Source organism: Dreissena polymorpha, chromosome 5, assembly GCF_020536995.1.
Source record: "Dreissena polymorpha isolate Duluth1 chromosome 5, UMN_Dpol_1.0, whole genome shotgun sequence".
In the NCBI taxonomy this organism is placed as follows: Eukaryota; Metazoa; Mollusca; class Bivalvia; order Myida; family Dreissenidae; genus Dreissena; species Dreissena polymorpha.
This window is the reverse complement of record NC_068359.1, coordinates 69752110-69974609: the sequence shown is the minus strand read 5'-3', so window position 1 is coordinate 69974609 and position 222500 is coordinate 69752110. Positions and strand designations below refer to the sequence as shown.

Sequence of the window (222500 nt, the reverse complement as noted above, 5' to 3'; positions counted from 1 at the left end):
AAATAAGCGTATATATATCTAGTATTTTCTATACGCATGATATCATAAGCAATCGGTAGTGAATTAAAATGCTCATTAAATTACAATGAATTTTTGTTAAGTTACTGTATCTTCATACTCGTAAACTGCGTTAAGATAATAACATGACAATAATTATAATTAAATCCAAGTAAAATCACAAATAAGCACAAAACACCGATTTATAAAAAAAGAAATTAACTTAAAACTTACCCAAATCTTATATTACATTCTTAAATGCAATTTATTTTGTATTATATTTATAGATGAATAATGCCGAATCTGGCACTTCGTTCACCACATTAAACATATTGTTGTTCAATTCATTTTATCATAGTTACTTGGAAATTTTTGTTCTGATATTTTTCAATATTATGCGAAAGTCATTATCCAGACACGTTTTCTATAAGTGGTGTCTGATATACATTGTATTCCATGTGATCAGGGCATTGGAAAATACGTCTCCGTTAGGGATACTGTGTGTCTAATTGGTCTTTTAACTTTAACATTTATCATGACCTATAACCTAGAACGAAGTATCTGGTCAAGCGCAAGACTTATCTGGTCTCGTCATAGTTTTCATTTCTGCAAGGAAACTATAACTTATTTTAAAAGAAATCCACAGACCACCATGGTAATATGTACGCCCTCCAGCGAGGAACTCTATTTACAAAATTAATTACACTTTTACGGACAGTAGTATACCTCTGAAAATAAAACTTCCTTTGAATTATGTCAGAACAAAAATGGAAGATGTTAAATATAATAATTATATGTTGTAGTTTTTTTACGGAAGGGAATAAAAACATTAACAAATTCCGCCTTCAATACCTTAAAAATGGCATACCATACAAATGTTCTAGTATTTATTTTTTTTATATCAAAGAAAATCCATTTTAAAGTTAGGCAAAATATTTATAGTAAAAAATGTTAACATGTAATATAAATGTCATCACAAATAATATGATTATGGAGTTCCGTAGTTTTGAATTTACTCTAATGACTATATTAATAGTAGTAGTAGTAATAATAATAATAATAATAATAATAATAATAATTATTATTATTATTATTATTATTATTATTATAATTATTATTATTATAAAAAAAATATAATGATAATAATATTTATTATAATTATAATAATACTAATAATAATAATTATTATTATTATTTTATTATAATTATTATTATTATAATTATTAAAAAAAGAAAATAATTATAGGATTTAGGGTAAATTCAAAATTACGGAACTCCATAATAATAATAATAATAATATTATTATTATTATTATTATTATTATTTTTATCATAATCATCATCAGTATCACAAGTTTGATTATTTAATTTAACTTTTCGATGATAATTTAACATTTTAACAGTGTGAGATAATTTAATTTTATTATATTATTATATTCCAGCAACCAGAAAGTATTTAATATTGTAGCAATATTACTTATTTAATTAAATCAAAAATATCGTACGGAACTTAAATGTAGCAAAAGTAATTTGTTCAGAAATATAATAATTATTTGAATTTAGTCCTGAAGTTGTTGGTCTTTATATAGCATATATACAAACACCCTGCAACGAGGTTTTATATCGTCGCCACATAAATAGGTCTTGTATCGACACCCCGCTATACAGGGAATGTCAGTATATATATATATATATATATATATATATATATATATATATATATATATATATATATATATATATATATATATATATATATATATATATATATATATATATATATATATATATATATATATATATATATACGTGTGGTAGGTATGCTTTCCTCCTTTTGCACATGGAAATGAGAAACGCGATATTATTCTATATTTATTTAATTTAATTTTTTATGGTGGGTTTGGAAACCAGGAAAACATAAACTTAATTACAAAATGTATTATGTTCGTATGAATATTTAGGATGGTAACGGCTAATTTTTGCAAGTTGCTGGCTAACTGACCCACGTGCTTAAGCGGCCGATCGTCATGGGTGTATGATTATATCTTGAGCATGCACAGATTGTAGTCAAATGATAACATGTATAGTTTTAAATCAAAATCTTTACGCATAAGTGAGATATTAAAGTTGTAGTGTGAAAAGTCTCTAAGTGTATGTATTCTTTATTTCGATCACGGGACCATTCCGTTAATTGATAGCGATGGCAAAACGTTATTCACACCGTAAGACCGTTGTTGATTGAATAAAAACATTTCTTTGTGTGACTGTCTCTTTCTTCGTACTTTCTACATTTTTGCTTACACTCGAAAAACAAACGATATGAAAGAGCGAAACCACGATGCGATAGTACTAAATAAATATCGCAATCTCCAACTTTAGTCCGCACATTATATCTATTTTCGCTTCTCAACGTTTTAAGTCTCAATGGACGAAAATGCAGTAACAAAAAACTCCAACCGAGCAAACATATTTATTAACTGGTCCCCAGTTGAATATAACCGTTGACTCTGTTGGTTATAATAGATAGATTGGTTACCTCCCCTTATCTATCGCATACTCTCTATATAGGTCACAATATACTAAAAGATTGCATTTACAAATTCAATGTAAAAGCAATATTTTTAACGAAAACTTAAGTCAAATTTTTTCGCATAGAGACCCTCATAACCATACATTTTCTCGAAGAGCATAACAAGCTGAATTGATTTTAGCGATAAAAAAGATCGGTAACGCGAAATGTAAGAAAGAACTCGACACGAATCAATAGTCACTGTTTTTCGGCCATCTATTAACCGGGTTCTCTTCATTTGATTAGGGTTTCCTGCCATCTGTCAAAGTCTTATTTAGTCTGCAACCTTCAAGTAAAAGAGTGAATTTCTACTTAACAACAATGTTTCCCTACCACACGCACACAGAAATATTCTAAAATAAAGTCATGGCAAGTGACCATACAGAAAACCCTGTCATCAAATAAATGATGTTCATGTTTTTAGAGGGTAAAGCATTGCAAACCAAACGTATTAAGTATACTGTAACATATAGGGATCGGTACAAAATTGGGCCGGTTATTTTGAGAGGTTACGTTTGCGCAAATAGTTTCCGCCTTTGTTATATATAGAATTCGCAATCTTTGATCTCAAATTTCACCATGACCGAGCGTATAGCCAATATATCATTATACATGACTGGAAAGGTGGTTTCATAAGCTTGCAAAAAATGCATTAGAAAAAAATATATGTATTGTAACTCAAAATAATTACCTTAGAACATATGCACCGGTTTTGACAGACACCGACACGGCCATCTTGTATGCAAACACCTTGCCCTACTATTGAGGCTTGCAACCACCAACGTACAACGAAGTGCGCAAATCAGGCCTCTTGCCCTGTGACTTACACATGTACCTTTAAAATGATACCAAAACTTATAATTTGAAATGCATTTTAAAATCGTATGCACCAGGACCTGCATCATATGTGCTTAGTAGCAAACTGACTGCATGTTATCCTCCACATTCCACTTCCTTTAAGGGGTTTGTTACCTAGAATCATATCGCGAGATTATTCGAGGTTCAGGGGAAGTAATCCATGTACCATTTCCGGTTTAGTACAGTATACTAAATAACCGTTTCATGAAGGGCTGTACTCTCTAAAAATAATAGCATAGTTGAATCGAAGGCATGTTTTACACTTTAAACTATTGTTAGGGTTTTATCTCTTGGAGATAGTGGTAGTGCATGAATAGGTGTTCACTTCTGAATGCCTGAACTATGATAAACTTCGAGACTAAAGTAAAGCATTACACTGATAAAAGGTTACATTTCACTAACAAACGACCGGAAAAAATTGCAAAAACAGTCAATTTTGATTCGTGTCAGGTTCTTCCTTGGTTTGAACATGACATATCTTGTTTATTGTATAAATCGATTTCGCTTAAAACTGATTTTATGAAAAGGTATGGTTTGTGGGTCTCTATTTGCAAAAGTTGCATTTATTTTCGCTCAAAGTTGTCGCTTTCACATTGCATTATATAGGGAAACTATTTAGTATATTATGACCTAATTGACAGTTGACAGGTTAGATTAAAAGCTAGTTCTTGTCAAATACGATTCATAATACATATGCAACTTGAATACTACATGATTAATAATACCCTCGCGTTACTTAAAAGTCGATATTCTTAATTTGTGAGCATGTGAATCTTTGTATTTGATCTAGTTATCAACGGAATGATAGAGAGATTAAAACAACATTATCTGGGAAACGCCGCGCTCGAACCATATCATTGTTACATGAACGTCACGTCACGAACAGCGTAACCATACGTTCAGACATTTTTTTAATTATTACGAGCATATTTTGATCATGATGCTTCATAGAGTCATAGTATTTAACAAAGCAAAAAAATACCGAAGTACGTCTAATGAAACAAAACGTAAATATAGATTTAATAAATTCAGAACACTTATGTAATACATTTATTCTTGATTTGTTAACAAACACGTACTTTGGTGGGAAAAACAACGAATGGTTAATGTTAATATTCAAATCATGTTGCAACAATATTAGCGGTTATGTGGTAATTTCCTTCTAATACCACATTCGTTGATGTTATGTAATTTTTCTATTTCACGGTTTTCTACAAAAGAAATGGACACGTGTTAAATAAAGCGTTTAACATTTTCTTAAGGACTGAGTGAATGTGTCAGAAACATTTAAGCCTCGTTCCGGGAAAACTGGGCTTAATGCAAGTGCGTGAAGTGTCGTCAGTTAAGCTTGTCCATTCGGCACAGGCTAATCAAAGGCGACACTTTCCGTGTTTATGGTATTTTTTCCGAAATTCTCAAATGAAGGACGACTTGGAGGTGGTGTGGGGAATCGAACCCATGACTCATGGATTGTGAAGTCTGAGCGTTACAATTAGAGCCACGTTCTTGGAAAACTAGGCTAAAAAAGCCTGTTCAGTGAGAATTTTACCATGTTTTTGAAAGTATGGCTGATTTTAAATCTGCAGGTTTTAATGAATCGGACCGACAATCGCAACGAAACTATTTAGAAAATGAAAAATATAAAAATATTTATAATTAAAAATAGGAAAAGAAATCACTTAAAACACGTTCATATAATGGCCATTCGAACAGAATAAATACATTGCACTACTCATATAGTGAACGTTTGAACTTGTATGAATACTTTCACATAAATAAACTAACATATCAGTGGCAAACGTTGTTCAATATATTGAAAACAAAGCCCACCTACATTTGTCCCTATTTCATACAATCAATAGGACTGGCGTGATTGTGTTTGTCATGACGATAAAATTCTTCATTTTTTTCACAAAAAACAACAACAAAATCAGATACAACATAAAAACCAAGCCGGTGATAAATGGGTCTTTGCAACTCGTGAAAATCTATGTTTCCATGCACATTTGAAAAATATAGTATTACAAAAGAAATCAAAACACCTCCGCAATCAACAAATGAGCAGCGGCATGCTAATATGGGTCTTATGACATACGAGGTCAGCGGCGCTCAAGGCGGGCCTGCACCATTGCTAGTCTTGTCAGGAGATATGCTGTTCTCTAGAAAGTTACGCAATGTTTCGAAGTCTCATTAGTGGACAGGGTCTTTTTTCTAAACAGACCGCGCGATTGCGCAGGCTTGTCTCGGGCTACACTTGCGAATATGTTTATTATAACATTTTCCGCTCGACAATATCAATGACAGCTTTATTGCTCTCTTTTGGTGAAAACATTGACTTCACACTTTGTTGCAACGATGACAATATTTTTACAAACTAGACTTAATAAAACGGAGGTCATACAAACGTTTGCAAATGCGTTTATTGCCTGTCTAATATCAGAATGGTAGATACAAAAATAAAGATTGAGCATCGTTGTCCAGAATCATGCGGGTCGATACCGGAGAGATCCACGTGGCATAGACCTAGAAAGCAGGACATGAATATAAAAAATAATTCACAGTTTAAGTTGAAAATTATATTTCTACCTTGATAAAATACTTATCAAACTTAATATATAACCCATTTAAGCCTAGCGTCTAGAAAAAAAGGCATTGGCAACCGCGTAGTCCCAGATTAGACGCCGCATGTTGCGGCATCTCACAAGGGTCTGCGCTGTCTGCTTACAGGGATTGCTGTAAGAAATATTCTAAATATAGAAATAAATAAACTAGACATCCATAATTGTGGAAATAAATTTACCCAATTTAGAAGAAAGGGAGAGTCCACTAGTCATAAATTGGTTAAATTGAAACAAGTTAGTCAAAATGTTGTCATTGATAAAGCTCATAACTACTGTAGGATGTTATTATCAAACACTCAATACCATATTCATTCTACTCCTACGCTTATGCGATGAAATATATATAGTAACCATCATAGGTTTTGTGCACAAGCTCTATCTGCAATAATTAATTTTTAATGAAATAAGATGTGACGTTTTTTTTACAATGCATATAACTGATTCGACTCATAGAACATTTTTTTTTATTTATTTATCATTTGAGCGCATACAATATTTATTGTAAAATATAACAAAAACTTGTTGCAAGTACCTTGAAAATGTTACCATTTCTTGCCCTGCCTGTATTTGCCAGCCTTACCAGCTCCGTAACCTCCTCAGGGCCAACCGCCGACTTTCTTGCCTCCCCAACCCCATTTTTGTCCTCCATCTGAACCCCATCCGCCGCCTACACCTCCATAGCTATAGAAATCAACGTAATCGTCATCGTCGTAGCGTCCGTATACTCCTCCATATCCGCCTCCGACACCACCATTGTTCCATTTGCCTCCGTAAGCACCTACACCTCCGTAGCCCCATGAACCGCCTTTCTTGCCGTCCCAACCTCCTCCAAAACCTCCCAAGCCACCATAACCATATCCGGCGCCTCCGAATCCGCTTCCGTATCATGAACCGCCGCTATAAACACCTAAACCACCGAATTTCTTGCCTCCCCAACCGCCTCCAAAACCGCCACCGTATCCCCAGCACCCGCCGACTCTCCAGCCGCCGCCATATCCGCCCCAGCGCGGTCTACAGCACACACCACCATACTTGCCGCAACGTCCGGCAGGGTACTCGTATTTCTTGTTGCACCACTTTTTACAGTTGCAACCACCAAACGCTGCAAGAAATAAGGAAATTAATAATAGCTCTTTTTATAATTATATAGCATTCATTAACAATCATGCATTGCAATTTGTATTGTTACTTTAAATGTTCATTTTTAGTTTTACATTTCGTGTTGCACTACATTTTACAGTTGCAACCACCGAACGTTGCAAGAAAAAAAAGCAAATTGATAGTAGTTAGTTTTTAGTGTAGCTTGTATTTGCATCCATACATTACAATTGGTATTGTTAGTTAACATTCTGATTTGTTAGCTTATTTTATAGTTGTTCTTAATGTAAACATTGATGGTATTTATTCACAGATTTTCGTACTTTTTGAAATAGTAATCAATATGATTTACAAACAAAAGTTAAACATTAAAAAGAGTTATAATTACTTATAATAACAAGGAAAATTATTATTATAAACACAATTTCTGGGTCTCTTACACGGGAACCCTAGATGCCAAAGTTTACGCTCTAACTGTTGACTGTGGAGCGAATGGCAAAGTCAGCGCTATCTCGGTAATAGTTTTTGCTAAATTATCGATGAAAAGCATTACAGACGCTTTTTTATTGTTTGGATTGCGATTGTTGACTTAAAATAAACGAACATATATTTGTACTTTTTTCAAAGTCTTGCTTTTTGGAACGTAATTATTACTTTTCTTTGAATCTGTGTACATTTTTTCTGCAAGTTGTCATTTGTCCAAACAAAGAACCTTTTAGCATATAGAAACAAATACACTGTTACATAATATCATAGTTTTATTGCTCGAAATTACATACATAGCATAACATATGCAGTTGAATTACTACTTTATACTTTAGAAAAAATTAATTTAAAAAATTACGAAAATCTGTTTACAAGTCCTTTTAATAGGTATACCGACTTGTTAGCTTCATGCTAGGAGTATGCCAGGATTATACCGCACCTTTCATAAAGACATGACAATACAAGGAAATATATGACAATACGACCATAATACGACACCATGATCAAAGCTCGCTGACTTACCATCAGCGGCGGAGAGTAGAGCCGCTACCAAGCAGAGAGCTATGAGAAGGTTCTTCATGGTTGGGACGTGGTCCGAAGCCAGATGACGACTCAGTGTTAACACCATCGGGTATTTATAGAGACCGCGTCAACCAATATGCGGAAAGAGCGGAAAGCGGAAAAAAAAGTTGTGCGATTGACTATGTATACTTTATTATCTAAGATTTATTATGTGAGATGAAATTTTATTATACTTATCAACATAGTTATGTATTCGTTGCCATTTCTCAATTATCGGCGTTTGATAGAAGTGTCATAAAGGTGCATTTTCACAGATTTTGGCAGGTACTGATGTTGGTAATTTTGTTTTATTGATAAATTTAAAAATTGGATTTAAAAAGTTCCAATTAAAAAAAAACAAGAATACAATTAAAGAAAGAGAAAATGATGTGACCCTTACTTGGCTCGAACCATCGACCCCTGGAGTAAAAGTCTAACACAAAGACCACTCGGTAATTCGTGCTCGTACAATTGATTATGTATTTATACTTTACATACAATTTCCTTGTAGTGTAACACAATATAACGACAACAGAACTCTCCAAAGTATTCAATCGTTTTGCGTACCAACGTTTTATAATGTTCAGGTTTTTAGATCATCAAATGATGCATATAAATGATATTTTAGAGCATGGTAATTGTTCAGTATTACTGTTTTCTTACAAACATCATAACTAAAACGAAAATTTGCGAATCTGAAACAATATTTTATAATTTTATCAATTTATCAAAACGTGAAAAGGCCTCTTTAAACTTCCCAGGTGACCATAAATACTTTATAGTCCATTTGGATTTAATTGCGCTTACTATTACACGACTAATTGTTTCATAATTAAACATTAATGTGTCAATTAATCAAATACAACGTTAAAATCTCTTTTGAAAGATTCAGTCTTTAAAATATATCATGTGACAATTGGGAAACATTTAGTCATAGTGTGAAATAAATTAAGATGCATATGATTTTACTTTGGCATATATAAATGACAATAGCTGTCAGAAGACAGCGCGCTCGACTTTTCGAGTGCTTGACAGTATAATGGGGAAATTGTTGATATTCAATAAGATCAAGGTAACATAGTCATATTCTAACTTGAAGAGAACCATACTTGAAACATATTGATCGCTAATGTTTAAAAGAAGTGGTTCATTATAGACGATTCTGAGTTCAGTCATATTTTCCACAATATATTGAACATTTGTAAAGACATAAAACCAACTAATAAGATTATATTTCAAGTTTGATAGCAATAGCTTGGGTGTGATGGTTGGTCGGTATTTCAAAAATAAAATAATAAAAATAAATATTTGTGTTTTTTTTTACCATGTTCCAAAAATATTTTTTTGAGTGGGGGAGTGGAGAGGGGGAATAATGTAGGTGTGTGGTCATTAATGCACTATTGTAATATTGTAATATTTATATATTCTAAATAGTTTTCTCGTTATACCCAAACGCGATTTCGGTATATTATGTTTATGTTAACAAAAAAATATTCAATGACCATCAAGCACTAACATTACATTCACGATCTTTGACCTGTACTACTAATATCTTTCTTCCTCTGTAGTCAACTAACAATCACAGCAATCTTTACCTGAAGAATAACCATTTGCTTTATCTAATTGTAGGCTAGTAGCTTATTTGTAGCTTAATTGCCGAAATAAATGTTGTTGTTGTTTGTTGTTGTTGTATTAGATTATATTTCAAAAATAAGAAGACAAAAAAAGAAACAAAAAACATTTTTTTCGGCGGGGGGGGGGGGGGTTCTGGAGTGGGGCCTGGGCAATGGTTTGGGTGGAGTCCATTGTGGTATGTCAGGTAGGTGTTGTAAGCGTTGTAAGAGATGTGTTCGTGAAACACAATGCCCTACTGCGCCGCTTTGAAGCCATATATTTGACTTCTGACCTTGAAGTATGACCTTGACCTTTCATAACTCAAAATGTGCAGCTCCATGAGATACGCATGCATACCAAATGTCGCGTTGTTATCTTCAATATTGCAAAATTTGACCTTTGACCTTGACCTTTGACCTTCAAGGATGACCTTAACCTTGACCTTTCGTCACTCAATGTGCAGCTACATGAGATACATATGCATGTCAAATATCGAGTTTCTATCATTAAATATTGCAAAATTTGACCTTTGACCTTGAAGGATGACCTTGACCTTTCACCACTCAAAATGTGCAGCTCCATGATACGCATGCATGACAAATATCGAGTTGCTATCTTCAACATTGAAAATTTTTATCTTTGACCTTGAAGGATGACCTTGACCTTTCACCACTCAAAATGTGCAGCTCCATGAGATACGGATGCATGCCAAATATCGAGTTGCTATCTTTAATATCGCACAATTTTACCTTTGACCTTGACCTTTGACCTTAACCTTTCACCACTCAACATGTGCAGCCACATGAGATACGCATGCATGCCAAATATAAACGTATATTTTCACTATTATTGCATTAACAAATCACACATACCAAAATAAATTAAAATAACATTGTAAACAATATATCTTGTTTATTCGACATCGACAAAATAATTCGATTATTTCATATGAAGTCATACGGTTCAAGGTTGTGTTTTACATATGCCTCACTCGGTCGTCATCAAAATTGACGAGGCTTCGGATAGGCAGTTTTGGATTTAAAATGTGTTTGAACAGTGGATTAATTCAAATTTGAAATGCAGCCGCGCAAAGTAGGAAATGAGGTCAGGAATTAGTTTGGACTTTACTGGTCGTGACTGATAAATATATCGTCAGAATAAGTCATTGTTTTCATCTATGTTTCTTTCGAACAGGTCAATCTTATTTCGTTCCAACTAAATTTTCTAAAAATTAATACTGCCAACATATTGTCACTGATGTATATTAAGCATACAGCAGGAACGTTGAAGGTACATAAACGGGAGGCGGAAAACTACAACGGGCGAGGCATGGTAAGGGGGGGGGTAAGAGGGTTAGGGTTAGGGTTTGGGTTAGTGTTAGGGGTCGGATTAGGGTTTGGGTTAGGCTAAACCCAACCCTAACCCAAACCCGACCCCTAATCCTAACCCTTACTCTAACCCTTTTTTGGGGTTATCACCCCTGAACATGCCTCGCCCGTTGAAGTTTTCCGCCTCCCTACATAAACACTTACATTTACAACATAGTCTTTTGAAAGTATTTAGTAAATAACCTTATCTTCATTGACGTTTCCAATAAAATAAAACTGTTGTCAAGAGAGTGCAGATGGTGTAATTTGAAAAGTGGATCGAAATATTGATTGCCTATCTGGATTCTCTGCGCATGCGTGAAGATGGCGGCCAGGAATTCAGGGAATTCTTTGTGTAGCAAAAAATACAGGGATATTTTACATTTTCAAAAGCTCAAACGTGCATAGAAAAGGATTTTTTTATCTTTATTTTGATTTTGTGATCATATCGCTGGATGACTAGAAAACGTAAACCGTCAAAAACAATCGCCGGGATAACGGTCAGACAACAACAAACAGTAACGCCAAGAAGGCAAACAAAGAAACCAAAGAAAACAAAATGGCGCAAAATGTTTCGTGTGTACACCAGGATACGGTCAAGTGGTCAAAATGGACAGTTACAAGCACAGGCAAGTCAATCGTTTCAATTATTCGCAAATGCCAAATGCGCCCATGGGGCAATTTATAATGAGCACACCGGCATATCAAGGACAGAGTTTTATGTCGCAATTAGCTAGTCCAATTTCTCCTAACCACGACATTTTAGCGACAATACTGGACCGTTTAATTCCTATGGACAATAAATTGTCACAACTCAAGAAAATTGAATCAAGTGTCTCGACCATGAACATACGAATAGATAAGTTGACAAGCGGATTAGTGACATAGAAAGCAGAATCACTGAAGTAGAAAAAATCGTGTGAATTTAGTGGTAGTGCCGCGGAGGATATATCAAATAAACAAAAGCAGTTGGACACTCTGCTGAAAAATATGAAAACACCTGACAACAACAGAAGATGCACATGTCGCCAAGGAATCGAAAACTTCAGGCGGAGTTAACTGATCTGAAATGCCGAAGTATGCGGGACAACCTTCTGTTTTTTAGAATCCCGGAAGAACAAAATGAAATCTGCGAGAACACTATTTTGGACTTTATTGTCACCAAACTACATATTCAAAATGCAAAAGATGAAATAAAGATTCACAGGGCACACAGAGTGGGAGCTTTCAGACAAGACAAGGTGAGACCAATTGTGGCCAAATTTGCGTTTTTCCCAGATAAGGAAAAGGTGCGGAAAGCAGCCAATCAGTTAAAAGGAACCCCATTTGGCATCGCTGAACAGTATCCCCCGGAAGTAATGGAGAAAAGAAGAAAGCTGGTGCCAATTATGAAGGCGGCACGCGCAGAGGGCAAGCTGGCATATATTACGGTGGACAGGTTGTTCATTAACAAACGGCTGTACGTCGAATAGGAAAACAGTGAGAGTACCATAAAAGTTGTCTCTTGGAATATTGAAGGGCTATCTTCTACAAAGCGTGGTGACAGCAAACTTTTGTCATTTTTGGTCGAACATGACATTATCTGTTTAATCGAGACCTGGACTAACAAGAATTCTACAATTGATTTTAAAGGTTACAGCAATCCCATACACTCGTATAGACGCTTCCAAACACCGTAAAGCAAGACGTTCGAGCGGCGGTATCATTGTATATATTAGAGACAGTATACGCAAAGGAGTTTCTCTAGTAAGAAATAACATAGACTGTCTACTATGGCTTAAAATTGATAAAACACATTTCAATATTAAAGATGATATTTATTTAGCTGTTATATATATTCCACCTGAAAATTCACCAATGCATGATATGTATGACGTAAACATTTTTGAACTGGTTAGAATCTGATATTAACTTTTTTGATAATAAAGGAAAAGTATTTATCCACGGGGACACAAATGCAAGAACCGGCCATAAAGCTGATTTTATTGATAATGATAGAAGCTTAGGTGATTTGATTTATTTGAAATAGATAGTCCACTTCAGAGGGCAGCCCGTGACTCTGGTACAAATAGGTTTGGGGATTATTTGTTAGACGTATGTAAATCTACTAATATAAGAATTGTAAACGGTAGGCTATTTTCGCGATAAAGAAGTTGGCAAATTAACTTGTTTTACCCATAATGGGGAAAGTACAGTAGATTATTTGTTAACATCAGTCAAAAACTTCCACGATTTGACCGATTTTAATGTGCACGATTTCACGGAATTCTCAAATCATGCCCCAGTGACATTTGCTCTAAGCACGAACAACCCGATTATTACTAACGGTAAAAATAATCAGCGCGTATACGTTAAATGGAAACCAGAGTACAGGGATAATTTCGTGCACGACATATTAAACGGTGCTCAAGAACTAGAACACAATTTACAATCAGGTGTGCACTCGCGATGCGATCCGGATTTATTAGTCTCGGAGTTTACTGATTTTCTAAATAAACGAGGGGAAAAATATTTTAAACATGTAGTAAGCAATTATGGTATTAACGATCATAATAGATTCGCCTCTGCTGACACAAATAAACAACGCTGGTTTAACGAAGAATGCAAAGCAAAACGGACTGAATATATTCAAACAGTTTACCAGTATAATTTAATTAAGAATATACATACACGAACAACAATGCTAGCAGCAAGAAAAGAATATAAATATTTATGTCGGAAAATGAAATCTAAGTTTAAACAGAGAACAGGGTATGAAATTAAATAATATGAGTCGCAAAAAGCCTCGAGAATTCTGGAAACTATTTTAAACAAAAAACGGTATCACCGAAAGCAGATAATATATCGCTGCAAGAATTTTACGAATATTTCAATACTCTAGCTGCTGAGGCTGACGTCAATGCAAACAACGACGAAAGTGACAGTTATTTACGGCAGTTGATAACATAGAAAATCCAGTCAGCTCCTACCCGGATCTAGACAAACCCATTTTCCGCAGAAGAAATAATAAAAGCTACAAGGCGTTTAAATAATAATAAGACAGGCTCAAACGATAATATAATTTATGAATACTTTAAAGAAACAGTGCAAATTATAGTCAAACCATTAGAAATACTTTTTAACTATATCTTAGATACGAAAACAATTTCCAAAGAGCTGGTCAACGGGAGTTATTATTCCAGTATATAAACGGGACGATAGTTCCGATCCAAACAATTTTAGAGGCATCACGTTGATAAGCTGTTTTGCGAAACTGTTTACAGGTGTGATAAACGAACGCTTAAATCGTGGGCAGAAACATATGACATTCTTACAGATGCTCAGTTCGGGTTCAAACCCAACTGCAGTACTGCTGATGCGATTTTCATTCTTAATCATTTAATAGAAAAGCAACTGCATAGTAAAAAAGAAACTTTTCTGCTGTTACGTCGATTACCGGAAGGCATATGACCTTATAAATCGCGGACAGCTATGGCATAAAATGATTTTATCGGGAATCGACGGCAAGCTTATATCACTAATCCGCTCTATGTATAGCGAGGTCAAACTTCAAGTTAAACACATGGGCTCACTTTCGGACCCTTTTCAGTAGCAAAGTCGGCTTATTACAAGGAGAAATAACATCGCCGATCATGTTTTCATTATTTATTAATGATATAGAATTTAATTTACAAAACGGACTAAACGCCGGCATAACGTTAGATCAATTGTCTATTTACCCTCCTTCTATTTGCGGATGACGCTGTCATTTTTTTCAGAAACTATAGAAGGACTCCAGGAATCATTGAATAATTTAGAATCATATTGCGATAAATGGAATCTTACTGTTAATATTGACAAAACAAAAATAATGGTTTTCCGAAAAGGGGGCGCGCTTAGCAAAAAATGCAAATGGACCTACAAAGAAAAGGAAATTGAAATAGTTAGCAATTTTAACTACCTTGGTATCGTTATGTCAAGTGGGGGCTCATTTATACCTGCCACGAATACAATATATGGCAAAGCTACAAGGGCGATGAATTCCCTGTTTTGCATTACAAAAGATATGGACGTGCCAATTAATGTTATGTTCAAGTTGTTTGATGCATATGTCTTGTCAATCCTTAATTATAATTGCGAAGTATGGGGATTTAGTACGGCAACTAATATTGAACGTATTCACAGAAAGTTCTGTAAAAGACTGTTAAATGTAAAACTGTCAACCAATTCGATGTCACTGTATGCTGAAGTTGGCCGATTCCCTTTATACATTGGTAGATACCTAAGAATTATAAAATATTTTTTAAAACTGCATCAAAAGAAACAAGGAAATAGTATTCTTACTACTGTCATCAATATGCAAAGATTAGAAATTGAAACACAAAATAACACCTGTTAATTGGTCCTCCAAAGTTCGCAAGATATTGAACCAAACAGGATTTACAGATGTATGGTGTTTCCTGGGTCAGTTATTATTGAAAGCTTTATTCCTTTGTTAAAGACTAGACTCAGAGACCAGTATGTATCTGAGTGGAGAGTTAATGTTGATTCATCAACTTCATTAATACTGTATAAAGAACTTAAACCTGTATTTGAAAGGTCTTTGTATTTAGATGTGATTGACAATAAAAAACATAGAAATATCATTGCTAAAATACGCCTATCATCGCATAATTTATTAATTGAAACAGGAAGACATTATAGCATTAGCAGAAACGAGAGAAAGTGCGCTTTATGCAATCTAAAACGATTTAGAAGATAAATTATCACTTTATACTTAAATGTCCGTTTTATTTAGAGGAAAGAACCAAATATATAGAGGATATTTGTTGGATTCGATGGAATATCGATTTTATTTCACGAGTTGATCATATACAAGAATATTTTCACGAGTGGCGCAGCCACGAGTGAAAATATGTATTGTTTATGATCACGAGCGAATAAATCGATATTCCATCGATTCCAACAAATTTTCTTTTTATTTTATGCTTTTTTCACCGTTTATTTACATTGTAAAAGATGTTTAACTGGATAATGTCGCATGATTTATGACGTCATTTCGTCGAAAAAATGACGTCATTTCACTGTAAACAGTGAAAAATATCGTTATTTTTCACTGTATTTTTTCACTGTTTCAAACAGTGAAATACCAGTTTATTTCACTGATATTTCTCTATAAACCACCGGAAAGCATAAAATAAATATCATCATACTTCTCAGTTAGACCAAGTATGCACACATTTTTGACACTTCTGAATAGTATAATAAAGGACCGCTTAGGAAGTTAGCTATTTACTGTTTAATATGCTTTAAAAAAAAGAGATAATTTTATTTTTACCTGACTCAACGTCTATTTTCTCATTTGAGTATATTTTATAATGAACTGAATGCATATATTGTGTTGCCTGTACCACTGTTTTCGGTACACATGTTGTTTATATGTCAAAATAAGAGCAGTGTTTATATTAACACAAAACACTCTCACACATACTTGTTTTCACCTATCGGATAATTAGTTAACATTTTGGTAAACTTGTATTGTATAATACAATCTGTTATTAGTTATTTGTGCTTTGATTAGTTATATATTGATTTCGAACAATTTTCCACGCATGCATGTATTATTCTGAATCATCACGATGAGCTGTTATATGCTTAAGTGAAATAAAATATTTGTTCTGTTCTGTTCTGTTTATTCCTGCATGCATGAGGAAACTGGTACTTATTCAGTTGCCCATTTATGCTTGGAAAGTCGTCGAAGGCTGGAGTTATTAACGAAGTTTATAATGACTTCATTGAATCCACTAAGGGAAGTAACTGCGCGTGGACCAGTTAAGGATATGAAAAACACATAACAGGGCTTGAACGGCACGTGAATCGCCTTGTGTATACACGATTTCTCCCATTCAAGCCCTCCTTTGGCCAAATTTCTGCTACCCGCAAGAGGAAATTATAGAAAGAGTTTATGCAATAATAATGATTTTAACCATCTTTTTGCGCAAACGTAAATCAACTGTATTTTAAAGCTGATCCATCAAATCGTGCTGTAAATAAAATGAGGCATGTGTCAACAATTTCAGTTGCAAAATAATAGATTAAACAGGGTACATGTTTGTTTTTTAATGTATAAATACAGTTAAAGCCATGACTGGTATTTTAAAAATCCTTTCCAAAAACATTAAAAAAACAAAAATGCGTTTTCAGAACTCAATACTTGAAAATTAGGACAGTTATTACGAGAAGCGCTTAATTGATGGAAAGCTTTGGCCATTAAAGTATTACAATAAATGTATATTAAAATAAATTTATATAAGAATTAATATATATTACAAGTAAATTATATTACAACTGAATTACGCACTTTTCTTAAAAATATCACACGCATGCATTTTGTGATCACATCTATGAAAGTCATTTTCGTAAATCCCAAACATTTATTATATAATAATTATATTCTTCATGTATTACCTTTTTGAAAAAAAAAGATGTCAATCGGGTATTTTGTTGTTAAAGTTTCATATCAAACAATCAATGTTAAGGCATCTGTTCTTTTACATGACCAAGCTACATAATGAAAATAAAAACAACAATCTAACACGTCCATATTACACAACACCACAAGACAAACGCTGTATGAATTAATCAGTCATGCGTCTTGGATTACCGTTTTGCAAAATTGGTGCTAAATTTGAGTGGTTGTGAACTGTGATCAGCGCAACAATACATCTCCGTTCGAAACTAATTCATCTCTAGATGTCTGAATAGTAAATGTTGTCTTCAGTCAATCGTTCCATTAAGTTACAAAGAAACAACAACATGGAAATAAACTAAAATATATGAACATGTTGTTTGCAAAAAATCACAATAGTAACATTTAAACTAAATGTATCAAACAACAGTCAACTGTTGAAAATGATTCTTCATGGAAAAAACTCCATATTTTAGGTCAAATTGATGTATCAAAAGCAAACATCCGATTGTAATGGTTGGTGTTTTTACAGACGCTCAGAAATACTTACTATAATGGTGAACTATAGAATCAGAATCCTATAACGTCGATATGGAATGCATGATTTTCTAGGATGATCACGTGGCTGTTACGATAGCTAATGTTTTCGTAGTGTTACACAAAGATAATACAAACCAAAAAGTGAGGAATGGCAGATTGTAGAAATATATCCTAGTCGAAATTTCAGATTATTCCGTGACAATAAGGTTGAACTCAGTGGTAGTGTCTTTATTGCAATATTTAATCATTCCCAATTGTTTACTGTACGCAATCGACGCGTTAGTTCCAATATACGTGCACATAAGGATGCATTTAACAGTAATGTGTTTGCAACTTTATATTGATGTCAGTGGTTTAGGGAAAGTATAAGTAGCAACCATTGTATAAAGCGGTGAGAGAATGAACTGTTACAAATAGTAGACTTAGCCACACAAGTACAGTTACTGAAAAATTATTATAAAAAAATGTAAATAATAAAATTCAGCTTCGTGCTAGTATAAATTAACATATACATGTCGATCGAATCCGGGAAATAAACATGTCAATAAAATTATGTCAAATTGATGTATCAATGAATTAATGAAATTGATACCTGCCTTTCCTTACAATCCATTGGTCCCGTCTTCGATCATTTACTAAAACGTTTAAAACTAATAAAAGAACGTGATATACACGATCAAGAAATACCGGTTATCAACAAACGTAAATAATAAATCATTTTGATAATGTTACATCGTTAAGGGACAATAATTGTTCATGTTGTTGTATTATTACCCCTTATGTTTTAATTGCCTTACATGTATTGTGTATGTGTTTCCGTGTCTGGGAACAAATGAAAAAATACCGTGTCGAGGTTTTCACGACAGTTGGTAACTGAGACATGCAAGATTCGATTAACTAAAGAGCAGTTGTCAACAGACTGCTCTATTTTCGTTCTTCTATTGACCTGTCGTATGCGTGTTAAGTAACTCACTGTTTTTTTGCAATACTGTAAATTATTGTGTCGTTTCTACGTTTGTACCCAATGTTTTTCAAACATATGTAGTGCAAAGGCGGATGTACGTTCATTAAAATTTTACATTGACTATCAACTATGTACTTTCTATCATCAAATTTTTAATCGTGCATTGATTTAAGATCAGTATATTTCTTTGCGTACGCAGTTCACATCGGTCATTGTCATTTTTTTAATATATTAGATTAATGATTCAAATAACTGCAAGTAAGCAAATAACCTGCATAGCATCACAGTGAAACGGCCCTTGCATATCTGATAATTTACGTCTTACATTTATCGCGTCCAGTTTTTTTCAGCAATGTTCTACAGTATATCATAAATCTTAAAGGAAACGACCTTTTAGCGCTTAAAGGAACAATAAATAAATATTAATGCTTATTACATGGTAGGTGTCTCCATTAAAACATTACAATCACAATTAAATCCGTCAAGTTTATTTCATTATGTATATATTATAAGCAATTTTTGTCAAAATACTTCTGGCGTATTAACTATTTTGTTTAAGATTTGCGGTCGTTTTGTTTTGAAAAGTTGTAAAGGGCACGTCCCACTCATATTGTGGTTTATGTCCCGCTTTAGTTTATTGTAATTTGTCGTTTTAAAACTAATTGTATATAACGTCTCGTAACCATTGACATCTATCTATATTTAATGCTTACACAAAAATGTATCGGTTAATTAAGTGCATTTAATATAATTTATTGTTGCTTATCCATCAAACGTTGTCATGAAACAAAAGCTATTTCAAAATTTGTCCAGCGATCACTGAGGTGCATTTTAGTCACAGCCATTGAGTTATAAAATTATACAGTTTCATACAGATATTTATTAATTTCAATAATTACATTCATTGCATGTTTAATAGATTTAAGAATATTAGTGTTTTCCTAATAATTATAAAAAATATTGTTATGAAAAAGACATGATCATCAGCTTCGTCATCATCAACAAACTCATCGCCACCTGCATTATTCTCCTTTCCCCCATTTCCTTCAAACACATTGAAAGTAACAAGCATACATATTATACAACAATTATTGATTTTCATCTTGTAAAAAACACAAGTACTTTAGGAACCAATACAAAAACAAATGTATTAGCGAGCTTTCAAAGGTTATATTTAATCAAATTGTTTCAATATTCTTCAAAGCAAATACAAGAAATCGTGTCATTACAATGCAATTATATGATTGTATAATGTTACAGATACAATATTTTGATGAAGGGAGGAAAACGATGTTAAACGTTTATTTAATTTGTGTTTGCATGGATCTCCGCTTAACTGTAAGCCCAAATCAAAGCTCCCATTCTTTGCCATAATATTTTAGCTATTTCTTAAAACTGAAATCTTATTAAGAGTATCATATTCAAAATCTAATGTATTAGGATAGCACCACGTATGTTTGTGTAACGTATGTTCTTTTTTACTGTTTAAGATGTACATCTTCGTAATTAAAATGACAGTGTCACTGCTCTCGGCGAATGTTTATAATACATGTATAACACGTAGGAACATTGTGTTCCGTATACAAAAAATGTGATTATTACTATTTCCTTGGATTTGTGATACCCGCCCCCCCCCCCGAAAAAAAAAAGTTATTTCGTTTGCTTTTTTTGTCGGCATTGAAGATCAATACGGGACTGTTCTGACATCAACCAATGTTATGTTCCTCGATTATTTGTATGATTGTGTTAACTTTAATACCAATATTTCTTTAAAACTTTACATCTCTGACACCAAAAGTCCAATAGATGTAATATATTTTTGGGGTCACATGGAATATATATACTTTTTATGGGGTATTTACTATCACAGTCTGATCGTCTACAGAGTTTAATCATATTATGTCTAGTTTGATAATATGAATAATATGACTTGGATTAACAATTATGTTATTTTTCATAACGAAACAAACTTCAAAATTGTAATTATAACAGGTTACTGGCAGGAAATGGACATTATATTATCAAAGCAGACTAGTCTAGCGCGTTTTTCAGACGGATCTTATTATTGTCCTTATATATGTGTAAATGTTTCAAACATGCACATTTGTTATCTAGAATCTCGTTTAGATTTTCACTAAACTAAATTTTACGTTGGAAATTCCGTTGCAATCGATGGAGATCAACAACACACACATAAACCGTTTTAACACTTTATACTAAGTTATATTATACGAGCATGTGGCGTAAATGTAGTGGCAATCATTTATAAAAAAAAAAACGTGACAAAACACAAGATTGATATACGTAAACAAGTGCGGTATAAGAAGGAAGTGCACGTCTAGCTTAAACATAATTATTCATTGATTTTAGTAGCCTATTGGAAAGAGTGATTCAAATAAATTAAATTAAAGTAAGTATACGTTCATTTTCCCGCAACCACTTGTTTGTTTTATTTAACCACAACTATATCGTGCACCTAAAACATTGTAAACATCTGAATTAAGGCTTTGGCCATATGTCAAAGAGCAATTTAGATTTTTATATATTACGAATGTTCGGTATTTAATGATATGCATCAGTGGATATTCCGGAAGAAGTGTTTCATCAGGCTGTGTGTGTTCTCTTGCATTTAGTTCACTCATATGTTCACTTATTTCGAGATATTTTTAATATTGAAAAATCCTATATTTGGTAACAGGTATACTATATTGTGTAGATTTCTCGTTTGTAAATTCAAAATAATTGAGTCTTTCTTAAAATATTTATGTTAAAACACAAATATATGTTTGGTATAGATACGCTATATACACGATTATATTTGTATTATATGTTTCACCATGCTAGAAATGGCATATATACATGGGTACTTTTCTAACGCAATACGTTGTTTTTTTCTATCACGTGACCTTTCGATTAATTAATTGCAATGTCAAAACGTTCTTTAGTAAGTATAAGGCTGTTGTTGATTGTGTAGAAGGATTCCGTTGGATGGCTGAAAAACACGATACGAAAGAGCGAATCCACGAATCTCCAACTTTAGTCCATATTCGATATTTCCATCGTTTTGAGTTTCAAGGGTCATAAATCCGATAAGACATGGCGACACATGCAGCAACAAAGAACTCCAACGGAGCAAACATGTTTGTTACAACAATCTAACGTATTTTTTAAAAAGAAAATATAATTTTCTTTTATAGGCAATGTTATAATTATACAAAACTATATGGCTATTGTGTTAAGTTATTGTTTTTTATAAAACTCATGCAATAATGCAATATTCAAGTAAAATGATGTTTTAAAGTTAAAATATCAATAAAATATATGACATGCAATTCTACATCTTGAGGCACTATCATAAAGTGAAATTGAACCATACGTTATCTCCGTATGTCTTTATATTACTACATGGAAACAAACAGAAATTAAAATTCACTAACGAATTAATTTGCGAACAGCAAATAAATTTTTTAATTGTGTAACACGCATGCTTACAACAATAAGTGTTTGCTTGTGATATTTAGCGACATATTTTAACAAAGTTTACATCGGAGTAGACAAAGTACATTATAATAGCTGATTTCACAATACCGGCGCATTGTTTTGTATTTCTCTATTATAGTTGTGTTATTGATAGTCCAACTGTTGCAATATCAGTGGAGATGTCATTGCTTCGCGATTTCGATATTCCTGTTTACATGGAATATACGTTGAAAAACGTTGACATATTTTTTTATTATAACGGGCTTATAAGGACAACTTTATGAGTCATATATACCCATAGTATTTAACAAAGCATTAACATACGTAGAACATTAAAATTACCTTTATATAGATTTAATTTATGCAGATGTAAACACTTATTTAATAAAATAAAGCGTGTTTTGTTGATTATCACGAACTGTGGGGGGGGGGGGGGAAACAACGTAAGGTTTATTGAATATTCAAATCATGTTGCAAACAAATTAGCAGTTACGTGTGCTCATCCTTCTCATACGATATAAATTGAAGTGATGTACAGTGTCTTGTTCATGTTTTTCTACAAACGAAATAGACACTATTAAGCGTTTAACGTGTCCTAAAGGGCTGTGTGAACATTAGAACATCGAGGAACATTAGACCCTCGAGCTGGGATATCTGGGCTTAACGCATGTGCGTGGAGTGTCGTCCCAGTTTAGCTTGTGCAGTCAGCAAAGACAAATCAGGGACGACACTTTCCGCTTTTATGTACCTTTTGTTTGAAGGAAGTCAATTATTAGCAAACACAAAAAATACAATTAATGCGAAATTGACCACCCAAATTAGCCAGTGCGGCCTGCACAGGCTAATCTGGAACGAAATTTTACGCATATTCTTTAAGACCAGTTTTCCAAGAACAAGACTCGTTTTTATTCGAGAGCAACGGTCGCCGCCGGAAGTCATATTACTTGGCTTAATAGTAAATAATATTTATTCGCTTAAGAATAAACTTATTCAACGCAAAGGATTTTCATTAGAGAAATCCGAAACTCAAAACCCCTATGGCATAATCCATTCTATTCAGTCTACGGTAACACTTAGACTCGTCCACTACATTGTATTTAAATCAATTGCCCTCGTGCATAATCGATCTTTCTTGAGATTGTCGCATATCCGAGTAAGTCGTAGTTTTACACAATTCTACATTTTCTACCATCCTTTCCGCTTATTTACTTATTGTAACGCGATGCTTGCCAGATTTTTGTTATATTCCAGTGTTGTCGAGTTCGGCAACCTTCCTTTCAAACCTATATCGTCATGGCTGGGACTTTGTAGCGTGCGGAACACCGTCAGTCTGTCAAGCGCTCTACATAGTTCGGCACGGACGACAGGATCCTGCGTAATTGACTGTACCAGTGTGGATAACAAATCATTATGTTTATTGGCAAAGTTTCGATGAACACACTGCCCATATGTCAGTGAAAAAAGACATAATGTACTAATGTACGCCGTTCTCGGGGGAATCTGTGTAATACAAATGATCCCAGTCTTGACATTAAAATGCCAAACCTTTAAAAAATATAATTATGTATTTAAACTTTTGTGTCGTTTGTCGTTGAATAACTGAGGAAATTGTATAATACAAGAGAAGCCCTGGCAGATGGCATTGGCGATTCCATGAATTTCTCATATAAAAGACGACAAGTATGTGGTGTGGGGAATCGAACCATGACCCATGGATAATGAAGTCAGAGCATAACCATTAAGGCCTCGATCTGGGCTAAGTGCATGTGCGTTAAGTGTGGTGCCAGATAAGCCTTACACAGGTTAATTAGGGACGACACTTTCCGCTTATATGAATTGTTACTTTTAAAGGAGGTTTTTTAACTGGAAATCCAGTTTATACGGAAAGTATTGTCCCTGATCTGTGACAAAAATGTGCATACATTAAGCCGAGGTGTTTCCAGAATGTGGCTCATTAACCACGTTTCAGCTACAATAATGACGTATCGTGGTATATGGCGAATTAATTGTGCGTGACACATTTTAACAAATTCATGAAACAAACTCGTTTGTTCAGAGCGAGAGCAGAGGTAAATTTTACAATATTTTTGAAAGTATGGCTGGTTTTTAATCTGCAGGTGTAAAAAAGAATTAATCGGACCGACAACCGCAACGAAACTATTTAGAAAATGAAAAATATAAAAATACATATGTACATAAAATCAAAAATAGGAACAAATTCATAAAAAAAAACGTTGACATTATTGCGATTTGAACAACATACACTCATTGCTCCAGTCAGACAGTGAACGTTTGAACATGTATTCAACAGCCTCAAAAGTACATATCAGTGCAACAAGTTGCCTATATCATGAAAACAAAACCCACTAATATTTGTCCGGATTTGATACGGTTCCTAGGACTGGTGTGATTACGGTATTTATCCTGTCACATGCCTTTAAATCAGCCCGATAACCAGGTACCTAATATCCCAAAAGATATTAGGCTAGATGACCACGTGACCTCGAATATCCGTCAGTTGCTGTCCGCGCATGCGCACTCTTGTACTATTTTCTATGTATAAAATATACTTGTTTTCAATTAAACAAATTACAACATACATGTAAAGTACTGTTTGTTTCAAAAATATTATTTTAACAGCATAATTTCGTCTTTGTGTATTGAATTAATAACGATTGACTCGATTTCTGTGTTGTTTAACAAGACGTAAGCTAGCCTAAGCGTTTTGCATGACGTGACGTCACAATGTTTTTGCTGCGGCGTGTTTTTTCCCATATTAAATATTTAAACACAAAATACTGGAAAACTACATATTTTAGAAACATTTCAACGAATGTTGTAAATGTGACGGGATAAATAGAATAATAGGTTGGTGACGTGGATGGAGAATGGTTATCTGGCTCATCGGGGGATCTTATCGGGTGAGCCGAACTTCCTCCGTCTTGCCAGATAACCATTCTCCATCCACGTCACCAACCTATTATTCTCTGTATACGTCATGACGTTAAAATCCTGCGATTTTTTCCCCAAACAGCAACAACAACAGATACATTATAAAAACCAAGCCTGTGATAAATTGGTCTGTGCCACTCGTGAAAATCTATGTTTCTATTCACATTCGGAAAATATTACTTTGCATGAGACATCAACACAATTCCGCAATCAACGACTGAGCAGAGTCGTGCTAATATGGGTCTTATGACATATGCTGTAAGCGGCGCTCCAGACAAGCCTGCACCATTGACCAGTGTCCACAGGAGCTATGCTGTACGCTTAAAGGTAACGCTATGTTTCGAGGTCTCATTAGCGGACAGGGTATCTCCGAAACATACCATGCGATCGCACAGGCTTGTCTGGGGCTACGCTTGCCGTATATATACTACTCAAAATTTGCCAAGGATAACTTTTTATAGTATGTGTAATTTGAAGTTCACCCCTAGCTAGATTCAGCCAGCGTCACGCATAAATGAAAAATCAAAACATTAAAATAAAATCAAAAACACATATTCTAATATCAAAACCTGCAAAATGACAATTTAAATTAGATTAAATTGAAGATAATGTGAAAATAAAAAGTGATCCTTAGCAAATTTTGAGTAGTATATATATTATACCCATATCCGCTCATATCAATATTGCATTCTGATGCAAACAATCTTGCAACGTAGACTTTATTTTACAAACTAGAATTAATATAGAGGACGACATAAAAACGTTTGCGAATGCGTTTATTACCGGTTAAATACCAGAATTGAAGATACAAAAATAAAGATTGAGCGTCGTTGTCCAGAATCATGCGGGTCGATACCGGAGAGATCCACGTGGCATAGACCTAGAAAGCAGGAATATGGAAAAGAATGCACAGCTTTAGTGGATATTTATATTTCTACCTGGAATAAAATGCACACCAATATTATAATTAATATTAAATGGTTCATTAAACAAGTTTGTCAAAATGTTCTCGTTTACAATGCTCATCGATAAGGTAAGAGGTTAAGTTGAAACACTCAATACCATGTTCATTGTACCCATATGCATATGATGAAGATATATATATATGATCGCCATCATAGGTTTTGTGCACAAGCACTATCTGCAATAATTTATATAATGTTATAAGGTGCTAAAAACGGTTAAAACGTGATGTTTTTTACAACAAAGAATAGAACTAATTCGACTAATAGAACCAAATATATTTTGAAATATTTATAATTGGAGCGCATAAAATATTTATTGTAAAATATTACAAAAAGTTTGTTGTAAGTACCTTGAAACTGTTCACCATTTCTTGCTGGGTCAGTATTTCTTGCCGCCCCAACCACCTCCGTAACCACCTCCGTAACCACCTCCGTAACCACCTCCGTAACCACCTCCGTAACCACCTCCGTAACCACCACCGTAACCACCTCCGAAACCACCTTTCTTGCCTCCCCAACCCCATCCGCCGCCTACTCCGTAACCACCTCCGTAACCACCTCCGTAACCACCTCCGTAACCACCTCCGTAACCACCTCCGTAACCACCTCCGTAACCACCTTTCTTGCCTCCCCAACCCCATCCGCCGCCTACACCTCCACCATAACCGTATGCGCCGCCTCCGAAGCCCCATGAACCGCCTTTCTTGCCGCCCCCACCTCCTCCAAAACCTCCCAAGCCACCATCACCATATCCGCCGCCATAACCCCCTAAACCGCCATAACCCCCTTTCTTGCCTCCCCAACCGCCTCCGAAACCGCCACCGTATCCCCAGCCGCCGCCGACTCCCCAGCCGCCGCCATATCCGCCCCAGCGCGGTCTACAGCACACACCTCCATACTTGCAACGTCCGGCAGGGTACTCGTATTTCTTGTTGCACCACTTTTTACAGTTGCAACCACCAAACGCTGCAAGATATAAGAAAATAAATAGTAGCAACCACCGAACGTTGCAAGAAAAAAAAACAAATCGATAGTAGTTCGTTTTTCTTGTAGCTTTTACTTATATCCATACATTAACATTTGCATTGTTAGTTTACATTCTAATTTGTTAGCATATAATTAATAGTTGTCCTTAATGTAAACATTGTTGGTATTTATTCACAGATTTTCGTACTTTTTGAAATAGTAATCAAATTGATCTATAAACAAAAGAATAACATTTTAAAGAGTTTTAATTACTTTTAATAACAATGAACACTCTATAAAGTCCTTGGTTTCTTACTCGGGAACCCTAGATGCAAAAGCTAACGCTCTACCAATTGACCGTTGAGCGAATAGCAATGTAAACGTTTTTGCTATATTATTGATGAAAAGCATTACAGACGCTTTTTTATTGTTCGGATTGCGATTGTTGACTTTAAATAAACGAACAGCTATTTGTACTATTTTTAAAAGTCTGGCTTTTTGAAACGTTATTAATTACTTTTCTTTGAACCTGTGTACATTTTCCTGCCATTTGTCATTTGTCAAAACAAAGAGCCTTTTAACATATTGAAACCAATACACTATTACGTAATATCATAGTTGTATAGCTCGAAATTACATACATAGCATAAAATACTCAGTTGAATTGCCACTTAAAAAATAATTTTCAAAATTACGAAAATCAGTTTACAAGTCCTGTTAACAGGTCTACCGACTTGTTAGCTTCATACAAGGAGTATACCGCACCTTTCATAAAGACATGCCAATACAAGGCAATACATGACAATACGACCATAATATGACAACATGATCAAAGCATGCTGACCTACCATCAGCGGCGGAGAGTAGGGCCGCTACCAAGCAAAGCGCTATGAGAAGGTTCTTCATGGTTGGGACAACAGTAGACGTGGTCCGAAGCCAGATGACGACTCGATTTAACACCATCAGGTATTTATAGAGACCGCGTCAACCAATACGCGGAAAGAGCGGAAAGCGGAAAAAAGTTGTGCGATTTACTATGTAAGATTTATTATTTAAGATTTATTTTGTGAGAGGAATTTATATTATACTTATCAACTTAGTTATGTATTGGTTGCCATTTGTCAATTATCGGTGTTTGATAGAAATGTCTTAAAGGTGCATTTTCACAGATTTTGGCAGGTATTGAAGTTGGTCATTAAATTGTTTACATTGATAAATGTAAACATTGGATCGAAAAAGTTCCAATAAAAAAACGAGAATAAAATTACAGAAAGAAAAAATGTGACCTTAACTGGGCTCGAACCATTAACCCCGAACGACCTTTTAGCGCTTAAAGGAACACTATATAAATATTAATGCTTATTACATGGTAAGTGTCTTCAATAAAATATTACAATCACAATTAAATCCGTCAAGTTTATTTCATTATGTATATATTATAAGCAATTTTTGTCAATATACTTCTGGCGTATTAACTATTTTGTTTAAGATTTGCGGTCGTTTTGTTTTGAAAAGTTGTAAAGGGCACGTCCCACTCATATTGTGGTTTATGTCCCGCTTTAGTTTATTGTAATTTGTCATTTTAAAACTAATTGTATATAACGTCTCGTAACCATTGACATCTATCTATATTTAATGCTTACACAAAAATGTATCGGTTAATTAAGTGCATTTAATATAATTTATTGTTGCTTATCCATCAAACGTTGTCATGAAACAAAAGCTATTTCAAAATTTGTCCAGCGATCACTGAGGTGCATTTTAGTCACAGCCATTGAGTTATAAAATTATACAGTTTCAAACAGATATTTATTAATTTCAATAATTACATTCATTGCATGTTTAATAGATTTAAGAATATTAGTGTTTTCCTAATAATTATAAAAATATTGTTATGAAAAAGACATGATCATCAGCTTCGTCATCATCAACAAACTCATCGCCACCTGCATTATTCTCCTTTCCCCCATTTCCTTCAAACACATTGAATGTAACAAGCATACATATTATACAACAATTATTGATTTTCATCTTGTAAAAAACACAAGTACTTTAGAACACAATACAAAAACAAATGTATTAGCGAGCTTTCAAAGGTTATATTTAATCAAATTGTTTCAATATTCTTCAAAGCAAATACAAGAAATCGTGTCATTACAATGCAATTATATGATTGTATAATGTTACAGATACAATATTTTGATGAAGGGAGGAAAACGATGTTAAACGTTTATTTAATTTGTGTTTGCATGGATCTCCGCTTAACTGTAAGCCCAAATCAAAGCTCCCATTCTTTGCCATAATATTTTAGCTATTTCTTAAAACTGAAATCTTATTAAGAGTATCATATTCAAAATCTAATGTATTGGATAGCACCACGTATGTTTGTGTAACGTATGTTCTTTTTTACTGTTTAAGCTGTACATCTTCGTAATTAAAATGACAGTGTCACTGCTCTCGGCGAATGTTTATAATACATGTATAACACGTAGGAACATTGTGTTCCGTATACAAAAAATGTGATTATTACTATTTCCTTGGATTTGTGATACCCGCCCCCCCCCCCCGAAAAAAAAAAGTTATTTCGTTTGCTTTTTTTGTCGGCATTGAAGATCAATACAGGACTGTTTTGACATCAACCAATGTTATGTTCCTCGATTATTTGTATGATTGTGTTAACTTTAATACCAATATTTCTTTAAAACTTTACATGTCTGACACCAAAAGTCCCAAAGATGTAATATATTTTTGGGGTCACATGGAATATATATACTTTTTATGGGGTATTTACTATCACAGTCTGATCGTCTACAGAGTTTAATCATATTATGTCTAGTTTGATAATATGAATAATTTGACTTGGATTAACAATTATGTTATTTTTCATAACGAAACAAACTTCAAAATTGTAATTATAACAGGTTACTGGCAGGAAATGGACATTATATTATCAAAGCAGACTAGTCTAGCGCGTTTTTTCAGACGGATCTTATTATTGTCCTTATATATGTGTAAAGTTTCAAACATGCACATTTGTTATCTAGAATCTCGTTTAGATTTTCACTAAACTAAATTTTACGTTGGAAATTCCGTTGCAATCGATGGAGATCAACAACACACACATAAACCGTTTTAACACTTTATACTAAGTTATATTATACGAGCATGTGGCGTAAATGTAGTGGCAATCATTTATTAAAAAAAACGTGACAAAACACAAGATTGATATACGTAAACAAGTGCGGTATAAGAAGGAAGTGCACGTCTAGCTTAAACATAATTATTCATTGATTTTAGTAGCCTATTGGAAAGAGTGATTCAAATAAATTAAATTAAAGTAAGTATACGTTCATTTTCCCGCAACCACTTGTTTGTTTTATTTAACCACAACTATATCGTGCACCTAAAACATTGTAAACATCTGAATTAAGGCTTTGGCCATATGTCAAAGAGCAATTTAGATTTTTATATATTACGAATGTTCGGTATTTAATGATATGCATCAGTGGATATTCCGGAAGAAGTGTTTCATCAGGCTGTGTGTGTTCTCTTGCATTTAGTTCACTCATATGTTCACTTATTTCGAGATATTTTTAATATTGAAAAATCCTATGTTTGGTAACAGGTATACTATATTGTGTAGATTTCTCGTTTGTAAATTCAAATAATTGAGTCTTTCTTAAAATATTTATGTTAAAACACAAATATATGTTTGGTATAGATACGCTATATACACGATTATATTTGTATTATATGTTTCACCATGCTAGAAATGGCATATATACATGGGTACTTTTCTAACGCAATACGTTTTTTTTTCTATCACGTGACCTTTCGATTAATTAATTGCAATGTCAAAACGTTCTTTAGTAAGTATAAGGCTGTTGTTGATTGTGTAGAAGGATTCCGTTGGATGGCTGAAAAACACGATACGAAAGAGCGAATCCACGAATCTCCAACTTTAGTCCATATTCGATATTTCCATCGTTTTGAGTTTCAAGGGTCATAAATCCGATAAGACATGGCGACACATGCAGCAACAAAGAACTCCAACGGAGCAAACATGTTTGTTACAACAATCTAACGTATTTTTTAAAAAGAAAATATAATTTTCTTTTATAGGCAATGTTATAATTATACAAAACTATATGGCTATTGTGTTAAGTTATTGTTTTTTATAAAACTCATGCAATAATGCAATATTCAAGTAAAATGATGTTTTAAAGTTAAAATATCAATAAAATATATGACATGCAATTCTACATCTTGAGGCACTATCATAAAGTGAAATTGAACCATACGTTATCTCCGTATGTCTTTATATTACTACATGGAAACAAACAGAAATTAAAATTCACTAACGAATTAATTTGCGAACAGCAAATAAATTTTTTAATTGTGTAACACGCATGCTTACAACAATAAGTGTTTGCTTGTGATATTTAGCGACATATTTTAACAAAGTTTACATCGGAGTAGACAAAGTACATTATAATAGCTGATTTCACAATACCGGCGCATTGTTTTGTATTTCTCTATTATAGTTGTGTTATTGATAGTCCAACTGTTGCAATATCAGTGGAGATGCCATTGCTTCGCGATTTCGATATTCCTGTTTACATGGAATATACGTTGAAAAACGTTGACATATTTTTTTATTATAACGGGCTTATAAGGACAACTTTATGAGTCATATATACCCATAGTATTTAACAAAGCATTAACATACGTAGAACATTAAAATTACCTTTATATAGATTTAATTTATGCAGATGTAAACACTTATTTAATAAAATAAAGCGTGTTTTGTTGATTATCACGAACTGTGGGGGGGGGGGGGGGGGAAACAACGTAAGGTTTATTGAATATTCAAATCATGTTGCAAACAAATTAGCAGTTACGTGTGCTCATCCTTCTCATACGATATAAATTGAAGTGATGTACAGTGTCTTGTTCATGTTTTTCTACAAACGAAATAGACACTATTAAGCGTTTAACGTGTCCTAAAGGGCTGTGTGAACATGTAGAAAACATTAGACCCTCGAGCTGGGATATCTGGGCTTAACGCATGTGCGTGGAGTGTCGTCCCAGTTTAGCTTGTGCAGTCAGCAAAGACAAATCAGGGACGACACTTTCCGCTTTTATGTACCTTTTGTTTGAAGGAAGTCAATTATTAGCAAACACAAAAAATACAATTAATGCGAAATTGACCACCCAAATTAGCCAGTGCGGCCTGCACAGGCTAATCTGGAACGAAATTTTACGCATATTCTTTAAGACCAGTTTTCCAAGAACAAGACTCGTTTTTATTCGAGAGCAACGGTCGCCGCCGGAAGTCATATTACTTGGCTTAATAGTAAATAATATTTATTCGCTTAAGAATAAACTTATTCAACGCAAAGGATTTTCATTAGAGAAATCCGAAACTCAAAACCCCTATGGCATAATCCATTCTATTCAGTCTACGGTAACACTTAGACTCGTCCACTACATTGTATTTAAATCAATTGCCCTCGTGCATAATCGATCTTTCTTGAGATTGTCGCATATCCGAGTAAGTCGTAGTTTTACACAATTCTACATTTTCTACCATCCTTCCCGCTTATTTACTTATTGTAACGCGATGCTTGCCAGATTTTTGTTATATTCCAGTGTTGTCGAGTTCGGCAACCTTCCTTTCAAACCTATATCGTCATGGCTGGGACTTTGCAGCGTGCGGAACACCGTCAGTCTGTCAAGCGCTCTACATAGTTCGGCACGGACGACAGGATCCTGCGTAATTGACTGTACCAGTGTGGATAACAAATCATTATGTTTATTGGCAAAGTTTCGATGAACACACTGCCCATATGTCAGTGAAAAAAGACATAATGTACTAATGTACGCCGTTCTCGGGGGAATCTGTGTAATACAAATGATCCCAGTCTTGACATTAAAATGCCAAACCTTTAAAAAATATAATTATGTATTTAAACTTTTGTGTCGTTTGTCGTTGAATAACTGAGGAAATTGTATAATACAAGAGAAGCCCTGGCAGATGGCATTGGCGATTCCATGAATTTCTCATATAAAAGACGACAAGTATGTGGTGTGGGGAATCGAACCATGACCCATGGATAATGAAGTCAGAGCATAACCATTAAGGCCTCGATCTGGGCTAAGTGCATGTGCGTTAAGTGTGGTGCCAGATAAGCCTTACACAGGTTAATTAGGGACGACACTTTCCGCTTATATGAATTGTTACTTTTAAAGGAGGTTTTTTAACTGGAAATCCAGTTTATACGGAAAGTATTGTCCCTGATCTGTGACAAAAATGTGCATACATTAAGCCGAGGTGTTTCCAGAATGTGGCTCATTAACCACGTTTCAGCTACAATAATGACGTATCGTGGTATATGGCGAATTAATTGTGCGTGACACATTTTAACAAATTCATGAAACAAACTCGTTTGTTCAGAGCGAGAGCAGAGGTAAATTTTACAATATTTTTGAAAGTATGGCTGGTTTTTAATCTGCAGGTGTAAAAAAGAATTAATCGGACCGACAACCGCAACGAAACTATTTAGAAAATGAAAAATATAAAAATACATATGTACATAAAATCAAAAATAGGAACAAATTCATTAAAAAAAAAACGTTGACATTATTGCGATTTGAACAACATACACTCATTGCTCCAGTCAGACAGTGAACGTTTGAACATGTATTCAACAGCCTCAAAAGTACATATCAGTGCAACAAGTTGCCTATATCATGAAAACAAAACCCACTAATATTTGTCCGGATTTGATACGGTTCCTAGGACTGGTGTGATTACGGTATTTATCCTGTCACATGCCTTTAAATCAGCCCGATAACCAGGTAACCTAATATCCCAAAAGATATTAGGCTAGATGACCACGTGACCTCGAATATCCGTCAGTTGCTGTCCGCGCATGCGCACTCTTGTACTATTTTCTATGTATAAAATATACTTGTTTTCAATTAAACAAATTACAACATACATGTAAAGTACTGTTTGTTTCAAAAATATTATTTTAACAGCATAATTTCGTCTTTGTGTATTGAATTAATAACGATTGACTCGATTTCTGTGTTGTTTAACAAGACGTAAGCTAGCCTAAGCGTTTTGCATGACGTGACGTCACAATGTTTTTGCTGCGGCGTGTTTTTTCCCATATTAAATATTTAAACACAAAATACTGGAAAACTACATATTTTAGAAACATTTCAACGAATGTTGTAAATGTGACAGGATAAATAGAATAATAGGTTGGTGACGTGGATGGAGAATGGTTATCTGGCTCATCGGGGGATCTTATCGGGTGAGCCGAACTTCCTCCGTCTTGCCAGATAACCATTCTCCATCCACGTCACCAACCTATTATTCTCTGTATACGTCATGACGTTAAAATCCTGCGATTTTTTCCCCAAACAGCAACAACAACAGATACATTATAAAAACCAAGCCTGTGATAAATTGGTCTGTGCCACTCGTGAAAATCTATGTTTCTATTCACATTCGGAAAATATTACTTTGCATGAGACATCAACACAATTCCGCAATCAACGACTGAGCAGAGTCGTGCTAATATGGGTCTTATGACATATGCTGTAAGCGGCGCTCCAGACAAGCCTGCACCATTGACCAGTGTCCACAGGAGCTATGCTGTACGCTTAAAGGTAACGCTATGTTTCGAGGTCTCATTAGCGGACAGGGTATCTCCGAAACATACCATGCGATCGCACAGGCTTGTCTGGGGCTACGCTTGCCGTATATATACTACTCAAAATTTGCCAAGGATAACTTTTTATAGTATGTGTAATTTGAAGTTCACCCCTAGCTAGATTCAGCCAGCGTCACGCATAAATGAAAAATCAAAACATTAAAATAAAATCAAAAACACATATTCTAATATCAAAACCTGCAAAATGACAATTTAAATTAGATTAAATTGAAGATAATGTGAAAATAAAAAGTGATCCTTAGCAAATTTTGAGTAGTATATATATTATACCCATATCCGCTCATATCAATATTGCATTCTGATGCAAACAATCTTGCAACGTAGACTTTATTTTACAAACTAGAATTAATATAGAGGACGACATAAAAACGTTTGCGAATGCGTTTATTACCGGTTAAATACCAGAATTGAAGATACAAAAATAAAGATTGAGCGTCGTTGTCCAGAATCATGCGGGTCGATACCGGAGAGATCCACGTTGCATAGACCTAGAAAGCAGGAATATGGAAAAGAATGCACAGCTTTAGTGGATATTTATATTTCTACCTGGAATAAAATGCACACCAATATTATAATTAATATTAAATGGTTCATTAAACAAGTTTGTCAAAATGTTCTCGTTTACAATGCTCATCGATAAGGTAAGAGGTTAAGTTGAAACACTCAATACCATGTTCATTGTACCCATATGCATATGATGAAGATATATATATATGATCGCCATCATAGGTTTTGTGCACAAGCACTATCTGCAATAATTTATATAATGTTATAAGGTGCTAAAAACGGTTAAAACGTGATGTTTTTTACAACAAAGAATAGAACTAATTCGACTAATAGAACCAAATATATTTTGAAATATTTATAATTGGAGCGCATAAAATATTTATTGTAAAATATTACAAAAAGTTTGTTGTAAGTACCTTGAAACTGTTCACCATTTCTTGCTGGGTCAGTATTTCTTGCCGCCCCAACCACCTCCGTAACCACCTCCGTAACCACCTCCGTAACCACCTCCGTAACCACCTCCGTAACCACCTCCGTAACCACCTCCGTAACCACCACCGTAACCACCTCCGAAACCACCTTTCTTGCCTCCCCAACCCCATCCGCCGCCTACTCCGTAACCACCTCCGTAACCACCTCCGTAACCACCTCCGTAACCACCTCCGTAACCACCTCCGTAACCACCTCCGTAACCACCTCCGTAACCACCTTTCTTGCCTCCCCAACCCCATCCGCCGCCTACACCTCCACCATTACCGTATGCGCCGCCTCCGAAGCCCCATGAACCGCCTTTCTTGCCGCCCCCACCTCCTCCAAAACCTCCCAAGCCACCATCACCATATCCGCCGCCATAACCCCCTAAACCGCCATAACCCCCTTTCTTGCCTCCCCAACCGCCTCCGAAACCGCCACCGTATCCCCAGCCGCCGCCGACTCCCCAGCCGCCGCCATATCCGCCCCAGCGCGGTCTACAGCACACACCTCCATACTTGCAACGTCCGGCAGGGTACTCGTATTTCTTGTTGCACCACTTTTTACAGTTGCAACCACCAAACGCTGCAAGATATAAGAAAATAAATAGTAGCAACCACCGAACGTTGCAAGAAAAAAACAAATCGATAGTAGTTCGTTTTTCTTGTAGCTTTTACTTATATCCATACATTAACATTTGCATTGTTAGTTTACATTCTAATTTGTTAGCATATAATTAATAGTTGTCCTTAATGTAAACATTGTTGGTATTTATTCACAGATTTTCGTACTTTTTGAAATAGTAATCAAATTGATCTATAAACAAAAGAATAACATTTTAAAGAGTTTTAATTACTTTTAATAACAATGAACACTCTATAAAGTCCTTGGTTTCTTACTCGGGAACCCTAGATGCAAAAGCTAACGCTCTACCAATTGACCGTTGAGCGAATAGCAATGTAAACGTTTTTGCTATATTATTGATGAAAAGCATTACAGACGCTTTTTTATTGTTCGGATTGCGATTGTTGACTTTAAATAAACGAACAGCTATTTGTACTATTTTTAAAAGTCTGGCTTTTTGAAACGTTATTAATTACTTTTCTTTGAACCTGTGTACATTTTCCTGCCATTTGTCATTTGTCAAAACAAAGAGCCTTTTAACATATTGAAACCAATACACTATTACGTAATATCATAGTTGTATAGCTCGAAATTACATACATAGCATAAAATACTCAGTTGAATTGCCACTTAAAAAATAATTTTCAAAATTACGAAAATCAGTTTACAAGTCCTGTTAACAGGTCTACCGACTTGTTAGCTTCATACAAGGAGTATACCGCACCTTTCATAAAGACATGCCAATACAAGGCAATACATGACAATACGACCATAATATGACAACATGATCAAAGCATGCTGACCTACCATCAGCGGCGGAGAGTAGGGCCGCTACCAAGCAAAGCGCTATGAGAAGGTTCTTCATGGTTGGGACAACAGTAGACGTGGTCCGAAGCCAGATGACGACTCGATTTAACACCATCAGGTATTTATAGAGACCGCGTCAACCAATACGCGGAAAGAGCGGAAAGCGGAAAAAAGTTGTGCGATTTACTATGTAAGATTTATTATTTAAGATTTATTTTGTGAGAGGAATTTATATTATACTTATCAACTTAGTTATGTATTGGTTGCCATTTGTCAATTATCGGTGTTTGATAGAAATGTCTTAAAGGTGCATTTTCACAGATTTTGGCAGGTATTGAAGTTGGTCATTAAATTGTTTACATTGATAAATGTAAACATTGGATCGAAAAAGTTCCAATAAAAAAACGAGAATAAAATTACAGAAAGAAAAAATGTGACCTTAACTGGGCTCGAACCATTAACCCCGAGAGTAAAAGTCGAAAAATTAGACCACTCGGCAATCCGTACTCATACAATTAATTATGTAATTATACTTAATATAAGCTTTCCTCGTAGTGTAACATAATATAACGACAACAACAGAACTCTCCAAATTATTCAATCGTTTCGCGTTGCAACGCTTTATAATTTTCAGGTTTTTAGATCGATAAATTATGTATATAAAGGATATTTTAGAACATGGTAAATGTTCAGTATTACTGTTTCCTCGCAAACATCATAACTAAAACGAAAATTTGCGAATCTAAAACAATATTTTATAATTTTATCAATTTATCAGAACATGAAAAGACCTCTTTAAACTTGCCTGGACACTATACATACTTTATAGTCAAATGAGAATTAATTGCGCTTTGTATTACTCGAATAAATGTCTCATAAATAATCATTTATGGGTCAATAAAACAGATACAACGTTAAAATCTCTTTAAGAAGATTCAGTCTTTATGTGACAATTGGGAAACATTTAGTCATAGTACGAAATAAATTAAGATAAATATGATTTTACTTTGGCATATATAAATGAAAACGATGCATAAATCAACGCACATTAAAATAAATTTCGCTTTAAATGGATGTGCTTTATCCACATTAATGATATAAACCATCTTTTTTGCGCAAACGTAAATCAAATGTATTTTCAACAGCTGATCCATCAAATCGTGCCGTAAATAAAATGAGGCATTTGCATACAATTTCAGTTGCTAAAAATTAGATTAAACAGGCATCTTTTTTTAATGTATAAATATAGTTAAAGCCATGACTGGTATTCTGAAAATTCTTTTCAAAAACATAAAATACAAAAATGCATTTGCTTAACTCAATACTTGAAAATTGGGACAGTTATCACGAGAAGCGCTTAACTGATGGAATGCTTTGGCCATTTAAATATGAAATATTTCAATAAATGTATATTAAAAAATATTATATATGAATTAATTAATATTACAAGTAAATTATATTACAACTGAATTACGCACTTATCTTAAAAATATCACAGGCATGCATTTTGTGATCAGACCTATAAAAGTCATTTTCGTCAATCAAAAACATTTATATTATAATAATTATATGATTTATATATTACCTTGAACAAAGATGTCAATCAGGTATTTGTTGTTAAAGTTTCATATCAAACAATTTATTTTAAAGGCAACTGTTCCTTTACATGACCAAGCTACGTAATGAAAATAAAAACAATAATCTAACACGCCCATACTACACAACACCACAAGACAAACCCTAAATGAATTAATCAGTCATGCATCTTGGATTACCGTTTTGCAAAATTAGTGCTAAATGTGTGTGGTTTTGAACTGTGATTAGCGCAACAATACTTCTCCGTTCGAAACTAATTCATCTCTAGATGTCTGAATAGTAAATCTTGTCTTCGGTCAATCGTTCCATTAAGTTACAAAGATAAAACAAAATGGAATAAACTAAATATTTGAATATGTTGTTTGCAAAGGTAAATCACACAAGCATACGTATATTTGGTTTGTCATTAATATTTGGTGAACACTTTCTCTGAAAGAGTATAGTACCGCCTTACAGTGAAAACCAAGTGGCACATTTAAAAAGTCACATTTAGTAACATTTAACTACATGCATCATACAACAGTCAACTGTTCAAAATGATTCTTCATGAAAACTCCATATGTTCGGTCAAAAATGATGTATCAAAAGCAAACATCCTATTGTAATGGTTGATGTTTTTACAGACGTTAAGAAATACTTACTATTATGGTGAACTATAAAATCAAAATCCTATCACGTCGATATGGGATGCATGATTTTCTAGGATGATCACGTGGCTGTTACGATAGCTTATGTTTTCGTAGTGTTACACAAAGATAATACAAAACAAAAAGTGAGGAATGGCAGGTTCTGGAAATATATCCTAGTCAAAATTTCAGATTATTCCGTGACAATAAGGTTGAAATCATGGTAGTGTCTTTATTGCAATATTTGATCATTCCCAATTGTTTAAGGTACGCAATCGACGCGTTAGTTCCAATATACGTGCACATAAGGATGCATTTAACAGTAATGTGTTTGCAACTTATATTGATGATCTGTGGTTTAAGGAAAGTATATGTAGCAACAATTGTATAAAGCGGTGAGAGAAGGAACTGATGCAAATAGTAGACTTAACCACACAAGTACAGTCACTGAAAAATTATTTAAAACGGAAATAATAAAATTCAGCTTCGTGCTAGTATAAATTATCATAAACATGTCGATCGAATCCGGAAAATATAACATATCATTAAAACGTATGTCAAATAGATAACTCACTGAATTAATGAAAGTGATACCTGCCTTTCCTTACAATCCATTGGTCCCGGCTTCGATCATTTTAAAGACACCAAAAACGCCAAAGTAAAGTTTTTCCGAGAAAACGGACTCGAGAGTGTCACTAATGCGTTCGATATTATCGCGCTTAAAACCCCAACCGAAATTGAAAATCTCAAAACGTAAAAAATACTCATGTCATTCTTAATTGTAAAGATATAAAATTGTTCATTTAACACTTGCCATATTAAAATGTATTCTCACGATCGCCACAAAATGCTACTAAAACATTTAAAACTAATAAAACAGCGTGATATACACGATCAAGATATACCGGTTATCAACAAACGTAAATAATAAATCATTTTGATATAAATGTAACATCTTTAAGGGACAATTATTGTTCATGTTTTTTTTATTATTACCCCTTATGTTTTAATTGCCTTACATGTATTTTGTATGTGTTTTCGTGTCTGAGACAAAAGGACAAAATACGGTGTCGAGGTTTTTACGACTGTTGTAAACTGAGACATGCAAGATTCGATTAACTAAAGAGCAGTTGTCAACATACTGCTCTATTTTCTTTCTCCTATTGACCTGGCGTATGCGTGTTATGTAATTCACTGTTTGTTTTTGCAATACGGTAAATTATTGTGTCGTTTCTATGTTTGTACCCAATGTTTTTCATACAAATGTAGTGCAACGGCGGATGTACGTTCATTAAAATTTAACATTGACTATCAACTATGTACTGTGTGTCATCAATTTTTTTAATGATGAATTGATTTAAGATCAGTATATTTGTGTACGTAAGCATTTAACATCGGCCTTTATAAGTTTGTTAATATATTAGATTAATGATTCAAATAACTGCAAGTAAGCAAATAACCTGCATAGCATCACAACGAAACGGCCCTTGCATAACGGAAAATATACGTCTTACATTTATCGCGTCTAGTTTTTCAGCAATTTGTACAGTATATCATAAATCTGAAGGAAACGACCTTTTAGCGCTTAAAGGAACAATAAATAAATATTAATGCTTATTACATGGTAAGTGTCTCCAATAAAACATTACAATCACAATTAAATCCGTTAAGTTTGTTTTATTATATATATATTATAAGCATTTTTTGTCAAAATACTTACGGCGTATTTGCTGTTTTGTGTAAGATTTGAAGTCGTTTTGTTTTGACAAGTTGTAAAGGGCGCGTCCTACTCATATTGTGGTTTACGTCCCGCTTTAGTTTAGTGTAATTTGTCATTTAAAATAACTTTAATTGTATATAACGTCTCGTAACAATTGACATCTATCTATATTTAATGCTTACACAAAAATGTATCGATTAATTAAGTGCATTTAATATAATTTATTGTTGCTTATCCATCAAACGTTGTCATGAAACAAAAGCTATTTCAATATTTGTCCAGCGATCACTTAGGTGCATTTTATTCACAGCCATTGAGCTATATAACTATACGTTTTCAAACAGATCTATTAATTTCAATAATTACATTCATTGCATGTTTAATTGAGTTAAGAATGTTAGTGTTTTCCTAATAATTATAAAAAATATATTTATGAAAAAGACATGATCACCAGCTTCGTCATCATCATCATACTCATCGCCTTCTGAATTGTTCTCCTCCCTAATTTCTTCAAACACATTGAATGTAACAAGCACACATATGCGTCTTGTTCTGAGAAAACTGGTCTCTTAACTATATTGTTAAGAAACGACCAATGAAATCGTGAAATTTGCCTTCTTATTGTGGATTAAGCTCCGCTGATTAGTTGTCTCTGAATTATGTAGGCAAGAGATTTGTATCTATCTTTAGACACACTTTGAACCGCGGTTTAAACTCTTGAACTCGGGTTTAAGGAATAAATGTGCAAACGGCACTTTGAACTCGGGTTCAAAGTCTCTTTACCCTATAGTTAACTGTTAGATAATTAATGTGCATTCCGCGCGTCTTAACTCCAGTTTAAGACTTTGAACCGCAGTTTAAGACTTTGAACCGCAGTTTAAGACTCTGATCCGCAGTTCAAAGTCTCTTAACCATATAGTTAAGAGAGGAATTAATGTGCAAACGGCACTTTGAACTCGGGTTTAAGGTTTCTTAACTATATAATTAACTGTTAAATAATTAATGTGCATACCGCGCCTCTTAACCGCAGTTTAAGACTTTGAACCGCAGTTCAAAGACTCATAACCCTATGGTGGTTTAAGCTCCGCTGATTGGTTGTCTCAGATGACAGATTTGTATCTATTTTAGACACACTTTGAACCGCGGTTCAAAGTCTTGAACCCGGGTTTAAGGAATTAATGTGCAAACGGCACGTTGAACCCGGGTTCAAAGTCTCTTAACTATATAGTTAACTTTTAAACCGTGGTTTAAGGAATTAATGTGCATTTCGCTTGCCATAGAAAGAGACGCTTCTTGAAAAGGACACTTTCCCTAAAACACCCCCCTTCCAAAAAAAAAAAATAATAACAAGAGTATTCTATGGCTGAGAGGTCAGGCGTTGGGCGTTCCGGTGCAATCGATGGGGATCAAAAACACACACATAACACTTAAGTTACGATCATTTGGCGTAAATGTAATGGAAATCATTTGTAAAGGAAACGCGACAAATCACAAGATTGATATCACACGTAAACACGTGCGGTATAAGAAGGAAATGCACGTCTAGCTGAATGATTATTATTCATTAAATATAGTAGCCTATTGAAAATATTATTTTTATTTTCCCGCAACAACTTGTTTGTCCTATTTAACCACAACTATATCGTGCACCTAATATAAATATGAATTATGGTTTGGCTATATGCCATAAAGCAATTTAGAGTTTTAGTTGTTCGCTTGCGAACAACTAAGGTTAAGAGCAAGTTTTGCAAGCCAGTTTTGCTAATGACCCAAATAATAATATAATAATTCGCGGCGCTGTTTCAGTTCTTGAACTACAATCATTGTTTTCAAGTCTCAAAATAAAAAAAAGAGACGGGAAAACAGAACTTGTGTTTTCCGCTTCAAAAAAAAGACGTGAAAACAGAACTTTTGTTTTCCCGTCGCCAAAAAAAATAACTCCTGAAAACAGACTTATTTTGTGTTTCCCCGAGTTAATTTTTTTTTTGGCGACGGGAAAACATAACTTGTGTTTTCCCGACTTTTTTTTGGAGCGGTGATGTCACCTAAGTGCCACCGTACAAACTACATAAGCGTGTTGAATATTTCCTAAGTTGTACGATCGGTTTTAGTAATCTGCTACTAAGTTAGCATCTAACAAGTGCACACTATACCATTGTACAGAATACAAGTTGACGAATCAACATTTTACAACGCATTTTCAAGTCAACCGGTTTTAGGGTACACATTATCATAAGTAGCAGCCACAGGTGTTGGGCGCGTGGCCAAGTCACTTAAACACTATCAATATGTCATAAAACAACATTTTTCATCATTTTGACCAAAAATAAATTCTGATATGATATACATATACACGGATGGTATCTCTTGAAAATCACATACATCAACATTTTTAAGCCATTAAGTGCCTAAATGGCGGTCGATTTTCGTAAACTATGTACCATTTTGTTCGGAAAGATTGCCTCGTGACGAAAAATGACTAGGAACGGCTGCTTGCCAACATAAACTGCAATAAAACAATTCCCGAACTCGTAGAAATGCTAGGTCGGCTCTCGTCTGACCGAACGTTCAGTGCCGATTTTAACAAGAGTAAAACTATAGAAATACCCCAGCTACCGAACATAATCCGCATTAGTACAATAATCAAATACGAGTTTATCAACTTACAACACAAATTTGTCCTTTTGTTTGCGTTCTAACGTCGAAATCGTTATAAATCGTGAATTGTTTATCGGCAATTTCGAGTCCAGCTCCATATCGATCAGAAGGTAAATACGGTTCTCGGTTTCAGGTATTTGGTAACTCTGAGGCGCGAAACCAATAGTTGGATAAATAGAGTAAAGTGAAGGACGGATCATCGTACATGATTGAAATAAACATTCTAACATAACGATTATATTAGTGTTTGATGTGGACAAAAAGACAAATATGTGTTGTTATTGATAAACTCCTATTTGTTTATTGTACTAATGCGGATTATGTTCGGTAGCTGGGGTATTTCGATACTTTTACTCTTGTAAAAATCGGCACTGAACGTTCGGTCAGACGAGAGCCGACCGAGCATTTGTACGAGTTGAGAATTGTTTTATTGTAATTTATGTTGGCAAGTAGCCGTTCGTGTTCATATTCCGTCACGAGGCAACCTTTTCCAACAAAATGGTACATAGTTTATGAAAATCGACCGCCATTTAGGCACTTTATGGCTTAAAAATGTTGACGCAGGTGATTTTCCTATGTTAAGAGATACCTACCTTGTATCCTTGTATATATACCAAATATATTTTTCTGATATAATATATATATATATATATATATATATATATATATATATATATATATATATATATATTATTTTTTTTGGTCAAAATGATGAAAAATGTTGTTTTATGACATATTGATAGCGTTAAAGTGACTTGGCCACGCGCCCAACACCTGTGCACCAGAAGAATCATTGTTTACATTTACAGTGGTTCCCGGCCCGTAAGCGAGGCATTGGTTTCTGGCTAAGACGTAAAATAATTTTGTCGCTCCCATCGCGTGTAGATTTCAATAAGACTTTCCAACTGTGTAAATGTAAACTTGTAACATTGCAAGATGTAAAGATACGCGATGACTTATCTAGACTTGTTCACATGCTCACAGTGGAAATCGGCAGTTCGTTAAAGTTACTGTTGCACATTTGTATACTTTAGCATTCACCTTTGTAAAGAAGCGTTAGAGTTGTGACAAAGTTTTGTGCGTCGTGTATGCGATTTAAAAATAAAAGTAAATGTATATTTCACATTTTGAACATTTAATTTTTTATTCATTGAAAAGTTTTAATTGGACAATACACAAGATGAACATTTGAGATTTCTCCACCTTAAAAATTAACATTGTTGAAAATTGAAACATTAAATATCAAACATTGTTTATTTTAACGGATATTATTTGACATGTATGTATACTCTATAAGTGCAACATGGAACATATCAGCAGAATAATCAACACGTGCAATATTTCTGGTGATAAATAATATTGGCTGTCTTTCCCTTCCATATAATACCGCATTAATTGATGTGATGCACAGTGTCTTGATCACGTTTTTCTATAAGCGAAATAGACACGTGTAATATAAAGCGTTTAACATGTCCTTAATAAAGGGCTGTGTGAATTTGTCTAGAACATTAGATTTTCGTGCTGGGAAAACTGGGCTTAATGCAGGTGCGTGGAGTTCGTCCCAGTTTAGCTTGTGCAGTCGGCACAGACAAATCAGGGGCGACACTTTCCGCTTTTATGGTATTTTTCGTTTCAAGGAAGGCACTTCTTACCAAAAAATACAATTAATGCGAAATTACCAACCCAAATTAGCCAGTGCGGACTACACAGGCTAATCGGGAACGACATTTTACGCACATACTTTAAGCCCAGTTTTCCAGAACGTGACTCATTAGACCACGTTTCAGCTACGATAATGCCGTATCGTGGTTTATTGCGAAGTAATTGTGTACGACTGGTTTTTAACCTGCAGGTGTAAAAACGAATTAATCGGAACGACATCCCCAACACCGATTTGAAACTGTTTACAAAATGAAAAATATAAAAAATATGTAAATACAAAGTAGAAAAAAATCATTAAACCCCTTCACATAACTGCGATTCGAACAACATGCACTCATTGCAACAGTCAGAGTGTAAACGTGTGAATACTATATATATATATATATATATATATATATATATATATATATATATATATATATATATATATATATATTCGATAGCAATAATAGTACAAATACGTGGAAAACGTTATTCAATATCTGAAAAACAAAGCCCACAAATATTTGTCCCTATTTGATATGGTTAATGGTACAGGTATGATTATTTACGTCAAACCGTTTAAATCCTTCGAGTTTTTTTCCCAAAAGCAACAACAAAAGATACAATATAAAAATCAAGCCTCTAAATGATTGGTCTGTGCCACTAGTGAAAATCTATGTTCAATGCACATAAGGAAAATATAATATTACATGAGAAATCAACACAACCCAACAATCAACATATGAGAATTGTCGTTCTTATATGGGTCAAATGACATATTAGGTCAGCGGCGCTCCAGACAAGCCTGAACCATCACCCAGTCTTCTCCGGAGCTATGCTGTCCGCTAAAAATTAACGCGATGTTTCGAGGTTTCATTAACAGACAGGGTAGCTCCGAAACAGACCATGGGATCGCACAGGCTTGTCTGGGGCTACGCTTGCCGCATATGTAGTATAACCATTTCCGCTCGACAAGGAACATAATAATTATCATTGAGAAGATGCAGCTGTATTGTTGCCCCCTGTTGATCAATACATTGACTTAAAACAATGTTGCAACGATGACCATATGTTTAAAAAATAGAATTAATTCAACGGAGGACATACAAACGTTTGCAAATGCGTTTATTGCCTGATGAATATCAGAATGGTAGATACAAAAATAAAGATTGAGCGTCGTTGTCCAGAATCATGCGGGTCGATACCGGAAAGATCCACGTAGCATAGATCTAGAAAGCAGGACATGAACATGAAAAAAGCACAGTTAAAGTGGTTATTAATATATCTACCTCGCCAAAATGCACAACAACATTAATATTAAAATGTAATGGTTCATTTAAACAAGTTTGTCAAAATGTTCTCGTTTACAATGCTCATCGATAAGGTAAAAGGTTATGTGTTCATACACTCAATACCAAATTCATTGTATCCATATGCCAATGATGAAATATATTATTACCATCATAGGTTTTGTGCACAAGCACTATCTGCAATAATTTATATAATGTTATAAGCTGCTACAAAACCGGTCAAAACGTGACGTTTTTTATCAACAAAGCATAGAATATTAATTCGACTAATAGAACCAAATATATTTTGAAATATTTATAATTGGAGCGCATAACATATTTATTGTAAAATATTACAAAAAGTTTGTTGTAAGTACCTTGAAACTGTTCACCATTTCTTTCTGGGTCAGTATTTCTTGCCGCCCCAACCACCTCCGTAACCACCTCCGTAACCACCTCCGTAACCACCTCCGTAACCACCTCCGTAACCACCTCCGTAACCACCTCCGTAACCACCTCCGTAACCTCCCCAGGGCCAACCACCTTTCTTCCCGCCCCAACCACCTCCGTAACCACCTCCGTAACCACCTCCGTAACCACCACCGTAACCAACTCCGTAACCACCTCCGTAACCACCTCCGTAACCACCTCCGTAACCACCTCCGTAACCACCTCCGTAACCTCCCCAGGGCCAACCACCTTTCTTGCCTCCCCAACCCCATCCGCCTCCTCCAAAACCTCCCAAGCCACTATAGCCATATCCGCCGCCTCCGTAACCACCTCCATAACCACCTCCGTAACCACCTCCGTAACCACCTCCGTAACCACCTCCGTAACCACCGCCGTAACCTCCCCAGGGCCAACCACCTTTCTTGCCTCCCCAACCGCCGCCATAACCACCTAAACCGCCATAACCGCCAACACCGAACCCACTTCCGCCTCCAAAACCACCGCCATATCCCCAACCGCCTCCGCCTCCGACACCCCAGCCGCCGCCATATCCGCCCCAGCGCGGTCTACAGCACACACCTCCATACTTGCAACGTCCGGCAGGGTACTCGTATTTCTTGTTGCACCACTTTTTACAGTTGCAACCACCAAACGCTGCAAGAAATAAGTAAATTAATAGTAGTTTTTCTTATAATTTTGTAGCTTTTATTAACTTTCATGCATTGCAATTTGTGTTATTAATTCAAATGTTCATTGTCAGTTCTACATTTCGTGTTGCGTCACATTTTACAGTTGCAACCACCAAACGTTGCAAAAAGCAAATTGATAGTAGTTCTTTTCTTATTGTAGCTTTTATTTACCTCTATATGTTAGTCTACATTCTTATGTGTTACCATATAACTAATAGTAGTTGTTAATGTTAGCATTGGTGGCATTTATGCACAGATGTTCGTACTTTTTGAAATAGTAATCAAATTGATTTACAAATAGAAGTATAACATTTGGTTTTAATTACTTATAATAACAAGGAACAAAAGTCCTGGGTTTTTTACACGGGAACCCTAGATGCAAAAGCAAAAGCTACTTGTTGACCGTTTAGTGAATGGCTATCTCGGTATTAAACTTTTTTGCTACATCGATGAAAAGCATTACAGACTTGTTTTTATTGTTCGGATTGCGATTGGCGACTTAAAGTAAACGAACATATATGTGTACTCTACTTCATAGTCTTGCTTTTTGGAACGTTATTGATTACTATTCTTTGCATCTGTTAAAATTGTTCTCCAAGTTGTCATTTGTCCAAACAAAGAACCTTTTAACATATAGAAACCAATACACTATTACACAATATCATAGTTTTATAGCTCGAAATTACATACATAACATAAAATACGCTACTTAATACTGTAGTAAAAATTATTTTTCAAAATTACGAAAATCTGTTAACAAGTCCTTTTCACAGGTCTACCGACTTGTTAGCTTCATACTAGGAGTATACTAGGATTATACCGCACCTTTCATAAAGACATGACAATTCAAGGCAGTACGTGACAATACGACCATAATACGACAACATGATCAAAGCATGCTGACTTACCATCAGCGGCGGAGAGTAGGGCCGCTACCAAGCAGAGAGCTATGAGAAGGTTCTTCATGGTTGGGACAACAGTTGACGTGGTCCGAAGCCAGATGACGACTCAGTTTAACACCATCAGGTATTTATAGAGACCGCGTCAACCGCTACGCGAAGAGCGGAAAGCGAAAACAAAGTTATGCAATTTGTTAGGCAAGATTGATTGTATTAGTTTTTTTATTCATCATACTGATTAATTTAGTCATGCATGCGTTGCCATTTATCAAATATCGGTGTTTTATAAAATATGTCTTAAACTTGCAGTGTCACCATACATACTTTATAATCAATTGGTTATTAATTGCGTTTTATATAACTCAAATAATTGTCTCATCATTAATGTGTCAATTTAACAAATACAACGTGAAGAACTGCTTCGGACGATGCAGTCATTAAAATCTATAACATGACAATTATAGAGAATTATAGAGAATATGTCAGAAGTTTAGTTCTTATTAACTGGTAATATTAATTAATATATTTTAATGACGGCCTTTTTGTATTTTTAAAAGAAGAACAGACCAACTGGACAGGAACGAATGGTTGTTCATCATAGTGTTTCTCTCCTTCTGAAGTTTTTCATTGCTTATATATGATACTGTTTTATTCATATGTTTACTCATATGTTTATTGCTGGACATGGACGCATTTAAGGCATTCATTAAAATTAATTTCAAATTCTTAAAAGAATTTGAACATAGAGTGTACATTCATTTCTGCTGAAGAAGTATGAATAAAAACATATTTTATAAATAATGTATTGCGTTTGAGGTTAATTATTCACATTCAATTACGACTGCCTTAAAATGAAGTGTAAAACATTTAATGCGGAATTTATTCGACTAAAATAACACGAAATGTTAATCAATGATTGATAATTGTCGGTAAAAACCCAACAAATGGCGTTTTGTTTGCGGTGAAAAACCATTTGTTTTACCTTTAAACGCGAAATGTCAATTAATGATTTGCATAAATGTTGAGTTCGTTAGTTTAAATCATTCCTTTTTATTGGGTTGAAAACAAATTTAAAGTGCCTTCGCCGTCAAAATATCATGTTTATCATACATCTTCTATGATTTTATATCACACAAATGCGGTTTGAAAAGACCTTTGAAATGACACGCAAAATACATGAAATTTGAAAAAAATCGAAAAACGTTATCAAAAAATATATTCGTGTTACATCCACTAGTCCGTTCTTAAAGCCACATAACTATTCATAATCATTTAATATTTCGTAAATAATTACGTTCAATAAAGTAAACCCATGACACATCAGTGATCCTATAGCAATAGCCAAAAATTCAACAGTAGATGTGGTCGTATTCAACGTATTCAAGCTAAACATATTTGATATAGTGTTTTCAAGACAAATAATGCATACAATTCTTAAGTAAATTAAAACAAAATAACTCGAATTCATTTACTTTAAACCGAACATATATTTTCTAATACGAATACTTACTTCACATCACCAAAACCTATAGCATTAACATTATTTTACATGTTTTTGATATAAAAGAACCGGTTCCTTATTCCTTATGCAAATCGAAGAAGGAACTGGAATGTTATTTCTATAAATTATAAATCAAAATGAACCAAAGTGACGAAAACATAACGAAAATTATTTTAAATGTAGGACGGGTATACAAATATTAATTGCCGTACATTTCATTTTTGTTGTATTTAATGATAACATAGTTCCTAATTCGGTTTGAATAAGGAATACGGAGCTCGATCGAATCGAAAAAGGAACTGGCATTTTTATCATTAATTTCAACAAAATGACATGTACTGCAATTAATATTTTTATACCCGTCCTACATTTACAATAATTTTCTTTGATTTATTCGTCACGTTGGTTCATTATGAGTTATAATTTATAGAAAGAACATGCCAGTTCCTTATTCGATTTGAATAAGGAATAAGGAACCGGTTATCATTACTTAAAACTCAGTAGAAATGTATTGCTATTAGTATTTTTTTTAACATCTACATTTGGTATATATAATGATGTTCATTGATATGAAGTTAACTTTGGATCAATTTCATTGATGTTTAAGTAAGAAAATGCCAGTTCCTTATTCGGCTTAAATAAGGAACTGGTTCCTTTTTCCTTATTCAGCCGCGAAAAAGGAACCGGATTATAAATAAAAACAAACATGTTGAAATGTACAATATAGCGCTTTTATATCACATACATATAAAATAATGTTGCATGCTTTAGGTTTTGTAGAAAAAAAATCTGATGTGAAATTAGTATTCGAATTAGAAAATATCGCTTCGGTTTAAACAAGAAATCCTATGCATGCGCTAAAAAGAAAGATGAATATGTAACGTAATACATAAAGTAAATGTATTTGAGTTATTTTGTTTTGATTTACTTAACCTATATGTATTATTTTTTTCTTTAAAACCCTTTATCAAATATGTTAAGCTTGGATAAGGAATAAGGAACATTTCCTTATTCATTATTCAAACAAAGTATAATGAACAGTTCCTTATTCCTTATTCGAATAAGGAACAGTTCCTTATTCCTTATGCGACTATACTAGAATAACAATAAAATGAATAATAATTATAAAATATTAAAGGGTTAACAATAGGGGGACATGAAAGGAGAAAAAAGGGAATAACAGGCGGAGTCGAACCCATTAAATTTGGTAAATACTGATATACTTTACATAACACTTGCGAACATTAATGAGGGTGGGGTTAATCTAACGTATAATGGCAACAAAATTCAAATACAAAATATATTACACAATAATAATTCATTTAATCGACCAATTGAGCGGGTGTGGGATATACACCAGAACAACACAATTAAAGTTGTACGAGGCGCAATGAAAGGGAAAAGGGCGATAATCAGCTAAATTCCTTGTTGTTACCTAGCAACATATAAAACAAATTTCAGATCATTGTGATGCATGCATCTCAGTAAGAGGTAGTCATTCAGAGGCAATATGTCCATTTAAGAACAAAACTTGACGGTATTATGCAAACTCAAACAGTAATGTCAAAATCTATATAATAAACATTGACTCTGTATTTTATGTATGTTTGTCATTGCCGTCTGAAGTCTTATTCTTGGATCAGAAACTAAGATAACTATCCATAATTTGACTCGGTAAATATGAATTAGCAACAAAAGCATTCCTTATATGTTTCTGTTATTTTACCATGTCAACAATGCTTTTCAAATATGGTCGTGTATATGTGGAAAATATTCACTAGAATCTAATAATATTCAGGATTAATAATACAATCCAAATAACAAACGTATTTTTATCTAAATAGCATTACTTTGCGAACTATTTATTGAACGCATAAAAATATGATTTGAAAGCAGATAAGTAACATGAAAACATGCTAAACATTTATCTTTGCGTACATACAATGCATATGGGAAAACATTTGTTATATAAGGAAAGTATGTAATTCATCTTATCACCAAATGAAATTCCAAGTCTAAAAGTACAATTTAACTGATGTAAATCTTTTTTTGCGGATGGTTTCGTCCCAGATGCGTTTTTTTTCCATCGATCTGACATCTGAAATTTAACGTTAAAATAACAAATCACTTAATATTTATCAAATCGGTGTACTTACATTTAAAGCCCCTAACCATCAGGATCGAACGTCTTAAAACTTTGACATCTAACTATGCAACAGCCCGTACATTGTATACTGTTATAAATAAAAAGAGTACACACAACGTATGTGTGAAACATTTTGCAATAACTTCAGAATACAATTTTCCCTGAATACTTTTTAAATTAACGTTTTCTTTTTTTACTGAAAGTACCTCGTGACAGTCGTAGAGGCTGCTAAATTAACTGGCTGTTACAGTTTTGCGCATTCTGGTCCTTTTGCGCTTTTAAAGGGACCTTTTCACAGATTTGGGTATTGTTTTAAGTTTGTCATTAAATGCTTCACATTGATAAATGTAACAGAACAAAAGAGTTCCAGTATGAAACAAAAATAAAATTTCAGAAAAAAACTAACTCGGACCCAGGCTGGAACCATTGACCCTTGGAGAAAACCCCTAGCGCTAAAAAAACTCGGCCATCCATGCTGACATAGTAGCGGAAGTATTTTATATTTCATATAAGCAATCCTCGTAATGTCACAAAATATAGACGCTCGCAAAATGCGCTTAAGTGAAAGTGTTCAGCACGAAGGTACATTTGTAAAGGCTTTCTCAAACGTCCAAAAAAGCGTCTGAGTATTATAGCTTTTGCAGCATAAAGACAGCTGCCATCACTCGTCCAGACTCGAAACGAGTGATCTTCCGACGGCGTACAGGTCATACTAAACTAAACCATCATATGCATGTACAGGAGATTCCACTACGTTCCGTCGCATCGTTGAGAAGCCGACCAAACGGCTAAATGCATCATCCAAGCATGCATGAAACACCGACCAATGAGAGAGAAATATATGATTGAAACATGTGCGCCCGCATACAAAGGTTTACGGGCAGGTGGAGACGCTACGGAACACCACACGTTTCATCCTTACTTTCAGTCTCCAAGTGTAGCGAATATCGAGTAGAAGGCCATAAAGCCATATATTTATTGTTACACAGATTAAACAAAACCAAAATTTTCTATTTAAAATCGTATATTATATTGCAACCAAAACCCGAAGTCTTTGTATATTACAATACTACGACAGCGACCCATATTATATACGAACAAAATATGTGTACACATTCAGACAGTACCGCATGAAAAACTATCCAAAATTGCTTGCACTCTCTCAAATAGTGGAATATCATGATCGTTCAATAATAGCATGGTGCGTTGAACAATTAGTGATAAAGTGGGAGGGGGAAGTTGTTGGACTCTTTAAGACTTAACAGACGTATGAACATTTAAAATAAGTTGAAGGCAATATGATATTCAATTTCCTCGGGCTCCATTAATAACATTCGTGATAATATTTCACATCAAAGCCAACATGTCGATGCTGGCCTGCTGTGTCAAGTTGAGATATCGTCAAGATGTACGTCAGCAGAAAAGTCCATCGTTTTATCGTCAACGTTAATCCACCCATCCAACGTGAGATTGCACCTATGCTAGGCATCTTTAAAGGAAATGTTTATGACATAATAAACAAAATATTGTTACTTTGGGGAAAAACTGCAAAAAATTTCATCATCTTTACATGTCACAAATTCAGAAGAGGAGGGCTAGATCATGGCAGTTATACATAAAGTTAAGCTAAGGAAGATGGAACAACTGTGTTACTTCTGATTAGGCAATGGGTCATTTTGGTGGGTCGTTTGCGCGACGAAATGTTTGCTTCATGATACCAAAGACGAAAGAGTTATCGTCAAACTTAATTTTGTTAAGCATGAATTTTTCGCCATTGGTTTCATGTCATGGGCTTGTGTATTTTATGGTGGAAACCCGAGATTTTCTTTATCAAAATTGACTTTAACGTTAATAGACAATTCTATATCAATAGGGTTGAATTCTATATCAACAGCTTTGTGAAGCCGTTTCTTTGAAATGACGTTCTGAAGGTCGGAAGTCGATGGTGTTCCGTCAGGACAGTGCCTCAAGTCTTAAAAGACCATCGCGTTTCTGAAGAAGCAGACAGTGAATTAAATTGACCTTGACGAATGGATGCCGAAACTTCCGGATGATGCTCAAATGGACTTTTGTATATGGGGAATCCTTAAACGCCGTCTACAGGAGCGCAAAGTTAACTCTGATATAGGTCTTAAAAAAGCTCTTTAGGGCGAGTGGAGAATACTCGGTCAAAATAATTTAACGCAACTCTTGGATCGTGTCCAAAAAGGTGTAGGCTTATTTACGGATGTCATGGATCTTATATTAAACACTTACTTAAATAAAGGTACTGTTGCAATTCTTATTTTCCATCATTAATTGTTTTCAAATACAATCTGCGCGCCTCTCGTATAATTGGAATTGCAAAAGGAGGCTCAGATTAGGGATACGTTAAATCCGGGCATTTATTGGTGCTCGATTTTACTGAATATACTTTTTTATTCCATAGAAACAGCAATGGACAATGTGTTTATGATTCTTATAAAATTGGAAGGGCATTTTGAAGAGGCAAAATTCTATTCACAAATTATTTGCGAATTACTGAAAATTATAAGAACGATATATTGAACATAAAGTGAAATTCGGTAGTCGTACAATATCAAGGTTACTTTTATAAATATTGTACCTTGGCTGTATCCATACTGAATACTTCCCATAACGACAAGATTTGAGCCTCGTTCTGGCATACAATGGACTTAATGCATAAGCGTTGAGTGTCGTCCAATAAAAGCATATGCAGACCGTATAGGCTAATTATGGACGGCACTTTCCGCCTAAATTGGATTTTTATTAAAAAGAGACTTCTTTGAAACGAAACATACGTTAAACGCAGAAAGACCCTGATTATTCTGTGTTGACCGCACCTGTAAGACTGGGAAGACACTTTGCGAACATGCATTAAGCCCCGTTTTATCCAAAAGAAGGCTCATTTGATTGACAGTTAGAATACTGGGGCTCTGTAGAACCACTATTTGGTGTCAACCTAGCTCACTTTGTGTCTCACACCGACGTGCGTTCTCTCTGGTCAACACCTGCGTTGCAATGGAACTTATGATTTGTGAAACGTTGCCCATAGGTAATATTATGCGCAACGTCATTGAAATGTCTGGTGATATAAAGTTCCAAATTAGTATCATCATTAAAATTAGCGCCATACTCTCTGCCATCAGCATCATCAGTGTCCCATCAGAGGACAAGTATGGTCAGATTATCATTTTCTTCGTCAGCATTATCAACATCTACGTTATCCTCGTGATTATAATCACCATTGGCACCGACAGCATCATATCAATAAGCAAGCATGTAATTGTGCATCCACCAGCAATATCGAGTTCATATCGTGCCCGCGCGTACCAGGGGCGCGTACCCCCCTCCCACAGCTGGCTGTCAAGTTAGGAATTTGTATAATAATGGGCCTACTGAAATTTTTCTCTAATGAAAGGACCAACAGTACCTTTTCCCTTAATACACAAGAGCAGATGTGTTTTATTATCCCTGATAAATAAGGGGATTAGCGCTATTTGACTCGCCAGTGGAGCTAATGTTTAGGCAATGCTAATGTTAGGCAATGTTTTCATATCGCCTTGTACACACATTACCACTTGTGATCCTGAATGCCTTATCTATCGATGGTTGATGTAACACGTATTTTGATTTGTCAAGGTAAGAGAAGCAGCGAAGGCAGCAAATGATACCGGAGGTTGTAGAATTGAAAATTGCTGATGTTTATCATTTGTGGAAAACAAATACTGTTGGTACGTAAAAGGTAAAGGCATGGGTTTATAGTCTGATTATAGTTAGTTTTCACTTATTGCATATGAAACATAAACGGTATTTAAGAGACCTTTTCACCGATTTTGGCATGTAATGAAGTTTGTCATTAAATGCTTCATATTGATAAATTGGATCGAAAAAGCTCCAGTAAAAAAATAATACAATTAAAGAAAGGAAAAAGAAACCCTCGACTGGACTCAAACCACTTATCCCTGGAGTAAAAGTCTAACGCATAGACAACTCGGCCATCCGTGCTCATACTATGACCGCTGTATTTAATAATTCATATAAGCAATCCTCGTAGTATCACAAAATATAACTATAACAGAACTCTTCAAATTACTCAATCGTTTCGCGCTGCAACCTTTATAATTTTCAGGTTTGTTTAATCGTCAAAAGATGCCTATAATGGATATTTTAAATCATGGTAAATGCTCATTATTACTGTTTCCTCCCAAATATCATAACTGCAACGAAATTTTGCGAATCTGAAGTTTTTTAAATTTTGTCAATTTACCAAAACTTAAAAAGGTCCCTTTAAGAAAGCGATCCGTCTGATAGAAAAATAATCGTTATAATTAATTGTATTAAAAATAAAAAAAAAGATGTTGACGATAGCGAGTGTTGAAGATACAAAATGATGACGTTTGTAATTAATATAATTATGATCAATATGAAAATGATGGAATGCTGATGAGGATGACAATTATGTGATGTTGTTTACGTGGGAATGACGGAGAAACATGATAATGCAACATACGTTGATGTTGAAGCAGCTTACACCACACATCGAACGCTTTTGAGTGTTTAATATAAAAGTTCGGTTAACACCGAAGTGCGTTTTTGTAGTGACGCCTTTTGTTGTTTAACACCACTGTACGAAACGCATTTTATGGTAATGTTGAACACCACAGTTGGATGACACCAAAGTGCGGTACAACAGGGCTTTTAAAAAAATTAACTCGTGTCAGATGTAAACCAGAGCAACCAAGCTTAACTTTTTAAAGCAGCTTCAAATAGAAACAAGAGTTCCGCGGTCGGAGATGACCGCATTGAAGCCGGATTTTTGATTTAAATGACAGGAAAGTACCTTTCGTGTTTTTGTCAATGCAATACTTAAATTACTGAAATATTGTTCAAAGGTCAAAATGAAATGTAAGTACTTTTCAAGGCATGAGCAAACCTTGTGTTATGTTTTGAATGCATGCATATACATGAACAACAATAACATTTAAGGTCACAAATATGAACTTGAATTGACAATTAGGAAAGTTTGATCTCAATTTTTTTATTAGCAAATTAGTAACATATTGTTTGAAGTTTCCATCAATTTCATTATCAAATGTAAGTGACCTTGACCTTCAAATGAATGACCTTGAAATGTCCAGTGGTTACTTACTAGTTCTGGCCAACCTTCATGTCAAGTTTCAAGACTCTAGGTCCAAGCATACCAAAGTTATAACAACTTTAACATTTTTACATTCAAGGTCACAGTGACCTTGACCTTCAAATGAATGACCTTGAAATGTCCAGTGGTTACTTACTAGTTCTGGCCAACCTTCATGTCAAGTTTCAAGACTCTAGGTCCAAGCATACCAAAGTTATAACAACTTTAACATTTTTATATTGAAGGTCACAGTGACCTTCACCTTCAAATGAATGACCTTGAAATGACCAGTGGTCATCTGTTAATCCTGGCCAACCTTCATGTCAAGTTTGAAGACTCTAGGTCCAAGCATACCAAAGTTATACCATGAAATAAGAACTTTAACATTTTACATTCAAGGTCACAGTGACCTTGACCTTCAAATGAATGACCTTGAAATGACCAGTGGTTACTAACTAGTTATGGCCAACCTTCTTGTCAAGTTTCAAGACTCTAGGTCCAAGCATACCAAAGTTATAACAACTTTAACATTTTTTATATTGAAGGTCACAGTGACCTTGACCTGCAAATGAATGACCTTGAAATGACCAGTGGTCATCTGTTAATCCTGGCCAACCTTCATGTCAAGTTTGAAGACTCTAGGTCCAAGCATACCAAAGTTATACCATGAAATAAGAACTTTAACATTTTTACATTCAAGGTCACAGTGACCTTGACCTTCAAATGAATGACCTTGAAATGACCAGTGGTTACTAACTAGTTATGGCCAACCTTCTTGTCAAGTTTCAAGACTCTAGGTCCAAGCATACCAAAGTTATAACAACTTTAACATTTTTTATATTGAAGGTCACAGTGACCTTGACCTTCAAATGAATGACCTTGAAATGACCAGTGGTCATCTGTTAATCCTGGCCAACCTTCATGTCAAGTTTGAAGACTCTAGGTCCAAGCATACCAAAGTTATACCATGAAATAAGAACTTTAACATTTTTACATTCAAGGTCACAGTGACCTTGACCTTCAAATGAATGACCTTGAAATGACCAGTGGTTACTAACTAGTTATGGCCAACCTTCTTGTCAAGTTTCAAGACTCTAGGTCCAAGCATACCAAAGTTATAACAACTTTAACATTTTTTATATTGAAGGTCACAGTGACCTTGACCTTCAAATGAATGACCTTGAAATGACCAGTGGTCATCTGTTAATCCTGGCCAACCTTCATGTCAAGTTTGAAGACTCTAGGTCCAAGCATACCAAAGTTATACCATGAAATAAGAACTTTAACATTTTCGAGCACGCCGCCCGCCCGCCACCCCCGCCACCCCCGCCCGCCCGCCCGCCCGCCCGCCCGACAACATCAATCTATAAGCCGAGATTTTTTCGAAAAAAATCCGGCTAAAAAGCATCAAAACTGTAAATGGGAACAAACTACACCATCAGTAAAACAACAAGATGCATTCCAGTGCGTTTTGTCATTTACCTTTAGTTTAAAATAAATGCAACTGAAGTTCCTGGCGTAATGGATATGATGTCCGCTTAGCTATCAGGTCACGGGTTCGATCCCCACTGTGGGAGCGTTCTTTAGATCTCCCCCAAGCACTGGTTCTACAAAGGTCCAAGACCCCTTGAATAGTCAAATTGCGTTGATTCTCCTGAGGAGCCCTGCACTTATTGGGAAGAGGAACAAGCAGTCCAGAATCGAAATTGTTTCAACACGTTTGTCATACATGGAACTCAATCTTATGAATATCATGATTGGTGTAGATTCTGACAAACTAAACATTATTTTTGGGGCAATATTTTTGTATTATTGGACAACTTTCATATGAATCACACCCACAAACACGTCCATGGAGTTCCCTGAAGATTAGATGAAAAATGCCGAATTAGAAGCGGTGGGAGCAAATGTGGAACAATGATCAACGGATGTTATAAAACTTTAAAGTATAAAACGTCAATGATTGTGGCACATAAATCATTCAAGGATGAAAATGTATGAAAATAGAAAACTTTACAGCAACATATCTTATTTTTATTCACATACATGTAAATCAATTTTACAAATAATGAATACATGAACAAATAAGCATCTAATGACATGTTATATTTACAATTTTCGATAATATGGACAGCAATGTGGCAGCAGTGTCTGTCTGTACAATTGAATGAGCATTCAGTTACACTGTATAAAGGTTTATCTACATGCACAATTTTTCACCAATAAGATGGCCCTTGAGACATCATCTCAGTTTTGGTGCAACAATTGTCCAGTATTGGACCAAACACACAAGTTTTTTTACTTTAAGTGACCTAGCTTAAACTAGGCATCAATATGGTCAAGATCAAGATGTGTCATAATAAGTTTGCAAATGAGGCATGTAGTGTTTTTTAAAGATTGCATCTGGCGACCTAGCATACTTTAAATGACCCACATACAATCTTGGCATAGACATTTTAGAAACAATGATATATTTCCAAGTACAATCAAGTAAAAAAATAGATGTTGCTTATAGAGTGGTGACCAGGTTCTGCTATAGTTTGTCATGATGCCCTAGTTTGTAACCCTAATATATCACTAACTCAATATTGTTGAGATACAGTCTGACCCAGTTTAATCAGGATATATCATATATGTTGCCTCTAGAATGGTGACCTAGTGTTAAACCTAATCAAATTCAAGCCAAAACTAAAGCTGATGGGAAGGTAACGAGCTTAAAATCAACAATTTAAGCTAAACGTGTGATGTTAAGACAAAAATGACTGTGTTTGTATTTTGTATCCTAAAAGCGACAGATATTACTTAAATCAGAGGGAAGGACAACCAGTTTTCACAAATGTCTAGGTTAGAACTTGGGGAAAAAGCCAGTTTGACTCAGCGTAGTCAAGGAAAAATGAGCTGAACTAGATCTGATTACAGGTACACATATGAGCAAGTATCTACATACAAAGGCACCTGTAAGTAAAGCATTTTACAGGAAAATAATGTGTGGTCAACTTAATAATGAACATATTGCCAAAACATTTGGTCACAGAATTGCTTTGGTACCTTGGATGATATAAAATGCTTCAATAAACATATTTAGCCTTATATTTACTCAATCTTACTGTAAATTACTAACCCCCCCCCCCCCCAGCAGTAGTCAGACAAATGATGAAACAACAAAACAAGTTTTTAATAAATGATGTATTCAACACATGTTTTATATCTTAAATAACCATGCTGTCATGTAATTCTGACATGCAAACTCTTCATGTATTTTAAAGAATTATGAAGCAGTTGAAGAAATAACATTTTATGAAGAATGCTAAGGCATTGCAATAACCTTATCGAATATTAACTGAACTACTCCAATGCAAGAAAATTTATCATTGTACATGTATTGAGATTTTGAGATCAATTTGTCCCAGTACTAATTAAAGACAACACATTATCAATCCCTTAAAGTTGTTCATGGTGTTTAAATTTCAGTGAAGTTGATTTCCTAGAATTTTAACATAATACTTATTTTTGAAAAGTAAGCGCAAACAAAAATCCACTTGTGTCTATAACAGTCAGTAGCTGAAAAAGGCTTTTAATGTCCTCTCAGTTACCAAAATGATTCACTTACACTTGAAGAAATTTCTAACATACATCTCATGAATACATGCCAGTGAAATTAACCCTTTGCATGCTGGGAAATTTGTCGTCTGCAAAAATGTTGGCTGCTGAATTTCTAAAATTAGCATTTTCTTTGATTTTTTTCAAAGAATACTATCAGAATAGCAAACAGTTTTGATCCTGATGAGACGCCACGTTCTGTGGCGTCTCATCTGGATCCAAACTGTTTGCAAAGGCCTTCAAAATTCGGTTCCAGCACTGGAAGAATTAAGGCATCAGCATTAGCACTAAATCTTCCCCATCAATGACTGATCTTTCATGCATGTCAAAAGACACTGATCCAGCCTTCAACAGCCTTTCTCTGTCCTCATCATCCCAGTGTATTCATCATTCAGAATATTTAAATGAGAGCAAAGGGTATTTTAATTAAATATTTCTTAAGCCATGGTCTTCAGTGACAATCACACAAATGTACGCAATGAAATCGAAATAATACTTCAGTTTCCTAACCTCCAAAGTTCTTACTCTTCCATTAAAACCAAAACGTATTTGAATAGCATTCTGGGAAAACTGGGCTTAATGCATATGTGAAAAGTGTTGTCCCAGATTAGCCTGTGGACTCTCCACTGGCTTATCTGGACGACACTTTACACTAGCCTGTGGATTCCGCACTGGCTTATCTGGACGACACTTTACACATGAATTGAGTCCAGATTTCCTAGAGCAAAGCTCAATTTCAAATGAAACCCGATGATCCCTCAGTTGCCTCCCCTGGCTCCCCTGCCTCGACCTCTGCTTCTACCTCCCCCTCTGTGATCCCCACCCCCTCTGTTTCCCCCTCTAGGTCCACCCCTTCCCCCTCTGCCACCCCTGTCACCTCCACCCCGATAACTGTCCCTGTCTCCGCCTCTAAAATTCCCCCTACGTGGATTGCTGTGGAAACCTCTCCCACCTCTACTTCCATCTTCACTAAAACCCGCGTCTCTTTCGTTCCAGTCATTTCGACCTCGGTCAGGACGGTCAATAAACCTGTCATCATGACCACCGCGACCTCTGTAACCATCCTGACCTCCACGACCTCTGCCCCTAGGCGTATGTCGGGCTGGTGGCCCACCCTCACTGAAACTATCGTCTCTGTCATTAAAGCCATAACCACCACCTGAGCCTTCATAATCCTCTGAGTACGAAGTATCATAGTCCTCTGGGTACATGTCTGTCTCGTATTCATCATACGAACCTTGACTGTCATTTCTGACGTCGTGGTAACCAGGATCGTCTGCACCTGCTCTTGGCTGGTAGCCCCCAGGGTAGTCTCTTGGAGGACCCAAAGGACCTTCAACCCCAGCCCCACCACCAATAGGTGGCGGACCACCATGGCCCGAGACTTTAGCTGGCTGTGTGGCCTCAATGTGTGATCTTGGCCCACCTGGAGGCCCATCACCTAGGAGACCGGTTTTTGGGGGCATTTTACCCCCGACCCCAGGGGACTTCAGATAGCTGGGGTCAGAATTGAAGGGCTGAGGTGGATACCCCTCCTGGCCCCTGAAGTCTATGTCTCCGCGAAAATCTTCATCGCCTCGCAAGTCCTCATCCTGCCTGTAGTCTTCATCGCCATGGTAACCGTTGTCGTCAAATTCTGGGTTGTCATAGCGATCATCTGAAATTATTATATCTTGTTTTTTAATTTAAGCTTTATTGCATTAAAAACACTCTGGCTTATAGGGAATTTTGTTAAATCTGACTTGGAGAAAGAACAGCTATTACATTATTCAATTGTTGAACTAAAGCATTTTTTTATATTTAAGGTTTCATTTCTAAGATCAAGGACACATAACTCTGCAAAGAATATCCCAAACTACACGCAAATTACCTTTTGCACTTCTACATAATATACATGTATAAAACATATCTTAAGTTTCATTTTGAGGGACAGAAAACTACTTTGAAGCACAAAGATCACATGTGCTGCAATTCGACAGACCAACCAGCAGAGTAGTATACCCTTGCAAAAAGTGGCTTTGAAAGGGCATATATGTTGGTTAAGCAAAATACTGGAATGTTGTTTTAACTCTCAATAAACTGCAATTTATTTGATTAGCAATACTTTATTATCATTTCACTCCTAGCAAGTGTATCAATCTATAAAACAAATGCAACACTTCCTTAAGTTCACACTAAAGTTGTTAATGTCGCAATAAATTTTGGCCTTGCTCTTTGAAAAGGGGCTTAAATGCATGAGCGTAAAGTGTCCGTACCGGCTTATCAGGAACGATACTTTCCGCTTTTATGATTTCTTTCCTTTAAAGAAAGTCTCTTCTTAGAAAAAACTCAAATTAGATGGAAAGAGTTGTCCCTCATTTGCCTGTGCGGACTGCACAGTTTAATTCTGAAAAACACTTTAAGCATTTGCATTAAACACCCTTTTCACAGAGCATGGCCCATATGTAATTCATTTATGACACAAATCACTCTTAGCCAGACCGAATTGCCAGACGGAAAATAACCCATGTGTATAGATAAATTCACAATATCAATCATCTATTGAACTGATGGATGTATCTCAACTCACTCAAACTGATGGACAAATCACAACTCATACATTTGAATGTATTACATCCCACCTGAAGTGACTTAAACAATCAGTAATCTGTTATAAACTGTCATTAATGATTGGTAAATTACACAAGCAAGACATTTTATTGTCTCATCAATCAACGTAATGAGTTATTTTCTTTTTACGGCAGACAGTTTTAAAATCAGGTTTTTCTTTAAATAAATGTAAGGAGTGTTAAGTGTCAATTAACCCAGAACCACTCTGTCATTTGATTTTATAAGTAAGCAAAGTTAGTAAACACGAATTGCGCATTAAACAGACAAGCGACATCATTCAACCTACTTTTTAAAGTTTGAATTAAATTATGTTTATGAAAACTATTGGAAGTATAAATAAACCAAGCTGTCCATTTAAACTTTATCAAAAATGTAGGATGAATTGCTTGAAAACATTAACATGAAACTTGTGAACTCAATTAGCAAAACTAAAACTCTAGCATTGTTTTTTTATATCAAATTTGGGTCCGGTAGGGGAACCCATTCCAAATTGAAAAAAATTATATATTTTGCCCAAATGAGACCTAGAAATTCCCTATTGAACGTTTCCAAAAATAATGATTTTTTTAATAATTCTAAACATGTCAATTATCTCAAAATCCAGCTCTGTAAGTTGAACCATAGAAAATATAATATTGAAATCACTTTTATTATCAATTGTTAAGTATTTGTTAGCATAACATCACCAAAATAAATATCCCAATTCTAGGCAAAAATATATTATATTTCCCAATCGAAGGGGACCCAGCCCCATTCCCAAAATGGTGAAAAAAACACTGGCTAGTATTGTTTCCTTGATTTGCATTCAGTGTGGTTTGTGCACATATTGCTCAAATTTCATGAGGTCATACGAGTATATATATATATAGTGAGGAAAGCGTAAATCAATTTTAAATAACTTTCAATACAGAATACACTTCCAATATTATGACTGTGCTCTGTGAAAAGAGGGTTAAATGCATGAGCGTAAAATGTCATCCCAGATTAGCCTGTGCATGCAGCACTGGCTAATCTGGGACGATATTTTCTGCCTAAATTTGATTTTTGCTCAGAAGAGACTTCTTTAACCCTTTGCATGCTGGGAAATTTGACGTCTGCTAAAATGTCGTCTGCTGAATTTCTAAAATTAGCATTTTCTACGATTTTTTTTCAAAGAATACTATCAGAATAGCAAACAGTTTGGATCCAGATGAGACGCCACATTCTGTGGCGTCTCATCTGGATCCAAACTGTTTGCAAAGGCCTTCACAACTCGGTTCCCGCACTGTAAGGGTTAAACGAAAAATATCATAAAAGCAGAGGAAAGTGTCATCCCTGATTAGCCTATGCAGACTGCACAGGCGTATCTGGGACTACACTTTAAGCGCATGCATTAAACCTCTCTTTCACAGAGCATTGCACATATTAATGCATAAAGGTCAGTGCTTGATTAATATTGAAGCTTTACTATATTTGATTTGAATTAATGGAGTTTTAACCCTTTGAGCGCTGGAACCGGATTTTGAAGGCCTTTGCAAACAGTTTGGATCCAGATGAGACGCCACAGAACGTGGCGTCTCATCAGGATCCAAACTGTTTGCTATCCTGATAGTGGTCTTAGAAAAAAAATAGAAGAAAATGCTAATTGTAGAATTCAGCAGAGGACATTTAAGCAGACGACAAATTTCCCAGCATGCAAAGGGTTAAGTTGTGCTTATCAGTCAGTTGAACATGTAAATAAAATACTAGCTTATGACAACAAAAATAATCTCTCTCCTTTCTGGGGAGTTTAATTTATCCTAAAGTATGATGTTAACCAATACCTCCAAATGTTGGCAATAACTAGTTTGACCGTCATCCTCATAATTTATTAACAAATCCTTCATGCCAATTTTGGCAATAAAAATCATGTGAATTGTCTGTTTTTCTGCGTTAACCTATTCCATGGGACTATATTTCATGTTATGAATTATTTTTCTCCTTTCGCAAAAATGTTTTCTTCAAAGTAAACAGTTGTCATCCAGTGACAATCTATTTGTATAAACTTCAACCAGGCTTTTCCATATTAACAAATCTTTCAATCCGCATTACACTGTACACAAGCACACTCAAATTAACCTCAAATCATGATGTAAGAAATCCAAATGATAGATTGACTATTAAAACTTCAGGTTAACAGAGGCTCCTTCATTCACTTTGGAAACATCAAAATTAAAATGTCTCTTTAAGTACAACACGGAAATGTTTAACGAGAATGCATTCTACTTTGTTTGATATATCAACCATTAAAATGTCTCATTAACTTCAATACTGAATTTTGTAGAATAAGATTGTGTGTTCTACTTTGTGTGAACTATTCACTACAAACAAAAGACTTAGTAGACAGTACTTTAAAGTAATCATAATATACTTTTAGTTGCTTGAGTAGCATATGCAACAAGATATGTATCCATTGGGAACTGATCTACCCTCATTCCGCTTGTGCTTAAAAATACCACATACGGAATAAAGCTCAGCCTAGATATAAGTCATGCATAAAACAAACTAAAAAGATTTTATTTCAAGTTTGATAGCAATAGCTTGGGTGGGATGGTTGGATAGTCCTTCAAAAACAAATAACCGTCAGAGACGGGCGATGCTCCCCAAAGGTTTTTTTTGTCACAATATTGCACTATATATCCAGATAAAAGGAAACGTCTTGAGGGGCATAACTTTTGACAAAATAATACGATGGATGGTTTAGCAACTTAAAAATTTCAAAGGGCCATAACTCTCTAAATAAATCATCTAACAGGAACCCACAAATAAAATGCGCATCTCCTCAAGGTAGTTAAGCTTTCCATAAAGCTTCATTGAATTTCAGTCAGTAGTTGGGGGGACAAGAATTGCACTATATGTACAGTTAATGGAAAATTTCAAAGGGCCATAACTCTGTGAAAAATCATCCGACCAGAAAAGGCAGATAATATGCACATCTCCTCTTGGTAGTGAAGCTTCCCATAAAGTTTAATTGAATTCCGGTCATTAATTGCTGAGAAATAGCCCGGAAAAAAATTGTGCACGGACGGACGATGGACACACACACGCACGGACAGACGAAGCGGCGACTATATGCTCCCCTCAAACAAAATTTGGGGGAGCATAATAAACCTGATCTATAATCAACACCAACCTATTATTCTCTATATACAAGGCACATGTCCTTGAAATATATGGATTGATAAATGATACTTACATTACACAATTAATGATATATAAGCATGTAAACTTAAACTCACCGATATCTTGGTCTTCATCCCCTGAAAATCAACAACATAATATTGTTTTGTACAGATGTCTTTAAAATAAATTGCTAAAAATTACAATTAACAATACAGTTTGTCATAGTGTTTTTCTTTTTTAGATGAAATAGAACAAATACCTTTTCAAGTTATTTAAGGAACAACTATATATTTAGGCTACAAATAGGTTTTATCTGTAGGCATGGAAGATGAAATATGAAGCTGAGAGTTGAGTTTGGTTACACATCACCTAAAACAATATAATAAATAATGAACAAGAAATGTGTCCATTCGACACGGATGCCCAAAACTCCAACTTTGTCACTTCAAAAAGCATATCCATGAATATGTTCCATACAATTGGATAAAACCCAGAATTAATGCCCAAGTTCACACAGCTAAAGTAGTAAAAGATTTTATCACATGCTATACCCTGTTTTCAATGTAATACAACCATTACATATTTTATTATATTACACATGTGTAATACAACATTTTTAAGCATTTTCATTGGCTTAGTTTTCGTTAAATGACCAATCGCATTTTGTTATTTTGCTTTGTAAAAGCAGAGGCATTCTAAATGACGTCAGGAAATGTAATTAATATTCGAGATTTATCATTATGTTTGCGTAAATATTTATTTAATTTGCTCGTTTTAAAGCATGTGATAAAACAGATCTGACACTCATTGTCATATGATACCATATTTTATTAAACTCGTCCAGAAAATTTGTTAGTAAGCTCGCCTTTTGCGAGCTTACTAACAAAAATCCTGAACTCGTTCAATAAAATATGGTATGATATGACAACTTGTGCCAGATCCTATATGTATGCCTAAGACATTATCATAAAGTTGATGAAAGTCAAATGAAAACTTTAATTTATAGAGTGGACAAGGCTAAACAAGAGTGTCACTCTGTCACAAAATACACCCGTTTGAGGGTTGGGAATACTTTAGTGAAGATCGGATGAAAACTACTTGAATAAGAAAGCAGACACCATGCTAAATGTTTAAAACATACTAATTGACCCCATGATCTAGTTTTTGACCCGGAATGATCGACCCATGTTCAAACTTGACCTAGACATCATCTAGATACAACTTCTGACTTAGTTTGGTGAAGGTCGGATGACAATTACTTGAATTTGAGAGCGGACACCATGCTGAATGTTAAAAACGCACTAAGTGACCCAGAGACCTAGTTTTTGACCCAGAATGACCCATGTTCGAACTTGGCCTAGACGTAAAATGCAACTTTTGACCAAGTTAGGTGAAGATAGGATGAAAACTACTTGAATAAGAGAGTCGAAACCATGCTGAATGTTTAAAATGCACTATGTGACCCCAGAAATAGTTTTTGGCACGGCATCGCCAATGTTCAAACATGGCCTTGAGATCATCTAGATATAACTTCTGACCAAGTTTCGTGAAGATCGGATTAAAACTATTTGAATTAGAGAGCAGACACAATGCTCAATGTTTAAAACGCACTAAGTGACCCCATTACCTAGTTTTTGACCCCCCCATGGCCTATCTTTGAACTTGGCCTAGAAATCATCTAAATAAAAATTCTGACCAAGTTTGGTGAAGATTGGATGAAAACTACTTGAATTAGAGAGCGGACACTATGCTGAATGTTTAAAACACACTGACAAGTTTTTTGACCCCGCATGACCTGTGTTCGAACCTGTCCTTGACATCATCTAGATACAACTTTTGGTCAAGTTTGGTGAAGATCGGATGAAAACTACTTGAATGAGAGAGCAGACAGCATGCTAAATGTTTAAAACGCACTACGTGACCCTGTGACCTAGTTTTTGACCCAGCATGACCCATCTTCTAACTTGACCTAGACATCATCTAGATACAACTTCTGACCAAGTTTGGTGTAGATCGGATAAAAAATACTTGAATTAGAGAGCGGACACAAAAATGTGACGGACGGACAGACAGACAGTGCGAAAACTATATGCCTCCCGTTGGGGGCATACAAACTAGAAATGTGGCACAGATACTGATAGCCACAACAATGGCTTGGACACAGGCAATTCCACTATATTTTCTACAGCAGACAAAAACACAAAAGTTCTGCAAAAACTGGCCACAGCCAAAATTTCTCCCTTACCAATCATCTACAAATAAAGACAATTCACTAGTTGAAGTTTGAGCAAAATCCATCGAGCAGTTAAAAAAAGAAATTCCAACAGTCGTACAGAGAGAAATATCAAATACTTTATGCCCTCCACTCCCGTCTATAGAAGAAACAAGAGCTGTCTCCATAGGATGACATATGTCCCCAATAAACGCTTTGATAGAAGTTATTGAAATGCACTAAGTGACCCCGTGACCTAGTTTTTGACCCGGCATGACCCATACTCGAACTTGACCAAGATATTGTCTAGATACAACTTCTGACCAAGTTTGGTAAAGATCAGATGAAAACTATTTGAACTAGAGCTTTGTCACAGACGTGACGTATACCCCCACATGCCGCTTTGACACAGACTATTCTGCAAGCTGTCTTCACAAAACAAGAGAATCTAAATGGTGATTTTTAGGAATTATTATGCCATTATTATTTATGGCCATTTTGACCTTAGAACTCTTTAATTCTTTTGCATGACACGCTGTCCAATGACTGTGAACAAAATTAATGTACTGAGTCATTTTAAAATCTCACAATTAATGACATAGTTATGGCCCGGACAAGCTAATTTATGGCCATTTTTTACTTTTGAACTCCAAGTGAGACCTTGACCTTGAAGATATCGACGTAATTCTTTCGCATGACACATTGTCCAATGATTGTGAACAAATGTACCAAGTAATTTTAAAATCTCACAATGAATGACATAGTTATGGCCCAGACAAGATCATTAACGGCCATTTTTGACCTTTGAACTCACAGTGTGACCTTGACCTTGGAGATATCGACGTAATTCTTTCTCACGACACACCATCCAATAATGGTGAACAAATGTGCCAAATGATTTTAAAATCTCACAATGAATGACATAGTTATGGCCCGGACAAGCTCATTTATGGCCATTTTTGAACTTTGAACTCAAAGTTTGACCTTGAACTTGGAGATATCAACGTAATTTTTTCGCGCAACACACCGGCCAATGATGCTGAACAAATATGCCAAAGGATTTTAAAATCTCACAATGAACAACATAGTTATGGCCTGGACAAGCTCATATATGGCCATTTTTGACCTTTGAACTTAAAGTGTGACCTTGACCTTGGAGATATCAACGTAATTCTTTTGAGCGACACACTGTCCAATGATGGTGAGGAAATGTGCCAAATGATTTTTAAATCTCACAATGAATGACTTGTTATTGCCCGGACAAGCTCATTTATGGCCATTTTGATCTTTGAACTCAACGTGTGACCTTGAACTTGGAGATATCGACACAATTCTTTCGCGTGACATACCGTCCAATGATGGTGAACAAATTTTCCAAATGATTTTAAAATCTCCCAATAAATGAAAAAGTTATGTCCCAGACATGCATTTGACCTTTCTTTGAACTCAAAGTGTGACCTTGACCTTGGAGATATCAACGAAATTCTTTCGCGCCACACACCGTCCAATGATGGTGAACAAATATGCCAAATGATTTTTAAATCTCACAATAAATGATAAAGTTATGGCCTGGACATGCATTTGACCGTTGAACTCCAAGTATGACCTTGACCTTTGAGATGTTGACGTACTTTTTTCACACTACACACCGTCCCATGATGGTGAACAAATGTACCAAGTTATTTTAAAATCTAACGATAAATGACATAGTTATGGTCCGGACAAACTTTCGGTTTAAAAATCACTAAGAGACCCTGTGACCTAGTTTTTGACACGGTATGACCCATATTTAAACATCACCTATACATCATCTAGATACAACTTGTGACCAAGTTTGGTGAAGATCGGATGAAATTTCGAGACAGACCAACCGACAAAGTGCCTCCTATATAGCCCCCATTACCAATGGTAATGGGGGTATAATTAGAGAGCGGGCACAAAAAGTGTGACAGACTGACGGACAGTGCGAAAACTATATACCCCCCTTTTCTTCAAAAGGGGGCATAAAAAAATGTCTCAACACTCGCACTTGTTAATTTGCTCAGTAACCCATTAAGACCTTTTTTTGTCAATAGGAATTTTTTTATATAAATAAAGGCCACTGTTAAAAGATTAAAATGCTTCATTTGAAAAAGTTACTGATGACAAGCAAACAGCATTAAACTTGAAAAGACTGAGAGTAACTTGCAGGCAGTTCTGGTTTTAAACTGGTTGTATATAGCCACTTTCACTTTGTTTCTGAGCAGGGAGGGTTAAACAACACATAAGCATTACCTTTATGAAGTTTTGACAAACAAACAGCATAAAACCTGAACAAAATACGAGTTACCTGCAAACTGTTCTGGTTTTATGCTGGTTGCATATAGACATTTTGACTTTGTTTCTGAGCAGAAAGAGTTAAACAAAACATAAGAGTTACCTTTCTGATGTTTTGAAGGTGGGGCTATTTCCAGCGAAAGTAGTGATTTTATTCCACCTCGCTTCTTTTGAACCTCTGCAAAAGAGCAATTAACAGTCACAAATATTGCTTAATTAAATTTGACAAGCAAAGCTGCCAATTGAAAGAAATAAAAGTCTTGTTTCCTTATAAATTATCAATAAACCCTGAACTATTACATGTACTGCCTCATTGTGACATTTTGGGAATGGAATGGGGCATCTTTGAATTAGGAAAACACGTGTTGTTAAAACAATTACAGGGAAAAAAAGTGTTGTTGTTTTTTTGCTCACAAATTATTTATCATTGAGAATAAAAGTTTTTTAATTTTATATTTTATAATATTTATAATTTTAAGTATCAACTGATAGAGCCGGATGAAGATAAATTAAATGTTGAGATTATTTTTTTTAACCTTCACTTGCAAATTTTAAGGTACCATTTGGGACAAATATGTACTTTTTCAGTTGGGAATGGATCAATACAACAGCCCTGAGTTTGAACAACAAAACAAACTGTTAACAAACCTTCTGTCTTTACGATGGTGGGCTGCTGATTGGTGACCCAGGCGTGCTCAAAGGTCTTCGGTATGGGGCGTGTGTACGGGGCCTTGCGGAAGCGCCGCTCATCAGGTCTGGGCTCCTCCTTGAAATACTCCTTGTCTGTTGACCAGTCCAGTCCCGGAATGGATGGCAACTCATCCTCAGGGTCTGTGTGTATAACAGCGGAAAGGGTTGTTGCTGATTTTATGGCTGACTAATAAACAAAGCGGAATACAACATGGAGAGCCTAGCTCAACTGAGCTTGATGCATGTGTGCAAAGTAAAATATCGATTTAAGGCGGAAAGTGTTGTCCCTGATTAGGCTGTTTAGACTAGGTCCTCAAGATCCTTGAGCGCTTACTTAAGAATCTGTAGCTCAGTGGTGTAATTCTCATCTAGATTTATGGTCCGCACAGGCTAATCTAGGAAGACACAATAAGCTGGATTTTGGGTTAAAAGAGACGTCCTTTAAACCAAAACATTCCATAAAAGTAAAATGTGTTGTCCCTGATTAGCATGTGAAGACTGCACAGACTTATCAGGGATGAAACATTACTAGATGCATTAAGCTAAGTTTTCACATAACAAGGCCTTATTAACAAGAAGACAATCAGGTTCAGGGAAAGCTCACCTGATAAACTGTAGCTCAGTGGTGTAATACTTGAATACCTCTGATTTGGGGCTACTTTTGACAACAGAGGCATAATTTGAACTCATTTGAACATATCTTTCTATGTAAGCATAAATGATACATCTCACACATCAGACCAAAGTCAACCCCAGAGGCCAAATTTAAAGGCATAAATGATACATCTCACACATCAGACCAAAGTCAACCCCAGAGGCCAAATTTTAAGGCATAAATGATACATCTCACACATCAGACCAAAGTCAACCCCAGAGGCCAAATTTTAAGGCATAAATGATACATCTCACACATCAGACCAAAGTCAACCCCAGAGGCCAAATTTTAAGGCATAAATGATACATCTCACACATCAGACCAAAGTCAACCCCAGAGGCCAAATTTTAAGGCATAAATGATACATCTCACACATCAGACCAAAGTCAACCCCAGAGGCCAAATTTTAAGGCATAAATGATAATCTCACACATCAGACCAAAGTCAACCCCAGAGGCCAAATTTTAAGGCATAAATGATACATCTCACACATCAGACCAAAGTCAACCCCAGAGGCCAAATTTTAAGGCATAAATGATACATCTCACACATCAGACCAAAGTCAACCCCAGAGGCCAAATTTTAAGGCATAAATGATACATCTCACACATCAGACCAAAGTCAACCCCAGAGGCCAAATTTTAAGGCATAAATGATACACCTCACACATCAGACCAAAGTCAACCCCAGAGGCCAAATTTTAAGGCATAAATGATACATCTCACACATCAGACCAAAGTCAACCCCAGAGGCCAAATTTTAAGGCATAAATGATACATCTCACACATCAGACCAAAGTCAACCCCAGAGGCCAAATTTTAAGGCATAAATGATACATCTCACACATCAGACCAAAGTCAACCCCAGAGGCCAAATTTTAAGGCATAAATGATACATCTCACACATCAGACCAAAGTCAACCCCAGAGGCCAAATTTTAAGGCATAAATGATACATCTCACACATAAGACCAAAGTCAACTCCAGAGGCCAAATTTTAACAAAACCCAATAGAGGACCACTCTGTGATGCTACATACCAAAAAAAGTTTATAAAATCAAAAACAACAAGGGCTGTTTGTAAAACATGCATGCCCCCCATATGAGCTCTACCTTGTAGTGACAGCCATTGTGTGAATATGTTTTTTGTCACTGTGACCTTGACCTTTGACCTAGTGACCTGAAAATCAATAGGGGTCATCTGCGAGTCCTGATCAATCTACCTATCAAGTTTCATGATCCTAGGCATAAGCGTTCTTGAGTTATCATCCGGAAACCATTTTACTATTTCGGGTCACCATGACCTTGACCTTTGACCTAGTGACCTCAAAATCAATAAGAGTCATCTGCGAGTCATGATCAATGTACCTATGAAGTTTAATGATCCTAGGCATAAGCGTTATTGAGTTATCATCTGGAAACCATTTTACTATTTCGGGTCACCGTGACCTTGACCTTTGACCTAGTGACCTGAAAATTAATAGGGGTCATCTGCGAGTCATTATCAATCTACCTATCAAGTTTCATGATCCTAGGCATAAGAGTTCTTGAGTTATCATCCGGAAACCATTTTACTATTTCGGGTCACCGTGACCTTGAGCTCTGACCTAGTGACCTGAAAATCAATAGGGGTCATCTGCCAGTCATTACCAATCTACCTATGAAGTTTCATGATTCTAAGCATAAGCGTTCTTGAGTTATCATCCGGAAACCATTTTACTATTTCAGGTCGCCGTGACCTTGACCTTTGACCTAGTGACCTGAAAATCAATAGGGGTCATCTGCCAGTCATTATCAATCTACCTATCAAGTTTCATGATTCTAGGCATAAGCGTTCTTGAGTTATCATCCGGAAACCATTTTACTATTTCGGGTCACCGTGACCTTGACCTTTGACCTAGTGACCTGAAAATCAATAGGGGTCATCTGCCAGTCATTATCAATCTACCTATCAAGTTTCATGATCCTGGGCATAAGCGTTCTTGAGTTATCATCCGGAAACCATTTTACTATTTCGGGTCACTGTGACCATGACCTTTGACCTAGTGACCTCAAAATCAATAGGGGTCATCTGCGAGTCATGATCAATGTTCCTATGACGTTTCATGATCCTAGGCCCAAGCGATCTTGAGTTATCATCCGGAAACCACCGGGTGGACCGACTGAAAGACCGACAGACAGACATGAGCAAAGCAATATACCCCCTCATCTTCGAAGGGGGGCATAATAAATGTTGAAAAATCACAAAAATGAGAGGCTTGCAAAATATATATCATTCAAGATTTGTAAAATAAAAAACTTGAGAGTTTTGTGAAATAAAATAGCTTTGTAAAATAACAAACATTCGATCTTTGTATATTCATAAACATTTGAGCTTTGTAAAATCACGATTACCTGTGATAAATGATTGCACGCTATAAATGGTTTTCTACGTTACCTGGTAGTTCCTCTTTCTCAGGTGGCAGACCATGTTCAAGTCCCATTACATTACCTGGTAGTTCCTCTTTCTCAATTGGCAGGCCATGTTCAAGTCCCATTATTTTACCTGGTAGTTCCTCTTTCTCAGGTTGCAGGCCATGTTCAAGTCTCATTATGTTACCTGGTAGTTCCTCTTTCTCAGGTGGTAGACCATATTCAAGTCCCATTATGTTACCTGGTAGTTCCTCTTTCTCAGGTGGCAGACCATGTTCAAGTCCCATTATGTTACCTGGTAGTTCCTCTTTCTCAGGTAGCAGGCCATGTTCAAGTCCCATTATGTTACCTGGTAGTTCCTCATTCTCAGGTGGTAGACCATGTTCAAGTCCCATAATGTTACCTGGTAGTTCCACTTTCTCAGGTGGCAGGCCATGTTCAAGTCCCATTATGTTACCTGGTAGTTCCTCTTTCTCAGGTGGTAGACCATGTTCAAGTCCCATTACATTACCTGGTAGTTCCTCTTTCTCAGGTGGTAGACCATGTTCAAGTCCCATTACATTACCTGGTAGTTTCTCTTTCTCAGGTGGATGGCCATGTTCCAAGTCCCATTACATTACCTGGTAGTTCCTCTTTCTCAGGTGGTAGGCCATGTTCAAGTCCCATTATTTTACCTGGTAGTTCCTCTTTCTCAGGTGGTAGACCATGTTCAAGTCCCATTATTTTACCTGGTAGTTCCTCTTTCTCAGGTGGTAGACCATGTTCAAGTCCCTTTATGTTACCTGGTAGTTCCTCTTTCTCAGGTGGCAGGCCATGTTCAAGTCCCATTATGTTACCTGGTAGTTCCTCTTTCTCAGGTGGCAGACTATGTTCAAGTCCCATTACGTTACCTGGTAGTTCCTCTTTCTCAGGTGGTAGACCATGTTCAAGTCCCATTATGTTACCTGGTAGTTCCTCTTTCTCAGGTGGTAGACCATGTTCAAGTCCCATTACATTACCTGGTAGTTCCTCTTTCTCAGGTGGTAGACCATGTTCAAGTCCCATGCCGGGCAGTGCCGTCTTCATCTCCCCCAGTTGTACATCAGTGTCTGAAAAAAAAGAAAAAAAGAAACACAAATGAGTGTTAAGTGTCATCCCAGATTAGCCTGTGCAGTTGGCACAGGCTTATCATGAACGACACATTCAGTCTCATCTTACATTTAGTATTGTTCTGAAAAAAAAACAGACTCAATACACCTGCGTTTAATGTCTCATCAATTAGCCTGTGCAGTCTGCTCAGGATAATCTGAGATGACACTTTCTGCTCTTTTTGTTTAAAAAAGTATATTTTAAACAAAATGCAGTCTAGGTTGAAAATGATGTTTCTTGTTAGCCTGTGCAGGCTCCAAAAGCCTATCTGGGATGACACTTAACTGACATTAAGTCCTTTTTTCCAGAAAGAGACTTGAATACATATTAGTTTTTCAATGGGCTAATGATCACAACATGCCAAAATGGTAAAGTTTTACCTTTTACCACACAGATACGTTTTTTGACGAATTTGTAGTATCTCAGAAAAATATATTTAATGAAAGACCTTTCTTACTAGATTCAAATTTTAAAGGATCCATTTCCAACCCTCAGATACTGATGAGCAGCAAACAGCATAAAACCTAAACAGCTTGACCTTGACATTTTAGGTCGAGACCAGTATTTCATGCAACACATCAAATAATGATGGTTAACATGTGTGCAGTTGTTTTCAAATCCATCAATACATCCCAAAATAAATACTGAGACAGGATTGTAGTTGTTTTATGGCGGAATTTACCTTTGATCTCTGAGAGTTGCCTTGACTTTCTATGTACAAATGAGCAATATTAATGGTTGACAACATGTAAATGTAAGAATACTTTAACTCTAAAGAGCCAGAAACTTTAGGAATTTAACTAATTATTTCCTAGGTATTTCTTAGAATTTCCCCAAGATGAATTTCTAATACAGGCCCCATGTTATGAGCATGCAAAATAGGATGCCTATACTGTCAATAAAAGCAACTCATAAACCTAACCTATTCCAAACCAGTACATTTAAAAGAATAAAAGTGCACGTTTTTCAGGTGATTTGTTGTTTTTTTTTTGGTGGGGGGGGGGGCTTAAGCACTTAAATAACCTGATAGTACAAAAGTATTACGCCTATACCACTCAGAAACACACTTTGACATGTTTGTATTCCCTTAGAAACTCAAACTACATTTAAGACCATTCTTTCTAGAAGCAAGTTTTAAGTGCTTCATTTCCAACACTTAAATAAGGTACTAATGTGCAGCAAACAGCATAAAACCTGAACAGACTGCGAGTTACTCGCAGGCTGTTCTGGTTTTATGCTGTTTGCATAGAGACATGTTCATGCTGCTTTTGAGCAAAAGTAACAAGAGATTGCCAAGCAATATGGTCTCCTACCAGCTCCACCATTGTCAGAAATTACACCATTGTCAGAAATTATTTTTTTAATTTGTTATTTGTTGCCACAGCAACAAGAATTTTTGACGTAGGAACAAAATAAAATGACGTGCATAATGTCCATATTGCCATCTATCCATGTTTCAAGTTTCATGAAAAAATATTAAGAACTTGTAAAGTTATGCAGGATCCAGAAAAGTGTGACAGACAGACTGACAGACAGACTGACTGATGGAGCGCAAACCATAAGTCCCCTCCGGTGAAACTGGTAGGGGACAATAAGCACTGTGTCACTTACCCATGTCTATAGGCTCCCCATCAGGACCTATAATTGCTATATTGAGATTGTACTTGTCTCTCATTGCATCACCGGGACGATTGCGCGTCCAGAATTTACTGAAAAGAAAAGATGCTGTTTATGATTACAATGATTTATTAAACAAATAATGAATTGCTTATTGGTGAATAATATTCACAGAAAGGTGTGTTTTTTAAACTTGCTAATAAAAGTAAAAGCTAAATTGTACCACTGGTATAATCAGATAAGAATCTGGGCTACATTTGGAATCATTTGTTGTTTTCTGTCTGAGGCAAAATGAACAGGTTTCATAACATGTTGAGATATGGTTTAAAAAACTAGCCCAAATAAACTGACAGATAAACAATGTCATCCAAATCACTCAGCACAAGTTTTTGCAAGGAATGAGTCTCAGTGGCAGGTTCCAGCACATGCACAGGTACAAAAAAGGTGTCGTAATGTAATGCATATGGTGTCTTCCAAGCCCATAGAAACCAAGTACTGATTCTACCCAGGAAACAGACTCAATAATTTTTTCAATAACCCAAAGATGTTTGCGCTGAAATAAACTACAGACAAACGGTACTTACGTGGAATTATCATTTGACGTGGAGGCCAGTACATGACCTAAAGTATGAGAAGCCAGGACCCAGATGATAACAGACACAAGATATCAGTATTTATGTGAAATGATTATTAGAGGCTGAGGCCAATACATGACCTAGAGGATGCCAAGCCAGGACCCAGATGATAACAGACACAAGATACAGGTACTTACGTGGAATGATCGTTAGAGGCTGAGGCCAGTACATGACCTAGAGGATGCCAAGCCAGGACCCAGATGATAACAGACACAAGATACAGGTACTTACGTGGAATGATCATTAGAGGCTGAGGCCAGTACATGACCTAGAGGATGCCAAGCCAGGTCCCAGATGATAACAAACACAAGATACGGGTACTTACGTGGAATGATCGTTAGAGGCTGAGGCGAGTACATGACCTAGAAGATGCCAAGCCAGGTCCCAGCTGATAACAGACACAAGATACAGGTACTTACGTGGAATGATCATTAGAGGCTGAGGCTAGTACATGACCTAGAGGATGCCAAGCCAGGTCCCAGATGATGGCATCGTGTGCCTCCTCCATAGATCCCACCTCCTTCTCTGTTCTGTAAATAAATTTTTGTCATTATTTGATTTTTTAAAAATTAATTCATGTAAATGAAGTAATAGTTGCCCTTACTTCAATTTAAATTAGTATGTTTCTTCTTTTTAAATTGTTGTTGCTCTCTGCTTTTTTTCTCATTATTTTTTTTTATTATGCCCCCCTTCGAAGAAGAGGGGGTATATTGCTTTGCTCATGTCTGTCGGTCGGTCGGTCCGTCCACCAGGTGGTTGTCGTATGATAACTCAAGAACGCATACGCCTAGGATCATGAAACTTCATAGGTAGATTGATCATGACTCGCAGATGACCCCTATTGATTTTGAGGTCACTAGGTCAAAGGTCAAGGTCACGGTGACCCGAAATAGTAAAATGGTTTCCGGATGATAACTCAAGAACGCATACGCCTAGGATCTTGAAACTTCATGGGTAGATTGATCATGACTCGCAGATGACCCCTATTAATTTTGAGGTCACTAGGTCAAAGGTCAAGGTCACGGTGACCCGAAATAGTAAAATGGTTTCCGGATGATAACTCAAGAACGCATACGCCTAGGATCATGAAACTTCATGGGTAGATTGATCATGACTCGCAGATGACCCCTATCAATTTTGAGGTCACTAGGTCAAAGGTCAAGGTCACGGTGACCTGAAATAGTAAAATGGTTTCCGGATGATAACTCAAGAATGCATTTGTTTTTTAGGTCACTAGGTCAAAGGTCAAGGTGACCTGAAATAGTAAAATGGTTTTCGGATGATAACTCAAGAACGCTTTTGCCTAGGATCATGAAACTTCATAGGTACAATGATCATGACTCGCAGATGACCCCTATTGATTTTGAGGTCACAAGGTCAAAGGTCAAGGTCACGGTGACCCGAAATAGTAAAATGATTTTCAGATGATAACTCAAGAAAGCTTTTGCCTAGGATCATGACACTTCATAGGTACATTGATCGTGACTCGCAGATGACCCCTATTGATTTTCAGGTCACTAGGTCAAAGGTCAAGGTCACAGTGACAAAAAACATGCTCACACAATGGCTGCCACTACAATGGACAGCCCATATGGGGGGCATGCATGTTTTACAAACAGCCCTTGTTGAACTTGCACTCACATATATATCACATATATTGTATATTTATTTATTTATATTTTGTAAAATATCATTGTTTTCTGACACATGACATTACTATATTTATGATAGAATGCTTTATTGGCGATGTACACATGTTTAAGTCTTAATAAACTGTCTGTTCTGTAAACATATGACCTTCATTATATGAAAACTGAGCTGAATACATGTGAGTCCAGATAAGCCTGTGCAGTCACCAACTGCTAATCATGGATGAACTGAGCTGAATACATGTGAGTCTAGATAAGCCTGTGCAGTCACCAACTGCTAATCATGGGTGAACTGAGCTGAATACATGTGAGTCCAGATAAGCCAGTGCTGTCACCAACTGCTAATCATGGGTGAACTGAGCTGAATACATGTGAGTCCAGATAAGCCGGTGCAGTCACCAACTGCTAATCATGGATGAACTGAGCTGAATACATGTGAGTCCAGATAAGCCAGTGCAGTCACCAACTGCTAATCATGAGTGAACTGAGCTGAATACATGTGAGTCCAGATAAGCCTGTGCAGTCACCAACTGCTAATCATGGATGAACTGAGCTGAATACATGTGAGTCCAGATAAGCCAGTGCAGTCACCAACTGCTTATCCTGGGTGAACTGAGCTGAATACATGTGAGTCTAGATAAGCCAGTGCAGTCACCAACTGCTAATCCTGGGTGAACTGAGCTGAATACATGTGAGTCCAGATAAGCCTGTGCAGTCACCAACTGCTTATCCTGGGTGAACTGAGCTGAATACATGTGAGTCCAGATAAGCCAGTGCAGTCACCAACTGCTAATCCTGGGTGAACTGAGCTGAATACATGTGAGTCCAGATAAGCCAGTACAGTCACCAACTGCTAATCCTGGGTGACACTTTCCACCTAGACTGGATTGTTGTTTAAGAGACCATCAATAAACGAAAAATTCCATAAAAAGGAAGTGTTGTCTCTGAATAGCCTGTGCGGACTGCACAGGCTTATCTGGGATGACACTTTACACACAGGCATTAAGCCCAGTATTTCCAGTACAAGGCTTATCTAAATAGTATGATCTTGATACATGTTGTGTTTAAGAGTAATGGTTTTACCTACATAATACAATACATGGGTATTTTCACAAAAGTACCGGTAGCTTTCATTATCAATATCAAAATGGGGAATAAAATTATAAGATTTAAAAATGTGGATAAAACAATTAACATCAAAACACTGAGTAAGGTTCCCAGGTTGTCAAATATAGATATTACTATGAATACCCAAATTTGCAATGAAGTTTCCAGATTGACAAATACAGATATGACTATAAATATCAAAATTGGCAATGAAGTACTCGGATTGACAAATACGAATATAACTATGAATATCAAAATGGTAATGATGTTCCCAGATTGAAAAATATGGATAAAATTAAACATGACCCTTTACAACTCACTCATGCATTTTGTCCTGGTTGTAGCCCATTAGAAATTCAGATAAAATTTAAGACCTTTGTAAATAGATTTATGTTTTAAAGGCTTAATTTCCAACCCTATGATACTGATGAGCAGCAAACAGCATAAAACCTGAACAGATTGTAAGTTCCTGGCTGTTCTGGTTTTATGCTGGTTGCGTATAGCCATTTTCACTTTGCCTCTTATGAGGGAAAGTGTTAAAGCCTTAAATAGATTTTCACTTGTAAGAATCCAAGCCATTTTCCATTTGCTTCTGAGTTGGAAGTTCAGATGTTCTGTGAATCAAACCTTGTATATATGCGGTACTTACCCTGCCTCCCAGAACATGACCGCCCCGTCAGAGCCCCCGCTGGCAAACATCTGCTCGTTGATGGGGTGCCAGGCAACAGCTGTAGAGTAAGAATATAATTAAGTTAGCAAAAGTCCAGGCTCCAAAACTACTAACAGCAATTTTTTTTGCCCAATTGGGAAAAGTACCGGTACCAGTCCAATTGGGAAAATTGTGCGCAAAAATCCCTAAAATTGGAAAAATTCGCGTCGTGAAGTCTTCATATTGGGAAATTGATGTATTTGATTTTTGACTCCCAAACACTTTAAAATTGATACATTAATGTTGTCAAGTTGTCAACATTATATTTACTAAGGTTCAAGCCATAGAGCTTCATAGGGAAACTAACTAAATGTTCCATTTTATTTGAACAAAAAAATCTTGTTTTTATTAGAAACCTTTTATTGGGATTTTTTTGGACAGCAATTGGGGAAATTGTAGTTTTTTCTTATCGGAAAAGTGCCGTTTTCCAGTACTTTATAAAGAAGGAAACAAGAGCTGTCAGAGGACAGCGCGCTCGACTATTTGAGTGCTTGACATTATAATGTAAGCCATCATGGGGAAATTGTTCATATTCAATAATTTATAATTTAAAATTGGGGGGGGGGGGGGGGGGGTAGGGAGGGGGGTGAGAGGGGGGGGGTTAATGTGGGGTGTGGTAATTTATAAGATGAAAATTAAAAAAAAAATGGGGTGTTGGGGTGGGGTAGGGGGGTGAGATGGGGTGTAATGTGGGGTGTGGTAATTTATTAGATGTTTAAAAAAAAATGAGGGGGAAGGTTTGGGGGGAGGGATTCTGGGTAGGGGCGAAGGGTATTGTTTGGGTGGAATCCATTGTGGTATTCAGGTAAGTGTTGTTTTGTCAAAGTAATAATAAAATGTGATCATCAATAAAGAAGTTCTGGCAATTTAAGCAAAATGTTCAATTATCTAAGTGTAAAAGGGGCCATAATTATGTCAAAATGCTTGATACAGTGGTCTGCTCTTGTTTATAGGTTGGGGTCATGTTGGTTAACAAGTATGCAAAATATGAAAGCAATATGTCAAGGGACATTGAAAATAGTTGGGGTAGTACGAAAACTTTAACATTTGCTGCATATTCTAAGTGGAAAAGGGGCCATAATTATAACAAAATGCTTGATAGAGTTGTCTGCTCTTGTTTATAGGTTGATGTCATGTTGGTTAACAAGTATGCAAAATATGAAAGCAATATGTCAAGGGAGAAAGAAAATATTTGGGGTAGTACGAAAACTTTATAATTTGCACGCAGACGCTAATGCTAATGCAGAAATCGATGCCGGGATGAGTAGGATAGCTCCACTATATATATTTCATATATAATAGTCGAGCTAAAAAGTTGATGCAATACATTCACCCACCCTTTCTGAGACTTTATATTCATCCACGATATCATTATGACATATGTTGTGATCAAATTTCTTGAAGATTGGATAAACAATTGTTTCCTGAAGGTAAATGTTGATGACGCACAATGGACCCACAATACCAGACAAACGACAATAAAACAAGCTTAAGTTAGCTAAAATTGTGCCAAATGCCAGACAATAGGCAATAAAACAAGCTCAAGTGAGCTAAAAACGCATCACAACGGTTATTTTTCCAGATAGTGAGGTGGCACAATCGTTTCATATATCTAAGAATGGCATGAATAGCTTTGTTTTAATACTTGTTTTGTAAACTGAGAGGGGTCTTGGAGTGTACAGTCTTGCTGCAGCTATAACTTGTACTCAAGGCCAAACAGCCTTCTTGATATTTCAAGTATAGAAGTTCAACCCTTATCATTCCATATATACAGTTTACATTCACAAGTGTTTATTATTAAATTACAATAAGTAACAAAATATGTGTTTGTCAGAAACACAATGCCCTCTATTGCGCCGCCACCAAGGTTAAAGTTTTGGGACAGAATGAGAGACAGACAGGCCATAAACAATATGCCCCCGATCATTCGATCCGGGGGCATAAAAAGTATTTAATTTATAAGGACTTCAAATACTTTATAAATATCATTTCTATGGGCATTTCTTATTTACATGTAACAGCAAAGCCTTCAATGCATTTTGTTTGTGTACTATCTTGTTTATCACTGTAATATGATAATGAGAGGAAGCCCTTAAATTAACCAATAAAAAACACCCTGATACTCTGAGGCAGTTGAAATCAATGTATCTAAATAATAATATGAACATAACATGAGCTTAATAGTGAGAAAATAGGGCTTAGTGCATAAAGTGTTGTCCCTGATTAGCCTGTGTAGTCAGCACAGGCTAATCAGGGACACTTTCTGTCTAAACTGGATTTTCCCTAAGAAGATACTTCCTTTAAATGAACAATACAAGTTTTTACTAAAGCCATATAAGAAAAACGTCCACGCCCCCTGGTGTCCATGTTTTTCAACCAACCAAAACAATTTTCGAACTTGTTCAAGATATCATTTGCACAAATCATCTGACCATATTTCATAAAGATTGGAAATAAATGTTGCCTCTAGAGTGTTAACAAGGCAAATGTTGACGCCACACATTGCATGACGGACAAAAGGCAATCAAACAATCTCAATCACCATGAGACCATTGTCCTTAGGTGAGCTAAATACTGGTCATGTACTCTTTTTAACAAGCTTAAAATTTCTTCCTTATATCAGGCTATCAAAATAAAAATCCACTTTGCTACAGATTTGTTCCCTTTGGTGCATATCACATCAACGATTCTGTAAGACTTACCAGTTCTCAGGGATATGATACTTCTTTGAACAAGACGGCCATCATGGCCCTCAATTGCTTACTTCATTTTAAGGAACACCTATTGTCAAAGACATGACCTTGTCTTTTATCCCACCTGTCTCAGATTCTAACATAGCCTTGATATCTTTAAAAGAATCTGTTTTACCAAGTTTCAAAAATGATTCATAGATTCCAAATTATTGGACACATGTGACTCAGATTCGTACTCCCCAAAGATATTTTCAAGATAAAAATTACAACCAAATTTCATAAAGACTGTTTTGGTAATGACCATCAAATAACTATAAATAGTTTAAACACAACACGGGTATTTAGTTGGAAACAGTTACATTGTCTCCTCGAGTAGTTTTATGATCAACTTCTTATACAAATTAAACAACATTAATTATAATTTTAATAATTATGATATTAATTACAAATACAATAATAATAATAATCATCATCATTAGGGCAATATAAACAAGGGACAAAATTGTCACAAAACCAGGTTTTCATTGTGAAAAAAAAATCTGATAAAGGGAGAAAACTCAAACTGAACTTTTGAAATGAACAAACAAAATTAACCCCCTTTGTAAGTTTTTTTTTTTTAAATCTATTTTTAGTCGTGGCGACCTTGACATTGGAGATATTGACGTGATTCTTTCGTGCGACACACCGTCCCATGATGGTGAACAAATGTGCCAAATGATTTTAAAATCTCACAATGAATGACATAGTTATGGCCAGGACAAGCTCATTTATGGCCATTTTTGACCTTTGAACTCAAAGTGTGACCTTGACCTTGGAGATATCGACGTAATTATTTCGCGCGACACACCGTCCAATGATGGTGAACCGTCCAATGATGGTGAACAAATGTGCCAAATAATTTTTAAATCTGACAATGAACGACATAGTTATGGCCCTGACAAGCTTGTTCCGCCCGCCCGCCAGCCAGCCAGCCCGCCCGCATTTGCCAATCTAATAACCAGTTTTTTCCTTTGGAAAACCTGGCTAAAAATTAACACAATGGAACAGCACACAATGATAATCCATTGTTTCAACAAAGTGGTTAATAGTATAAAATGCTTAATTAAAATTTATACTGCGGAGTAGGCACTAAAATAAGTTATTAAAAGAATGTTACAATACAACTATACATAAAATCATCATTCTTTTTTAAATTAATCAATTTATTGACAATCTTACATACAATAAAGTGTTATACAGTGAATTTCAAATTATGTCAGCTAAATATTTCAAATGAAGTTTTCACAGTACAATAAACAATTTCGAAAGGAAATCGAAAGCACAAAATTTGACGTCTTCTGACATTCATAGAATTTTAACAAGACATGTGTTCGTCAGAAACACATTGCCCCCTACTGCGCCGCTTTGAAATAAAATTTCTATTTAGCATTTGGCAGGTATAGAAATCATCTCCCTTTAAAGCTTATTACATCCTTTGGATTTTGTCCAATCCAAACACGGGAGGGGGGGGGGGGGGGGGGCGGGGGAGGACAAATCAATCATTTCAGTTATAAATAATCAAAGTAAAAAATCTGTACAGTAACTGTGAAAAGAACTTAAATTCTTGGTAAGGACATATATAATATGAGATTTATAACTATATAAATTACTTCCCTTGAAAAAAGTTGTCTCTAACAAATGTCTATTTTCAGTAGCAAATAATTAAAAGCCACTATCTATTTTTAGTAGCAAATAATTAAAAGCCACTACCGTGACTGTAGATTCACCACTCAAAATGTGCAGCTCCATGAGATACACATGCATGCCAAATATCAAGTTGCTATGTTCAATATTGAATAATTATCTCCCTTTAAAGCTTATTACTTCCCTTGGATTTGTATTTTTGACCTTAGACCTTGAAGGATGACCTTGACCTTTTACCACGATGTGTTTGTCAGAAACACAATGCCACCTACTGCGCCGCTTTGTTTTATTTAACAAGAATATATAATTTGGCAGGTCAGATAATAATGTCCATTTAAAGCTTATTACTTCCCTTTGATTTGTTTTTTCAACCCCCTGACCTAGTTTTTGACCCGGCATGACCCATATTCGAACTTGACCTAGATATTGTCTAGATTCAACTTCTGACCAAGTTTGGTAAAGATCGGATGAAAACTATTTGAATAAGAGAGCGGACACGAAAAGTGTGACAGACAGACCAGGGTTTTTTCTGCCTACATGTATTTTGGGAAAAGGAGTCTGACCAAATTGGGTATTTTTATCGACAAAATTGTCCATTTTGGGAATTTTTGCTTCGATGAAACAGCTCATTTTGGGAAAACATTGTGAATTTATCATGCTTAAATAAGTCAGAGGTTAAACAAATACATTTGTTTTTATTTGTTATTTTGACCTTAAATGCAGGTAAGCATCAGATGAGTAAGTTTGGTTTGTGTGAATGTGCTGTGAAATGGGGAGCACAGCATGTTCATGGTGCTGAACCCTCGCTCAACCTCAGAAGTGCTTGCTGGTATTATACACATCAGCTGGATGAGTTGGAACATTAATAATCGAATAATCATAAGTTATAAGACACTTCTTTCAACAACAAATTGGATATTGGGAATTTTTGTTATAATTTCGGTTTGGGATCAGGTCCGTTTGCATTGGGAATGCCTCCGTTTTCCAGAGGCGCAGACAGTGCTGAAAAAAACCGACAGACTTACAGACGGACAGTGCGAAAACTATATACCCACTTTTCTTCGAAAGGGGGCATAAAAATGTCAATAGGCTTATCATGTAAATTTGTATTCAAAATGTGTATTACTATTATGTTATCTCAGAAAATTGATTTCATTCTAATTTCAACACTACAATGTCTTGATTGGATTGCCCCACAATGACAGACCCAGTTTTCCAGTTATAGAAGACTGATCGAGGTGACTGAAGACCATCCTTCAGCATAGAAATCTTCTTGCCCTCTCTGTCCACCTGTATGACAGTGTGGGACAAGTTTCCACAAACAAGCACTTGTCCTGCAGGTGTGACATGAACTCCCCGTGGGCCTTGTAGTTCTCTGTCAGTGAAGGTGGAGATAACAGTCCCCTTCCTGGCCAGAGTGAGGAGCTTGTTTTGGCTATTGTTGGTAACATAGATCTTGTCACCACTGGGACTCACTGCACACTTGCAGACTGTATAGATTAATGATAAATATCATTTAGCAATTTGTAAGAAGAATCTGATAGTTTAACTGTTCTACCCCAACCTCAAATAACAATACATATGCAAATATATTAAAAGACAAGAGATGTCTCCATATGATGACATATGCCCCCGATAAACGCTTTGATAGAAGTTATGTGCATTTTTCGAAACCTAAACGCATTTTTCGAAACCTAAACGCGGACCCTAAGATCAAGGTCAAGGTCAAAGGGTTCAAAATGTGTGTGCCTATGGAAAGGCCTTGTCCATATACACATGCATACCAAATATGAATGTTACATCGGAAGCGACATAGAATTTATGAGTATTTTTGGAAACCTAAACGCAAAGTGTGACGGACAGACAGAAGGACAGTCAGATCACTATATGCCCTCCTTAGGGGGCATACAAATAATAAATCTTTAATTTTTTTAGGATACAGGGTGAAAGAGAAAATTGATAACATCAATTAATAATAAACGTAAATGACGTATAAATAGAAAGGGCATTGTTTTAACATTACATTTTAAGAAATATTACTTTGATGATACATTTGATAATTATCAGGATAGTAATATTCATGTTGATTACCTGCCATATAAGAAGATGTATCCTCAAACATCTTGTAGTTCACAAGTGTGCCAACGATAGTGTACTTGTACAGAGCATTACCAGAGGTCACATAGAGTTCGCCCTGGTTATAGGCAACACCTCTACACTCATGTGATAGCTGTAGCTCTCTGTCAATCACCAGCTGTCCATTGTTCACTGAGACAAATTTTATATGTTTGTTCACAGCTACTGCTACCTGACAGGGGGTGATCAGGCACATGTCCCATATAAGGTCAGGCATATGACAATCACTGATAACCTTGTACTGCAGATCCAACAGCTTCAATCTCTCATTATCTGCAACAACTAGCTGACCATTGAAAAGACCACAAATGCCTGTGATACAACAGTCACTGGTATCACTATTTATTCTTACACTGACTGGAGTTGCTCCTGTGACTGTGAATGCCTGGTCTGGGCTCCCCTGCATGGTCAACTCCTTGGAAATGTGTATGGTATTAACAAGACCTACAGCGCTAGATAAATACCATTCAATACCTGGTCCATTGTAATCAATCCTCTTCAAGGAAACTTCTGTTTGTATGGAATTGTTTTTCAGGTATGTGTCTACTTGTTTTATCATCTCTTCACTTTTCTGATGGGCTAATCCTATGAAGGCCAACTCTTCGTTCTTTTTCCCAATTTCCAGCATTGCATCACTGAGACGTGTCAGCTCAGTACGAAGCCTGGAGCATGTGTCAACATCAAACTTGAGAGACACATTCCAGCTGGCCTTAAGTTCATCCAATTCCTTCAGTGTGACTTTCTCCAGCTTATCTAAGGTGGCATTTATTCTCTCTCTCATACTCCTAACCTCATTAAGCCTCTCTTCATATGACACTTGCAGTGACTTTATGTTGCTCTCCCAGTTCGTTTGCAGCTTCATAAGTTGATCAAGAATGGAGTTGATCTTGACTGACAGCTGCTGATGGTCTTTTGCAGATAGAGTGGTGTCAGCAATCAAGTTCACCTTTGAACACTGTCTGAAGTGCAAAAAAATCATTAATCAATAAATTATTGCCCTTTTTTCACAAAGCATTTATATAGAAAACATGCACTGTATAATGTATCTTCTATTGGGTCAAAAGTCAGATTATAACCAGTCATGCTCTGTCCTTAGCTAGATTATGTGCTACATGATTTCTTTGATATATTAGATTATAGTAGAAGCTACAAACATATTACTTGATTCAATTAATTTAGTTTAACATATAAAGAATCTGTCTAATTTGCCTATGGTTTCAGCACTTGGATTGTAATTGCATTGTAAACAAGTAACCTAGGTTTTATCATAAACAAGAGCTGCATGTGTAGCACAATACACCCTGCTATTAAGATGGCAGCTAGTTTTGAGAAAACAAGAACAACTAGAGCTTTGTCACAGACGAGACAAATACCCCCACATGCCGCATTGACACAGAATATTTTGCATGTTGTCTTCACAAAAAACAGCAGACACCATGCTCAATGTTTAAAACGCACTAAGTGACCCCAAGACCTAGTTTTTGAACCGGCATGCTCCATGTTCGAACTTGACCTACACATCATCTAGATACAACTTCTGACCACGTGTGGTGAAGATCAGATAAAAACTACATGAATTGCAGAGTGAACACAATGCTGAATGTGTAAAACGTACTAAGTGACCCCATGACCTAGTTTTTGATCTGGCATGGCCCATGTTTGAACTTGGCCTTCGGATAAAAACTACTTGAATTAGATAACGGACACAATGCTGAATGTTTAAAACACACTAAGTGACCCTGTGACCTAGTTTTTGAACCGGCATGACCCATATTTGAACTTGACCAAGACATCATCTAGATACAACATCTGACCAATTTTGGTGAAGAACGGATGAAAACAACTTGAATAAGAGAGCGGACACTTAATATGGACCGACAGACAGACCGACTGATCGACAGACAAGCTCACTCCTATATACCCCCCTAAGCTTCGTTTGTGGGAGTATAATAACATGACAAAAATACATGGACCTTAACGAAACTAACACTTCATCTGTAAGTCAAGTAGGTAGACTCGCAGTTCAACAAGAGATGTGTTCGTCAGATACACAATGCCCCCTATTGAGCCGCTTTGAAAAATAAATATATATATTTTTTGACCTTTGAACTTGAAGGATGACCTTGACCCTGAACTTCCACAACTCAAAATGTTCAGCTCCATGAGATACACATGCATGCCAAATATCAAGTTGCTATCTTCAATAGTCAAAAAGTTATGGCCAATGTTAAAGTTTTCTTTGGACGGACAGACAGACTGACTGACATACTGACTGACGGACAGTTCAACTGCTATATGCCACCCTACCGGGGGCATAAAAAATAAAATGTTATTTTAGAGAAAAATTGTCAAAGGCCCATAACTTTGCGAAAATTCAATGGACCGGAACAAATTTCACGCTTCATCTGAAGGTATTGTTGGTTTACAACACACATACCACAAATAATCTCAATATCTGAAAGCGTTGCATACATGTTTTTCGGAAAACAGTTGTTATAGAGAAAATTTCTATATCAACTTTTGTCTTAAATCTCCATCCTTTTTTCTTGCTATAAATCAACCCTCATCCATCACATTATATCCCTTAAAAAATATCTCTTCCCTTGTCAAAAACAAACATTGTACCTGCCACATGAAAATAAAAATTATCTCTCTTTAAAGCTTATTGCTTCCCCTGAAATAAATTTTGATCAGTCCAAGGCTTTATCTTCACCAAAAATCAACAGAATGGACCAAATTTTATGCTTAATCTGTAGGTCATGTAGACAGACTCACATTACAAAAATCAGCTCAATGCCCTGCATAAAAAACCTCTGGAAAACAGACTTCCGGACAGACAGATGGACGGGCAATGCGGCAGCTATATGCCACCCTACCGGGAGCATAAAAATAATAAATATAACACAAAATACTACATCCTACATACCGATGACTCAATCGAATGCAAGTATTGCAACACAGTTGGCTGTGGTCCTCACAGAATAGTTTCAGTTTCTTCCCATTATGAACTTTACAGTTCTCCAGAAACTCCTGTGTAGCTATGGAAACTGGCCACTTCTCCATTTCTTCACGTCCATTAGAGGTGTGGCTTTGAAACAACTGACTGTGTAGTTTTACACATTCGTCACAAAAGAGTGAGTCACACTCTTTACAATAAGCCTTTGCCTCCGTCTCGGTGTGTGTGTTCTTACACATCGTGCAAAAATAGGGAAAAACTGTTTCTGTATCTTTTGTAAGCAAAGACACTAAGGCGGCTCCCATTCTTGATGTTGACAAATATTATAATACAAATTACTAGATCAATTGGCTATTCACAACTTCAACACTGTACAATAACAGCTTTTGCCTCACAATAACACCAGCATCAGGAGACAGAGTTTTCAAAATTGTAAGGTACAAGTCAATTGCTTCGACCAAAGTCCGTCTTGTCTCTCAAGCAAATAAAATTTTAGCTATCTGAATTGCTGAACACACTTCACCAATTTTTTAATCTTGTATATAATATCAAAAGGAAATTCTATGATATTAGTTATCAACAGTTTAAATTATCTATACATGTAAGTCATGCGAGTGTCATAATTTGCAGGTCCACCAGATAATTATTATCTCTGTGCCTCTGTGGTAATGTTCAATTGTGAAGGCACAGAGGGCATGTATCAAGAGCTTATCACAGTCACAAATGATGTATTAAACTTTACACATAAGTAGCATTATTCAACAGGTTGATATTTTATTTAATAGAAATTATAAGTTCAACAAGAGCTCCGTAGTCATAGACAGATTCCCTCCAAACTGGGCCTTGACACAGGATGTTTTGTAACAAAACTGACCATAACAGTTAATCTTATCATGTTAGTATGACTTAGCCACTTAAATAAGTTTAATTTTAACAGCGGTCTTCTACTGTCCAAGACCAATGCACATGTGAAGATCGGAAACGACTTTCACACTAATTGTGACAGTACCCTTGACCTTTGACCTAGTGATCTCAATTTCATGCAAATGCACATGGGAAGTATCCAGCCAATCTGTCACTAGGTTCACAAGTTAATGATTGGAAACAATTTTCACTCTTAGTATAACAGACACCTTGACCTTTGACATAGTGATCCAAATTTCAATAGAGGTCATCTACTGGCAAAGGCCAATGCACATGGAAAGTATCAAGTCAATTGGTCGATCTGTTCACAAGTTATTGATCAGTAACGAACTGGTCTACTGACAGACAGACAGACAGACAGACCGACATCCAGCAAAACAATATACTCCCTCTTCTTTGAAAGGGTGCATAATAAAAGCGAAGTGTCGTCCCTGATTAGCCAGTCTTGACTGCACAGGCTAGTCTGGAACAACGCTTTACGCACATGCATTAATCCAAGTTTTCCCAGAACACAATACTATTCCACTGCCCCCACCTGTAGCCTCTTTCTTGTGTCCCTTGAAGACCTGTAGCTCCTCTTTGAGGTTTCGGATGTCAAACAGTTTCATGAGGTGGTCGCGTGACGCAGTCAACATCCAGTTACCGTTCTTGTTCCACTTAATGTCCATCACAGTGAACTTGTGAGCATGCCTGCAATTGATACATGAGCCGTGTCATGCAAAAATGGGTCTTCTACCTCAACCTCTGATTTACGCTAATGTTGGATAATTTGTGTTGAAGTCCCATATGACCATTGTGATACGAAAATGGGTCTAATGCCATGTGCTGCCAGCCTAACTCCTGACCAGCATGTGCATACTGGACAGTGTAGCTCCTGAGCAGACTGTGCTGATGCGCAGGCTTGTCTAGCTAGAGCTACGCTGATGGCATATGACATTAGACCCATATTTGCAAGACACAGGACTTTATGATTGGATAAAAATTATCCAACAATAGCAATCATGAATGAATTAGTATTTGAAAAATCTGGGGAAGAAACTATTATAACACCCGACCCTTACTGGGATCACACATACTCTTCATTGTTTAACAGATCCAGCAAATTTAAAACTGTATCTAAGGCTTGGACATGAAGCGTTTTGAATCTTGAATCTTTTAAAAAAAAGTCTTTAACATAATAGGATTTTTAAACCGGACAACAAATACATCAAAGTGCGCATGTGAGAGAGAAAGAGTTAAACTTCAAAATATATCATCTTCTTTCAGTTGTTTTTTTTCCATAATTTTAGTCATATGGTATTCCATTCTTTTCAATTGCTGCATGTACTCACAGAATCAGAGGTCACTGTGGCGTAATTGATATGGTGTCTGCCACTGTGACCTAAAGTTCATGTGTTCAATACCAACTGTTGGAGCACTCTTAAGATCTCCCGAAAAGACACAAAGAACTTGTTCTACCCAAGAAACAGACTCGTTAAACAAAATCAAACTAACATAAATAGGTTTAAACTTTTAACTCACAGGGTGGCCAGACTCTGCCCTGACTTTGGGTCCCATAGTTTGATAGGGACCTGGTTATCCTTGCTACCTGAAGCCACAAGGGATTTGGTAGGGTGCCAGTCTACGCATTTCACATCCGCTCCGTGACCTGCCAACAAGAGGTTAAAGGTCACATAGGGAATATTTTTTAACTAAAAAAGCCTTATACTGAGAAAGCTGGACTAAATGTGTGTACAGAAAGTGTTGTCCCAGATTTAATAGCATGTGCAGTTTGCACAGGCTAATCACATTTCTCCTAAACTGGTTTGGCTAAGAAGAAACGTTCTGTAAAAAATTAATATCATTAAAGCCAAAATTGTCTTCCTTGATTAACCTGTGAGGACTGCACAGGCTTATTTTGGACAACACTTTATGCACATTCATTAAGCCCCTTTTTCTAAGGCTCATATTTAACTAACAAGAGGGCCAAAAAGGCCCTAGTTCCCTCACCTGAGAGGAGTCGGTTCATTCAATCTTTACCAAATGTCAAACTTGACCTAGATATTGTCCAGACAAACATCCTGGTCAAGTTTCATCATTATTTCATCTGCGAGTCATGATCAATGTACCTATGAAGTTTCATGATCCTAGGCGTAAGCATTCTTGAGTTATCATCCGGAAACCATTTTTCTAAGTTTAGTCACCATGACCTTGACAGCCATTGTGTGAATACGTTCTTTGGCACTGTGACCTTGACCTTTGACCTTGTGACCTGATAATCAATAGGGGTCATCTGCGTGTCATGATCAATATACCTATGAAGTTTCATGAACCTAGGCATATTGTTCTTGAGTAATCATCCAGAAACCATTTTACTATTTCAGGTCACAGTGACCTTGACCTTTGACCTAGTGACCTGAAAATCAATAGGGGTCATCTGCGAGTCATGATCATTGTACCTATGAAGTTTCGTGATCCTAGGCATAAGCTTTCTTGAGTTATCATCCAGAAACCATTTTACTATTTCAGGTCACCGTTACCTTGACCTTGTGACCTGAAAATCAATAGGGGTCATCTTCGAGTCGTGATCAATGTATCTATGCAGTTTCATGATCCTAGGCCTAAGCGTTCTTGAGTTATCATCCGGAAACCAATTTACTATTTCTGGTCATCTTGACCTTTGACATAATGACCTGAAAATCAATAGGGGTCATCTGTGAGTTATGATCAATGTACCTATGAAGTTTCATGATCCTAGGCCTAAGCGTCCTTGAGTTATCATCCGGAAACCATTTTACTATTTCGGGTCATCATGACCTTGACCTTTGACCTAGTGACCTGAAAATCAATAGGGGTTATTTGCGAGTCATGATCAATGTATCTATGAAGTTTCATGATCCTAGGCATAAGCATTCTTGAGTAATCATCCGGAAATCATTTTACTGCTTTGGGTCACCGTGACCTTGACTTTTGACCTAGTGACCTGAAAATCAATAGGGATCATCTGCGAGTCATGATCAATGTAGGTATCTATAAAGTTTCATAATCCTAGGCATAAGTGTTCTTGAGTTATCATCTGGAAACCATTTTACTATTTCGGGTCACCGTGACCTTTGACCTAGTGACCTGAAAATCAATAGGGGTCATCTGCGAGTCATAATCAATGTACCTATGAAGTTTCATGATCCTTGGCATAAGCGCTCTTGAGTTATCATCCGGAAACCATCTGGTGGATGGACGGACCGACACGAGCAAAATAATATACCCCCTCTTCTTCGAAAGGGGGGGGGCATAATGAGAAAACTGCCCCCCTCCCAGCAGCCATGTTATTCAACTGACCGGAACCATTTTTTTTCTCAACTCTCGTATCAAGAAAACAAATGTTCATGAAAATTGGGCCAAAAATGTGACTTCTACAGTGTTCACATGTTTTCACTATATGCGTATAGAGAAAAATGCCCCGCCCACTGGCGACCATGTTTTTTCACCGATCCCGACCATTTTCGATCTCGTCCGAGATATCAATAAAACCAATGTTTTGACCAATTTTCATGATGATTGGGCAAAAATTGTGACTTCTAGAGTGTTTACAAGATTTCTCTATAGCCAAATAAGGAAAACTGCCACTATATACATATGGAGAAAAATGCCCTGCCCACTGGTGACCATGTTTTTCCACCGTTCTCAACCATTTTCGAATTCGTCCGAGACATCAATTGGACCAATGTTTTGACCAACTTTCATGATGATTGGGCAAAAATTGTGACTTCTAGAGTGTTTACAAGGTTTCTCTATAGCCAAATAAGAAAAACTGCCCCGCCCACTGGCGGCCATATTTTTCAACGGATCGGAACCACTTTTGAACTTAACCAAGATATCATTAAGACAAACATTTTGACAAAGAAACAGGAAGATTTGGCATGAAATGTGACTTGTACAGCGTTTACAAGGTATTTCTTTTTTTTGACCTAGTGACCTAGTTTTTGACCCGGCACAACCCAGTTTCGAACTCGGCTGAGATTTCATTGGGACAAAGCTTCTGACCAAGTTTCATGAAGATGGGATTAGAAATGTGGCCTCTAGAGTGTTTACGAGCAAATGTTAACTGACGGACGGATATACGATGGACAAAGACCGGTCTTAAAAGCTCACCTGAGCAATCAGGTGAGCTAAAAATATAAAATAATAATGTTCAACATTGAGAATAACTACACCTGTTTAACAACTGGAATATACATAATGGGGCCTTGCAAATACCATTAAAAAAGATTCAAGCCGACACATTTCACATCTGCTCCGTTACCTTGCAAAATGAGGTCCAAAATCATGATGGAATACTTAAACATAATACTGATTAACTTTTGCTAACTAGATCATTGATAACTCATAAACCTACAATAGCTCACACAAATCTCATAGTCCTGGCAAAATCATTCATTCTTCCATAACAAATGACCACCTTAAACTAGCTCATTGATAACTCATAAGTCTACGATAGCTCACACAAATCTCATAGTCCTGGCAAAATCCTTAATTCTTCCACAACAAATGACCAGCTTTAACAAGCTCATTGATAACTCATAAGCCTACGATAGCTCACACAAATCTCATAGTCCTGGAAAAATCCTTAATTCTTTCATAACAAATGACCACCTTTAACAAGCTCATTGATAACTCATAAGCCTACGATAGCTCACACAAATCTCATAGTCCTGGAAAAATCCTTAATTCTTTCATAACAAATGACCACCTTTAACTAGCTCATTGATAACTCAGAACTTCAGCACAAGTGTAGGTCCCTAGCCTATGCAGTATTGAATTTGAACAAGCAAATTTGTTGAATTAATATTCCCTCGAAAAATAAATTTTGTGACAGACAAGGCAAATTCTATATCCTAACGCCATTCGCGTGAGATAACAAGATATTAAAAGTCAGTGTAAGGACTGTCAAACATGAAAACTACTTTTCACCTGGTGATAAAACTAGGGATGGAAACTAATCAGGAAATTGTATCTTCTTTTTTTCTTGTAGCTTTTGAACCTCATAAAGCTACTTCATATGTTCTTTATTATAGAATAAATCACTCTAAAACTCATCTTTTATACCAATATTTGAAGAAGTGGGAAAAAGCATCTACTAGTATATTCTGATTAGGAACTGAACTGCGTGTATACATTTTAAAAATTGTTCCTACTACAAAAAGCGCACAAATGATATGCAAACAGTAACAAAGTCAAATCACAGTGCAGAAAGTAAGGGCAGTCTGGGTGCAATGATTGCTAAATAAATTTATTGAGTGCATACGACTATGGGATTTTTAGTATTGTATACAAGATGTGTAGAGTACAAAAGCTATATTGTTAATAATTGCTCTTTACCGAAGAAACTGTTATGTAGAAATGATAACCTTACAGTTCATATTGGTCAGTATAGAATTAATTTATCCCATCATCAGACGTGCATTGTCGAAATAAACCACTGTGGAATAAATTTTCCTCTATTTCGGCAGTGCTGAAATATAGCTGTCACGCGCGGCGGAGAATGGTCATATTACTCGGAATCAACTATAAAGTAATTATCTTTAGTAAAATCGAATCAGATTCAACAAAACAAACAATTTGATACCAAGATGTAATATATTTTTAACACATAATGCAACTCAAAAAGCAAAAAATATTATTTACAAATATTAAGTGGGCAAACTCGTGATGTCATTATTAACACGTCATACGACACAATGCATGTTCTTTCACGCTAAAGCTGCAGTTGTTTAGTGTTTTATTTTGTCATTATTTCTTAAAAATCGGGAACGTAGAGGTATGATAAACCGAAAAACAGGTTAGTTACTGATCTTTTTGTAATGTATTAGGCTTGGCACGATTAAAATGATGAAACAATGTTTGCTTCAAATAACTTTGGGATTTTCTGTGTAGTTCGATTTTCCTATTCTATTTTTAAAGAAATAATTTACCACTAAGAAAATTGATGGGATAAATCGAATACTAGGTTGGTGCCGAATAAAGCAAAGTTTATTTAGCTCGGCACGAAAATCTGAACCACTCACCAAGGCTCGTGGTTTAGATTTTCTAAGCCTTGCAAAATAAACTTTGCTTTATTCGGCACCGACCTAGTATTCTCTATTAGTCCATCGGCACGGACAATTATTCAGATGCTAATCTAAGTGACCTCTTCAAATGAAATCTATAGTATCAAAAGTGGAATGCATATGCAATGTATGTAGTTGATATTTATAAAACAATTAGCCATTACAGACAAGTGTGATCAATTAACTGTTTTGAAACCTAGCTCATGTGCTGCAATAAGAATCCATTAACCCTTTCCCCCATAAGAAGCAAAGTGAAAATGGCTTTTGCAACCAGCATAAAACCAGAACAGACTGACTCGTTCAGGTTTCATGTCATTTGCTGCTCATCAGTATCTAAGGGTTGGAAATGAAGCCTTTAAAACATGAATTTTGTACAAGAGCACCCCAAAACAGGTGCCAACGCTCGGCTGCGGGTGCAGTTTTGAATAAATGAAAGTTTGTCAGATTTTTTTTTCTTTAGGTCACAGTGACCTTTACCTTTGACCTAGTGACCCAAAAATGTGTGTGGCATGTAGTACTCAACAAGGTGCATGTACATATGAAGTTTCAAAGTTGTAGGTGGGAGCACAATGATTTAAGAGCCTATGTTAAAGTTTTATATTTGAGGTAATAGTGACCTTGACCTTTGACCTAGTGACCCAAAAATGGGTGTGGCGTGTAGAACTCATCAATATGCATCTACATATGAAGTTTCAAAGTTGTAGGTGGAAGCACTTTGATTTCAGAGCCAATTTTAAGGTTTATGTTAAAGTTTTATATTAGAGGTAACAGTGACCTTGACCTTTGACCTAGTGACCCAAAAATGGGTGCAGCGTGTAGAACTCATCAATGTGCATCTACATATGAAGTTTCAAAGTTGTAGGTGGAAGCACTTTGATTTCAGAGCCAATGTTAAGGTTTATGTTAAAGTTTTATATTAAAGGTAACAGTGACATGACCTTTGACCTTGTGATCCAAAAATGGGTGTGGCATGTAGAACTCATCAAGGTGCATCTACATATGAAGTTTCAAAGATGTAGGTGGAAGCACTTTCATTTTAGAGCCTATGTTAAAGTTTTTGTATTAGAGGTCACAGGGACCTTGACCTTTGACCTAGTGACCCAAAAATGGGTGTTTTGGGTAGAATTCATCAAGGTGCATCTACATATGAAGTTTCAAAATTGTAGGTGGAAGCACTTTGATTTCAGAGCCAATGTTAAGGTTTATGTTAAAGTTATATATTTTATGTAACAATGACCATGACCTTTGACCTAATGACCCAAAAATTGGTGTGGCATGTAGAACTCATCAAGGTGCACCTACATATGAAGTTTAAAAGCACTTTGATTTCAGAGCCAATGTTCAAAAGGTTAACAAAATGTTACGGTTTGGGACACGACGAGCTGGCTATGACAATACCTCGGGTTTTCTCTGAAAACAGCCGAGCTAAAAAATGGTAACTTATCTAACGTAAAAGGAACTACAAATGTGTCAAAATACGTATCTACGTGGTAAAGGGTTAAGGGATTAACACTGAGTACAAAACGGTTATGTCACTATAACTTTTGTGAATATTTTGATTGACTGGGACAAACTTTACTTGCAAAAGATGCCGATACCCTCTTGTATGCCAATTATTACAATAAGTACGACAGCTGTAATAATAATTACATAACGGGCAAATACTGGACAGTCATCTGCAGAAAACTTGAAAGCAACTTTGTAGTTGCACCAACTTCAGTTTTTATGCTAAAAACATGTATCAATTATTTTTTATAAGTAAAATAGAATATTGGAATCAGTGTTTCGGATTTGAATATTTGGCCAGTTAAAGTACACTTCAACACCGTTATTTCGAAGTCGTCGGACCGTTTAAAAAATTTCGGATTAACTATAATTCGAAATAAACATTTGACAGAAGACTTCTTTGATTCTGTAAAAATGAAACGTTGTGAAATTCGCATGGTTTTGTTACACGCTTACTTAAAAGCGTAAACTAGTCAGAATAGCAAATAGATTTCCACTTGTAACAAACGGAGGAATAAAACGATTCTTTTTCTTGTTTTTATATTTGTCTAATTAAAGAACATATAAAATATAAAGAATAGCACAAATTATCAGACATACATACATATGAATACATTTTCGGAAATGAAACATTTTTTTTAACTAATACGCGATGTATCTCTGAACAACGGTGTTCACGCAGACGACAAAGGTGTAATGATCGGCTTTTGACGCGCCACGACAAAGGTGTGAAATTACGCACTGTATTTTGCAGTTTTGACTTCGGATTAAAGATTGATAATTAGGTGCGAATTATAGTGTTGTGACTGACTGAATCACTTCGAATTAACGATTTCTTCGGTTTAACGAAGTTCGGATTAACAATGAAATTTTACATTAAACAAAGGAGAACTAAAATCGGGACCAGAAAAATACTTCGAAATAACGGTGACTTCGGATTATCTGTGTTCGAAATAACGGTGTTGAAGTGTATATTTGTTCCCATTCCTAGAGAGAACAGAATAACAGGCTTTATTCTTAACACATATCAGTTAAAAACAAGATGCGTTTGTGAAACACAATGTCCCCCTATATGACGTTTGACCTTGAAGGATGACCTTGACCTCGACCCTTCACCACTCAAAATGTGCAGCTCCATGGGATACACATGCATTTCAAATATAAAATTGCTAGCTTCAATATTGCAGAAGTGACATTACATGAGCAATTTTGACCCATATATTTGACCTTGAAGGATGACCTTGACCTTTCGCCACTCAAAATGTGCAGCTCCATGAGATACACATGCATGCCAAATATCAAGTTGCTATCTTTAATATTGCAAAAGTATTCATAAAATAAGCGATTTGGGCCACATATATTTGACCTCTGGCATTGAAGGATGACCTTGACCTTTCACCACTCAAACTGTGCAGCTCCATGAGATACACATGCATGCCAAATATCAAGTTGCTATCTTCAATATTTCAAAAGTATTCATAAAATAAGCGATTTGGGCCACATATATTTGACCTCTGACCTTGAAGGATGACCTTGACCTTTCACCACTCAAAATGTGCAGCTCCATGAGATACACATGCACGCCAAAAATCAAGTTGCTATCTTCAATATTTCAAAAGTATTCATAAAATGAGCGATTTTTGCCACATATATTTGAATTCTGACCTTGAAGGATGACCTTGACCTTGACCTTTCTTCACTCAAAATGTGCAGCTCCATGAGATACACATGCATGCCAAATATCAAGTTGCTATATTCAATATAGCAAAAGTTATTGCAAAATGTTAAAGTTGGCGCAAACCAACCAACCAACAGACCAACCAACCAACAGACCAACCAACAGACAGGGCAAAAACAATATGTCCCCCACTACTATAGTGGGGGACATAAAAATATACATCTAATAAGAGTAAATTTGATATGCCATGTGTATAAATAGTTTTTGGACACTACAATTTTGGTCCCTCTTCCTTGCCAAATTAATTTTCTCACGATTTAAATGTCCCAAAAACACAAGATTATCCCCAATTTAAAATTAATTTGCAACTTAAATGTCTCAAAAACACAAGATAGTCCCCTATTAAAAATTAATTTGCTATTTAAATGTCTCAAAAACACCATATCATCCCATATTAAAAATTAATTTGCAATTTAAATGTCTCAAAAAAACAATATTATCCCCTATTAAAATTAATTTGCGATTTAAATGTCTCAAAAACACAATATCCCCTATTATAAAATAATTTCTTTAAGTGTACTCAAAATTAAGGTTATGCATAGTATTCTCTTTCTTGTTTTATTTATTTTCTTAAATATTAATAGACACATTAAACAAATAATAATTATTACAACTTAGCAGTTGTATTGCTCTAATTTTTTTCATAAACATGTTTAACATATATTTTTAACATTGTACACACTTATGTTGATGACTTAAAATAGTTATACATATTAGTGAATGTTGCTAACTTCTAAATATTGACACCTTAAGAATTTCAGACCTTCAACAACTCAAGCATTTCTGACAACCCAGTGCAACCTTGAGTTAAACAAGTTTTACTGTATAAAATACATGTTTGTAACAACACATAATTATTATTGTTGTTTTATGTATAAGAATTCTTCCCCCCCCCCCCCCAAAAAAAAACAAACAAAAAACAAACACTTGTCACAATATGCAGCAATTTGCAACTTGGACATTACTATAACAAATTATGTACAGAACCGCAAAACAATGTTGCTGAGTAAACATAGAACCTTTCAACCATGTGGTTTCATCAGAATACCCCTCCCCCCATTATGTCCAGAGGTTTCATCTTGAAACTTCATAGGTGGGTAGAACTCATTAAATCTTTCCCACTCAGAGGCAAAGTGAAAATGGCTTTGTGCAAACAGCATAAAACCAGAACAGCCTGCGAGTAACTCGCAGTCTGTTCAGGTTAAATGCTGTTTGCTGCTTGCGAATATCTAAGGGTTGGAAATGAAGCCTTTAAAACTTGCATACAGTAAGAAAGGTCTTTAATTAAATTTAATTTTTTAAGGGACTACACATGCGTCAAAATATGTATCTAAGTGGTAAAAAGTTAAGGGGATGTGCACAATGACCAAAACACTTGGTCCAAATTACTCAGCGTTATTCCCTTTCTTACTTTTTGCTTCCTATATATTGTCTTGTTTAAAAAATGATGAGGTGTCAACTTGAAATTACATTTAACATTAAACTGATTTCTTCAAAAAAACAAAACAATCATGGTATCCGATATTAATATTTTACAATTGTCACATTTAAATTACTGTTAGAGGTTACAAAATCTGTACCTTACCAGCATGTTAATACATGTATATTGTAGTGTGGGCCTATATATTAAACATGCCTTGATATTTCACATAAACTTTACTTTTGTAAGAAACCTGCAGAGAAAGGTTCCATGACCCAAAAGGGTGAGCATAGCTTTAAAATCAACATTGAGTTTGGTTAAGGTTGTGCAAAAACAATTATACTTTTTAATATTATTTATTTTTACACCATTCTATATATCACTTATTTGTATGGATATTTTTACAGTAAATCCATTTAAGATTTGTATATCTATATTCCTTTGCTGTTTATTGGAAGTTATTTAACATTCGAGCAAAATAATTCAATGCAACTTAGCTCCCCACTGTGTGTGCAGTGATAAACGCAAACATCATCACTTGAAAATGATTACAGTGCTGTGCATAGTGAGTTATATGTGGAATTTTCAGTCAGACATTTAAAGAGTGTCATCTTCTGTATTAAAACTTGTATTCACTCATTTAGATAGAATACCAATGATGAACAAGTTTGGTCTTACTAGTAAAGCACCCCTTATATTTAAGGATACAACTAGTGCATGTTGGACAAGTTAGCAGAAATAACTGCTTATTTAACAAGAGCACCGCATAACGGGTGCCACGCTCTGCTGCGAAAGCTTGTCAGATTCATTTCTTTTTTTTTTTTTTAAGAGGTCACAGTGACCTTGACCTTTGGCCTAGTGACCAAACAAGAGATGTGTTTGTCAGAAACACAATGCCCCCTACTGCGCCGCATTGAAATAAAATTTCTATTTATCATTTGGCAGGTATAGAAATCATCTCCCTTGAAAGGTTATTACTTCCCTTGAAATTTGTCCAATCCAACCAGGGGGGGAGGGTCTCACAGTCAATTATGACCATGTCAGACATCACTGACAAACAAGGCCTGTGGTTTAAAAGAGATCATAGCCAGAATTGATCATGTATCTATGGACATAAGTCCACAGGTATGTAATGAACATCAAAGAAATTATAAATATATCATTTAAAAAAACTTTGACAAATCAATCATTTGGGTTATAAATAATCAATATAATAAATCTGTACAGTAACTGTGAAAAGAACTTCTTGGTAAGGAAAAATATAATATGAGATTTATAATGATATAAATTACTTCCCTTGAAAAAAATCGTCTGTAACAAATCTCTATTTTTAGTAGCAAATAATTAAAAGCCACTACCATGATTGTAGATTCACCACTCAAAATGTGCAGCTCCATGAGATACATATGCATGCCAAATATATAAAGTGGCTATGTTCAATATTGAATAATATTCTCCCTTTTTAAAGCTTATTACTTCCCTTAAATCTGTATTTTTTACCATAGACCGTAAAGGATGACCTTGACCTTTTACCACAATGTGTTTGTCAGAAACACAATGCTGCCTACTGCGCCGCTTTGATTTATTTAACAAAAATAGATACGCGGGCAGGTCAGATAACTATGTCCATTTAAAGCTTATTACTTCCCTTGACTTTGTTTTTTCGACCCTAGACCTTGAAGGATGATGATCACCTTGAAATTTTACCACTCAAAATATGCAGCTCCATGAGATACACATGCATGCCAAATATCAAGGTGCTATCTTCAATATTTAAAAAGTTATGGCCAATGTTAAGGTTTTAGCACGACACCTACGGCGGATCGCGAGCTGGCTATGACAATAGCTCGGGTTTTCTCTGAAAACAGCCTCGCTGAAAATCCTCAATTTATTAAAAACTACGATTTGACCTTTGACCTTGATTTTTGACGTAGTATCTGATTCTTGTGCCTAACACTATGTCTCAGCATGTTGATCAATTTTGCCAAATTATTTGACAATTTGCCAATTCTGGACAGAGTTCTGCTGTGGACAAACTATTAAGCACTAATTTTCTAAAGTTGACCTTTGACCTTGAATTGTGATGTTGACCCTGGACCATTACTTCTGCCAAGTTATTTAAAAAAAAATACATCCAGGCTGGACAAATGAATGCTCCAAATAATGTGTCAAATAAAATTTGAGCTGTGTTGGGAGATTGTTGGGTCATATGGCCGTTTTTCAAAAAGGTGTAAAAACAGATTGTCATTTTTAGCACACACAAAAGGGCAATACCTGTAATTTCACAAGTGCGGTGAGATCTGGCCAGAAAAAGGGAAGTACCTTATTTAGGCTTACTGTGGACCACATACTGATGATGGTTGATGCATGAATGTTTCTCTGTACCATTAGTACAGAAAATACAGGAATTAAGACAATAAAGTGCTATATTTTGAACTGTTATTTCAACTTCCGACCATGAGCTTTAAGAAACCAATACATATCATACATTAAATTTGCAAGAACAGTTTTGTTAAGAAGTTATACCTTTAAGTTAAGAACATTAAATAAATTGCAAATAAGTAGGATTGTTTGTTGTTTACATTAAACATTTCTTAAAAAATATGGGTCCTTTTCAAACATAATTATGTGCCAAGTGGTTTTGAAATCATAGGAAATAAAGATTTGACACACCCTATCTAGACAATTTATTTTAGGTAGCCATTTGGGATTTACATGTGACAGACTCGCTCGCATAGGAGAATATTTATATCCAAATATTTCATTGCATTAGGTATTAAGACCAAGAGTAGTTTTATTTTTGACAACTGAGAGCTTATTTCAGAACTGAAAGGAAGCCATCTGCTTCTAATGAAAGACACCCTTATAAAGTTGCCATTTTCCCAGCACTCCACCATTGAACACAAAACCTCCAGCCATAGTGTGGTAATCTACATGGACAACCTTACTGTTTAAGTATGAACAGAAAACCTTTGTTCGTTTCTTTTTTCACCTAGTTTTAACAATAAGTTTAGTTATACATGTATCACAACAACCAGCCTGCTAAACACTATTCTTGTCCAAGCTTGCATAGATACCATCCTCAAGAAAGACAGGGTCAAAACTGGCATAAGTCCTAATAGAATCAAGTTCTCTAGGTGTCCACTCATTATCTATGTAACCATCTGGTATACAGGTATTTTAAAATCATTGAATGCATGAAGTGTTTTAAGCTCAACAAGAGATGTGTTTGTCAGAAACACAATGCCCCCTTCTGCGCCACTTTGAAACCATATATTTGACCTTTGACCTTGAAGGATGACCTTTCACCACTCAAAATGTGCAGCTCAATGAGATACACATGCATGCCAAATATAAAGTTGCTATCATCAATATTGCAAAAGTTATGACCAATGTTTAAGTTTTCAGACGGACAGACAGACGCCATATATTTGACCTTTCACCACTCAAAATGTGCAGCTCCACGAGATACACATGCATGCCAAATATCAAGTTGCTATCTTCAATATTGCAAAAGTAATGACTAATGTTAAAGTTTTCGGACGGACGGACGGACAGAAAGTTAAAAAACTATATGCCACCCTTAAGGGGCATAAAAAGCCATTTTGACAAAAACTCTCACATCCATGCATGCATGATCTTGCCAAGGACATGAAGCAGAATAAAGATGCCTCAGAAACTCCCAAATACAGAATGGTTTGGTATGTTGGTGTGTGAAAACTCAGCGCATCGGCAAGAAAACACCAATACCGGGCATAATGCATGTGCGTAAAGTATCCTCCCAGATCAGCCTGCGCAGTCTACACAGGTTCATCTGGAACAACACTTACAGCCAATAATGGATTTTTTACTCAGATAAGACTTCCTTAAACTTAAAATACCACAAAAGAGGAAAGTGGCATCCTTGATTAGCCTGCCCAGATTGCAAGTCTTATCTGGGACGACACTTTGCAGACATGCATGAGGCCACAGTTTCCTAGAGCCTGGCTAATTCTTAAATTTCTGTCACCTTCCAAGAATTCTTACCTCTCAAAATCTTCTCCTCGTAACATCGCATGAAATCCCACACACGCACAGTCCCGTCATCAGAACTCGACACAAACTTCGAGTCAGTCGGACAAAAACTGAAGGAAGGCAAGACAGTAAAAACACACAATGCATATGATATTCAAAGATTTTATTTTGCACTGAAATCAACAGCATATTGACAAAGCTTGCCACTTGATTTTCCGCTTGGAAATTTCCAACATTCGAGTCTCATTCGTGGACCTCTGGGATTAATGCATATTACTTAAGTGTCATCACAAATTAGCCTTTGAAGTCTGCACAGGGTAATCACTTTCAGCCTTTTAAGTATTTTTCTTATAACCGAAGTCTCTTTGTAACAAAGAGTTGGTGGACTTTGTCGTCCCTGCTTAGCCTGTGCAGATTGCCCAAGCTTATCTGGGATGACACTTTCAGCACATGCATTAAGCCCTGTTTTCCCAGATTGCCGCTCAGTTTAAACAGGCTGTATAAATTATCTTCAAGGCTACAAAATAATGGTTACAAAACAATTCAAGTGGTGTGCAGGATCCTTACATGTACATCTGGTCATCTTGGTTATTTGTAAATGTGACTCCGCTGTAATTCTTATAAAACAAAATTCAAAGCTGCAAAATCATAATAACATGTGCAAAATTTATGAATGGGCAAAGTGCCTTTATTTGCAAGTTTGAAAAACAAAATTATGTCATTTTCAGAAATTAACAATACATCATAGTTCACACATTATGGGCAGATGCCTTTATTTCTCATTCAATCACGCAAAACTTTATTCTCATTTTCTGACGTTCTTAGTCCAGCGGTGCTATCAATCAGACAAGGATGCGTTTATTCAGCATTTGACAAATGTTCCAGTGTTATTTCTTGTACATACAAATATTCCATTTTATTCTGATCTTCCACGAAACAGATGTAGTCTAAGTTTTGGTACTCTGTTTTTATAAAGCATTCATCTTTCAAGAAATTATGCCTCATATTGCTTTCTAAAGGGGAATACATTGGGCTGGCAATATATTTCTCCAAGAAACATAGGTAATGGCCATATTATATATTTCTTAACAAAACAGGAAGATTCAGAGCTTATATTTCTCACGAAAAACAATATTTGAGTACAATATTAAGATTTGTTCTCAAGGAAAACAAAATTAATTTATGCATTTATTTATTATCAAGAATGCTTAGTACAATCCGTTGGATTTAAGTCTTTATTTGATAACAGCCTGACTCATCTGACGTTTAATGATTTAATGCAACTATTAGATTTCATAACACTTCTGTATTAAAGACTATAACTTTTCAATGTGAACTATTCTACAATTATTTAAGTTTCTTAGAACAATAAACATTCAATGAACTGTACTTTAAAATGTAAACATTTGATGCTATCATTTTCACATCACAAAGCAAAAAGCACAAACTTTATAATGAAATTTGTTGGTATTGATATTGATTTATTATTTTAATATACCATATTGATTTCACGCAGTTTAATTTTATATTTGTATTATGCATTGTGTTTCAAACAGTATGGGCTTCATGAGACTAAGTGAAGAAGTGATGTTTCTCCATTCATTAACATTTATCACACATTATCATTGCTTTTTCTCGATGATGCACGTCAGTTCTCATCTTGTCCAAACAGTAAAATATTAAACACACATGCAGAAGTCAAACAACTTGTCCTATTTTTTGGAATGTTGTAATTATTTACTTATTTACACAACTGTTCAAATATTTCTGGTCCAGCATGTACACTATCACTTTTTCCTACACATTTATTGTGAGATAACTGAATAGTTTACCTCGTAGTTCAAACCCATTACCTTGGGCTCAAATCCCATTACCTTGGGCTCAATTTTTTCTTTCAGGGGGGGGGGGGGAGAAAATTAGTACCTGAGAATGGTCCCTAAATGGGGTTTGACCCCTCAACATCCTGGTAGCAAGGAGGAAACGATTGCTACCTCAGAACTGATTATGGAAGTATCATGATCAATCAATCACAATGCGGCATTCACAGCCAATTTCTATGATTTCTAGATAGCGATTGGTTCACTAACCATATTTGTTTTCCTTTACCATATCTACCATATTACACGTTTATGCTATTAAGAATATGGTGTTCTATTAAGTGTAAAGATTACGATTATTTGGTGGTGTTCTATTTTGATAATAAAGAAGTCAATGAAAAGACTTGCACTTGAATCAGGAGAAATAAAGAAGCAATAAATATTGCTGTTTTAAATACTTTATTAAACTTAAATGAATATATTAATAAAGAGGTCAAACTTAATAAAAAATAGCTGCCTTTATGGCATCATCATAAAAATATTGCACATGCCTTTATGGCAAACATACACCAGAAATAAATTGCCTTTATGGCCATCATATGTCATATAGTGAGCACCAATTGCTATACTATAATTAAAATAATATATATATATAAATAAATCACATTTTGCCTTTATGGCTGTTAACAAACTTTAAAGTGCAACTGCCCTTTATTACTCAAACTTGCCTTTATGGCATGTATATATATATATATCACAAAGCATATCATCACAATAACTTCACGCACCATGGATAACTTAACACCAAATTGAGCCTGCCAACTGAGTTGTATTGGTTAAACCCGCTTGCATATTACATTAAAACTTGCAAAAAGAATGTTTTTTGTAAACATAAGCTTTTCTTTTATGAATTTCTTCATCTTACAAGTTTTAGGAGAATATTCTAAAGCCATGAATTCATCTCTTTTTTTAAGTAAATAAATTATTATAAACCTCACATGTTAAACATATAATTCAGAAAATTGCTTATGTTTTATGTTTTCTAATAAACTTTTTTTCAACATTAAAATTTCAACAAAAAAGAACTAGCTTTGGGTAAAAGGGAGCTTAATGCAAGTGTGTTAAGTTTAATCCCAGATTGCAGTCTGCACAGGTCCCTGATTAGCCAGTGTGGACTGCGCTAAAGGCTCGTGCATTAAGCCAAATTATCGAAAAAATAAAGACATAACAGGATAATCAGCAGCTGTAGACCAGCCAATTCAGTTGACAGCACAACTTCACTTGTCACATTTTAAAAGTTACAAAAACCTTACTGGTTCAGCCACCGAGCACTATATCCCACCTGATGGACCGCACTGGCTCTTTGTGGCCCTGGTACATCTTCACATTGTTCATGTTCGACTGCCAGTACTTGATGAAGCCCGCGTGGTCACCAGTCACCATCCACTGATCGTTGTGGCTCCATACCATCGCCCGCACTGATGTGTCGTGGGCCTGCAATAGAGTCAGTCATATACTAGCAATACACAGATAGCTACTAGTGGTGGCCCGTCACTATCCACTGATCGTTGTGGCTCCATACCATCGCCCGCACTGACGTGTCGTGGGCCTGGAATAGTCAGTTACATCCTAGTCATATACTAGCAAAACCCAGATAGCAACTAATGGTGGCCAGTAACCATAAACTTATGTTTGTGGCTTCACACCATCGCCCGCACTGACATGTTATGACTGACATGTCATGGCCTGCCATGTGGATATATCGCAAATTTAAACCTATTCATTTAAATTAGAAATTAAATTAAATTTAGGTGGAAAGTGTCATCATTGATAAGCCTGTGCAATCTGAACATGCATTAAGCCACGTTTTCGCCTGCACTGGCACAAACCTAGCAATACATACATCAGGGGATTTCCATTGAAGCAGAATCCTGCTTTTTACGCTAGCACTTTGCAATTTTCTCTCTATTGACTCATCCAAATTACCTTTCATGCATCATTTAGATGCAAACATTACTAAGAAGCCACCTCCAAAAAATATTGCAAATCAAACAAATTTGTGTCTTTTGCTTTGTATTTCACTTAAGTTTATTCAAAATATTTGCATAACATTTTAAAATCTCTGCATTTCAGTATTTTGACCCCTGAGAATTTCATGTTCAATCTTAACATTTTAAGCATGGGTTCATTCGAATCCTGTTCGTTTTTTTAAATCTAATAAAATCCCTGATAGATAGCAGCTTTACAGGGTCTAGGCAAATGAATGTACAATGTCTCCATGGAGTTAAATGCTGTGTGTATTGGTCAGTCATAATACTTCTAAATGTAACTCTCATCCGCAATCGTAATCTCAGAAATCTTATTCCTTTCCCACAGCTGAATTTGCAATTGTCTCCCTTTGGGAAAATAACACATTCGGGACGCCGTCTCTATCAGCAACTAAATAAAGGAAAAACATGTGTCTGTCGTTTCAAACGAACATGCAGCCCAACAAAATTTGACTGGCATTTTGTTTCCTAGCTATTCATGAAGGGGCCTATATAAGGACCTTAATAAAGGAAAAACAAGGTCTGCAATTTCAAGCTAACATGCTACCCAACATAATACCACCGGCATTTCATGTGTGTACCTGTAAGGTCTGATATAAAACAGCAACATGCAACGCCTAAACAGTTAAACCACCATTTCGTTCCCGTACCTGTAGAATGGTTTCGAAGCTGAATGTTAGTCCGTTCCACAGCGTGAATTCCCCACTGGAGGCCCCTGTCACAAGCCTGCGCCCCTCTGGTGTCCACTATAACAAGTACAACATGCAACACTCAAGTTTCACATTCATTATTGTTCATCAGACATCCCAGTACACCCAAATGTAAAGTATCATCCACCTTTGAAACTCGGGTCAGGGCTTACTCCGCCATTGCCAAATTAGCCAAATGGCTACAAGATAAGGAAATTTCCAAATGGCTACAAGACTTTCTTCATAGTCACCGATAAAATATCAAAATCATTACATTCAGATATTAAAAGCAAGTTTGGCTACAAACCATTTTTAGCCAGGAATAGCCCTGTTTTGGGGTCCACTCAAACAGCAACATTATGCAACGCTTAATAGTTGCAGGAGTCACAGGTTTTTTAACTTAAGTTTCAAAAAGCAAGTGCCTGTTGTTAAATATTTCGGTCAAAATATCAGGAAGATATACCTGCATCCCATGCCTTAATTGAACCTCTGTATTTGTATACATATATAGAACATATCAATGGGCATCAACATTATTGTATATAATTCCACATCAATTAAGGTGTACGACTGGGCCAACATTGAGATAAGTACAAATATTGGAATCCGAAGTATAAAAAGAGTTAGCATACCAATTTTTACTACACATGCAAGTAAAAAATAAATTAACTCTACTGATATTGTAGAGTACCAAACAGGTTTGGATAAGATACCAATTATTATTAAAATGTAACATATAAATTATCTTAAACTCATACTGTAATACAGAAGATGGGACATCGGAACTTGTTGGTTGACTGACGCATGAATTTCGTTGTAAGACAGTTCATGGGTTTACGATGCATATCTGCAGGAGGCGTCATCTAGAACAGAAAGCATCCAGGTAAACATGGCAGACATATAGGGAAGTTGTTAAGTGATATGTGTATTATATAAATATAACATGTCTGACAGGGTGACAGTAAATTTGTCAACTTGAGGAAATACTGTCAACCGAGGCGAAACCAAGGTTGACAGTATTTTTCCGAAAGTTGACAAATTTACTGTCACCCTGTTGGACATGTAATATTTATTTTATTATACCGAACACACTATCAAAACATGAACAATTTATATGAACCATGAACAATTTTAATATTCAATAATTGTATTTAATTTCAGCAATGAACAACCATTATTATGTTGAGTGGTTCAGATTTTCGGGCCGAGCAAAATGAACTTCGCTTTATTCGAAACCGACCTAATAATCGATTTATCCCATTAATTTTCTTAGTCTTCAATTATTTCTTTAATTTATATTACCGAACCAGTTTTCCGTATTTTATTTTCATCACTTGATTATGCAATTTATGATGACTCGTGTGACGTCATTTCTGTGATGAAACATTTTGGGACAACAATATGAACGTGATGGTTTTTTGACAGTAAACAAGGGACAAAATTGTCACAAAACCAGGTTTTCAGTTAAAAAAAAGTCTGATAAAGGGAGACAATTCAAAATGTGTATTGTTAACCCCCTTGTGTAAAATTTACCTTGATTTCAATTAGAAAAAAAAAAAAAGAGTCTAATAAAGAGAGACAACTCAAAATCAAATGTGCATTGTTACTGATTGTTTAAAGTTACATAGTTGTTTCAAAATCAATCTATTTTTAGTTGTGGCGACCTTGACCTTGGAGATATTGACGTAATTCTTTCAGGCAACACACCGTCCAATAATGGTGAACAAATGTGCCAAATGATTTTAAAATGTCACAATGAATGACATAGTAATGGCCCAGACAAGCTCATTTATGGCCATTTTTGACCTTCAAACTCAAATTGTGACCTTGACCTTGGAGATATCGACGTGATTTTTCGCCCGACACACCGTCTAATGATGGTGAACAAATGTGCCAAATGATTTTAAAATCTCACAATGAATCACAAAGTAATGGCCTGGACAAGCTCATTTATGGCCATTTTTGAACTTCAAACTCAAATTGTGACCTTGACCTTAAAGATATCGACGTAATTCTTTCGCACGACACACCGTCCAATGATGGTGAACAAATGTGCCAAATGATTTTAAAATCTGACGATGAACGACAAAGTAATCGCTCGGACAAGCTCATTTATGGCCATTCTTGACCTTCAAACTCAAATTGTGACCTTGACCTTGGATATCGACGTAATTCTTCCGCGCAGCACATCGTCTAATGATGGTGAACAAATATGCCTAATGATTTTAAAATCTGACAATGAACAACAAAGTTATGGCCTGGACAAGCTTGTTCCGCCAGCCCGCCGACATCGCCAATCTACTAACCAGTTTTTTTCTTCGGAAAACCTGGTTAAATATTTGTTTAAAGCATAACACTTTAAGAACAGACAATGGAAGTGTATATCGTTGTAACTGTATTGTTATTAGCATTGGATTAAAGTCGCCATTGAGGTAAGCGTGTCGTTTATACTAATTTAATTTTTTTTATGACACCTGTCAAAGCTTAAATTAATCTATTCTACAGCACAGTTTCAGCTGCAATCGATATTTTAATTATCAAAATACAACAGAAATGCAAAACTGCGTACTGCGCATGCGCGAATGGGACAGTATAAATTTTTTTACCATTCCGCGCGTGATTGATAAGGTAGCGGGCGACAGTATTTTTTGGACAGTAAATTTTTTCCAGCTGGTGGCACGTGATGGCTAAGGTAGCGGGTGACAGTATTTTTTGGACAGTAAATTTTTTCCCGCTGGGTCTGACAGTATTTCTATGTCACGATGGCCTATGGGAGTTAAGCATTTTGAATAAAAGTGAGGTATAATAATCATAAATATATATGAGACCCAAAGGTACTGAACTGCATGGAGATTTTTAACTCTATACATATAAGGGAAACAAGTGAGCCCCAGGGTGGTGACAGTTTTGACACCAGGGACATGATTTGAACAAACTTGGTAGGGAACTTAAGTACGATGTTCATTTCTAAAATTTAACCTCCAAGGCAGGTATGTTTTGATCATACAATGTCATATACTTCATACAAAACCTTTGGTCCATGTCGTTTTGAGATACCATGCACAAGGATTTACTATATAAATCAATATTTATTTCATGCCACTCAAGTGTTTAGTTCTACAGACAAGCTTAATTAACAAGGCTATTGACTGATAATAACAATCCTAACACTCTCGGGGAAAAAAGCATTATTCTAAAGAAATTCTCTGGACGATAGGGGCCTATATTTTGCCCCTGCTTAAGACGCATAAAAAGCCCTGACACGGGTACCAAAGCTTGTTCATACCTCTAGCTGATACAGGGAATCAGGTTGTATAGCACGACAGTCCCTCCAGTCTCTCTGCCAGATACGATTCTACAAATATCAAAACAGTGACGTCTTTGAAAGTTTCCCTAAAAATTGCAGTCAGTGAACCAGGAAGTCAGTCTAAAATAAGGATTCTCACAAGGCTCCTATTTTACAAAGGTGGCCGTTTTAGCAATATTTTGTATTATGGCACAATTAAATAACTGATTCCTTCTACATTGGTTATTCCAGCTACTCTACTGCTGGATTTACGGATAAGTATGTCGGCACAAGCTACCCTAGTCTCCGATTTAAAATCATGAAATGTATTGTGTTAATCTAAGCCAACCAGTTTCAAAATTAACACGTTTTTTGCTGGCTTGTGTTCATTTTGACCACTCTTTCTTATGGTTCTATTTCCCTTAAATTCAAAAGTTTCGATTCCACAGTTCTCATTACACTGAATATATCGGTGTTGGAAAAATCTTGAAAATAAGTCAGTCCGACTTAACTATTACAGCAAAAACACAACAACAGAGAATTCCTTTTAGTTTTAGATGTTTTATTTCTATGTTTAAATGTATCTTTATTTTGCCTTCTTTTTATGTAACTAAACTTATTATTGCATTAAAGAATAATTACTTCATAACATAACATTAAACAACATCCCGCAAAAACTTGTTCTGAAAATCCTTGTACACGATTGGTTAAAAAATAATTAAATTGAAATGCAGGTATCTCATCCCAACCTAAAACAGTTCATTTCTTATGTGTCTTCCAACCATTTGAAGAAAATCTCAAAATCTCTTTGTTCAGCTGAGGTTGGCTTATTTGTGGTTTATTATTTATATAATTATTGTTTAATTATATCTTATTATCTACTTTCATCATGATTTATTGTATTTAAATGTGATCCGAATCAATATTTTACTTAAAATCTGTATTATTTATGCTGCTGAAACCCATATGGTAATTTGACCGTAATGCAAATGAACTGAAATTGTTGAATTCTTTTTTTTTTAAACCTTTAATAATATAAGTTAATCTAATCCAGTGTAGAAAAAAGAAAACTATTGATTAGTTAAATTATCTGTTGCCTTGAATATGTTTTAAAAACAGTAAAATATGTTAAATTGATTATTTAAGACTTTCTTATTTTCCCAAAAATCCGGCGTTTTGCGCATGTTTTTTCCCCCAAAATCAGATAAAAAACATGTAATAATAATTTATCACTGCCTTGCGGGAGCAGACCGCTCATCTATTGTTCTTTTTAAAGGTGAAGGGACCTTTCTCAAATTTCAATCACAAAGGAGGGAGGGGTGGAGTGGAGAGGGTGTATAGTGTGGGGGTGTGGTGGTCATTTATTAGATGATCTTTAAAAAAAAAAATTAAAAAAAATGGGTGGGGCGGGGGATTCGATTCGAGGGGAGGGGCGTGGAGGATGGTTTGGGTGGAGTCTATTGTGGTATGTCAGGTAAGTGTTGTTTTGTCAAAGTATCAATCAAATCTAATCATAAATAAAAAAGTCATGGCAATTTTAGCAAAATTTAATGATTTGACCTTGAGAGTCAAGGTCATTCAAAGGTCAGGTAAAAGTCAACATGCCAGGTACAGTACCCTCATGATAGCATGAAAGTATTTAAAGTTTAAAAGCAATAGCTTTGATACTTAAGAAGTAAAGTAAATCCAAACACAAAATTTAACCATATATTCAAAGTTACTAAGTCAAAAAAGGGCCATAAGTCGGTAAAAATGACAACCAGAATTATGCAACTTGTCCTTTACTGTCCCCTTATGATAGTTTGCAAGTGTTCCATGTATGAAAGCAATATCTATGATACTTTAGGGATAAAGTGGACCAAAACACAAAACTTAACCAAATCTTCAATTTTCTAAGTATAAAGGGCCCATAATTCCGTCAAAATGCCAGTCAGAGTTACATAACTTTGCCTGCAAAGTCCCCTTATGATAGCTAGTAAGTGTTGCAAGTATGAAAGCAATAGGGAATAAAATGGACCTACATGTAAACACAAAACTTAACCAAAATTTTCAATTTTCTAAGTATAAAAAGGGCACATAATTCTGTCAAAATGCATGCCAGAGTTATCTTACTTTGCCTGCCCAGTCCCCTTATGTAAGTAAGTGTACCAAGTTTGAATGCAATAGCATTAATACTTTATGAGAAAAGTGGACCTAAACGCAAAACTTAACCGGACGCCGATGACAAGGTGATGACAATAGCTCATTTTTTTTTCAAAAAATAGATGAGCTAAAAATGAATACATTATTTACCAAATGATTTATCAATCCCAGAAGCAAATTACCTCTAAATACTTGACAATGCAGGTATTGTAGTCAACGGTCTTTCGGACCATTGTCTTGCGTATACGACGCCCATCAAAACTGGGGTTGCTCATCTCTGTCTCCAGATTCCCGGAGAACTTTGTAGCGTTGTAGACGGGGGCTGCCCCTGGCCTGCCTCCATCGGCCGCCCCTGGCCTGCCTCCATCAGGGGGCGGCTGCTGATTGGCGAGATTGTTGAAGTTTGGGAGGAACACTCTAGGTTTCTGGTAATTTGGCATCTGTAAAAACACAAGCAAATTCGTTGAATTGATATCCCCCGCCATTATACTTCTGGACACAAAAGTATTCTGGACGGATGGACAAGGCCAATGTGCATCATCCTCTTATCCATATGTATACTCATACCAAGTTTCAATGAAATCCGTCCAAGCACTTCCAATATATGTCTTCGGACACAAAAAAAGCATTTTTTCAAGATACAAAGGGCCATTACTCCGTTAATATCCGATGGTCTACAATGCCATTTGGCGTGCATCATCCTCTAATCCATATATATATACATACCAAGTTTTAATAAAATCGCCAAAGCACTTCCAAGATATGGCTCCGGACACTTAAGTGCCGGACGGACCGACAGAAGGACGGAAAGATGGACGGACGGATGGACAACGCCAAAACAATATCCCTACGCCTATGGCGGGGGATAATAAACAATTATGCTCGAGACCTGCATAAACATTTTTCTTTATTTTGACTTCTCGTGGATATTTTATATTTCCAACTGTCAACAAGACATGCCGTTCAGACTGTGAACAAAATTAATGTACAAAGTCATTTTAAAATCTCACAATGAATGACATAGTTATGGCTCGGACAAGCTCATTAATGGCCATTTTTCACTTTTGAACTCCAAGTGTGACCTTGACCTTGGAGATATTGAAGTAACTCTTCCCCATGACACATTATCCAATGATTGTGAACAAATGTACCAAGTAATTTTAAAATCTCACAATGAATGACATAGTTATGGCCCTGACAAGATCATTTATGGCAATTTTTGACCTTTTGAACTCACAGTGTGACCTTGACCTTGGAGATATCGACGTTATTCTTTGACCGACACACCGTCCAATGATGGTGAAAAAATTTGCCAAATGATTTTAAAATCGCACAATAAACGACATAGTTATTGCAGTGACCTTGACCTTTGACCTTGTGACCCAAAAATGGGTGTGGCGTGTAGAACTCATATAGGTGCATCTAAGTTTTAAAGTTGTAGGTGGAAGCACTTTGACTTTAGAACCAATGTTAAGGTTTTAGCACGACACCAGCAGACAACACGACACGACAAACTGGCTATGACAATAGCTCGGGTTTTCTCCGAAAACAGCCTCGCTAAAAATGAACAATCCTGCTTAAGACCTTTATAAAAGTTTCTTTAAGACTCCTCGCAATTTTTTTTTATATTTCATGCAAACATATAATATTTCTTGCTGGAAATTTACATTTTTACTTATGCTTATTTATATAGTAAGGTACTTAATTATTGAATAATTTGAGATTAAAGTTTTAAAGGCTTCATTTTTAATATTAAGATAATGAGCATCAAACAGCATTTAACCTGAACAGACTGTGACTTACTCGCAGGTCTTCTGGTTTAATGCTGATTGCATATAGCCATGTTCACTAAGCTTGTGAGCAGGAAAAAGTTAAAGAATTTCCTACCTGTAATTTAGGCATATGGAAGAAGCCCTGGTCCCCCTGCCTACTCGTCATAGCCACACCACCCTCCATCCCTGGTCTCTGTCAGTACTGTGGATAAAAACAGAGTTTATTTGAGTCTCCCTCTAGGAAAATGGGGCTTAATGCATGTGTGTAAAGCTACTATTTTTCTTTAAAATACTTAAGGGGGGACTGATTCCCAATAGAAACAGGCAAATGTGTTGATTTTATTATGATTATCAATTATCCCCTGCCAAATAAACTTTTTTTATGGAATGGTGCAAATCCCATGATATACATTAGAATCATTAAGTGTAAGGTAATAATTTAAAGGTGATAATTAAGTGTAGTGTAATTGTTTTTATGAATTGCAATTTTTCCATTGATATTTATACATGTAAATATAAACCCCATGAAGTTTCATATTGAACCCTAGTGGCATATCTGAGATATAGCCTTGAAAAATCACATCATATAACAAGAGGGCCATGATGGCCCTGAATCGCTCACCTGACTAACCAAATACAATCCCAACCGAGTTTTCATTAAGATAAACATTCTGACCAACTTTCATAAAGATTGGATGAAAACTGTGACCTCTATTGTCTACAGGTTTTTCTAATATTTAACCTATTGACCTAGTTTTTGACCCCAGGTGACCCAAATACAATCCACACCCAGATTTCATCAAGACAAACATTCTGACCAAATTTCATGAAGATTGGATGAAAACAGTGACCTCAATTGTCTACACACAGGGGTTTTTCAGCACTGTCTGCGCCTCCGGAAAACGGAGGCACTCCCAAAGCAAACGGACCCGATCCCAAACCGAAATTATAAAAAAAATTCCCAATTTCCAAAAAAAAAAAATTTTTTTTTTTTTTTTAAGAATGAAGTGTCTTATAACTTGTGTGACTAACCAGTGTTTGTATCTGCATCTGTTTATATAAAGAAGACAAAATAACAAATAAAAACAAATTTATTTGTTAAACCACTGAATTATTTAAGCATGATAAATTCACAATTTTTTCCCAAATGAGCCGTTTCAACAAAGCAAAAATTCCCAAAATGGCCAATTTTGTCGATAAAAAATTCCCAATTTGGTAAGACTCCTTTTCCCAAAATAGGCAGAAAAAACCCTGACACAAGGTTTTTCTATTATTTGACCTAGTGACCTAGTTTTTGACCAAAGATGACCCAAATACAATCCCAACCCAGATTTCCCCAAGATAAACATTCTGACCAAATTTCATAAAGATTGGATGAAAACTGCGACCTCTATCGTCTATACAAGGTTTTTCTATTATTTCACCTAGTCCTAGTTTTTGACCTAGTGACCTAGTTTTTGACCCCAGATGACCCAAATATAATCCCTACCTAGATTTCATCAAGATAAACATTCTGACCAAACTTCATTAAGATTGGATGAAAACTGTGACCTCTACTGTTTACACAAACAAATTGTTGACGGTTTTTCTATTATTTGAACTATTATGTGACCTAGTTTTTGACCTAGTGACCTAGTTTTTGACCCCAGATGACCCAAATATAATCCCAACCCAGATTTCATCAAGATAAACATTCTGACCAAATTTCATAAAGATTGGATGAAAACTATGACCCCTACTGTCTACACAAACAAATTATTGACGGACACACGCACACACAACGGATGCTGGACATCACTCGGTCACATAAGCTCACCATGTCACTTCGTGACAGGTGAGCTAAACACAACAAATAGCATTAACTCTTAGTTAAGAAAGTGCAGGGTTATGGTTCTTGTGCATGGTACTTCTTCCCATTGATTTCTACACACCCATGAAGTGTCATGTTGAAATATTGTATAATATCTCAGATATACATGTGTAGCCCTGAAATGTTCCATCATACAAAGACAAGAAAGGGCAATAACTCTTATTTAAGAAAGTGAAGTGTTATGGTTCTTATACAAGGCACTTCTCCTTATTAATATGAATACACCCATGAAGTTTCATGTTGAAATCTTGCGTGGTACCTGAGATATAGCCCTAAACAGTTTTGTGAAAGATGGATGGACATGCCTAATTCTATATCCCTCAGCCTTTGGCGAGAGATAAAAAGTATACATTTTGCCCAACCAAACCTAAACATTTCAAATTGAAGGTTTGAAACAAAAATTTGTTGAAAGAAGTCTGAACATACAGTTTATCTCCCAAACAGTTTCTATAAGTGGAACCTTAGTACATTGTAAATGTAATATTGAAATTACTTTTATTCTCAATATTTAAGTATGTGTTGGGAAAAAACAGAATCAGGGACAACATTTTTCACTGGATTTTCGTTAAAAAGAGACTTTGTATATAGTAAAAAAAATCCATTACAGCCCAAAGTGTTGTCCCTAATTTGCCTGTTCGGACTGCATAGCTCATCTGGGACAACACTTTATGCATATGCATACTAGAAATGGCGCGGCAGAGGCCGATGCATATCCCCACGCTGCATGTTTGACCCAGGGGGCGCCCCAGGGTTGATAATGGGGCCATGCATAGTTGAGATTGACCGTGTTGTCATAAGATATGTTCAGTATCAATTTGAATTGAGTCGGTGTAAAAATGAAGAATTTATAGTAAAAGGCAATTTTGGGTGGGCGTGGTATATGTGGGCGGGGTGCCCCAGGGTTGGTAATGGGGCCATGCATAATTGAGATTTACCGTATTGTCATAAGAGATGTTCAGTATCAATTTGAAGTAAATCGGTGTAGAAATAAAGAAGTTATAGTAAAAGGCAATTTTGGGTGGGCGTGGTCTATGAGGGCGGGGCACCCCAGGGATGGAAATGGGGCCATGCACAGTTGAGATTGACCGTATTGTCATAGAAGGTGTTCAGTATCAATTTGAAGTAAATGGGTGTAGAAATGAAGAAGTTAATGTAAGATAACATAAAACAAGAGTGCCAAACTCTCAAAAGATACGCCTGTTCGAAGGTTTTGGACACCATGCTCAATGCTTGAAATGCACTTAGTGACCTCGAGACTAAGTTATTGACCCGGCATGACCCATATTTGAACTTGACCTAGATATCATTTAGACGTAACATTAGGGATCATCCTAGAGGGTGACATAGGCGACTTTGTCGCCTTACGATGCTTTATATAGCTTTCTGATTACATCAAAGCGAAAACAAAATCGCCGACATTTTCTTATATTTTCTCCTTTGATAATCTGCCGCACATGTGCGCAATGCCGTCACTAATACTGCCATTGTTTGCTGTGTGCAATTATCGGTTATCTGATCTACTGATAGCCAGAGGATTTGCTACGCATCACTGACCGCTGATGCAAGTCGCCTTGGTTTATTCCAGTTGAGGCATTGTGTACTCGCCGGTCTTACCGACAATAGTGTAATTGACGTAACCATCTATATGTATAGAATGCCAGGCTCCTGACCTCCAGGGGTGGCGAAATCAAATGTCCGAGTTGCCCGAGTCGTACATTTGCTTGTCTGGGCAACTGACTTCTTTCAATTAAGTTGTCCGTGGACAACAAGTTTTTTAAAAGTCGCGTCCAGGTATACAAATATACATTGTATTAAAGCCGTAATTAAGTTTTACTAAACCGGATGTTGACACGTGATTACATTGTCAGTGCTATTTGCGGAGCAATCAAGCTAAAATACGTGCACTTTCCTGCGCAGTGATCTCCCTTATTCTATATGAGACCGGGAGCATGCCGCATTTTCAACATTCGGCCCGACTGTTAGACAGTGTACAGACTGGTTTCTTTATTTTTACAATCAGACGGAAATAAAACGTATCAATCTAAGATAATCAAAACACGGTCTGCCTTGTTATTTAAGACGACTTTAATGGTAAAGATGAAACTTTTTTTTAATCTTCAACAACGGAGCAGAAACTCGAAGCTTTGAGCCGCCCACCTCCCAAAAAACTAAGAAAAGTTATGATAAAAAATATGATCTAAGTAAACGCACCAGAACTAACCGATTTTCAATGGTTACCAGTTTATATAATCAAATTGCTACCAGTAGCGGAGCCTCAGTCTGATGAGGTCCAAATATTGGACTTGTTTAATTTGTTAAGATTACAATGTACTTATGTTCAGCACATGTTTTAATAACACTAGCTTCGCAAGATTTAAAGTTTGAGAAAGTCTTTATATTGTTTATAATATACTGCTATAATGAATGTACCATTGAAATACTATTATAAACAAAACAAGCAAATCATACTCATTTTGATATATTCCACATTATTTAACATTAATCAATAAATGCGTTTATAATTTATATAAACATTAACGGACAAGTGTAGTTCAGCAACGGGCAAGTTAAATTTCCTAAATGGTTGTCCGTGGACAAGTATAGTTTTTTGAGATTTCGCCACCCCTGACCTCGTTTACAGTTTTTCAATCGGCTCTTGTTATTTGTCATGGCTGCTGGGAACCAATACAGCCATTGTTCACATGATGGTCATTTATTGTTATGCTTGACGATTTGTACAACTTAAAACAGTCCGAATCTCACTGCTAAATTTCAGTCATAATATATTTGAGTACTAAGCTTAACAAATATCACAGAGAAACAGACTTACACATCAAAAGTTTAATCCAAAAACGCAGTCAAGCACGTGGGAACATTCCATTAAAAGTCAATGACGCCATTTAAACATAAGAATTATTGGCACGCGACACTCAGTTGGGAGAATTACAATTTGGGGTATTTCAGAATGTACGGGTGTGTTACATCAATTTATGTATTTATAATCGAATAAAACACAACAAATCTTGAAATAATTAAGCTATGGCCGGCATAGAACATAAACATGTATTGTTGAAGAATCTCCCACGAAATGTTCGGGAGGTTTTTAAGAGTACAAGTTTATCTCTGTCGTTAGTCAATTTGCAAATTGAGACTGCTGCATAATGCGGAATTAATTGGGATATATTGCCAATTTAAATTCAGTTTAAAATGTGCATATGCGATAAAAATCGAATAGATATAACCAAATGCTAAACAGTGACTTATTGTGCGCAAAGGGGATAAAATATAGCATAACGAATATATACTATTTGTATTATATTATTATTATATCGCCATGAGACATTGTCCGGTCTTTCAGGCTTTTTCCGCCCTATGCCACGGGTCCAAAATTCGACCCCATTCCCAATGCAAATCTGGTTGTTTTTTCCCAATTGAAAAAAGCGTTCCCAATAGCCAAACAAAGAAAACAAAAAAAAATTATTTTTTTTTTAACTTTAAAATATATAAGTTAACCTGATACGGTATAGAAAATAGAAAGTATTGCATAATTAAATTATCTGTTGCCTTGAATTTGTTTTAAAAATTGTAAAATATGTTAATGATTATTTAAGACTTTCCTTATTTTCCTCAAAATCCGGCACTTTGCGCGATTTTTTTCACTTCAAAAAAGGCCAGGCCTTTTCCCCAAATTCAGATTAAAAAACCTGCACTTATCACACATGTTCATAATATTTTGTAAAATTTTAATTATAAGTTATCAAAATAGTCGTTATTTACCAGTTAACGGCTTCTTTGAAATATATGAAACACTATTTACATGCGATAATTTTTCCCAATTGAGCCAATTTTGCGAATTATTTTTTTCCCAAAATGGGGGTTTTCACGACGCGAAATTCCCAAAATTCCAGTGTGGCGTTTTCCCAAAATGGAGCGGAAGAAGCCGGTCTTTTAATTATTGATTTCTGATTGGTACTGACAAGAGCAGTAACTGATGAAACCTCTTCAGTACTGTCCGAGACTCGTACAATCTATGGATGTTGCTAATGTCCGAAATCTTGCTTTTTTAAACTATATATTAGCAAAGTAAAGCACTGAAATCTTGCTATTTAAACTATCTATTAGCAAAGTAAAGCACTGCAATATTGTATTTTCAAGCAATATGTCAACCAAATAATATATTGATTGCGTATTTGCTAGGTTACAGGTTACTGGTTTTAATTTTCTGCCGTCAAACGATATGCATGTGCAGAAGACGTCACGTATATTGACATGTTTTCGGACAGTCGTTTACCGATACGAATGGTTCGTCGATTTTAATTATTTTTTTACGTCCTTTATAACATTTTTATTGAATGACGAATAAACATGCAATGTTAGGGATGGTCTGGTTGACAATATTTCGCAATGCACTAACCAGAAATTGCACCTAGAAAGACTAAAAAAAGAACAATATGCTAGCCTAAGGGCTCTGCCCTATATTCCCTTTATCCTACATCCTCAAGTAGTCATTACATATGAATGAAATGTGTATTTTGGCCAAATTAAACACAGGTTTTACAGTTTTTAAGAGAGCAATATCTCTTTAACATCATGGCAGTTTAAAATAGAATGTTTAGTTTTAGTTAGTGTTTCAGCATATTTTATTTCAGATATATGTATGGTTATTAATTGTGAAAGATTAATATTAAAAGTACCTTTACGCGTGTGATCAAAGTTCCACTCACTTCTCCCCAATACCATTGGAAGGAGAAGTCACTTCTCCCTAAAATTTTGGGCTAGGTTGATCCCTGATCATCTGTCTAAATTCGGTGAAGATCAGATGAAAACTACTTCAATTAGAGAGCAGACACCATGCTATATGCTTGAAATGCACTAAGTGACATCGTGACCTCGTTTTTGACCCGGAATGACCCATATTTGAACTTGACCTACATATCATCTAGACACAACTTCTGCCCAAATTAGGTGAAGATCGGATGAAAACTACTTCGATTAGAGAGCGGACACTGCTGTGGACGCCGCCTGCCGCTCGCCAAGGGTGAAACTATAATTCGTCCCGTTTTTAAAAACGGGCGTATAAAAATGAGTGAAAATCTCTGACCTGGCCCCACCTCCACCCCCATAACTTTTGACCCAGGGGTCAGATCAAAATTCCAAATAGTGCAGGGTCGCACATATGCTCATAGATACCATGTGTGTAAGTTTCAAGGTTCTAGTGCTTATAGTGTAGGAGGAGGTAGTGGCCCTCATTTTGTTACTAGGGATGTCATACACAGACGTGGTATGGGGGCATTTTTTATAAATAGGAATTTTCCAAAACAGGGCCCTTGCACCACTTTGGTGGATTGGGTCCAGGGCCCTTAGAGGGAGGAATTTCGCTTAGTTTTGGGCGAAAAGGCGAATTTTAGAAGATCTTTTCACCAACCATTCAACACTTAAAATTGCTATATTTAAATGTAATTTACATAAATATACATTTATTCAAAGGTTAATAGCACGATACCAGTTCTGTCTGTAACAATTTGTGTTCCGATAGCATGTTGTTGTTTGTGCAGGACTGTGAATAAAAGTTTATGTTGCTTTCCCACTGTTTTTTTTTCATTCAAAAACCCAATGGAAATAAGTATTTATTTTTCCCAAATGGGAGATAAAAATTCCCAATGGAAAAAAAAAATATGTATATATATTTATTTTTTTTAGATCAATATTTTGTTCATCTCCCATCAATATAAGATCAACCTTAGTAAATATAATACTGGAGACACTTGTATCCTCAATTTTGAAGCATTTGTGAGCAAAACAACAACAACACTAATTTCCCAATGTTAGTCAAAACGCCGCGAATTTTCCCAATCAAAATGGACCCGGCCCCATTCCCAAAATTGTGAAAAAAAAACACTGTTTCCTGTGTCATTTAAAGCTGACAAAAGTTAAACAAAGTCATTAAAATACCATTCGTCAATTGGTACAATTCACAACTTTTCCCAATAAGAAGATTTCGCAACTTGTTTTTTTTCCCAATTTGGTGATTTCACAACGCGAAAAATTCCCAATGGCATGGGTACAGGACCCATTCCCAATTGGGTAAAAAAATCACTGTCTTGTCCATGTCATCGGCTAGCCAATCAGAAATAAATAAATACAAGAGATGTGTTTGTCAGAAACACAATGCCCCCTATTGCGCTGCTTTGAAATTAATTTTTTTTATTTACCTTTGACCTTGAAGGATGGATGACCTTGACCTTGAACTTCCACCACTCAAAATGTGCAGCTTCATGAGAATGCCGCTTTGAATTTTTTTTTTTTTTTACCTTTGACCTTGAAGGATGACCTTGACCTTGAACTTCCACCACTCAAAATATGCAGCTTCATGAGATACACATGCATGCCAAATATCAAGTTTCTATCTTCAATAATGCAAAAGTTATGGCCAATGTTAAAGTTTTTCAGACAGACGAACAGACTGACATACACACTGACATACTGACTGACGGACAGTTCAACTGCTATATGCCTGCCTACCGGGGGCATTATAGTGTCAACATAGAAGCACAAATTTTACACCAAAAAGCCAATATTTACTTGGGACACAGTCTAGCACAACAACAAGCACCTGCAGTATGAAATTTACAATTACAATTTCCGGGTCATTTGTTTTCTACTTTCGGAATAGAAATGCTTTAAGAAAATGATTTTATTGACTGAAAAAGAGTCTTACTGGTAAGAATATACATATTTTTAAATCAGCTTTTTTCACTCATCCTGTAGGACGAGAGCTTAAGGGAAATTCACTTGTCTTTTCAAGATTTCACTTGTCAATACGAGCGGACAAGTGGAATATTTGACCCCTGAAGCGAAAAGACGATGAGGCTTTAACAAATATATTAATATCATTCTCAATTGATCGTGCTTTCAAATGAATTTTCCCCTACCACCCCCCGTCCTAAAAAAAATATCTAATTAAATTTTCCTTGATCTCCAAATCGAGCCTGGTTGGCTGAAATCCAGATTTCCAAAATAATCCGGAAAATTTACACCCCTGGATTATGGAGACATCAAAATCAGGTTTTTTTTCATGGCAAAACTTGCACACTCTCATAAGCCGTTCATGCGTTTGAAACTTTGAATTATTATCATTATTATGCAAGCACACCACATAAAATAAATTGTTTTATTTTGCGCCTTAGTGATATATGTATGATCTGTTTGTGTTTATTTATGCCAGAAAATAGTTTTTGAAGCTAATATTAACCGATGTAAGTGCCGCCTGGATTTCGGGCGAAAGACTTGACATGAAATATGCCGTAACCAAATGCGGGTCAATAGTTGGGAGTTGGATTATTGCAACTACTCTTGTGATATATGTGAAAATAATTTAAGTAAAATATGTATTTATTTACGCCGTTATTTTAATTTTTCAGTTTGTAAAATAGCTTGCTGTTGGCAATGAAAATTTCAGTTCTCTACGTATTTGTACAAAAAATAGCCGAACGGAACACTGAAGCACCATCTTATATGTACCTGCAATTACTTTATCAGCATCACAGTAATACTCTTTAATTTCAAATAACTAAAGATTTAAAACACATTTTCACAATATGCATTGACGCCATGCGAACAAAATGGTGGAACATTTTATGACTGTGGCCCTTTTATTAGAATAAAGTGTACTGAAACACACGTTAAATGATGGAACCAGCACGATATTCATGAGAAGGTCAAAACGGCTATTTATTGATTGTTTGAAAGGCAAAAGCGTTTGAAAGCAGTATCATAAGAAAACGAATAAGAATAAGAATTGTTTATTAAACCCATTACGGGTCACATTAACAATGACATATGAATCACCCATATAAAACAGTAACACAATATACTTGTGAAATAAGGAAAGTAAAGAAATAAAGCTTAATTCGTATTAGATGATACACAATTAAATAAAGTTTGATAATGCAAAACAAAAGATTTCTAAGAGAAAACAAAAAGCAAATGCCTTTACTCATGTCTACATGTTTCTTATAAATAGTACATGAATGTTTAATGTACTCAGTATAAAATATATATGAACTCACAAGTAATACTAAGAGCCTACTCTAATAAACTATTAATTAAGACTTTGCAAAATCATAAATAGTGTATAATATTATGCAACATTTATCTAAAGTTACACAGATTTAAACAAATTACCAAATTAGTTCTTTTATTGAAGGCATTATACAAGAAGGTGGCAAATAGTGAGTTAATATCATGTTGTTCTGAGCACATAAGCCAGACAAATTTCTGTTCATTTGAAAGGTTAATAAAATTATTATTTATCTTTTGTACATTTTTAAATAACTTTTCTCTATCATCATGAAAACATATACAAAGCATTGCAAAGTGAATTTCATCCTCTACCAAATTTAAGTCACAATAAGTGCAGAAACGCTGTTTAGCACATAAAGCGCGTGCCATTCTACAAAGAGATTTTACGTTAGGTATCAAATAAATAAGATGAATATGAATGATTTAATTTTAATTATTTTAATTATTTTTACTATAAAAAGTCTCTCGTCAACTCTTAGTCGATCAGATTGTTTTTAACTTATATTATATTGTTATCCGATTTTGTTTGCAATAAAGTTTTAATTAATGAAAAGTTAGTCGTGGGCGAAGGTAAATGCTGTGAATTATCATTTGCTCGGTTTGGATATTAATCGGAGTGTGAAATATCAAGATGTTAATAAAATGGTAGTAAGTGACTTCATAGGATATACAGCTTTCATAATATTTAGTAAATTTTATTATTATGACTTTCAAATTTAGAATTATATTAAATTATTACGATAAGTTCTAAACAATGGTACTGTTATAAATCTGTCCGCTGCGAAATGGGCGTGGGATTGTAGGAATGCCCTAAGTCGCTCCGCTATTTCGTCAGTCTTTTCGTAACACGCTTGTGTACAGTTCTTTTCTTTTATACTCTTATAAATGTTTAGGTAATTTAATTGAGATAACGTACAAAAAGTATGAGAAATCAGACCGGCTAAAGGTCGAGGCTATAATTCAATATGAATGGTTGAACCTCTTTTTATGGTATCCTAAACCCATTATGACGAATTTTCATCACACTTGCCTTAACTGTTAACGACGTTGAGACAACGTGCAGATGGTATCAGCCAGTCTCGCCGGCTCAATGGCAAAATTATGTTTCAAGGTAAAAAGTTGATGTGCCCGGTCCTTTTTATTCTCTACCCTTTGGCGGATTTTGTTTAAATCTGACTCAAATGTAAACTTCATTTAAACAATATGCAGAAAACATGCGCCAATCACTCCGGTTCAAGTTAAAGTGATATTATTGGCATTTTTCACTGTTGAATTGAGCTGAAAAGAATTAACAGGTCAAAAGTGTTGGTTAAAATGTGGTTACTGACCAATTATCTGCAACTCATCTTGCTACCAGTTGTTAATTAAAAATATATTTTAATATTTGATATCTTACATGACTCACCCAGTCCTCTAAGCCAATAAACCGTAAAACAAAATTGTGTCTTTGTGTCGTATGAACGAATCTGCACTAAAACTAAATTTAGGTACACATCGTACATGCGTGATCAGTTGTCAAACGAAAGTACGGTTTATATTCAAATGCATGTTTTTTCTCTTTCCGGGATATTGTTCTAGTATGTTGATGCTGCATTAACAAATCTAAGTGTATATGAAGTGAAAACACCAAAAATAAACAACGGTTGCGATAGATGTTTTCTTGGGTAACTGCTTTAATATTTGATAAAAGTGCACTTACGAAACGTCTACTGAATAACACTTCTTACCGAGACTTAGTGTAATTCATGAAAATAAAGTGTTGACATCATGTAGGAAATATAAATGTCGACAAACCCTGTTCACTAGACCTTCTTACATTTGGGAATACATTTAAGTTACTGTCCTCAAAAAATTCAAAATGGAAAGAATTGTTTACAGTGAGAAATGTAGACGTTAAGTAGTATATAACATTAAAATTACTATGATTTTAATTTTGACAGAAATGACTGCATATAATGCTTATACGACACTTACATAAAACTTTTTTAAAGTGCATAACTTACAATTAAAGGGGCCTTTTCACAGATTTTGGCATTTTTTTTTAACTTATCCATTAAATGCTTTATATTGATAAATGTAAACATTGGATCGTAAAAGCTCCATTAAAAAATCAAGAAAAAAAAAATAAAAAAAAGGAAAAGAACATTGCCCGGAGCAGGTTTCGAACCAGTGACTCCTGGAGTCCTGCCAGAGTCCTGAAGTAAAAACGCTTTAGCCTACTGAGCTATTCCGCCGACTACACATGCTTGACGTATTTTATACCTTATATAAGCAATCTTCGTAGTTTCACAAAATTTAACGACAAAAACAGAACTCTCCAAATTATTCAATCGTTTCGCGTTGCATCGCTTTATAATTTTTAGGTTTTAAAATCGTCAAAAGATGCATATAATGGCTATATTAGAGCATGGTTAATGTTCAGTATTACTGTTTCCTCACAAATATCATAACTAAAACGAAAACTTACGAATCTGAAACAACTTTTTTCAATTTTGTCAATTTACCAAAGCGTGAAAAGATCCCTTTAACAATACATTTAAGAGTTAAATGAACTTACTCGTACATCCGATACGGTAACTCTAGTATGAATACACATTATACTTGATAAAGTAAAGTTAAAGTTAAGTTTATTTAGTGGGTTACTCATTTCTGACCAGTATATTTTTTGTTGAGCGGGAAATGCTATAATATTTTCAGAAATTCTCATTGTCCGTCTAGAAATGCAGCCGGGGACCTCTAAATTAGCATCACACTCATCAACACCACTCGATATAACAACTAAAACAAAATTATATTCAAATCCGAATGAAAGTGAAACTTGTATGGCACTTTCGTTAACATATTTTGCGATTAAATCAATTAATTATGCTATCGTTTATCGTAATTTGCATCTTAACACCACATTATGATGCAGTACTCGTAACAAAAAATCGCTGATTTTGAATTTTGAATTATTTGGACAAAATTATTATAAATGTAAGAATACTCGAGTTATGCAGAAAACGCATTTTACAATATAAAATTCACCGCTATATGTTGTATAATTGGTGTTGTCCGTAGTCATTAAATTAAAGCGGGAACATAAAAACCCAAAAGTGATCTAGGGGTTTTAATCACTGCGGTGGCTTATTGGGATTTTATACTCTCAACCGTTTTGACCGTGTGCGTAGATAAAAATAAACAACATTCAAACGAAATAAATAACTGTTGAAACTTTTTATTTTATTTTAATGAAATTGCCATACGAATTTCTTTCTTTCGCATTCATTATTTAAATACATTTTTTTATTAGTTTGGTGTCTACAATTTTTGAAAATTATTTGAAAATATATAATATAATTCGTTCACATATCTTTTGAAAGCGTATACAACCGATAAATTACGTTGATAGTTAATTTATGTTTTCTTGTTATTGGATCAATCTGAATTCATCTAGCATATCACCCATTATTTACGAAAATAACTATTTCATCTTGTTAAGTCGTTGTTTATTCTACACATTTTTCTGTTTTTCACAATCTCTTTAAGCTTTATTTTCAAGATGTCAGACCTACGAATAGCTGTTGTTTGCTCGAGCAATATGAACCGAAGTATGGAGGGCCACAGCTGTTTAAGGTATACCTTGATAAAATCAAACTGCATGTTGATGAGAGATCTGACAATAAATAAAATGTATGACAACAATGTGTTGTTTTCTTATTTCTTGTTGGTAGTGATTTTAGAACTTTTTTGTTTGTTTCTGGAAGGTCAAGGTTATCCATTATACTTTAACAAGACTAAGGGCGGTAATTACTGATAAATATTGAAAGTAGTCCGACAAGTGTTCATTTTTACTGCAGGCCTTTCTTTACCTCAGAAGAAATCCCGTATGTAATGTTTTATTTTTTTCACAATTAAACACAGAAAGTAACGTAATGAAATGTTGATTTTTTTTTTGATAGTGGGTTTGTTCAATTACAATCAAACTAGGAAGCTAATAGAAAAATCAGTGACTGGCCTAAAGTGTAAAGTACAATTGAACGATTACTTTTCTCTGTTTCAGCAAAAAAGGTTTCAATGTACGATCATTTGGAACAGGAAATCAAGTGAAGCTGCCTGGACCAGCCCCCAATATGCCGAACATCTACGACTTTAACACGACTTATGATGAAATCTACAAGGATCTGCTAAGAAAAGACCCAGAGCTGTATCCATTCGCAATAAATAACAGAAAATATTGCTATGTTCATCATTACATTCTGTCATTTCAGGGATAGAAATTAGCACTTAGACCAAGTACATGTAAGCCTGAATTTTTGTTACGGAAGATTGAAGGCAAGGCTGACAAAGTCAATATATCTGCAAATTCGAGCAAGCACAGTTCAAATGCACCAATGGAGGACTAGCTGACTTATGCTAATTTCAATCGCTGTCCTTTCACTGATCAACACTAAGCTGTCTTTGTCTTGCATTTGAGATTTGTTCCATGTGTCCATGTTAGTTATCTTTTGCTGTTTGTCAGTATACTTAATGGATCTAATGATAGTAATATTCCATATGAAACTTAGTTTTACAGAATAAAAATGTGCATTTCAGTTTGTCAGGATATTAAATGGATCTTATATTCCATAAGAAACTAATATATATATATATATGTATGTAGAAAAAAGGAAGTGCATCATTCATAGAGATTTAGTAGACACTCGTTAATCTTAAAGTAGCCAACTCACATAACGGAAAAATGGAAAAAGAGAAAAATATTTAAGAATCACAAAACAAGATAGTATTACATAAAAGCTTGGAATCATAATGTTAACTTATTTATCCAATAATTATCATTAAATTCTTCTTCGTCCATTTCATAAGATTCTCAATATACTTTTCAGTTTATTTTAACTCTTGTTCTGAAATTACCAGGTTTGAAAATCTAACCATTCGATTTTATTTCAATGGTCCTCTTTTTATGCCCCTGGTAGGGTGGCATATAGCAGTTGAACTGTCCGTCAGTCTGTCCGTCCGTCCGAACACTTTAATGGTCATAACTTTTTCAATATTTTACATAGCAACTTGATATTTGGCACACATGTGCATCTCATGGAGCTGCACATTTTGAGTGGTGAAGGTCAAGGTCATCCTTCAAGGTCGAATTTCTAATATATGGCGTCTGTCCGTCCGTCCGAAAACTTTAACATTGGCCATAGCGTTTTCACTATTGGTGATAGCAACTTGATATTTAGCATGCATGTGTATCTCCTGGAGCTGAACATTTTGAGTGGTGAAAGGTCAAGGTCATCCTTCAAGTTCAAATGTCTAATATATGGCGTCTGTCCATCCGTCCACAACATTGGCCATAACTTTTTAAATATTGAAGATAGCAACTTGATATTTGTCATGCATGTGTATCTCCTGGAGCTGAACATTTTGAGTGGTGAAAGGTGAAAATCAAGGTCATTCTTCAAGGTCAAATGTCAAATATTCCGTCCTTCCGAAAACTAAACATTGGCCATAAATTTTTAAATATTGAAGATAGCAACTTGATATTTGGCATGCATGTGTATCTCATTGAGCTGCACATTTTGAGTGGTGAAAGGTTAAGGTCATTCTTCAATGTCAAAGGTCAAATTTTGCAATATTGAAGATAGCAACTAGATATTTAAAATGCATGTGTATCTCATGGAGCTGCACATTTTTGAGTGGTGAAAGGTCAATGTCATCCTTCAAGGTCAAAGGTTGAATAGATGGCTTCAAAGCGGCGCAATAGGGGGCATTGTGTTTCCGACAAACACATCTCGTTATTTCATATTACAATGAAATTAACATAAATAACGAAAGCCAAAAAGTTGTGCTTAAACTGCATATTGTTTTAATTATACTTGTTAATGATGTTCAACTGAAAGCATTTTAGATATTATATTTTGGAATTTTCAAATACAATTTTTGGCCTCAATTATATTTGCGTCACCATATGTTAGCTTAAATTGAAATTTGTTGATAGCCTTGGCATATCATGGTTTTATCCCAAACTAAGAAGCTTTAATTGATTATGTACTGTTATGCACAAAGTTAACAACAACCAGCACTAGGCATTTTCACATTGAAAGCATTTTGGATAATGGAAATTATGTTAATAGTTTGATCAGCTTGGCTATTTTAAATTTGATTGCTGTATAATAATATTGTTAGGGATTTTAAGCTAAAAAAAGTTTGTTTTCAAAAGGATTCATTTAATTTGAATGAACTTTTATACCCAATTAGAAATTCAATTTTAAATTATATATTAATTTAAGACTTATTAACTTGCGGCATTGTACATTATGATAAGTCTGTTAAAATAAGTATTTTGTCTGAGCTTTTGCGTGTTTCAGGTTGTTCCTGTTTTGACACTCAAAACGGAAGTTGTGCATCATTTGTGAAGCGAACGTCTACAATTTCATTTCTGAACAGAATTGGATCACCGTCACTGTGCTTAGGATGTCCGCTGGTTTGTAAGAGGTGTATGGCAAAGTGCAACACTTGCATTTCAACATTTTTGTTAACATTTATTACTGTTTTGTGTAACTTAAGTGCATCTTGCTGAACAACTATCAATAATCAAAAAAACAATATTGAATTTTGGCTTTAAATTTATTTGTAAAATTATCAATTGTGGTGAAATTGTTATATGAAGTTCTCGTCAGATTGTTAAGTGGACTTCATATGGTGAAAACAAATCTGAACATTTTTGTGCATCATCAGTAACTATTCAGACATAATTACACAAAAATCGGCCAATGTTTTAATAAACTCCAACAAAATTGTTTACATTGGTTTATCTTTGTTTGAGAGAAAACATAACATTTTGGCATTGCTTGGGATATTTGCAATTATAAAAAGCGCTTTGAAATCAAGAACTCTTTACCTAGAATGAAAAGTAAACTTAATTTTTAAGACAAATCCTGTTGACCATGCATCTTTTTGTGGGACACACTCTTTCAGCAATACTTAAACTGATGTACCTAAGAAAAGAGATGGCAGAGCCGTTTGCCGCGGGGTTGCAGATCAATACTTAATGGAAGGAGAGAGGATTTATTTGACTTAAATACTATACAGTTTACCAAACTATGAGTCTGTCTTTGAGCATTCTAAGTCAGACAATTGTGATCACCCTGTGCCCATTCCCCTTAAAAGTGATTGACACGAAATTACATTTAAATGTAAATATTTAAGAATTTGTCTCAAGATTTACATAATACGTATGGTAGGATCTCGAGGGGCAGGTTTTGTTATGCAATATAGGCCTTTTAAGACTTACTTTAAAGAATAGAAATTTAGTTAATTGTGTTTGCTAATGTATTTATTTTGTTATCTAAGAAAATGAATTCAGCAGCAAGTGGATTCTTTTTACTTAAGGTGAATGCATTTTACTAAAACAACAATTTTACTTTTATTTTGCGTGTTCCTGTACGCCCGAGATCGTTCAAACAACATTTGTTCTACTTCTGAAATCTATTCTTTTCGTTGATAATGCTACGCCATCAATTGCTATTAAATGCAGTTGCTCACATCGGAACGTTTTAGCATCGAATCAATTCGCAACATTTCATTTTTTCAAGGGAAATAACCGCTATAACCAAATTGTGAAACTTTATTGAGTTGTCGCCCTTTAAAAGATGTCTGCTGTTGTGTGAAGTGCTGGCTCTACTAGTTATGACATATATTCTATCTTGTTCTTTGAATTATTTGAAAAATGCATAAACTAGGAAGCTCTAGGTTACATTGACTTTAGACAGAAACAAATGAAACATATAGACTGTATTTGATAAACAACCGATCTCATGACGTTGACATCGTTGATGAAATTGCAGTGTGAATGCTACAACAATTAACTCTTAACCCCACTTAAAATCATTCAGTGTGAAGAGCCACATCTACTGCTCATCATATTATGTTAAATATATCTACCCTGTTAAATGTAGGGAAGCATATTCTACTGTTTTCTGTCTGAAACAGAACCAAGTTGTGAGCTGTTATCAGAGACGCAGTACAGTAAATACATGAAGTCTTTTTACTGGACACATGTTCGTAAAGTAAATGCATTTTCGGATAGACAAAGTGTCGAATTGATGGCAGTTGCGTGAATTGTAAACAAGCGGCGCAGGCATCCTTGCCAGTACAGTGACTCAAACCCAATTCGCTTTACCATGGACCCGGATTTGGAGCAAAACGGGCATCTGGAAAAGACGAAGTCATTCCAGCCCTATACAGTAGAAGGATAGCCAACAAAACGATTAAAAACTCATCATGTTCTTGTTTGACTTTGATGACCATTGGTAGTTACTGCCTTGTGTAACAGAAGAATAATTAATTTGCCATCACGATCTACCAAGTAAGTTTTTTTCAGAATATCTTTTACTATCTCAATACATGAACTGCTGTCAGATGTGAAAGTGATAACAGGTGCTCGAAGAAAGCCACATAAAGCGTGTTGACCAGAGGTACACTATCAAGCATGCAACGTGCTGTAACAGTTAAAACCTTGTGTTTTAAGGTCCAACTAAATTGATATACATACATTTAATTTAATTTCTCTTTGAAAAATATGAAACTGTGGTCGTTTAATTTATTTTTCTGTTAATCGACAACCTTTAAAGGAGTGTACACAGGTTTTATTGTTGTATATCTATCTTATATAAAGAAGACCGACATATATGTACGGAATGCTTTCGTGGAAAACTCGCTGCACACGGAAACATAACGTTTGTGTCCCGGTGTTGCATATCGTAGAGTTAACACGTAGACGAACGAACAAGACCGCGTATTTATTAACAGCTTTCATGTGTTTTAGTAAATAATTACCAATGTTTGTTGCATTTTGCGGGGAAAAAGTAGTTGCACAACGGTACAGGGCACGTTTTTTCTTGCATTTAATTATTGGGCAGGCAACGACGGATATCACTATTGAATGAATAAACGATCAACATTTCGTCTGAAACCAGCTTTCAAATGAATGGGACCTATTTGGACGGTTGCGATTTTGTTATACCGCGTTTTCAATGACATTACCGGGTTCGTCTTTTGCGCGATTAATACCATTGGAAAAAAGTTATTTTCTACACCTATCTGATATCTGCTTTAAGGAATTGCTGTCAAGAATATGCCATTCGTTGACCAGACCACTGTGATATCATTTATAGTAAATGAAACGTAATGTGTAGGGGCGCAACCCTGAATAATTGTTCAGACATTTAATATTTGAAAGAGATTGAGGGTTTGAAACGAAAATGTTATAATCTTTATAGATACAAAAGTACATGTAAATTTAAACACCCGTTTTCGTCGTAAAAGAATGAAGAAGCTATCACAGAGTGTGGACTAACAGAATGATGCCGCGCCTGTCCCGCGTGCTAACCACTCTCTATGCCAGCGAACCCTCGACCATATACGATGGTCGTATCCCAGGAGGAAAGGCTAGGAACAATCTGTATGCAGGGTCTCCGACGCGTACTTTGAATTTTTTGGATCGACCACGTGTTGAATAACGATATGCTGGAGAGGGCAACCATAACTAGCATGGTAACTCATCCCCGTGAGTGTCGTATCATTGCTGGGCTATGTGCATCGGATGGAAAACGGCCGAATCCACAACGACCTCGGGCAAGAGAACAAATGGTCGGCCAAAAAACGTTTGAAACCGTGACCTAAAAGCTATTAATATAAATCCCGGCACCTGGAAAGAGCTTATAACTCGTGACGGATGCAACTGGAGACGTGCTGTGCATGTTGGTCTGGGCATTGTAGAGGGTACGATCTCAGCTTGCCGACCATGAGTGCACACGGAGAAAAGTCAGACAGCTGTAGACGAGAACCTACTCGACCTTTATATGTGAAAGGTTCCGCACAGAATGACACTCCCTATTAAGTTGGCCATGTTTCACGCTTCGCGAGTAACCAGGTGCTGATTTAACAGCCGTGACCTCAAGTGACGCAATAATGAAATTCGGCGGTTAAACATCTAAAAATAGATATTATTGATAAACAACTTGAGTGTTTGAAATTAGTTTCGTCCGACCAATATACAGTATTCACATGTTCAGTGGAACCGTCTCGTGCGCAAAATGAAAATAGTACTACAGTATTGCAATTGTACATCATGAATAAGCACACAGGTTTGTTAAGAAGTTACACCATTGGAAGCAAAATGTAGAGCTACTTCAGTTCGTACATGTAATGATGACGTAGCATTATCGAGAATGTGGGCTCATATTATTGGTCGAATAAGATGCTGGCTATTTTGCAGTATGCGAATTATATTTTGAAGTTATTAAGTTACCCAATAAACTGCATACAGTAAGAATCCTGCTCGCCTCGTAGTAATTTAATGTATAATCTCAGTTGCTTACAATGCTAATATTGGAATCGAGATAATTTATGCAGTGCACTTTTATCGTCCAAGAAACAACGCGTTCGTTTGATGTATGGCTTAGTTCTATTTCTTCAACATGAAACTGTTGTTTAATGACGGATAACAGTTATCACTCAAAATAGGTTATTCAATCACTGTAATGTTTAAAGTCGGACAAATCTGGACCTTCCGATGTATACATATACTTTTGATAAAAACACTGACATGTTAAGAGAGTAATATTTTTGTAATGCGAACCCAATATACTACTGGCATATGATAGCTGTAACGACTTATTATTTTTGTGCTGGATGTCAATACACCGCACTACTCGTAAGCTTTTGCCTCTTGGGATACGAACCAAAATTATGTATAGCGAAGTTTCTGTGATTTATGCATTTATCGTACATGGCTGCATTTTGGGGATACTAGGGAAGAAGTTTGAGTGGATTTGCATGTAAATGCTTTGTGCCTAAAATCGAAATCCATTCATCATACTCATTTGCATTGATGCCTTTTTGGAAACTAAATCGGTGTAATCTATGACTAGGATAATATTGGCGACTGTGCTATGAAAGATTTGGAGTAGTCAAGGTGGTGAGCGATACCCACGAGATAAAACACCCCCTTAAGTTATCGTATTCTTGTATTATGGACATCTGAGCTGAACAAATACATTTGAAACTAATTAAGGCTGTCATGTTTAAAGGGACCGTCAACCGCGATAGACGAAAAAGAAAAGTTCTAAAATACCGTATGTTTTACATTTATGAGTTTATATTTATTAAAATATCACGACCAGTATAATTATTACATTACTTGAACAAAGACGTGAAGTTTTCATATTTTCAGTATATTCGGTAATAAAATGTACAGTTATTATAAATAACGCAAGCAGATTGATCATCGTCGTCACGTGGTAACCCAGGAATGCATAATTTGCATGCGTAGTGAATAGTAAATACGGTATGTATAAAATATATTATCTACTTGCGTTATTTATATAATTATATCGTTATGTCACCTATTTTTGCGATGTAATTTCGATTTCACATCGCGAAATTGTATTACCGAATATACTGAAAATATATACTCGTATGTAACGCATTTCATGGATAATTTAGCAAAAACGTGTATTACGGCATCGTGTTTTCGGTGTCCTTGTGACACGTGAACACCGGTGTTTTGTGTTGTTTTGCATTTGATTTTATTCCCGGTAATGTGATACTAGCTCTTAAATGCTGTTAACTTGAAAATAACAGTTGACTATGCGCGATAGGAATGCAAACAATGTCAAATCCATCTTATGTGATGAACAGTAAATGTATTCATTTTGATTTCGATACATGGAAGTGGTCGTGTATGAGTAGTTACCCTCGATTTTTCGAACAGCGCGGTTCATACGAATGTAGGATCAGTTGAAAGAAAAATATCATTCCACGTGATTACTTTAGATTTCGCCCCACACAAAATGTAGTATAAATTATTCCTTATTTAACTAAAGCCGCATAAAAATTGAAATAATTCGCAATAATTTTGACATTCGCTCAACAACCATTGCCGATTGCGATCCTAGTAATCGGTAACTGGATCATGTTTTTTTACGTTACAACATTTGATTGTAGAAACGTATAGGGCCCGGTATCTTATTTGCGTGGGATAACTAATTTGCGATTTACTGTAAAATGCTTATACAACGTATTCCTTGGGCGCAGATGCAGACCTACCGACCACTTTTATGCATAACGTATGTACCTACCACGACATTCCTTCCTATAAACAACGGTCTACAATCTTATCGTGTCTGTATTAAAAAAGTTTTTCGCCTATCGGTTGAGAATTTCGTGCATGTTAAACAACGACCGCGTTAAAATTGTTGCTCCTGTTTCTTGTTTCAGTTGATTAAAATATCACGACTGGTATATTACATTACTTGAACAAAGATGTGAAGTTTTCATATTTTCAGTATATTCGGTAATAAAATTTTACTGAGTATGTCCAGTTAACTAGAAATAACGCAAGTAGATTGATCATCATCGTCACGTGGTAAACCCAGGAATGCAAATTGCGCATGCGTTGTAAATTGTATACATTTTATATATAAAATGATCAATCAACTTGCGATATTTATAGTGTGTATATCGGTATGTCACCTGTTTTCGCGATGTTCTTTCGATTTCACATCGCGAAAAATTATTACCGAATATACTGAAAATATGAAAACTTAACAACTTTGCAAGTAATATAATGTACCCGTTGTGATATTTTAATCAATATAAACTAATAATTGTAAAAAATTCGGTATTTTAGAACTTCTCTTTTTCGTAAATCGAGTTGACAGCCCCTTTAAAAGCCCATAAATCCTCAAAATCAACAAAAATTTCGTTCAATATTTCGAAAAATAAAGTTAACAAATAACCAATCGATGTTCCTAATAGCAATAGCCAAAATTTCAACTCTAGATGGCAACAGAATTAACAATATACAAAATGCTCTGTTTTTGCGGGACAATATTTTCAAAATTATAGTCGTGTACCGATTTAGTGTTCGCCTGTCGTATGAATAAATGTTGTTGCGGGCAATTAAAATGGAATATATTGTTACACAAAAATTAAAAACGAGCATTTTGGATCTCGTAAAATCTATGTTCACATACCACATCTAGCTTTGAAATTTGGCTATTGCTTAAAGGAGCACTGATTTATTTATGGATTAACTTTTATTTACGAAATATTTTGCTAAGTATTCGTTGATTTTATGTATGTATGTCAATTTAATGGAATTCACTAACAAAACTTTCGAATAGTTAAAAATAGTCACATTATTACATGGAAAACAATAACAACTGCACGTGCCATCCGCAGGGCTCGAGCCCACATCACAGCGTATATGCTTTAGATATTTCAGTTAGTTTAAACTCTATATATTGGTTATACACGTTTTTGAAGAATTATGGAAGAAAAGTGTTACGCACGCTTTGTTTTTTAGTTTGATGATTATAGATTATCCATCAACGATATGATATTTTAAATAATAAGTCGTGAGTGTTCTATGACATTGTTATTCAAAATTGTTTTGCCATTCAAGTTTTGAACTAGTCCCTTTAAACAGATGTTAAAATGTTTTGTGCCGAGAAGCAACGCAATTGCACAGTTGAGACGCACTTTATTGTAATAAAAATTATGATGTAAAAAAAATTGGTTTCACTATGTTGACCAAATGTTCTAGGTACACGATAGTTTATTGTATCGGGTTTCGTCACGCCTGAACGGGCGTCAAATGGGATGTTCAGGTGGACAATGAATTTCATTATCTTCATGTGACTTGATACACGAGTGCCTGATATCAATATCTCGCCGAGTAGTGCATATAGTCTGCGCGAGGTCAATGTAATCGATTAAAACAGTTTGTAATTGTTCCATGGCGAAAGTCCCGGATGACCCATTAGTCGGAGTAGGCAACTGCCTATGGGCCCCGCGACTGAGACCATGACGAAGAATTTGTCATATTAAAGTGATTGTTTTCTTAAATAATAATAATAATAATGTCGAACTGGCATTTCGGTATTAAAATGAAATGTTATATCTATGAAAATTGCAACATTTTATGTCTTGCCAGCCTCTACGCTAGAAGGTTCATTTAAACGAGTGACATCGACTGGGCAATTGCGTTCTAGTAAACACTAGGCCGACCAAGGGTCTGGGACGTGGGCCCCACAATTTTCACTGCCGATGGGCCTCCACGGTGCTAAACCGGCACTGCATGGCGAATACAGTTACACTTTCGACTGCACCTACTAAAAGGGGAAACGACTCAAGTGGTTGAATACAAATAGCAGTCCAGCGATTGTCTACTTTCGTTTTAGCGTTAATAGTCCATTTTAATGCTAGTATTAGTATGCCGGTAAATGATAAAATCAAAGCGCTGAAGGCACTGAAGTTGTTCGCTGTTGTTTTATCTTAGACGCAACTCAGTTTAAAAAAAATATGTTACAGCTTTTTGTATCGCAAGTTTGAAATTAACACACCAAATTCAAATTTATAGAGTGTGTCTTAAAGCACAGGCTGAGATGGGTTTTTTTCAAATCATTAAAAAAAGATTAAGCTTCATTTTTGGAAAACAGGGCTTAAAGCTTATGCATTATTTGTCATTCCAGTACCAGAGACTGTCTTTAAACGAAAAACACCATAACATAATAAATGCGTCGTCCTTGATTAGCTTGTGCGCATTGCACAGGCTAATCTTATTTGACATGCATTAAGCCCCGTTTTTAATTGTGAGCGTTAGTTCACGACGACTAAATTTACAGATCATGTTTTGCATATCAGTATGTGCTTAGAAGCCTTAGCTACGCTAAGAACCGTAACTCGCTATGCAATAAACGATTACCGCTGCCTGTCTGCACTGCATACGACGAATGCTTATGATCTACTACTGCAGTGAGTGTATTAACCAGCTTGTAAGACGACATTGGCCAGTCTAGTGTTTATCATTGAAATCTGTACATATTGGCTGCTTTCAGGGGAAACGGAGCTTAATGCATGTCAAATAAGATTAGCCTGTGCAATGCGCACAAGCTAATCAAGGACGACAACAGCGAACAACTTCAGTGCCTTCAGCGCTTTGATGCCTGACAGCAGCCAATATGTACAGTTTTCAATGAAAAACACTAGACTGGCCAATGTCGTCTTACAAGGTGTTGAACACTATTTACTAAATACACACACTGCAGTAGAAGAGCAGACGCTCATAGCATTCGTCGTCTGCATAATTTTACTGCAGGTAGAGAAGACAGGCAGTGGTTATCGTTCCTAGCGTAGCTTACAGCAAACAAACTTGAAGTTATCGTTCCAAGCGTAGCTAAAGCAGACTGACTTGCAAAAGTTGCCCCTCTAAATTAGTTGAAAAATGCTAATAAAAACGTGTGTTTGGAGATTTATAGTTAAAACAAGACGATTGTCTTACAAACACGGTTGTCGGCGCCATTGTGTTATTGCTGTACCAAACATAAGCGTACCGCTTGTTATGTATGTTTCTATGGACGTTTTCGTGGATTCTTCACATGCATAAAGGTAATACAGTAATTTAAGAAATTATTAAGCAATAATCTAACATCACGTATATATATATATATAGTGAATGCATTGATCTTTGTTAACCTCGATGTCTCGCATCACACGAGTATAACTCTTTGAGAAAAAGTCCTTGACTATACAATCAGTTACAAAACAAATGGAATTCTGCACATGCTGGACAGAAACCGGCGAATCAAGCCGAAACCGGAGAGGTTCCAATCCTGCAAGGACACTTTCGACATCATCGTGTCATGCGAGGAGCGTGTGTTCGACCAGATCGTAGAAGGTGCGTGTCTAAAGTTCGATAAGTCGATCAGCCCAGGTAGGCAGCTACTACTTTAAAGTGCCTTGACCACCCTTAATTAGTATACTACAATGTGCCCAGGTAGGAAAAAATATACTGAAAAGTACCCCGGAGTATGGCCGGGAGCCTTTAAGAGTATTTTCCGTTTCCGGGGTACTTTAAAGTAGTTTGTCGACGACTACAAATTGAGCGTGTATATAGGGCGTGGGGTGAGCTGATTGGGGAGTGTCCGGGTTTGGATGGGTAGTCCAGAAATACGGATTAAGGTCTGGAAAAAAGAATTGATATCATTGGCATATTACTATCTTTACCATGGCCAACTTCATAAAAGTTTACTACGCTTTTCTGTTGGTCTAGGGTTGAATGTCATCAAAGTTTAAAGTACATTCTGAGTTGGATTACGCCAGTATGTGTTATTTACCACCGAATTAGAACCGTATATTTGGTAAATGAAACCCTAGATTGATTGTTCGCAACAGGGAAAAGATACTATGTTAAATGCTATGTGTAAGTCTTAATCAGTCAAATTTTTAATTGTTAATATGTGTTGGCTACTTTTCAGAGCTGGAGAGCCGGGAGCGCAGCGAAAACCATCCAGTGCACGTGATCAACATAGACATACAGGATAACCACGAGGAGGCCACGATAGGCGCCTTCCTGATCAAGAACCTTATCACGCAGGTGAGGCTCGTGATCATGTTATCCCATTTAAACTTAAATAATAATAATAGTTAAGCCTCACTTTTTGAAAAAGGGGGGGGGTAAATGCAAGTGCGTAAAGTCCGTCTTAACTGGATTTTCGTAAGGAAGAGTTTTCGTATTAACGAACAAACTAAAAGCCGAAATTGTCGCCTTGATTAGCCGAACTGCACGGGCTAATTTTGGGTAATTTACGCAAATGTATCAAACCCTCTTATCAGAGAGCGATGCTTGTATGCATTTTGATGTGTTTGTAGTCCCTAAAAAATCAAACTTAATTAAATACCTTTCTTACTAGATACACGATTTAAAGGCCTCATTCCCAACCCTTTAGTATCGATGAGCAGCAGACCGCATAAAACCTAAACCGACTGAGTTACTCGCAGGCTGTTATGGGTTTTATGCTGGTTGTAACTTCGCCTCCATATAAATTATGAAATGACAAATAATTGCCAGGAGTACACGAGTAATTGACTTACAATGTTTACTAATTGTGTTCCTGAGTTGTTTCCTTCAAGGATATGCAGTTATTTGATTGTACTCCGCAGCCATGTGTTATCGATAGCCATAGGAAATATGAAATATTGGATAAAAATTGTATATTCAATCTTTGCTTTGCACAAATTATTATAAACTTGAAAAAGCAACAGCGAACCTGAGTTTAGTACAACCAAACATAGTGTATCCAGGGCTCAACATTTATGGTTGACCTATTGCCCCTGGCAAGTACAAGTTGGGTCTGGGCAAGTTATTTTATAATCTAGTTGTCCGACCGGAAAAGTGCAAAAAAGAACAAAGAGCATTTAATTTAGACTTCAATTGCTGTAATCATTTTGTTAAATGTTCAAAAATAAAAAAGGTTTTGTGGTTTATCATTTTGGTTTATTAAACAATATGAGGTTTACAGTTGATGTGATATTTCATGTTTGGGCAAGTTGCTTTACCTTCAGTGCAAGTAGATTTTGGAAGTACTGGCCCGGTAGGGCAAGTTGGTTTTTCGGTTAATGTTGAGCCCTGGTATCATAAACAAATCCGCACGTGTGTCTTTTTCAGCTCAGCGAATGTGAAGACATAGACAACGAAATCGACGAGATTATTCAGGAATTCGAGCACGAGTCCAACAGAAACATTCTTCACACTCTACAGTTCATGTGACCTCTCACACACATCCATGAATCTCACACACTATCTCACCCCCATCTCACGCAAAATCACAATATCATGTGTGGAAGTCGCGGCCGCTATGGTCTAAGGCGATAGGAGTCACATTCGCAATGGCGACCGTCTAGAGTCATAGCGGCCCAGTCTAAATTGCAACCGTACAGTCTGCACTACCGCCGTGTGGTTAGTTTTTGCAGCGCGGCCGTTCGGCTCGTCCATAACGCGACCGTGCGCCCAAATCACATTTCAACCGACCATACGTCAGTTTTTACTGCGCATCCGTGCGGTTAGTCGTCAATGTGACCGTATGGTTATAATACAGGGCGACCATACTGTAAATCCGGATATATACGCAAATCTGACAAGCCCCACAGGGACTTTTTGATGGTTTGATAAGCTCATCATTAAGAATCTTTATATTTAGAAGTGATATATTTAAACACTTAAAATATTGTGACAAGATGTTTCTACGCGTATATGCTGTTCAGAACGGGTCTTTTCAAGAGATCTTTAATGATACAGTGTTATTGTAAGGTGAGCGTTGGTAACGCATGTTTACATGCTTTCATCGATTACATGTCATCTTCAGGGTCGTATTAAGTATTTAAAAATCAAAATTGCTAATCGATTTTAATGTACATTTTTTTGTTTACGTGCAATCGCTTTAATTACGCCTTCAAGTAAATGCGTTCGTGTGTTTAAGAGAATATTCTGTAAGCATATTATCGGCCTATGTTGTATTATATGCATTTCTGTAATAACCTACGCCTTTCCTAGTCGAAGTGCAAAGTGGTAAGCCCATGAGATCTGTTTAGTAAAAAGAGCATTGGTTATTAAGCATTATGCCATACATTTCATTGGATGAAAGGATAGGATTTTAAGATCTTTACAATACGATGGCACTGAAATGTTACTCCTAGTAAACGACAATTTTCGCACGCGTGACGCGTGATCCCATTAAATATACGCACGCTTTACCTTCAGATTGTTATACCAGTCAAATCATTCTTTGGGCATTGTTTGGAGGGATTCGAATAAATATCCGTAAGTGTTTGTCTTCATAGAACATTCCTTAAAATTGTGAATTTTATGCATTATTAGCGGACAGCGTGTGATGTGCCCAAATGTATTGAACAATTCAGTAGAAACACTTCAGGCGTAGTTATTAGCGCCTGTACTGTACTGGGTGAACGCTTGGATGTGTCAATAAAAATTTCCCACAATGTGCTTTAAAATGTAATTGGGTCTATCAAGATGCGTTGGTGTATTTGCGTATAAGGATATTAACCTTGCTCCTTTATTAACGATTACCGATGTCTTGCTGAAAGATACGGTGGCAGATCTTAAGAAGCATAAGCATCTTTTAGTGTCAAATTGCAGGTAAACTTGGCGTCATTGGCGTTTTTGATGAACGTTTAACGACAGTTTCAGTGAATAACATGTACTATTACATATTGCTCTACCAATAATTATGCCCCCCTTCGAAGAAGAGGGGGTATATTGCTTTGCTCATGTCGGTCTGTGGGTCGGTCCGTCCACCAGGTGGTTGTCAGACGATAACTCAAGAACGATTGGGCCTAGGATCATGAAACTTCATAGGTACATTGATCATGACTTGCAGATGACCCCTGAAGATTTTGAGGTCACTAGGTCAAAGGTCAAGGTCACGGTGACCAGAAATAGTAAAATGGTTTTTGAATGATAACTCAAGAACGCATACGCCTAGGATCATGAAACTTCATGGGTAGATTGATCATGACTTGCAGATGACCCCTATTGATTTTGAGGTCACTAGGTCAAAGGTCAAGGTCACGGTGACCCAAAATAGTAAAATGGTTTCCGGATGATAACTCAAGAACGCATACGCCTAGGATCATGCAACTTCATAGGTAGATTGATCATGACTCGCAGATGACCTCTATTGATTTTGAGGTCACTAGGCCCAAGGTCAAGGTCACGGTGACCCGAAATAGTAAAATGGTTTTCGGATGATAACTCAAGAACGCATACGCCTAGGATCATGAAACTTCATAGGTAGATTGATCATGACTTGCAGATGACCCCTATTGATTTTGAGGTCACAAGGTCAAAGGTCAAGGTCACGGTGATCGGAAATAGTAAAATGATTTTCGGATGATAACTCAAGAACGGTTTTGCCTAGGTTCATGACACTTCATAGGTACATTGATCGTGACTCGCAGATGACCCCTATTGATTTTCAGGTCACTAGGTCAAAGGTAAAGGTCACAGTGACAAAAATCTTATTCACACAATGGCTGCCACTACAACGGACAGCCCATATGGGGGGCATGCATGTTTTACAAACAGCCCTTGTTTCTATGTATAGTCTAAATTATTATTGATCGCACTAATTTGTAATGATAAATAATTGTATATTTTTGCGATATGCGTAATATATTATTGATGTATAATATCATGACGTAGATTTTGAATCGTGTTTTATTTTGTTATTGTTTGTTAAATACATGAGTCGTTCAAACATACGATGCCTTTCGTTCTGTATATACATGCGTGAATTTATTTAGTTAAGTCTGTTAACTTCTACACCGATGCTGTATTGAAGTTCGTATACATGTACGTTAAGCATCATAAGCATATTTAGAAATCATTTATTTTGATTGTATTAGTAAAATACGCTGAATATCAAAACAGGAAAACAATTCACATACAAATATCAGGAATTGGATTTAAAAACAGCATGTGATTTATACTATATTAAATACTTAAGTATAAGAAGTGCAAAACATGCACGCATTATATGCTTTTTAGTTTATGCGTTTAGCTATCAAACATTTATAACAAGAGATGTGTTTGTCATAAACATTATGCCCCCTTATGCACGCTTTGAATTATTTTTCCGACCTTTGACCTTCAAGGATGACCTTGACCTTTTACCACTCATAATGTGCAGCTCCATGAAATACACATGCATGCCAAATATCAAGTTGCTACATTTAATATTTCAAAAGTTATGAAGAAGGTTAGTTTTGGGACACGCACACAAACAATGACAGACAGGCCAAAACAATTTACCCCCGATCGTTCGATCCGGGGGCATAAAAACAATTCATACGTTCATGTTTACCCGCCTTAATACGAAGAATTGCTAGGTAGATTAAATCTCAAAACTATAGATCAAGAGTTATAGTTCGAGCACTGCACAGCCCATAAGATCTATATACCTTTCGGGTTTTAAGTTTGTCACTTTAAGCTGAAAGATATGCCCTTGGTACATTTTAAGCTCGAAATATGTTACAGGAAAGTTATGCCTCGGTCACACTGTCACGAATCAGAGCTACGAATACTTTTCGGCACAGTTCGTAGCAATCCTTACTGGACCGTGGCTCTCCGTACTTGATCCGTGATTAGTCGTAGTAGTTTTTGGATGTCCGTAGCGACTCTTGACAAATTTTGAACATGTTAACAAAATTGCTACGAATTTATCGATCGTAGCGTATCCGTAGGAGTCCGTACTAAACCGTACTAATCCGTACTAGTTCGTAACGACAACCGTAGTCGTCCGTACCTTTTCGTAGACCTTTTTTTCAATGACTTCTACGAATTGATACGAAGAACTACGAAGCGGTACGGTTACGCTACGTATTAGCTACGAGTATTCCACGGATATACCACGGAAAGCCACGGTTCTAGTGCGTTGTACTACGGATAGGCAGGAATTTGCACGATCTTGTACGATGTACTACATTTCAGCACGAAACACTACGGACATGCACGGTCCACTACAATAAATTGCTACTGAAATACATCATTGGAATTATAAAGCAACCGTACTTGCATTTGTTGAGTTCACAATCACCAACCGCCAGCAAATTGCGTTTGCGATAAATTTGTTACACTTGGATATTGATATGGCACAAAACACAGGTGGTTAGCGTGTGGCTATGATATTTATAAGTGATAACATCATTTTAAATGATACATAATCATCTTATAACAAACAAATGATGTTTTCACTGATTAATATCATAGCCACACGCTAACCACCTGTGGCAAAAAATGCAGAGACTGTAGTCGAGCTGCTTGACGATATGCACAGAGATAATAATGATTCAATATCGTTAAACTAGTATAGCTTTGTGCTAAAGGTTACGTATTTCCAAATATTAGAATTTGAACTTACTAGTAATACTTTTTTTATTTGCAGGTAAGTGTCTGCCTCATATGACTTTTGAATCTTGCTCTTACTTTTACGCGATTTATTAATTGTTAAATTAATAGCCGACATAATAAAATACAAAATTAATCATACTTTCCTAAGCATAATCTATATTTGTACATCAATAATTACATACTTCATCAGGTCAGAGAAGAAAAAGTAGGTGGTGGATAAGAGACTGGCTTTTAAGACGACCCGGCTCTTGGTTTAGAATGGAGGAGGTGGACTCTTCCCCAGACACGACTGATTCCATTATTTCTGTTACGCGCTGTTGCTGCCACTGGGATGTTCTCTTTTTGGGAGGCATTATGTGTATGACAATACAAGAGGCTGTTAGCGCAATGTTCAATCGTAGTTCGTTCCTACCTGTCCGTACCAGTACGTCGCAATTCCCACTTCTTCGTAGCGGACCGTTCTAGTTCGTACTTACCCGTACTAGACCGTAGCGGATCCGTAGTTATATCGTAATGATTCGCGTAGCATCGTACTTTATCGTCCCAGACCGTAGCGGATTCGTAGTTTGATCGTACCGATTCGTGGCGTTCTGTACTACATCGCGTCGATCAGTAGAAGTCCGTACCTTTCCTTGTTCGTTTTCCAACATTGTGATGGTAGATTCATTGTGCTCCGTACTGAAATCGTAGCGGCCTACGAATTTTGACAATTTCGTAGTCATACGCAGCCGATTAAATCGTAGCTCATTCGTAGCTCTGATTCGTGACAGTGTGACCGAGGCATTATGGTTCTTGTGCAATTCATATCCTCTAAACGAGATCGACCCACATATGGAATTTTAAATTGATACATATGTTAGTTTTCTCCATATGCTCCTGGTAAAACAAAATTTAACAATAAAGTGCAAAAACTAAAAAAATAGATCAAAGAGCAAGAGCTCTGCTTCTTGTGCGCTTTCTCGCAACGAGATCATTATACCTGCGAGGTTTTATCTGGATAGCTCGAATAGTTTAAATACATTGTAGCTAAAAGATCCGAACAAGAAATTTATACGACAATGACGATCATACGTAAATGAGCATACCCACCCCTTACAACTTAATTGTGCAAGGGTATACTTAAAAGCTTTGATGTTAGAGCAATTTATTTCAACTAAACCACATACAGTCTCGGATCATTTATTTCGACATAAGACCAACAAATGGAATGTCTTAAGCTTAGATTTGATACACCTATATTTGGCTATGCATTCGCCGGAGAGTTGATACACCTATATTTGTCTATGCACTCGTCGGAGAGTTGATACACCTGTATTTGGCCATGCACTCGCCGGATAAGAATAGCTGAAAATGGATTCGAATGTACTCGTATCAGATTAAGGATGACCAATAATACATACTAGCCTCGTTATGGTAAAACAGGGCTTAATGCATGTGCTTGTGTCGTCCCCGATAAGCCTGTGTAGCCCGCAAAGGTCGATAAGGAAAAAAACATTTGTCATCCCCGATTGCGGTCTGCACAGGCTAACCTGGGTGAAACTTTAAGCACATGCATTAAGTGCAATTTTCATCAAACGCTGCGCATACTATGCCTAAGCTTATATACGTCTTATAGAAACCATCAACTGTGACTACATTGAATTGGTAAAACAGTGAAATCTAGCATTATTTAATTATGTTCGCATACAACATTATATTTTCATATGAATGAGATTGCTTAGCTTACAAGCATTTTGTAAGTAAGATATGTTGACTGGTCATGCGTAAAATATGCGCGTGTTATGAAAGGAAGCAGTTACCCCAGTTTACCTATTGCTTTGTGGAATACATGTTGTTTATTATAATTATCCCCCAACACAAATAAGTAGGATGATAATGTTTTGTGTAGACTTTGAGAAAAATAGCTTAATTCACTCACATGAAACAGAACACATTTTCAATATGAAACTATTGGACATATTGAAAATATTGGATTGCAATAAACTTAAAAATGTCGAGAGAAAATCCCAATAGTAGATCTACAACAACAATGCTAAAGGCTATTAATAAAACATATTCATATGTATACATGTGTTTCAATAAATTTGAAAAGTATATGAGTATAACTGCATTTCCTTTACAAAAAAATAGTACGGACAATACACATCTTCGAGTATTCAGATTTACAATTGTATAAAACAGACTTTGTACCATTACTTTCATCCCTTGTTTAGTTGGCGATTTCCAATAAGGGTTTTTATTTAACAGCGATATTCACGTTGGGTCTCGATTATGTTTGCCTCGTCCAGTACGGCGTTCGTATATGACGTATACTACACGTGTATCATGTTTTTGCAATTAAGTAAGCCATTACATTTTTTAATTTGGCAGGTTTATCAAACGAAGTTTATATCTCAATCATACTAAAAATGAAAAAGGTGCTGCCATAAACTAGTGGCAAAATACAAATTCGTTTGTCATGAAAACCTATAAAACGTTCAGTATGCACTCAGTCACAGTCATATTTATCCAAACATTTCCCCCATGCACTCAGTCACAGTCATATTTATCCAAACAGTTCCCCCATGCACTCAGTCACAGTCATATTTATCCAAACAGTTCCCCCATGCACTCAGTCACAGTCATATTTATCCAAACAGTTCCCCCATGCACTCAGTCACAGTCATATTTATCCAAACAGTTCCCCCATGCACTCAGTCACAGTCATATTTATCCAAACATTTCCCCCATGCACTCAGTCACAGTCATATTTATCCAAACAGTTCCCCCATGCACTCAGTCACAGTCATATTTATCCAAACATTTCCCCCATGCACTCAGTCACAGTCATATTTATCCAAACATTTCCCCCATGCACTCAGTCACAGTCATATTTATCCAAACATTTCCCCCATGCACGTTTGTGCCTCCAAAGTCAATGATTTCCCATACAGTAAAATAGTGTGGTACAACGTCAGAACGTCTAACGTAGACGTAAACGTATCGGCCAACGCGAAGAACAGCGTTGACGGAATGAAGCCACGGCCATACTCCACCATCCATGTCCCCGCGTCCCACTGAACGGCCGAGACCTCGCCCCAGTAGTGATGAACCGTCTCTCCTTGAAAAGAAAAAAGTAAGTGCGTAAAGAGTCGTCCCAGATCCGCACAGACTACAGGTAATTATTATAATCAAGTATAGGCGGAAAGTGTAGTCCCTGACAAGCCCGTGCAGACTTCACATGCTAATCTGGGACGACGCTTAAGGCATACGCAGTAAGCTGTATTTTCACAGAGCGAGGGTCCTATCATACCTTTTCATTATATGATCTTTTATTACATACGCAAAGAAGAAAATTATCGTTGTAAAAGAACACAGTGAAAAACTGTTCAATTGGAGATATGGCGTGTTGCTGTGAAGCAACTGGAGCTTTATGCCCTCGATGTTAAATTAAAGATGCATCAGGGCATCTGGCGATAAACAACGATAAATCTAGAAACATTGCTTAATTTACATAAACTTAAATTAAATTAACAAGAAATAAAAAAAAAGTTAAAAATAAAACAATTGCACAAAAATAGCAACGCTGCAAATAAACGGGAAAACAGCATCTCCTTTCCACATTGTTTCGTTTGTACCATGCTTGACTACGGTTAACTACTATATATAATGCGTTGTTTTGTTACAATAACTCGTTTTCTTTTTTTTTGTTCAATACCTGGTCCAAAAACCTCCGAATGGAATCCACCCTCCTTCCATTGCCGGAAAGAACCGGTTAAAATTGTGTCCGAAATGTTCGCCCAGTATCTACCTGCAAGATATTGATTAACATTTGTTCATTGAAAATCGACTGGCACTATCACCACTATAACCAAGAAAGTGAAACGTGTTTTGTATGCGCATGTTTGATTTTTCTGCTTTGCACACATAATGTCACATTCGTAAAGGAATTTGCATGGACATATCTGGGAATGAGGGCGAAAATTATACATGAGAAGAAGTTGCGAAAACTCGTATATTTAAACAATTTAAGCTCGTTTGTCTAGAATATCTCTAAGCTGAGTCCTGTTTTAGTTGTTCCAGGTTACATAATACGTAAATAAGAGGATCACTGCGTTTGGAAATTGAATTTTGCACATCGTCAGATCATGGTGATTTCAAGTTTAAATGTGGAAAAAGTTCGCTCCACAATTTTGTACATTATACACTTCTAGTATAAATCAGCACAGACACAAAAACGTGCTATTAGAGTTAAAAACAAATCAACTGTATTATACATATTGTTTTACTATTTTAACTGGTACACACAAGGATTTTGATATACCATCACGACGTGGTTTGTTACGACCTCAGTAATTCAAACACAGCTGAAAAGTAGTAAAATTGTCGCGACTCACCGGATTTATCGGAAGTGTTCAAAATACAGCTAATTCTTGGAACCAGTCCTATCTTTGCAACTCATCACGGTTTACAGAAGTTTTCTTCACAAAACAGCTATTCTTGGAATCAGTCTAATAGTCGTGACTCACCCGAGTTACCGGAAGTGTTCACGCCGGTTCCGAAGAAGAGCAGGTACTCCGTGATGGACGCGTGCATGATCTGTATTCCGCCCATCCAGCCGCCGGCATTCATGAACAGCCACTTCCGGTCCGACTCCGGAAGTATGTGACCCGCAAAGCGCGTTGAGAACTCCTTGTATATGTCATCGAAAGCCTTCGCGAGTTCTTTGTCTTTGAAAATAATGTCGTTTTAAAAGTAATAATAGTTTCATTTCAATGAGTTAATCTGTATAGTGTTGGTTTCGTGTGGCCTGTGCGAATTGCTTGTTTGAATAGCACAAAGGCGCTTGCACCGAAATGCCTTTTATGTATGAAGTTACTCTATCGAGTTTGAAGATGTTGCCGTGTTTGTCCAATACGAACAATATTAAATGCTTTTACATTGGTGCATCATTAATATTAATGAAAACATCAAAATTTCCATGAGCTAACAGTAAAGCGGTTTACATTAAAGTCATTTAAAACTGTCGACAATGGACGATTTTTTAACACTGTAAAACGGTCTTTTTTGCGCAAACTTAAACTGTTTGCTGTATAAAACAACACTGTGAGATATACACATAATTTACACGAACATTCACAATTTCTGCAACTAAGGAAAACGAAGGTTTATAAATGCAAACATTTGTCAATACTTATCTTATAAAATCTTTTAGAACGAAAAACGAAACACGAAGACTTTCAAATGTTGTTGTATGGTTTAAACGTGGGTATCTAAGTAATACACGTTTTGTTATACTATCGGTGAGAAACGTAACAAATATCATTCGACCAATATCGATTGATGATAATAAATAAAAAAATATATCTGGGCTGTTTTGTGAGTTTGAATACAATCCACTGTTAATATATATCAACGTTTTCGAAATGTGTCCTTTTCTTAACTATCAAAGCGTCGATTTTGGTTAATTTTACTAAGAAATGATACATGTACCGTATTGCATGTGTATTCGTAGTATCGGCCCTCTTAATGAATACGTCTAAATTTTTGAAGTGAAAAAATTCAAAGGCCCACATATTTTAAACAGTAAATATATAGTTATTTGTGTATTATTGGAAATAACAACAAAAACTGCATTAAAATCGGCCATGTTTTGACAAAATACCGGCTAGACTTAGCTCCCTGTAGTAATCTCTATAATGTAAAATATGTATCATAATATCGGCCCTTCTGATTGGTTGCTAAGGTTTGTTATTATGCGCAAGGGCTGGCACTATATATCGTATCTTAATGGAAAAACGAAACCTTTGTTCATCTGTTTCTTAAAATAGTTTTACTTTTTTTCACAAATAAGCGACTTATAACACATTTGATTAACCTTCTAATAAACCATAACATATACCAAACAAGTATTTGTTTCGTAATTTAAATAATCATAACATCAGTCTGGGGTAAACATTACCTACTTTCCAATGAAAGCTGGAAATCATGAAAATGATCGTCGTTATAGTCAGTAATAAACAGCAAATAAATTAAAACGTCCAAAAATTGAAAAACATTAACTGCTCAGCACTTATTGAGGGGTTTTCGTTTAAGGCACGATGCAATGAGGAGGTCCGATACTATCAGAGTAAGAAGAAGTGTCGCTCGTCAGCTGATCTAAGACTTTACTTTAACAAATTCAGATCTTGATGTACACGTGACGATTTCAATAAATGGAAATATCACTTATCATATAACAATATATTAAATAGTTCGACTTAAATACTTTTAATACTTTACCGTATTACACCTGTAACCATGTCCTGTGTAGTGGTGAGAACAGTCTACTTTCGGTTTGAATCAAGCAACTTACCTTTATGCTTAAGAGCGATTTCCTCAACCATTTTCGCTGAAAAATTGTAGTTCTTGTTTTGCATCCAAAATTGTATTCCAACGAAGAACACGTATAGGGCTAATAGCCATATTAAGACGGTTTTGATTATCATGCATAACATTTGTTTACAATTTCAACTACGGTATTCGATCATTTAACACAACGATACGCTTAAATGCGCTTTTATTTAACCCAAAGTAAAACTAAATAACCAATAGACAGGTGTTGTTTGCGTTTAATTTGTGTTATGCTAAATAGGTTTAAACCCTAGGTGGGTTTGCATGTGGCTATGGTGATTACTGAACATAATTTACATAAATTAGCGAAAGTTTCTGCTCGTGATTTCACGAAATGGTTTACCAGCGAGAATATTTGATGTATTGATTTTACGAAACGGTTTACCAGCGTGAATATTTTACATTTGTGTTTTGTTTAAGTGATATTATGCGCATCTAACAGTATATGCTATGTGTATAGGTGTCTATCGCAACCGTTGTTTATTTTATGTGTTTTCACTTCATATACACTTATATTTGCAGCATCAACATACTAAAAAAATATCCCGGAAAGAGAAAAATAATGCATTTGAATATCAATCGTACTTTCGTTTGACAACTGATCATGCATGTACGATGTGAATCTAAATTAATTTAGTGCAGATTCGTTCATACGACACAAAGGCACAATTGCGTTGTACGCATCATTTAAATTACCTGCAACGATATATATTCATACGACACAGGAACACTAACTCCGATCCTAATAAAAAGACAGTTCCGCTCGGCTTATAGGACTGGGACAGTCATGTAAAATATCGAATATAATATATATTTTTTATAAACAACTGGAAGCAAGATGAGTTGCAGATAATTGGTCAGTTACATTTTAACTAACTCTTTGACCTGCTTTTCAGCTCAATTCAACAGTGAAAATGCGCATACTATCACTTTAAACCAATAATTCAATATTATACTGCATACAATGTTTTGCACAGTTATGGGAACGTTGTATTAAGTTCTAAAATCTATCTACCGGGTTTATGGTATTTTTCCAACTGTCTTGTCTATGTGTAAGGCATTATACTCATATATCTAATGTGTCAAATGTTTACCTTGATAAAGTCTGGTGATTTATGACCAGTTGTTAAAATAACGACGAGAAGGCATCTCTTCAAATACCGATAAGGGCATTCTTAAGTACATATACTTAAAATCTGAACAAGCATACGTAAACACATTGATAAAAACAAACAACAGCAACAACCAGATATATTCAAAGTTTTATAAAATTATTCTAACAACTAATGTGAACGAGCTATTTACAGCTTAAAAGTATATTTCATGTAAAATTGAATATACTTAATTAATTTGTGCTTCATGCGAAGGCCAGTCGTGTGAAGGAAAAGTGCGCATGATGAATTTGATCGGCACCCTGACGAAACGGGCTTAACACATGTACGTAAAGTGCCGTCTTAGATTAGCCTGTGGAGTCCGCTAAATGAACGTCTTCAGGGCTTGGACTGGATTTTCGCTAAGAATATACTTCTTCAAACAGAAATACCATAAGAGCGGATAGTGTCGTCACTGATAGCCTGTGCGTACTGCAGAGGCTAATCTCAGACGACCTTTGACGTACACGCATTAAGCCCCGTTTTCATAGAGCGCTGCTCATGTGGAAAGTGAATAAAATGTTATCATTAACAAAAACAACATACGGTTGCATTCAATTATGTATTATAGCCAAACACAATAGCCGGCAGTTTTAAACAAAGAAAATGAAACAATGACAACGAAAAATATAATTACTCTTTAAATACGAATCAGATCCACAATAATGGATTGTGCTTTACTATATTTTTTCCAAAATAAACTTATCCAATGAAAACACGAACGTATATCGCCGCGCAGGGCTTTAACAACTCGTTGTTATTTAATATTGAGAAAAATGTCATAGTTACATGTATATGGACCATATCTAAGGACATAAGGTGTTGTAGCAGCAAATCCCAGTAGTAGTATACAGTAGTTTTCAGAGCCCAGTTTTTTTCTTGATTTGGGAAAAGGGCTTGGTCTTCCATTTTGTGGAAAAATTATCATCAAAACTGAACAGGTAAAGAAAATTGCATCATTTAAAAGAAATTATCTGAGGGGAAGGGGCCTTTCTCTTGGGTAAAGGGGCCTTTATAAGGCCCTTGCTAAAGAAGCAAAAACCCTCTGATGACGTTCTTTACGCATTTAGAATTATAATAATGTATGGTGTGTGACAAGTGTAATTTTTGTAAGAATATATGATTGATAAGACAACAATATTTGAACAATATGGCCCGAAGAGCATAATTAACCAAGTCGTTTTCGCCTCATCTTAGAGGCGTTGAACTTCCGGTTGGCGGGTTGTATACCAGAATTATGCATGTCCTCCTGGAGCCCCACATACGGTGTGGACTGTCTGGGAACTCTTCGAGGTGTTGAATGAACATATTGAGCTACAACCGGAAGTGACATCACATCCGGTGATCCAACTCGCTGCCTCGCTGCATGCACATTAGAAAAGACAATTATGTATGAAGTGTACCGTTTTATGTGCGTTAATTTGTTAATATTTTACCTCGAAAAGTAAAACACGAAATGCACAAACTTAGACACTAGCGACAAAAACAGCAACAATAAAATGTTCACATCACAAGGAAGACTGCTATGCATTTAAAGTCTGTGCTGCTACCTAAAAATATGCTTTCTGCCACTTAAAGTCCAGACTAGTCCTTATTTTTACAGGGGGAAGTGTCTATGTAAGATAGACCCATATCTAAGGAAATAACGTGGGGAGAGCAACAATTCAAGTCATACTATATAGTATTCTTACATGACGTTTTACTGTTTTTAGAACAATAATATATGATTTGTGACAGATAACATTTGCGTAGAATATGATTAAAGAGAAACACAGAAGTTTCAACAATTTAGTCCTAGAAGTGAATAAAGCTAGACGTTTTCGCCTCATATTAGAAACATTGAATTTCCGGTTTGCTGACTGTACACCGGAATTATGCAGGTTTTCCTGCAGCGCCAACAATTCAATCTTAAATTATGTATTGAATTATCAATTCATTTTTAATTTCAGATTGTTTTTGCCAATTGTAAATTGTAAAGAACATACAATTTGCATACATACAAGTCACTGATTTATCAGGATGGAAAGTATTACTATTGTACACGTATAGATCTATCTTCAAATCAACGTGCTGGTGTGCAGCACATAGAACCCTGAAGCACGATTTAACGTTTCATGTGGAAGACGACGAATAGGTTATGAGAAGCGGGGGATTTAACCCGTAACCGTTGGATCACGGAGTCAGTTTGTTACCACAACAATACCACGGATCCGCAGGGCTGGATAACCCGGTATGTATACATACCTGAAGAGGTGTTATGCCACACGTGTTCATCGTGGGTGTCGTCCAGACCTCCGGGTTCTGAAAACATCGGACATTATATTTGATTCCACAAAAACATATGAGCCGTGCGCTGTGAAAAGGGAGTTTAATGCATGTGCGTAAAGTGTCGTCCCAGATTAGCCTGTGAAGTCCGCACAGGCTAATCAGGGACGACACTTTCCGCTTAAACTGGATTCTTGTTAAGCAGATACTTTTTTAAACGAAAAAATGTCATAAAAGCGGAAAGTGTCGTCCATGATTAGTCTGTGCGGACTGCACAGACTTATCTAGGACGAACCTTTGCGCACATGCATTAAGCCCCCTTTTCACAGAGCACGGCCCATATCATCTATTATTAAGCAACCTGTGGAATGGGTTGTGAGGAGCTTTACTCAAATTTCCAATTGAGAATTTTTATCTTGTTCACCAAAACTTTCCCATCTGACACCAAAGAAATAAATTACATACAAACATCCGTTTTTTCACGTGTATTTGTCGATAATGAATTTAAATGCATGGGAAAATAGATACATTTTGAAAACTAAGCATCTTAACCCCGTATTGAAGAAAGACCGGACCTTTACTCGTGAACCTTTACTTTACTGTACAGTAGTAAAGGTGGGTCATGAAACAAATATCTATGTAATATAGGTATAGCCTAAACTATTTGGTTGTCCAGATACATCTGTCAAGGACATTGTCGCGTTTATTAGGATGAAAGTTCAACTTTCTGAAATTTTAGGTTTGCTCTTCATAGCTTTGTATTGGGTGATTTTGTTTAAAATCGCTCACGAATACACCTACACGGTGGCATTGAAAGGCCATAGGATAACCATATAAGCACGGTGCCTTGCCATGTTAGGTATGTCTGCTAAACGAACAAATGGACTTAAAGTACCTGGTACTCCTTACTGACAAGAAAATTTTAATTAAATTAAAACCTTAATGAGTTACAAAGAACTGAACTGCAATATAAAAAATATGCGGTTCCATGTATCGTGGAAGACTTCCGAACCAATCTCGATACATCGACTATCTCCGGAATCCTCCGTAAGATATATAATGCAATAAATCGTCTGTTCGTGAAGAGTGACAACCGAACCTGAATATCTTGGAACCCTGCTAACAGCGTCCTCATCGACTCCTGACAATCGTCGCAGGTGTCCTGCAGCTGTAATAGACAAGTTGTCATTGTCTCTATTTAAAATAAGAATAAATACAAGTATTCATTATAAATGTAATTGTATTGCCAATCACAATCCATCCCGAAGGAAAAAAGCAACAAAAAGCACGTTAAAGAAATTGCGTAGGATTGTTTTTGTCACACATGTAAATTGATAAGGAGAGCTGAACCCCCTAACTGCATCCTATTAAACATGAAGTAGTGTGATATCTCTTCATAACTATTTAAGATTTTAAACGCATTTTTGTGAATAGTTATCTTTGAAGGATACCTCTTATTTTTGAAAAACAAACGATAGCATACTCTTAATAATATACGAATTGTTGAAACTCGATTAATGTAATATTTGTTTTAATAAAAGCACGTGGTTTCACCGTGCAGGTCCCTCTGAGCCTCCCTCAGTGACTCCCGGATGTGGTTCAGGCGAGACGGAAGTGGATTCCCCTCGCTCCTCGAGGTGTAGTGGTCCTCCGTGGAAAAGAACGTCTCGTTCCCTCCAACAGTTGGCTCTTTGTGAGAAAAGGATAAAAATGAATCGCGCTCTGAGAAAACGGAGTTAAATGCACGCGCAGTCCGCACAGGCTAATCAGGGACGACACTTTCCGACTAAACTTGATAACCGTCAAGAAGGGTCTTCCTTTGAACGGAAAATACAATAACAGCGGAATGTGTCGTCCCCTTTTCTCAGAGTGCTTCTCAAATATAAGCAGATACAAAAGGAATCACACCGTGATTTATACACATAACATACACTTTAGGATTGTGTAAAATTAATAAAAGAATAAATTGTAAGTTGTGTTTAATTAATAGAATTTGAAGTTACGCATTAATACCACAGCATACGTAAGATCTTTAGCATATTATTCTTATGGTGGCCTTTGCATCAAGGCCAATTTGATAAACACATGCACGAAAGATTACGCTTACGATGTGCGTATTAAACATACAATACAAGCAGCATTGACTATTAGACATCTGATGAATATTGAAGCACACCAAATATATTAAGAATAAACGCACAGTTTTAATGTTATACCTTTCATATTACATATTTTACACAATAACGTCATCCAAACATTTACAGCTGTAAGCTTCATTTGCAGTTACAATTGATAGCCACTAGGTCCAGGTTACCAACGACATATTCTAGCTAAATAATACGTCGATTGTCCTAAAGTGTGCTCTTTAGTAGATGGCAAGCATTTATTGACGCTTGTTTTGTTTATTGTCGGCTCAGGTAACAACTTTACTTTCCGACGTAATGGAAATATACTATAAAGTATCCTGTTGGCCGGATGCTTTGAAGTGAGTTTTCCGTACCCAGGGTACATTGTAGTATACTTGTTAGAAGTACCTGAGCCGACAGCATAACGTCAAACGTAGACACGTACCAGACAGCTGGCTGCTTCCTTCCAGCCGCTGAACCATTCGATACAGGTAGTCTATCTCTGTTAAATAGTAATTTGATAAATGTTTTCAATATAAGTACATTCAGCATTTGTCAACATTATCATCATCATCATCTTCATTATTTATGTAATTATAATATAAATCAAATACAAAAAATCTTTTCACCAGCTGTCCAAGAATTATCAAAATTCTTACTACCATATAGGTAAAACTACATCAGAAAATCACTCTCACTTTTGTCGATGACATCTATTCTCTCGGTTACAATGCTGGTTGATTCGGCAATATCTGCATTTAAAAAAATAGATAAACTGATGAATGATATTAAACTAAAATGAAAAAAAGCTTGTTGAGGAGTAATTTCGCTTATTTATTGGACGATTAGTGTTATTTTATGTAAACAGAGATCAAATCATTTCAATCCATTTTTAACAAATAAACACATTGTGACGGTCATCTAAACATTCCAATGGGCTTGATAACGAAATTGTATAATTCTCGAGCATGCAGTTCGATTTAGGAACTTGAAAGGCTAAAGAAAAGGAACACAATAACACAATAACTTCAATTCTTAATTCACAATAGCGATATACGATTTTACGTGCAATGAGCAATTTTATGAAAATTATCGAATTGTTTAGAGTAACATTATTTTGTACCTTCTTATGAGTACTTAATGACTGAAAAGCATTTTGGTTAAAAAAAATGTTGGTTATGTCATCACGCTCATGAAATACACTGTTTTTCTGTGTGATTAACACATGGAATGTTAAATATGTTAACACGTCCGTAAAAAGCTTTGTTGATTTACATTCTATAACACATCAGTTAATAGATTGCAACACGTTTTTCTTGGAGGCTAACCTTTTGGTATTCCACCCTTTCGCTCATTTCCGGTATCATAAAAGATCCCCTTTTCTATTTCCGCCACTTCTTGTAGGGCCCGCTGCTTGAACGCCTTGCTCCCGAGGTAGACAAGGGCCCGCTCGATAAACCCCTGCAGGTTACAATACACGAATAAAATACGGCGTGCATGAAGTCTTTAACCAAACACACAAACAACTTAAACTAGAAGTCTGGTTTTCATATTTAAACACGTGATATGATGTTCTTGTATGTGGGCATTTTCGTAGGGTTTAAATTTTGAAAGCGGGTTTCATTCAAGTAGAATGAATCAGGTAACAATATGGTACTGAAACAGTCAACTTCTTCTAGTGTTTAGTTCTATTAACACATCACATGCAATTCCTTTTTATTGTAAAATCATTCAGCTTGGAATGCTATTAGAAAAAATGTATACCAATAGGGTGCGATGTGCAAATTTGCTGCGTTTATCGTTAAAGTTGTCGATTTTACTATTCAATTATTAAGGGATAGTAATAAATATATTGCCAATGTGCAAATTGTTGCGTGCACATGGTTGCGTTTATTGTAAAAGTTTTCAATTTTCGCTTAAAATAAGTAAGGATCGGACATTAGTATATTGTAACCTTAATGCTCGCCAAGTACCGGACGTAATCATCGTGCGTCAGCAGTGGCTCCGTGCTGTGATAGAGCTCCTTTCGGAGTCGACAGATGTAGCCGATATCCCGGAAGAGGTGCGACGGGATGTGGAGAGGGTCGTTACACGCCTTCGAGAGCACTGTGGCAAGTAACGACATGTTCCAAAACTTAACTTCCGAAGCCCTTCCGCTCTTCGGAAACAGGATCAACATGTAGGCCCTTCCGGTCGGTGAGCTAAGGATGCTGGTCCGGTGACGACGCAGAAAGCCGTCGAAGGTAGCATTCAGACGCTTAACGTGGAGAATCAGTATACGCCGGAAAGCCTCGGCGAGGATGCACGTCAATACCGACATGTCCCACTTGGTGATCGTGGTGTCCGGTCCGCGCATGGGATAGAGCACGTGTCGATACTTCTCACCGACCTCCGTGTCGAGGATATCTGCTTTATACTTATCCAGGAAGCTCGTGAGGTCAAGTTTTAAGGCGGAAATGAACCGCAGCAGCAGCCGCTTCATTACGCGCATCGCACTGCGCATGATCAATAACACTATCTTTGTATATCCGGTATATCCGGTGGAGACTTCCACCGTTTTCGCCGACGCCATTTCGGAACATGAATATTTTTTATTATACTTGTTTATTCACAAAATCTCGCAATGATCCATTTGATAGTTAGAAAGCATCCAACGTAAGATATTTATTGCTAGTTTCATAAAACGAAGTGTATGCACATATCTGGCTCATATTCCCTTTTATCAAGTTCCAATTGGAGAAGTTAATATGACACCATTTTGTTTTCAAAAAGTCTTTACGTGTATGCTTTATGTCATAATGTAGTTACGTTATTAATTGTACAAAGGATTAATTAACAATACACTTAATGCGATAATGAAATGCGTCTGTGAAAATCAAAGACTTTACTCGTTAAAGGTATAATGCCCAACCACATACTGCCCTCTCAGACAACGCAAACGTCACTGAACTAGTATTCCACTATCAATCAAACAGCTTTTATTGAGGTACAACAACCAATGAACACATTATTATATATTAATACTTGTTTAAAATGCCAAATGTTAAGCATATAATTCATCGGATGATTTTTAATGGCCCCCATAATCACACATTAAATCACACAAATATTTTCATACAATTATTATAACGTAATAAAACACACCAGGAATTGTTTTATATAATGCAATCGCACATGATTCTCGCCTAACTGTCTCCATCTTGCACGCATATCCAAGTTCTTTAAAGGTATTAAGTACAGTTGCAAAAACATGTTCGGTTCATAATTGTCATTTATCGGTTCTTGTGTTCAAATAAACAATATTTTGTCATCTGATGCTTCGCTACTAAACTATAGTATTATAATATAAAAAGAATTGTTTATTGGCCGATGAAAAACGATTAAAAGCCTCAATGGCATATATTACATTCTAAATTTTAATTGGAAGTGTACCTTTAGTTGTTAGTTTTAACTGGACTCACTGGTGTGTTACGAAGAGGTTCATTGAACACTTTCAGGAAATCGTCTCATATATCAGTGCACGACAGCTAAATACTTCCATTTAAATTAAGGCATAGACTGCACGGAACTCTAATAACGCATTTGTTTAATAGTCTACATTAAGGTATCAAAATCTTCAAGTTTCCAGAGTAAATAATGTGCGTTAAGTTATTGTATACATGTTATGACGCCCACGTTGTCATATAAAGTATGCATGTTTTATATACTTTTGTAGCTTAATTTAATGTGAATAATTAACGTATTACCGAGTTAAACACGAATAAAGTTTAATAAGCATTGATAACTTGTTTCAACACCACAAACACAATTGTTATTTTTATATGATTCAACAATATTTAATGAATTAGAACATTACAGGGACAACACAGTGTCAATATAATGAAAACTTGGCATTGGAAAAGAATTATATCAAACTTTGTTACCAGTGTAAGTATTGTGAGACTTGGTATGTAAGATGCACCTTCAGATGAAAAATGTTAGAACACGTGGGTAGTCTTCATGTGTTAGAAACAGGTTTGTTACAAACACAAAAAAAAATTGGTAAGAAAGTATATATTTCCACAACAAACAATGCCCACACATGTTTTTTAAATGGATTTTTGAATTAGACAACAAATAATGTTCAGTTTTGTTATCAAATTATAAAAAATGCTGACTGTTTATTGTGATTCATTTCGATTGATGCTTTCGACATTTAATTTAGGTAATAATTCCTTATGTGGGTAAAGTTTGATATAGACTTTCTCTAGTCTCTCCGGTGTTGCATTTATTTGTAAGTTCATCAAGTTTTATTTTATTGATAATGACCATTTTCAAACAAAAATAAAAATTCCCAAATGTTATGGGCAATTTTGCATGTTTATTTTAAAGCACACATTCACTATCTGAACGAATATTTCCAATTGAACATGCTACGAAAACATACATGGTATTTGTTTGAAGTATTTTGTTACAAAATCAATACCTCAAAAGATCTTATCTTCCAAAATTAAGGTCACCTGAAAAAGGTGATTCAAGCGTTTTTAAGTACCGGTTCGTTAACATTCACGCAATTATATCGTTTATCGAAAGAGGAAGTATGTGTGGGATTAACTTTTGAAATTTGGGCGATTTTTCGCAACGCATATCTATTAATTTAATTTGGAATCGTTAATAATTTAGTTTGACAAAGGCGCTCGTAATTAGCTGCTGACTTGAAGGTGGAAAGGTTTGACATTTACTTATAATTGTATTATTCTTGTACAAGAAGTCACTCAAACATTATGTTTCGATTTCATGTACTTTTGTTGCAAAACAATGTTTAATTTTGCCACTTATGTTATTTTTATTTTGGAATAATTGGTAAGCATTCGCATTTACATTCTCTACTTTACAAAATATGCAGAAAAATTCAATGAAGATTGACTGCGAATATCGGCAACATTGTTACTTTAAAACAATACTCAGGAAATAATGAAAAATATTTCAGTATTAAGATTTCTAATTTCTAAGATGAAATACAACATTGGAGAAAAATTATAAATAAAACTTAAAGGTCTTCACGAATATACTAAATGGGCGTTTGTAACCAGATCAGTTTGGTCGATTCCACAAAGTTTTGTTTGAAGAAAAATGCTGTTTTTGTTCTATTCACAGCTGTTAAACTTTTACTTCAACCAACAATGAGTGTCACTTAAATTAGTTGTGTATATCAGACTGTAACGGTAATTTATTTATAATATATACTAATGTGATAATAAAAAACACAATGCTGAGCCTAATATGGATAATTATTTTACATGTATTTTTAAAGTAACAGTTTAAACAAACTCACCGGATCAAATCGTGAAAAGTTGATGATATTGTAGCGTTCTTGCTGATTGTGTAGATCTATGAGCGTTAAGATACGATATCGGATTAGATTGTTTATAAAAATGACATAAGACAAATGAACGTTTCAAACTGCTTATTTATTTGTTAATTTTCGTTTCTCTTGTGTTCAAAAATTATATTATATTACATGTAAACAGGCACCCACTCCACTGTCTGACAAATTCTGTGTACTATTTACACTGATCCTTTTGAACAGATACAGATTGTTTCCAACATAGTCTTTATAAAAAAGTCTTCAATATATTTGACTGATCAAAGACAGGTCAATTCACACAAGTGCATTAATACAATACAAGCAGCTTACGTTTAAATAGTTACTTTTTATGTTAGACAGTTAGTAAAACTCTAGTATTGAGTATTAAAATAAACCATTTAAAAGTTATAGCATTAAAAAACCACGTACCCGAAAGTTAGATTTCTGTTTAAAAGTGACGTGGAGATGGTTCCAATAAGAAAAACTGAGCGAGACTGACTCGGAGCAAAAAAATCGGCTCCTTATATAGTCTGTTATGGGAGCGACCAAAAACCTGGGGCGAAAAGTGGTCTAAAAATGGTCGAAAGGTGGTCATTTACCAACTATTGGCCAATGACCAAAAAAACATGGGCAAAAAGTGGTCGGTGACGAAATAACTGGTCAATGACGTCATTATGACTTAACTACATTCGAACGTCAACTTAACAACTGACTGAGTAAAACAGACAAATGGCAGCCATCTTGGACTTTAAATAAGAATTAAACATGATCGCAGTTAAATTATGACAATTTACATGAGCGGTGCATAATACCATGAACTGATGTGGGCGTTATCCATTCATTGCCGATAACCTTGACTTGTAACAATTCAACCGTTTTGAACACAGGAAGTAAGATGGCTGACGGCTGATAAAATGTGATTGCAAGCAAAGGAGTTAAACGATTTCAAAAGGGATAATGGCATCTAATGCAAAAAAAATGAGCAAACATATAAACAGACTAAGTAGGAATTGATTACATGCAATGGATATTACCATTCAAAAACGTGAGTAAGAAGTTGAATACATGCTTTTAGGATCCGTGCAATGTAATTTCGCGAGTCGTAATGTTACTTGCTATGAAAAGTCGGAACAAAACCAAGCCCAGGATAAAATACATATTAAATATAAATTTGTGCTTATAAAATAATACAATTTTATAAGCATAGTTTAAACAAAAACAACGCTGGGCATGACTACTCGCGGTGGGTGCCTGTCCCAAACAACACCAGCAACAACAAAGTAAGGTCACATAAAAATCATATCAATTAAACAATTATGGGGTTCTTCAATATATAGATAATAAATAGATAATAATAAGTAAAATATAAGAATAAAATGGGAAATTGGCGCATTAATAATTCTACATAAGATTTGTTCTATTATAATTTATTTGCTTACATTTTGTGTCATTGTGTTCCCCGAAAAAGTGCAAGTTAACCACCGTCATGATATATTACTGGATAAATTCCGTAATTGTAGTCAATAAAACATTTCAGCTTTGGGGTTCGTCAAATAAACCTACACGCGAATCAAACACTTGTTATGAACATCTGCACAACAATTTGAAAAACAAAACAAATAGGCAATCGTTGACAAAATAACATACTTTAATTTCGCAAACTGACTCTTGTGGTCAGGAACCTCTTTACCGAATTTAAGTTTATACATTTTATTTTCGTTTAATAATATAGTTTAAAAATTAAAGCGATACAAAACTATTCATAAACGAACCTTAAAAGCATTTCTTCTGCCAATCAATGACAGAATTACATACTTTCATGAAAAGCATGGACATTTTGAAAAATACTACAATCGTTCAAGAACAATCCGCTGATAGATATAATTTTATTTGATGACATTATTTCTATTATAAAACGCTTCTACAAATTAAAACGTTGTCTTTTTATTGTGAATGTCAAACAGTCCATACATCTCAATAATAAAGTTGTACGTAGTATGTACAAGTTTGCTCCAAGTGTTGAAATTGATATTAACGTGCTCACCTTTCCTGAGACTGTAATTCATAGGATAAGCTAATATTTGTTCAAATCAATAAGCTCATAAACCCGCGTTTACAAACACCGATCTATCATATGAATAATGACATATCGACACAATATTTAGTTTAACTCTCTATATTTGAGCTCGATTGCATAGAATCCTAAGGCTTATTTGAAACTGTATTGAGTCCGTTTCCTGGGACTATAACCAGTACTTGGTGTCTATTAAGGAAATATATAGAACGCTCCCAAAGTGGGGGTCGAACCCGGGACCTCCCGATCGCTAGGCAGACACTTTAGCCATCACATCACTGCGGCCATAAAATAATATTAAAGTTATGATTTTGCGACACAAGATTGAGGCTAATGTAGCTTTAATTAAATAAATATAACCGTATGGGTATAGGCTTTTAGTTGCATCTTATGAAAGGTAGCAACAAAAAAACAAGCTGTCACAAAGTTCAGAATCAAAGCTATTCGTTTCATTGATTTATACTGAAAACTTTTGTTTTCAGATCTAAACGCCGATAGTTCATACTTAAAAAGAGGAAGTACATAAAAACTGTCAGTGGTTATTGAAGAGATTTAATTTTAAATTCTTGATTGCGTAGGAAAGGAATACGTATATGGAATACTAGATATATGAATGCCCGAGTTATCGTAATTTTTGCAGGTGTAAATGTAGTAACAAGAAAATATTAGAAAGGGTGATATAATGTTTCAATGATACTCAAGTACTTATTTAAGATATATTTCAAGTGGTAGATAAATCAAGTTATGAAAAACATTACCAATATCAAATGAAACCCCCTACGTTTAATAAGATATTGGAATCAAATGCGACACAAAGGAAAACTATAATGATTATCCATAAACATAACACAAAGTCATATATTATTTTTGGAGGGCCTCTCCTAAAGTCCAATGTGTTTTGAATTATTATTTTGCTATAAAACTATTGTACATTGACGGAATTTTATGATTATCGTATTCCTGAGATTGCAACCAAATTTTGTTTGCCTAGTTAATATTAAAGTAATCGCCTGCGAAGTAGCAGATTTACACTAACTAGGTATTAAATATTTTTAGTAAAATACACATATTATATATTTTTGAAATCCCTCTGGTAAGGATAATTCGCCTAAAGGTGTTCACTTGGAAGGACCATGAAGCCATTTCACCGAAGTTAGAATATGCTGTGATTTTAAGTGAAACTCATATTTTGTTTCAGACAATACTCTGCTATGGCGATTTTAGTGGCCAGTATCGACTTCGGAACGACGTTTTCTAGTTGGGCATATTCATTTAAACATGATTTTGAACAAGAACCAACAAAAATTTCTGCTAGGACGTGGAATAGCGGAACAAACATTTCACAAAAAGGTTTTAGCTCAACGATGCATTTTTACTGTTAATGTTAGTAAAAAGTCGATTATTAGTGGATCACATATCAAAAACAAGTTTTACAGAGCAGAAATAACGCAAATTATAGACAAACACTGATTTAACTCTATGACGTTCTGACATAAACTACTGGTAGTCTTATAGTACATGAACAATAAAACATAATTATGTCTGTGGTTAGTTAACCTGTTTCCGTTATTTATGACACAATAACGGTAAATCAAACATGTATTCGTTTTGTTATCTGCCCTCGTTCAGCTCCGACTGCTATGTTGATAAGGCCTGATGGCAAGACTTTGGACGAGTTTGGGTATGGAGTACGCTATGGAGTCCAAGTACGCTGAGCTTGCTGCGGAAGGTGAACACAAGTCCTGGTTCTTCTTTAGAAGGTTTAAGATGCAACTGTTTGAAAATAAGGTATAAAACTATTATTGAAATATACAAATATATAGGTAGACTATTTTATCAAAAGATTATAGTTGTTTTAACTGCCGCATCGTTATCATATAATATAAAATTAGTTTATTGTGTATGTCTTTGTTATTTGTAAACCTGTTTTACAAGAATATGTATTTACACATAAATTGAACGCTGTTATAAACAGGTATATATTAGATAAGTTTAAGCTACTAAACATTATCATGATTATTCATATACATTAGGTAATATGTATAATTAGGTCATACACATTAGGTTATAACTAACATACATTTAATTGATACTCGTCTGCATTAAAAATGATTACACGGATACATTTAACCAGATTACAAGAACACATTAAATGTGCATACTATAATACACACTTTGGTATAACTATACATGGATTACACAATCAATAGATACCGTCATAAATTTTTTGTCAATTAGGGGTTGCTTATTTATTTTTTAAAACAAACTTTACTCTTTGTTTTTCAAATTAAATACAATATCATATCTTATATATATAGTAAAATACATTGAAATAATATCAACGATTATGTTTTTACTGATAATCCAAACTTTTTGAATTTGTATTAATGCATTACAGACAGCTGGAAAACATCTTATTATTCAAGATGAAACTGGCAAACAACTCGAAGCAATGACCGTGTTTACTTTGGCTATTGGATTTCTGAAAAACGACATGATTCAAAGTTCAGGAGACAAAATAGTTGGTCAAATTGAAGAGAAAGACATACACTGGGTTATAACAGTACCGGCCATCTGGACAGAGACATCGAAACAATTTATGCGTGAAGCTGCCCGTAAGGTATGGCATATCTTACTATGATGTTTTTTGTAGTGATTTGTGTTATTAAACAACTGTATTTCGAACTAAATATTGTTCAGGTCATTGTGATTTATGTTTATGATAAGTGTACATCGATTCTTAGGCTGTAAAATAATAGTTTGATATTTTATCGTAACAATGTAATAAACAATCCGATCTCGACACAATTAAATATATTTTTTACGCGAAAATAACAGTATTACATAAGATGATGCCAAAAAGATAGATGCACATAAACGTGGAAAACCTGTTTTTATGATTATTAATGTTTCTTTTGTTCCAACGACATATGTTGCTTTTGGCTCCTGAAGTAGTTTTGTATACATATATCCAAGACAAAATATAGAATAAGTCAATAATTATGTTTTGACTGTTTATTTGAAGTCTTATGTTCGGCGAAATATTGTCTCGATATGGTCAAGTGGGGAAAATTAAACCGAACCACACCTTCCTCAAAATATTTTCACTATTCAGAAGAAATAATTGGCGTCGCACTGACGTGCGGCGACTAGTATATAATTGTTTTTTTTCGCTTATGGGAGGAGAAGTTATTTTACGGATCAATGTATATATTTTTGTTGTCAGAATATCTTGCATAGTGGTGATTTTTGTGTAAATTAGTTTTAATAAGTACTGCATTTGTGCCTATAACATTTACTACAACATTTATTGCCAATAATGCAAAGCTAATTCTTTTAATTAATAACTGATCACAGGGACTGGGCAATAATAAAAGATCACAGGGACTGGGCAAATACGCGAACCGGTGAAACATTCTGGTTTTGTATAAAAACAAAACTTCTTTGTTCCACTATCCTAGCAACCATCTAGTTACTAATAAAGGCGCTATAGAGCGCGAAGCGCTACACGTATTATTAATTGTAATAATGAGTCTTGATAAAGGAAGCAGCCGCTTATCAATGAGGAGCACCATCACAGTACCCCAGTCTCATTACTATCAAGTCTTCCTACAGGTTTTTTTAAGAACCACATATAGAAGGCCGCAGTCCTCACCCGTATCTTGCCAGTGTTATGGACCCTTTGGTATGTACCTTTAACCCCGCTCACCAGCCAGCGTTTAAACTTCCTGGTTTACATTTAAACCGACCATTAATAGCTTATTAATATCTTAGTTAGAAGGTGATTATTTAAGCGGTTCCGTATTGTAGTAGTTACACGCTCGCTTCACATGTGAGAGGCCCAAGGTTCGAGCCCCAGTAGAATCAAATTATTTTTTTTTTGTGTTCTATGTTAACTTTTTGTTTTGATGTAGACATTTTAGTTCAAATAAATATGCTGTTTTATTGTAACCATTTTTTGTTTTTATTATGCCCATGAAATATATGTGTGAGAGGGTGGGGGTAAACACATTAAAACTTTTACAGTGTTTTCATATCTATGAGTACTCAACCCCTATCGTAAATGAGCAACGAAAGAATAAATTCAGAATCATCTCCCCTTGAAGTTGAGAAAAATATGAAATTACGCTTACAAGACGAAGCAGATTTTTAAAACCTACACAGTTCTGTTACATTAATGAAAACTGCGCACGGATGCCAGTAAAAAAAGGAAACCAATGTAAATAAAATGAACAATGAAATATTTGGGGGTTACAACACAAAATCATAGATTATGATTATTTGGGAGTTATAACACAACATCATATATAATGGTTATTTGGGGGTTATAACACAAAATCATAGATAATGGTTATACCAGTATCTTTTTCTATTATGTTTAAAATAATCGACCAATATATTATTATTTACAGTAGAAAAAAAAAATCGTTCCATGTAACTTCATTGAGTGCATTTTACACTGAAATTCCCTACGACCTTGATGCTTTGCATCTTGTATGATTCTTATATATGTTTCCGTAGCTTCGTCTGTAGTTATTTTATATTGCATTTGGATTGTTTTTACTATAAAAGCCAACACTTGACTCATGTCTCATGTCATTTAATCAGTATTAAAATAATTTCCTTTTTTACTTTTATATGTTTTGTGAACTAGATATATCGTGTTAAATTTAAAACACTGTATGTCTTATCCGCTATGGTAACAGAAAAGGAGTTCCATCTTTTTTATGAAGATTTAAATGTATTTGTTTTGTGAATAACTCTGGGCCAGGTATGATTTTCCGAAACAAGTAGACCGGTGTTAATTGCTGATGTTAAGTAGCTTTATATTGAAGGCGATAATTACTCAAAACAATTCATATTTGTTTTGCTATGTGAAGGTTTTATTTTGCTGGGTGTGGTTTCATTTTACCACTTGCATGAAATAAATTATATGGTGTACATATGATTTCAACCGTCTTGATGCAGCTTAAGTTTCACATTATTAATTGATTCATAATGTCTTAATATACAGAGGAATTCTTGTGTTGCAGGCAGGTATTCCATTTGATCATTTGAGCCTGGCCTTGGAACCAGAGGCAGTGTCAATCTACTGTCGTCATTTGCCTGTTCAGAAAAACACTACTACTTCTAATACGATATCCACTTTCAAGCCTGGAACATGTTATATAATTTGTGATGCAGGAGGTTTGTTTAGCACCATATTCACACACTATGATTCACATTTATTGACCAATCTGCAGAAAATTTGGTTAGTACATATTTCTCAAGGGTTTCTCGCTCGGTTTAAAAAACTTGAGCGTGTCGAGCTAAACATTTGTTATACGGTCCAATGGAAGACATTTGTTAGAACATCTGTTATTAAAATAATGATATCATGTCGTCGTAAAATGGTTTTCTTACCATTGTAGCGTAGCGAGGGGCACATTATTTCGTATTCCTTCAGATCCGTTTTGAACGTTTGTTAGCACTATCTGTCTTACTAAAGCAACCCAAACAACAACAACGAAATTATCGTCACAAATGCGCCACAATGCGTCATAATGAAAATTTGGTTATTTAATTTATAGGTGGAACCATAGACATCACTATTCACGAGGTACTCGACGGTTTCAAATTGCGAGAAGTGGAAAAAGCCAGTGGAGGCAATTGGGGTGGGACTAATGTCGATCAAGAGTTTGAAAACTTGATGACAGAGCTAGCTGGTACGTTCTTCAAACTTGTTTTTATTGATCGATCATTACACGGTTGTATTGGAAAACTGAATTTAACAAGCTTGAAAGTCATTCAAAACTTACACAAATATTATTACTAGATAACTCTAGCCTTTGTTCAATAAAGTATAACACAATTAACTACTACATATAAAACATTTGTCATAATATTGTTATGCCTAATCTTGAAACTGATTTATTTCTGTTACTATTGTTTTAGGTGGAAACACGTTTTCTGTATGGAGAGAAAATCACACAGATGATTATCTTGAACTAATGCGAAGATTTGAAATAAAAAAACGAAATTTATCCAAAGACACACCAAAAGTTGTGTTGATTTTACCCATGAGCTTGAATGAAATGGTAAAGCTCAAAAGAAAGATCACACTTAAACATGCCATTGAGCAATCTAAATACAGCAAATACATTGCGCTAGATATGGATACATTTAAGATCGATGGGAACGTCATGCGATCTCTGTTCAATAACACGATTGAGAAGGTAGTTGCACACGTGAGGAAACTTCTACAATCACATCTTCAAGTGAGCCACATTCTTCTTGCTGGCGGCTTTTCAGAATCACAGTTGTTACAGGAAGCGATGAGGCAAAGTTTCCCTGACAACACAATTGTAGTACCACCCGATGCTGGACTCGCGGTTCTTAAAGGAGCCGTGATACATGGGCACAATAAGAATATGATCAGTTCGAGGAAAGCAAAATACACATACGGTGTAAAAATATTTTCGCACTTTAAGCAAAATATTCATAGCCCAGAACGACGTATCACTGAAGGCCCATACATGGGTTTTGTGCGAGGATGTTTTGATAAATTAATTGAGATTAACCAAGATGTGAAAGGCGAGACAGTTTCTGCACAAAAAACATACCACCCATTGTCTGGAAATAAAAACATGACAATTAAATTGTTCTGCTCTGAGGACGCAAATCCGACGTATGTGGATGACCAGGGTTGTTTTTATATTGGCAGTCTAAACATTAATTGCGCTGATGAAAATGAAAACATTTCAACTGCACTATTTTTTGGCGACACTGAACTTCGTGTAACTGCTGTAGACTCTTCTGGAAAAGAATTATCTGCGACGTTCCAGGTACCTAATTGAAGAAACGCGAAGGAAGTCGTCAAAAATGATATTTGTTGGTTTCGGTAGATTATCGATTTTATATCATAGGTGATCAGAGAAATTTATATTTGCAAAAGTGTAACAATCCCGAGTGAAATATTTATTTTCATTGATTACGACTGCATTCAAATTAATAACGTACCTTAACTAACAAATTTCTGTTTATTTTATTTTTTCCACCGGATGAAATTTTTTTAAAGAATTAAATAATATTATGGTGTTGAAAATATCATGAAATGACGTCATATTAACGACGAAATTTCACAGAAAAACTACGATACTTATCGATACTTTTCACTGTTATTTTTTCATTGTTTGAACCAATCATTTCCATTTTAAATCACTGATACTTCCATTCAAACCAAATGAAAGCACAAAATAAAGTACGATAGAAAGTATATTATACTGCTGTAAACATTAAGATTATCTTTATTATGGGTAAACACATGCAAATATTTTGATATACATATCATAATTGGTTGGTTATGTTTGCGTCCTTATTTTTTATAAGCATAGTCTACACCAGATTTTTACAATTGGTTCAAGGGATGGCTCTTGTCATGCCTTGATATGAATGATTAGTTTTGATTTGAATCCGTCATACCTGATTTTTAGATATTGCTTGGCAATTTTTTAAATAAATATTAGTATGTGTATTTGAGTAAATCAAGGCTTCATATATTTTATTCACATGTTGTCATGACGCATTTTTTGTTATAAAGTATCATTTAGGCGTTATATGAATATCATCGATCGAAGCCAAAGACCTATACAAACTTATCTAGTGTCAACAGAATAAGAATAAGACAAATGAACTCGAAAATACACCAAGTGTAACACTATGTTATTCAAAACTATCATGAACATAAATATCTTATTATTGTATTATTCAATAGCATATTTTGCTTATTTTGGCTCATCATGAACTTTCACATTTTTGTTTTCATTTTAAATGTTGAGTTATATAATTTATTCCGTTGAGAAAGTATAACAGTATGGACAATTTATGCTGTAAATAAATTTAAAGTGTGTAGTGATTTGTCTTGTCTTTTCTCAACCTGTTTGTATTGTACGAATTACATTTATGAAGTAATTGATTATAAGTTATGGTATTATTAAAATTAAACAAATTCTTGTTTAACACTTGATTATTACATGCATAATATTTTCAAGACAATATTATAGCGCTTTGAACATATTTGTTTTGAAACACGATTATTTTGGATGCACTGTTCGGATTTCGGAAAGGTTATTCGACTGTTGATGCTATTTATATATTAATGTCGATTAAGGCTGAACATTTTTAAGTCTGATTTACAGGGTAAATTGCTTGTGATCATGAAATATATGTATTGCAAAGTTGAATCACATGTTAAATAATAATCATCTCGTTCAGATTAATAAAATTATGAAGGTTATGTCGCCGATTTTGATTTCTATGATTTTTAAAGACTATGAACTTTACCTTTAAGAGAACATTAGCCTGTGTTGAATTTATATGACCATTTTGCTGATTTTACTATTATTTGCTGATGACATGGCTATTTTAGGAAAGACACTGCTGGAGTTTTATCACATTTATAAAACTGATTCTGCAATTCGTGGGGGCTGAATAAAACACTGTAAAAACTAAAATAAGGCCAGAGTTTTTTAATAAAATGATTTTCGGATTTTTTTCTAAAAGTGTCGGGTAGGGGGACGGAAAAAAAAGAAAAAAAAAGATGGGTGACCAAATATGCACTCATTTTAAAAATGTTATGGTATGAAGTTCTTTTTACTAAGCAACCACAGTGATTTTTTTCAAACATGTTGATGTGCAAAATGATCATAATCAGACTGTAGGTCTTGATGTGCAGTTTTTAAATTAGTTTGAATTTTAAAAATATCTTAACTATATATATATATAGTTCAAAAGTTATGCAATCTTTTCACTTGTCTATAATAAACTGTTTGGTGATTTTTTTATGTTTTTTTTTCACAAGGAATCAATATGTTGCATTAAAAATACTTTATCTCCACAAACAACCAATAAGCTCTTGAGGTTTAAAAGAAACATTTATAGTTTATTGTCCAGTAAAAATCAATACCGCAGACAAATACAAATAGCATAATAAAACGCTTTTCAGGGGTTTCACTGGCCCCAAAAAAGTTGTCGCCACTTTATCGCGGTGTGAAAACCGTCCGTAATTCAAACTTAATCAATAAGGACAATCATTTAAGGAACCTTACTACATTAATGAATAATGGCATTTACTATATTGTTATTACTCTGAGAAGTATGTTAATACATAAATAACAATAGGTACCTTCATAAGTCTTAATATTAAAAGCTTTATTTTTATATAACAAACATTTTTTCCACTTGACAAACCAGATAACCAACATAATATAATAACGTTAACAATATAAATGTAACAGTATGCTGCATAAATGTTTCAGAATTATTTATTAAAACCTAGACTCACACAAATATATATCATCTGAAAGGAAAAATAAATCAAACATCAGAAAATAAAGCATCTCGATTCAAATTGTTAAACAGTTTATACATTTGGTCATTTGGACATGAAATACATCAACTTCTGTTTATTATCAAATTTCACCAATTCTAAAACAACACCTTTTGTTAAAAGGTTTTCTGTTAGTTGTGGTGGTTAATTTCCTGGTTCAATTAAATGAATATTTTTTCACATCTATTTCTTGACAGAAAGACGCAGGATTATTACCACCATCCATTCTTGTTGTCTGAAATAACACAAAACATATTTGTACAAACTATATACAACAAATCAACACATAAATGTCACTATCTTAATATATGTCCGAATTTTAACATATCCGAAATAGTTGGTATCTTAATTAAAATAAATCGTTCCCAGAACATTTTAATAATGGAACTGTTAAACACAAATGCCTGTTGAAACAAGTTAACATGTGTTTTTGTCATGATATTGATTAAAGAAATAGCGTTCCTAATAATCGTTATAATTATTGATCTTCGTGACAGTTTATCCCAGGATAACATAATTGATAGTTCAATGTCATAAAGGAGCTGTTAATCAGATAATAACCCCCATAAACTTGACTATTTTATTTGGACATTCATGGTTTAAAATCGTTTTAGAAACTGTTGATTTTGCGATTTTTGAACTTTTGGTACGAACCAGTTCGGAACAAAACCAAAGTTTTGTACCCATTGAAAATAACGAAAAAACACATATTATATGCACAAATTCGTCACTACAACTATATTAAACAACAAATAAAATTTTATTCTCTAAAATATGACCGTATTTGTGCGTAAAATATGGAATGTTTGAAGTTGATAGGCGTAAATGGGTTTCGCATTTCGAGCACCTGTTAAATTAAAATCGTTCTTTTCTTATTGCTTTCATAATATTTTTTAGTCATTTTAATACTATCAATTTTATAAAATTGTAAAGAAATAATAAAATATTTACTTACAAATCGATTCCATTCAGGATTTTATTTGACGGTTGCATAATTATTGGGAAATTAGCAGACTTTGCTGATGAAAGCGTTGTAACGTTCATCAACTTCTTGCACAAACATTGATGGCGTAGCTGTTGGTAAAGTCCAGCACATGTACACGATGAAGGAGGTTCGTGTATTAATGTGGGTAATTAAAACTGGGTTTATTATGATGATTTATAAATCATTTGAACTTTTTCTAAAACCCGGCAAGCGTTTCGTGTTTAAAAGCCACCTTTTGGCATCCGAAAAAAAAAGATTTTAAATTTTTTTTTTTGGTTTCTTCAAAAATTGGAGTCGGCGGGTCCGAAAATCATTTTATTAAAAAACTCTGACCTAATGGTATTTCGGAAGAGGATTGAAAGAAAATAAAAAATGGGCATACAATGGTAATTATATTGCAGTTGTTGAAAATTATCTAGGTTGAGTATTGAATTATGCTAGAAGTTTTAAATGAACTCAATAACATTTGGTTCGTACGGTCCATGAAAAAGCATTACTTAATTAACGCAATAAATAAAAGTTTTGTATAGTATATATAAAGCTTTTGAACCTCTTTGAAATATGAATAATATTTATACTTACTTCATAGACGCTTATTTAGATTAAGAGCCTTTTCACAGTCGTAGAGAATCCAGTTTCAGATATGCTCAGAAAAACATTCGACAAAAAGACCGTTATTGTTTGTTTGGTATGAGGCTGATTTAGCTCAGCAGATGAATAACATTTCATACATGCATGTCGTTGTTACACTAATTTAAGCAAAAAAACAAAGCCAAATATTTTATATTAATCTATATGTATATGTATTCAACAACTTATTAGTTTCATGTGACATATTAAGAATTTCTTATGTTTAATGATTAAAATAAGTAAATCAATCCAATAATCCAAGTTTATAGCTTATATAAATTTAATATGTTGATATATAATGCACGTGGACTTAAAATATCAGTTAACGTCAATGCTACTTCTTGAATATTGACAAAATGTGTAAACAATGTGTATATTTGATAAAGAGCATGTACAAAGTTCATTTCTTATTGGAACATCGGTCTTTGGCCATTTACATACAACTGAACAAAATATAGTCAAAGGGCATTAGCCCAATACAACGATCATGTTAATATCAATAAACTACAATGAAAATATTTAAACATCGATAAAAACAACTCAGTAAGTACAAACAAGTAATAAACAGACAAAATATTTATACTGTCATACACATTTTATTACAGAAGCAGCAAACATTTGTAATTTTCCCAACGGAATTTTTGGTAGAGTCAATAAAAATGTAAAAATAAAAATAAATACAAATAACAATGATGGCTGCCTTTGCATCATATACCCTTGCCGTGATGTCGTTGCAATAGACCGACCGTAACCAAAACGCAGACCTCGGGCTGCACATGATTCTCACTGATGGGCTGTCGAGTCACAGCCCTGAAATGGAAAGTCATAAAGTTAGTGCATGACTCTTCGCAACCAGTCTTGGCTGTGTTCCTTCACAATCTTGTGTCGCGGCCTTCCGGCGCACTGTTGCCAATACCCTATTTCGGCACGAGTGTCACTACACTGATTGCGAATGCATGCCTGTAATCCTTTAATGGAATGCCCTCAATATAAATCTACTCACTTTTTTAGTTTATCAAAATCGACCCTGGTTAGCGTTTTATAATTTACCAGATCTTCCGTTTCCATAACAGCCTCTGACCCAAACCCACCCCACGTACCTGTTCGTGAGATTCGCAGTGGGTCAAGGTCTTCGCACCCGGATTATGCGGGCTTCATATGTGGGTGCAAAGACAATATATCCATTGAACAGCTTCTACCGTCAAACATGAAGACAGGAACAGGTCTTATCCCAAAGCTCACGAGGAACCAGGACTTACAAAAACTTCATAGACGACTTGATTTTTCCTTGCATGACTCAAAGGCAGAGCGGTTTGTGTCCTCTAGGCCACCACTTCCGTTATTCGTGTATGATCAAAAGCAATTTAAATGCTTCTTGTTCTGTCTCTTCAAATTTGGCGTCTCATGAATTATCATTGACGTTGAATCATGCCCCGTTCCCCTTTTAAAGTGCAATCGCTGTCATGGATACGGACACACGGCCAGTGGAGAAAAGTGCACACGTCCGGATTCCTGTAGCCGATGCTCTGGTTCCAAACAATACGCCTTAATATCTGCATATGTGTTAAGTGCGGTTTCCCGTCATCCGCCGCCTTCCAATGCTGCCAAATGTACAACAAGGCTACACGCATACACACTTTTTTTCACAAGTCTGTGGTGTTTGTTAATCTGAAGCGGAATAAATTTATTTACACATTATACCAAGGTCCATAGTAACCGCAACTTCACAGTCATATTGCCAGGTCTCCCAAACACGAAACTTACGATTTACGCACGTCCCATTTAGTAAGCTATGACATCAGAGGGCATGGTCACCCCAATTTAACAGGTAGACATCCGAATCCCCTATAAAGATTGGACTACCTATGGAATATCCAGCGATTGCAGGTGTGTGTGCGATAGAGGAGGAACCCGTAGTGCGTTTACCTCCTAACCTACCCAGACTTTGTATTGTCGTTCCAATTAGGATAACCCATTTTGAATCATTTTATTTGTATAGTCTGTGGCTTGGCTACAAAAGAAATGGATACGAACAATAATGTATCTCCTTATAATAGTTTCTGGAATTTCATTGTTTGCTATGATACATATCATTTAGGTTATAGTAAAAAGACCAAACGGTTCAGAAAAAACATTAGAACAAAATAATAAAACAGATTCAAAAAATAATAATTCATTTAATAGTACATCAAAGATTATCCAAATGAAAGGTCATGCAAAATAAATCTAAAAATTACTTCGGCGTTGTGTTCTTGAAGCATGTCTCTTAAATGGGCATCGAAAGATAATGTTTCATTGCATCCCGGCATAATATTCTTGCTTAAGTCATACATATTTTAAGAAATTTTTAAACACAACCCGTGAAGAGTATAGGACGGTTTTGACAATGTAGGCTCAAATTAAAAACCTTTATGTGTGATATTGACCATAAGTTAGCATGACAGTCTTACACATTCTGTAATTGGTCGGACTGAGTGAACGATTTGGGAGAAATTTCTTGACCATCCTTTAAAAAGATAAGACACGTGTTGAGTCGTATAAAAGCCTTAATATTTCAAGATTCATGTTAATCCATAAACAGGTAAGGAGTATACGAAGAGGAAACAAAAATGTATTGTTCCAAGAGCCATACATTACAATTTAAGATCCTCCAACAACAAGTCAACGCTATAGGCATATACATACCATATGCTTACGGATCTCATATATCAGATAATTAAGGACCGTGGCAGTCATGCTGGGTGTCGGGAAACATCTTACGTAACAAATTAAAATGACTAAAATTTAACTTAATTATAAAATATATTAATTTAATATGTTTTTTTAGGTATTTCTCTTCTAAAGTATTGTAATGTGACTGTGTTTTCTCTGTTTGTAACTTCAATATTATGTAAGCTATTTAAACTAATATCTTCAATTATATCATTATATACAGCGTATTGAGAATCATACTACAGATGATTTTGTTACATAATACCGTGGCTTTTCATGTTACGCTTCGATAGGTTATCCGTAATATATTAGTACATTTTTTTGGCATGAATATAGCTCCCTCTCATTGTTTGATGTGTCAGGTTAATATGCGTTTTGTTGTATTCCGAGTGTGTCGTTTAAAAACGATGAATCTCAATCTTTATAACAACGTTCGTTCTTAAAAAATTGTGACAGTTTAGTCTACAAATAGTGACCGAAAAATATAACTGGTCTAAAAAGTGTAACCAAATTATTTTGAAGGCATTGCTTTTTGTCAAATTTTGCTACTATTTTAAACATAAAATAGGCTTTAAAATACAAAAAAAATTAAATTAAGAAATATTTAACTGATATTCCAAATAAAAAACTGGCATGTTTTCCTTTGAAAAACATTCAATATATCATTTGCGAAGATAAAACATACAAAATAATAGTACTCATATGGTAATTAGAAAATTGAACATTGATCAAACGAGGGCAGGCGATGTTAGCTTATCAAGGGAAACAGGCTTTAAGACAAAATTTATGTTTAATTTTTTTCTTCAAACATTCACTTTCTCCTGAAATATTCAACATAATTCGGCATAAAACGTTTCATCAGCTGAATAATTTTGAATGTTGTGATGTTCAACAAAACACCACGCATGCAGTTTGAAAACGGTTGGGTGAAAGAGGAGGGGCAGCGGAATATTAAGCAATAACCAACAGTTAAAAAACACGTCAACCTACACAACACATGTAGTAGTTACATGTTATTGGCACAGACCCAACATTTAAGAAAGTAATATAACTGTCTAGGTCTGCACTACATGCCATTAACTTTCTTTAATTGTTGCATATTTTTTCGCAAAAACATGATTGTGTGTTTAACGAAAATAATTGCTCAAGAAAAATAATCAATAAAGCGAAGCTAATGACTTTCGGATACGTATGCTTACTAATAACCAACTGAAACTAATATCATAAAACCAACGTAACTGAAACCAGAACTATCTTTAAAAATACATTCGGCGTATATCCTGACTTTGAAATAAAGGAAGAAAGATAACGTTTCTAAGTTATTTAATTAAAACAAATATTTTAAGTATTGTTGTGTTCTCTTTTTACACAATAGTCGAATATCCACCGCATGAAATATTTGTTACAAAGTGGACGTGTATTAAACCACATAGTAGTGTTCGAAGATAAAATTTTAATACGTGAGATCACATCATATTTGTGCTTACTTTATTTTATAATGAATGTATTTCTTCGTCATCGAAACAAATGGTATGTTGGTATTACTTTCAACACATTCAAATAACACTGTTATATATGCGTCATGCGAAAATTTGTCGTATGGCATATGCGACCAGCGTAGGTCAAGGCCAGGCTGTGCCATTGCGCAATATGGTCATGGGCAACGCTTTCTGCTATAAAAAGCACGCATGGTTTCGAGGTATCTCTAGAGTAGCCTATTGACTATCTTTATCCTGACATGACTGCGCGGATGCTCAGGCTAGGCTGGAACTACGATGGCAGCATATTGCATAATACCCATTTACGAATGACACGGGTCTTTAAAAATCTCATTGCGTCTTGTAAATATAGCATCAAATGTTTATAACATGATTTCAATTCCATTATTTCTTTAGTGATTTCAATTCCATGATAACATTATTTTCTTATGTTAGTTACTATTTTGTCTAAGAGTTCAAATAACATCTTTTTGATATTGCTAATTATGCAATAAAATTTTTTAAATCGCACATTATAAAGCTGAATGTTTCGGAATCGAACAAACAAAAACAAAAACAAATAATTATTAATTTATAAAAATATAATCAAAATTTCGAAAGTGCTCACCTTCAGAACATGTTTGAGTCACTTGATACATGCACGTGAATTAACAAAATTTATAAACGGTTCATAAACATCAATTTTCTGATAAATTTAATCGAAAGGGGGAGCAAACTTGTCACTTCAACAAGTATCTATCTATTCCTTATATTTAAAACTAGGTTCTGAACGATTCTGTTGAGCTTTGGCATTGGTAATTAACTGACTTGCTTATCATGTAATCAGGTATGCCAAATATTAAAACGATCTTTTTGTTCATTTGCTTATAACAATCTACTTTTAAGCTTCATACGTATATATATATATATATATATATATATATATATATATATATATATATATATATATATACCTGTGTATATTTAATTTAGTTCAACATCACGATGTTGATTCATGGCTTCTGAAGAGTGTTTATGTTATGTGATACTAAATCTCTGTTTTACCAGACCGATACAATGGTGGGCGCATCGAATTTGCGTAGTAACCTTGTTAAAACTAACCAGCACTGTACTGATATATAATTCTAGTTATGCACAAAGGTGTACATTCATTCTTGTTTGTTTATTTGTTAAATTGAGTATTTTCTCCGTTTTCAGCAGTTTTTCAGTCATATCACGGCGGTCAATTAACCAACTCACCCTTACTTGGTACGCTGCTTTATCAGTACAAAGTTCACAAAGTGCACAAACTTATGACAGTGACTGACAGCCCCAAGTAGAATCACAGGTAGTGGGAAAATAACCGACACACAAATAACAAGGCCGGGTATAGATCTCGCGACCCTCGGAGTTGTATTAAATCGTTCTTTTATAACATCACTGCAAATATAAATAAAATTTAAAATATTTCATAAACACTCAGTTAGTATTACTGATGTTGAACTCCGCTAAAGTAACACATTACGTGTATTTTAACAATCGTAAAAGCTTGTGACTTTTTTCTCGATTAGTTCGATCAAATAACATATTTTTGAACACATTGATCTGCAACAAACATTAGTCAGTTTAGATTTAAATATAGATTGTGGTTTAGAAACATCTTCGTTTTTATAGAATAAGTTTACTTAAGTTTTAAAAATATATTAACTTTCTTAACCTTTGGTTTTGAATTATAAACACTTGTTAGTATTTTTAGTATGTCAAGATTAATTCACGAACACGTATATTATTTCAATTTTTTTTACAATGTGTGGGCAATAAAGATAATATAATCCTTTCAAAACTGTAGACATTGTTATAAAATTATATCAATATTTGATTAAAGAATAATATGCATGGCTAGGCCTGATATAACCCATGTATCCAATCATTAACTTACACAAATCATTTTCGTTTTCAGATGTATATTTGAAGGTTAAGCACGCAAAGTAAACACATGCCCGTAGAAATTTGAGATTTATCGCAAGAACGATTTCTCAATAAAATATTGGGATGTCAATTAATACTTTATAGAAGAAAGTGTAATTAATTATGATATTTACATGTGTAACTTACTGACTGAATACTTATCAGGCTTGCCGGATATGTTTCTTATATATCTCACCCGAGTTAAAAACTATGGCGTGTGCGGTTTAACAATATGTAACAATTCAGAATGGAAGATATTTTCTCAGAACATATGGTCTAATAATAATGCTGTCATTCCATCGTAAAATATGGTCGGCATGGACGCAATGATTTTCTGGTTTCGTATACTTTCAAAGATTTATAGAACGAATCAAATTAACAAAGCAACAAAATTATCGTCGTGTTAGACTGTACAGGTCATAATATTTCTCAATTTATAGGTGAAACCATAGACATAAACATTCACGATGTAATCAAAGGTTTCAAAATACGAGAGGTGGAGAAAGCCAGTGGAGGAAAACGGGATGATACAAAAGTCCATAAAGAATTTAAAATGTTTATGTTAGTGCTATCTGGTACGTACTTTCAGATGTATTTATGATTGATCGATCATTATTTAGGTTTAGGGTATAGTACGCGTTGAACTGTTACAAAATATGAACGTATGATTAACGTGCATGGTCCGAAAATAACATTGCATTGAAAAAATAAAACTTGCTCGATAGTCAATCCTCAGCAACATACATGTAAGAAATGTACTAGTTAGTACTTATCGCTGCTCTGATTTGTATGTGCTTGCCATATTGCAAGTGCAAAAACTATTTATGAAAAAAATATTACCAGATTACTACCCCATAGATACAATAGCGTATGACACAATACAGTTCTACATATAACACGCAATGAAAGTCATATTGTTGTTATTGCTTTTTTCGAAACAGGGGTATTTCTGTTACCGATTTATGTAGTTGTTTATGTAGTTTATTTATCACAGTTGTTACAGGAAGCGATGAAGCAAAGTTTGCCTGACAAAACGATTATAGTGCCACCCGATGCTGGACTCGCGGTTCTCAAAGGAGCCGTGATATGTGGACACAATAAGAAGAGCAAACCATCGAGGAAAGCCAAATACATGTACGGTGTAAAATGTTATTCGCACTTTAAGCCAGATATCCATAGCTGAGATCGATGTGACAAAGAAAGCCCAAACACAGTTTCTTTGCAAGTATGCTTTAATAAATGTATTAAGGTAACTAAGGTGTGACAGCCGGGACATTTTCTGCTACACAATTATACAAAACAACAGGTGGAGCAAAAGCTAAGAGAATACAATTGTTCTGCTGCGAGTTAGTTAATTATGCTGACGAAAATGGCATTGTCTCATCACATAACTCATTATTTATTGGTGTAAGCGCTGTTTATTTTTCTCAGCATATTTATATGCGACATTTGAGCTACTTAATTCAAGATAGGAGTCGAACATGATAGAAACAGGATATTAAAAAAATAAATGTACGTAAACATTATTAAATTGATGTGTTGAATATAATAGAAAATATCTTGATAAGGGTTATACACATACTAGCATTTTGTTATACAGATCTATACTGACCCGATTTAAGACTGAAATCTTCATGGAGTAAAGGGCCTTTTCGTTGCAAAGTTCACGGACCTCGGAACCATTATTTAATAAAACGTATGAAAAAACATTATTACCGTTCTTGCCGTTACATTATGCATCAATACTTACTGTCCAGCGCCGTTGGGAACCTTTGTTTACATACATTTCAACTGGTCTACATTTTAAACACACGAGTGATTGCATTGGTCCAACGTGAAGGTGTGTCTTTACTCCTGAAGATTTCATGCTTGAATCGGGTCTGATCGATGACGAGTAGGTCGCGCGTGCTGTGTATCGTGTTATTTCTTAAAATTTGACCCAGCATTTGTACAAATATTAAAAGATATGTACATTTCAAGAAAGGAAATTTATTTCTGCATTGAATAAGACCGAGTTCATGGAAATCGCTGCACAATGGGTGAAGTTATGGCTGTTAAAAGCGATGCACGCTGTTTTCGGGTCATTTTTAGTTGAAAACCTTGTTGTATATATATATTTGATAGTGAACTTTTGTTTTTCAGAGATGTTGGTTTTTCGTTATATTTTGATTATTTTTCATTAAAAATGATTTTTTTACTTATTAATATCATAGCCACACGCTAACCACCTGTGCATTGATCAAGCTAAGTTTCAATATAATTGAAAGAAAAAAAGAGTAATTTTTTAACTTTGATGAATTCATTAAAAAAAAGTCAAGACGTTTTCCTGGCATCTCACACTGCTGATGTACAATGTTATATCGCGTTGTAAAAGAACACTTATCATTTTAATGCTAAGTACTATCATCCTTTCAATAACAAACTTATTTTGTATTATGTCCATCATGCATCAAAATCTTTGTTTAACAAAACTGTACAATGATTATATTTGACATGAATAATGAAACGAATAAATGATCGCATTGTCTTTGAACATTTATCGTATTATTATAAACTCTCATAATCATTTTGTATTCTAGTTTTGCTCATTTTGATAAAACAACAACAAATAAATTCATATACTTAAAATAAAAAAGTTTAAATTATACATATTTGATCAATGTAATGTCAATATCGAAGTTTGCTCATAATAAATTTATATTTTACTAGATAAGGTATAGACTAAATATATAATACATATTTATTACTGACATTTATCATGGTAGTTCTGTTAGTCTGGCACTCGAGCATTTAGTGAAATATTTTGACAGTAATAGCATGTGTGAGGTAAACTTATTTTAACGGTGTACAAGGTTCAGTATTATTTTATATAGTACATTGCTTTAATTACCCTTTTTGTATAGTCAACATTACCAATTCAGACTTCATAGGAGGCTCAATGATTGGCTGTCGGCCGACAAACCTTGAGTCGAAGATGGCCTTGCAGTCTACAAAGTTGTGCATGAGAGCGTATCCAGCATTGGCTTATTTCCTTCACAAGCTCGCATCGCTGTCCGGCACTGTTGGCCCTTACTCGTATCCGCACACTGATATTGCATGCACACCTGTAAAATAAAAATTTCAATACAAAACCATACTGTCGCTTCTGGCCTCCTTCGCATTGCAACTCCTTAGAGACAGAAGCTAATATTCCGTCAGTACCAGAACTTCGAGGACATCCTCGCAGTCATGCAGACTCGAGTTCCCTTCTGCAGCTGGGACAGTACAATAGGGTTATCCACAGACGGCGGGGCATCATCACTGCATGAAGTTTCCAATGAACCAATTCGTATTAGGCAGGTGGTGACATTGTGCGACTGGGGTAGGTAGTACCAAAACTAGGTGACGCCCAACTGAAGTTTGACTTCATTGACGCCTTCAAAAATCACAGTGGGAATGTTCCGCTTTTACATCTCCAGGCAGTTGACAGGGGTCTTGGTTTACTACATTCTATTACAAAGTTGATATTTACCATGATTATTTTTAAATACATGGACATTAATTTAAACGGTTTATTTTCTGTTTACTGAAGAATACCTTACAGTCATTATGCATTGCAAAACGCGTATTGTATTGAAATGGTAACACTATTGTTAACACGAATTCATCATACATAACTAATGCATACCTGCTTGTTTACGTGTACTCATATAAGTCACTTCCTGTCGAAGCTCTGTACGTATTGGCAGTATCACTTCCGTTGGCGGGGCGACATACTCGGCAGCAATTGCGGCTTCAATCCGCTCAGTGCCACTAATGCCTTCGCTGCTAGGCGCCTTGGATACTGTTTATAATTATTTTAATAGTAATAAATCTAATCAGTATTTAATAACTTATTTTATTGGTTGCAATATTGTTTTTTACTTATTGTTTGGCTTACTTGTCGCCGTAACTGGAGCTTTCGATTGCTGAAACATGTGCACAACCACGGAATCCTATACCCTATTTATAGCCTTTATTACTTTTTTTAATGCCGCTCACATTCCAGCAATATCAGCAAAACAGTAAGTCGCAATGATTTCGTATTAATATTTGCTCTATATCTCAACTTTACTCGCAACAAAATTTCTTACCGTTATTACAACAAATAGAGCTACCGCTAGAAAAAAAATAGTGACAAACTTAATGCTGATATGACTTGAAAGTGAGCGGCGTTTATTTTATATAAAAGTAATACAGGGTATACACCGACGAAAAATACCTGTCTCGGCTTGGACGTCAAAATCTTGTTTGTCCCGTGATTACCCCTCTGATACTGGAAAATCAAACGATTTCATGTGTTTAAGAGTTATATAAGGAACTCTTGGATAGTGTGCTCCCCTAAACTGAATAAAAAGTCGACTCTAAGACAACCCCTGAGCTCTTTAACAAATGCAGACGCACTTCGCTAGCAGGAATACCATAAGTAACAATTAAAGAGTCACCAGAAGCAAGTTCACGCTACATAAATTTATCGTACATTCATTTGTTTTCGTTGACATGAAATTTCGTGGATTCATATCAACTAACGTTTTCACTTGATATTTAAGGACGTATGCGGCATTTAAATTTTACGCAAATTTGTTTTGACTGTTACACCGGTTGCGCAATAAGTGTATGCTTTTTCGGATATTCGAATAAAAAACGGGATGCATATTCAATGAGGGAATGATACCAACAAATAAAGAATTATGAAGTTTAGAAAAATTGATAAACAAATTTTAGCCCCTAAATTACACGGTAAGAATTGACTATTATCCCTAAGACCACAGATACCTTTTTTATCGCGTGATTGTTACAACAAGCATGAAGCTCATTACGGAAAAAACAGTCAATACTTCCTTATAACTGAAAATGTATGTGTCGCAGGAAGACTTGTCCAAAACGGATAGCTTTTCTTCAAATGAAGCAATTTGTTATTGAATCATCGTATATTTAAAACATGCGATCAAAGTATATGTGTTATATATAAACTATAATCAAAATCGAAATGGACGTTTCATGTTTTACTTAAAAATCGGAACACTTTTAACTTTAATTTCTCAAACAACGGCTGAAGATACGAACGATTAGGTATTGTTGTTTGAGATAATTTACTACATAGAATATCTGATGAATTTAAATTATTCATGCAAGACGCTCTGATACGTCAAAACGATGTGCGGATGCGGTTGCATCTTGCCGCACGTGCATATAGTAATAATTGAATATTATTAATTTTTGCTATTTCTCTCTTACCACTATGATTCGAAAAAACTAACATTTAGTTTATTGTAAGTGTGCAATTGATTTAAAAAACATTGATGTACACTAAATATATTGATGTACACTTAGTCATTTAGAGGCTGGTCAATCGTTAAGCAAAGTATTTGAACACACGCTGGTACCGCACGTAAAACCCATCTATAATACACACATAACGTCAGATAAAACGAACGCTATTCATTTTAAATCTTTCTAGCTAAATATTGTTAATTCTTTGTTTATTTTTTTGACACGCTGAAATACTTAAGACACGACATGCAATCACGTGTAGCATAGGGGAATTTGATAAGGTCCGAATTCTGGAATGGGAAATCAACAGCCTTTAAAATACAAGAATTTAATGGATTCTCAATAGGATATATTCTTCTAACATTTAACAGAACAATGACCCGCATTATATTGAGCAAACAGGATCAGATATTTATTTATTTAGTGCATTTTCAGTCGTGATGTGTTGGAACTAAGCATTTATTGTTTCATTGCGAGCTGTATTTTGAATTGTAATTGTGAACAAAAGAGCCTGGCGACTTCGTTAATGCCCCCCTATAAAGGCGGAGGGATATAGACTTGGCCTTGTCCGTCCGTATATTGGTTCGTTCGCCCGTCTGTCACAAACACAATGTATGTTGCGGTGGATATCAATTCAACGAGTTTGCTTGTTTATCTGTTTTCCTATTTCTTTTTGATAACCCATGAGCCATTTTGGTAAAGTGGGATGAAATCTATATGCGGGAAGGTTATACAGTTGAGAGAAAGAAATTATATATTTTTTAATCTTCCAAATAACTTTGTTGATATCCACTTCATGTTTTATGATATGAAATAAAATTTCAATTATTATTAGTAATTGACACAGAGAATTTAATTATTTTCAACAGTTTTCTCACTTGTGTGCTCAGTTTTGTTCTTTAAGGCATATTTGCGAGGTGAACTCCCACGTTGAAAAAGTCGTTTAACTCAAAGCTCAATACAACAATTAAGAACACCCGTCACCCTTGATTTTCATTTCATTTTAATATCAGCAAAAAATGGATCTAGCAAACATCATGCTAAATGTAATAAAAAATTGTTAAAACTACCGCGTACGTTCTTAAACTGTTTAATGTACTTAAGAATATGTGAGTCACTGTAGATTTAAAAACAAAATACTGATTTCAGTATTATTAAATTACTACACCAGTGGGTATCAACAACTAAAAAACTATTATAATTTAAGAAAACTCATTATACATAACGAAGTTCATGAAGGTAGTGTAATTGTTTTACATATACATCATAATTGCCTTCTGTAGTATCTCTATTCACATGCAAACATGTTTGTAGTATGTTCACGTTTTCCTAAAAATGCAATACTTGTGTTGGATAATGTTTTCATCGTTCACGAACTGTGAAGATAAAATTGTTTTTCATTAATATTTTTCTAACATTCCAATAATAGGGGACTGCGTTTATGTACATTAATGCATACAAATGATACGCCGTGAATAGGTAAATTCATGTGAAGAATTACAATTTATACCGTTGATAGGCCTCTTTAAGTGTATTGTATATGTATTGTTTTTAATTGAAAACTTAATTAACCTTATGTAATAACTCGATACATATCATTTATAATTTTCATTATATTCAAATCTACATCTGCATACAAAATTACATTGTTAAAGTGATTTCAAAAATTACAAAAACTAGTGATATGCCCGTTTAAATGTATTCAATTATCTTGTTGTTTGTTTGGATCCGTATAATCTTATATTTGTTCGATTCTGCTACACATAATTTGTGTTTTCAATTAATTTTAAATCTACTTTTGCATAAGCATAAAAAAAAATTGGTCAAATCATGTCAAGAATTACAACTAATACCATCATCATGCCTCTTTAAATGTCGTGCATACATCTTTTGTTTTAGTTGGATGCTGTATTAAACTACTATTACTGATCTTGCTACACATAATTTGTGTTTTCATTTACATTTAAATCTACAGCTTCATTGGCATACAGCAATATATGTACTAGTATGTGTTTTGACCTGCACCATGTACATGGTTTTCACTGTGTTTTTAATTTGCATTTTAATACATGCAGTTAAACTGCATTTGTGAACAAACGACCCCGGTGACCTATTGTTTTCTTTTTATATTTGTATTAAGTTATAACCCGTAAAAAATTTAGGTAAATTTGGAAAAAAATCTAGGTACAGGAAGGCATGTTAAAATAAAATGTAATTTGATGCATTTTATTCATTTTCATATGTGAAATTCTGTTGTTTTTGTTTTTGTCTAAAAATGGAAAAAAAACACGACTCAAGCAATTCATGTGTAAAAAATAAATAAATTTGCAGTCATATTTAATCAGTATTATATATCTTGTGAGAAATAGAGGTTGTTTTCAACACTTTTCTCATTAATGTACTCAATATCAAGAAGTGAAATTCCAGCTTCTGGAGTAGTGTTGAATTATTACTATAAACAATTAGTAGGTCCTTTATTTAAGGCAAGTGACCGATTGTCCAAACAGTACAAAACAGCACAATACAGCACAATACAAAACAACATAAACACAAATAAGAATAAAGCTGGGGTCACCGCCTTGGAACGGTCAATGCAAAGCATCGGGGGTTTAAACCGGTTTAGGAGCGCTCAACCTCACACTTGACCCAGCAATATTCATAATACATTTAAGTGTAAATAAAATTTAACCTCAAAGCATTGTAACTCAAATTAAACAATAATAAAAGGGAATTAAAACGCATTCAATTTAATTACAATTTAATAACTCAATGGTATTGAAGATACCAGAGCAACAGAGTTACAACTTTTTGAGGCACGATGGAATGAAACTATGAACAAGTGTCAACTACATTCCTTCTTTATAGAAAAAGATTTAAAAATATAGCATCATATAGTTTATATTTCAGATCATCATCGCACAAATACAGGAAGAAGCAGCAATAATGGATGTACAAGTTCCATATTACATTGCTTGGTTGTTTATGTACTGCAAAAAAATAAATCAAACAAAAAACGCCTGTCACAGAGAAAATAAAAATAAAATTATAAACCCAATAACCTATGCATGTAGATTACAACTGGGAAGGTTGGTCGTATGACGTCACAAAGTTTTATGTTATTACGTTATTGGTGAATTGTTCTTGTGCTGAAAAAGGCTTGCTGTTCAAGTGCGAATAGAAAATGAAAATCACCCGCCATCCATGATTTTTATTTTATTTTTCTATTCACAACATATGGTTCTAGTTAAATACTCAAAATTATCAAATTCTAAGTATAGCAAAATGTTCATTAAAACTGCAGCATACGTCCTTAATTTGTAGATCTTTTTGTTACAAAATGTACTACTGGGTATATAGGACATTGGACTTGAACGTTCGTAATTAAGAGAATCGACAAAAATCCACAGAAAGAAGTATCCGACCAATACTATTGGTTTCACGCCAGATCTCATAGCTGAGATAATCAAGGAACGTGACTGGATATCGGGTAACAACTTATATAACAAATAAAAAAAGAAACCCTGTTTAGACGGGACAGGTGGTTATTCTCATCAATATCCCCTGTTAATTAAATCCATTCTGAATCAAGGAACCCTAAGGAACCTCCGAATCCTGAACATCTTTTTGTAGGTACTGCTGTCCCCTTTTCTCTCTCCAATAAGTCCAAAACTTTCAACTACTGCACAATAGTTAATCTCGACTGGCAAACACCCTTGCGAAACTCTAACAGACCCGCGCTGGGCATACGCTTTTACAGAAAAATGCGCAGGTTGATTAAAAGTAACTATGGATATTGATCTTAATATTTTATAATTCCACAAAGCAAACATTTTATGTATGTTTATTCCAATATACATAAAGATGCATTTTAATATATTGCTGGATACTTTTAACGAGTATAAAAACCATCATTATCTTGAAAACTGTGTAGCTGGTGTTTATCGCTTGGGTAAAATATTTAAATAAAAGTAGACGGTAGCCCTAAAATTAAGACAATAGTTATTCAGATAGTCACAAAGTCTGGACTGTAAAGAATATTAGACTGCTTAGGGTACAACCAATGTAGATACTGCAAATTAAGCAGTTATGGACTGGTTTGAGGTACATGACTTATATCGTCCATATTCGGTTTATCAAACATATTGAACACCAAAAAATGGGCCAATAATATGTAAAGACTTGGCTGTTGCTTATGCCGATATATCCATTGCTTCTGTTTGGGAAACATAACTTTAACGACTCTTTGATCTGAACATTTACCGCAAATAGTCTCTGTGGGTAACAATCGTACATCATGATATGGTACCCACAGCCCAGAGGAGCAGAACATTCTTTAAGATAAGGTAAACTATTTCAGAGACATACGTTCTAACATATCACTTGCAGGTTTAAACTACCAAGACCCCTGCAAAATATATACGTATTATATAACCGAACAGATACAATATTGTCAATAGCAGAGTGCATAAATCCCTGCGTACTAAGGTAAAGACTAAAGCCAGAAAACAGGTGAGGTGGCCTGGTGGATCGAAGCGTGCTCTAAGCCGGTATAGAGACGTAACAAACTCTTAAATAATTAAAAAGAACCAAGCCTTGTATACAGTTCAGACACGGCCCACCCGCAGGTCACAGCAATTATTATTCTAAAACCTAATAAAGATAAATGTACCCAAACTCTAACCGCCGAATCACTTTACATGCAGGTATCAACTACGGTCAAAACATATATAACTGATAACATATTGGAACCGTTCCAGTTCGACTTTAGGAAAGGACGCTACTCCTTTAATAAGCTAGCTACACAATCACACGACATACTTTCTGCTTAAAATCAAGGCCAGCAATTATTATTACTAGCAATAATTAAGCTTCCGGCGGCCTTCGATTTGACCTGGATGTTTGGCATTTTAACCATGTAAACTGATTATGGTTTCGCTGGATAGTGTTACCGTTACCTCAACGCGTTTTGTAGTGCATAAATACTTGTAAAGATCGATTGTAAGGTAACAGATGACAATATAACGAAATTAATGCTTCCCCACCCCATTTTAATTTCTTTGTCAGATTTCCACTCATGTTCTACCACTATGTAAGTGCCAGCCATGGTAAAGTCAAACATTCAGGGTCTTCCTGTTTGCCAGTGAATTCGGCGAATGGTGTAAGGGTTCTAACAATAGAGGCGTCAAGCAAATTTCCATCTAGGAATGGTCTATAAAATGGGAATTTAAAATCTCTCCCACCAGACATGTAAGTGTACTATTTAGGGACCTAGACACTCAGTAACAATTCATCTTTTTGAAATTTTGGCTGAACGGGAAGAACGGTGCTGGAAACAAGTGAGAAATGAGAATGTTAAAAGGCACATGTTTCGGGCCCGAAAAAGTAGCTCGTTTCTTTTTCACAAGCCCCCTATTAGCCCAAAGCCATATCATGCAGTCAAATACTCTAAATGTTCATCGCAAAAGTTCGTTAAAATGTTTGATACATTTCAATACAAATCCCTTATGATAGCTCACGCATATCCCGATCCCATTCGGAACAAGTATTAAGATCCTGCTTAAGGTGGCCAAATTCGGCAAAATCCGCGTTGCAGACTTGAGGCCGTCCAAAGTACCCTTTTGAACCCAGGGGCCGATTGATGTTCCAAAAGCTAACGTTCCACAGCTCTTTTAGTTAGAAACGCATCTACACATTGATAGAAGGTGTGATGAAAATGGAAACCTTTATACAAACGGCTCCATGTGCCTAACCACCGGACTGCTAGCCCACTCTTTTGTAATTACTCACAAAAACATTTAAAAAAAACATCGGTTCAACAACGATCTTTCTATTTGCTTCGCAGAACACTTGGCTAGATCTATATTTTTTATGCTGGATCGTAGTAAACACACGTACTTTAACTTTTATTTATATCCAACTCATTGTCTGTTGAGTTTTTAAAAACTGACAGAGCAGATCTAGGCCAGATATCACATATTGTTATATAGAGAATATTATGTGAGTTTTGGATAAAGATCAAGTTTATCATGCGAGGCATATAACCATGTGAGCGCGAGGCTTGCCGAGCATGATCAACTTCATCTTTGTCCAAATATCACATAATATTCTATGTATCCTTTTATTTCCTCCTTTTACCATTAATAATTATCAAATATCGCAGTTTTTGACGATTTTGTTTTTCCGTAGTTGACAAAAACAGATTCTCCAATTTTTGGAAAAAAACAAATCTGATCTAAAAATACAAATCTTTGTTATAAAACCGATTTTCATCTGGTAATAGGATAAAACTAAATAAACTGTGGCTAGATATATTTTTAAAGGTCACATTAAAAGAGTATCCAGCAAATGTCGACACAAGTGCTAATGAACAGGCAGGCAGAGAGACCAACAATGTAGATATCAAGCCGATGCTGAGGAATCCCTGGCATCCACTGAGATCAACTATCAGGAAACATATGAACAAGGAGTTTAATATCAAGACCAACAATGACCCATCCCATTTACATACTTTTGATAGAACCGCGCAAAATCTTGACCAAGATATAATGGACTGCAAACAGATTGAGGACCGAATAAAGGAAGTGGATTTTGAACAGGTTTAAGACCGCATAAAGACAGAGCACTGCACAATATTTTGGCACTGTACAAACAAAATAGAATAGGACCGTGCTAAGTATTGGGGACTACATACAGACAGAGGAAAGCACACAGTTTGGAACTTAATTACGACAGAGAAGTTCACAAAGATTAGATACCGCAAAAAGTCACAGAACTGCACAAATGTCGGGGACTGGATACAATCAGAGGACTTCATAAATGTTCATAACTACATTAAGACAGAGGACTGCATACGAATTAGTGACTTCATGAAGACAAAAACACTCGAAAACGGATGAGGACTGCATGAAGACAGAGGACTGCACACCAGTTGAGGACTGAATGGAGACATAGGACTCAATACCAGTTGAGGACTGCATGATGACAAAGGACTACAATCCGGTTGAGGAATGCATGATAACAGAGGACTCCACACCGGCTGAGGACTGCATGATGACAGAGGACTCCACACTGGTTGAGGACTGCATGATGACAGAGGACTCCACACCAGTTGAGGACTGCATGATTACAGAGGACTCCACACCAGTTGAGGACTGCATGATGAAAGAGGACTCCACACTGGTTGAGGACTGCATGATGACAGAGGACTCCACACCGTTTGAGGACTGCATGATGACAGAGGACTACACACCGGTTGAGGACTGCATGATGACAGAGGACTCCACAACGGTTGATAACTGCATGATGGCAGAGGACTCCACATCGTTTGAGGACTGCATGATGACAGAGGACTCCACACCGGTTGAGGACTGCATGATGACAAAGGCCTCCACATCAGTTGAGAATTGCATGATAATAGAGGACTACACAATGGTTAAGGAATGCATGATGACAGAGGACTCCACACCAGTTGAGGACTGCATGATTACAGAGGACTCCACACCAGTTGAGGACTGCATGATGAAAGAGGACTCCACACTGGTTGAGGACTGCATGATGACAGAGGACTCCACACCGTTTGAGGACTGCATGATGACAGAGGACTACACACCGGTTGAGGACTGCATGATGACAGAGGACTCCACAACGGTTGATAACTGCATGATGGCAGAGGACTCCACATCGTTTGAGGACTGCATGATGACAGAGGACTCCACACCGGTTGAGGACTGCATGATGACAAAGGCCTCCACACCAGTTGAGAATTGCATGATAATAGAGGACTACACAATGGTTAAGGAATGCATGATGACAGAGGACTCCACACCAGTTGAGGACTTTATGAAAACACAGGACTTCACACCGGTTTAGGACTGCATGACGACAGGGGACTCAACTCCAGTTGAGGACTGCATGATGACAGATGACTCCACATCGGATGAGGACTGCATGATAACATAGACTCCACGTCGGTTAAGGACTGCATGATGACAGAGGACTCCACACCGGTTGAGGACTGCAAAATGACAGAGGACTTTACACCGGTTTAGGACATCGTGAAGACAGAGAACTTCACACCGGTTGATCACTGCATGATGACAGAGGACTCAACAACAGTTGAGGACTGCATGATGACAGAGGACTCCAAACCGGTTGAGGACTGCATGATGACAGAAGACTCCACACCGGTTGAAGACTGCATGATGGGAGAGGACTTTTAACCAGTTGAGGACTGCATGATGACAGAAGACTCCACACCGGTTGAGGATTACATGATGACAGAGGACTCCACAACAGTTGAGAACTGCATGATGACAGAGGACTCCACACCGGTTGAGGACTGCATGATGACAGAGGACTCCACACAGGTTGAGGACTAAATGAAGACAGAGGACTTCTCACCGGTTGATGACAGCTTATGACAGAGGACTCCACACCAGCTGAGGACTGCATGATGACCGAGGACACTACACCGGTTGAGTACTGCATTATGACAGAGGACTTCACACCGGTTGAGGACTTCATAAAGACAGAGGACTCCACACCGGTTTAGGAATTTATGAAGAAAAAGGACTCCGCACCGGTTGAGGACAGCTTATGATAGAGGACTTTACACCGGTTGAGGACTTCACGAAGACATAGGACTCCACAACGGTTGATAACTGCATGATGACAGAGGACTCCACAACCGTTCAGGACTGCATGATGACAAATGACTCCACACCGGTTGAGGACTGCATGGAGACATAGGACTCAACACCAGTTGAGGACTGCATGATGACAGATGACTACAATGCGGTTGAGGGCTGCATGATGACAGAGGACTCCACACCGGCTGAGGACTGCATGATGACAGAGGACTCCACACTGGTTGAGGTCTGCATGATGACAGAGGACTCCACACCAGTTGAGGACTGCATGATTACAGAGGACTCCACTCCAGTTGAGGACTGCATGATGAAAAAGGACTCCACACTGGTTGAGGACTGCATGATAACAGAGGACTCCACACCGTTTTAGGATTGCATGATGACAGAGGACTCCACACCGGTTGAGGACTGCATGATGAAAGAGGACTCCACAACGGTTGATGACTGCATGATGGAAGAGGACTCCACACCGTTTGAGGACTGCAAGATAGCATAGGACTCCACACCACTTGAGGACTGCATGATGACAGAGGCCTCCACACCAGTTGAGGATTGCATGATGATAGAGGACTACACAATGGTTAAGGACTGCATGATGACAAATGACTCCACACCGGTTGAGGACTTTATGAAGACACAGGACTCCACACCGGTTTAGGACTGCATGACGACAGAGGACTCAACACCAGTTGAGGACTGCATGATGACAGATGACTCAACATCGGATGAGGACTGCATGATAACAGTTAACTCCACACCGGTTAAGGACTGCATGATGACAGAGGCCTCCACACCAGTTGAGGATTGCATGATGATAGAGGACTACACAATGGTTAAGGACTGCATGATGACAGAGGACTCCACACCCGTTGAGGACTTTATGAAGACACAGGACTCCACACCGGTTTAGGACTGCATGACGACAGAGGACTCAACACCAGTTGAGGACTGCATGATGACAGATGACTCCACATCGGATGAGGACTGCATGATAACAGTTAACTCCACACCGGTTAAGGACTGCATGGTGACAGAGGACTCCACAATGGATTGAGGACTGCAAAATAACAGAGGACTTTACACCGGTTGAGGACTTCGTGAAGACAGAGAACTTCACACCGGTTGATAACTGCATGATGACAGAGGACGCAACAACAGTTGAGGACAGCATAATGACAGAGGACTCCACACCGGTTGAGGATTGCATGATGACAGAAGACGCCACACCGGTTGAAAACTTCATGAAGACAGAGGACTCCACACCGGTTTAGGACTGCATGAAGACAGAAGACTCCGCACCGGTTGAGGACCGCATGATGACAGAGGACTCCACACTGGTTGAGGACTGCATGATGAGAGAGGACTTTTAACCAGTTTAGGACTTCGTGAAGACAGAGAACTCCACACCGGTTGATAACTGCATGATGACAGAGGACTCAACAACAGTTGAGGATTGCATGATGACATAGGACTCCACACCGGTTGAGGACTGCATTATGACAGAAGACTCCACACTGATTGAGGACTACATGAAGACAGAGGACTCCACACCGGTTTAGGACTGCATGATGACAGAGGACTCTACACCGGTTAAGGACCGCATGATGACAGAGGACTCCACACTGGTTGAGGACTGTATGATGAGAGAGGACTTTACACCGGTTGAGGACTGCATGATAACAGAGGACTACACACTGGTTGAGGACAGCTTATAACAGAGGACTTCACACCGGTTGAGGACTTCATGAAGGCAAACGACACCCCACTACCGTTGAAAACTGCATGATGACAGAGAACTCCACAACAGTTGGGGACTGCATGATGACAGAGGTCTCCACACCGGTTGAGGACTGCATGATGACAGAGGACTCCACACCGGTTAAGGACCGCATGATGACAGAGGACTCCACACTGGATGAGGACTGCATGATGAGAGAGGACTTTACACCGGTTGAGGACCGCATGATAACAGAGGACTACACACTGGTTGAGGACAGCTTATAACAGAGGACTTCACACCGGTCGAGGACTTCATGAAGGCAAACGACTCCACACCCGTTTTAAACTGCATGATGACAGAGAACTCCACAACAGTTGGGGACTGCATGATGACAGAGGTCTCCACACCGGTTGAGGACTGCATGATGACAGAGGACTCCACACCGGTTGAGGACTGCATGATGGCAGAGGCCTCCACACCGGTTGAGGACTGCATGAAGACAGAGGACTCCACACCGGTTGTGGACTGCATGATGACAGAGGCCTTCACACAGGTTAAGGACTGCATGATGAGAGAGGACTCCACACCAGATGAGGACTGCATGATGGCAGAGGCCTCCACACAAGTTGAGGACTGCATCAGGATGGAGGACTTCACACTGGTTGAGGACTGCATGTTGACGGAGGAATCCACACCATTTGAGGACTTTATGAAGACACAGGGCTCCACACCGGTTTAGGACTGCATGACGACAGAAGACTCCACACCAGTTGAGGACTGCATGATGACCGATGACTCCACACCGGATGAGAACTGCATGATAACAGAGAACTCCACACCGGTTGAGTACTGCATGATGACAGAGAACTCCAGATAGGTTTAGGACAGCATGAAGACATAGGAATCCAAACCAGTTGAGGACTGCATGAAGACAGAGGACTCCACACAGGTTGAGGATTGCATGAAGAGATAGGAATCCACACCAGTTGAAGACTGCATGAAGACAGAGGACTCCACACCAGTTGAGGATTGCATGAAGACAAAGGACTCCACACCGGTTGAGGACAGCTTATGACAGAGGACTTTACACCGGTTGAGGACTTCATGAAGACAGAGGGCTCCACTCCGGTTGATAACTGCATGATGACAGAGGACTCCACAACAGTTGAGGACTGCAAGATAACAGAGGACTCCACACCGGTTGAGGAATGCATGATGACAGAGGACTTTACACTGATTGAAAACTTTATGAAGACAGAGGACTTCACACCGGTTTAGGACTGCATGATGATAGAGGACTACACACCGGTTTAGGACAGCTTATGACAGAGTACTTTACACCGGTTGAAACTTCATGAAGACAGAGGACTCCACACCGGTTGATAACTGCATGATGACAGTGGACTCCACAACAGTTGAGGACTGCATGATGACAGAGGACTCCACACCGGTTGAGGACTGCATTATGACAGAGGACTCCACACAGGTTAAGGACTAAATGAAGACAAAGGACTCCACACCGGTTGATGACAGCTTATGACAGAAGACCTAACACCAGCTTAGTGCTGCATGATGACCGAGGACTCCACACCAGTTGAGGACTGCATGATGACCGAGGACTTCACACTGGTTTAGGACTTTATGAAGACAAAGGACTCCGCACCGGTTGAAGACAGCTTATGACAGAGGACTTTACACCGGTTGAGGACTTCATGAATACAGAGGACTCCACAACGGTTGATAACTGTATGATGACAGAGAACTCCACAACAGTTGAGGACTGCATGATGACAGAGGACTCCACAACGGTTGGGGACTGCATGATGACAGAGAACTCCACACCGGTTGAGGACTTTATGAAGACAGAGGACTCCACAGCGGTTTGTGACTTTATGAAGACACAGGACTCCACACCGGTTGAGGAATTCATGAAGACAGAGGACTCCACACAAGTTGAGGACTGCATGATGACAGAGGACTCAACAACAGTTGAGGATTGTATGAAGACAGATGACTCCACACTATTTGAGGACTTCATGATGACGAAGGACTCCACACCGGTTGAGGACTGCATGATTACAAAGGACTCCACACCAGTTGAGGACTGCATGATGACAGAGGACTCCACATTGGTTGAGGACTGCATGATAACGAAGGACCCCACACCGGTTGAGGACTGCAAGATGACAGAGGACCTCACATCGGTTAAGGACTGCATGATGACAAGGAATCCACACCGGTTGAGGACTGCATGATATTAGAGGACTCCACACCAGTTGTGGACTGCATGATGACAGAGGACTCCACACCAGTTGAGGACTGCATGATGACAGAGTACTCCAACTCCAAACCAGTTGAGGACTGCATGATGATAGAGGACTCCACACCAGCAGAGGACTGCATGATGACACAGTACTCCAACTCCACACCAGTTGAGGAATTCATGATGACAGCGTACTCCACACCGGTTGAGGACTGCATGATGACAGAGTACTCCAACTCCAAACCAGTTGAGGACTGCATTATGATAGAGGACTCCACACCAGTTGAGGCCTGCATGGTGACAGAGTACTCCAACTCCACACCAATTGAGGACTGCATGATGATAGAGGACTCCACACCGGTTGAGGACTGCATGATTACAGAGGACTCCACACCAGTTGAGCACTGCATGATGACAGAGAACTCCACCACGGTTGAATACTTCATGATGACAGAGGACTCCAGACAGATTTAGGACAGCATGAAGACATAGGAATCCTAACCAGTTGAGGACTGCATGAAGAAAGAGGACTCCACACAGGTTGATGATTGCATGAAGAGATAGGAATCCACACCAGTTGAGGACTGCATGAAGACAGACGACTCCACACCAGTTGAGGATTGCATGAAGACAAAGGACTCCACATCGGTTGAGGATAGCTTATGACAGAGGACTTTACACCGGTTGAGGACTTCATGAAGACAGAGGGCTCCACACCGGTTGATAACTGCATGATGACAGAGGACTCCACAACAGTTGAGAACTGCAAGATGAAAGAGGACTCCACAACGGTTGAGGAATGCATGATGACAGAGGACTTTACACTGATTGAAGACTTTATAAAGACAGAGGACTTCACACCGATTTAGGACTGCATGATGATAGAGGACTCCACACCGGTTAAGGACAGCTTATGACAGAGTACTTTACACCGGTTGAAAACTTCACGAAGACAGAGGACTCCACACCGGTTGATAACTGCATGATGACAGTGGACTTTACAACAGTTGAGGACTGCATGATGACAGATGACTCCACACCGGTTGAGGACTGCATTATGACAGAGGACTCCACACCGGTTGAGGACTAAATGAAGACAAAGGACTCAACACCGGTTGATGACAGCTTATGACAGAGGACTCAACACCAGCTGAGGACTGCATGATGACCGAGGACTCCACACCAGTTGAGGACTGCATAATGACCGAGGACTCCACACCGGTTGAGGACTGCATGATTAGAGAAGTCTCCACACCGGTTGAGGACAGCTTATGACAGAGGACTTTACACCGGTTGAGGACTTCATGAAGACAGAGGACTCCACAACGGTTGATAACTGCATGATGACAGAGGACTCCACAACAGTTGAGGACTGCATGATGACAGAGGACTCCACATCGGTTGAGGACTGCATGATGACCGAGAACTCCACACCGGTTGAGGACTTTATGAAGACAGAGGACTCCACAGCGGTTTGTGACTTTATGAAGACACAGGACTCCACACCGGTTGAGGAATTCATGAAGACAGGGGACTCCACACAAGTTGAGGACTGCATGATGACAGAGGACTCCACAACAGTTGAGGATTGTATGAAGACAGATGACTCCACACTATTTGAGGACTGCATGATGACAGAGGACTCCACATCGGTTGAGGACTGCATGATTACAGAGGACTCCACACCAGTTGAGGTCTGCATGATGGCAGAGGACTCCACAATGGTTAAGGACGTCATGATAACAAAGGACACCACACCGGTTGAGGACTGCAAGATGACAGAGGACCTCACATCGGTTAAGGACTGCATGATGACAAGGAATCCACACCGGTTGAGGACTGCATGATATTAGAGGACTCCACACCAGTTGTGGACTGGATGATGAAAGAGGACTCCACACCAGTTGAGGACTGCATAATGACAGAGTACTCAAACTCCAAACCAGTTGAGGACTGCATGATGATAAAGGACTCCACACCAGAAGAGGACTGCGTGATGACAGAGTACTCCAAATCCACACCAGTTGAGAACTGCATGATGAAAGAGTACTCAACACCGGTTGAGGACTGCATGATGACAGAGTACTCCAACTCCAAACCAGTTGAGGACTGCATGATGATAGAGGACTCCACACCAGTTGAGGACTGCATGATGACAGAGTACTCCAACTCCACACCAATTGAGGACTGCATGATGATAGAGGACTCCTCACCGGTTGAGGACTGCATGATTACAGAGGACTCCACACCAGTTGGGGACTGCATGATGACAGAGGACTCCACACTGGTTGAGGACTGCATGATAACAGAGGTCTTCACACCTGTTGAGGACTGCATGATGACAGAGGACTTCACATCGGTTAAGGACTGCATGATGACAAAGAATCCACACCGGTAGAGGACTCCACACCAGTTTTTGACTACATGATGACAGAGGACTCAACACCAGTTGAGGAATGCATGACGACATAATACTCCAACTCCACACTAGTTTAGGACTGAATGATGATAGTGGACTCCACACCAGTTGAGGACTGCATAATGACAGAGGACTCCACACCGGTTGAGTACTGCATGATGACGGAGGACTCCAGGGCGGTTGAGGACTTAATGAAGACAGAGGACTCAACTCCAGTTGAGGACTGCATGATGACGGAGGACTCCACAACGGTTGAAGAATGCATGAAGACAGAAGACTCCACACCAGTTCAGGACTGCATGATGACAGAGGACTACAAACTGGATGAGGACTGCATGATAACAGAGGACTTCACATCGGTTGAGGAGTTCATGAAGAGAGTGGACTCCACACCAGTTGAGGACTGCAGATGACAGAGGACTCCCCAACGGTTGATAACTGCATGATGACAGAGGACTACACAACAGTTGAGGACTGCATGATAACAGACGACTCCACAGCGGTTGAGGACTGCATGATGAGTGAGGACAGCATGATGATAGAGGACTCCTCACCGGTTGAGGACCGCATAAAGACAGACGACTCGACTCCGGTTGAGGCTGCATGATAACAGAGGACTCCATACCGGTTGAGGACTGCATAAAGACAGAGGACTCCAAACAGGTTGAGGACTGCACGAAGATAAAGGACTCCACACCGGTTGAGGACTGCATGAATAAAAAATAATCTAAACAGGTTGAGAACTTCAAGAAGACAGAGGACTCCACACCGTTTGAGGACAGCTTATGACAGAGGACTTCACACCGGTTGAGGACTTAATGAAGATAGAGGACTCAACTGCAGTTGAGGTCTGCATGATGACGGAGGACTCCACAAAGGTTGAAGAATGCATGAAGACAGAGGACTCCACACCAGTTGAGGACTGCATGATGACAGAGGACTACAAACTGGATGAGGACTGCATGATGACAGAGGACTCCACACCGGTTGAGGAGTTCATGAAGAGAGTGGACTCCACACCAGTTGAGGACTGCAGATGACAGAGGACTCCCCAACGGTTGATAACTGCATGATGACAGAGGACTCCCCAACGGTTGATAACTGCATGACGACAGAGGACTACACAACAGTTGAGGACTGCATGATAACAGACGACTCCACAGCGGTTGAGGACTGCATGATGAGTGAGGACAGCATGATGATAGAGGACTCCTCACCGGTTGAGGACCGCATAAAGACAGACGACTCGACTCCGGTTGAGGACTGCATGATGACAGAGGACTCCATACCGGTTGAGGTTTGCATGAAGACAGAGGACTCCAAACAGGTTGAGGACTGCACGAAAATAAAGGACTCCACACCTAGGTTGAGGACTGCATGAATAAAAAATAATCTAAACAGGTTGAGGACTTCAAGAAGACAAAGGACTCCACTCCGTTTGAGGACAGCTTATGACAGAGGACTTCACACCGGTTGAAGACTTTATAAAGTCAGAGGACTCCACACTTGTTGATGACTGCTTATGACAGAGGACTTCACAACGGTTGAGGACTTTATGAAGACAGAGGACTTAACGTCAGTTGAGGACTGCATGAGGACATAGGACTCCACACCGGTTGGGGACTGCATAAAGTTAGAGGACTCCTCGATGGTTGAGGACTGCAAGGAGACAATGGACTCCACACAAGTTAGGGACTGCATGACGACAGAGGACTCCACACCGGTTTAGGACTGCTTATGACAGAGGACTTCACACCGGTTGCGGACTTTATGAAGACAGTGGACTCCGAACAGGTTTAGGACTTCATAATAACAGAGGACTCCACATCAGTTAAGGACTGCATGGTGGCAGAGGACTCCAAACCAGTTGAGGACTTCATGAAGACAGAGGACTCCACACCGGTTGCGGACTTCATGAAGATAGTGGACTACGAACTGGTTTAGGACTGCACAATAACAGAGGAATCCACATCGGTTGAGGACTGCATGATGGCCGAGGACTCCACACCGGTTGGAAGACAGAGGACTCCACACAGGTTTAGGACTTCATGAAGACAGAGTACTCTACACCAGTTGAGGACTGCATGAAGAGAGAGGACTCCACACCGGTTGAGGACTGCATGTTGACAGAGGACTCCACACCAGTTAAGGACTGCATCATGAGTGAGGACAGCATGATGACAGAAAACTCCACAACGGTTGAAGACTGCATGAAGACAGAGGACTCCACACAGGTTTAGGACTGCATGAAGTCATAGGACTCCACACTGGTTTAGGACTGCAAGTAGACAGATGACTCCACACCAGTTGAGGACTGCATGAAGACATAGGACTCCACACCGGTCGAGGACTGCTTTTTTCAAAGGACTTCATACCGGTTGAGGACTGTATAAAAACAGAGGACTCCACACCGGTTGAGGACTGCATGACGACAGAGGCCACCACACCAGTTGAGGACGCTTATAATAGAGTACTTCACACCGTTTGAGTACTTCATGACGACACAGGACTTCACAACGGTTGTCGACTGCATGATGACAGAGGACTCCACAACAGTTGAGGACTGCATGGACGCAATGGACTCCACACCCGTTGAGGACTGCATGATGACAGAGGACTCCACACCGGTTGAGGACTGCTTATGACAGAGGACTTTACAACGGTTGCGGACTTCATGAAGACAGAGGACTCCACACTGGTTGAAGACTGCATAATAACATAGGACTCTACATCGGTTGAGGACTGCATGGTGGCAGACGACTCCGAACTGGTTGAGGACTGTATGATGACAGAGGACTCCACACCGGCTAAAGACTGCATGAGGACAGAGGACTTCATAATGGATGAGGACTGCATGATGACTCCACATAGGTTGAGGACTGCATAATGACAGAGGACTCCACACCAGTTGAGGACTGCTTGATAACAGAGGACTCCACACCAGTTGAGGACTGCATCATGAGTGAAGACAGCATGATGACAGAAAACTCCACACCGGTTGAGGACTTCATGAAGACAGAGGACTCCACACATGTTTAGGACTGCATGAAGTCATATGACTCGCCAGTGGTTTAGGACTGCAAGTAGACAGATGACCCCACACCAGTTGAGGACTGCATGAGGAAATAGGACCCCACACCGGTCGAGGACTGCTTTTGTCAAAGGACTTCATACCGGTTGAGGACTGCATGAAGACAGAGGACTCCACACCGGTTGAGGACTGCATGATGACAGAGGCCTCCACACCAGTTGAGGACGCTTATGATAGAGGACTTCACATCGTTTGAGTACTTCATGAAGCCACAGGACTCCACAACGGCTGTCGACTGTATGATGACAGAGGACTCCACAACAGTTGAGGACTGCATGATGACAGAGGACTCCACACTTATTGAGGATTGCATGATGACAGGGGACTCCACACTGTTTGAGGACTGCATAAAGACAGAAGACTCTATACCGGTTGAGGACTGCATGAAGACAGACGACTCCACACTGGTTGAGGACTGTATGAAGACAGAGGACTCCACACCGGTTGAGGACTGCAAGATGACAGAGAACTCCACACCAGTTGAAGACTGCATGATGATAGAAAACTCCACACCGGTTGAGGACTGCTTATGACAGAGGACTCTACAGCGGTTGAGGACTGCATGATGACCGAGGACTTTACACCAGTTGAGGACTGCATGGAGACAAAAAACTCCACACCGCTTGAGGACGTAATGAAAATAGACAAATCCACACCGGTTGGGGACTGCATGAAGACAGAGAACTCCACACCGGTTGAGGACTTCATGAAGACAGATGACTTCTTACCGATTGAGGACTGCATAAAACAGAGGACTCCACATCGGTTGAGGACTGCATGATGACAGAGGACTCCACACCAGTTGAAGTCTGAATGATGACAAAGAACTCCACACCGGTTGAGGACTGCATGATGACAGAGGAATCTACAGCGGTTGAGGACTGCATGATAACCGAGGACTTTACACCGGTTGAGGACTGCATGGAGACAAAAAACTCCACACCGGTTGAGGACGTAATGAAAATAGACAAATCCACACCGGTTGGGGACTGCATGAAGACAGAGGACTCCACACTGGTTGAGGACTTCATGAAGACAGATGAATTCATACCGATTGAGGACTGCATGAAAACAGAGGACTCCACATCGGTTGAGGACTGCATGATGACAGAGGACTCCACACCGGTTCAGGACTGCATTATGACAGAGGACTCCACACCAGTTGAAGACTGCATGATGACAGAGGACTCCACACCGGTTGAAGACTGCATGATGACAGAGGACTCTACAGTGGTTGAAGACTGCATGGAAACAAAAAACTCCACACCGGTTGAGGACGTAATGAAAATAGACAAATCCACACCGGTTGGGGACTGCATGAAGACAGAGGACTCCACACCGGTTGTTTACTTCATAGAGACACAGCATTTTGCACAAAGGTTGGGTTCCGCGTGAAGTCAGATGATACCCCACATGGTTTAGGACCGCATACAGATAAAGGTTTAAATAGAAGTTGTAATGACGGTTTGAAACTGCATAAAGCCAGAAGAATTCAGAAATATAGTCGGGACACTATGATTATTGAGAAATTCACAAAAAGGGACAGAATAAAAACAGAGACAGTCACCAAGATTTGATACCGCATCAGACAGAGAATTTCACAAAGGTTTGGTATTGTATGGAACAGAGAACTTCACAAGGTTGAGGGCCGCATAAAGACAGAGGGCTTATAACGGAATATATGTTTATAATAATAGTGGTGAGCTAAGTGTGTGGTCTGATATGCCTTCCAACCGGTTAAAATACAAAACTTAAAAATGATTAAAGCCGTTTTCACCGTCTTTTAAATGTCAATGCATAGTAGACTCTTCGATATGTAACAGAGCAATATGTTTTATGACATTCGTAATTTAAGATTATCACTCTTCAACACATAACACAATATTGACATGAGAGTAAACCTGCAAATCCATATGAAAGTTAAGCATTTGTTAACAAACTACAAAATATATAGTATACATATAGGATCTGGCACGAGTTGTCATTTAATACCATATTTTATTAAACGAGTTCAGGAATGTTGTTAGAAAGCGAGCCTCTGGCTTTCCAGAAGGCCAATGGCCCATGTTGACACAGTTTAGTACAAGCAAAATAATAATGACAGTAATAGACATATCTACATGATTATAACACGCACATGAAATTATGAGTAAGCGAGGTTACACAACTGTTTAAATAATAATTACATAAGTAGTGTTAATAAGTAATTCACAGCAGGAAATACATATTAAAGTAACAATCACGCTAAAAAATATCGAATATTTCGTTAAATAAAGCTAATCCATAAAAAAATCAATGTTCCTTTTAGCAAAATGCAAAATTTCAACGTTATATGTTGTCTGGTAAAATTGATATAACGAGATACAAAATGCTCGTTTTTATTTTTTTGTGGCCACAAATAATTCCATTTATATCTCCCGTGAAATATCCGAACATTTACGTGCGAACACGAGATTGGATACGGTAAGCGTCGGAAGCATGACGTAGCTCGCATGAATAATCATTATGTGAAATCAAAATGAATTCTGGGTAACTGGAACTTAGCGAATGCGAAAATGGCTTGTATAAATTATGCAAATGAACGCAACCCGCATGAATCCGATCCTGACTCGAAAGCGAAAGTAGATTACATCGTGGAACGATATTTAGATATTTAGATGCTTAAAACTTGCCGAATGCTTGTAATATAACGTTTTTACATCAATGTTACTTGTTTTTAGGGTCTTCCTATTGTAATTAACCATCGTATGGTACTACTTGTTGTCGAATGATTTTATATAGCATAATACAGTAGCCGTATGTATTGGTGAGCGTGATAGTGACTTTAACCGTAATAATAATATTTAAGAGGAGAACTCATACTTATCAAAACAGATTGCATTAAATTTTACGTACAATTACTCTACAAAACAAAACCTAAAGAGAGTACAATAAGAACTTACACAAAATACTGATTACACAGCTTAAGCAAATTGTCGGCAGCATACATAGATGAAATACGTTTAATTTAAGAGGGGTAATCCTACTTATCAATACATAATGCATTATTTCTAACACACATTTACTCAACAAACAAAACTAAGAAGGCGTAAAGAAGAACTCACACAAAAATACTCATTATACAGGAATTCATTCACATCCAAAATCAAAAACAGCAGCAATTTACATGTTTTCAGCTAGTTTATGGGTAAAAATACATCAAATGCGCGCATACATGTTCGTTGATCTAACTAAAACTGCGGCATGGACAAAGCACCTATTTGTTTAACACAGATTCACTAATTATCATTATCGGAAGACATTAATTCTATAATTTTTTGCATATTTGCTGTTTAATGAAGGTATATATTTACATTATAAATCTGTATAAAGGTTGCATTCACTAACAAAATGATATTCGTCTTCTAGACGATTACAAACAATACATGTCCTTTGCTCAACATATATGTAGGTTTGGGCTTAGATCATCTGCCACTTGATTAAATAAGTGTTGCAGAAGACCATGCAGTATAAAAATATTATCAAGAGTGCTCATATTTTGTCTAAAACTCACCTGTGCTTCAACGTATACATAATAATGTTACGCCCAATGTGAGAGTCTAATGTTTTAAATGCGAGTTAACAGTTTTCCTAACGTACTCAATAAAGTTATACCTCTATAGTTATTATCGTCATTTATGCTATCCTTCTTGTGCAGAGGAACAACAAAAAACCTCAGACCAGGTATTTGGAAAATAACCACTATCAAATATTTTGTTAAACAGTGTATGTAGATATGGCAAAAGGTTGTCTCTACCATGGACAAAGACTCATTTATATGCATAGCAGGTCCTAACTGTTTAACTGTTTATTAGATTTCAATTCCTTAATAGCGTAATAGCGTAATTATTAATTTCTATTGAAATGGGCTTATTTTATTTATCAAACATTACACTAAATTCGTTTCTCTCATACCGTTCCAAGAAGTAGATAACATCCTCATCAGGCTTAAAAACAAACTGTTTGGATTATTAACGCTTTTGAAAGATTGTTCAAATGTACTCAGGGAAATATTGGACTGTTTGAGCATATTCCAGTAGATTTTAGAATTTCTAAATCTTGATTTTTCGAGTTTTCGGGTTTGTGCCCAATCGTAATGTAATTTTTGCTTTCGTTTACATAGCTTATAATCTGACCTTGTTTTATTAAGTACCATTCTGTTTTCATCTGATTTATTATTTCTAAATTTATTCAGTTGACTGTAAAAAAGATCCCTTTTTAGCACATTAGAGAGAAAACCAAGGTTTTTCATGTTTATTTTTGCTGTGAGCTAACATAACTTAAATTATTTCTAATTTTACGTTGAATAAGAGGCAACTCCATCTAATATTTCATTTAGTTTTACAATGCAACAGTCTATGTCAAGTGATGACGCGCTGATGCTTACAGCATTTGTCCATGTATTTAAATTGTCAATAACATCACTTGAGTGTAAAGCTTCCTGAAATAATAGCATATGGTCATTTTCCCATATATATTTATAATTTAATACCCCCGCAATACCGTTTCGGTCAATACAATTATTGAGTGACGGCTAACTATCTTCAAACGCAAAAGAGCCATGTCGATAGATTTGTAAGCTAGTGTTTTGAGAAATCTCGTCTGGGCATTCGTAGAACTGAAGACTTGACACCGTTTATCAGTAACATTTTCAACAGTGTCATGCAAGTGTGATATTTCTCGGCTACATTTCACTTGTTTTTCGAATGAATCGCAGCCCGTCGAACATGTGTACCATTTTAGTGTCTAGTGAACTCTGTACAAAATCTTGTCTGGACAATTGGGACAATATTTGACCAGTTTGATTACCGCCCACATAATAAGGCGGTTCAGACAAAACACCATATCTGTTTTGAATAGGTAATCAAAAGTCTCGACTCTCCATGTTTGTAAACGACTCTTGTAAAGTTAATTTACCTTTATATATAGTCCAATCAATTTGACGTGGTAGCAAAACCGGTTTTCAGTAACACATCACGATACACATACGATAATCCATGTTTCATATTAAATGCTGTTAATATCACAAACAAATTAAATATCCGTAAAATATGTCACAAATATGCATAACCAAGGCTTTTATTTGCGAATAATATTGTTTTACATAATTAACAATACACACATAAAAGTCATATGCATACTCAATTATATAAATATAAATACATATTTGATGTCACAAAACACGTTTGCATGATTAGAATTTCTATTTTTCTTTTTGATTTTTAGTAGTTCATAAAATTTTTAGTTTTTTAAATGTCCTATTTGAAATTCACAATTAATTGTAGATGTAGTTAGAATGGTTAACACATTATTGCTAACCAATGATCGACGTCAATAACACGCAAGTTGCAGTTCTAAAAGGTTCGAAAATGACATTCATAAATAAATGCAATTAATCGTCGCCAATAATAATAGCCTGAGTTGCTGAAAACAAATCAACACATAAGTCAATTTCTTAACTTCAAACATCCGGATGGAATTATGTGTGTTTGTTCGGTGACAAAGTATTGATAATATCTTACGGGCGAAACAACACTCCATCTGACAATCCAGACTGGAACATTGGTAGCGCCGGTTTCGCAGCGAGTATAATGCTACTGCCACAGAGTTAGGAAACTCCACGTCGACATACCTACCCAAATGAAAATGCTTGAAGATGTTTCATTCTCTTGACAAACATTTGTACAAGTAAAGAAAGAGTTGATTCCACGTCGCTTATATCACGCCACATAGTTATATACTTTGAGTACAATCGTTTACATTATTAGACACATTGATTGTTAGACAACCGGTCAACGCTAGCAATCTGTACATGTTTGAATATTTCAGATCGTTGCTTCGCCTTGCTTCAAAATAATTCCACAATTATTCGTTTTATATCCCACAAGGAGCCATCTAGAGTGTATCGAGTTTAAATCATATGTTAATAAAGACAAAGTAAAGTTTCAGTTAAAAAAACATTTTCTTATAGGAAGGAGGAGGGAGCTCTCTTGTATGACACAAACCACAAAATAACATGTATTCTGGAGGGTTCAAATGCATTCATTGGCGTTTTTTTAATGCTCAAAAGCATAAAATCTCATGTCTCCAAAACGAATATTTCGCAGAGCTATTTGTAGTCCGAGGCTGTCTCCATAACAGTCCAAGATGACATTCGACGCATCAGTAAACTCAATAGTTTCTATAAGCGACCATTCGCTTAGCTTTACGTTTCGTCCAACAATTGCCAGCGTTATAAGATGCTTAACACGCGATAATGCGACAATTAATTTACGTAGGCATGTAGTTGTGTACTTATGGCATTCTATGATATGACTTGGTATGAGAAGAGTTTCATAAGGCATTTCATATGACACAATGCATAAACTGATATAATTTATACTTTGTAATGTGTGTATTATTCGTATAAGCGGATCCATTCTTTCAATACCACTAACCGTCAGACTTTTTAGCTCCACGTAATGTTGGTAATATGTCCTCATAATTCCCCAAACGACCAGGCTGAGATTAGACGTTTCTGAACTGATACATTCAGTTTGGTCTACACTGCGCTGATATTCAGTTTGACTAGAAATCACGAAACAGCATGATAGTATGCATTTTACATCATGACTAAATGCAGACATATCGTCTATTAATTTTTGAAGGAACATGCAAGTACACCGACACATAACTAGCGTAACGTTTTGTATTGAGTTTGGCAATCGGAATGTTTCACTTAAAGTCATATTTTCTAAACACAGAAACTCTAATTGTTTGAGTTCACCTAGTTGACGTGTTAGTGTTGGTGACTTCTCAACGTCCAATTCAATTCTTAACTTTATCAGATATATACAACTTGTCAAGTCCAATCCATCACATTGGACATTCAATTTCAACGTTTCTAAACTTTCTCGTGAACATGTGAGTACCTCTTGTATATCAATGCTGCGCATTTGCCGCTCTGCCAGTTCGAGAGACCGGATGTTTGACTTATTATACATCAAGATGCACTGTAAGTAGTCATTGATGTCGTTAATGTCACTAAACAGGGGATTCCCACGGAATAAATATTCCTTAAATTCAAAATCTCTCAGCATAAAATAAATGTCAGTGTGTTGATTTGCTTTAGCTTCTTTATATCCCCGAACATTTATAGTTTGCAAATTCGGTATGTCTTTGCTACACATGATATGTGACATATTATGTGCAGCCATAACGCTATGACCACTAAAAAATTGAACAATTGCATGAAATCTAAATCTACTTCGCAACAGTTTCTTAGTAATTGCTCTCAAACCGTTTCCATGTCATTATTGCTGCGTGCAATATGATAAGTAACAAGGAACTCTTGGAAACTTTTATGCAGAAATGAAAATGTTGATATTCTTGATGTTAGTCCAGGTGTCGCTTTTTCTGATAGTATTCCAGCCTTTAAGGCAACTGCTTTTTGAGAAGTTGAAAAGTACATTGACAATTCTTTATCACTAAACACAAGTGAGTTCTGCCTCTCTGATGCGAACAGAAAATGAAAAGCTGTCTTTGCAAGGGATTCTATCGTTTCAATGTTTGGTTTGACATGGAGAGTATTTGCAAAACACTTAAAGGGTGGGGTTTCAAAATAGACTTTATCTTCACATACTTTACTTAGTAGATGGTCGATAAAAATGCTGTAAATCTCATTGAACCTCTCAATTTAACTTCTTCTAACCACAAAGAGACAAGAAGTTTGAGCATCATTGGAGACGATAACAAATGGGAGAGGTTATGGTCCTTTGCGTGGGACATAAATTACGTGCGCATTTCTTGCGTTCTTTCTTTTCAATAGTATAAAAACAACATTTCTATGACACTGTTTACACTACAAATGCCATGATTTTGTAGTCGCCAATCGATTTGTGAATTTTTTACGCGATTATCAAGCATTTTCCTGGGTCTTGTAGTAAACAAGAGCGTACATTGATTATGAGTACTCCCGACAATGGGCACAGCAAGTTCACATTTTGGATCACTCCATTCGTCGATTCCGTCCACCGTCAAACAACATTTCTCCGTTTCAATTATTTTCTGTACGAGTTTGTAGGCATCATCTCTTTCAATTTTGAAATATAAACTGTAAAGGATTTGTTCTTTGATCATTTTAAGCATCTCGCGTTGTTCGCCAGCGTTCGGCAAAGTTATAGGAAATATAAACTTAAACTGCTTGATGGTTTCAAGATCTCGAAATATTTTACCTTTTTTAACAAGATTTGTGAAATATGCATTTGATCTGCACCAATCCAATACTATCTTATTAATAAATGTTGTCTTTCCAACACCAGCTTCACCTTGGATGTATATGCGCCGATTTGGCTTTTCATGCGTATAAAATATATCTCTATATTTCCTAACTCGTATGCACTTCTCTTGTTGGTTTCTTATATCATTTGTTTTGACAGTAGGTGGAACAAAGAAGTTGAATATATTTTCGTCTTGTCTTGGGTCTAAAGGACATATCGGTACGTGACTAAAAATCTCTTCGTAATGTATTTTCAGACGGTGAAGTAACTCTGAAAGTTATTGAAAATAACAGTTCAAAACAACAGACCCAGAGGGAAAATGCGTAAGCAGGATCGTAAACATTCTTCGTCGAAAATGTTCTATGAACAGTTGTTACCTATATTTAACAGAATATCAGCGGCAACATTCGTGCAAACAGAATAAGAAGTAAATGTTGTATTGTAAGCTAAATCGCCATTATTATGCACACACGATGCAGAACTATTAATAAATGTAAAGAACAATTACAGTTTACACCGATAAAAGAAGCCTACCTTGACAATCACGCTTGTACTTTTCAATTTCTGATGTTTTGATAGTATGTTTCACCCCTTCGATACATGCATCAGTTGTGGCCTTAATGAACGTTTTAGCAGCGTCGGTAACGTCGGTAATACTTTCAAATCCTTTTATTGCAATCGTCTCTTGTTCGCTTTTTAACTTTTCGTGTTCATCATATATATTGGAGGCAACTTTCTTCAGTTTATGTCTTTCATCTTCTGTTCGTAATGCTATACTTTTAATCACATTTGAAGCGGCTAACTCTATTTTAAACGTACACTAATCAGTTGCTTTCTTCAACTGATCTATGCGGCCAGTAGTCTCTGATGCGACCTGCAGCATTCCTTCATCTGTTGCTCCTTGTAATTCAGTCTTTTCGTACAATGTGTCTTTCCCAATTGAAATTTTGATATCTTGTTCCATTTTTTCTTTGTACTTTTTTATCTCTTCTATTGCAGTTTGTGTGTGCTGAGAAATGGATTGGTGTTGATCTTTATAAGTTGTGGTAATTATATCTTGCATGTCTTTAAGAAGCAAAATGACTTTGTCGTTAGCCAATATTAATGGGTCGTTTTGCAGCTGCAACAAAGTAAAAACATTGTTCGATTAATCATGCAATAACAATTCATCTCAAACAATTAATTTTATATTAGCTTTAGATGGGCAGTATACTCACTATGCTCGCTATGAATGGGTAAAGTCGGGTCATTCATTCTTTTGTATTATCGCATAACCGGTACGAAACGGTTAATATTCTGCCAGTTTAATTATTCATACAGTAAAAATTGATATAACGTTAATTGAACATGATAAATTAGGGACAAGGGTCCGAATGAGTCTTTGAACATCTTTATAACGTTGTCTCCGCTCAATTTTTATCTTTAATTGTAATACATGCGATCGAACAATCACTTCATGTTGAAAATGTTAACATTGAATAATTCAATACACACAAAACAAAGCCGCCATGTACGCAATAACAAATATTGTACTCGGTAAGATAAATACGTTACATGACTTGTATTGACCCCGCACGAAAAACTTTTTCGTAAAAAGCTCGATCCAATATTATTTAACTGACAGTATAATTATGTCCTGTAATACAAATTTTGTAAGAATTTGTATATATTAGAATTATCGAATTCCATGATTAGGTGGCAAATATTGTTTACGTTATTATGACTATGATTATGTTAGGTTTTTTTAATGCAAATATGTTCGCACTGTACATGTTTGTACACTGTAAATAGCCGTGTTTAATTAAAAAAAAAGAAAAACAAATAGTACCTTTTGCAGATTGCTTACTACCTCCTGTGCATTGAGATCATGAGCTAAACATGTTTTGTCACTCAATATGTGTAGGAAGGTTGTTATGTAAGCATTGAGATTATCGTCTGTAACCGTCAAATCAGGACAATGACGTACGTCACGGCTTATTTGACGAGCCAAAAATGCAATCAAATAATTGACATACGTGTGGTATTATATACGTAAATGCTTGATATTCAAATACACGTATGCGTTAATAAATCACAATAACTGAGTTAAAAATATCTATATAATCATTGCATGCATACATAACAGATACAATGATTAATATATATGCTAATAACAGTATAAGTATGTATGGTGAAACAAGACTTATAATACTCGCTTAAGAAGGAATTACACTTAGAGAGAGGGGTGGACTAGTCTGTTCAAGAGGAGCTATCTATTGAATAGTATATTACCTAAAAGACGGCACAGAGTGTAACCGCGAGAATATATTGTTAGCGAATAAGTTTTTCTTTTTAATGCAGAAATAAAACACATTTGTATAGGGGCAACCTAGGTGGGTTATCTAAAAAAACGTCTATATATGCTCCGACACAGTCATACATGCAGGAATGTTTTAATATACTGATAATAATACATTGGTTCCCGAACTGAAATAATAGCTATCAAAAAGAGCGTATCGAAATAAAAAATGCTGTAATGTAACAGCTATTTTGTGAAACAAGGGTCTACGTCATGTTCACCATATCAACATATAGGTATTAATTCAAGAGCGAACCTATGATAATTCATTTAACAAATAACATTTAAGTTGGCAAGTTGTGCTGATATGAGTTTTTAATGTAAAAATGAAATGTATATTCCAAATAATTAAAGATCATTACAAAAATATCTGATAAACGTAATAACGTGCCATTTTGTAAGGGCATTTACCTAAGTATGAAAACATTAATGAGTTATGCACTCAAATTTAGTGTCGTGAATACATTACATCTCAAAATACTTTGCCCTACATGACTGAGAGAACAAAATACATGTTTTAACAAAGGAAATATTTTATAGGGAAGCGTGTTTATATATAGTGACAGATTGGTGCCTTTATGGTAAAGTAAGACACCCTTAAACTAATAAACCTTTAAGGGATAACACGTTTTGATTGTATTGCTGACACTGACATTGAAGTGTTTAACAGCTACATGTATTGATGAAGACCCTTTTATACCAGGTGCAAATGACGTTTACATTTTTAATGCTGGCTTTGTAAGTGAACAAGTATACCTTAGTTAAAAGACAGGGCTCTGAGACAGTAGTCGATGATATGGCGAATGAGAATCCTCCATCGAATAGCTTGCAGTTCAATATGACGCTGATTATTCCGTTGAAATAGT

General features: G+C 36.1%; 6 protein-coding genes across 54 annotated transcripts; 2 read left to right on the top strand and 4 right to left on the bottom strand.

Moving 5' to 3' along the window:
- Window positions 1-5825: 5825 nt before the first annotated feature.
- On the bottom strand, window positions 5826-49339 carry LOC127832143 (keratin-associated protein 21-1-like). Of its 46 annotated transcripts, none has more exons than XM_052357409.1 (6): window positions 49223-49339; window positions 47956-48279; window positions 47620-47643; window positions 36248-36283; window positions 26870-26984; window positions 5826-5946 (listed from the first exon to the last, which is right to left on the bottom strand). In XM_052357409.1, exons 1-5 carry the CDS (start codon window positions 49278-49280, stop codon window positions 26899-26901), a joined length of 528 nt encoding a protein of 175 aa, XP_052213369.1. In that variant the 5' UTR covers window positions 49281-49339; the 3' UTR covers window positions 5826-5946; window positions 26870-26898. The 46 variants fall into 46 exon arrangements, with proteins under 46 accessions (XP_052213369.1, XP_052213374.1, XP_052213397.1 ...); XM_052357408.1 differs by lacking the exon at window positions 5826-5946 and adding an exon at window positions 26340-26434 and having other exon boundaries at window positions 36260-36283; window positions 47608-47643; XM_052357407.1 differs by lacking the exon at window positions 5826-5946 and adding an exon at window positions 26340-26434.
- A 10681-nt stretch (window positions 49340-60020) lies between these two features.
- Window positions 60021-128913, bottom strand: LOC127882101 (pre-mRNA 3' end processing protein WDR33-like). Of its 3 annotated transcripts, XM_052430535.1 has the most exons (18): window positions 128780-128913; window positions 119504-119590; window positions 117799-118056; window positions 115475-115543; window positions 112947-113051; window positions 112150-112245; window positions 110794-110945; window positions 107647-107744; window positions 94392-94518; window positions 93406-93560; window positions 82419-82497; window positions 79433-79543; window positions 78373-78470; window positions 76632-76721; window positions 72528-72710; window positions 71983-72057; window positions 67468-67488; window positions 60021-63257 (listed from the first exon to the last, which is right to left on the bottom strand). In XM_052430535.1, the coding sequence occupies exons 2-18, from the start codon at window positions 119570-119572 to the stop codon at window positions 62359-62361; spliced, it is 2685 nt and encodes an 894-aa protein (XP_052286495.1). In that variant the 5' UTR covers window positions 119573-119590; window positions 128780-128913; the 3' UTR covers window positions 60021-62358. The 3 variants fall into 3 exon arrangements, with proteins under 3 accessions (XP_052286495.1, XP_052286494.1, XP_052286492.1); XM_052430534.1 differs by lacking the exons at window positions 93406-93560; window positions 94392-94518; window positions 107647-107744; ... (5 more) ...; window positions 119504-119590; window positions 128780-128913 and adding exons at window positions 79151-79187; window positions 88946-89949; window positions 91917-92479 and having other exon boundaries at window positions 79470-79543; XM_052430532.1 differs by lacking the exons at window positions 93406-93560; window positions 94392-94518; window positions 107647-107744; ... (5 more) ...; window positions 119504-119590; window positions 128780-128913 and adding exons at window positions 88946-89949; window positions 91917-92478.
- A 3771-nt stretch (window positions 128914-132684) lies between these two features.
- LOC127882108 (RNA polymerase II subunit A C-terminal domain phosphatase SSU72-like) lies at window positions 132685-149443 on the top strand. Its single transcript, XM_052430565.1, has 5 exons — window positions 132685-132955; window positions 133383-133526; window positions 144922-145061; window positions 145642-145760; window positions 146832-149443. Exons 1-5 carry the CDS (start codon window positions 132882-132884, stop codon window positions 146931-146933), a joined length of 579 nt encoding a protein of 192 aa, XP_052286525.1. The 5' UTR covers window positions 132685-132881; the 3' UTR covers window positions 146934-149443.
- A 2811-nt stretch (window positions 149444-152254) lies between these two features.
- Window positions 152255-157629, bottom strand: LOC127882106 (sigma non-opioid intracellular receptor 1-like). Of its 2 annotated transcripts, XM_052430563.1 has the most exons (5): window positions 157426-157629; window positions 155600-155800; window positions 154789-154881; window positions 154122-154191; window positions 152255-152435 (listed from the first exon to the last, which is right to left on the bottom strand). In XM_052430563.1, exons 1-5 carry the CDS (start codon window positions 157565-157567, stop codon window positions 152363-152365), a joined length of 579 nt encoding a protein of 192 aa, XP_052286523.1. In that variant the 5' UTR covers window positions 157568-157629; the 3' UTR covers window positions 152255-152362. The 2 variants fall into 2 exon arrangements, with proteins under 2 accessions (XP_052286523.1, XP_052286522.1); XM_052430562.1 differs by having other exon boundaries at window positions 152255-154191.
- A 1109-nt stretch (window positions 157630-158738) lies between these two features.
- LOC127882105 (uncharacterized) lies at window positions 158739-165787 on the bottom strand. Its single transcript, XM_052430561.1, has 8 exons — window positions 164960-165787; window positions 164334-164466; window positions 163704-163757; window positions 163451-163507; window positions 162434-162568; window positions 161979-162047; window positions 160859-160915; window positions 158739-159976 (listed from the first exon to the last, which is right to left on the bottom strand). Exons 1-8 carry the CDS (start codon window positions 165575-165577, stop codon window positions 159783-159785), a joined length of 1317 nt encoding a protein of 438 aa, XP_052286521.1. The 5' UTR covers window positions 165578-165787; the 3' UTR covers window positions 158739-159782.
- Window positions 165788-211815: 46028 nt separating this feature from the next.
- Window positions 211816-212394, top strand: LOC127831319 (cysteine-rich, acidic integral membrane protein-like). Its single transcript, XM_052356288.1, has one exon. It carries the CDS (start codon window positions 211816-211818, stop codon window positions 212392-212394), a length of 579 nt encoding a protein of 192 aa, XP_052212248.1.
- Window positions 212395-222500: the final 10106 nt, after the last annotated feature.

Excerpts from the sequence above, each read along its gene's own strand:
- LOC127832143 (XM_052357405.1), bottom strand. The coding sequence starts at position 47,934 with ATGGCTATAGTGGCTTGGGAGGTTTTGGAGGAGGCGGATGGGGTTGGG. Across the intron at positions 47,764-47,799 it reads TTACGGAGGTGGTTACGGAG|GTGGTTACGGAGGTGGTTAC; the intron begins GTGGTTACGGAG and ends GTGGTTACGGAG. Across the intron at positions 36,284-47,607 it reads TTACGGAGGTGGTTACGGAG|GTGGTTACGGAGGTGGTTAC; the intron begins GTGGTTGGGGCG and ends GTGGTTACGGAG.
- LOC127882101 (XM_052430534.1), bottom strand. The coding sequence starts at position 92,251 with ATGGGAGCCGCCTTAGTGTCTTTGCTTACAAAAGATACAGAAACAGTT. Across the intron at positions 89,950-91,916 it reads TGCATTCGATTGAGTCATCG|ACAGTGTTCAAAGGTGAACT; the intron begins GTATGTAGGATG and ends TTTGCACTTCAG. Across the intron at positions 78,471-79,150 it reads GCCTCTAACGATCATTCCAC|TAAATTCTGGACGCGCAATC; the intron begins GTAAGTACCTGT and ends TTTTCTTTTCAG.
- LOC127882108 (XM_052430565.1), top strand. The coding sequence starts at position 132,882 with ATGTCAGACCTACGAATAGCTGTTGTTTGCTCGAGCAATATGAACCGA. Across the intron at positions 133,527-144,921 it reads CTAAGAAAAGACCCAGAGCT|TTACAAAACAAATGGAATTC; the intron begins GTATCCATTCGC and ends CTATACAATCAG. Across the intron at positions 145,062-145,641 it reads GTTCGACCAGATCGTAGAAG|AGCTGGAGAGCCGGGAGCGC; the intron begins GTGCGTGTCTAA and ends GCTACTTTTCAG.
- LOC127882106 (XM_052430562.1), bottom strand. The coding sequence starts at position 157,567 with ATGTTATGCATGATAATCAAAACCGTCTTAATATGGCTATTAGCCCTA. Across the intron at positions 154,882-155,599 it reads GAACACTTCCGGTAACTCGG|GTAGATACTGGGCGAACATT; the intron begins GTGAGTCACGAC and ends AATATCTTGCAG. Across the intron at positions 154,192-154,788 it reads TTCGGAGGTTTTTGGACCAG|GAGAGACGGTTCATCACTAC; the intron begins GTATTGAACAAA and ends TTTCTTTTCAAG.
- LOC127882105 (XM_052430561.1), bottom strand. The coding sequence starts at position 165,577 with ATGGCGTCGGCGAAAACGGTGGAAGTCTCCACCGGATATACCGGATAT. Across the intron at positions 162,569-163,450 it reads AGGAAGCAGCCAGCTGTCTG|AGCCAACTGTTGGAGGGAAC; the intron begins GTACGTGTCTAC and ends TTTCTCACAAAG. Across the intron at positions 159,977-160,858 it reads GTGGCATAACACCTCTTCAG|CGAGGCAGCGAGTTGGATCA; the intron begins GTATGTATACAT and ends ATGTGCATGCAG.
- LOC127831319 (XM_052356288.1), top strand. The coding sequence starts at position 211,816 with ATGACAAAGAACTCCACACCGGTTGAGGACTGCATGATGACAGAGGAA.